Raw genomic sequence first — 259,433 nt, 5'->3', positions numbered from 1 at the left:
AAGACATGCAAAGAAGCAGGAAAGTGTGACCCAGCATAGGAAAGAAAGTAGGCAACTGAAACTGCCTGTGAGGGAGCCAGATGTCAAATGTAGCAAAGACTGTAAAGCAACTTAATTATAAATATGTCCAAAGAACTAAAGAAAATCATGGTGAAGAAAGTAAAGGAAGGTATGAGACAATGTCTCAACAGACAGAGGATATCAATAACGAGACAGAAATTATAAAAGAAGTGGAATTTTGAATTGAAAATTGCAATAACTTAAATTTTAAAAATCACTATAGGGGATCAACAGTAGATGTAAAGTAGAAGAGGAAAGAATCAGTGAACTGTAAGTAGCTTGATAGAGATTATGCAACATAGAAAACAGAGACAGAAAAAAAGAATAAACAATCTCAGAGAAATGTGGGACATCACTAAACACACAGCATAAATGTAATCAGAATACCATGGAATACAATGGCGAGAAAAGAGCAGAAACATATTTGAAGAAATAATAGCTGTAAAATTTCCAAAATTTCATGAAAAACATTAATCTATGTATCCAAAAATTTCAGTGAGCTCCAAGTAGGATAAATGCAAAGGAATCCACACTCAAATACATCATAGTAAAAATATTGAAATGCAAAGACAAAGAGGAAATCCTGCAAGCAGCATGAGAAAAATAGTTCATCCAATAAGTTGGAACTCCAAAAAGATTAACAGCTGACTTGTAATTAGAGAAAACGGAGACCAAAAGTCAGTAGGATGATATATTCAAAGTGCTAAAAGAAAAGAAAAAAACTCAGAAAACTGTTAACCCACTTGAGTTGTGTCCACCTGTTGGTTATTGTGAATACTGCTGCTACAAATGAGGGTGTGTAAATATCTCTGAGATTCTGCTTTCAATTCTTTTGGGTGTGTTCCCAGAGACAGAGTTGCTGGATTATATGGTAGCTCTATTTCTTAATATTTGTAGGAACTACCATGCTGTTTTTCATAGTGATTACACCATTTTGCATTCCTAGAAGCTGTGCCCAAGATTTTCAATATCTCCACCACTTCGTCTGTATTTGTTATCTTCTGTTATACTATTCATCCTAATATGTGTAAAATAACATCTTATTGTGATTTTGATCTTAATTTCCCTAATAATTAGTGATGCTAAGTATATTTTCATGTTCTGGTTGTTCATTTGTATATCTTCTTTGGAAAAATATGTATTCAGGTTATTTGCCAATTTTTAATTGGGCTGTTTAATTTTTTACTGTTTAATTATGGGAATTATTTATGTATTCTGTATATTAATCTTATCAAATATATGATTTGTGAATGTTTTCTCCCTAAAAAAAAGTGTCAGCCAAGAATCTTATATGAAGCAGATGGTTTATTTTTTTAAAAAATGAAGGGAAAAACAGCTATCTCCAGATTAAAAAAATACAACAAATGAGAGAATTTATTGCTAGCAGACTTTAAGAAATACTTAAGAAAGTCCTTAGATTGAAAGCAAATGACCCTAGGCGTAATTAGACACTACGTGGAAACACAAATTGCAAAAGTTCATTATGCAATTATAAAAGATGGCATAAAAGCATATTTCTTCTCCTTTCTCCTTTTAACTGCTATACAAAGTATTTGTAAATATGTCTGGTTTCCAGTCCAGTGTGAGTGAAGCTTGGAAGTCATCACTCCTATCTTTGCAACAAGGAAAAAGCTGAACAAACAGAAAGTTAACAACTCTTCTTAGATTGATCAGAAAAGTAAGATAACAGGGCAAACTCTTACTCCTAAAATTAGAGACACACAATCTGGGTAAATGCAAACAATCACAGGTTAATGGATCAGAGCCTAGGGAGCAGAAACCACCAGTACCACAGCAGGAAAATTTAAACTTTAAATTCAAAATTGAAATTTTATATTTAAGCTGTAATTGACAAATTGCTAGATGCTCAGTGTGAATAAGATTCAGAGTTTAGAAATTCTGGGGAGCCTAGTCTTAGAGGGACCCCGTATTATCATTAGTTTTTCCTCTGAGAGCCCAACCAAGTTCTCAGCATTGTATTAACCAATCCCCCAAATCATTGAGTTGATATTTAAAAAAGAAAGAAGAAAAAAAGCTTGACATTGTGTACATTTTTTTTTAATTAAAGCACACACATGGAAAAATACAAGTGAAACTGAGTAGAACATATATAACATATTGGCTTAGTATTACTAGTGGGCAGAATAACAGTGAGAAATTATCAGATTATTCCCTTTATTGGTCCTTATGCCACCCACATTTCTGAATAAAGCAATAACCCATTAATCAATCATTACTTGTGATTACAACTAAGAAGTGATATTTTCAGCATTAAAAACTGTTGAAAACCTGTTTATCCAAAAAAGTGAACTCTATACATATTAACATAAAATCTAGCTAGAATACTTCTAGGTATTAAATTATATACTAAAAATTTAAAGGAAATTTGAGATAAAAAAGTAAGGCATATTTCCCAAGTAACAATGATAATTTCTTATTTTGCAAATTTCTTATTTCAGAAATCAGGATAATTTGAGATTTAAAAATTTCTATTAGTGATCTTACATCTTCTTCCACAACATAGATACATTGTTTGACAACTAGAAGCCATAAATGTTTTTTGAATGCTTTAAGGATTTAGTTTAAACATTAATTGATGTGGTGTATTATTTTTACTAAGTAGTAACTTGGTCATCATAACTTTTATGTTTGCTTAGGATTTATTTTTTATTATATAAAAGTTGAAGGTATTTCTGTCATAACTGTAAGCAAATTTAACCTAACTGTGTGAAAAGTATTCTGAGGTAATCTGTATATTTTTAATGTCCTGAAAATCTGAAGGCTAATCTATACAGGTGTGTTTTAGGATATTCCATAGGAAAAAACATCATTACTTTTACTATCAATCTTTGCGATTTCATGAAAATTTTATTGAGGAGTAATAATACATGCTATAAGCATTGCCAAAACTCTGAAAGTTTTTTTCTATAAGATATAAAATACTCAATATCTAAATTGAGTCAGCTATAGGAGATTCAATTTAGAGTGTTTTGTGTTTTATATTCATCTAATAATGTTCAAATTGCAACTATAACATTTCAATATTTGTCAACATGCTTTTATAAAAGTAAATTCTAAGTTTCTAAGCTTCAAAAAAGTGAAGAAGTAAAAAGCAAAAATTGAGGGAGTTTTTTGCTAGTAGACATGCCTTACGAGAACTAGTAAAAGAAGTTCTTTAGAAAGAAGGAAAAATATTTAGGCCAGAAACTGAGATATACATACAGAAAGCAAGAATACCAGAGAAGAGATAAATGAAAGTAAGATAAATATTTTATTTTCTTATTCTTTTTTTTTTTTTTTGACAGAGTTTTGCTCTGTTGCCCAGGCTGGAGTGCAGTGGTGCAATCATGGCTCACTGCAGCCTCTGCCTTCCAGGTTCAAGCAATTCTTGTGCCTCAGCCCCCTGAGTAGCTGGGATTACAAGCACATGCCATCATGCTTGGCTAATTTTTGTATTTTTAGTAGAGACAGGGTTTCACCATGTTGGCCCAGCTGGTCTCGAAGTCCTGACCTCTAGTGATCTGCCCTCTTCACCCTCCCAAAGTATTTTTCTTATTCTTAATTGATTTAGCAGATAAGTTTGCTCCAAGTAAAAATAATGGCAATGTATTCAGTGATTATAGCTTATTGATAAGTGAAATGAATGATGCAATGTTACAAAGAATGCATGGAATAAATTAGAAAAATTATATTATAAGGTACTTGCACTACCCATAAAGCAGTATAGTATTATTTGAAATGATTTCAATCAGTTGAAAATGTCTAGTGCCAACTCTAAGGCAACCTTAAACAAGTTTAATAAAAGAAATACAATTGATATGCTAAGAAAGGAAAGAAAGTTGAATCATATAAAATGCTCAATTAAAATGACACAAGGCTAAAAATGAATGCAAGACAGAAAAGAAACAAAAACAAGAGCAATGAGTAGAAAACAGATAAGAATAGGGTAGATATGAACCCAATTACATCAATAATCATTTTAAGTGTCAATAATCTAAATATACCAATTAAAAGATATAGTCTATCAGAGTGGATTAAAAAATATCCCTTTCAGATTGTTTGTTGTTAGTGTATAGAAACACAGCTGATTTTTGCATGTTGATTTTGTATCCTAAAACTTTGCTGAATTTGCTTATTAGTTCTAACAGTTTTTTTGGGGGTGGTGTGTGGAATCTTTAGAGTTTTCTACATGTAAGATTATGTCATCTGTGAACAGAGATAATTTACTTCAGCATTAAAAAGAATAGACTTAACTAAGGAGACAAAAGATTTGTGCACTGAAAACTGCAAGACATTGCTAAAAGAAATTAAAACAGACACAAATAAATGGAAAGTCATCCCATGTTCATAGATTGAAAGACTTAATATTGTTAAAATGTCCATATTACCCAAATTAATTTTCAGATTTAATGTCACCCACATCAAAATCCTCTTGACTTTTCCTTTTTTGCAGAAGAAATTAAAAAATATTCTAAAATTTATATGGACCTACAAAAGACCCTGAAAAAGTGAAACAATCTTGAGAAACAAAAACAAAGCTGCAGGCATGAAACTTTCCTAATTCCAAAACATTACAAAGCTACAGTAACCAAATAAATCTGATACTGGCATAAAGACAGACCTAGAGACCAATGAAACAGAATAGACAGCCCAGAAACAAATCCATGCATATATGAGCAAATGGTCTTCAACAAGGATATCAATACTACATAATGGGGAAAGGACAGTCTCTTCAACAATGGTGTGGCAAAACTGTATAACCACATGTAAAAGAATGAAATTGAACCCTTATTATATAACATAGACAAAAATAAACTCAAAATGGATTAAAAACCTAAACATATGACGTGAAACCATAAAGCTCCTAGAAGAAAACATAGGGGAAAGACTTCATAACATGGGTCTTAGCAATGATTTGAATATAACATCAAAAGCAGAGGCAACAAAAGCAAAAATATACAAGTGAGAATATCAAACTAAAGCTTCTTCACAACAAAGGAAACAATCAATGGAGTGAAAATATTTGCAAATCATGTATCTGATAGGGGGTTGATATAAAAACATGTAAGAAATTCCTACAAATTGATAGCAAAAAATCCCCAAATAACCTGATTTTAAGTGGGCAAATGATTTGAATAGATATTTTACTAAGGAAGACATACAAGTGGGTGAACAGGTATATGAAATGATGCTCAATGTCACTAATCATCAAGGAAATGCAAATCACACTCATGATGAGGTATCACCTCATACATGTTAAGATAACTATTATCAAAATGCCAAAAGATAATATGGGTTGGCTAGGATATGGAGAAAACAGAATCCTTGTGCACTGTTGGTGGGAATGCAAACTGGTACAACCATTATGAAATATGGAGTTTCTTTTAAAAATTAAAAATAGGATTACCATATGACCCAGCAATCCCACATCTGGTTATATATCCAAAGGAAATGAAATCACTGTGTTGAAGAGATAACTGCATTGCTATATTCATTATCCCATTATTTATAACAGCCAAGATATGGAAACAACCTAAGTGCTTCCTGATAGATGAAGGGATAAAGAAAATGGGATATATATATATATAACAGAATATTATTCAGTCTTAAAAAAGGAGGACATCCTGCCATTTGCAATAACATGGACTAATGTGGAGGACATTACGCTAAATGAAATAAGCCAGCTACAGAAAGGCAAATACTGTATGATTTCAATTTTATGTGGAATCCAAAAAAGTCAAACTCATTGAAACAGAGTGAAAGGGCAGTTTACTAGGGATTGCAGGTGGGGAAAGGGGAGATGTTGGTTAAAGGGTACACACCTGCAGTTATAAGACATATAAGTTTGGAGACCTAATGTACAGAATGGTGACTATAGTTAACAGTGCATTGTATACTTGAAATTTGGTAAGAGAGTAGATCTTAAGTATTCTCACCACACACATGCACATGCATGTAACTGTATGGGGTGACGAATATGATAAGCCACTTGATATCAGTAATCACTTCATAATGTATACCTATATCAAAGCATCACATTGTTCACCTTGAATATATACAAATTTTATTTACCAATTATATTTCAATAAAGCAGAAAAACATAAAAGATCACCCAAAAGAAAAATAGTTATATATCTAGCAAAACATGTAAAAATAGATATTAAATAAACTACAAAACTCTGATGAAAGAAATCATAGGAGGTGTAAATAAGTGAAGAGATATTCCACGTACATGGGTAGAAAGACTCAATATCATCAGGATGTCAGTCTGATATCATCTTTTCAGCCTGGAAAAACTTTACTTCTTCTGTGTGATGGAGTTTTGCTCTTGTCACCCAGGCTGAAGTACAATGGCACAATCTTGGCTCACTGCAACCTCCTTCTCCCAGGTTCAAGTGATTCTCCTGCCTCAGCCTCCTGAGTAGCTGGGATTACTGGTGCCTGCCACCATGCCTGGCTAATTTTTTTGTATTTTTAGTACAAAAAAAAGTTTGGCCAGGCTTGTCTTGAACTCCTGACCTCAGGTGATCCACCTGCCTCAGCCTCCCAAAGTGCTGGATTACAGGCGTGAGCCACTGCATCCAGCCCAGAATATACTCTCTTACGCTTGAGATGTGAATATTAATCCTCCACTTACCTATGTGCTGAATGTCATAATGGGGCTTTTTACAGTAACTATTTCACTAAATTCTTAGAACAGACTTCAGATGTAGGTGCTATTGTCTTAATTTTTAAGATTAGGGAACTGAAGTTTGTGTATTTGAAATCATTTGTTCAAGTTTAAAATGCCAGTGAGTGGCAAAGCAAAAAATCAAACCCATCTGTGCTTGACAGCAGAATTTGTGTTGTTTTCCTAAACTATAAAATCAGGAGTGAATTCCTTTACCCTGCATCACACATGAACACCTCTGCTTAGTCTCCCAAAACTCCATAATCATGCCACACTTGCTCTTCAGCCTAGCCCTCTGATTGAATCATCAATTATTTTGAAACATGCACTTTAGCCCCAGTGACTCCACCCTTTCATCTGAATAAATATTTTTACCTTTAAACACATGCACCTTGGACTTCCTTGGGGTGACATCTCTAGTCCTTCTATTAATCTAAATCCTGTTCATCTTCAATTTAGGTCCTACTTCCTCCAGGACATTAGGTATTTTTGTACCTTGCTCTATGTCGATTATTTGCTTTTGTTTTTTTCCCCTGCTGTCTCTGCCTAGAATAAATATTGAAATTCTGCACAAACATCAAGGGCCAGGTCAAAGGCTCCCTGTCCCAGGACATGGGATCAGATATTCCCTGATGGAGTGATATCTGGAACCAGTTTTCAAAGGAATTGTTAACTGGCCAGTGAGGTGTCAAGCAGATTACATACTAACTTTAGGAATAAATGTTCAGTTATTATGATCACATATCATAAATATAAATTGATTTCTACTCAGAGTAACTCAGGTTACTTATTGGTTTATAAAAAGCAATGAGAGTACTGAATATTAGCTCAGGCATAGGGTAAGCTGCTGTAGCAATGATCCCAAATGCATGTGATTCAAACAGGATTAAAATTTATCTCTAACAGAACATTCCAGAGATTGGCAGCTGGTCCGGCCACCAGACAGGTGGTTCTGTTCCACGAACCCTCCAGGGTTCCAGTTTCTTTCCATCTTGTTACCTCTCCATTTCCTATGATGGAGTCTTTATCCCCAAATGCATATCTGGTTCAACAGCACAACAGCCATATTCTAGTCTATTGGAAGAAAAACGTTAAAATGGCAAGCATCTATTTTTTGAAAGCCATGATCTGAAAATTGTCTTCATCACTTACACTCATATCCCATTGTCCAGAATCTGGTAATAATGGCTATGGCTAGTTGGCAAGGGAGACTGGCAAATGTAGTTTCTAGCTAGCAGCCATGTGTCTATTAAAACCCAAGGCATTCTATTACTAAAAGAAAAGAAAAAAAGGAAAATCGATATTTAAGGGAGTAATTAGTGTTAGCCATAGGCTGTGTGCCAAGCTCATTGGGAACTAACTTAAACACAGTTAGAAATCTTCTTCTTTGGGTTAAATCTGCTTAGTGTTCTGTAATTTTCTTGTTCTATATAACCTTCTTGGATATTGATCTCTTTCTCTAGGTTTGGGGAGCTCTTTGTTATTATCCCTTTGAATAAACTTTCTACCCCTATCTCTTTCTCTATCTCATCTTTCAGGCCAATAACTCTTAGATTTGCCCTTTTGATGCTATTTTCTAGATTCTTAGGCATGCTTTATTGTGTTTTATTCTTCATTCTTTTGTTTCTTCTGATGTGTATTGTCAAATACCCCATCATTGAGGTCACTAATTCTTTCTTCTGCTTGATCAACTCTGCTATTAAAAGACTCTGAAGTATTCTTCAGTATGTCAATTACATTTTTCAGCTCCAGAATTTCTGCTTGATTCTTTTTAATTATCTCTATCTTTTTGTTACATTTATCTGATGCAATTGTGAATTCCTTCTCTGTGTTATCTTGAATTTCTTTGAGTTTCCTCAAAATAACTATTTTGAATTCTCTGTGTAAAATGTCACATATCTTCGTTTCTCTAGGATTGGTCCCTGGTGCCTATTTAGTTCATTTGGTGAAGGCATGTTTTCCTGGATTGTCTTCATATTTGTGGATGGTTATCTGTCTCTGGACATTGAATGAAGGGGGCCAGCCCCTCCACACTTGTGGGTATTTCTCGTCAGGTGGGACAAGAGACTGATAAAAGAAATAAGACAAAGAGACAAAGTATAGAGAAAGAACAGTGGGCCCAGGGGACTGGTGCTCAGCATGTGGAGGACCTGCACCAGCACTGGTCTCTGAGTTCCCTCAGTATTTAATTACTATTTTCAGTATCTCAGCAAGAGAAACGTGGTAGGAGAGCAGGGTGATAGTGGGGAGAAGGTCAGCAAGAAAACATGTGAGCAAAGGAATCTGTGTCACAAATAAGTTCAAGGGAAGGTACTATGCCTGGATGTGCACGTAGGCCAGATTTATGCTTCTCTCCACTCAAACATCTCAGTGGAGTAAAGAGTAACAAAGCAGCATTGCTGCCAACATGTCTCGCCTCCCGACATAGGGCGGTTTTTCTCCTATCTCAGAATTGAACAAATGTACAATTGGGTTTTATACCGAGACATTCTGTTCCCAGGGGCAGGCAGGAGAAAGAGGCCTTCCTCTATCTCAACTGCAGGAGGCTTTCCTCTTTTACTAATCCTCCTCAGCACAGACCCTTCATGGGTGTCAGGCTGGGGGATGGTCAGGTCTTTCTCATCCCACGAGGCCATATTTCAGACTATCACATGGGGAGAAACCTTGGACAATACCCGGCTTTCCAGGGCAGAGGTCCCTGCGGCTTTCCGCAGTGCATTGTGCCCCTGGTTTATCAAGACTAGAAAATGGCGATGACTTTTACCAAGCATACTGCTTGCACACATTTTTTTTTTAACAAAGCACATCCTGCACAGCCCTAGATCCCTTAAACATTGATTCCATACAACGCATGTGTTTGCGAGTTCAAGGTTGGGGCAAAGAGGTTGGAGCAAAGTTACAGATTGACAGCATCTCAGGGCAAAGCAATTGTTTAGGGTACAGGTCAAAATGGAATTTCTTATGTCTTCCCTTTTTACACAGATACAGTAACAGTCTGATCTCTCTTTCTTTTCCCTACAATTGAATGATTAGGTATTTATTGTAGTCTTCACAGTCTTGGCTTGTTTGTATCCGTTCTTCCTGGGAAGAATTTCCAGGTATCTGAAAAAACTTAGATGTTGTGATCTTAGCTGTATCTGCATTAGGGGGCACCCCAAGCCCAGGAACACTGTGGTTCTTGCAGGCTCATAGAGGTAATGCCTTGATGGTCTTAGACAAGATCTGGAAGAATTCTCAGGCTTACAAGTAAAAAACTCTTGTTCTCTGCTCTTAGTTTCTCTCAAACAAATAGAGTCTCTCTCTCTCTGTTCCAAGCTGCCTAGAGTTGGGGGTGAAGTGACAAAAACACCCCTGTGGCCACCACCACTAGGATTGCACTGGTTCAGACCTAATCCAGCCCAGCACTGGATCTCACCTAAGGTCTGCTATAACCACTCCCTGGCTACCACCTACGTTTACGCAAGGCTCTGGGGCTGTAGATGGCAAAGCCAGCCAGGCTTGTGTTCTTCCCTTCAGGGGTCAAGTTCCTCTAAGCCCGGGGCAGGTCCAGAGGTATTGTTCAGGAGCCAGGGACTAGAGTCAAAAGCCTTAGAAGGCTACCTGATGTTCTACTGCACTGCACCTGAGCTGGAACTAAAACCACAAGACATAGCTCTTCCCATTTTTCCCTCCTATTTTCAAAGGCAGAAGAGCCTTATCCCATGGCCACCGACACCACAGGCCCATGGAGAGTACTGCCAGGCTACCACCAATGTTTCCTTAAGGCCTGAGAGCTTTTCAGTCAGCTTGTGGTGAATGCTGCCTGGCCTGGGACTCACCTTTTAGGGCAGTGGGTTCCCTCCTGTCCCAAGGAAGGTCCAGAAGTGCCATCCAAGAGCCAAGGCCTGGAATTGCAGACTCCCAAGAGCTCACTTTGTGCTCTATCCCCTGCGGCAGAGCTGGAACTTAAGGTGCCAAAGTGCCCTTTATTTTTCCCTCACTTTTCTCAAGAAGAAGGAGTTTCTTCCCATAGCCACTACCGCTGGGAATTTGCTAAGTCTCTCCTAAAGCCAGCAAGTCTCAGAGCCTCACTCAAGGCCCACAATTTACTCCCTGTGTATTGCTGCTGGTTATAAGGGCCCAAGGACTCTTCAGCTAGCACGTGATGATTCCTGAACTGGATCTTTCCTTTCAAGGCAGCAAGTTCCCTTCTGACGCAGGGTGTGTCTAGAAATGTCATCTGGTAGCTAAGTCCTGGAAAGGTGGTCTCATGACTCTGGTGCCATGTCCTACCGTCTTGCATCTTGGATACCAGCCAAATTCTTAAGGGCCATTAAAATAATGGCCATTACTTTTAATGGCGAAAACCGCAATTACTTTTGCACCAAACTAATAGTACAACCTTTAGGGAAAACAGTATGGAGATTTCACAAAGAACTAAAAATAGAACTACCTTTCAATCCAGCAGTCCAACTACTGAGTGCATACTCACAGGGAAATAAATCATTATATCAAAAAGATACCTGCATTTGTATGTTTACCACTGCACTATTCATAATAGCAAACATATGAAATCAATATATCTATTGATCTATTAGTACAATTCGACAAGTGTCCAACAATAGATTAACAGATAAAGAAAATGTAGTACATATACACAATGGAATACTATTTGCCCATAAAAAATGAAATCATGTCATGGAACTGGAAGTTATTATATTAAGTGAAATAAGCCAGGCACAGAAAGACAAATATATTCCCACTCATATGTGGGAGCTTAAAAAGTTGAACTTATGGAAGTAGAGAGTAGAATGATAGTTACCAGAGTCTTGGAATGGTGTGTGTTTGGGTAAAAGGGATGAAGAAGAAAGAGAGGTAGCTTAATGGGTACAAACATATAGTTCAGTAGAAGGAATACGTTCTAATATTGGATAGCAGAGTAAGGTAACTATAGTTAACAACAATGTACTCTGTGACAGATTGAACTCTAACACATCCTTTCCTGATTTTTGAGCACTTCAAAGTTTGAAGACAGTGACTTCTGCTGGCCTGGCTTAGGTTATGTGCAGTCATACACTGCAAAATGATGTTTCAGTCAATGATGGCCTGCCTATATGACAGTGGTCACATACAATTATAATGGAGTTGAAAAATTCCTATCTCCTAGTGATGTTGTAGCTATTGTAATGTCAAAGTGCAACACATTACTCACGCATTTGTGATAATGCTGATGTGAACAGACCTAATGTGCTGTCATATAAAAGTATAATACAAATAATTATGTACAGTACGTAATGCTTACTAATGATAAACAACTATGTTACTGGTTTATGTACTTACTATACTTTTTAATCATCAATTTAGAGTGTACTCCTTCTACTTATTAAAAAAAAAGTTAACTGTAAAATAATCTCAGGCAGGTCTTTCAGAAGGTATTCCAGAAGAAGGCATTGTTATCATAAGAGGTGCATTGCTATTGCCCCGAAGATCTTCCAATGGGAGAAGATGTGGAGGTGGAAGACAGTGATATTGATGATTCTGACCTGTGTAGGCCTAGGCTAATGAGTGTGCTGGTGTCTTAGTTTTTAATAAAAATGTTTTAAAAGTTGAAAAAAAAATAAAAAGTTAAAAAAATAGAAAACACGTATAGAATAATGACATAAAGAAAGAAAACATTTTTGTACAGCTGCACAATGTATGTTTTAAGCTGTGCTATTGAGTGAAAAGTTAAACAAATTTAAAAGTTTATAGAGTAAAAAACTTACAGTAAGCTAAGATTAATTTATTATTGATGGAAAAAATTATAAAGCCTACAGTCAAGTATAGTAGTGTCCTAGGCCTTCACATTCACTCTCCACTCACACACTGACTCACCCAGAACAATGTTCAGTGTTGCAAGCGCCATTCGTGATAACTGCCTTATACAGGTGTACCTTTTTTTATTTTTTGTATTTTGTACCACATTTTTTGTGAAACTTATGTTCTGGCTGGAGGCAGCTGATAATAAACCAATAAACCAAAAATTAAAAATCAGATAATTCAGAGAATTATCCAGAAAAATAAAATAAAGCTATGTGAAAGAAAGTGACTGGTGTCTGCTTGAGGTTTGGTGACCTAGGAGGGTCTCATGAGCAGGAATAGCAATTTACCCGAATGCCAAGAAGGAGTCAGAAATAGAGCTAGTTATAGTTGAGGGGAGGGGGAAGCATTCCATGAAGAAGGACTAGATAGTGTAAAGATTCGCCTAAAAGATTCTTCTCCTAAAATGGGAAGAATCTTGGCATATTCCTGTGGCGGGGCAGAGTGGGTGAAGGAGAGGGAGGAGTGGGGTAATGTTTCAGGGTTGGAGGATAGACATCAGGTAGGACAAGGAATGTGTAAGCCAGGGTCAGTATGGTTTATATTTTAAGTTTGATTAGAAGCCGTTGAAGCTTTTTAATCAAGGAGTGACATGATCTGATTTTTTTTTTTTCTGCTAAATTTCCTTAAAGATTGTGGACTGTAGGTGTGAGAGCAGAAGTAGGAGAGACGGGTTAGGAGATCATTGTAGTGAATAGGTTGGTGGATGGCATTGGCTTAGATTAGCAGCAGCAGAGGGAGTGAAGAAAAGCAGATGGAATTTAAGACATATTTTTGGAAGTAGAGTTAAAACGAGCTTGTTGATGAGAAGAGAGTAATAAAAAATAATGATAATATCTTTTAAGAACCTACTATGTGCTGGGCACAGAGCAACTCACTTAACTGCATAGCCATACTCTGAAGTATGTACTCTTATGAACCCCGTTTTACAAATGAAGAAACTAAAGGTAAAGTATCTAATTTTTAACAACTAAGTAAAAAAAGTTAATGTTTCAATTTTGGGTGGTGGTGCTATTTGTTGATATGAGGAAAAAAATGAAAGGAGAACAGGTTTAAGTGGAACAATAAAGAATTCTCTTCTGGCCATGTTAAATTTGATGCATTTATTAGTTATCCAAGTGGACGTGTCAAGTAGAAAGCTGATTATTCAGGTCTGATGATTTGGGAAGAAGTATTTTTAGGTCACGGGACTAGGTGAAATCATCCAGGAAGAGTAGAGAGAGAGAATCAAGAGGTACCAAAAGAGTCTTAGAACTGCCAAAGCTTAGAAGTAGAAGAGAGGAGAAGGAGCCAGCAAGAGTCCTGAAATAAAGACCAGCCAAATGGAGAAAGAGAGAGGAAACCTTTCATAACTGCTAGCAGGAGGGAGGGCCTGGAAGTACAACTGGTCTTCACCCCTGGTGATTAACTGATGTTTTCTGGGCACATAGATTTCTTGTGAGAAAATATGGATGGAGAGAGAGGAATATGTGGTTGGGGCAATGCAGAGATTAGCACGAGTGGTCCGAATTAGACAGGCTACAGGTAAGCAAGTCCAGGAAAGTATGGTCTGTAGTTGAAGTTTAGCAATTAAACAGTCAATTTTAGCAAGTTCTGATGAGTATATGCCATGATTTTGGGTTTAGCAAGATAACTGAGTTCAAGAGCTTTCAAAAGTATTGCAGAAAATATCTGAAGCAGTTTTTTTTTTTTTTTTCCCCACAAAGGGTTGTAGGGAAAGAAGGGAAAGTCTGACATCATCACCAAGGATGTAAAAGATCTTCAAAAAGAAGGGATTGGTCAGTGTGTTGAATTTGCGGAGAAAAAATGAGATAAGAACAGAGAAGTGGTACTCGGAGTTGTCAGTGTGGAAGTCACTGGTGATCTCAGAGTATCTCAGTTGAGTGGCTAGAAAGGAAGCTTGACTGTGGTATGCTGAAGAAATGGGAGTTGAAGTGGAGATAGCAGCTAAAGGTAATTCCTTCAAAATGTAGCTTCATATATACATATATGCATTTGTATACTTAGTGGCCCCTTTAGTGTATAAATTGTTGCTTGCTTGCTAGAGATATGATCGTAAACCTTGCAATTTTAGTTTAATAAAATATCTTAGCCATTTTTTAAGTATGTATAGATTTCTAGTTTAAAAAATGACTACATATAATGTCTAATACAATGAGCACTGGTATTGTGTCTAGCTGTCTAAAGTTATAAACAGTGTTTCAGAGAAGGTGTTTGTAGTCATATTTATTTATTTATTTATTTTGAGACAGGGTCTCACTTTGTCTCCCAGGCTGCAGTACAATAGTGTGATCTTGGCTTACTGCAGCCTCAACTTCCCAGGCTCAAGAGATCCTCCCACCTCAGCTCGCCAAGTAGCTGGGACTACAGGCACGGGCCACCACGGCTGGTTCATTTTTGTATTTTTAGTAGAGCCGGGGTTTCACCATGTTGGACAGGCTGGTCTTGAACTGCTGTACTCAAGTGATCTGCCCACCTTGGCCTCCCAAATTACTGGGATTACAAGCATGAGCCACCGTGCCTGGCCTGAAAATTCTTGAGTATGTCTGTAGGACAAATTCATAAAAGGAGAACTATTGGGCAAAAGGGTATTTTCATTTAAATACCGATAAATATGACTGGATTTCCTTGCCAAGAGTCTCTATTTCCTACGTACAAGAACATCTGTTTCTTCCCTGCTTGCCAATTCAGAGCTTGTGGTTATTTGCCAGTTGGATTAGTAAAAAATGACTACATTTAGTCTCAATTTTATTATTTATTATTTTTAATTACATTATTTTAAAGCTCAAAAAACTTTACATTTCAAAAAATGCATTATTTTAATTGCATTATTTTAAATTCCACTTCAAAAAAAGCCATTTGCATTTTTTTTTTTTTTTTTCTGAAATCATGACCTTCATCCGATTTCTTCTACTGGGTAGTTGATCCTTTTCTTGTTGGCTTGTATATACCATAATACACTAAGAGAACTAGATATTTATCTATTATTTATGTTGCTAGTATTTTCTTTACATTTTCTCTGGTCTTTGACCTTGACTTTAGTACTTTTACCATGTAGAAATTTTGTTTTTAAAATGTAGCCAGAATTATCAAACTTCTTTGGGGAGTGGGGCTTCACAGCTTTGTGTCATGCTTAGAAATACCATTTTTACTGCAATAATATTATGTCGCCAAATTTTCTTTGAATTCTTTTGTGGTTTAATTTTTGCTGTAGTATTTTTGACCCATCTGACACTTATTTTGTTATGAGACGAAGACAGAGATCTAACTTCATTTTTTTTTTCTACCATGGCTATTCAATTTGCTAACTAATCTATCTTCTTCCTACTGATTTAAAATGCTATCTTAATCAGAAAGTAAAATTCTCTCTATCTCTTTCTGTCATCTATCTATCTATCTATCTATCAATCAATCATCTATCTATCTATCTACTTATCTATCCAGTTAAAACTACTTGGGGCCTCCATTGGCTCTATTGAGTTTTCTATCTACTTATATGCTAACATGAGCCTTTTTTAAATTATAGAAGCTTAATTATTATCTTCCATAAATTTCAGACTTAGTCCCCATACTTCCCAATTTCCTTTTCTTCAGAATTTCCTGGCTATTCTTTAAATTTTGATTTTCATTATAAACTTGAGAATCAGCTGCTCTAACCAATTACGAGAAAAGTCCTGTTGGCAACTTGAATAGGTTCCTATCAAACCTGCTCCTCTCTCAGTCTTCTACATCTTGGGCGAAGGACATGAACAGACACTTCTCAAAAGAAGACATTTATGCAGCCAAAAAACACATGAAAAAATGCTCACCATCACTGGCCATCAGAGAAATGCAAATCAAAACCACAATGAGATACCATCTCACACCAGTTAGAATGGCAATCATTAAAAAGTCAGGAAACAACAGGTGCTGGAGAGGATGTGGAGAAATAGGAACACTTTTACACTGTTGGTGGGACTGTAAACTAGTTCAACAATTGTGGAAGTCAGTGTGGTGATTCCTTAGGGATCTAGAACTAGAAATTCCATTTGACCCAGCCATCCCATTACTGGGTATATACCTAAAGGACTATAAATCATGCTGCTATAAAGACACATGCACACGTATGTTTATTGCGGCACTATTCACAATAGCAAAGACTTGGAACCAAGCCAAATGTCCAACAATGATAGACTGAATTAAGAAAATGTGGCACATACACACCATGGAATACTATGCAGCCATAAAAAATGATGAGTTCACGTCCTTTGTAGGGACATGGATGAAATTGGAAATCATCATTCTTAGTAAACTATCGCAAGAACAAAAAACCAAACACCGCATATTCTCACTCATAGGTGGGAATTGAACAATGAGAACACATGGACACAGGAAGGGGAACATCACACTCTGGGGACTGTTGTGGGGTGGGGGGAGGGGGGAGGGATAGCATTAGGAGATATACCTAATGCTAAATGACGAGTTAATGGGTGCAGCACACCAGCATGGCACATGTATACATATGTAACTAAGCTGCACATTGTGCACAGTACCCTAAAACTTAAAGTATAATAATCATAATAAAAAAAAGAAATGAAAACTCCATCCTTCTGGCTCCTCAGGCTAAGAATTTTGGAATCATCCTATTTTTTCTCATTCTTATACTTCAAGTGTTAATTGGCAAATCTACTTCAGTCTACCTTGTGTATCTATCCAGAAGTCTATCATTTTTCACTGCCTCCACTGCTAGCATCTTTTCACATATCATCCTTATCTCTCATCTCCATTATTGCAAAAGCTTGCTTTAACAGTCTTCCTGCTTTTATGGCTGCCCTGTGAACATTCATGCACAATCGTGCCAGAGTTTAAAAACAAAATCAGATCATGTCATTCCATTGCTAAAGTACCTGTCTAATGCCTTCCCATCTTACTCAAAGTAAAAGCCACCGTCCTCATGATGTTCTGAAAGGCTCTATATGGCCTGGCTTTTGTGATCTCTCTGACTTGATCTAGGATTCTCACCCTCTTTTAGTCTACTGCTGGCACACTGCCCTTCTTAAATGTGCCAGGTACCCTCCTGACTCAGAGCCTCTGCCCCTGTTCTTTCCTCTGCCTGCAAAGCTGTTTCCCAAGATAGCTGTATGTCCTTTTTCCTAATCTCTTTCTGGTCTTTGCTCAGAAATTATCACCTCAATAAGAATTTTTTCTGACTACTCTATGTAAAACTGCAACTCCTTTCTTTCCTACTTTATTTTTTTCTTACACCATTAATTCTCATTTAGCATATGACATGCACCGATAGTTTATTCTTCCTCTGCTCCCCACACTAGAATGTGAGCTCCATGAGGGGAAAGGTTTTTGTCTGTTTTGTTCACTGCTATGTCGCCAATGATCAGTACACAGTAAATATTCAGCAAACATTTGTTGACTGAGTCAAGAGATACAAAATGAAAGGGAAAAATTCACACTCTAAGAAGTACAGAAAATAAAGCAATCTGAAAGAGACATTAAGGAATGTCAAATGTTTTAAAAGATGATGAAGAGATTAGATTTCGTAAGGTAAAAATGGAAGAGTTTACACATAACAAAATAACTTTTATATTTACAATAGCACCAATACAATTTCTAAATATGAAAATATAATCTTTGAAATTATAATAATACCTAATGCATATAGTTCTTATTAATTCCTGGAAACTTTTGAAGCATTTTAAAAGCATTTTGTAAAAAAAAACTAATTTAATTTGAGGAAGATAAGATGGGAAAACGAAGACATAGGGGTGAAGTGAAGGATAGCCCCAAACTATTCATCCATTAAGTGATGAAGACAGGATTCAGACTCATGCAGTTTCCTGACCACTATGCTGTTCTCTCTAGCTACTTTTATTTCTCCACTGTACAATGCTCCTCCTTGAGACTTATTTTTTTTTTTGTCTACAACATAGAGGTATGAGGTTAGGCTACACGATGTGCTACATTTTGTAAAGCAAAACAGTGCATGGTCTGTCAGTGGCTGCACTGCCAATGTCATCTGTGTAGTTTGAAAACTAAAACACCAAAAGAACAGATTAGAATTTGACCTGGAGAATCCCAAAGACTATTTGGCGAAAACCCATAAAGCATCAATCATTAACTGCAGAAAAAGTGCATTCCCCTGAAGACAGGCAATATAGAACAGCACCCAAGAGTGCAGTTAATTGGAGAGCTTAGGTGAAATCTGAAGTTCTCAGCTGAGCCAGAGAGCTTCTGGGATGCGATGGGTTGAGTCCGCCCCCATGTGGTCTTAAGGTGCAACTACAGAAGTAAGCCAACTCCCAGAGTTGCTGGGAGAGTTTGGCTGTTTTCGTGTTTCTTTCCAACCACTATGTCTCCAGATCCAAGGCCATCGATGAGAGTGATCACGCCAGTAAACTTCTAGAGAATATTCACTGTCTAAACTGACTGTATGATAAGGTGTGAATTCCTGAGAAAGCACAGAATTCCTAGCCGTTCATAATCTGGGCCAGCTTAACTTCCCATCCTTGGCTCCATCTAAGGGCATCTTTATTTCCTCCATATGGGAGGCACACTCATTGCTCTGTGCTTCTGCTTGTATAATCCTGTGGGCTGGAATGCCCTATGCATCCCTTTCTACTGGAAGAAGTATCCATAATATTTGAAAACGTAGCTTAAAAATTATCTGTAACCCTTGTGTCTCTGCTACCAAGAGCCTGAGTTATTTTGGGAAGAATGCAATAGTTCTTTTGGCTTTGCATCTCCCAGACCCCTAAGATTAGGTGGATTTGCATTTGCACCAGGGGTTGCACAGGATTCTCTGTCAGGATGAAAATGGAGAATCTTCATTTTTCTAGTGAAAGTTGGTGCCCTTTGCTTTCACATAGTCTTAATTGCATTTTATTTCAAGAGGTTTAAATAATCAAAACCACCTAATCTGGCACCCTTATTTCCCACCTTGACTACTCTTAAGTGGTCTCCTTGCATTCATTCTCTTCTCCCTCAATTATTCTCTAAACAGTTATGAGAATGGTATGTCCAAAAACTCACAGTAAGAGGCCACTGTTTTATATGAAATCCCCTGATGGCTGTCCATCACTTGCCAGAGTGGCCTTCAGATGTTTTGATTATACACATCTATTAGTAAAATACTTTGCAGCATGCACCCACAACATAAACTTATTTAGGCATTTATAAATCATATAACTGTACTACTATGGTCATAAATTATTTATGTTATAAAACATACAAAAATAAAAATTAAAAATTAAGATAGAAAAATATTAACACTCATATTGTTATTAGATTGGTGCAAAAGGTTTTGCCATAATGGCAAAAACCACAATTACTTTTGCACCAACCTAATATTAACAGTATACACTACCTTATTGCACTAACAATAATATTTTTGATGACAGCAATGCAATTGGATGCATTTGACTATTTTTGAAAACCTCAGTTAAACCCTGTGTTGTTCTACTTCAGTTTATTTGGGTAGTTCATTTAAAGGACTGCTGTAGCAATATTATCAAAAATTTTTTCAGCATCCTGATGGAGAATGCAGTGCAACCCTTGGTGCAAATGCAAACCCATTTTGGAAAATACTGACTTAAAGAAGAAAATCCAAGCTGGGTGAAGTGACTCACACCTGTAGTCCCAGCTACTCAGGAGGCTGAGGCAGGAGGATGGCTTGAGCCTAGCAGTTAGAGGCTGTAGTGTGCCATGATTGTGCCTGTGAATGGTCACTGCACTGCAGCTTGGGCAACATAGTGAGACCACGTCTCTGAAAAAAAAATGAAAGAAAAAGAACAGAATTCGAACTCTCCTGATGGCATTCAGAAGTCTTTACAGGCTGGTCCAACTCCTCCTTCTACCCTGTCTCTGTTGTTGCCTATATTCCTGACATACTTGATCTCAGACCTATTGCGCAACTTATGGGTCTATAGAGCACCGCACAATTTCCTATTTCTATGTTTTTGCGTGTGCATGGAATGTCCTTGATCCTCTTTTTCTGCTATGGATTTCTAGTCATTTTTCAAAAGTATGGATATAAAAGCTATTTGTCTTTGAGTTTTTCCAAATCCCACCCCTGACTCCTAGAATCGACTGCTTCCTCATTTGGTGTTTGGATAACATTCTTATGTTCCCTTTGACTAAATATACACATTTTTTAGTGTATTGTATATTTTTGGCTTATTTGTATCAATTTACTGTTAGATTTGAGGGAAGAAACTGTATATCCTTGACAACTTTCCAAGTTCATGGAGTTCAAAAAATGTTTGTGGAGTAAATAAGTGAACGCCAATATCTTCCATAAAGTCTGCAGGCTAAGTACATCTCTCAGACAATTCCATCACGAGTAAACCCTGGTGACTCCCACTCACTAGAGGGAGCAGGTCCTAATTTATCTAGTGGGATATCTTGATCTGTGTCTGGAAGCTTTTTTTTTTTTTTTTAGAACAAGTGCAAGGTTTTATTGAGTGGAAGTGGCTCTCAGCAGATATTTATTTTTCCCTTCCTTTACAGAAGTCTTCTTGCCAGGGATTTTTTTTTTTAATGGCTCCAGTCACCTGGAGTATTCTGCTCCACCCTCTCAGTTCCACCCCAGGACTGCTGCTATTGTTTGCCTTACTACTTTCAAGGGAGAAGGAGGGGAATATTCTGTTGGCATTTTTGGATACTCAGTTCTTTTTGCTCCTGTTGTTGTTCTGTATCATCTGACCTGATAAAACTTTTGGGAATGGGGAAGAAGCTAGTCCAATTCAAAGACCTGAACAAGTCAAGACTCTCTAACAATGAATTGCACTTTGAGCTGAATGGTCCGTTGTCAACTCGGTATTATTAGCACTCCAGCTAAAGACTCTAAGAAGCCATGGACTCCATTTCCCAGAATCTCCTTCCCATACAGTTTGGGTTAGAGCTTACCAATGAGTAGCAGAAACAGGAGATTTGGTAGGTAGAAGGGAAGGAGACACTGCTCTTCTCCAGTCAGTTGAAGCCCTAAGTAGGTACAGGTACAGAATTCAGAGAGGTTCTTTTGTGAGCTGTCGAGACCATTTGCTCTGCTGCAACAGGACGGCACAATCAAGAGCTTCCCAGAGCTCTTCGTATTTCATTGACTTGATGGCAAGCTCTTTAGAGCCCATTTCAGATCCTCAGGCTGAATCTTCAGTGTTGGCCTCCCTGACATTTGCTTCCCAGCTTTCCAAGTGGATGGGTAAGTTCTTTACACCTGGAATACTTGGAGATTTTTCTGCGTTGCTAACAAAACTCTGCCATCTCTTGTGGTAATGAGGTAGTGAACAAAGGAGATAGTTGGGCTGTTACAATGAAGCGGGTAATTTAAATCACCCCCGACCATAGTGGCTTGACCAAAAGACATTTCTTTGCTCCCAATTCTATGGGCCAGGACTTTGGACAGAGCTCAGCAGGACTGTTCATCTCAGTCCTGTGTGCACTGCCTGCTGTGGCTCAACTAAGATGGGGAGGTCTAAGACGGTCTCATTTGACATCTGAGACATTGATGCTGGCTGTCTGCTGGGCACCTCATTTCTCCTCCACATGTCCCTTCTGTCCACATGGTCTCTGACTGTTCAGTGGTCTAGCTGGAATTTTTTTCCATGTTGGCTGGCTTCCAAGAGGGTGAAAGCAGAAGCTGCCAGGCTTCTTAAGGCCTGAGCCTGGACCAGCACAGCACCACTTCTGCCAGATTCTATTCCTCAAAGCAAATAACCAGCCCAAATGGAAGGGAGGGGAACTAGATTCCCCTCTTGAAGGAAAGAATGGCAACGTACCTTTGTAAGGAGCATGGGAGGAATTGTGGTCACTTTTGAAAACAATTTCCACACTAGCTAAGGAAACTGAGACATAGAAATGGTTAAGTTACTTGTCCAAGGTCACTCAGCAGCTAAGTAGCTGGGCCAAGGTTTGACCTTGATCACTTCAATACCAATGTTCATGTTCTTTATCTCTACATTCTGTTGCTTTACAACTTCCTTTTTATTTATCTCTGATCCTTCTCCTGACTATATGGTTTTATGTCCAATTCCCACATGGCTTTCAAGGCCCAGAAAAATGTCACTTTCCCTATTTTTCTAAGCTTGAAATAAATAGTCCTACAGCTTAAACTTTCACAGCATTTCTTCTAAGGTTCTTCACATTTAAAAAAAATAATAAAGCAAAAAATCAGATAACTGAAGCAGAACCTTCTTTGAGTGTTTTAATATTTTAATCAATATATGTGGTCCTTATCTTCCCCGTAAGCCTGTTAAGAACCCTGTAACTAGGCTTGGGTCTTATTTACCTCTCTATCTCTTGGATCATATAGTGTAAGACTAGTACATAGTAGTAATTAACAAATACTAAATGACTGGTCATGGAATGAGCCTGCCTTATTTCTGAAAACCCCTTCTGACCTCTCAGTGCACCAAGAAATGTATGGTGACTGAAAGTAAGCTCTGAGGGTCTTAATCCCATCCTTATTAGTCACCAAGGACCCTCCTGTCTTCTCTCCCGACCTTGCTCTTTCCACATGCCATGTCCAGCTAGCTTCTGGCCCTTGGTGTAATACCGTATCTTTGGCTCAGCTTTTAACTCTTGGTTTTGACATTATTGTTTTTGACCCTACTGCCCTCTGATCAGCGCTTTTGACCAAATCTCCTACCCCACTTCCCATCTCTGTCATCTAAACTATGGCTTTGACCACTCTACTGTCTTCTTCATAAGATCAGGGGTAGGGTCTGTTTTGTTCATTGTTGACTACCCAATACAAAGTTCACTAAATACTGTAAGGCTAGCACCAAACCTATGCACTTAACCAGGCCCACCCTGGTCCCAAATGAGACTGTTTCAGATAGAGTGAATGACAGAAGCATCTAATGAAGTGCTGGGGGCTGCCTTTGTGCTAGGGAGAAGCATGAGGGCAGGCTTCATCAGAAGGGCTTCCCAAGAGCCAGTAAGCTGAGTAATCCTGAGGGATGCATGCCTAACATAGCCACAATGAACCTTGTGTCACAGGGGTCAACCAGTTGCCAATTCCCTATGTGTATGCTCTTCTTTTTTTTTTTTTTTTCTAAACTTCCCTGGAGCATCTTTGCTTATTTAACTTTCCTTAATAACCAGCAGATGGCTTCTGTCTGGGCAATCATCAGCTGGTGCTTAGCAATGGCAGATTCAAGAGGAGGCATGGGACTTGTTAGGGGTGGGGAATCCAGATGCCAGGTGAAGTTATCAGGCATTGTCTAATTGGTGTTGGAGGCAGTGAGGGCAGCTGAAAGGGGTATTAGAAAGAACCCTTCCCAGAAGGGGGAGACTGCTGCTCAGCGAGCCAGGCAGAACCAGAGAAGACAAGGACAACTATAGAATAAAGACTAGTTATTTTCTGAGTCCTCAGTAGCTGCCACAGTATATCAGAAATACAAGTACTCAATCAATGTATAGCAAATATTAACTGGGACTCATCATTTATTCATGTGTTCATCCAACAAATATGTGTTGAGTCCTACTGTGCACCAGGATACATCCAACGCAAAGAGGCACTGGAGGTATAGCAGTCAGCAAGACGTGGTCCCTCCTGTACCTATCTTTTGTTTGCATGAAAATGATTAAGTGCATTCATGCAGTAGAATAAGCAAAATGAATGGTTTGCTTTGCTTTAGGGAAACAGGATCAGGTACACAGTAAGGCATGGAAAGGATATTCAGCAACTGGAAGAGAGTGAAATGCAAACATATGTAGTCAGAGAAATAAGTAAGACTACAGAGTTAGAGAAAACCTAGGAAGGTCAAGGAAAAGCTCTCCTCTGGCCTGCCTAGTAGCTCTTCCAAGTGTGGGGATACACATGATGCAAAAGGTCATAGGCCAGGAAGGTCAAACCAGTTATGACAATGAGTGGCTGCCCTTTGTGTCAGAGTCCAGGGAAGTTCTCTACTTAAATGCTCACTAAGCCCTCAGCACCTGTCTAAATAAGGCTTGTGATGGGGCTTAGTCTAATGATTAGTGTGGGAAGCATTTAATCATGCATTCAACAAATATTTATTGGGCACCCCTTCTGTGCTAGATACTGTTCTAGGTCCTAGGACTATGGTGATAATGTATATAAACACCATGAAAATGGCCTGCCTTTATTCTAGAGAAAAAGAGCAAATGAAAAAAGAAAAAATGAATATATGATAATATATTGGGCAGTGATAATTGGTATGAAGGAAGTTAAGTAGCATAAGTGGATAGAGACACCAGTGTGTGTGTGTGTGTGTGTGTGTGCGTGCGTGCTTATAGAGGGTGATTACACTTTTCCTACATGCTTTTAAGTTAGACATGGCCAAGAAGATGTGAGCAGTAACATATGTCATAAAGGGCCTCTGTGGGGAAGTGGCATTTGAATGGAGATCTAAATGGAGGCAGTAGGCCACGTGAGGGTCTTAGAGAAAGTGATCCAGAGAGGGGAAGCATTGCAAAGTGTTTTCGATGTGGCAAAAATTTGGTAACTCTGAAAAATAGCAAGGAGACTAGTGTGGAGTACAGTCCAAAGGGGAGAGTAGTGGAAGATGAGCCTGTGGTAGTAGTGAGAGTCATATCATGGAGAGATTTTAGGCCATAGTAAGGAGTGTGGATTTTATTTTAGGAGTGACAGAAAGACACTGGAGAACTTGGGACCAGAAATATTGCTGCAGTTGATAGCTCTGTGCACAAATGTTCTCTCTTCCTATGGTCACATGGTAGGATTACACCTTCCAGCCCACTTTTAAGTTAGACATGGCCAATAAAATGTGAGAAGTAACATATGTCATGCTTCAGTAAAATCTTTGAGTCAGTGTCTTATTTATCACTTTCTACTTCCCCCATCCTGATATTCAAGGAAGTGTGTCACATCCACTCCTCCATCAGCCTGGGTCTCTGGGTGACTGCAATTACACAGCTCATCTATGCATTATACGTAGAATGAATGAGAAAAAGGAAGACTATGTTAAGTGCTGAAATTTTGTGATTGCTTTGCTGCACAACTAAGTCTATTGTGACAAATACACATTTAACTTGTTTTACATGTTTAAAAATCACTTTGGTTCAGTTAATATTGTGAGTAATGTACCTATCTGTCTACATCTCCTCCAAGCTCCACTAATATGAGAGCAAAGATATAACATTGAACATGAGTGGAAGTGGAGAAAACAGCAGATAATAGATGACAAGACATACAAATGAATGAAGAGTAAACAAAGGAACCTATTTTATTTCAAATGAATTAAATAACCATTTTGAAGGGGAGAAATCATCTAAGGAATACAAGAACATAATACTTAATAATATATCCTCAGTCTTGGTTGGGGTGGGGGATGCAAACCAAGCCTAAACTCTTATTAGTAGTTTAATTTGTTGCAGAGATATGGGCAAAACAATTTTTGAAATATTTTAAATATATTATAGGATCAAGCCCATGAGTAAATGTGTTAATGTTTTGGGGAACCAAGATTCTCATTGTGAAGGAGGAGACAAAAAGCTATGGAATGCAGGAAGGCATGAAGAAATCAAGTGAAGCTGGGTTACATTTAGAGGTATGTTTGGCCTCATAATTTCTTATATATTTAAAATGTAGCCAGGCATGGTGGCTCATGCCTATAATTTCAGCACTTTGGGAGGATGAGGTGGGCGGATCACTTGAGTCCAGGAGTTTAATACCAGCCTAGGCAACATGGCACAACCCCTTCTCTACAAAAAAATACAAAAATTAGTTGGGTGTGGTCACACGCACCTGTAGTCCCAGCTACTTGGGAGGCTGAGATGGGAGGATTGCTTGAGCCCAGGAGGCGGATGTTGCAGTGAGCCAAGATTATGCCACTGCATTTCAGCCTGGCGATAGAGTGAGACCATCCCCAAAATTAAAATAAATAAATAATTAAAAAAATAAAAAATATGTGCATATGCATGTGTGTATGTATGCATATATATATATATATATATGGATAAGGAAGGGTTCCTGCTTACAAGAGAATGCTGAGTGCCAACTGGTAGATAGGAGGGAGGGATGGCCCTGGAAATTAATCATTTAATAATATCATCATAATGAAGACTGGTTCAGGCAAGAATCATCAACGGATGCTTAATCTAAGGGGACATTTTGATGAGGAGCAGGATATTTTCATGATCTTAAAGTTTCTGCCCACTGATTGCTTTTTACTTGCAAAGAAAAAATAGCGACCATACAGTGAAGATACTGGGCAACACTAAGACCAGATATTTAAAATAAACATCACCAATGAGGGACACATCCTATGCCTCTGATTTTGGTACCCAGACAACAATACAACATCATGTATGTAGTATTCTGGGCTAGAACACATAAACTTAATGTATGCATGAGGAAACATTAGATAAAATGAGGAAGATTCTATTTAAAAAGTGAAGAAGGAGGTTGGCTGTATTCTTCAAAAGGTCGATGCTTTGGACTTCAGCGTCTGGCTCTAATTCACAGTGCTCTTTTCTCCTCACTGTATCCAGGTTCCCTCCCAGAGAAGCCACCAGTTCTCATGGGTGGCACTCAGTCTCTCTTCTCTCCAGCTGACTAAACTTTTTTTCTGTACCAATTAATTTTTCCAACTGCTAATAGAATAAAGGCAGTTTTCTAAAAAAAAAAAAAAAAAAAAAAAAAAAAAGACATCGTGTGTGTGTGTGTGTGTTTATTTTTTCTGACCCATTTGAGGGTAAAGTTGCATGCATCATGACCTCATGCAACTTTATTCTCACTTGGCTTGTAAAGCTATTACGCATTTATATATACAGAGATGTATACATATGCATATGTTATATGCGTATGCCTACCTATGTACACACACATATGGGGAGAAAGTGAATGGGAAAGAGAAAGAGAGGAGGCACTCAAATTATAGAACAAATGGCAAATAGATCAAAATGTTAATAGTAAGTGAAAATGGGTAAAGAGTATCTGGGTGTTCAACATACTATCTTTATTCTTACAACTGTTCTACAACTTTGAAATTATTTTCAAATAAAAGGTAAAGAGAAAAAAAATTTCTGTAGAGCCATTGTGTTGGTCAGTGCTAGAGATGGTCATAAGGAAGTGTGTATTGGATGTTCCATCGGAATGTGAAATTATAGTGTGCTCCTGAGTGCAATAAACTCAGACGTGTTTTTCATCTGATGATACCTTTGAACTTATGAACATGAGTACAGTATTTTAGAAGGAGAAGAGGACTCTTCTCTTTTTTCAATGTTTCAACTTCTGGCTATGTTTTTGTCTTTCTATCCAAACTAATTTTAATAGATGAAGTAATTTGCAAGAAACAACAGGCATTTCCTTGCACTGGTGTGATACAGTGCACAGGTTTTCTAAATGCTAATTAATTCCAACTTACTTCACCTGCTGTTTCAAAGGCTGGCAACTGATATTCATGATCTAAATGGCAGCTGCTTCTAACCTCATATTCTTGAAAAGAAATAAGAAAAAAATAATTTTAAAAGGAATGCATTGGTTTAAAACATGCTGGAAATTATCTGTTTTTCATTGAGTGGTGGAATTTCTATGTCCCTCCCCTTGAATTTGCTAACTGGTGGAACAATAGGAAAGCTGAAGTAGCATTTGGTGACTTCTGATGCTGGGTCATAACACACTTGTAGCTTCTGCTTATCTTAGCCATAAGCCACCATGTAAGAGGCCCTATTACCTTCAGGCCTCTAAAGTGACCCATGTGGAAGGATCACATGGAAAAGCCCTTAGACTGCATGGAGCACGATGCTGGCCTATCCCCATCATGCCTGTTCCAGTACAGTTTGACTAAAACTGCATAACAGAGCCCCCCACTTGGGTGCTTCCAGAATTCTTGGCCCACAGAAACTGTGAGAGGAAAGAAAATAATTGTTTTTGTTTTAAACCATTAAGTTTTAGGATGGTTTGTTCAACACAATGATAGGTAACCAGCTCATAGAGGGAAAGGAGATGGAGGTATTGAAAGACAGGAGACAGCTGAATGGTAGGATCTGCAGAAGGGAAATGGCAGCAAAAACAAATTCTATTAACATAGCAGAATCTTAGAAAGATCTAGAAGTTGGAGGACCAACTACCAAGGAAGGTAGGGGTGGGGCATGAGGCTATTTCTATATTGTAAACAAGTCATCCTATTTCCTTTGAGCCAGGCAGTTACCTCTTCTTTATCCCAGCAAACAATAGGACAGATGCTCTGTGGATAAATTGAACCACAAGAGCTCTGAACTTGACAACACCAGGCATCGCAGACCCTGATGGAGAGCTCCTACACTAAAACCAGGAGGATTCAGTAAAGGCCTGTAGTGAAACCCTCAGTTCCCTTCTACCCATTCACTCATATCCTCCAATCCATTTTCAAGTGCATCCTTCTTAGCCATGATAAACAAGTAAGGAAAGTTCCATTATGAGAAGTATTCACAGACACACACCACCCCCCCCACACATGAACATTAATTTCCAGACTAAAAAGGCAAAAGGCTTACCAAGTATCAAACTCAATGAATAATAAAGACCCACACAATGACACACGGTCTTAAAATTTCAGAGCATTGGGGTAAACAGATTACTCTAAGAGACACCATAGGATGGGAATGAGATGCTACTCGAAGAATAAAATAGAATAATGGCATTAGCCTTCTGGAAGCGATACTAGGAAATTACGGAGCAATACCATGAATACTGTCTTGGCACACTCCTTAGCAGGATTTAAATTGATGGTAAGGAACACAGATCTCTGTGCTCTTGACAAGACAATATGGTCTCTGAATATTTCTCTCTTTACTGCTAAAAACTGCCTAAAATAACAGTTCTATGAAGGAAGCTAAAATTAGAACTGATTACCCAATTTCTCCTAACAGACCACATCAGGACACGTTCATTCTGCTTTACTACTCTGAACACTGTCCCCAGAAGCCCTGCATTCTTAGATCTTCCCACATTATCCAGACCTGTATCCCTATACATTCTGTACATCCAGATTTGCCAAACATTTCGCCTTACCCAATGCCCCAATCCTTCCACTGTGCCCTTTGGAATTCACAGTTTATTATCAACAAAATTTCCATATCCTTAACCTCTTGTCCAAAGGAAGCCTTCAATTTCTTGCTCTAACTGAAACTAGGTTCTCCTCTGGGAATACTGCCTCCCCCATAGTCATTTGATTACAGTTCTGTTAACTGGTTTTGTCCTCCCAGGCCCTGGTATCACTGGAACTGGAAGTGGGCAGGGATCCTTCTCATTGCCACTTGCCCTTTCCTTCCTAGAACATCCCAATTCTCTGGAAGCCCCAGTCCCCTCCACCCCAGAGTGCTGCAGTTAGTCACCATCGAGCTAGCTGTCTGCTGCTCTTGTTCATTGACTTGGCATGTAACTTACTCTCTTTTTTTCCACATGTCTTCTTTTCATCATTCTTAACCACCACATTACAGATACGATTCATTCTCCATCCAACACCCTAATCACTTAGGTCCTTAACCTCCTTACCGTCAAGAATCTGATCTTCTATTCATGTTAGCCACACTTTCCCATGCTTATACCCTAGACCATGCAATTGTCTCTATGTGAACAACCTCCAAAAATCTGTTTTTAGTATCTCATTCTCCTGTCTTTCTAGTTTCTGATATATTTTCTTCCAAACTTCACTCCTTGGTTGCCTCAACACTTTATGCTCCCGCAATTCATTCACTTACCTTATCTGCCCACTTTTTAACTAGCTTAGATTCTATGACCTGTAATTTTAATATATTTTTTGCTTTCCTCCTGTTCATCTGGCCCTGCTCCTAAAGCCATTGCTTTTAGGTATGCTCAGATCCCGCTCACCTTCTCAAAGATTTCCGTCCTGCAATTAGGCCCCTTGTCCTTTGCATGATTAATTTCTCCCTGTATGTTGGATGATTTCCTTAAGTGTACAAGCATGCCTTAATATTATGAAACATGAAAAAGAACATCTCTTAACTCCATGTCTCTAACTGCTATTTTCTTCCTATGCTCTTTGTATAGTAAAATTCTTCAAAGAAATCCGTTACGTACTACAGTCCCACTTTCTCCACTAGAATGTAAGCCCTCATTATGGAAAACAGTGTGTAGATTCCTTACATAACTAAAAGTAGATCTGCTATTTGATCCAGCAATCCCAATACTGGGTAACTACCCAGAAAAAAAGAAGTCATTATGTGAGAAAGACACTTGCACACACATGCTTATAGCAGCACAATTCACAATTGCAAAAATATGGAGCCAGCCCAAATGCCCATCAATCAATGAGTGGATAAAGAAAATGTGAGATATATATATGTATGTATGTATGTGTATATATGTGATATATATGTGTGTGATATATGTATATACATATATACACATATACATATATATGTATATGTATACACACCATGGACTACTACTCAACCATAAAAAGGAATAAAATAATGGCATTCACAGCAACCTGGATGGAGTTGGAGACCATTATGCTAAGTGAAGTAATTCAGGAATGGAAAACCAGACATTGTGTGTTCTCACAAGTGGGAGCTAAGCTATGAGGACACAAAGGCATAAGAATGACACAATGGACTTTGGGCACTCTGGGGGAAGAGTGGGAGTGGGGCGAGGGATAAAAGACTACACAGTGGGTACAGTGTACACTGCTCGGGTGATGGGTGTATCAAAATCTCAGAAATCACCACTGAAGAACTTATCCATGTAGCCAAATGCCACTTGTTCCCCCAAAACCTATTGAAATAATAATAAAAAGAATGCAAGCTCCTGGAAGTAAGGAATGCCTTAATTTGGGCTTTTCCCAAAGCAAACCCCAAGATAAGCACTTGAGTGCAGAGTTTATTTGAAAATTGTAGGGAAAAATGGCAGGAAAGTGCAAAAGTGATATAGGGAAGGGAAACAGCCAATAAGGATGCATTATTAGGTTAACTATCATAGTGAATGACTAGAGCTAATTCTCATGGAGAAATTCTGGGAAATGGAATAAAACCAATGCTATAGAATTACCCCATCTGAGTGAAGAGAGAGCTGGGGAAAGTATACAAATTAACTTTTCTCAGCCATTGGTTGGGAGATGCTTCAGGAAGATGTTAATTCCACAGCACTTTCAGATGTAGATACACAGGGGAAAGTACACTGAATGGTCCAAGGCACTGATTGTGCCTGCTGTACAGGAGGCTTATCAGTCTTTGACCACTACATACCCAGAGACTAGGGCAAGACTGGAAATTAATAGGGGCTTAATACATATTTTTGGAATGAATACTCAGCCAAACTATCAACCAAGAATAAAGGATTTAGGCTGAGGCGGGTGGATCACTTGAGGTCAGGAGTTAGAAACTAGCCTGGCCAACATGGTGAAATCCCAACTCTAGTAAAAATACAAAAATTAGCTGGGCATGGTGGTAGGGGCCTGTAATCCCAGCTACTCGGGAGGCTGAAGCAGGAGAATTACTTGAACCTGGGAAGCGGAGGTTGAAGTGAGCCGATATTGTGCCACTGCACTCCAGCCTGGGTGGAGCAAGACTCCATCATCTTAAAAAAATAAGTAAAATAAAGGATTTGACCAAAGTGCCAAGACAATTCAATGAGGGAAGAATAGGTTTTTCAACAAATGGTGGAACTGGATATCCATAAGAAAAAGGATGACTTTTGACCTCCACTTCATGCTATACACAAAAATTAAATAAGTGAATCATATCCCTAAATATAGTTGCTAAAATGATAAAACTCTTTGAAGAAAACATGGAAGTAAGTCTGCATAATTTTGGGTTAGGCAATAATTCCTTAGAGACAATATCTAAAGCTCAAGCAATAAAATAAAACATGATAAATTGGGCTTCATCCAAATTAAAAACTTTCGTTTCAGTGATACCAATAAGAAAGTGCCAAGACAACATACAGAATAAAAGAAAATATTTGCAAATCATACCTGATCAGGACTTCATATCCACAAAATCATATAACTCAATAATTAAAAGGCAAATAACACAATTAAAAATGAGGAAAGGATTTAAATAAATATTTTTCCAAAGATGTATGAGTGCCCAAGAAGCATTAAAGATGTTCAACATCGTTAGTCATTAGGAAAATGCAAATCAAAACCACAGTGAGATATTACTTCACACCCACTAGAGTGGCTATAATAAAAAAGACATATAACTAAGGTATTGGTGAGAATGTGTACAGAATGAAATCTTCATACATTGCTGGTAGGAATGAAAAATGATGAAGCCATTTTGGAAAACATTCTGGCAGTTCCTTAAAATCTTAAACATAGAGTTACCATATAACCCAGAAATTCCACAGCTATATATAATGAAAAATGAAAACACATGTCCACATAAAAATTTATACATGGATGCTCATAGAGGCATTATTCAGAGTAACCAAAGAGTAGAAACAACCCAATTATCCATCCACTAATGTGGATATTAAAAATGTGTCATATCCATACAATATTATAATTATATAATAAAAATCTGTCACATCCAAACAACAGAGTAAAAAGAAATGAAGTACTGATAAATGCTGCAAAATAAATAAACCTCAAAAATATTATGCTTACCAAAGGAAGCCAGGCACAAAAGGCCACATATAGTATGATTGCTTTTATATGGAACTTCCAGAATAGGGAAATCCGTACAGACTAGGGTGAGGTAGATAATAAGGAGTGATGCTATGATAAAGGATTTTTTTTTGCAGTGATAAAACGTTCTAAAAATAGATTATGGTGATGGATGTACAACTTTGGAAATACACCAAAAACATTTAATTGTATATTTTAAATGGGTAAATTTTATGGTATGTAGATGATATCTCAATAAAGCTGTGGTTATATAAAAAATGAAGGCAGAATGGAAACATTTTAGAAATTCATGTTTCCCAAAAATTTATCATACAAAAATTGCTGCCTAGGAAGTTACTGAAGGATATGTTGCATTGAGTCAATGGGATAAACCTAAAAGTATGTAAACCTAAAACCTAAATAACTCATAATTCTGGGTCCCTAATGTAAGACAGCAGCAAAGGGAAGCCCAGGATGGCAGCCATGTAGCCAGCCTGAGAAGAAACATTGCTAAAAAGGAACCAGAGGAGAAGAGCTCCAATAGGGGTGACTCCAGGGGGGAAAAAAATCTTTTGGTTTATATGTTTTGTCTTGGGAAAAATACCACTTAGAGTCGAATCTTGGAGAGCTAGCAAAGAATTAGAGCTGGTAAGATTGAAAATCAAACAAACAGAGAAATAGTCAATTATCAATGCAAGAAAGACAAAAAATCTGTAAAAATGGAAATGTAATCAGAGTAAACTACTAGGCTCAGCAGTGAACAACATTGACAGTCATAATGTTATAATCGAACAGGGATACAATTGGTGTTGCTGAATTGACCAGTGACAATGCAACACACCAACTAAATGGCAGAAGTGAGATTAAAATCTGGGTATCCTTGAGATTAACATCCACCAGAACAATACGCTGCCACTGTAATTCACAAGTTTAAAAGTGCATGACACTGGCTCCACTATAGAGTAAACAAACCAATTATCCCATCAATCTTTGAGAAAAGTCCATTCCAGCTTTGCAACCATCCAGTTTCTGAATGCTTTTCTGTTTTTCTCAACAAGCTGACTCCATTGAGTGAATATGGATGAGACACCATCTTTTTGAATATTTTAATGCTTATGTATTATAAAAGTATTATGTATTATAAAAATTGTTCCCATTTTCACAAGAACATTTTGTTTTTAAATAGCTCTATTGAGATATAATTCAAATACCTATGTATGTATCATCTCACATTGAGATATGTAATTCACCCAATTAAAGGGCACAGTTCTGTGGCGTTTGGAATTACATTCTTAATTTTACTTTCTTAATTTATTCTTAATATTTTACATGGGAAAATATATACATGAAAAATTTGCCATTTTAACCATTTTTAAGTGTACAATTCAGAGACATTAATTATATTCACGAGGTTGTACAACCATCAGCACTATGTAATCCCAAAACTTTTTCATCACCCCAACAGAAACTCTGTACTCATTAAGCCATAACTCCTCCGTCTCTCCTCTCGCATCTTTGGGTAACCTCTAATCAACTTTCTGTGGTTGAAAATTTGCCTATTTTAGATATTTCATAAAAGAAGAATCATACATTTGTCATTTTGTGGCTTACTACGCTTAGCATAATGTTGATGACATTCATCCATGTTACAGCTTATATCAGAACCTCATTCCTGGGCTGAATAATATTCCATTGTATGTATATACTACATTGTGTTGGTCCATTTATCTATTGATGGACATTTGAGTAGTTTTGACCCTTTGGCTATTGTAATTCATGCTTCTATGAACATAGATGTACAGGTATCTGTTCAACCCCTGTTTTCAATTGAGACACCATCTTGAAATAAAAAATACATGAAATTGGGAGTCAGGCGGCCTCAGGTGTAGCCTTGGATATGTCTATGAATAGCTATTAGGTCCTGGAAAAACAACTCTCTAAGCTGTTTTCTCATCTGCAAACAAGACAGCTTTAACATTTTTTATTAGAACACTTCTAGACACTGGGGTTTAACAAAAACAGTTCATATGAAAAATAAAATTATCTGTTATATTCTGTGAGTAAAAATATATTTTATAAATTCAAATTTATAATAGGAATTTATAAAGCAAGACAATGACCATAGTTTATCATGTTTCAATACCTAAAAAAAATGAAATCAGAGACTATTGATGACAGTCTGTGTCTATTTAGCCCATTGATGTGTCTCTTTTTGAAAACACAAGACCAGCCTCTTAATTTTTTTGACTTACTGAGAGGCTTAGTGTCTGATCAATCATGGCCAAAACTTATTTAAACTGGTTCAAGTAAAATTTATGAGAAGATATTGGGTAGGTCAAAGAACCTCCAATTTGGATAGAGAATAGGGTCAAATAAGATGCAATCACCTTTCTGGAATGTGTTTAGCTGCAATCTCACCTCTGCCTGGCACTGACAGTGTGGGAACCAAGCGTGTGAATACTACCACAGTACTGGGATGTCAGGCACTAATGTCCATAGAAGCTCACCATCACCACTTTCTGCTACTTACGTACTCCAGGAATGGATTCAGTCTTTGCCTGCTTTTTCGCATTTTATGTCGTGAATGAAAATCTCAAAAGGCTGCAACTATGGCCAGAGCACAGGTCACATGTCTATATCCTAGTTGCAAGAGAGACTGGAAAATTGAGTCCCAGCTTCTATTTTGCAGAGACGGCATGCATAAGATGAGAAGCTCCTTCAATATAGAAAATGTACTCAAAGCTCATTGTTGGCCACCAATTGGACAAATGTCCATTGCAGTCCTGAGTTTTTTCCTCCTGAAAATAAAGGTAAATTCCATATGGTAAGCTTGCATTTTAAAAGTTCACAGTCCGATTAATTTAGCAAAATTTCAGTTACAGTTTCATTACAACCTTTCAGATTATAAACTTTTTATTTTTTTTCTGAATGCCATGGGAAACCAATGGAGAGTTTTGAGCAGAGAAATAACATGATCTGGCTTAGCTTTTAAAGAATATCTCTTCACACTATGTGGAGAAATTTATATTGGGAGGAGGCAGGAGTAGTACATGGGGCCAGTTAAGAGTCTATTGTAATAATCTAGGTGAGAGATGATGGAAGCTTAGGCCAGAATGACATATGAAAGATCACAAGAATAGGTCAGATTGAGGATATATCCTGAGATGAGAGTTTATAGAATCTACTGATAACATAATTATGAGTATATGAAAAATAGAGGAGTAAAGAGTAATTATAATGTGTTAGATGAGCTGAATTGTCATTTTCTGAAAAAGGGTGAAGCAAGTTTAACAGTAGCGATGTTGGTGGAGAGTTAGAAGTTCATTTTTGGTACTGTTAGGTTTGAGATATCTCTTAGACAACCAAGTAAAGATATTAAACAGGGAGCTGGATGCCTGCAATTGACAGGAGAGGGTGAGGCTGGAAATATAAACCAGAGGACACTGACTATAGCTAGTATATAAAGCCCTGGGTTAGATGAACTCAACTAGAGAGTGAATGTAGATAAAGAACAGAGTTCAGAGGGCTGAGCCCTGGGCTACTCCAACTCCATGACACAAATACAAGACATTTGTCACATCTGGGAAAAGAAACACACAGCATAAGAGATACAGTGTGTTGTCATGTACTGTCAGAGTGGCCCAGCTTCGGCAAAGTTGACAACATGGACTTTCCTAAGTACCCCTTTTCTGTATTTGCTGTGTGGTTGTCCTGGGATGAGCGCTCAGTGGATTGACAGCCCTGACCAGTGGTGTACTTGGTGCTGTGGCATTAGTAGGGTGTACCCCTATTCTGTTTTTTTTTGTTTTTGAGACAGAGTCTCACTCTGTTGCCCAGGCTGGAGGGCAGTGGTGCGATCTTGGCTCACTGCAATCTCTACCTCCCAAGTTCAAGCTATTCTCATGTCTCAGGCTCCCGAGTAGCTGGGATTACAGGCACCCCCCACCATGACCAGCTAATTTTTGTATTTCTAGCAGAGGCAGGGTTTCGTCATGTTGGTCAGGTTGGTCTCAAACTCCTGACCTCAGGTGATCCACCTGCCTCAGCCTCCCAAAGTGCTGGGATCACAAGTGTAAGTCACCATGCCCAGCCTGAGTGTACCCAAATTCTGATGATCATGAAGCTTTGTGATTTTATGTTAGTTGAGTAAACTGTGAAACCACTGGTAAGCTCTCTTGTCCTTAGTGTGTAGCAGGGTTAATTTATTTCGGAAGGCTTGTAATGTTTAAGATCTGATGCTACCTTCACATTTATTATATATCCCACTTGTCCTGTCATTAGTTGGTCCAGGAGCAAGATGGTGGCAGAGAGAAATAATAGTGGTTAAGCTTGATTCTCAGTCTGGTGGTAACATAAGCTCAGCCCAGACTTTTCATCATGTTGATTAAACTTTTCATTAGAGCACTCCTCTCCTTCCTCAACTTTATCTCTTTCCAAAGGCCTTCCTGGCATTCTCTACTTATATCCTTTCATGGAGACATTAATGAAAGACTTGGTATGTCCTGGGTACCATAAAATATTTAAAGTTTTTTATGGAATTGTCAAGCAATCCCATGATGTAGATATTTCTTCTTCCTACCATTTCCAGTTTACAGATGAGGAAACTGAAGGTCACGTAGATTACACAGCTGATAACGGCAGAACTGAGACCCAAACACAGGTCTTTGACTCCAAAGCTGGTGTTCTTTCCACTTTATGACACTGTTTTTGCCTAATGCAATATGAAATGTGCTATGAACAAACATGAAACAAAACTGCTGGGTGGTTGTTGGTGAGGACTAAGTAGGTTTTATGAGAAAAAATACAGGTGGGGCCAATTAAAAAAACAAAAAGCAGCCGAATTTCTTTAGTAGCAACACCTTTGCCAAAAGGCAGGCGTTAGCAGAGGAAGATGAACGTTATCTGTGACTGTCTTCACACACCAGCTAGTTTGGTTGAATTCACTTTGGCCAAGCAGAAAAGGTAAGTGACATAAATTTTCATCCATATCACTAAACCGAACACATTTGACTGAATTTGTTACTTTCTGGATGGTTGTTTATTCTGAAGTCCTGGCCTTTCTAAGTATTGGTAGTGGGTGGTTGAAAGGCACAAGTTCTTTAGATTAAGGAAATCCAAGCTCTTCAGGAAAAACTACTCCTCAAACCAATCATTTTGCTTTTACAATGTATATCCAACCTTCCCTGTTTTTCTCCCCTGAAATATGACCTTGGCCTTCATCTCTGAACCAGCCAGCCTTTGAGCAGATGTAGTTTTATGGTTTAGGCTGAGAACTCCAGACACAAAAGCCTACACGAGTTTTAAGAATGAACTGAGATAACCACTAAAGAAAGCTCTTGCTCGAGGAGCCATAAAGCCAGGAACAAATCTCCAGGCTGTGTAATCACAAGGGGTTTATGCAAACCTCTTAAAAGAGGTTTACACAAATATACATCCAATTTCCTCTTTGGAAAGGCTGTTCCTTTCCAATGAGTCAGTGTTTAACAGAGCTTGGCAAAGCATGAGCCTGTCGGCTGGAAGAAGATGGGGTTTTAAAACTCGACCTATTCTTTAAAGGAGAAAATAACCCTTAAGCTGCATTAACATGGCCTACCACAAGCAGCAGGGACAGGAATTCTATTATCAAGGCGTGCTGTGGGCTGTGTTTCCTTTCCAGACTGCCGGGGTCTCTGCTTGCCTGCACCTGCCTTGTTATCTGCCTTCTGCAGACCAGACTTGCCTTTGTGTGTGCCGTGTTTCTGAGCATGTATCCGCGAGCAAGGCTGGGCTTTCTAGGCTCTAATTTTGAATGAGATGGAAAACACACTCAGCAAAGCCTCTGCCTCCTGTGTCTCAGTCATGGGAGCACAGCTCATTTCATGTCCCTGTCTCATGAGAAGAAATAGGCTGCACTGGGTGTGGACATGGGGGGATTACACTGTAACATGCTATTTGTAAGTACTGAAATACTGGCCTTTTAATTGTTTTATTTATATTTCCATAAATCTGAAATCAGAATCATTTGCATTTTAAGATCAAAAATCAAAGACTCAACTTTTTCACTGTATATAAACAGACAAATAGCTGCACGGTCTACCAACCTGGCCAGGTGTGTGCGTCTCACATTTTTCCAGTAAGTCCCCAGGTTTGCAGGTTGTGATATCACAAAGCTTTTATTGCAAGAATTCTGTTCTTCCAGACAAGAGGAAGGTAAACTGAAAGTGACGCAGGTAATTGTGCACGGGGATCTCCAGCTGTGGATGATACCATTAAAGGAAACAGAGATAAATCAGAAATGGCTTATTTGAAACCATTCTACAGCTCTCATGAAAAAGTTGGTAGTGCCTGACTCTTTCCTTTCCCAGAAAAGTTTCTTTAAAACAGATCTTCAAAGCACCCAAACAAGAGATGAGATTATTTGATTGGAGTCAGATGAAAATATTTGGACTTATTTTATAGCACTGACCTTTCCACATTATTCCCTTTTCCTCTCCCTTGTCACTCTCCTCAATCCCTTGCTTTTTCTGCCTTGCCTCCCCAACAGCCCACCTTTCCCCTCTTGGTCCCAATCTTCCCACATACATAAGTACCTGGACTGTCATGGCTGAGGCCTGCTGTCAGGATGCTTGGAGGGCCTGGAGTCCCAGGGAGAAGAGATGAGGGGGTGGGCACACAGCCTGAACAGGGCAGCTAATTGCTGGCTCACACTCCAGAGGATTTCTCCCTCCAGGGAGTTCCTTGCAGAGCATGGGGCATCCCAGTTCCATTAATCACCATTGGCTGCAAGAGCATGAGAAGTTTTTGTGACTCCATGGACAGTGACACCAGAGGATGGAGCTGTGGGAGGGGGGCCCAACCAGCACATGCAGGTCACTGAGACAGCAATTCTGTGCCAGCTTTGTGATGAGCATGTGCCTCTCCCAGCTGCTCCAACCAAGGTTGTAACTCAATGGTTCATGATGTGTCCGGAATTGGTGGGTTCTTGGTCTCACTGACTTCAAGAACGAAGCTGCGGACCCTCGCGGTGAGTGTTAACAGCTCTTAAGGTGGCGCGAGTGGAGTTTGCTCCTTCTGATGTTCGGTTATGTTCAGAGTTTCTTCCTTCTGGTGGGTTCGTGGTCTCGCTGGCTCAGGAGTGAAGCTGCAGACCTTCGTGGTGAGTGTTACAGCTCTTAAGGCAACGCGTCTGGAGTTGTTCGGTCCTCCTGGTGGGCTCGTGGTGTCGCTGGCTTCAGAAGTGAAGCTGCAGACCTTCGTGGTGAGTGTTACAGCTCATAAAAGCAGTGTGGACCCAAAGAGTGAGCAGTAGCAAGATTTATCACAAAGAGCGAAAGAACAAAGCTTCCACAGTGTGGAAAGGCACCCGAGCGGGTTGCCACTGCTGCCTTGGTGGGGGGGGGGGGGGGTCGCCTGCTTTTATTCTCTTATCTGGCCCCCACCCACATCCTGCTGATTGGTAGAGCCCAGTGGTCTGTTTTGAGAGGGTGCTGATTGGTGCGTTTACAATCCCTGAGCTAGACACAAAGGTTCTCCACGTTTCCACCAGATTAGCTAGATAGAGTGTAGACACAAAGGTTCTCCAAGGCCCCACCAGAGTAGCTAGATACAGAGTGTCCATTGGTGCATTCACAAACTCTGAGCTAGACACAGGGTGCTGATTGGTGTGTTTACAAACCTTGAGCTAGATACAGAGTGCCTATTGGTGTATTTACAATCCCTGAGCTAGACATAAAGGTTCTCCACGTCCCCACCAGACTCAGGAACTCAGCTGGTTTCACCTAGTGGATCCCTCACCGGGGCTGCAGGTGGAGCTGCTTGCCAGTCCCGCGCCGTGCGCCCGCACTTCTCAGCCCTTGGGTGGTCGATGGGACTGGGCGCCGTGGAGCAGGGGGCGGCGCTCATCAGGGAGGCTCCGGCCGCACAGGAGCCCATGGAGGGGGTGGGAGGCTCAGGTATGGCCGGCTGCAGGTCCCGACCCCTGCCCCGCGGGAAGGCAGCTAAGACCCGGTGAGAAATCGAGTGCAGCACCGGTGGGCTGGCACTGCTGGGGGACCCAGTACACCCTCCGCAGCCGCTGGCCCGGGTGCTAAGCCCTTCATTGCCCGGGGCCGGCAGGGCCGGCCGGCTGCTCCGAGTGCGGGGCCCGCCAAGCCCACGCCCACCCGGAACTCCAGCTGGCCCGCAAGCGCCGCGCGCAGCCCCGGTTCCCGCTCGCGCCTCTCCCTCCACATCTCCCTGCAAACTGAGGTAGCTGGCTCTGGCCTTGGCTAGCCCAGAAAGGGGCTCCCACAGTGCAGCGGTGGGCTGAAGGGCTCCTCAAGTGCCGCCAAAGTGGGAGCCCAGGCAGAGGAGGCGCCAAGAGCGAACGAGGGCTGTGAGGACTGCCAGCACGCTGTCACCTCTCAATGATATGCTTATGAAATTTTGAAACCATTGAAGAATTTTAATCTGGGAAAGCTGTTATTATATAACACTGCGTATGAGGGATAAGACAGTGTAATTTCTGAGTCTGATTCCTGCACGTAAACTCCTTTGATTGTAAAGATACTAAATGAAGGCAAAAAAAAAAAAAAAAAAAACCATGTTTTTGTTCATTTTTGGCTTGTTGAAGACCGCCCTGTTTCCATGAAGGAAGAAAACCATGGCGTCAATGCTACATCAGATATTTGATGATAGTTCTAGTTCTGTTTTCCTAGCACTTTGGGAGGCCGAGGCGAGTGATCACCTGAGGTCAGGAGTTCGAGACCAGCCTGGCCAACATCGCGAAACCCCGTCTCTACTAAAAAATACAAAAATTAGCTGGGCCCGGTGGCAGGCACCTGTAATCCCAGCTACTTGGGAGGCTGAGGCAGGAGAATCATTTGAACCTGGGAGGTGGAGGTTGCACTCCAGCCTGGGAGACAGAGCAAGTCTCTGTCTAAACAAACAAACAAAAAACAAAACAAAACAAAAAACAGCGCAGTAGACCTGTGGCCCAGTCTGGCAGCAGTCTGCTAGATGGCTGAAATTGATTTGGTGACCATGTGATGTTAGAGGTCATTGAATATTCACTGAATATTACAACTGAACGGAGGACCTCTGACACTACCTTGCCCAGGAAGTGAAACAACTTGCCCAATGACCCCCAGAAAGTTATCGGTAGAGAAAGAAGCCACTTATTTGCATAAGGCAGGAGGATGGGGCCAGTGGTGGGTATTTCAGTAACCCTGAGCGTCACCTCAAGTTGCTATCTGACCTCATGTTGTTCCCAATAATCCCCCACCACTGCCTCGGGTGTTCTCTTCCTGCTCGTCATACCCCTTCCTGCCATCCCCTCCAAGAGCCTATGGGGCAGCGGTGCCAAGCGGGATCACTCTACTTTTGATGCTTGGGCCCAGATATGTTCAAATATGCCTTCTCCTTGCATTCTTAGCATAGCTGAAGGAACGCTGGTGGGGAGGTGGATAATGAGGTTTAATTAAAAGCATGGGAGGTGAGGACACCCTTGCCTCTTTCCTGACTGACTTTAGAAATAGCAGTCCTCTGGGAAGTCACCCATCTCACACTAACCTGGTGAGACTGACATTCAATCCAGACACAAACAAACGGCAGCTACGGGAGTGGATTGGGTGGGCATTTCTAATAATTATGATTTTCACGCAGACAATCAGCCACTTTCTCTCTTCCTCCCTCTTCCCACGCTGATCCTGAGCTCCTTGACCGCAGATTTCCTTCGCATTCCACTAGAGGGCGCCGGAGCCCATGTTACCGCGCTCTCGGCTGGGAGGCGGCGTCCAGGGACAGGCGGAAAAACGATGGGGTGTGTGCCGGATGAAGGCACCAGCCCTGACAGCTCCAGGCCCAGGTCCTCCGTGTGCGTCCCGAAATGCAGTGACTCCTAGGGCTGGAAGGAAAGACACAAAGGCCACCTGGGCATCATCTCTGAGAGAGACACTGGCCAGCATGGAGGGTGCCCTGCGGGGAGTGGCTGTGTGAGAACCAGGCTGCATGAACCCTGCTCAGGGACTCAGGACCCTTTTCCTGGGGAAAAGAGGATTCGAGGGCTATGGGAGCCCGCCCTGCTTTTCTGAAGGGCTTTGGTTTGGAAGAGGAAACAGGCTTATTTTATTATATGCGGCTCTAGCAGCAGAACTGGACTTATATATAATATTTATCAACAGGGAGATTTCCGCTCAACACGGGAAGAACCTTGCAGATGTGGAGGAGCGCATGGTTTAAGCAGTGGGCTGTGGAGGCAGCCCCGAGTGCAGGTCTGGCCTGCCACGATGACCTCCAGGCCTTGGAAAAGTCACTTAACCTCTCTTAGCCTCAGTCCTGTAAAATGGCAATAATAATGTCTACCTTACAAAGTTTTTGTGGAGATTCAATAATTTGAATAAAGATCTCAGCATTGTGCCTAGCATTTTTTTGAGAGCTCAATTTAAAAAATATCATACTAGCTAACCTTGAACTCTGATTCTGTGAGAGGTGCTGTGCCATCTCCCATTCATTATCTCTAAGCCCCCGAACGGTCCTGAGGTAAGTGTTCCTCCCCTTATTTCACAAATGAGGCAAGTAGGGTTGAGAGAGGGTGAGAGTTTTGCCCAAGGTCTCAAGGCTGTGAAGTTGCGCAGCTGAAATCCTAAGCCAGGTCTGTCTGCCTTCAGAGCTGCACCTCTGCCAGGGCACCATGCTGCCTGCCTGTGTCAATGCGGGGTCTTCACCCAGAGGCCCCCTGGCTCTGGTGAGCTGTTGGCGGGTTTATCTATCACACACAATGACGCAGGGGCACATATGTTATTCTGGCAAAGGCACGGCACATTTTCCAATGTCGGTGGAAGCAGTGGATGAATAATACAGGGAAAGGGATCAACAGAAGGGGCAAGAGGAGGCCAGAGCCACATCAATTCCCCTGCCCCCAACAGGGGCAGCAGAAGGTGCAGCTGGCGGGGGCCCTGGAGTGGAGCTGCCAGCCCAATCATCTTGCCGCTGGATTTTGCACAGCTTTCCTTCTCCATTCTTTCTCGTTTTTGACACTTGTGATTATTACCAATCCTGGTGGCGCTGACGCACGGGAGTGCAATGGTTACCATGGCATGCTTAATAGCGAGAGCAGATGTTTGGCAGGCTAACTCCATGCATTCTAAATACACAAGGCGAAAGTCGGTGGAGGGCGTAATTGATTTGCTGACTGCAGTGGGAAGCCAGCCCATGCTTGCACTGGGCCAGGGCACCTTACCACATACTCTCTTTAACATGGCACACAGTCTCATCATGAGCTGACCCCGTGTAGGCCCCCTGGCCTCACATGTTATCAGTTCCCACCTGCTCTCTCCTTTTCCGCTGTGCTTAACACCTGCAGCCCTCACAAACAAGCGATGTATGGTCTGACTCTAGTCTGAGCCTTCCCACAGGCTGTTCCCTCTACCTAGTAACCCGCGTCCTTCATTGTGTGAACAACACCCACATGTCCCTCAGTTCTCGGCTTGGTCATCACTCTGTAACCTGCCTCTGTTAAGTCTGAGTTAGAAGGACTACTCTGTGCCTAACCTTTCATAGAACTTACTGCTGTGCTGTAATTACTTGTTTAGTTGTTTATCTTCCCAACAGAGTGCAAGTTTCTTGAGTTCAGGAACCATGATATTTACAAGAATAATCTTGACTTTAATTTACATGGAAAATTACATAAAGTCAGACTTCCATTCTTTACCCTTAGTGTCACATTTCTTGCAAAACACTTCATAGCTGGTCCTCCCTTCAAACAGGATTATTATGATCTGCATACAAAGTACACTTTTCTACCCCTGAGCCTCTGTTTGTGGCATTGCCCCATCTAGAAACCTGCTCTTCTTCTCTCGCTCAGGTCTACTTTTTCAAATCTGGTTCATCTATCAAGATACCTGTCAACTGCCAAATAATCTTATTTGGTATACCCTTCCCCAAGCATATGAGGTCACTTCTCAACCATAAACTGCCTCCTTAACACCCCCACTCCCACTGCATACTTGCCCCCACAACATGCTGTTTGCATCTCTTTCAGGACCCCTGACTTTGCAAGATGCAGCCGCTTCCTGGTTATGTATAACTTTGTCCAAGTTAAATTACCCCTCTCAGCTTCAGTTCCTCCTTTAGTGAAATGGGGATAATCACACCTCCTCCGTGGGGTGGCTATGTGGATTAACTGAGCTACTGAAGAAAAAACATGTAGCTCAGTGCATGGAACACAGTAAGAACCCATTAAATAGTTGCTATGATTAAGTCACTATTTATATATTTGCCCAGTGTTGCCCATGAGATGTCCCTCCTTGGGTTGGATGCCATAATACCTCTATATCCAGCAGCATGACCCAAGCACCTGGCTCCTATTGTATCCGACTGAGCAGGTGGAGGAAACTTACTTCACCCTGTTGTGCTCGTTTCCTTGTCTGTAAATTCGGGATACTAGATAATTGGGAGCAATAAGTATTGAAATACCTTCTAAATGATAAAGCTCCAAAACAAATCGAGCTGACTTAAAAGGACTAGTTTAAGAGGAAACACACAGAGAAGAAGTATATCCAGTTTCCACTTCACTTTAAAGATTCTGGAGCTGAGGCTAGTTGGCCATTGATTATTGCCCCAGAAACAAAAGTGAATTTGTATACACCTTACCCAAGAGTTCCAAACCAAGAAAAGAAAGCGGCAGAGAAGGGACAGAAGTGTGTGTGCATGTGTGTATGTTAGTGTATCTCTCTCTCTCTGTGTGTATGTAATTTTGGTGTGGGAAGGGATAAAAAGACATTTTGACTTTGACATTATTTTCCAAGAGTCACAACTAAGAATAAATAAACTACCAGTTTTGTCATTGTGACCAAGATATCAAGTTACTAAAGAGGAGTAAAAAAATGGACATCAAATGGTTTAATGTAAGGTATTGACAAGAGTGAACATTTGTGAAGGTCACAGAGCTGAAACCCACCTGGTTGGAGATGGTTAGATTGAGGAGTCCCTATCATTTTAGTTATACTTAAGTATTTGTAGCTTTTCCTTGTGTCTTGATGAAAATCCCAAAATTTTTGAAAACTCTGTTTAAAAAGAAATAACTATGGCTTGTATTTCTCAAATTATGAAGTGCATTTCTTTTCTTTGTTGTTTTTTGAGAGATTGGATTTCACTACGTTGCCAGGCTGCAGTGCAGTGGCTATCCACAGGCACAGTCCCACTACTGATCAGCACTGGGGTTTTGGCCTGCTTTATTTCCAAACTGCACCGGTTCACCCCGCCTTAGGCAATCTGGTAATCCCTGGTTTCTAGAAGGTCACCATATTGATGCTGAACTTAGTGGGGGCACCCTATGAGCATAGCTTACTGCAGCCTGAAACTCCTGGACTCAAGAAATCCTTCAGTCTCAGCCTCCAGAATAGCTGGTACTACAGGCATGTGCCGCCATGCCTGGCTAATTTTTTTTGTTGTTGTTTTAGAAATGGGGATCTTGCAATGTGATCCAGGCTGGTCTCCAACTCCTGGCCTTAAGTGATCCTCCCATCTCAGCCTCCTGAGTAGCTGGGACTACAGGCACGTGCCACCATATGTAAAAGTGAATTCCTTATATCATATTTTCAGCAGTTATAATTTGCACCTCTTTTGGGAATTTGCAGGGAAAAAATAACCCCTACCACCAACCTCACGCTCCCTTGATGCTCATGTCTGTGAACCTCAGATATTTTCTAGCTGGTGTGGGCTGGATCCAGCTGCTTCCCACTCCCTCCCTTCGGTTACAGCTATGTAGAGCTGTGAATGAAGCCTCTTGGCGACTGCTCCTTCATACTTAAGGACTTCCCTGCACCCGGCATGGGCAGCAGCTTCACGTGGCTCTGTGGTCTGGAGAGCTGCATTCTACATACAGATTTTTCAGTAATTTGTGACACTGGGACATCTCATCTCACTTCTGGTCCTTGGGCTTCTCATCTGAAGATTATCAGAGTTGGACTCCATTGTTTCCTGTCTATTCATGTAATTTTTCATCTTTAGTCTGCTGATATGGTGAATTACATTGATTGGCTTCAGGATGTTGAATCAGCCTTGCATTTCCAGGAGAGGCCCCACTTGGTATTATGTATCTTACGAATTGTTGGATTTGATTTGCTGGTATTGTGTGAAGGATTTGGGGTCTATATTCACGAGGGCTGTTGGTGTGTAGATTTCTTCACATTGTCTTTGGTTTTGGTATCTGGGTAAAACATGAGTTGGGCTGTGCTCCTTCTTCCTCTTCTATATTCTGGAAGGGTTCGTGTGGAATTGATGTTATTTCTTCCTTAAATATTGGTAGAATTTGCCAGTAAACTGCATCCCTTTGAAGGTTTTTCACGTTCTAGGCAGCCCTGGATGACCCAGAGTCCTTCTTGATGACTGCAGGTCTTTATTGGGGAAGGGTTGGAGGGGTGTCCCACCTCAGACCCTTTACAAGCTCCCTGTGAATAGGGGAATAGAGGATCCCTTTTTCTCTGAACCACACATGAAACACTCCTCCTCTCTGATCATTTCTAGTGTTATCTCTCCAATCTGCAGGCCACCGTTTTCCCAGTGTGACTTTGAGTCCCTAGGAGACATTGAGGTATGGTGAACTTTGGAGTCAGCAAGAGCCAAACCAAAATCCTTGGCCCTGGCATCTATCAGTTGTTTGGCTTTGGGCCACATTCTTGAACCTCTCAGAGCCTCAGTTCCTGCATTATTACTGGGCATGATGAATTTTAGCTCACAAGACCGTTGTAAGGATGAAATGAGATAATACTCATAAAATGTCTGGTGTGGTAGGTTTTGAATGAATGCTGGCCTTCTTTCTAAGGAAATAGAGACAGTCCACTTTACTCAAGCTATCGCGCTCATCTCAGTCAAAAGCCCGTTCGCCCACTTCTGAATCTGGGATAGAGTTTTCTGGAGGGAGTCACATATGCAAAGACGGAATTTATTTATTTATTTATTTTTGCCATCTGTTCAAAAAGACGAATGAGTTTACCTTGAAAACAGCCACATTACAAAGTGATTGGTGGATGGGAATAATTTGTTATAATGCTCCATTTCCGCAGCTTCTTTGCAGGTGGAGAGGACGCCTTCCTCAGTTCCCGGGGCTCCAGAGCCTTGCTTCCTATTGGGAACTGGAGAACAGGCAGCTCTTCCCATTCTAACTAGAGCCTAGAAAGATGGTTCCTTTTGATTGAAAAAAAAGTCATGAGTCAGCTGCTTAGGAAAATGCCTCGCTGATGATATTATTACATACAAGCAATTTCATCTGTCTGGGAAGCGCATTTTCAGGAGGCAAGATTGGCAGAGCAGAAAGGACAGGAGTAACGAAGCCGGCACAGGAGCTGAACGTGCTGTTTCAGTTCTGGGCAGCAGAGGGCGATGTTGCCTCCTAATACTAAAATAGGATTTGGCAGGAAGGTGAGCGTGGCAGAATTTGGGAGAAGAAACTTGCCTTTTTACTAGCCATTGTAGAGTTCCACAATTTACTTTAAAAATGCCTTTGGTTGGCTTTTTGGCTTTAGTAGGAAGAACAAGGACAAAGGATGGTTAGTTACAATAACAGCTAATACTCTGCATAAAACTTGGTAGGAGCCTGGCATTGTTCTATATGCATTTTAGGTATACTAACTCACTAAATTCTCAAAATATCAGCACGAAGCAGGTAATGATATTACTGTGCCCAGTTTGGAGATGAGGAAATAGGCACAGTGTGGTTAAGTGACTTCCCCAGGGTCACAGAGCTGGTAATTGGCAGAGCCAGGATTTGAATTCAGGCTGTGTGGTTCCAAAGTCTGTACTTTTAAGCATTAGTAAAAACTTGCATTTCACTTTTAGTCCCATTTGATCTTCCAAACAGTTCTATGAGGTAAGTACATTCATGACCCTTTTTTTTTAAAGGAGAGAGAGATACAGAGATAGAAATATATATATATATATAAAATAGATAGATAGATCAATAGATGAATAGATAGGTAGAGATAGAATGAACTTTGCTAACCTTGCACGTGAAGTGTTCTAAAGACACTTCAGTGCCAACATTCTAGGGCTCTATGCCTTATATTACTGGCCAATAACACAGAGAAAGTGTCAGAGAGAGGGTACACAGTTCCAAGCCTTCTGACATCAAGTCTAGTGCTTTTTACTACTATACTATTTTATGGACACCTCCCTCCACTGTGCCTGATTCTGTGGGGTGAGGGGTCAAGAGATGTGGAGGCTTGGTCTCTGCACTACAGTTGCCCTAGGCTATCCTACCTTCCCTCTTCTTTAGCCTCAGCCACAGGATCCAGAAACATGGGATGCAATTGTAGCTCTCTCACTTGGTAGCTGGATGGCCTTGACCTTGGGTCTCTCTAATCCATCTGGGGAAGTGTGCTTTTAGGAAGGATGATTGAAAGAAGGTAAGTTCTCATTCTTCTAAAGTTTATTTTCAGTAAAACAGATTGGGGCCATATAACATCAAAGGTCTCTTTTAGGGCTAATACTCTATGAAAGCACAAGTTTGGTATGCCTGAAAATCTGTTATTGAATCTTGATCTGATTTCCAGGGACCTCACTCAACCCAAAGGAATGACTCATATTCTCAACCTCAGCACTATTGACATTTTGGGTTGGGTAATTCCGTGTTGTGAGGGGCTGTCCTGGATATTGCAGGATGTTTTGAATCATCCCTGGCCTCTACTGACTAGGTGTCAGTGGCACAACCTCCTTGATGTTTGACAAACAGCTGGGATATACCTGAATTATGGGAATCCACAAACTGTGGTAGACCAGGAGGACAGATGCTTTGGGTGGATGATGATGGTGGGGATGATAATAATAAGTAACGTTTTCCCCCGCTGGCTATTATGTCCTAGGCCCTATTCTAAGGGTCCAAATGTATTCTTATTTCATCTTCATAACTACTCTACTAATTTGGCCTTGTTAACTGCATTCTAAAGAAGAAACTGAGATTTAGCAAGATGATCAAGGTCATACAAAGTTCGTAAGAAATGATCTGAGACTCTATTCCCAGGCATTCTGTCATCAATGCTCACACGCTGCTTTCTTCAAGGTGGTCTATACAGCAAGACTCAACATGGAGATCACAGGCTGGCATTGGTCCATGGACTATTTGCTTAGTCTGTGATGAAGTAAATCAATTACATCACTAAGTACACCATTAAGTTCAGATACTATTTTTTTGTTGCCAGACTTTCTCAATGAAGGAAGCATTGCCTAGATTTACACTCAGACACAAGCTCCTTATTTTCTTGCAGGCAGGGACAGAAATAAAAATGTTACCTAATATTTGCATGAAATGTTATCATTGACAAATTGTACTACTTTCTGTAGTCCTACATACTTCCTATAGGTGTGCCTTTCTAGGCCTTGTGAGGTACAGAAGAGGCAACATAATGTGAACTATCTCTTTCCAGTTGTGGAAACCAAAGCCCAGACAGTTAAGTGGTTTGCCCTTGCTGTTAAGACAATAAGCTGAGGATCCTAGAATATGAGTTTGAGTTTCCCAATTCATAGTCCACTGCTTTTTCTAAGATGAGACTCTATGTATATTCTGATTATCAGGAAGTGACTCTCTTCCTTTGTCTAGCTCCACATCATCATAAAGATGTGAAATAAATTGCTCTTATTTCATGGGATCATCTATTATATTACATGGTTACCAAAAAAAACATAATCACAATTCTATGGCCAATATACTTTCCATTCTTAAAGCACGAGGCTCTTTTGAATCTCTTGTGTTGTGGACTGAGCCTGGGTTTTACGATCAGCCCTAGCTCCCTTATTTGCAAATTATGAGACCTTAGGCAGATTTTTAGGCCCCTCTCATCCTTACTTCTTTCATGTGTCAGATAGACATAATCACATATACCTGTTGTGTTGTTGCAGTTATGAAATGATGTATGCATGGTGTGTATGGTGCCTAGAAGAATGTCAAGCTCATCTTGGGAGCTAAGACAACACAACTCTTCTTTCTCCTATCTGTCATGTACTTTTCGATTGTTTTCCGGATCCTTAAAACTGTCTCATAACATAGTAACTGATGACAGTGGAAACTAATCTTTATCACTAACGCGCAATCCATCTGGGAAAAAGCCATTTCTTCTTAAATCAAGACCAATCAACAGGGCCTCATGACCCAGCTCTGTCCTGCCATGAGCTTGTAGGAACAGATGGAAAATGGGCTGGGCAGATGGAAAAAGTCCATTTTCCAACAGGAATTATTTATTTGTGAAGTTGGAACCACTTGGAATGAATATTTTGAATTAGGGGGATGAAATATTGTAAGATTCACAACAGGGCCATGAAATTAACTAATGCACTGTGAATACCAGCGTCACTGTGAGGCAGGGAGTAGGAATAATAATAGGGCTTTTAAAAAATGGTCCAAACACATAAATTATTTACTGGTGTATGTTAATGACTCCCTTGAAGCTGTTCTCCTGATGGCATTATCCCACATGCCCTTCCTAAGAAAGGCCCATCTCGCTGAAAGTTCCTTTGTCTTTATGATCAGATTATTACAGAACATGAACATTATAAATTACACAGCTACCATTATGAGACCTGTTCAGTGTTAGACATTGTGTGTAAGGCTTTCTATATGTTGTATCCAACCCTTATAGTGCTCCTGCAAAAGAGCTCCTGCAAGGGCCTACTTTACAGATGAAGAGACTGAAATTCAATATGATTAAATATTTTAACCAAATTACACAAGTGGTATGTAGTAGGTTTTCCTGCTTTCACTTTTCAGTCTCTGACCTATCTCCTCAAATGGCCCTCAAGTAATCAAAACATTCATCTGACCACATCACACTCCTTTGCCCCCTGTTTTGAGTCTTAGAAGAGCATCAAGGGTCTTTAAGATCTGCTCCTATTTTCTCTGGTTTTGCCTCCTTCACTTTCACCTGGCATCTCATGTGTGTAGGTAACCATAGTTTACAACTGTCAGAACAGAGAGCAAATTCATGTCTCAGAGTCACTCTTATCTTGCTCGTTCTACCTAGAAAATTGATCCCTGCCACCCAAATACCTCACCCAATCCCCACCCTGGCCAATTGCTTTTTCTTTCCCAGGACTCTGCTTAGTCCTAAATACTCCAGGAAGCCTTCCCTGACAACAGCTGCCTTTCTCTTACTGTGCTGAGCCATGTGCCTCTCTGCTGTGGCTAAGCACTCCTAGTTTTCCTCACACACAACACTTGCACACCATCGTACTCAACAGCGTTAGTGTCTGCCTTCTCTCATAGATTGTGATGTTGCCTTACTCATCCATGTGTGCCCAGTACCCAGCACAGCACCGAGCAGAGTGACGGGTTTGTGTGTGTTGAACTGACAAGTGGATGGATGGATAAGAATGACAAATGCTTTGTTCTAAAGTGTCCATGTGGTATGTCTGCAGTATTTGTGATGGCCTCATGTCAACGAACAGCTAAGCTATCTATATAGGAATAAGTAACAATGCCTCATCAGTATCCCAGAGACAGCTGAGGGAATCCAAGGTGTTGACTGATTGGCATTCTCAGGATGAGAGAGATTGAGGCCTTAGAGAGGTAGATGAAAATGGACATGTATTTTCTGATCCCCTAAGTACTAGGGAGAAAAGCTACCAACAGACCAATTCCAGGTAAGCATCAGTATTGGAAGGAAGTCTAGTGGTGTTTGGATAGGAACATTACCAAGGAAGTCTGGACATATCTTTGGAAATCCACTCAAACTATTCACTGAGGCCTAACACATAGTAGGTGCTCAGTAAATGCTTGTTGAATAAAAAAGACAGAAATAGGCAGGGCTGAGCTCCTCTTTTCCTTCCTGAGATGGAGAGGCCCACAGTAACTAGAAGTTCCAGAAGGAAGCTACACCCAAGCCATTACATGTTGCTCCAGGTAGCCCAGGGTAGGGGTCATCACAGGCCTTGGGGCTGGGAAGATCTGTGATTAAACCATGGCTATACCACCCTTTTGCCAAGCCTCACCTCTTCATTCATAAAGTAGAAAGAATTCCCACCTCTCAGGGCTGTCACGAGTATTAGATTAGACCACAGAACCTGGCCCACAGTGTGCGTTCAATATTCAGAATTCCCTTCCCCTTGCCTTAGGTTCAGTGAACCTTGGCACAAGGCAGCAGGAAACAAATCCTAAACTGCACTGAATGGGAACAAAGTTTCTTGCACCCTCTGCCAACCTGGCTGTTGGAACAGGGCAAACCTGCTGCTGGAAGCTGGATAATAAGACAGGATGCTGTAGGACTGGCAGGTCTAGCAAATAATGGGCAACAAGAGCTGTGCAGAAGGAAGGCAGGTCTTCACTTCTGTTTCCAGTTCCTCCTGTAACTTTAGCAAAGTCACAGAACTTCTCTGAGTCTCAGCATCCTCATCTGCAGATGGTCACCATTCTTCTTTTGTTCCTCTCCACCCCTGGCTGTTCTGTGTTGTTCTGAGGATAGAGGGCATGCTTGGAAACATGCCCTAGATAACGCATAGGTCATCACAGTTGACCTGGTCAGAAATTCATCCCTCCGGGAGGGAGGAGGAATAATGAGTGGGAGTTCAAAGAGCCTGAGATCCAGCTTACACCCTGACTTTGAAGGAGCATCTAACCCAAATGCTCCTTCAAAAGTCAGAGTGTAAGTTGGATCTCAGGCTCTGGAAACTCCCACTGTGCACTGTACTTTGTTTGATGTATGGCAGATAAATAGCAGGGGTTTAGTTAGACAGGGCCCTCTGGACTGCAAATCAGCTGGAGAAGATGTTTATGTGGTTACTATTGTGATTATGGATATAAAAGAGCAGAGACCACGAATTTAGCCTAGGTGTAGTGGTACCTTCTCCCTCCCCTTCTGCCATTGGATTCATGTGGCCAAGACCTGGCAAATTCTCAGATCCTTCACAACCCAACTTGAAAGGGACCACTATTTCCCATTGTGCATAGATTTTCATCCGTCCTGAGTCCTTCTCAGGAAGCTACCAACCTTATAGAGTAGCCTACTTCATTGTTCATCAGTTCTGACTGTTAGTATGTTTTTTCAGATTAATTCAAAATCAATCTCTCTATAACTTCTTCCATTCCTACCTCCACTCCTGGCACCTAAAGAGTGGAATACCTTCCTACCTGCTTTTCTTTTCCTTTAATCTCTCTCCCACATGCTGAATTTAAGGGCATGTGGTGCCACGGCTGAGTAAGGAGTAGAAAGTGTTGTTAAGTAAGGTCAGCCCTGGTGGGAATAGATGATATGACTTAATTGGGATGGGCTGTTTTTTCAGACGTTCACACATATGAAGTTCAAAGAGGAAGGTGTAGGTCAGGGTTTGAGATATGGAAAGTTTTATACAACAGGGGACCTTTGATCTAGTTCTTGCAGAATAAAAAGGAATTTAACAGTTAAAAGTAAGAGAAAAGGTATTGCAAGAAGAGAAAATTGCATGTGCAAAGGCAAAAAGTCAGGAACATGCATAATGTCTTTAGGAAGCAAAGAGTTGTCCATGTGGCTGAAATAAAGATGAGAAAACAGTGGCAGATGAGGCAGGAGGGATGGGCAGTGGTGAGTCAAAGGATGCAATGAGCTGCTTGTATCTAGCAAGATGTTAGCCAAGCTGCAGTTGGTCTTATTTGGTGGGTGATGGCAGCCATGCAATCAGTATACAGTTTATTTAACAATATTTATTTGATATTCCATATAGGCTATGCCCTATTTGAGGCCTTGACACTTCGGGAGCACAGGGCCTGGGACATAGTGAATGCTTTAAATGTGCTGCTGAATCAGTAAGTGTGGTAGGTGACTTAAAAGACTTAAGGTGTTGAAACTTCACCTAGGAAAGCATTTTCTATAGTGTCTTGCATAGAGCACTAGTTCTGAGAACTGCCAAAATGTTATAGTTGAAAATAAAAACTACTTTGGTCAAATTAATTTGGATTAAACAAGAAGAAGATGAATTTTTTTTTGGTTTTGTTTTCATTGTGTTAGTCCTTGGGCATTGAGACTTACCAAGGAGGAAAGGATATAGGCTATCATGTTTACCAAACTTGAACATTGAACACCTGTCTGGAAAAGCATCACCTGGTTTTAATATTCCAGGGAACACACTCTGAGAGACAGCTATAGGTATCTGAAAGTAAATAAAGAAGCAGAATTGTTTTTGTCATTAAGAGCATGGTGGAAAGACAGAGAGTGGAGAAGGTCCTGCTACTTCTTAAAATATCTAGCACAGAAGGAACATGTATTACTCCAGTTCACATTCCACTGGTGAGACCTAGCCAAGAAGCCATGTCTGTTTGCAAGATGGGCTGTAAATGAAGCCCCTGCTCTACAGCTACTTTCCACCTTCAGCCACCCATTATGAAAGAAGGAGCACACATTTTGGTGGACAGCTAGCTACCTCTGCCAATTTTGCTGAAGAAATAAAGACTCCATGAATGAGTTGGAGAGGGAAAGCCAGAAGATTCCAAATGGGCATTTCAAGCTGCAGCGTTTAAAAGGCTCTTGTTGGGAATTATGTTCATTTTCCTCCTACTTGCTAGGGTGTATCAGTGAGCTTCTGCCATGGCAACAATCTCGATTCTTAGTGGCTTATTTTTTGTTTATGTTCAAAGACTTGTTTTTGTTTATGTATAGGTTCATGTTGATGTCTATGATGTTGACTTCTACTCTGCTCCATATTGTCTTTACTTTGGGTCCTAGGCTGCTATCACAGGCTTATCAGTGAAGAAAAAGAGAACATGGGAGAACCACACAATATCCTTTAAAACTACCATTAGGAATGACATGTTACTTCTACCCAACTTCACTGACAAAAGGCAGTGATCAGGCTCAACAGGGTGGAGTTAATTCTCTCACTGGGTGGCAAGTCATAAGTCATAAGTTATGGGCCAAGCCTGATTGACATCAATGAGGTTGGAAAGTATCATTCCCTAAGTGGACGAAGCAAACTTTGAACAATAGTTATTTTGCAATAGACCATACAGGGGACTCAGAATTCTTACCTTATGGGGTTAGGGCACTGAAAGATCTTATGGAAATGCCCACCAACCTCAGACAATAGTCACCCCTTCAGTTGTTGGCAGTCACTCATCATGAAATAGAAGATTTATATTTCAATCATGTGAATCTCAGAAGTCAGGTCCTACTAGCCTGGGGCTGCTCTTAGCATTTCTGCAGTCCTGTGTTCAATACTCTCTGGAGGAGTGCACCCAGGGTGAGGAAAGGATCCCAGTCCTGGCTTATCGAGGAAGGGGGGGCATAGTGTATACAACCTAGGGGGATTGTGTGTGTTGTGGGAGGGGGGGACAAGAAATCATAAAAAAGCATCAGGTGGAAAAGGGATAATATGTGGCTTGCATATGCTCTTCCCTTTCCAGGAAAGGTCATCTGCCTTCATTCACCTGGCAGAATCCAGTTCAACATTCCAGGCTGAGCACAAGCATCTTGTTCCCCAGTAAGCTCCCATTGATTCACTCAATTTGAGACATTTATTCCTTCTGTTGTGCACTCATTACTCCCAGGGTAAGTTTAAGAAAATGCTTATCACACTAGTACAGTTATTTACCTACTTGCTGTCATAGGTAAATATGCATCCCTGCATGAAAGTTCTGCTGGAGTCCTAACCTCCAGTGCCTCAGAACATGATCTTATTTGGAATAGCCTTTTCAGAGGTGATCAAGTTAAAATGAGGTCCTTCATCATTCTGGTGGGCCCTAATTCCATATGACTGGTGTCATATTGAAAAGGGGAAATCTGGACATAGAGAGAGACACATACTGAAGGAGAATGTAACGTGAAGGTGAAGGCATAGATCAAGGTCATGCCTCAACGAGTCAAGGAATACTGAAGACATTAAGCCAAGGAAGGGGCATGAAACAGATTCTCCTTTGTGGCCTTCAGAAAGAATCAACCCTACTGATACTTTGATTTTGGGCTTCTAGCCTCCAGAACTGTGAGGTAATACAGTTTTGTTGTTTAAGCTGCCCAGTTTGCAGTACTTGGTTATGGCAGCCCTAGCAAACTAATACACTTGCCTACACATCTGTTCCCCTAAATCCACCCTCACCAAATCCCTCCCAAATTAAGTCAGTTCTGGAGGATAGAAATACGGTTTTCTTTCCTTCTTTCTTTCTTTTTAATTATCCCTGATGCCTAGAAGGGCCAGGCACAGAGTTAGTTGTTGTTACAATTATCCATTACGTTTTGCATTCTCTTTGGCCACAAGGGAGAGAAAAAAGGGACTAGAAGAGGAACTTGTTTTAGAAGAACAAGTTGGAGCTGTCTGGAGAGCAAAAGATGACAAGTAGTGAGATCCATGTCCCTGAAGGTGTCCAAGAATACGCAGGCTGAAGGAAACTCTGCTTAGGGTTGGTTCTATGAGAATGTTGAGAAATAGCTTTGCTGGTTGTAATCTTCCAGAGATTGGTCTATTGATCAGTATTTTGGAATCTGGGTGAGTCAGAACCAGGCTAGGTGTCGCCCTTGTGTAGCTGTTGAAGATAGTGTGGGAGAGTGGGGTGTGTGTTTTAAGCAAGAGCTTGGTTCAAAGTGCCAATTTCTCTTCACCAGCTAAGTCTCGATCAGCCTTTGTCAGAGCTCAATCTGCCTGTGAATTTGCCTGGAATCCATTCCCAGCAGCACCATCTGTTTGCGATTGTCCTACCATCTGACCATTTACCCTTTGTCAACTTCCTTCTCCGGGTACTCCCACTGCCAGTTGGAATCCGCCCATGGATTCCACCCATTGTCCATCCTGGATAAACTGAGTCTGGAGAAAGACAGGACAGGAGAGAAGGGAAGAGGTGGGAGATGTTCCAATGTGCTAGCGTTGTTGGCCAAGAGGTGTCTGGGAAGCCCCATTAAGCCTTCACACAGAACCTGGAGAGAGAGCATGTGGCCCAGCCAGAGCCATATTGTGCCCCAGGCAGTCTGATGGCTCTACAAATAATATTGATGCCTTTTGTTTGAAAACTCTTTGTGGAGGTTTCCCATTTCCCAACAAACCACGCTTGATGCTGGGCTTCCCGCAAGCCACTTTGCCTTTTGCACAGTCCCGTGGCCAACTGTGCAGGCAGATGAGGGCCCCTGAATGTTAATGAGGGAAATGGCTGGCATTCCTAAGGCACACTCGACTCTGGGAACCCCGCCTTTGTTGCTAAGGAACATTGGAACTGTAGCTGAAAGGCTCTTAGAAGAGAGGGGAGTGAAGAGAGGGAGAGAAGAAAGGAGAGCATTTGTTTTCAGAGCTTCATAGTTCTCTGGCCAGCTCCAAAGCTGTCCAATTTCTGATCCCAATTAGAATATCAAACCCCCTGTTATTGTTTCTCTTAATGATCTTGGGAAATTCCTCAGAAGAGTCAGCAAGCACTTAGCAAACTTTTTGGACTGCGCCATCTCTACAGTTGTGCTTCTGATACTGTGAACATACCATGCCAGAGTCCTGAAAACCATCTTTGTTCCAGTTCCCAGAAGGCAGTGATGAAGCTGGAGGATGGGAAGAGGGCAAAAAGCTGTTGGGTTTTCAAAATGTACCTGTGGGGGCTCCACATAGCAGATGATTGCCAGGTGCCCACTCGGCGGTGCGTCTGAGTTCTGCGCTGGTCACAAAGACAGGAAGATCTTGTTCCTGGCTTGCAGTCACCTCCAGACTTGCTGGGAGCGACACACCACACATGCTAAAGAGAATTGTATGGGTTATTTGCTCTAACTGTGGCCAACAGCATTGAGGAACTTGGAGTTATGCAAGACTGGGTTCTAATCCTGGCTCAGTCACTCACAGCTATAAGTCCTTAGGCAGGTACATACACTACCCCGAGCCTCTGTTTCTCCCCTGTACAATGGGCATGGTAATGCCAACCTTGTGGTTTACTTTGAGGAGTAAGTACAGGACAGAGAATGAGAGACAGGAATGTGGAACACATATTCTGTGCCCTCCAGGACCACACAGTCGGTGAACCATCTGTGGGCTTGGAAAATGTCTGTACCTGGAAAAGGCATTCAACCATTTGGCCCATTGGATGGGGTAAAATGAAATCCTGTATAAGACTAAAATAAGCTAGTTTCCCTTATGGAGCATGTCTATGTGCCAGGCATAGTGCTGGGCAATTTGTATGCATTATCTTATCTCATTTAATATGAATGATGCTCTCGGGTAAGTAGTGACTTGTTCAGGGCCACACAGCTGGAAAAGAGTCTGGCCAGCTGATGAGAACCTGCCTCTGTCATTCTGTGCCCTTTCCATCCTTAAAGCCTGAGGTTTTTGGGGGAGTTGGGACATACTCAATTGACACCAAGCATCTCCAGAGCACACTGAAGGATAACCAGTCCACTGTCCACAGACATCCATTTAGGAAGGTTTTTTTTGGAGGGCACTGGTCAAGACTGACACCAGACTTTCCCAACACAGTGGTTATTAGAAGTTCACAATGACACAGCGCTGAGAAAAAAGGGAGAAAAGTAACAGACTTTCTATAAGTAAACCATGAAGTTCCAGCATAGAGATCATAATGATATTCTGAACCATAATGACTTCCTGGCACTTCTTAGTAATTTTCCATCCACCAACACCCCTCCCCAATGTTCCTTGTCTATAAATTCCCACTTTTTCTTGTTGAATTTAGAGTTGAGCCCAATATCTCTCCCCTACTGCAAAACTCCATTGCAGTGGTTCCTATAACTATTGTGATAGTTTTGAGTAAAACCTGCCTTACGATTTTAACAAGAGTCAGAATAATTTTTTCTTTAAGACAGACAGACAGACAGACAGACACACACACACAGACACACACACACACACACACACACACACACCCCTTGGGGTAAAGCAGTGGAGAATTCCAGGTAGGAGATGATGCAAAAGCAATTGATACTTGACTCTAGAAGGCAGATACATCTCAAAATTTGTTCTTGCTGTAGTAGTGGCCTGACCTCCCTATACCATTTCACATAGACCATTGTTCAAAGTTCTTTGGAAGCTTGAATGTTCAGCAGCTAAGGGAAGGGACATAAAAAGGGTATATCTTTATTACATGCGAAGAACTGTCCAAATGGCATTGCTTTCAATGTTTATAACAATCCTTCAAACAGATGTAATTGCTTCTGTTTTATAGATGAAGGAACTGAACTCCAGGGGGATTAAGTAACTTGTCAAGTCTACCACCCGCTAAGTGCAAGAGCCAGATTTTGGCTATTTTGGAAGCCTATTTATTCTTTTTCTACTCCCTGTGGAAATATGGGGGGTGGGGTAGTAGGGTGACTGTGGATCTAGATCTGGTGAAGGTTACCCTACTTATAGAAGTATTCATTCAGCCAAGACTATAGTACAGGTTATGCTTAACCTGTGGTCACACAGCTCTGGTGGCACCTTTCATGCTGCATTCTATGTAAATGCAGCCCTCTGCATTTGTGTAGCTTGGGGATGCTGAGGCTACTTATCAGAAACTATACTAGATATTGGAAATTAAGAATTGGGCAAGGTAAAAATCATTGCTCTTCAGGGCCTTATGATTTTTTCTAATAACCCCAACTTCAGGTTTAGGATCTTCTTTTACCCAAACTGCCTCTCCAACCCACTTACTCCCAGAGATGAAGGGTAAAGTGAGACCTTCTCAGTATCATTTGACCAGTCCTTCACAGGAAGCACGAACCTTCTGGCAGATATTAACTGGCACAACCGAACAGCTTTCTTGTCCTCACATCTCTGAGCCTATTTCCTCATCTGTGAAACAGAGCTGTGAAACCTATCTTATTGAATTGTCAGAGATAGACCAAACAAAATACGTCAGGTTCCTCAAACACAATAGTTGCTCAAGGCATATTAAATTTTTGACCTACTATTCTAATTGTCCTTACTTGGCATTTTGTTAGAATGAGAAAGCCGTGTCTATTTGCTTGCTCTTTTGACCTAAAAGGCAGCTAGAAAGTCCAAGGGTTCTAGAAAGGGTGGTCAGTCTGTTTCAAGAGTCATTTTTCTGGACAACTCAAGGATTATAAAAACCAAAGCAGGTCAGACTAGAAGACCCTTAGAGAGCATTTATTTTAGTGGATCCAAATAGATTTGTTCTTAAGGCCTTGTCTGTAAGAGTACATGAAGCACCTCATTTTATAAAATGGATAGAAAGGGATGCTCAGAGGCCTTTCTGTTTGATTTTCCCTTTGACCTAACTTGTTCATTTTGTCTGGCACACAGATTGGAAACTCAGTACCCTGATCACCCAGTATTAGTGATGGTGCTGGGAGCATATTATCTCTGAAGCTCCAGGCCAGTGTTTCTTCAATGAGCTCATGCTATGTGTATGGTGTAATACATGTGTAACTGTGTGCTATGTGAGTGGTGCAAAGTCAGGGGGCATGTTAAGAACAGAAGAACTATGGGAACCGATGGAAAGTTCCACCTGGTTTTCCTGTCCAGGCAGAGCAGAGGATGTTACCTATTCCCAAAACCCTTTGTCCCAAGGAGTCCTTCCTCAAAACTTCTATCTGGGACTTTTGGAAAATACCCCTGGAGACAGTGTAATGTTGTTTAGTTTTGTACTGCAGAAAATATTGGACTTGTTCAGAAAACCTCACTTGAAATGGTTCTTCTACGCTTAAGATTAAGATAGTGTATTGGTAATACTTTTATTTTTCTTATGGTGTGGAAATCCTTCCTAGAATAATGACCAGGAGAAGGGATGATTTACCTATCCAAAAACGATGTTCATAGGTCTACTAGGTTCCAGGCACTGTGGGGAAGTGGCAACATGTAATGTGTTTTTTACTATGTGGAATTGTGGGGTTTGAAACAACATAGTTTGATTAGCAATGTAGGAAAAAATCAAACATGTAATATTAATAATACGTTTTATTAAAACAGAAGGAGATTCTAAATAGCTGGGTTCTTGCCACATCAAAAGTTAAAACTAGGTTTCCTCTGATCACTTTGAGCTGCTTATGAGCAAGCATCATAGCCAGAAACTAAGTCCAAATCAAAAGCATCTACAATAGCTGCATCGGCCTCCACTCTGACAATGCCTCCGCCACGACACTCAGGCTGGGGAGAAACATGTGTCTGGGTAAAAAGGGAGATAAGGGAAACATCTGTTCTCACAATATGGGCTTGTTATCATAGCTCCTTTAAGTACCGCAGTGCTGGCTCCAAGAGCATATTTTCTCCCGAACGGAATCTGCGCAAGGCCTGGTCGATTTTCTGAGGGCTCAGGGACAGGTTGTAAATGAGATTGTAGTTGTGAATGAGGCGTCTGGCTCGTTCCTTCTCCAGAACTCCTGTGATTGGATTGGGTAGGTGGAAGGTTTTTTAAAGAGGATGGAGGGAAAACAGAGAAAACTATATATTAGCTTGAATGACTTCCAGGTAAAGACTAAATGCTAATATTTTGCAATTTTAAGCTTCTTAAAAATCAAGTGGCATCTTAAAAAATATTTATAGTCGTGGGTATGCATCACAGATATCAGGAAGAATCTGGGGGCGATTTCAGAGGAGAGAGAACAAGATGGGATCCAATAAGATCCACAGATAAATTCTAAAGCAATTTAGGCTTTTCTTTGTAACTTTAAAACTTGTAAGGCCAATTTTTGAAACACTGGGAGTGCCTAGCAAAAGTAATTTCTAATTGTCCTGAGTTCTTTTTATCTTGTTAAAGTCTCCAAACACATTCCTAAACATGCAAGGATTAAACAGCTTATTTTTAAAATGCATTTCTCTAAATGTATTTATAGATGTTCTTTGGTATCCGCAGGGATTAGGTCCATAATATACCCCTCCCCAACAGTGATACCTACACCCATGGATGCTCAAGCCCCAATATAAAATGGAGTAGTATTTGCATGTAACCTATACACATTCTCCCATGTACTTTAAACCATCTCTAGATTACTTGTAACACCTAATACAATGCAAATGCAATGCAAATAGTTGTTATACTGTGTTTTAAAATTTGTACTTTTTTTGTTGTTGTCATGTCATTATATTTTATTTCTATTTTTTAACATATTTTTGATATGCAGTTGGTTGAATCTGTAGTTGCGGAATACAAAGATGCAGAGGATTGACTGTCCCTGAGCCCTCAGAAATCACAGGTGAAGCATCTAACTTCTCATAGCTCAGAGTTTGAATCTGCGTAATAGAGGTGGTAATGTGTATGACTGCAGGATATGCTCTGGTACCCACACATTATATATGCCAATACCAATGTCAGTATGCTTTCCATGTTAAGATTGGGTAGATTTTGATGGCTGTTGGGAGGAGTCGCAGTGTAGACCACGGCATCACTGAAGATCAATAACTCACTCATAAGCCCCTAATTGCAAGTATCTATGTGTCTGATAACTGTGCTTGGGAATACAGAAGATTTAGAGAATTGTTCTGCTACCTCTGGAAGTTCTCTGTCCTGTGGGGGAGAGAAGTTATTCAGAAAATTAACTGGGATGCAACAATAATAACTATAATAACCAATATTTAAATATAAAATTTACTATGTTCCAGGAACTGCTCCAAGCATTTCACCAATGTTAACTAATTGAATCCTTACAATAACCCATTTCACAGAGGGAGAAACTAAAGCCTAGAGACTGCAAGTCTCTTGATTGCCTAAGGTTAACCACTACAGTACGTTATGGAATGAGGGGAAAGAGATTGCTTCAAGTAGGGGTCATTTTATTTATTTATTTATTTATTTATTTATTTATTTATTTATTTATTATTTTGAGACAGGGTCTTACTCTGTTGCCTAGGCTGGAGTACAGAGGCACGATCATGGCTCACTGTAGCCTCAATCTCCTGGGCTCAAGGGAGCCTCCCACCTAACACATGAGTAGCTGGGATTGCAGGTATGTGCCACCACTCTCAGCTAATATTTTTATTTTTTGTAGCAATGAAGTTTCACTATGATGCCCAGACTGGTCTGGAACTCCTGAGCTCAAGCAATCCTCCCCCTAACGCCTCTCAAAGTGCTGGGATTATAGGCATGTGCCACTGTGCCCGGCCTCTTTTACTCTCCTTCATGTGTGTGAACTGTAAGAGTGATGGTGAAATTCCTTCTTAAAGAATCCAGAGGCAGTGCCTTGTCATTTTGCGGAAAGCCACTACTAGTCCATTAGAGTTGGGCAATGGTAGATACTTATCATCTCAGTTTAAGATACCAAATATTACTCATTTTTAAATGTGCAAGTACTATTGTGCATGGTGCCACCTTCTCAACTACTCTCTAATGGCTATTCTTAACAGTAGGCCACAATAGGTGGGGTCCTAATTTATTCTGTTCTATTCCAGTGTGTTCATTTTCTATTCTGTTCTGGTTTGTTCATTGCCTATTTATTGTCTGTCTCTCTCATTAGAACAGTGGTCCTTGCATTTATGTAAACCTCATTCTTTGAGTTGGTCAATTGCATCTTCGAAGTTTTCTGGATAGGATGGCTGCTCTCAGTCCTGTCCAGGTTTGCTTCCTCTCGCCATTTCTCCACACCTTACCTCTGGAAATATAAGACATGGATTTGGAATAAGTTTATGACTGTAAGAAAAAAAAATAAGTGAGGTGTGGTGGCATGCACCAACTAAGGTGGGAGGATCCTTTGAGCCTGGGAGGTTGAGGCTGCTGTGAGTTGTGATCATGCCACTGCATTCTAGCCCAGGCAACAGAGTGAGGCCCCTGTCTCAAATAAATAAATAAATAAATAAATAAATAAATAAATAAATAAATAAATGTCAAAAGAAGAAAGAAAGAGGGAAAGAAGGAAAAGAAAATAGGGGTAATTAAATTGTGTGAAAATCAATAAAATATTAAGTTCACACAGTATCCAGTACAAGTAAGCACTCAATAATGTGAAATTTTACTATAGGATAATTATAATAATTATGTCATCAACATTATTTTAAAAATATATAGACATTATATATGTAATTGCTTATTAAAATAGATAGCATTTAGTTTATATTTTAATTAAAAATTAAAAGTTATGTCAAAAAATACATCTAGGAATCACAGTAGTATTTTCTATCTTCTAAGCTTTACCATTGACAGAAGATTCCTAGAGTCAAACAAAAAGTCCACTGAATGAAATTTGTATCTGTCTAATTTACTCTGTCATTAGGGGATGCCCAGAACAGCTGCATAAAATAGCCCTTACAATCCATCTTAGTGTTGGAAAGCCTGTCTTTTCTAACCAGAACCAAAATAAAAAAAATAATAAGAATCCTTTTTTTTTTTGGAGATGGAGTTTCTCTCTTGTTGCCCAGGCAGGAGTGCAGTGGTGTGATCCTGGCTCACTGCAACCTCCACTTCCTGGGTTCAAGCGATTTTCCTGCCTCAGCCTCCCGAGTAGCTGGGACTACAGGCACCCGCCACCACGGCCGGCTCATTTTTGTATTTTTAATAGAGATGGGGTTTCACCATGTTGGCCAGGCTGGTCTCGAACTCAGGTAATCCACCTGCCTTGGCCTCCCAAAGTGCTGGGATTACAGGCGTGAGCCACTGCACCCCACCATAAGAACCTTTTCAACATCAACTTCATTGTACAGTATATAAAGAACTTTCAATCTTTTATCTCATTTGATCCTTTCTCAAATCTGGGAAGTATGTTTTATTATTATCAGTTTTACTTTGTAGATGAGGAAACAGGTGAAAAGAACGTAAGTGACTGGCTTTTACGGATCAGCAACTGGTGGAGTCTGGATTTGAATCTAAATCTTCTGATAAAAAAAAAAGCAAAATCGTGTGCTCTTTCTAGTATGTCATGGGACTGGGTGTAGTGGGGATTCACGGAGAGCGAGGCTTGAATTATGGCTTACCATCCTACTGGCTATTATTTTATCACTTTGAGCTTGGCTTTCTTCTCTGTAAATAAGGATACTAATCCCTTCAGCATGTTGTTGATGTGAGGATTTAGTGATGTAGTATATGTAAAGTCCAGGCTCATGCAGAGGAATTTCTTTAAGGCTCTCATTGCATTCTCCCTCCTTGTACTCTAAAACATTTTCTATTTAGCTTTCACTTCACTGGGAAAATTCCAAATGCAACATTCACCCAGACATTTATCTTAACCACTGTTTTTTTTTCTTTAGAAAACATGACCAGTTATTCATAGTCATTCCTTATCCCTTCTCCTCAAGGCTATTTTGTTGACAACCCCCATTAGAGAATAAGCACAGTAGGTTCCCAGAAGCACTGATGTGATGATGGATGGCCTGTCCTCATCCTGGATGAAGAACATGCTGGCCTACATATTTCTTTGCACATAATAAAGACTAGTGATTCATCCATGGGCAAAGCGGATATCATCTGCTCAGCATCTAGAATGGGGCTATGGTGGTCTGCTAAGTACTGTGGGTTAATAAACCAACAAAGTGACCTCAGTTAATCCTCTTTCCTCATTAAAGACAGTTGTAGATTTTCCCAGATCTGGCTGACACATTCCTTGGCTGTTGAGGAACTAATGAATTTCATGGAAACAGAGAAAACAGGCATAAATAGTGAAGAGGCCATGAGAAAGGCATTTCAAATCTGTCGGAATCTGACTCCAAAGTCAACAAACTCTGTTTTTCCTCAGAACGGTTCAGAAGCATGAGAAAGCTCCCAGTCTTTGGAGAGTGTCTTAGCCACTAAGTTTATGATCCATTATCCACTATCACAAGTAAGCATTTGTTTCTTTAGAAATATCATTTTTTTAAAAAATGTTTTGTTATTGCTTATAACCTCATCACCACTCTCATAGCCCTGTTGTGAATAACCAGACTCAGGGTTATTTCAATAACCTTTTCATCTCCTTCTCTCCAGGACCTTCCCTAAATCATCCATCTCAGCTTTCATTATGCCTTCCTCTGCATGTACGTTTGGATACTGGGTAAAGAATGAAGTCTCATCCTATCCCTCAGGGTTCATAATAGGTTCTCAACTTTACTGTATGTCCAACATCCACCTCCAGTCCTGTCTTGGTACTCACTTCTCCATCATACTCATTCTCACCTTCTAACTTTTGCAGGAGATGACTTCAAACTCGGGATGACCTGTCCAACTATCCAAATTCTACCTGAAGTCTCAGCTCAAGTTCTCTCTCTCCCCTGGAGTCCTCTCTCGGTCCCAAGCCTCACATTAGATGGTGAGCCTCATTTCATACCTTCACTTTCCTTTTGACTCTTGAACTCTCATTTGTGCCTTTATTTGTCTCAAACTCTTGGGCTCAAGTGATCTTCCCATCTCAGCCTCCCAAAGTGCTGGGATTACAGGCATGAGGCACCATGCCAAGCCATGTACCTTCATTTGTAATACTTAATGCTGTGTTTTAATTTTGTTTGTTTACTGGCACCGAACTATTGCTAGTCTCTGTGTCTTACCTAAAGGTAAGCTCCTTGAGGCCAGAGACCATGTCTCATCCTTTCCAGTTTTCCTCTTGGTTCAGCCTCTAACACAGCTCTAGGCTCATAACAGATTTTTAATAAATAACTTTATAATTCAACCAGATGAATCTTTCAATTAAAAATTTCAGGTTTTTTTTCTCTTTGGTATAATTATTAAGAGTCCTTGGATTTTGTATGGCAATTATACTTCCTGTAGTCTAGAATTAAGTTGCTCTGGAAATTCAAAGCTAAACAAAAACATACAAAGAGAATGAAAAGACAGACATTGCTATTGTCATATGATTACTTCTAGATGGTACTAATGTGTATACCAACTCCTCATGAACCACAGTATGTAAGTAAATAAGACAGTTTGGGACCATGTGCTTTTCTACCTGCTCCCTCTTTTCCCAGCACTCTGGCGTGGTTTTAGACTTCATTCTCTCTCTCCTTTCCACTTTCCCTTATTTCACTTTCTCCTGAATTCTGCACGTAGTCATCAAGGATCCTTCTGAAGTATAACTTCATTACACCACTCCTCTACTTAGAAACTCTCCGTGCTCTCATTATCTTTGAATTGACTCCAAATTCCTTGGTCTGGCATTTAAAATCTTTCAATATCTGGCCCCATTCTTTATTTCCACCTTTATCATTTAATATTCTTTTTAATAGCCCCTATATTGAGCACCCTGCGCTGAGCTTCACACACAGCATTTGCACCTTTGCCAGAAAAGGCTACTTCATTCCTTTGTGACCAAACTGCATTTTAAGTTTAATGATCAATTTAACATTAACAAAGCCTTCCATGATGACCCCACCAGGAAGAAATTCACTTTTCTCTGAATGCCCACAGAGCATACTCTAACAACATTTATCGCCATCTATCTTGGATTTGGTTATTTACGCACATTGGCTCATGTATTTGTTTCCTCAAAACAAAACTGTGCAAGGTGCCAGGGATAAAAAAGGAAGATAGTCTATTGGTGAGATAGTAATAAGCCCCCCCCAAAAAATATACAATATGTTGCATATGATGATGGATGTTAAAGAATCCTAAGAAGCCATAGGAAAGTTGGCCTAGATCTGTCTGGGAGTCTCAGGGGAATCGTGTTTGAATTCAAACATAAAAGATGTTTAGGTATTGATTAGCCAGGGGACAAGATGGGGAGTTAGTGGGGGGTGGGGTAGGTAGAGAGGAAACAAAGAGCTCAGATGAAAGGCTGGGAGTTAGAAATGGCACAGGCATGTGCAAGACAAGGCCTGCTTGAGGCAAGGCAAGTTATTCATTATTACTGGGCAGGGCGTGCTGAGAGAATATCAATAGTAGGAGAAGAGATTGGCCAGGTGGATAGGGACCAGATTTTGCCTTGCTAAGGAGTTTGGAGTTCATCCTCTTATCAGTGGGGTGTCTCTGAGGTATTTTAATTAGAGGAATTATAAAATTGGATTGTGGGTTTACTTTTTGGCAGTAGGGTACAGGAAGTATTGGGAATACAAAGAAATTATAAGCAATCTGGTATGGGATTCCTGTCTGATTCGTCTTCATATTTCTGGATTGTGCTCAGCACAGTGCAGGGCGCATGATTTATATATTAATTGTATCATTTGTTCAAGAGGCAAAAGAAAATGAGGTGCCTACTTTTAGACTAGAACACAAATAGAAAGCTATGCCAGCTTTACAATTCATACTTCACCTGTGTTACTCAGATCACACAGGTAGAGGGCATTTTCCAGCTTCCTGAACCTGTCTATCCACCTCTCACATTCCTCAGCCTCGTTCTTCACAGCTGGATTCATGAAGGGCTGGGAGACTGGCCTGATCTTTAAAGGTTTCAGAGGATCTTTGCAGGCTGAAGTTTCAGCAGGAGAGCTTTCTGGCTGCAGCTCCTCTTCTGGAGTTTTCTACCAAAACAACAAAAGCATTGGCAACACATTCACCACCCAGAGCTTCTCCAATCTCTTGGCCAAAGATGAGGCCACACAACTAGCAAGATTTATAGCAAGGTTTGAGTTTGGAAAGCTAAGAGGACGAGCTTCAAATCTTCAGTGCCATAAGATCATATCTGCCAAATCTTGCTGGATACAAACATGTTAAGTGTGTGTGTCTAAAGAGAAGGGTGACATCATGATTTTTATTGTTTTAATTTTTGACTTGCATGAAGCAAAGAACTTTGTAACTGACTGAGGCTTTTCATGATGTTCTACTCTGTTTTGTACTAGTGGGGTCTGCAGGGGGTAGACTTCAGACAATGCTCATACTTCTTGAAAGAAATACCTCTGGGTCATGAGTGTGAGGTTTTTGACAAAAGATGATCGAAACAATAATGATATTATCTTAGGCTTGTGGGTCCATTTCAAAAGATGTTAAAGCACTCTTAGTCTGCCAGTCTTGTTCATTTAGCAAAGGAGGCTGGGGCCCAGTAAGTACAAGTGGTTTACTAAGATCACACACATCTTAGAGTAAACCTAAGACTAGAAGCAGGGCATAAAGGCTAGCTCATCTTAGTGTCCTAAACTCATTGCCAGTATAAAATAGAGGTGTTTCAGAATTAAATAGACACATCAGTCCCAGCAGTGCCATATAAGGCATTCTGACCTTTACTATGTGCAGCGAGTGGGCATCTATTATTTGATCTGCCCAGCCCACCTTTTGCAGAAATTGCCCTTCCTGCTGATCCACACGGCTGTAGAAAGAACTGCCATGTTCTATCTGCATAGTTTAGGACTGGGCATCTAATACAAAATGAACCAAAAACCCATTGTCCAGGAATTTTGGTACTATTTGTCAGAGAAAAATGGAGGTGATTATGTGTGAGATATTGGAACTCTAGCAGGTTTTCCATTTTGTGTACTGCAAATGAGAAAAAGCTGGTCTACTGAGAAAGAAAGAGAGAGAATATGAAGCTGACAACAGAGAGAAGAAAAAAGATATAGGAAGTCTTGATGGTGTTAGAGTCTCTGGTTTTAGTTCATTGTTGCATTTCTGTCCTTTGAGAGCATAATATGCTTCTCTATTCTTCCAATAAATTAAGCTAGTAGAGTTGGTTTTGTTCATTGAAATCTAAATATTCCTAATTAATTCACCATAAAATTATGCCTCTAATTTTTGTATACCATCTGTGTTCCCCCAACTTTCAAATGTCTGAATTTTTCCAATTTTGTACCTTTGTCTCAAACTTCTCATATATAAGCTGTGAGAATCCCAAAGCCCTAAAGAATTGTAAGTGCAATAAGAAGCCAAATTCTGAGCTGGTTAACAAACATGAATTAAGTTGCTGCTGGGGAATGTAAAGAATTCTTTTGTTTGAGATCATGGAATGCTATATGAAATTGTACCCACATGGATGACAAACAACCAGTACGTCTTAACGGATTCCTATAAAAAGAATTCTACTTTGATAAAATCAATTTTACGAAAAGCAGAAAGTTTTTACATAGTAAATTAGAATAGTGATTCTTGTACTTTGTTTAGAGCATTGGACTACTTTAGAAATCAGATGAAAGCTTTAGAAAATCTGACCAGATTAATGCACATTTGCATACATTTTGATGGATAATTTTAGAGAGATCACAGGTGCCCTTGGATCTGAGAAATTAATTTTAGTAGTTTTATATTTCTTTAGATAGTTCAACACTCTCTCTTTGACCACTGAAGACAAGGAAAAGGGGAGATTTGTAGGGACCTGAATCAGACTTAAGCAAGTAACTAACAATGTAATGAATACATCCTTCACTGTTTTGATCCCACTGTATCTGGATGAAGTTCACATTCCTTGGGTGGCACACAAAATCATTTATATTCTAGTTCTTGCTTATCTACCCAGCTAATCTTCTCTTAGTCCTATATACATATCTTCTTCTTTGGCCACAAAAACCTGAAAAATGGAAGCTGTTTTATACCTTTTTGCCTTTATAATGCTGTTACTTCTGTTCTAAAAACCCTTCTTGCCATATATGCCTTGATTGTTTGGGTTCTTACTCATTCTTCAAGACTTGGCTAATTGTTTACTTCCGGTGGGACGCCTTCCCCAACAGCCCCAGGCTGGGCAAGAGGTGATTCTTTGTAGCTCCCCATCATAGCACTCCTACTGGATGTTGTCTATGTCTGTTTCAAGTATTACCTCTACCAGAGAACCAGAGATTGGGCCTGAGAGATAGTTTTTAATGTATCCTTGAGGTCTGGCTAGTGGCTGGCACACAGTAGGTTGTCAAGACATGTTTAATGAATGAATAAGTGAATGAATGAATGCTTTTCTCAAGGACAATACGAAACTTGCTTTACCAGACCCCTGCTTCAATTTGCCTTTCTAAAAAGTGGGACAATCAATTCCGTTTGTACAGGAATGTGAGGAGAATCAATTATCGCAGAGATGCAATAAATTCTTTAAACAAGAGGCAAAATAAAAGAGCAAAGTATATTTTTTATAATCTTATTCACAACAGACTTAACACTCAAGGAGAAAAGCATTTGCTGTTGTTTCTTGCATGGCAAGAGGCTTGCCAAAATGGGTACTATTTTCTAAAATATTTCAACGTGTGAAGTGCATGAGGAGGCCTCCCATCATTTTAAGATGAATTATGTTCTAATCCGGGCATTTAAAAAACAACAACAGAAAAACTCAGGCTGTTTTTAAATTCTGTCTACAACTTCTCCTGGCTAAATGCTGGGAATATTAAAATGGGTTTTAACTGCTTGCCAGATTTTTTTCTTTCTTTCTTCTTTTTAATCAGAGAGGCTATTACATTTTAAAATGTGGTGTCTGGGGAAAAGGTCACCCTCAGTTTCTGGAAGTTGGAATTAAGATGTTAAAATAGATCTCATAACCACTCTTTATTTTGATGGCAGTTTGTGAATCGGTCACAAGCTTTGGAAGGACACCCAGATGTATGCTACAACTCCAATTTCTTGGGGCAGGTGGCAAGCCAATCACCAAGTGATGGCAATAGGTTTCTGCAAACCAGCAAGGACAGAAACTAATCCACACTTAAGTAGTTCTTTTGCCTCCTTCTTTGCCCAAGGAGAGTCGTGAAGTCAAAGACAGTCTGACATCAAGGGTTTGGGAGAAAATCAAAACCCACAGGAGAGAGCCCCATCCAGCATCAGAGAAAAGGCCAAGTATCCATGAAAACCTTCCCCCAAACTCTATATACCCCAGGTGCATACCATATGTTCAGTTTTGCTTTGAGACATCTCGGGGACTTCAGGCTCCATTGGAGGGGCAGGGGCTTTCTTTTCATTCTTTCCTGAACAGGAATAAAAAAAAACAAGGAAGGGTTTAGCTTGGTCTCTTCATTTAACACACACATATACACAAGGCAACAACAACAACAAAAAAATGGAGGCTTTGCTCTGTGGTTGGCACTGTGTTAGGTAATGGGAACACTCTGATGAGTGAGAAAAACCTGATTCCCACCCTGGTGGACCTCAGATTTGGAAGTAGATGTTAAACAATGACTCTAAATTATTATTTAGTTACAAGTTACTATAAATAAAACTAAAGAAAAATATGAGAAAATAGGAAAGTATTTAAACTTCTTTGGGGGCAGGAGTAGCAGTGGTGGGGGTTTTGGAGGAAGTGAAACAAATTCGCAACCTGAAGGATTGGTTTTAGTTGTGTTTGTAGCACTTATCACTACTGAAGAGGAGTTATCCAGGCAAAGATGATGGTGGTGATGCACACAGAGCAGAGAGTTCCAGAAAAGCAGAGACAACAACCTGTAGCAAGGCCCTAAGAAAGGCTTTTGTAACTTAGGGAGTTGAAGGGACGTCTTCCTGTGGTCCTGCCTCTTAAGAACCTCTGCCCCTCCTTTTACACACACGTGCACCCAAAGGACCAGGCACAACCTTTCTCATCTTCCTTCCTTGCTCCTTTCAATGGTCAGTGGTATTGGACGGGAAGAGGTTGAACAGTCTCATCCCTAATCCAGTGGATTCTGTTTTCCAGGTACTACTTGCTGCAGGCTGCTGCCTTCATGAATACAAGAGATTTCCACAGGATGCAGGAAAAACACAAACAAATATTAAGACCTGTGGAAATCCTCTGAGCCTTATTGTAGGTATCCTTCATTGATCACTCAGTACCTTCCATCTGACTTGGTGACTTATTTATTTTGCAAGTCTGTGTGATGACTGTACAGCACAGGTTTCTGGGAGCCTCAGCTTTATTATTAAGTGCATAATTCAGATATGCCATTAACAAATGTATATTATTTCTAAATTGAGTCTCACTATTTTTTAATAAAAATGATTTAATCAATAAATTTTAAACAAAGGAGGTAGTGTACCATAGTGGTTGAGAGTATAATCTCTGGACCTAGATGCCTTGGCATTGATTCCTGGCTTTGTTCCTTGCTAGCTGCATGACCTTGAGCAAGTTACTTGTCCTCTCTGTGCCTCAGTTTCCTCTTCTGTATAAAGGGGATAATGACACCTATAGGCTATTGTAAGGATTAAATGGACTAGAAAGTGTAAAGCAAGTACCTGAAACACAGCAAGTGTTCAGTGAATGTTAACTAATAGTGTTATCTAGGTAAGGATATTTTTACAAATAAATGCACATATCAATTTAAAAGCAATTTGTTATATGGACTGTTAGCATCACACTTAGGAATCATTGTGAAAGTTCTCCCTCAGTTTCTTGATGAAGAAGACACGTGATTTCATAACCTTCTTTGAAGCCCCAGCACCCCTCATTAGAATTAAATACTCAATGAATGCATGTTGAATAAATGATCATGTGTCCTAATACGTAGTTTGAAAAATAAAGTCACTAGACATTTAGTGCCATTTTTCCAAATTCTTTTCCAGTCCTGGGAGAGGAGTGATTTTTCTCTGTATTTCTTTATCCTGTCATATCTACCCCAGATGCTATATAGAACAAACCTTAATAGTGGCTAAATGAAGAGTGTGATGGCATCCAGTTAGGGCGGCCTTTTAAGGCAGATCTTATTTGATCTGTTGAACGTTTAAGTTGTCATGAGAACCCATCCTTAACTAGTAGCATTGGCTACTGCTTATTTCAACCAATATGTGAAAGAAAAGCTTTCTGTTTATTATAAAAGGTTCAAAATACTCTGAATCATACAGCTCTCCTGTTAAAGGGATTCTTGAAGCAGTATGTGGGGAAAGGGGAGGAGGATGAACAGACAGACCTAACATCTAACCCTGATTCTTCTCTTTACCAGCTTCAAGCTTTTGGGTCTTTATTCTTTCATTTGTGAAATTACAGAAATTTGCAATAATACTGGGGAGATTAAAGAAAAAAACCTATGTAAAATACCTAACACAGGGAAGATGCTCAATTCAAAGTATTATTATCTGTTGTTGTGTTATTATTATTATGTGCCCTTAAGCAAATCGAGCTTCCCCAGAGAAGAGAAACTAACATTAATTATGATGTGCCAGACATTTTTTGGGACACTGTTCAATGCATTATCCTTTTAAAAATAAGATCTAGAACCTAAACTTTGTCCTAGCCCCATTCCTCTCTACTGTCTGCACTTCTAAAACTTCCATTAGGAAAAAATACATACTAGTCTACTTGGTCTCTTTTAAGCTTCCCTTTCTCCTTCCTAATACCTAACAGCATATAAAAAGGTAATGGCTTGCACATGTAAAAATTGTTTGAAAAACCTGAGGCAGATCTATTTTTTTTCCTTTCTAACACAGCAAGAAGGATAAATAATAACCATCTGTCTAGTCTGCCAGTTGAAGATTTGTACCAGAGGAAATAAGCCAAGCTGGCTTCTAGAGATTTCCAGGTGTTGGAGGGCCAGGTTTTACAGGGTTTCCAGTGGATTCTGATAGTTACATAGCCAGCGCTCCTGTCTGCCCTCACTAATGACTTGAAATCAGTAGCCTTTAGCACTGGCTGCATGTTAGACCCACCTGGGCAGCTTTAAAAATTACCAGTGCTCAGGCTTCACACCAGCCCAATTAAGTCAGAATCTCAGAAGGTGAGAACCCAACTCAGTACTTTTTAAAAAATTCCCTTTCAAAAAACCAGCTCCTGGATTCATTTATTTTTTGAAGGGTTTTTTGTGTCTCTATTTCCTTCAGTTCTGCTCTGATTTTTGTTATTTCTTGCCTTCTGCTAGCTTTTGAATGTGTTTTCTCTTGCTTTTCTAGTTCTTTTAATTGTGATGTTAGGGTGTCAATTTTGGATCTTTCCTGCTTTCTCTTGTGGGCATTTAGTGCTATAAATTTCCCTCTACACACTGCTTTGAATGCATCCCAGAGATTCTGGTATGTTGTGTCTTGGTTCTCGTTGGTTTCAAAGAACATCTTTATTTCTGCCTTCATTTCGTTATGTACCCAGTAGTCATTCAGGAGCAGGTTGTTCAGTTTCCACGTAGTTGAGCGGTTTTGAGTGAGATTCTTAATCCTGAGTTCTAGCTTGATTGCACTGTGATCTGAGAGACAGTTTGTTACAATTTCTGTTCTTTTACATTTATTGAGGAGAGCTTTACTTCCGAGTATATGGTCAATTTTGGAATAGGTGTGGTGTGGTGCTGAAAAAAATGTATATTCTGTTGATTTGGGGTGGAGAGTTCTGTAGATGTCTATTAGGTCCGCTTGGTGCAGAGCTGAGTTCAATTCCTGGGTATCCTTGTTGACTTTCTGTCTCGTTGATCTGTCTAATGTTGATAGTGGGGTGTTAAAGTAGACCGCTAGCAAGATTAATAAAGAAAAAAAGAGAGAAGAATCAAATAGATGCAATAAAAAATGATAAAGGGGATATCACCACTGATCCCACAGAAATACAAACTACCATCAGAGAATATTACAAACACCTCTATGCAAATAAACTAGAAAATCTAGAAGAAATGGATAAATTCCTGAACACATACACCCTCCCAAGACTAAACCAGGAAGAAGTTGAATCTCTGAATAGACCAATAACAGGAGCTGAAATTGTGGCAATAATCAATAGCTTACCAACCAAAAAAAGTCCAGGACCAGATGGGTTCACAGCCGAATTCTACCAGAGGTACAAGGAGGAGCTGGTACCATTCCTTCTGAAACTATTCCAATCAATAGAAAAAGAGGGAATCCTCCCTAACTCATTTTATGAGGCCAGCATCATCCTGATACCAAAGCCTGGCAGAGACACAACAAAAAAAGAGAATTTTAGACCAATATCCTTGATGAACATTGAGCAAAAATCCTCAATAAAATACTGGCAAACAGAATCCAGCAGCACATCAAAAAGCTTATCCACCATGATCAAGTGGGCTTCATCCCTGGGATGCAAGGCTGGTTCAACATACGCAAATCAATAAATGTAATCCAGCATATAAACAGAACGAAGGACAAAAACCACATGATTATCTCAATAGATGCAGAAAAGGCCTTTGACAAAATTCAACAACCCTTCATGCTAAAAACTCTCAATAAATTAGGAATTGATGGGACGTATCTCAAAATAATAAGAGCTATTTATGACAAACCCACAGCCAATATCATACTGAATGGGCAAAAACTGGAAGCATTCCCTTTGAAAACTGGCACAAGACAGGGATGCCCTCTCTCACCACTTCTATTCAACATAGTGTTGGAAGTTCTGGCCAGGGCAATTAGGCAGGAGAAGGAAATCAAGGGTATTCAATTAGGAAAAGAGGAAGTCAAATTGTCCATGTTTGCAGATGACATGATAGTATATCTAGAAAACCCCATTGTCTCAGCCCAAAATCTCCTTAAGCTGATAAGCAACTTCAGCAAAGTCTCAGGATACAAAATCAATGTGCAAAAATCACAAGCATTCTTATACATCAATAACAGACAAACAGAGAGCCAAATCATGAGTGAACTCCCATTCACAATTGCTTCAAAGAGAATAAAATACCTAGGAATCCAACTTACAAGGGACGTGAAGGACCTCTTCAAGGAGAACTACAAACCACTGCTCAAGGAAATAAAAAAGGATACAAACAAATGGAAGAACATTCCATGCTCATGGGTAGGAAGAATCAATATCATGAAAATGGCCATCCTTCCCAAGGTAATTTACAGATTCAATGCCATCCCCATCAAGCTACCAATGACTTTCTTCACAGAATTGGAAAAAACTACTTTAAAGTTCATATGGAACCAAAAAACAGCCCGTATCGCCAAGTCAATCCTAAGCCAAAAGAACAAAGCTGGAGGCATCACACTACCTGACTTCAAACTATACTACAAGGCTACAGTAACCAAAACAGCATGGTACTGGTACCAAAACAGAGATATAGATCAATGGAACAGAACAGAGCCGTCAGAAATAATGCCACATATCTACAAGTATCTGATCTTTGACAAATCTGACAAAAACAAAAAATGGGGAAACGATTCCCTATTTAATAAATGGTGCTGGGAAAACTGGCTAGCCATATGTAGAAAGCTGAAACTGGATCCCTTCCTTACACCTTATACAAAAATCAATTCAAGATGGATTAAAGACTTAAATGTTAGACCTAAAACCATAAAAACCCTAGAAGAAAACCTAGGCATTACCATTCAGGACATAGGCATGGGCAAGGACTTCATGTCTAAAACACCAAAAGCAATGGCAACAAAAGCCAAAATTGACAAATGGGATCTAATTAAACTAAAGAGCTTCTGCACAGCAAAAGAAACTACCATCAGAGTGAACAGGCAACCTACAAAATGGGAGAAAATTTTTGCAACCTACTCATCTGACAAAGGGCTAATATCCAGAATCTACAATGAACTCCAGCAAATTTACAAGAAAAAAACAAACAACCCCATCAAAAAGTGGGCGAAGGACATGAACAGACACTTCTCAAAAGAAGACATTTATGCAGCCAAAAAACACATGAAAAAATGCTCACCATCACTGGCCATCAGAGAAATGCAAATCAAAACCACAATGAGATACCATCTCATACCAGTTAGAATGGCAATCATTAAAAAGTCAGGAAACAACAGGTGCTGGAGAGGATGTGGAGAAATAGGAACACTTTTACACTGTTGGTGGGACTGTAAACTAGTTCAACCCTTGTGGAAGTCAGTGTGGCGATTCCTCAGGGATCTAGAACTAGAAATTCCATTCGACCCAGCCATCCCATTACTGGGTATATACCCAAAGGACTATAAATCATGCTGCTATAGAGACACATGCACACGTATGTTTATTGCGGCATTATTCACAATAGCAAAGACTTGGAACCAACCCAAATGTCCAACAATGATAGACTGGATTAAGAAAATGTGGCACATATACACCATGGAATACTATGCAGCCATAAAAAATGATGAGTTCACGTCCTTTGTAGGGACATGGATGAAATTGGAAATCATCATTCTCAGTAAACTATCGCAAGAACAAAAAACCAAACACCGCATATTCTCACTCATAGGTGGGAATTGAACAATGAGAACACATGGACACAGGAAGGGGAACATCACACTCTGGGGACTGTGTGGGGTGGGGGGAGGGGGGAGGGATAGCACTGGGAGATATACCTAATGCTAGATGACGAGTTGGTGGGTGCAGCACACCAGCATGGCACATGTATACATATGTAACTTACCTGCACATTGCGCACATGTACCATAAAACCTAAAGTATAATAATAATAATAATAATAAAAGAAAAAAATAAAAAAATAAATAAAATAAAATAAAATAAAAAATAAAAATCCGTAACTCCGAAAAAAAAAAAAAAAAAGAAATTCATAGACATGCCTAATGAAGGAAATTAAAATCTGACTTTAATATCATTTAGTAATTAAATACCAGCCTGTTTAAACTAAAATAAACAAACTAGAGATTACGATCTATGGAATTCTTAAGTTTGTATCTCATGATTGTAATTATCAAAAATTACTCGTTTTAGGTCCAACAATTAGCGTCTACTTTCTTACCTTTTCTTGATAGTGAGTTTCTATTGCAAGTTAGCTTCTTACTCTAGGCAACACCACTGATGAAAATAAGGAACATGTCTGCTTTGTTCACGACAGAGCTTAGCGTGGTGTCTAGTACACAGTAAACATTTAATAAATACGAACTTGTTAAATGGATAAAAAATGTAATATGGTGGATATCCCAATTACCCTGAGTTGATCTTTATACATTATATAAATGAATTAAATTGTCACTTGTATCCCAGAAACATGTACATCTATTATGTATCAATTAAAAAATTTAATAAATTAAATTTAATAAATTAAAATAAATAAATAAATAAATAAAAAATTCCCTAGGTGATTCTAAAGTAAAACCAGGATAGAGAACAACTGACTTTAATAAAAGTTTCTGGCTTCAGTGGGCCTACTGAATGAAGCTTTTGTTAGAAGGAAACTCATATATGTCAAATATCTATAAATGACAGACATTTCCACATAATCTAAAGAATTAACCCTGTGAGGTAGAAATCATCTCTATTTGACAGATGAGGAAACTGAGGCAATGAACATGTTAGTTTCCTTTTCAAGACAGCAGAGGTAGGGTTACGCCTGTGGCTTGAACTAATTCATTCATGTAACAAACATTTAAGTGCTTACTATATGCTGGGCACTATAGGACAGAATCTTTCCTTCATGGAGTGTGCATTCTGATAGAGAGAACAAAGAGATGCGTCAAAGAATGTCAGGTAGTGATAAGTGCTATAAACACAGCTAAAACCAATGATTAGGGGATGGAAAGTAATGATAGTTGCCATTTTAGATAGAGAATTCATCAATGACCTCTTTCAAGAAGTGACATTTAAATAAAACCCTGAACGGAGGAGAAACAAGAGAGCAAGCTGTGAAAATATATGGGTAAAGAGCATTGGAGGAAAATGTTACAGCAAAGGCAAAGGCCATGAGGCAGGAGTGACTGGTGCATCAAGCAATAACTGAGAGCAGAGCCTGGGTGAGGCAGAATGAAAAGGGAAGAGAAATGGGTGAAGTGTTCACAGGGCTAAAAGGCCCCATGGGCCACACCATGTGACTGAAGCTGATTTGTGTGTATGCGTGTGTGTGTGCGCTTCTCAGCATTCTTTTTTTTTTCCCCCCTCTGGTGATTCTCTCCTTCATTGTCCCCTTCTGAAGATAGCAAATGTGTTTTGCTTTGTGGTGACTACACCTACCCCATCCTAGTGCACTATGGTTTGGTTGGATTGACTCCCCAGTTCCAAGTCCAAGCTTGGTCTTTGATTAGTTTAAGCCTATCATGGTATCCCAGTCACAGTCTTGGTTCAATGATGGACATAAAACTCAATCTGAGCCTCTATAAGAAAAGAAATACTTGCTACAGTTTCTTAGGTAGTAAAGTTCTGTCCTTCTTGGGAGAACACCTATCCAAAGAGCGTGCTGTGAGGATGCGATGGCCATAGCTACCATAGCTATTTTGCATTGTAGAATGTCCAAGTAGTTGAGGGACTACCATATAGAGCCTGAAGATGATGCCAACAGCAGGTAAGGCATATCAGAGATCCAGAAAGAAGACAGATCCTTGATTTTGATATTTGAATGGCTAGATCAAACCATTCCTGCAGCCTTTGCTGCTGCCAGAATTTTCAACTAAATAAACCAAAATCTCTGTATTGTCTAAACCAATTGAGTTTGCTTTTTTTCCCAAGTAGTTCTAATTAGTAACTAGTATGAGTATATTTTTTCCTTAGTAAAAGGGAGGCCAAGGCTTCACCATTTTTCTGTTTTCTTGAGTGATAGGTCTTCAAGAAATGTTTGAGGGGTGTCAATGAGCCTCTTCTGCGACTCCTTTGAATTTTCCCTTGTCAGCAGTCATACTGGAACTCTGCTCTTTGCTTTCTGCACCATCTTCTTCCTCTCTCTTGTTCACAGGCTCCACAGTGAAGAGATTCAAATTTGAGATCATACTTCATTTTTGTGAAATACTATTTCAGACTTTAGACCTTACCATGTTTAGAGGGGCCTAAGCTCTTTTTATATGTGTCTTAATGGGAGTTCATCATATTTCTTAGATCTATGGTTTAAGGTCTTTTACTACGTTTGGAAGCTTCTCAATCATAATTGCTTCAACTTCATCTTTATTCTCTTTCTCCTATTTTTCTTTGACTTCAGTTACATGTATGTTAGATGTTGTCACCATTTCCTATGTGTCTCTTGCATACTTTTTTTTTTTTTCTGACAGGGTCTCACTCTTTTGCACAAGCTGGAGTGTAGTGGCATAACCAGAGCTCACTGCAGCCTTGACCTCATGGGCACAAGTGATTTTCCCACCTCTGCCTCCCAGGTAGCTGGGACTATAGGCATGCACCTCTATGCCTGGCTAATTTCTTTATTATTTGTAGAGACAAAGTTTCACCTTGTCGCCCAGGCTGGTCTCAAACTCCAGGGCTCAAGTGATCCTCCCACTTAGGCCTCTCAAATTGTTAGGACTACGGGTGTGAGCCACAGCACCCAGACTCTTACATACTTTTAAATGTATTACATCCTAATTTTTCATCCATGCTTCAATCTGGATATTTTCTATTGAACTGTATTACAGTTCACTGGTCCTCTCATCAGCGATGTCTAATCTGTTAAACCCATCTATTGAGCTTTTAAATTTTAATTTTTATAAATTTAAGTGTAGATATTCCATTTGATTCCTTTTACAGATTCAAATTCTTTGCTGAAAATTCCCCATCTTGTCATTGATTTTCTTGAATATATTAATTACAGTTATTTTAAAATCTATGTCCTGCTTTACATCATCCATGGCAATTTTTAATTGAAGCTGGACATATTGTATGAAAAACTTAAGAGATTTTGCATGATACCTCCTTTCACAGAGAGCTTTTCTCCCCCTTCTGTCTGGTAGTTCAGTTGGAATTCCAAGTAAGAGTCTTCGAACAAATTTTCTTTTGTATTTTATCTAATCTTCTAGTTATTCTTACCAGGAAGTTTGACTTGCTGGAAAGTAGTCTCTCCTTGTCATTAGTGTAAGTCACAGATATTAAGTATTTATGTGAAAATTATATGTACATTGAAAAACAAGTTCCCAGGATTTTTATGATTCTTAATGATATAAATTTTCTAATAAAGGCAGTATATATAAAATGAGTTATTTTAATTAGGTTAGCATAGCATCTTTGAGTGCAGAGAGGTCCTAGGAAAGAGAAAATTCACAGTTCTACACACCCATAAGGAGTATCTTTCTTTAGTTTCTGTATAATGCCGCTGCTTCACTTTCATAACATTTACCCGTGGAGCTAAAGAATAGACAGGAAAAAATGGCTCACTCAGTGCTTAAGAGCATTTAGTCATCATAGATCCAGCAGTACAGAAACGAGAAGAGACCAAGACATTGACTAAGTAAATAAGCAGTGAGCTATAACAACAACAATGCAATAGCAACACTACCCCAACTCTGTAGTTCTGGAGAGTGACACGTTGCCTATAAAAATTAGTGATGTGTTGCCTATTTTGTTTGTCAGACTCACAATCACCCTATAAGATCAATAGGGCAGGTTTGCGTTTTTCTTTTATATTTTGCCCATTTTAGATATGAGAAAAATGAGTAAGAGAGAAACAAAAAAAGTGTCCCAATATAAGGTAGTTATTTAGTTGTGTGAGACTTCAATTTATCTTTTTACATATTTTTCTGCTATTCCATATGCTATGGTCTTAACTGTGTACCCCCCTGCCCCAAATTTATATGTTGAATCCCTAATCTCAAAATCTGACTGTATTTGGAGGTAGGGCCTTTAAAGAGGTGATTAAGTAAAAATGAAGCTGTTAGGGTGGGCTCTAACCCAATCTGACTGGTGTCCTTATAAGAAGAGGAAATTCAGACCTGTAGAGACACCAGGGATGCACACACACACAGGAAAGCCAAGTGAGGACACATCAAGTACCCACCTAGCATCAGAAGAGCTACTGCTATAATGTTTTTCAGCATTCTCAGCCCTAGCCACATGTGAAACCTCAGGTCAGATGAACAGCCACATGACATCACTTCAATGGTCTCCTCATTGAAAATATGATGCTTTGTAAGAGACCCAAGTGCAGCCACCTTCTTAGAGCCTTAAATTATGTCGCAGTCCAAGAATCAGCTGTATGGAATCCCCTCTGAAATCCTTCCTCCAGCTGCTTGGCATTTCCGTGGAGACCCTAGAACCATCTGTGTGGTGACACTAGCTACTAGATTCTGATAGTAATACCCCTTCCTCTATGTTCCCTCGGCCTTAAGGTGATAGCTGCTTTCTACAGTTACTAATGTCTGGATTACCTCCCTGTAGTGGACTGAATTGTGTCCTCCTCAAAAATATGTTCAAGTCCTAATCACTGGCACCTGTGAATCTGAGCGTATTTGGAAACAAGATCTTTTCAGATGTAATCAAGTTAAGATGAAGTCATTCTAGATTAGGGCAAGCCCTACTTAGAATGACTGGTGTCTTTATAAGATAAAGAAGAGGAACACTTGGATACAGAGATATATAGAAGACAGAAAGAAGAAGGCCTTGTGAAAACAAAGGCAGAGATTGGAGTTACGCAATAACAAGCCAAAGGAGGCCTGTGGCTACTAGAAGCTGACACCGGCAAGAAAGAACTCTTCTGTAGAGTGTTCAGAGAGAGTCTGGCCATGCGTACACCTTGATTTTATATTTCCAGCCTCCAGAACTGTGAGAGAATAAACTTCTATTGTTTTAAGCCACCAAGATTGTGGTATTTTGTATGGCAGCCCTGGGAAATGAATATACTCACCATATTCTTTTTTATCCTTCAGCCTTTGGATACTTACATAACCAATCCCCTGTAGTAAATTCCCTCTGCTTGAAATACCTAGTAAGGTTTCTTAGGTTTTTCCACTTGGATACAGACTGATATATTTAATCCCGGACACACACACACACACACACACACACGCACACACACACACACACACACACACGCATGCACATTCAGTACTTTATATTTTGATCCAAAGGGCAATCAGTAAATGGTTGATGGATGTAGTAAATAAAAAAACTACAACAGCAGATTAATATCAATGCATATTTTTTCACCTGTCATATTTAAAACTTGCTAATTGCTAAATATTTCCCCAATGCATCATTACAATTTTCACTTAATAATATGTCTTGGAAATCTTCCTGTAGCAACCCAGCCATGTTATTTTACAACTGCATCATTTTATCAATTGGTTATATTGTAATTTAATTAAATAGCCCACGAAGGATCTTTCTGTTATTTCTGTTTTTAAAAATGTTTACCAAAAAAACCTACACTAAACATATATATACATCTCACAGGTTTTTTTGTTGTTGTTGAGACATCAGTGGAATAAATACCTAGCTATGAGCTTCTTTGATCTAAGCGACTGTGCACCTGAAATTCTGCTAAATAATACTAACTTCTGTAAATGTACTGCATTCATCTATAAGGGCTGCCACTAGAGAATGTCTCATGATAAAATAAAACTTGGAGAATTGTGCTTTATTATCCAACTGGCCTAAAAGAATAGCCATTAAGGTGATTCTCACTCCCATTTTTCCTTCACTGGGGAGCTGTTCACATTTCTGAGAGAAATGAGATGAAACCCAATAAGCAAACCACTCAAGCTAGGCAGCATAGTCAACAATAGCTGTGAAAAATGGAAGGTCTCTCTGGAGCAAAAAAATAATGGAACTCACCTGTAGGCAAATCAGATAACAAATCAGAAGCAGCTCTGGTCAGCATCTCAACAAAATTCTGCCATCTGTGCAAGAAAAGGAAACATAAATTGGTGATCAATATGATTGCCCTGAAAGAATGTCCAGTGAAGCTCTGTTTATATTGGTAGTGATATTGAATAAGCTTTTTGATACTTCTATCATTTAAGGTCCAATGCAGTAAACAGAAACTACTTTGTATATCTTTATTAAAAAGGGCTTTGATATAGGGAATTATTGCAAAGCCATTAGAACAGAAAGTTCTAAGTTTAGGGTCAGGCCTCAGCAGATGTGGTCCAGAGATCAGGGAACAGCAAGAAAATCTGGCTGATGTCTCAGTTGCCCCTAGCTATGAAGTTGTCATCAGGCAGTACAAATTGCTTTCTGGCCACTGGAAAAAAAAAACAAAACAAAAAAAACAAACAACAACAACAAAAAAAACACTTGCCAGTTTCTGCAGTTGCTACTGCTGTTGATATAAATAAATAAATAAATAAATAAATAATATAAACTGTCTCCGTGCCACTGGCCTCTCACCACTGCTTCTGCCTTTCAAATCTCATGAAATTGCATCTCACTGACAGAACTTAAAGCAGTTCTAGAACTTTGTGTCAAGAGGGTTTCAGAAAGGTTCTTTCTAGCCTTCACAAGTATGGAAAGCATTACAACACGAAAAAAACATAGAAGGGGAAAAATATGAGTGCTGAGTGCAAGAACACAATATTCAGTGAATTCCCAAGTGGGAAATTACATTAAGTAATATGTCTGCAAGAGACAACCAGGTAATCATTTAAAGCTTAAAAAGTACTTTAGCAAAACTTTGACATTGAAAATCACTTATATTTGTTTGCCCAGCATCCACCTTCCATTTATATATAAATATGTTCTTCTCTGGGGTGACAGCTATTGGTTTCCTTTTGGATACAGTATGGATGGGTCTACGGTATGGTCAAAGTCCCATACCTTGCCCTAGCCAATGTTGTGACCCACCCCCTCTAGTTAATCTCAATCTATTTATCCCTTCCTCCCTTCTTCCCTCCTTCACTTCTCTCTCTCCCACTGTCTCTGCCTTAATGTTTGGTTCTATTCCTTCCTGAAGTTTATTTTTCTCCAATTTTGTGTTAATTCATATCCTTTGAAAATATTTCTTTTTACTTGTGTTAGCAAAAGACAGTTTCTGTTGCTAGCAACCAAACCTCAACTAAGTATCTTTATCTTTCTCCATCTTGTCCAACAGAAGAAGTCAAGTGAAAATGAAGAGCAAGTTGGGAACTATATATGCTGGGTTTTTAAAGAAAAGTTCTAATGTCATATGACTTTATTATCTTTAAATAAAATGAGTTAAATATGTAACTAGTTTATTTTGCTTATACTTCATGAAGGCTTTCCTATATATGACATAACATTTAGAGAAATTATTTGGTCAGGATAAGTATCATGATATTGGGCCTTGAACATGTGACCTCCAGAGTTTCATGCCACTTTGGGCACATGATTAGATAGATAAGTGATGGATAAGTGATGGATTAGATAGATATGTGATGGATATTAGATAAGTGATGGATATTAGATAAGTGTGGATATGCAGGACTGCCAGTCAGATAAGCTGATGACTATATCAGTGGTAGGTCTAGGCAAGTAAGAGAAAGTTGAACAAGAAGTAGCAAGCACTTTTGAGAAATCTTAATAATTATATAAAGATCTGATATTAGCACAGATCTGCAAATAAACTACAATAGAAGCATCTCCTGTCTTCTACACTTCCTGCAATTTCTTTCAAGGCTATTTTAAGAAGTCCAGGTTTATGGCTACAGCACCTTCTGACCCTTTGATGAAAAAAAAAAACACAAAACAACAACAACAACAACAACAACAAAAACCTAGATCCATTAATATTTACACATTACACAACATTTATTTTTTCAGAGATGTTAGGAATTATCAGGTAGTGTTCTCTTAGATATCAGGTATGACATGAGATAAGGCCTCTGGATAAAATGACACCAGAAAATTTTCTGCCCATTCTTGATTATATGCTGACAGCAGGGGAAGCAGATTGAGGGAAAATTTTTTTAACTATATTGCCTGATTTGAATGGTATAGGACTTACATGACCAATACAATTTTTAAGATCCTTCTAACCAAATATTTCTTTTCTCCCACGTTCTTTACATTACCCCCAAGACCTTCAAAGTACTATTCACAACTTAAATTTGGGAGTGGGTTCTAGTTGCCATAGCAGGCACTATAATTCTAATAACAAAAGTAGGTACCAAACCTCCAATGTCAAGCCAGACAGATCAGGACTGGAGGACAAGTTCTGTGAGCCTGATTCTAGATTCAGGCAGACCTTATTTCAAATCCCACTTTAACTGAGTTTTTCAAGTTAAAATGGCATGGAGTGAACATTCTGAGTACTTTTTGTGCATTATCTCATTTAATTGAGACAACCATCTTATGGGGCATGTAACTGACTTGTCCAAGGGCACATGGATCAATAGGACAGCCAGGATTTATGCCCTGACTCCAAATCTATTCGAACATAATGTAACTTGACTTCGTTTACATTTTTGTGGTCTTTGCAGTTCCATGGACACAGCTGTAGTGTTTTCTGACATTTATTTTTGCAGAAGTCTGATGTCAGTCTGATTTTTGGTCATTTGTAATTAATTTTCTCTTTATTTGCTTTGGTTTAGTTTTATTGGGTTTTTGGCCTGGATCCCTGAATAATTGCCTTTGTCTTTATAATATAAAAGTTTTGTTGGAATGATGTGAATACATTTTTTCTTAATTTAGCTTACATCACACCGAGTCCCTTCAATCTGTACAGCTGTACCAGCTCTGCAAAGTTTCTTTAGTTGGTTTTTATTTCGTTTTCCATTTTTTCTAGTTTTCTTTTTCACAATACCAAGGCCTCTTAGGTTGAACCTCTATTCTTATTCTTTTATATCTACTATCCTCATTTTCTTCTTTGTTATTTTTCTCTAGATTTTGTAAAAGCCTCTTAAGTTTGACATTACATATTGATTCCTCGTTACCTCTTAATTCTGCTATGAAAGTTGTAGTTTTCTTGAAACCATCCATATTTACCAAAATTCTTTCTAGTTTCTTCTGTTCATGTTTTGTGCTTTTTAAGTTTCATTTTTGTGTCCTTTAAATCTCATTATGTTGATTACTTTCCAATTCATTTCAGTAGAGGACATGGCTTCTTATACTCTACAAAAAAATCAATGGTTTTCTAAATTTTTCTTAGAGTAGATTAATTTAAAAGGTCTGGTGAGATTTGGAGCCTGTAGAATTTTGGCTCCCTTTCCATGTTTTGTAGTGTGTATTTGTTTTTTTTTTTAATTAGGTATTTTGCTTCAAATGAGTATCTATTCACATTCAGTACAACCCAGCAGATGAGTTGCACTGATTTCCTTTGGCCTTGCTCACTGCTCACTAGACCTGAAGTCAAGGGCAGATGACAACTTCCGTCCATTCCTGGTGCCTCTCAGGCATACACCTGGTGCACCTTGGTAGGGCAGAGATAGGATTTTCTCACCACATTTGTTGTATATCACATACCCCATATTGGTATAGTATGCCATAAGCTATATGCTCCTCATCATATACAACTGACAGTGATCTTCCTCTCTGTACTAACCTCTACAACTTTATTATCAGATATTACCTTCATCAGATGCAAGCACCATAGTCATATTTTCCCCTTCCCACCTTGCTTACTTCGACTTTCTGCCATCATTCTTGATAGTTGAGCTCTCCAAATAGGCACAGAAGAGTTGTGTGTGGTTAAGTGTGTATCCTTGGGCAGGGGAGGGAAGGAAAGGAGATGTGGGGAACCATAGTGCTCAGGCTGCACAATAAAACAACACTTGTGTAATTTTCTGGTTGGTCAAGACTTGGGTCCCCAAATCAAGGGGAAGATTGTGGTGAAGGGATAAAGTATTTTCTGTTTTCTGCACTTCTTATAGGTGGGTAGGGCACAGCTTGGGGCAAGCAACTAATTGATTTTCCCACATTACGTTTATTTATATTTAGTGAAGATTTCTTTTGTACATTCTGACACTAGAGTTAGTCAGTTTTTGCTACTCATGTGTTGTTTGTCTCTTTCCTTCTTCATAGAAATTTTAGTTGGGAGTTGGTAGGCTGATGTCATTTTATACAAAAAGCCTTAAATATTAAAAAAACAAACAAACCTAAAGCACTAAACACACAAAATGTAGGCTATTTTATTGAAACATCCTTGTAATACTGATGAAGGTAATTTCAGCTGGTATGCTCTTCTATGAGGGTTATGAAGGCTTAAGTCAAAAGGTTTGCTGGTGTTCACCTCCCAAGCCCATTACCTTTCTTTGCCTCCTGAAATGTGTGTTCCAGCCATAATGAAGTTTGTAGTTCTCCAAACTTATTTTTTCTTGGCTTTTGTCTCAGCACATACTGCTCCTTATCTCTGAAATACTCTTCCCCGTTTCTTACCTGGTTAGCTCCTACAAATCCCACCAAGCTCAGCTGAGACATAGTATAGAATATTGATAAAGAGTTAGCTCTGTTCAGACTGCCAGGATCAGAAATTAAGTCCCATGATTTGAAGAATTGCCTTCAGAATCCTGTAATCCTCTACTTCAGTCAAGGGAAACAAAATATGCCAGAAGGAGGAGCCAGACAGGAAGATTACCAAAGAGGCCTTTAGCCTTTAGGGACTATATTAGTTTGCTGGGGCTGTGTTACAGTCTAAATGTTTATATCTCCCTCACATTCATGTGCTGAAATCCTCAATTCCATGGTATTAGGAGCTATGGTCTTAAGGAAGTGATTAGGCAGTGGGGGCAGAACCTTCATGCATGGGATTAGTGTTCTTATAAAGGAGGCCTAAGAGAGACCCTTTTCTGCTTTCACCATAGGAGGTCACAGTGAAAAAAAATCTGTCTCTAAGGAAGTGGATCCTCACCAAACACTAAATCTGCTTCTGTCTTGATCTTGGACTTCCTGGCCTCCAGAAACCTGAGAAATAAATTTATGTTGTTTATAAACCACCCAGTCAATAGCATCTTGTTATAGCAGTCCAAATGATCTAAGACAGGCTGCCATAACAAAATACCGCAGATCACATGGCTTAAACAACAGAAATTTATCTTCTCACAGTTCTGGAGGCTACAAGTCCAAGATCAAGGTGTCAGTAGGTTTAGTTTCTTCTGAGGCCTATCTCCTTGGCTTGCAGATGGCCTCTTTCTTGCTGTGTTCTCTGTGCATGGTCTTTCCTCTGTGCACCTACATCCCTGGTGTCTCTTTGTGTGTCCAAATGTCCACTTCCTATAAGGACACCCTTCAGATTGGATTAGAACCCACCCTAACAGTCTCATTTTAACTCAGTTATTACTTCTTTATTTTTATTTTTTGGTGGACAGAGTCTCATTCTGTCACCCAGGCTGCAGTGCAGTGGCACGATCTCAGCTCACTACAAACTCTGCCTCCTAGGTTCAAGCGATTCTCGTGCTTCAGCCTCCAGAGTATCTGGGACTGCAGGCACGTGCCACCACACCAGCTAATTTTTGTATTTTTAGTAGAGGCAAGTTTTCCCAGGTTGGCCAGGCTGGTGTTGAACTCCTGACCTCAAGTAATCCTCCCACCTCAGCCTCCCAAAGTGTTGGGATTACAGGCAAACGCCACCATAACCAGCCTATCACTTCTTTAAAAGGCCCTCCAAATATAGTCATATTCTGAAGTACTGGAGATTAAAACATCAATATGTGAACTTTGGAGGGATACAATTCAGCCTTAACAGCCTTAACAGAAGTAAGAGTCAAAGAAGCCTAACTTTTGAGAGTAATTTATTTAATGTCTCTAAACCTTAGTTTATTCATCTGTGAAGTGGTTCTAAAAGGAAAACCAACTCATGGGGTTGCTGGGACTATGCTGTGTAGCCATGTAGAGCATCTAGCCCCATACCTGGATGTATTAGGTGCATATGCATTAATTCTTTATCCAATCAGGTCAGGGAGTTATTTTGATCATGTCATTTAACCTTGCTACTGAGACGCTCATTCACTTGCATTGTTTTTCTATGCTTTGACCTTCTTGTTCATGTACTAACTTATATTCTTTCCACCTTTCAGTTAACTGGGAGAAGTACAGCCCTTCCCTGATATAGAGGCAATAAACTCTGAAACCTAAACAAATGAATTCTTATTTTTCCCTTTTGACAGATGAGAAAATTAAGGTTAAGAGAAATTTATTACTTATCCAGGCTCCCAAAACTAGTGTATTTCAGATCCAGGTCGCCAGCTAGGACTCATGCTGGGTTTCTCCATAGATGGGGGCTGAAGAGGTGGTTGAAGGGCTGCACTGGTAAGGAAAGGTTGCTTCCAAGCTCTGGGCTTATTTGGATCATACCTGCCCCTGGAGCTTAAATGTTTCCCTCTTTGGTATTCATATCTTACATGCCTCCTGGGTCCTGGAGGAGAGGGCAAGAGATACTAAACTCAAATCCAGAACTCTGTTCAGCATCAAGCCCAAGGGTGAAGCCAGCTCTGGAACTTAGGCAGTTTGGCCAAAGCCTCTGTGCCTAGTCATTATCTTATAAACTGAGTTTCATAGGACTTGTAGGAGAATCAGTGTAGTGTAGTGACCAAGAGCCAAGACTGAAGATAGAGAACCTACGTTTGACTTAGCCTTATTGATGAATTCATTTATTAGTTGTGTATTGGTTTTAGCCTCTCTGTGCTGCTGTGCCTCAGTTTCCTCACTTGAAAAATAATATGCCTACTTCATGGGAAAGTTGCAATAATTAAAAGAGTTAATATTTATAAAGCACTTATTATTATTTTCTGGAAGAGAAAAGGCAGCAGGTCTGATTTCTAAGGCACAGCCAACGGGCAGATCTATACCATATTTCTAATAGCTTGCTACCTAACACTTTTCCTATTCTCTTTAGAAGTAATTGCTGAATCAGACACCTCATGTTTCCTTCATCTTCTAAAATCCTCTGGTTGTTCCTGGGATTAGCAAAACCAGTCTTTTTCAACTTAATTGCACTCTCAGTAATGGGCCAGATGTGTATGATAAGTCCTACTTGTGGCTGTGTCAATTGCTCCCCTCTATTCATGAAGCTTCCATAGCAGCTTTATTATTTATCCCTTCCCCCAACACAATTTGGCTTGTGTGCATGTGTTTTAAACTGGTTTGAAGCATTTAATTTTGCCAATACAATTTTAGAGTATTAGTTTGCCTCCTGTTCTCTCTCTGCCCTCCTTAATTACCATTTATTGCAAAGTCACACAGAAACATTAAATGCTAATTCTGATTTACATGTTCCTGGCCAAGAACACGGATAATAATTTCCATCCAACAAAACCTGAACTCATTTTACATAAGGGTGATTCAGAGTAGAGATTTGAAATCGTAATCAAGTCTTTCTCAAAATCGCCTTATCCTGGCAGTCATTCACTAATGTCTCTGCTAATTGGTAGGCAAATGGCAAAAAAACAAATCTCAATGTTAAAAAAACAACAACAACAACTTTGTAACAGGGTTTGTGAAATTGCTCGTCTCGTCAACTCTTACAACATGACAGTTTAAGGAGGAAACACAACTCATTTTATTTGGTTAGATGGGGCTAATCCCACATCACCATAATCCCTCCTGATGTTTTATTGATTCTAAAGGACATTTAGTCAGGAACCAGCTCAGCACTAGAATCCTGCTAATTAGCAAGCAGCCACATTCCAAATGGGTTCCCAATTGAACAGCAGATTAATAGGACAATATGTACTAAAATAATGATTCGTGCATTCAGCTTCTAAAATGTGTCTAAATTGCATCTTTAATCTCTTAAGGATATAGGTTTGCATACAAAGCCCATAACAAAATGGATTTAATTCAACAAAAGAAGCTTTAGCCAATGACTGTTTAGGGATGAAACAGGTTTTTTCTTATAAATGCAATTCTTTTTTAGTTCTTATGGTTTTGATATCCTTGAACATTAAAAGTCAAAGACAGGTGAATAAAGAAATCTGTGTGCTTCTCTGATCTGCACAAAAACAGTGAGAAATTGAGAGTGTTGATAGGATATTAAGTAGCCTAACATTATTTGCTCCCCATTTTCTCTTGGTCTCATATTCCCAATTCTCGGAATCTTGGTTCTGGATCTCAATTTTTAATCAACAAATATCTATTGAGTCTCTACTATGTATAGGTATAATGTGAGCTTTGATACTTGCTTTTTCTTTCTTCAGATTGGTGCCTTTTTGGTAGTCTTAATTTTGGCCTTTCGATTTTCTACTCAGCTCTTAGCTCAGTTTTCTGCATTTCCAGCTTAACCACACCTCTCTCCTTCATCCAACCACCCCCAAGGTTTTAAAGAAGGCAGACTCTCATGTCCAAAGCTGGCACAGTGGAAAGTCATTGACTAAGCTCAATATCATAACCTCATTATTCATATGTTCATTGATTGATGTGGCTCATAACCTTTACCCTTTATTTTTCTGTATTGCTCTTATCACCATGTGATACGCCATATATTCTAACTTATGTATTATTTATCTTTTCCATTAGAATATAAGTTTCATGAGGAAAGGGGCTTTGTTTTATTCATATCTATATTCCTAGTGTGTAAGAGTAGTGCTTGGTATGTAGTAGGTACCCAGTAAATGCTTGCTAAATAAATGAATAAGTAAATTCCTTAAACATTTACTGTGTACCTATCATGTGCCAATGATATGGTTTGGCTCTGTGTCCCCACCCAAATCTAATGTCAAATTGTATTCTCCATGTGTTGAAGGAGGGGCCTGGTGGCAGGTGATTGGATCAGGGGGGCAGATTTCCCCCATGCTGTTCTCATGATAGTTTTCATGAGATCTGATAGTTTAAAAGTGTGGCACGTCCCCCTTCACTGTCTCTCTCTCTCTCTCCTGCTTCGCCGTGGTAAGATATGCTTGCTTTCTCTTTGCCTTTTGCCATGATCGTAAGTTTCCTGTGGCCACTCAGCCATCCTTCCTGTTAAGCCTATAAATCTGTAAGTCGATGAAACCTCTTTTCTTCGTAAATTACCCAGTCTCAGGTTGTTCCTTACAGCAATGTAAAAACAGACTGATACAGAAAATTGATACCAGGAGAGTGGGGCACTGCTATGAAGATACATGAAAATGTGGAAGTGACTTTGGAACTGGGTAATGGGTAAAGGCTGAAACATTTCAGAAGGCTCAGAAGAAGACAGGAAGATGTGGGAAAAATTTTGAAACTTCCTAGAGACTTGTTGAATGGTTTTAATCAGAATGCTGACGGTGATATGGACAATGACGTCCAGGCTGAGGTAGTTTCAAATGAGAATGAGGAACTTTTTGAGAAATGGAGTAAAGGTCACTCCTTCTATGCTTCAGCAAAGAGAATGGCAGCATTTTGCCCTTGCCTTAGAGATCTGTGGAACTTTGAACTTGAGAGAGATGATTTAGGGTATCTGGCAGAAAAAATTTCTAAGTAGCAAAGCATTCAAGATGTGACCTGGCTGTTTCTAAAAGTGTGCAGTCATAAGCATTTACAAAGAGATGGACTAAAATTGCAATTTATGTTTAAAAGGGAAGCAGAGCAAAAAAGTTTGGAAAATTTGTAGCCTGACCATGAGGTAGAAAGGAAAATCACATTTTCTGGGGAGAAAGTCAAGCTGGCTGCAGAAATTTGCATAAGCGATGAGGAGCTATATATTAATAGCTAAGACAATGGGGAAAATGTCTCTAGGTCATTTCAGAGTTCCTGGCAGCTCCTCCCATCACAGGCCTGGAGGTCTAGGAGGGAGAAATAGTTTTGGGGGCTGGGCCCAGGGCCCCACTGCTCTGTGCAGCCTCAAGACGTGGTGCCCTGCATCCCAGTTGTTCCAGCTCCAGCTGTGGCAAAAACAGCTGTGGCAAAAACAGGACTCCATGCCTGTACAGAGTTCCCACTAGGGCACTGCTTAGTGGAGTTTGAGAAGAGGGCTACAGTCCTCCAGACCCCAGAGTGGTAAATACACTGACAGCTTGCAACCGTGTGCCTGGAAAAGCCACAGGCATTCAATGCAAGCCTGTGAAAGCAGCCAAAGGAGCTGTACCCTGAAGAACCACAGGGGCAGAGCTGCCCAAACCCTTAGGAGCCCACCCCTTGCATCAGTGTGCTCTGGATGTGAGACATAGAGCCAAAAGAAATTATTCTGAAGCTTTAAGATTTAATGATTGCTCTGCTGGGTTTTCGACTTGCATGGGGTCTGTAGCTACTTTTTTTTGGCCCATTTCTTCCTTTTGGAATGGGAGCATTTACCCAATGCCTGTACTCCCACTGTATCTTGGAAGTAACTGACTTGTTTTTGATTTTACAGGCTCATAGGTAAAAGGGATTTGCCTTGTCTCAGATGAGACTTTGGACTTGGACTTTTGCATTAATGCTGGAATGACTTAAGACTTTGAGGGACTGTTGGGAAGGCATGATTGGTTTAGAAATGTAAAAAGAACATGAGATTTGGGAGGACCTGGGGGCAGAATGATATTGTTTGGCTCTGTGTTCCCACCCAAATCTCATGTCAAATTGTAATCCCCATGTATTGAAGGAAGGTCCTGGTGGGAGGTGATTGGATCATGAGGGCGGATTTCCCCCAGTGCTGTTCTTGTGATGGTGAGTGAATTCTCATGAGGTTTGATGGTTTAAAACTGTGGCACTTCCCCCCTCGCTCTCTCTCTCTCTCTCCTGCCATGCCATGGTAAGACATGTTTGCTTCCCCTTTGCTTTTCACCGTGATTGTGTTTCCTGAGGCCTCCCAGCCATGCTTACTGTACAGCCTACAGAACTGTGAGTCAATTAAACTACTTTTCTTTGGAAATTACTCAGTCTCAGGTAGTTCCTGTAGTTTCTTATAGCACTGTGAGAACAGACTAATACAGCCAAGTACTAGGCTAGATGTTGGAAATATAGTGTGAGGAAAATAGTCATGCCCCTTGCTAGCATGGAGATCACTATGTAGATATTAAACTAACGAATCACACAAATACACAGATAATTACAAATACTGATAAGTGTTAGCAAATAAAATGACTGGGTGCCATGACAGAGTATAGCACAAGGAACCTGATTTTGGTGGGGTGGGTAAGGAAGGCCTTCTTCAAGTTGCTCATGAGATAGGGACTGGGAAGAATTTATGTATCTGCATCCCTGAGAATATTTTGAGGGATTACCTCTCTAATTCAGTTCAAGTCAATGTATCCCCAACCCCCAATTCAGTTCAAGTCAATAAATATTTATTGAGAACCTACTATGTGCCAGGCACTGCTCTAGACACTTTGGATACATCAATGAATAAAACAAAGACCCTGACTTCCCCATGGCACTATCATCTACTGTCTGTCAGGGAGATACAGATAATAGCTATACAGATGATAAATCAGCAAATTACCTAATTCATTAGAGGTTGATAAGTGTATAAAAGAAAACAAAAAGAGATTAGCTTAAGGGGAACAAAGGATGGGGACCACAGCTTTAAATAGGGTGGTTAGTGTAGGTCTCATTGACAAGGAGATATTTGAGCAAAAACTTGAAGAAAGTGAGGGAGTTAGCATAAGGATATCTGTGGGAAGAGCTTTCAAGGTAGAGGGAACATTCAAAAGATAGGTGCTAAGGTGAAGTCTGCATGGTGTGTTTGAGGAAGAAAAGAGGCATGATGTAACTGGAACAGATTAGGGGAAGGAAATTTTAGATATAGCCAAAGTGATGGGGGAGCAACTCGTATAGAGGACTTTGATTTTTTTTTTTTTTTTGCCTTCTACATGTAATAACATACTCTTGCAGTGTTTTGAGCAGAGTAATGATGTGAACACTTATAGGTTTTTTAATAGATAACAATAGCTGTGGGAGTGAGATAAACTAGGTATAAGAGTAGAAACAGAGTTCAGTTAGGAGGTTATTACAGAAATCCATGAGAAAGATAACGGTAGTGTGGATGAGTGTTGTTAAGTAACAATAGAGGGGGTGACAGGGAACCAGATTCTGGATATGAGTTGGTTTGCTAATTAAATAAATTAAATCAATAATTAACAATCTTTCAAAACAGAAAGTACCAGGCCCAGTTGGGTTCACTGGTGAATTCTACCAAAAATTTGAGAAAGAAATTACAGTAGTTTCCCCTTATCCACAGCGTATATATTCCAAGACCCATCGTGGATGCCTGAAACCACAGCTAGTACTGAACCCTATATATCCTATGCACAAATTTCTTTTTCTTCTTCACAATTGTACAAATAGAAGATTTGTCCTTTCTGTAGATCTTAGCAACCTCAGCATACATTTTTTTTTCCTCATTAAGTTGAGAGCCTTCATCTTTTTACATAAGAAAGTACTTTACAGTTTATCTTTGGCATATCCAAGTTGTCAGCATTACTACTTTTTTTTGCTTTGAGGCCATTAATAAGCAAATAAGCAAAATAAGAATTACTTGAACACAAGCACTGTGATACCATGACAGTCAATCTGATAACCAAGACAGCTACTAAGTGACTAACACAGGGGTAACATATACAGCACGGATATGTTGGATGAAGGGATGATTCATGTCCCAGGCAGAACCAAGCAGGACAGAATAAGATTTCTTCATACTACTCAGAACGGTGCACAACTTAAAACTTATAAATTGCTTATTTCTGGAATTTTCCATTTAATATTTTCAGATCATAGATAACTGAAGTCATAGAAAGTGAAACCACAGAAAGGGGAAGCCTACTATAATTTGTCTTTTTCTCTGTGTGCTTTTAAGGTTTTTTCTTTACCACTGGGTTAAGCAATTTGATTAAAATGAACTTTTGCATGGTTTATTTCAAATTTCTTGTGTCTGAAGTTCATTGAGCTCCTTGCGTCCATGTCTTTATAGTTTTCTCCAAATTTGAAAAAAATTGCAGCTATTATTTGTTCAACATTCTTTTCTTCCCTTCATCCCTCTCTTCCTTTTCTGAGACTCCAATTTCCCATGTATTAGGCTGCTGGTGTCATAAGGCCCAGTGATGCTCTGTCAGTTTTTCCTTAATTTTTTTCACACTGAGTTTTATTTTACATAGTGTCTATATCTATGTTGTCAAGCTCATTTATTTGTTATTGTGTTTTATCTTCTGTTGCTTCCATAACAAACATTTTTCTTTCAGGTATTATATTTTTAAAATAAACCTTATTTTTTTAAAGTAGTTTTAGATTTTACAGAAAAAAATTTAAGATAGTACAGAGAATTTTCACATACTTCATACTTGTTTTCCCTTTTTGTCAATATCTTACAATCATATGATACTGTTGCTACGATTAATGGACCAATATTGATACGTTATGATTAACTAAAGTCCATAATTTCAATATCCTTAATTTTTACCTAATATTTCTTTTCTGTTCCAGATTCCCTCCAGGCTATCCCATTACATTTAGTCTGCATGCCTTCTTACGTTCTTGTTGGCTGGGAAAGTTACTCAGATCTTCCTCATTTTTAATGGCCTTCACAATTTTGTGGAGCACTGGCTAGGCATTGTGTAGAACGTCCCTCTGTTGTGAATTGTTTAGTGTTTCTCACATTATTACACTGGGGTTACATGTTGTAGGGGAGAAGACATTGTATTTTTTATCTCTAGAAGTTCTATTTGGATCTTTTAAAATCTTCTTTATCTTTCATTATTTCATGCCTTCTTGAACAGGTGAAGTGTATTTATAAGTGCTCTTTTAATATGCTTGTTTACTAATGTATTATCTGTGTTGTTTAGGAATCTGCTTTTATTAACTGGTTTTTCTCTGAATAATAAGTCCTCCTTTTCCTGCTTCTTTTTCTGCTTAGCAATTTTTGTATACATTTTAGAAATTCTGATTTTTGCATTGTTGATTGAGATTTTCTGTTCCTTTGAAACTGGGGGACTTTTTTCTTAGATATAATTAAGTTGCTCAAAAACATTTTGATCATTTTCAAGCCTTGTTAAAGTTTTAAGATTTGTTGAGTTTGTCTGGGGTAATTTGGCACCATTATTACAATGCTGTACTTTTTTAAGGTTTCTACTCAATGCTGTATGTGTTACGAGGTCTGCCTCACTAGCTGGTGGAAACATGAAGTATTCCTAGTCCTATGTGAGATCTAATAATGTTTCTACCTCTTTCTTTTGGTGTTACTTTCCCTGGCCTTGGGTAGTTTCCTCAAATGGATATATTAGCCAGCACTCACTTGAAGATTTAAGGGTAACTCTTGGAAATCTCCAGAGAGGGCTCCCTGGGGATTCTCACTTCTCTACTCCTCTGTACTGTGCATTTTAGTCATTTTGGCGTTCTTGAACTCGAAACTCTGTCCCTTTAACTCAGGGAGAATGCTGGGCTCTGCTTGAATTCCCCATTCCTATGCGATAAGCTAGGCTCACTTGCTTTGTTTTTCTTCTCCCAGGAGTCATTGTTCTGTGCTGCTTGCCGTTGGATGTCTGAGAATCACTGCTTCATATATTTTGTCCTATTTTTAGTTGTTTCAGGTAGAATGGTAAGTCTAGTCTCTGATAGTCTGTAATGGTTGTAAGTGGAAGTTTCCTGCTTTGTTTTTCTATGGCCAAGAAGACCCTTTGGTCGCAATAAAAGCAAACATTCTTAACTCTATCAAGTGATGAAATCGATTGCTTCACACATAGAACTCCTACTCTAAAGACAGACCTATGTGATTGGTATCCTAACAGAAGACAGAGTGAATAAAAAATTCGGGCTGCAATCACAAAATGTCATCCACTAGGTAGGAGTCTAGAAAATCAAGATCAAGGTGCTGGCAGGTTAAGTTCTTGCTGAGGACCCTCTTCCTGACTTACAGATGGCTACCTTTTGTATCCTCACATGGCAGAGACAGGAAACTCTCATGTCTGTTCCTCTCATTACAACGACAATAATTTCATCATGGGGGTTTTACCTTTATGACGTCATCTAAACCTAATCACCTCCCAAAGCCAGTCTCCAAAAACCATCATATTTGAAGTTAAGGCTTCACCATATCATTTGGGGAAGGGATGGTGGATACAAACATTCAGTTCTTAGTAAAAGTTGACTTACTTTATTTCATTTTGGTAACCCAGATCTTGATGGTTAAGCAATGTTTCCAGCAGGCTCAGGGTCAGATATAATCCATGCTTCCCACATACAGCCCTGACCTACAAGTTAAAAAAAACATAAAAAAGATTTGATATTTCACTAGGATACAAAATGTTTCAATAGGATACAATTAATATTTGTTTTTTCTCATAATTAGAAGCTGCATTATTTTGACAAAGAATTAATACCCAGGAGTACATTCTACCATTGAGGTATCCTTCAGGATATCATTTAGGACAAGAATGTGCAACTGAATGCTTACCAGCAAGTTTTTATTCAGTTGACACAGAGGTATACTTCATTACTCAGAAGTCACTGGGTTTGAAATACTGATCTTACATTTTTATCAGCCATGGAATGGGTAGTCAATGCCTATGTATTATACATACTTGATTATATAGGTAAGTTGCTAAATGTTTTTGTATCATCCATTTTGATTAGCCAAACAAGCTTGTTGTATCAGCAGGGTTAATATTATTATCTACATTTTATATATGAGGAAACAAAGACTTGGAGGGATTAAGTATTTCCTTAATGTCACATAGCTAATAAGTTATGGAACTTAGTCTAGAAACCAGATGCTCAAAGAAATATTTGTTGAATGAATGAATGAGGTGTCATTGAAGTTTCCCAAGTTCATAATATGTTCTAAATCTTGTTCTGAACTAGTACAAACTAATTCAGTTCTCAGGTTGGTGGGTAAGTGACACTTAGATTCAAATATTTCAAACTTTTAGGGTGTAGTAACTTTTGTTGTATATTTAGAATAATGGCTAAAAATATAAATTATAGAACCAAACAGACCTTATTTGAGCACAGATCTACTGCCTGTGATCTCTCTGATCTTGGGAAGTTACTTAACCTTTTTTGTGTCCTACAACTTAATTTACTAAACAAGACTAGTACTTTCTACTTCCCAGGATTCTGTGAGGATTGCATGATAAAATCAGAATTTAGGATAGTGCCTGGTTCTTAGTAGGCATTTGATTTATATTTGATGAAATAAAAGACAGAGGGAGGAGAGAGGAAGCAGAGAGAGAGAGAGGAAAGAAGAGAGAAGAGGGGAGAGTACGGAAGAAGGAAAATAGAGAAATGGAAGAAGGAAGAAGAGAGGAAACGAGGGAGAGAGAGAGAGGTAGTGGGGTATCAAGGAAGGAAGGAAGGGGAGAAGGAAGGAAAAAAGAAATGTCAAGTTTAATGTGTGGACTATTTACACTAAATTAGACATTTCTAATAGTAACTACGTAAAAAAATGAATATATAAGTAAATAATAGCAGCTACTAAAAATAGCTATTTAGTCCAAACATAACTACAGTTGAGTATCCCTAATCTAAAAGTCCAAAATCTGAAACTTTTTGAGTGCTGACAGGTCACCACAAGTGCAGAATTCTACATATTTGTATTTAACATAAACCTCGTTTCATGCACAAAATTATTACAATTATTGTATAAAATTACTTCCAGGCTATGTGTATAAGTGATATAAAAACATAAATGAATTTCATGTTCAGATTTGAAGTTCTGTCCCCAAGATAGCTCATTATGTATGTGTAACTATCCAAAATCCAACAAAACATTCAAAATCCAAAACATTTCTGGTCCCAAATATTTCAGACAAGAGATATTTGACCTGTATTTTTAGTCACTGTTACTATTTTTAGAGGAAGCTCAGTCTAGTGCCTGTATTAAGCCTATCTTTTTATATTGATACTTCAGCCTTTGTAGGGCTTTGTTGACCCTGGAGAGACTGCCCTTTCTGAAGTCTGCCTTTTATCAGCGAACCAACTTCTCCAAAGCCCGTACTCCAACCATCTCTTTTATTGACGTGCTCAGAGCCACTACTTCCCTGCTCTAACCACCCTGGGGCCAAGTACAGAGCCTGCTGGTTATGCAAGCCAGCCAATCCTAAGCCTGCTTACCCTGCTCTGCCCATTCTCCACAAAAAAATCTCATGCCCATATTCTCCTCACTCTCTCTGCCTCCTGACAGAACCTAGCGCTTCCTCTGGCCCTGCGTGGTGTGGCCTGGCCCCGCATGGTGTGGCATGCCTGCTCCTCTTAGCAACCATGATAAACAAACTATCTTTTCAGTAGCAATCATCTCATCTCCTGATCTGTTGGTTTCACCATACCTGAATAATCATAAAACCAACATTTTAAAATGATAACAAAAAGCTCAACTTCGTTTGTCTTTATGAAAGGAAAGACAACCAATCTGGGTTTGAAACTTGCATGTACAGAGGAGAAATGTCAGGGAAGCTTAAAAGAGGAAAAAAAAAGATTGATTTGAAACATGAAAAAATGAATAGAGTTTGCTAGAAGAATAAGGAGTTGGGGGGCATTCCAGGCTGAGGAAAAGCATGTGTAATTATGGGTGAGAAAGAGCACGGTGCTTTTTAGAAGCAGCATACATTTTGACATTATCTGTTCTGCTATCATACCCCTTTCCAGGCTGGGCGGTAATTATCTGTTATTTGTTGAGCATTTCTACAAGGTGGTGGCTTACTCAGGGCTGGGATTGGGTATCATTCATTTTCTTATCACCATTGGCTGGCAGACTACTGAAAAATAAAGGATCAATAATTATTGAATAAATGTATATATGGGTGAAAGAGGACATGAATGCATGAGTTGAATTCACTGAAGAGTGGAATGTGCATGAGTGGAGGTTGGCAAAAAAATAAAATTCAAGAGTCAGAGATTGGTCACTCTAGGCCATTTTACTCCATAAATAAGAACTGAACTATCTTCATGATTAGAACATATTGATGTATTTTTAAATATCAATATTAAGAGATTATTCTAAAAACAGATCACTTACTTCTGGCAACACTGAGTTTTGCTTTAGGCTAAAATGAACAGCATATTAGAAATAGTACATCAGGGTTCCTAGAAGCAGACTGATTGATAGCTGCTAAGAACTGACTGCTGCCAGTTAGAGAGGCACAACAGAAACATCTACCAGAAAATCACAGCAATTCCATGTTATTCACGATTATTATTAAAATCCTTTAAAATATCAATATTCATAATGATGACCCTTGGTACGAAAATGTTTCTATGTAGTTTCTTCTGTTTAATAAGGAAATGTTTTTAAACAGAAGTAAATAAAATATCTGTTATTAAAAATAACATGTGAAATAAACATTCATTTTCCCAAAATGCTCCTTGAAAGATCAGTGCACACTGTCTCAGCTCCCTCTTTTCCCACAGATAGCTCCATTTGCATTTTACCGCTTCATTCTGCTTAAACTCTGTTTACCAAGTTACTAGGAGCCTCCATGGTTTTAAATTTAATGAATACTTTTCAATCCTATTTATAGATGATCTTGTTGCAGCATGAGACATGGCCGATCATGCCATCCTTCTCCAAACTCTGTTTTTTGCTTTTTTTTTTTTCCCACTCCCATGTCTCCTTTGATCGTTTTGAATTTCTTTTGTTGGCTTCTCTTTGTTTACTACTCCTTAACAATGAGTGCTCTCCTCAGCCTTCTTCCATTCTCACTTGCCATTACATCCTTGGGTAATCTTAACTACTATGAATTCCACTCCATATTGAAAAGTCTTAAATCACTATTCAGTTTTCACCTCTCTACCCAGATCAACATGTTCAAAACTGAACTCATCACTCCTTCCTCTACCCCTCTCAATTACTCCTTTTCTGTTTCCTATCTCAGAGAATGGCACCACTATCCATCAAGTTGCCAAAGCCAGAACCTTGGGAGTCATTCTTGATTTCTCCTAAGTCAGGGCCCATATCCAATTAGTCATCAAGATTTGCTTTTCTACCTCCTTGATGTCTCCATCCCTCCTGTTACTGCCTTGGCTTAAACCCTCATAATTTCTTGCCTGGATTATTGAAACAGCCTTCTAAAAGGCCTTTCTGCCCCTAGTTTTGCCTGCTTCTAATCAATTCTCCAAATTCGATTGGAATGCTATTTTTTCCCATTTGAATCTGATCATATCATTCACTTGTTTAATATCCTTCAATGATTCCTTTGGACCTTCAGTATAAAATTCACACTCCTTAGAAAGACCCTTCATAAACTGGCTCCTACTTTCCATTCTAAAGTTGACTTGAGCAGGACTTACAGTTTCCTGAATTAGCCATGATCTCATGTCAGTGCTTTCACATTGTGACTTTTACCGAGAACACTTTTCCCATCTCTTCCCCTGTCCCCAAGTTATTTTTATTTTTATCTTTATTTTTTTAGATGGAGTCTTGCTTTGTCACCCAGGCTGGAGTGCAGTGTCAGGATCTCTGCTCGCTGCAACCTCCGCCTCCTGGGTTCAAGTGATTCTCCTGCCTCAGCCTCCCGAGTAGCTGGGATTACAGGCGTGTGCCACCATGCCTGGCTAATTTTTTTATTTTTAGCAGAGACAGGGTTTCACCATGTTGGCCAGGATGGTCTCCATCTCTTGACTTTGTGATCTGCCCACCTCAGCCTCCCAACATGCTGGGATTACAGGCGTGAGCCACCATGCCTGGCGCCCCCGTCCCCCCATTCTTTGCCAAACTTGCCTATCCTCTAAGATTCAGTGTTTACATCATCTCCTCTGGAGAGCTTTCAGGTGAGGGCACACTGGTGTTCCTTCTCTGTGTTCAAAGTTACTGCTGTCATTGCACTGTCACGCAGAATTGTGATGATGTATTTAAAACATTGCCTTTCCCCTGAGCTCCTGGAGAACTTAGGAGCCCAAAGCATAAAAGTCTGCTGTCCTCAGTGCCTACCACAATGCCCAGAACACATTGAGTGATTATTATGTCAAATGCAAGAATGGATTAAATATGCCATATTGATCAGAAAGGTGGCTGTTGCATTGGAAGAGGAGAAAGATTCAACGTTAGTAAAAATCTTTTTTATACTTTTAAGGCAGAGCTTACAGTTATAGAAAACACTAAATATGAAAATAGAACCTGACAAACTACAGAAGGAGGTCTTAAAATCCTGGTCCACTTAAACTATGTCCTAGCTAGAGTCTTGCCACAAGAATGAACTTCACATTCACAAACCCAGGCTATCAAGGGGACTCCCTCCCGATGATGAGGAAGCTATATGTAAACGAAGCAAAGATCAATTAAAACAACCTATGTTCTAGTTAGCTCTTCCTGGGAGGCAGGTTTGGGAGCAATTTGGGAGGGGTTTGTGCTGTGAAGCAGAAAGGGGATGAGTTCAAATGTTGAAGAATATGGATTGTGTAAAAGGGTTAAACTGAGCCTGCATGCATAGAATGTCTTAGGTTCTACAACCCTATTGAATCTACACCTGACTTGGGTAATGGTCAGGGAAGTTAATAAATCAATGAATGTGTATCCACATTGCCTTGGCAATCCTGACAGAAACCATCATTGCATTGAAGGCATGCTAGAGGAACAGGATGAGTCCACAGAATGAAGATGACAGATACTTTATATGCTTCTATACTGATCTTTGTGGATGGTCAGATTCCACTGATTTTAGTGACAAGACCCATAGAATATTCTTTAAGACTGCATTTATTTGTCTTGGAAGTTACAGATGATCTGTGAACCCTCTGAAATGGTGGCTGTGTGGATGTGCTTTTAAATTTTTTTTTAAATCTTTCTGGAGAGAGAGTGCATAGCTTTCATAGTCTGTGATTCTCTCTCCTGCACCCAAAGGAAATTCAGAGCTACTGGTCAAAACAACCCCCCCAAAAAAACCCTTTTAACCCAGTCATAACCTTTCCTTGTCCACTCTGAAGTCCCGTGTTCAGGAGTAAGGGAGTTGAGGTGTGATAGTGGCTGCTTCTTGTTTCCAATGTCCCTTGGGCCTCAATTTGCCTCATGTTCTGGGGAAATAGAATTCTATTTTACATGCCTCCCAGAACTGTATTATGCTCTGAGTGAGTTCCAGATGTCTTAAGAGATGCCAGATGGCTCACAAAAGGCAGACCAGCTTCAAGGAAAATGTACCCCATTTCCTTGGATCTGAACCATAAAGTTAAGCTTTCAGGGACGGCTGTGGGGAGAAGAACATTCAAGATTCAAGGTCTGCCCTGATAACCAGACCTCAATGTGGCCATCACTTGACTGTGGGAAGATTCTCCTTTCTTAGGCTGTTTTGAAGTGAGACCCTTACCAAACACTGATCTCTTTTTTATAAGAAGGAAAGGAAGCATATTTAGTGAGGGCCTTATAAATCAGATAGTATGCTAAATGCCTTCACATATTTATTTTATTTAATCTTCACATAGACACAGGAGGTAGATATTTGGGACCCAGATTTGCAAGTGGAAAATCTGAGACTCAAAGAGGTTTAGTAAATATATTTTGATTTTCAAGTTGTTTATGTTTCATTCTATGAGTATCATCTGAGAATATTCAAGCTTCACCATTGGGTTATGTGGTTTCTAATCTAAGAAAAAATTGCTGCTAAGAATTTTTAGACTAAGAGTCTATTTCTGTAGATCTTCTCACAAACAAGTAAAGGCCACATGTGCTGTGTGGACTTTCCTGCAATGCTCTATCTCTCTTTCTCATGAAATATGCTTGCATGTATAATATTCAAACATACACACACACACATACACACACACACACACACACACACAGAGTTTTGCCTTTGCACAGTTGATTTTACATATAGAAGTTAAGAGAAAAATGCTTTTGTCCTAGAATAAGAACTCATTTTCAGCATATCATGTCCTTGCTCCTTAGTAAACATCACCGTTCTTTTAAATTCTCTGACTCCCTCAATTCTAACCTCTGTATACCTAGATGAAAGGCATTTTCCAATATTTCTAACAGGGATTTTTTGGCCTATAATTTCCAAATCTTTCTAATCTTCTGGAATTCTAACTCTTGTATATTGAACTCAATGGAATCATCCAGATATCTTCTACCTAATGAAGTGCCAATTCTGCCTCTCAGTTTCCATAACTCTTCTGGACTTTGAATCCTGGCCTTGCCACTTGTTAGCTATGACTCTTGGGTGATTCAGTTGGCCTCTTTGAGACTCAGGTTTTTTTTTGTTTTTTTTTTTTGAGACTGAGTCTCGCTCTGTCACCCAGGCTGGAGTGCAGTGGCGTGATCTTGGCTCACTGCAACCTCCACCTCCCGGGTTCAAGCAATTCTCCTGCCTCAGCCTCCCGAGTGGCTGGGATTACAGGCATGCGCCACCGTACCCGGCTAATTTTTTTTGTATTTTTAGTAGAGACGGGGTTTCACTATATTGGCCAGGCTGGTCTTGAACTCCTGACCTTGTGATCCATCTGCCTCGGCGTCCCAAAGTGCTGGGATTACAGGCGTGAGCCACCACACCTGGTGAGACTCAGTTTTAAAAATTTATTAAACGGGTATTATAAGGACTACCTAGATTTTGTAGTATTTTGTACAGAGTTAACTTTGTAAGTGTTACATGAGATAATGTAAGCAAAGCATTTAGCACAGTGCTTGGCACTTAGTAAAAGTTTAGTGATGATGAGGTGTTGCCAACAGTTATAGTAGTAGTGGTAATTATTATTTTACCTGTATCCAAAGTAGCCTTATGATGGGGTTTATTTGGCTGCAGAAGTTCCATGAATTATTATGGTTCTGGATTATCTTCCATGAAGCACATCTGCACTATTAATTAATGCTCCAAAACAGCATGGTAGCCTCTATTGGCAGTAAATTACATTGGTCCCTAAAATTTGGTTTTGCTAAGGGATGGGACACCACATGCTGTTCTCATTGGAAGTCAGGAAAGAGTGTGAGAAATAAACATTTGGCCTTGAAAAAATAGTTGTTTTCCATTATGAAATATTATTTGGGTGTTGTCATATTCTCTATTATTAACATAAAACAGCCCAATATAAGTAATTCCTGGATCAATTTCACAATTCCTGTACATTTCACAATTCCTTTTCTGCCTTGTTTTCCACTTCTCAGGCAAAGAAAACAAACAATTGTGTAATGTAATCCACAGGCAGAATACGGATCAGCCCTGTGCCTTATTACTATAGACCCAATGCCCTGAAGTGGCCTTTACAGAGGAACAAATCTGAAATTGAATTTTAGTTACCTTAGGTGGAGGGAGGCAGCCAGAGAACGAGCGATCTTCTTTTCGAAAACTCAGATTGAGATTGTCTATGTTGAGTCTGCCATTGGTTGTCCTTAGTGCCATCTTCAAAATCTCCAGCAGACTCCTGTTCACTTCTGGCTGTGAGCTGGAGTGCTGAGGTGGAGTGCTGATTGTAGGGGAAATGGGGAAGGCTATGAAAAGATTATCCACTCAAGGCAGCTGCATGCTTTCCTACTACATTTCCCAACTTTGCTACACACTGTGGAACCAGAGAGCCCATCTACGAAGGCCCTCTCAGTCTTGGGAACCTGGTCATGAGGCTGCATGCAGACATTTCATAGCTTAACTTATACCTGCTCCATCTGAGTGAACTCTACCTAATCTCTTTTCCAAGAGGCACCAACCAATCTGACTACAACAAAGGCCAAAATTCTTAATCTATCTTTGCAACTCTTTTTTTTCTAGGTTGAGACAAAAAATAAGCAATCATAGTAGTTTACTTTACCTGCTTGATTTTAGTTTTCTTCAACTCAGATAATAACTGATGACAAATGAAATTTCTAAACTGCTCACTGCCACAAGCAAAGCAAAGCAGATTCCACCAGATCCCCATACCGAGAGAGCCTAGTTCCTTGGGAGGAAATCCTGAACCAGCTGAATTTCCTGCATTAACCTTGACTCTGCTCCTTATATTTGAAAAACCCAGAAATGTTTGGGAGTAATTATTTACTTACAGTCTGGCATGCAAATGTACATAAGTATTAAGGTGGTCTGTCTAACTGACTATCGTTATTTTAAATAATAGGTGAAAAGCAACAGGGTGAGATGTTACAGTCACTGATTTTATGAAACTGGTTTGATATGTTTACTTATCTAACAGCCAAATGTATTTGTTCCTCCAGATCCAGGTGTACTATTGCTTCCTCTGTGAAGCTTTTCCTGTTTTCCATTGTCTCAAGTTAAACACCAAGTTCCCTAGAGGGACAGTCCATGACACTGCTCAACTTCTACCCATCTAAATTGGGTTTCTTTCAGTGGTATACTGGTAAATCTTTAACAATCAGCTTTGCAAGATAAAGCCCTAATTTGCTGCATTACTGATTTCCCTGGTGTAAATACTCCCACTATGGTTGATTTCAGGCTACCACTGTGACATTGCTGAATGAGGAGTTGGGAAGAGGTGTGCATCATTGGCCCTCATGTCTGGCTCCTGCACACCCCTGATTTATATACTTATTCATAGTGCTTTGTTCTTTTCCTTAATAGGTCTCCTCCAACTTGCAGTCACATCTCTATTTCCTTATTTTTTCAAGTCTGACTTCCTCCCTAGTAGTCTGCTCTAAGAGGTCAAGTCTGTTTTGTTCCTTACTGTTTCCCAGGGATCTTGTACAGTACCTGGAATTGATTCATTTCAGATGTATATAACTTTGTCCAAAAGTCATATTATTTCCTTTTTTTTGGCTCTGGGACTCTCACACAAGTTTTGGCTCCAAATTATACTATTCTAAACTACTTAATAATACATAATAGTTTCCAAAAGTTTGGTACAGAGAAGGAATAGTGGGCATGTGCATTTATTTTGGTCACCAACTTTTGCATGTGCCTTCACCTGTCCAGGGAGTTCCGCAGCTCATGAGACAGTCCACCTCTCACTGTGGCATAGGAGAATGCCAACTATTTGCTTTACCAGCCTCTCTTTGCTGCAAGGGCACATGACCCAAACACTGTCAATCGGATATCTCTGTTCCAGATCTGAATCATGAGTCTTCCTTCCTCTTTTCTTGCAAGGACAGTTTCTGGGGATAAGAATTCATGAAGCTTTGGTCCCTGGCTCTGTACACTGAGTCCTGGATGGGCAGGTGTTGTATGGAACCCATTTACTGCAGCTGGTAGGGTTTCTTAGAAGGCCTGTTGCAGAAATTTATTTCATCTGGTCCAATTTAGGAGATGAGAGCTGTTGCCACCCCTACTGCCACTGGCAATGCTGGAACCTTTTAAAATATCACAGAGCTACCCTATTAGAGGCTCTACCTGACAGAGCATGAGAAGAGGATTTTCCTGATCCATACCTTAATTAACAAATAGCCTGGCTTTATTACAGGCCATCGGTCCTGTATTTCTACAAACATACTGTCTGGTTTTTATAAAGCAGCACCTTCTCTGATGAGCTCAAAATGATTTCTTCATGTGCCTTTTCTATAGAACAGATGTTCAGGTATCCCTGAAAGTAAATTGATGTGAGCTCTTTAGAAAATTGGAGGTGCCAATTACATTCAACAAATATTATTGAGCATCTTCTGTATGCCAGGAACTAGGTTAGAACTATGCTAGACACAGAGTTGGCCAGGACAGCCACGATTCCTAACCTCAAATGTCAAATAAATAACAGAAAATGCCATAACTGCTATGAAGGGGAAGGACTATGGGACTAACAACACAGAGATCTAACCTTATCTAGGTATCAGCAAAAGCTTTCTGTCTAGGACTCATAAGACCTTATATGCCAGGGATTGGCCATGTATTCTACCGCATGGTCTATGACTTCTCAGGGCCAAAATTTTACAGTATGTATTATGTGAAGGATAGTTGCTGTTGGTTAAAAATTTCTAGGGCTTTATGGCTCTCAGTAAGACAGTTGCTCCCTGAGTGATATTTGACTGGAGTGCCTAGATGGCAGTATTGTTTCCTTTGGACCATGAGCCCTAAAGGAAGAGACTAGGCTTTGTCAGTCCTGGAATTCACTGTGCCCAGCAAAGTAAGCCTGGCAAACAGCTCACATTCAATAAGTGTTGAAGTTATCACAGTGAAACAGGGCACACTGTAGGAAGGAATCAAGTCCAACTGTTGGTCCAAGGACATTTTCAAACAAACAAACAAACAAACAAACAAAGCTACCTTCTTCCTAGAGTAAAACACTTAACTCTAATGCCATAGCTCTTAACCACCATGCCACATTATTTGCAGCTGAAAAGAGTGTCTTCTAGAAGAATAGTTAAAAATAATAAAAACACTTACATAGTACTTACTATGTACCAGGCACTGATTTTTGGAACTTTGCATTTATTAACTCAGTTACTATTACAAATCAATGAAGTGAAGTGTATTATGCCCATTTTACAGTTGGAGAATGGAACCACAGAGAAGTTAAGTGAAACGCCAAGGTCACATAGCCCCAGAGTGGCAAAGACAATAGTTGAGGCCAGGCTTTTGCAATGGAGGCTATGCTCCTAACCACTGCAATTTGTCACCTTTTTTGGCAAACATGAAAATATTATACTTTATTGCATTTCATTTCTGATTATATTCCTCATATCTTATTTTTATTTTGAGTAATTTCTTTCCCTTGAGATTATATGACGTGACTATGGATGCCTGAATCTCAAACCTTTTTTTGCTAGTGCCTGCAACCCAGGAGCTGACTGACTGAACATCTTTTTGGAATCACACTTTATAGATGAGCTCTGCACCCGTACACAATCATTTCTTATTTCATAATAAGGTTTTTCATTTTCACACAGCAACCTCTTAAAAAGACACATGCTTGATGTTAAAAAACATATGCAATTGCTGCAAATAACTTTCTATGTTGGCCTGCGCACAAAAAAGAGAAAGAGAGAAAACTCTGAGCACAAGCCAAGTGCTGGTGAAGAGCAAAGTGATTCTGTATCGGGTGAGGTGTTTGAGTGAATGCCTTCAAGATCCCTGCCAGCTCCAGGAGTCTAGTGCCATGGACTGACTGCATCCCCTCAAAGTTCCTGTGTTGAAACCCTAATGCCAATGTGATAACATCAGAAGGCTGGGCCTGTGGGATTTGGTCATGAGAGTGGAGTCCTCATGAGTGAGATTAGTGCCTGTCTTAGTCTATTTTGGGCTGCTATAACAGAATATCTGAGATTGGGTCATTTATAAAGAACAGATATTTTATTTCTTCAGTTCACAGGGGTGAGAAGTGCAAGGTCAGTGGCAGGCATCTTGAAAGGGCCTTCTTGCTGCATCATTCTGTGGTGGAAGGAAGAAGGGCAAGAGGAGGCAAGGGTGAGAGATAAACCCGCTTTTTACAACAAATCCACTCTCTTGGTAACGAACTCACTCCTGAGATGATGACATTAATGCGTTCAAGAAGGCAGAGCCCTGTGACCTAATCGCCTCTTATTTGGTCCCATCTCCCAGGACTGTTGTTGCATTAGGGATTAAGCTTCCAACACATGAACTTTGGAAAACACATTCAAACCGTAGCAATACGTTTGTAAGGAGAGGCCAGCAAGCCAGCTTACTCTCTTTCTGCCAAGTGGGGATACAGGGAGAAGTCAGCAGTGTGCATCCTGGAAGAGCCCTCCCAGAACTCAACCATGCTGGTGCCCTGATCTTAGACTTTCAGCTTTCGCTTCAGAACTGCGATTCATACATTTATATTCTTTATAAGCCACCTGGTTTATGGTACTTTTTTATAGCAGCCCACACAGACTAAGACACCTAGGAACAATACCCTCACAAAAAAGGAGAAGAGTACCTTTGGCTATGAGTGCCATGACTCTCAGTTTTTCTCAGGTCTGCAGCTGCTTTATTTTGCTGTGGATAATCTGATGCTGCACTGTTTAAAAACCAGAGTAGCTTTTCATAATTCACCTGAAGATTAAATGTAAAATAGAACATCCTCATTTAATTTATATGTAAGGAAAGAGGCCTGTTGAGATAAAATGTATTTGGCAAATTTTTACCATCAAACATTTTTAAAAAACACTTAAAAATATAGTATCATAATTATTGGTGCTTTTTAGCAAGTATTCTTATTATTTTCCCTTTTGGACAAATGGTAAAATTGTCCTTCCTGGTTGTCTTGTGGTTGGGTAAGGCCATGTGACTAGTTCTGGCCAATGAGTTATAAGCAGAACTGAGACCCTGTGAGCTAACATGAGACCCTCCAGGACTCTTTTTCCCCTTCTGCTGTCCTGTCCAAAAATATCCTAAAGTGGCTGTTTCATCATCCTGGGTCCCAGAGCTAAAATGACAACAGTGTTGAGAAGAACTATGGCTGGCTCTATGGAAATAAAAATGAAAAAAATAACCTTTTGTGGCTTTAAGCCACAAAGATTTTGGGGTTATTACTACAGTACAACCTAACCTCTAGCCTCTCTCTCTCTCCCCACCCCTGCCCCCACTCTCTCTCGTTCCTTCTCACATATCTTATACATTTATTATATATGATGTATTCAGCAGATATATTTAGATATATTGAGCAGATATATTCAGATAATCTGAAGACAAAAATTTATTAGGCTAACTGAAAAATCTGAAGACCTTTATTCTGCATAGGAAAGGACTGAAGGAATGTCATCCATTTCCACTGCTAAGCTGGATGCCATCCTAGGGACTCTGGTGGAGAGACAGCTCCAGGGTAGCAGAGGGGTGAGCAGTGGGAGAGGGAAGCTAGATAAGGTCCCTGATAGAAACTAGGTCTCAGGCCAGAAAATTTGGTTGAACTGAATATTCTTATGGGTTGCACTAATAAATCAATATTGTATTGCTAAATACTTCTCATAAATATATAACTAATTCTATTAGTTTGCATTTATCACATTACTAAATCCTGAGACTAAACTTGCAAGGTTGATTTTGGCCTGGTTTTCTGGATGAGATCATTGAGGTGTGGGAGGACTTAAGTAGAGTATGCTCCATGTCACAGAGCTAAAATGGTGGGATTAAGATTAAAGTCCAGACCTTCTTTTTTAAGGTTTGTGCTGTCTATTGCTTTGCTATTGATACATGCTCACTAATGATTTTCTTATTGCTATTATTTCTTCCTATTTCAGGGTATTTTCCTCTGGCTCCCTGAATTTAGTGACACTTGGACTACTCTTTATATTCAGACATAGGTATGAGCTTGGAAAATATAATGCCCAAAGAACTCTGGCCCTGTCATTGGGAAACTTGTGTCTTAGCATGGGGTCTGCCATTAATTCTCTGAGTCTCCTAAACAAGTTCTTGGACAACCTCTGGGCCTCAATTCCCTAATCAGTAAATTTCAAAGATGCTTCCCACTTCTAACTCTCTAGGAAGTTGTGACGACACAAAGGAGATCTTAGCTCAGTCTCAATTCTTACCTTGGGTCCTGCAGACTAAGCTAGCTCATGAATGGACTCGAGTGGGCCCATTTTCTTGAATCTGTAACTACCCTAACATTGTTAAAAGCTGACAGTGCAAGTTGGGGCAGGGAGGACCTTTAAAGAGAAATGAAACAGAGCAAAGAGACCTAACTCTATTCTCTATTTGAACTAGAAATTTCTACACATGAATATAAATAAGCTTTTTATCTCAGTAGTCAGGGATAAAAGTCATTTGCAAGAAAGTAGCTAACTTCTTAGTCTTTTACCCTGGTGGGTACAAGTTAAAGAAACAAAAGGAACCCACACTTCCAATAATACGATTGCCATACCATTTCAGGAGAACCCCTCTTAGAAAATCTCTGACAAAGGATTTTAACTGTTGGTAACTGTAGAGGGACTTCATGCTTCAAAAAGAGGCGGCTCAGCTGAGAGTGGAGAAGAAATCCTGAAGAGATTGGGTCCAGGATCTTCAGCTCTTTCTGAAGCTTTTCTAATAAGTTGAAGCTCAAAGGACATGACTTGAGTTCTCTTCTGACCAGGGCAAGAAGAAAAGCATCTTCATTTGTTGTCCCACTTGGGCTCTGGCCAATATCCTAACACAACAATGAAAAACAAAGAGCAAGACTCTTCAATCAGCCGGCTAAAGACCAAAGCAAGGAAGCAGAGGCACACTGGGGCTGGTATCTGAGCGTCCACTCGCAGTCCTGGCCTGGAGCAGGACAAGTCGGTGGCACTGAAGGTGAGCATTCAATCTGGTGTATTCATTATTTACAATGCATCGGCTCTCTTCCTTCAGGAGAAGAAAGCAAATCCTAGAGTACATGGTCTGGTAGAAGATGCTTTAACATACATCATTTGCCTTTTACAAAATAACTGCTTTGATGGTATAAGAATTTAGAATAACACATTTTGGAGACCCATTGCAGCTGGGAGTTTAGCATGGGGGATGCAAATCAAGGATGGTGTCTAGACCCTGACTGAGTTAACTGGGAGCATAATGGCCCTTCCTGAGCTCAGCAATCCTAGAAAAGGAGGAAGGTGGGAGGAACATGAGGAGTTCAGTTGAAATTTTTAAGGTTTGTCTGTGAACTCCTCAGGACACTTTCTGGAAAGCTGACTGGATAAACGAAGTCTGGTGTCCATTTGTCCATTCTCAGACTGTCTTTAATTTTTTTTTTTTTTGTAGAGGTGGGGTCTCACTATGTTGTCCAGGCTGGTCTCAAACTCCTGGCTTCAAGTGATCCTCCCAGCTTGGCTTCTCAAAGTGCTGGCATTACAGGTGTGAGCCACTATGACCAGCCCTCAGACCAACTTATCATCTGCTCCACATCAAGAAACTGAGTCAACAAATAACACTCCTTCATCTACAACAGACACAACTCACAACTCTTAGTATACACACCTCAGGTTGGTCAGAGCTGCCTCTCACCATCTGTTCCAAGGACCAGTCTCTAAGCTTTCTTCTGGGAACGCCATGCACATAGGATAGGGACTGGTCTCCGGTTGGTACAGAGCTGCAGTGGACATTTGCCTGTCTGGGAATCTTAACAGAACAAGGACAAAGGGAAGCAAGGAGCAGAAGAGGAGGTAGGGAAGAGAAAGAGGAAAGAATGAAGAAAATGAGTAAACCAACCAATTTATTTAAGCACATTCCCAGTTCTAAATGAACTTTTTAGCCCATGTATCATTGAGTCATTGGATCATTGTGAAGAAATGTTGCCTTCACACCAATTTCAGCATTATACGCTTGACACATGTTAGGCAAATATATTCACACTTAGGTATGTCTCATTTGGGCAAGAAAGTGTCTGTGACGGGCAAAAAGTAATAGGTAGAACATAGGGTGTTTATAGGCAAATGTGGGGTTCTTATTAGAGATAAGGATATCATTAGGCTGTTTTAATTAGCAGGTTCAGGAAGGGCAGCAAAGGTAATTGTTAACTTTGACAAGAGATTAAAAAGCTCAGAATATTATACTCTAGGAGTAATGTCACTAAAAGTTACAATAGCATAAATGATAGAATTAGGATCGATAATAAAACCCTGTTCTCTCTTGCCATGGAGCATGGTATATTAATTGTGTTTTAACATTATTCATATTTTATGGTGTTTTGACATCTTAAGAAGGTAGGCCTTGCTGGCTGGGGGGACTGCCCCTCCCAGGACTAGCTAATTCCTAGAGATGGTAAACAACTGGCCTGCTAATACATCTTTCATATGCAAACCAGTCCTGAGTTCAAACCCCCAGATACCTCCTTTATTTAACTCTCACACAGCAAGCCTTTTTTTCTCCTGCCTTAAATAAATCCAAGACTAGGCTCCAAACAACTAGGGATAGTCACTATGCCCCAAAGCCTGGGGGAATTATTCCAACTAGCTAGTCCTAAGCTGTTTGTTCTGCCCTGCCTTGCCTTTCCCACCTAAACCCCAGAGAAAGGCTGTGGCTTGCGCTTTTCTCTCCTTGCTCCTCCTCCTGCCTCCTTGAGGTCCTCAAGTAGCCCGATGTGGTGTGGAATCCCCGCTTCTCTTGGGAAATGAAAGCAATTAACTCTTTTTGCAAAGGCAATTGTCTCCAAGTATGGTATCTTACCATATCTGATTAAAACGAAAACTTGGTACAAATTAAGACACATGGTTATTTTATTTATTTTATTTATTTATTTATTTTTGAGACAGAGTCTTGTTTTTTCACCCGGGCTGGAGTGCAGTGGCAAGATCTCGGCTCACTGCAACCTCTGCCTCCCGGGTTCAAGTGATTCTCCTGCCTCAGCCTCTGGACACATGGTTATTTTTAATACCAGGTAATAGAAGGGCGACATGATCAGAAGGATTCTCTATAAACTACTAAATTGACAGTCATGTTGAATAACCTATCAGTATGAATAGCAACCTACAGATGTTTTATAGTCATGAACATTTTAAGGAAAAACCAAGAGGCTCTCTAGAGTGAGCAGAGTGGGCAAGAATGACAGAGAGTTCTGAATAGGCATAAAAATCACAAGAGTTATTTATTTGGCTCATACTGTGTACAAGGCACCACATGGGTGTCCTGCTCATGTCATTATTTAAATCCTTACAACAACAATACAAGGTAGGTAGTACTAGCATCCTTTTACGTTTGGAAAGCCAAGGCTTCCAGAAGTTAAATAACTTTATTCCTTCATTTAAAAAACATTTATGGTTGTCTAGTTTGGGCCAGGCACTGTCATAAGCCCTACAGTGAAAAAAACAGACTCAGCCCCTGCTCTCACAGAGTTTGCTGATGGTGGGAGGCATAGCACGTAACCATGACAATAGAAAAGGGATTCTAAGGGCCACTCTCAGAATTGTCCATGGTCCACCTGATCTGGACTTGGTGGTCCAGGTCTGAAGGGAATGGCATCTAAATCTACGCTTGCAAGATAAGTCAGATTTGTATTTGGATAGGCTAACAAGTGGAGAGGGAGGAGGAGAGGACAAGAGGATTACAGGAAGAGTGAACTGGATATAGAAAACACAAAGGTGCATGCATGCATGTAACAGACAGATGATGCTTTCAGAACATAGTTTAACTTTTGGAAAAGGCAAAAGATAAGCCTGGAGATAGAGAGGCAGGAGAAAGGCAATGAATTACCTTTAGCCTTGTTAGCATCTATGCTTTATTCTGAGGGCAATGGGAGCCATAAAAATGTTATTAGTGGAGCAATGACTAGAGCAGACTTGTCCAAAACTTACTCCCTAGTAAACTGTGCAGATATTTGAATCCTGCTTTTCACAATTACACTAGGATGAGGGAGATTCAGTGTTCAGTCCACAGAGCAATTTCACTCTTTTTTTTTTGAGACTGAGTCTCACTCTGTTGCCAGGCTGGAGTACAGTGGTGCGATCTCGGCTCACTGCAACCTCCTCCTCCCGGGTTCAAGAGATTTTCCTGCTTCTGCCTCCAGAGTAGCTGGAACTACAGGTGGATGCCACCATGCCCAGCTAATTTTTTTTTTGTATTTTTAGTAGAGATGGGATTTCACCACGTTGGCCAGGATGGTCTCGATCTCTTGACCTCGTGATCCGCCCGCCTTGGCCTCCCAAAGTGCTGGGATTATAGGCCTGGCCAATTTCACTCTTTAAAATATTTGGCTAGGTATTTCAGACATATTGTTCACAGAACAATATGTTTCTTTGCAAATTATTTGCAATATAAAATATTTCCATTTTCAGCCACATACAATTTTTTTTTTTTGCCTCTGAGAATTTATGGGTTTCTCTGATAGTGTTTAAAGAAATGTTATCAATACTTCATCATTCCATGAGTCAAGGTATCTTTCAGTTGCTTTTGTTTTCATTTAAACATGAAAATGTATTAAGTGCCTTTATCCTTGACAATACAGATACAAATGAACAAGGCAGGTGTGACTCCTGCCCTCATAGTTCTTTGGGCCTAGACATCACAGGCTGAGTCTTTTTGTTTGTTTGTTTGAGACGGAGTCTCGCTCTGTCGTCCAGGCTGGAGTGCAGTGGCGCGATCTTGGCTCACTGCAACCTCCACCTCCCAGGTTCACACCATTCTCCTGCCTCAGTCTCCCGGGTAGCTGGGACTACAGGCGCCCGCCACCATGCCGGGCTAATTTTTTTGTATTTTTAGTAGAGACGGGGTTTCACCGTGTTAGCCAGGATGGTCTCGATCTCCTGACCTCACAATCTGCCCACCTCGGCCTCCCAAAGTGCTGGGATTACAGGCGTCAGCCACCGCACCCGGCCACAGACTAAGTTTTCTGGCTTCGCCTATGGGAAGAGGAAAATATACTGTACTCCCTGGAATGCTGTGAAGAATGAGTGTTATGTATTTTAAATATTTTATACATTCTAAAACCTTATGATATATTTATTTGTTGTATTTTGTGTATCTCCCTCCAATAATATGATCTCCATGTGGGCCAGGACTCTGTCTTGTGCCTGGCTGACACTCCCCCATACCAAGAACAGCCCTGAATCTGCTGAAAAACTAGAGCAACAGCATGGGAGAATGGGGAGGAGCTCTTGGTGCCTGGGTTCAGGCCAGCTGCAGGCTGGGCTTCAGATTTCTCCCTTGCTGATTTAAGTCACCTGGGGCTGTCGTTTTTCCAAAGTGAAGAGTGTTCCTCACGTGTCAAAAAAGATAAAATGCAAAATTTTATCAAAATTCCCCAGGTTTCTGACCTTGGGATTTGTCAGAGCACCTATGAAGTCTCTAATACCATAGGTTTCTCTCATTTAGTTTACTTTGAATAACAAAATACAGCTTGGGGACCAACACCATAGCCTGAAGTGACTTTAATCAATCCTAGTTGTGTGATGTTTGCCTGAAAGAACTGGTACAAATGAAGCACAGAAATCTAACACAGATTTACTAACTCTTCTGGGGGCATTGGAACTTGCAAGAGTTGGAAATGTAAACAAGTCTTTTAAAGGTTGCTTATAAATAAAACTATTTTTGAGTGTGTGTGGAGTCATCCACACTCTCTTTCAAGACAAGTGAACGCAACAAATCATCTTAACATTATGCAATGGATAGCTGCGGTTTGGGAGAAAATTTCCAGAGATAGCATTAAATGCAGATGTGAAAAGTTCTGTTTCTTAAACAATTTAGACCAAGGTACTGGGGTGTTCTAGAAAGCTGTTAAATGGCTCAAAAATGGGCAGTAGTGATAATGAGGACAGCCATGAGAAACATTAAGTAAAAAGTTGTATACTTTTTTTTTAAGAAATGTAGACTTAGAAAAAAATGTATTTCCAAATTAATATTATATGTAATATGTGATTTTAAATGTGCTTTAAACAAATTAATACAATACATATTGATATTAATCATTTGACTATTTTACTCATATTTGTAACAATGTATACTTTGTTTACACTTTAACTTTTAATTTTGGAAACTTCAAAAACAGGCACATGTAGAGATAATAGCGTGATGAAACTCCCTGTGCTCATCACCAGGCTTCAGTGATCAACTGACAATCTTATTTTATTTATCCCCACATTACCCTCCACCAGAGATGAAGTGAGCCCAGACAGTGTGTTATTTCATCCACATTATTTCAGCATATGTCTATAAGGCAGTGGTTCTTAAAGTGCAGTCTTTGGGCCAGAAGCCTCAGCTTCCTCTGGGAGTCTGTGAGAAATGAGAATTATTGAGATCCACTGCAGACCCACTAAATAGAAATTTGTGGGATGGGGCCCAGAAATCTGTGTTTGAATAAGTCCTTCAGTAATTCTGATGCACACTGAAGTTTGAGAACCACTGCCCCAAGAATGAGGACTCTTTTTAAATACACAATAATATTATAACACTTAAAAATTCCTTATTATTAACAGTAATTCCTCAATATCTCCAAATGTCTCATCAGTGTTTAAAAATCCCCCAGTTGTCCGGTAAATCTTATTTTCATAGTTTGTACATTCAAAATATGAACCATATATTGCAATAGGTTAATATCTCTTATACCTTCTAAAATTCCTTCCTTCCTTCCTTCCTTCCTTCCTTCCTGCCTTTCTCTCTTTTTTCCTCCTTTCCTCTTTTCCTTAGATCTTTTAAAATTCCTTCCTTCCTTCTTTCCTTCCTCTCCTTCCTTCTTTCCTTCCTTCCTTCCTTCTTTCCTTCCTCCCTCCCCCTCTCTCCTTCCTTCCTTCTTTCCTTCTCCTCCTTCTCCTCCTCTTCCTCCCCCTCCCCTTCCTTCCTTCCTTCCCTTCCTTTCTTTCTTTCTCTTTCTCTCCTTCTTTCTTTCTCTCCCTCTCCCTCCCTCCCCTACCCTCCCTCCCTCGCTCCCTCCTTCCTTCCTTTCTTCCTTTCCTTTCTTTCTCTCTCTTTCTCTTTCTTTCTTTCTCTCTCTCCCTCCCTCCCTCCCCTCCATCCCTCCCTCCCCTCCATCCCTCCCTCCCCTCCATCCCTCCCTCCCCTCCATCCCTTCCTCCTTCTTTCCTTCTTTCCTTCCTTTTTTTTTTTTTTTTAATTTTTTCTGTTACCCAGGCTAGAGTGCAGTAGCACAGCCATTATTCACCGCAGCCTGGCCTGAACTCCTAGACTCAAGCAATCCCCTGTCTCAGCCTCCCAAGTAGTTAGGACTAGAGGTGCACACCACCACACCCAGCTAACTTTTTGTTTTTTGTAGAGATAGGTTCTTCCTAGGCTGCCCAGAGTGGCCTTGAACTCCTGACCTGAAGCAGTCCTCCTACCTTGAGCCCCACAAAGCGTTGGGACTATAGGCATGAGCCACTGCATCCAGGCTTACATATTTTTAAAATGTCTAGTCTTCCCACTCTGCCCCTTTCATCATTATTTTTTCTTGCAATTGTTGAAGAAGCTGTGTTGTCTGTACTGTAGAGTTTTACACAGTCTGCATTTTCTGGCATCCCTATGCTGTTTTTAAAAAGTATCATTTATTTCCTGTAAAATAGTAGTTAAATCTAAAGTCTTATTCATGTTCAAGATCAATTTTATTTGACAAGACATTTTTGTAGGTGGTATATTTTCCCATGGAAGCAAATGCTATCTAATTGTCTTTTTTCGGATCATAATTACAGGCACTCATATGCATTGCTTAATTCTTTTTGTTTTCATTAGGGCTTTGCAAAATGGTGAAATTCTTATCCCACCATTCTTCATTTATTAACAGAAATAGTTGTTTAAAGGGAAACGTCCCTTCATCAACTATTACTTCAGATATAGTTTGCATAGAAAATGGCCAAATGAATAAATGCTTGGTTCTTTTATTTACTGTTTTTTCAAATAAATAGTTTGTTCCCTAGCATTCTTCAGAGATGACCAATGAGTTTTTGTTTTTTAAAATAATCATTATGAATATATACATTTAAACATATTTAATGTGTTTCAATCTATTGCAATTATTATTTTTATTGATGCCAAAATTATGTCGCTTTCAACTGTGGGAACCTCTTTAAGTCAGATCCTGAGTCTTTTTTGACCAGTCTTAGGAAGTCTTTGGTATCTTCATTGCTTGTGGTATAAGTGGATATTCCAGGCTCAAAGGTGGAATCAGCTCTTGGAATTTTACTGAACATAATGCAGATGCAAGGCTACTCATTGCTTTGGGCCTAGTCATTGTTTCTAAATTTTTCCAATGGACAGAACTGGGAAATGCATTTTTAAAAAGAGTTCATACTGATTTTTCATTTCAAATGTAGGACTATAGGGGTTTTATGTAATTTTATTAATATTCTATCTATATTTTATTTCTTCTATACCCCAAATAGCAAGTCCAAAAAAAAAAAAAAAAAAAAAGGAAAAAACCACCAGGATAATGACTCACTTGCTTTATTACATAAAATATTTTCTTTACAGTAAATATTCCACTAGGGATATGCAATGAAGTCACTGTGTTTTAAAATCATTTACAATTGTTTCATTCTGTTTAATTTTACTGCCAATTAATATATAGTTAAGTTCATGTGGTCACTCATTTTCAAGGTGGCCCCAGTGATCCCTGCTTCCTGGTTTCATGGCCTTACATAGTCTCCTTCATCCCCTCAACATTTAATCAAGATTGGTCTATGTGACCAGTGGAATACTGTGGAAGTGATGGTACGTCACTTCTGAGATTAGGTTATAAAAGATATTGCAGCTTCCAATTTGATTGTGTACAATCAGTCTCTCTCAGATCACTCATTTTGTGGGAAGCCAGCCATGTCGTGCACACCCCTAGAGAGAAGCCCAAATGAGAAAAACTGAGACCTGTGGACACAGCCAGGAGGCCTCTGTCAATAGCCACATGAATGAGCTTGGAAGTAGATCCTTTAGTTCTGATCAAGCTTTCAGATGACTGCATCCCTGGGTGAAATTTGGGGTGAAATTTTGCAAGACTTTGAATCAAAATCTCTCATCTAAGCCACTCCTAGATTCCTTTCCCTGAGAAACAGTAGCAGGTAATACATGTTTATTGATTTGAGTGACTAAGTTTTAGGGCAATTTGTTGTATACCAAAAGATAACAAAATCAGATTTATTTTATTTTGTTTTTGATTTTTACAAATTGATTTTCTTAACATGTAATTTTACTTTATAATTCTGTAGTGTAAAACATTTATGTGGTTGCAAAGCCAAACCTACAAAACAAGACATTCAGAGAAGTATTGTTTCTATTTTTTATCCATTCATCATGTTCCATCTATCCCCAAGAGATAACCACTTTTTAATAATGTTCTTAATTAATTCCTTCATTTTAAAAAACATAAGGGATATGCACATAATAGATATCTAGAGAGATAGATACTGGTAGAATAATCTATATGTATTTTTCTACCTCACTTTTATTCAATTAATAATGTATCTTGTTATATTACGCCACATAATAATATATAATAATACTCATATATACACAAATTCTACATTTCTTTTTATAATTTCATAGTACTCCATGTATGGATGTAACTTAGTTTATTCAAACAGTCCATTGTCTATGGAAATTTAGGTTGTTTATAATTTTTTGGTGTAACAGGTAAATGTTGGAATGTATATCTTCTGCATAAATCTTTTAATATTATATTTTTCAAGTATACCTTTGGGATAGATTTCTCAAAGTGAGATTTTCTTATAAAAAATAAATGTAGATGTAGTTCTGCTAATTATTGTCAATTTTTCTTCCAAAACAGTTTTCCCATTTAAATTTTTTTCTATCATTGTAAGAGTGTATCTGTTTTCCCGTAGCCTTCCAACAAAGTGTATTATCAATATTATGGATTTTGCCAAATTATGTTATCAATTTCCTGGATTTTGCTAATGATAAATTATATCTCAGGGCAGAATTAATTTACATTCTACTTATTAAAAGCAAGTCCACATCTTTTGATATATTTAAGGAACATTTACATTTGTTTTTCTGTGAACTGCCTGTTCATGTATTTTGCCCATTTTTCTAATAGTTTACGGCCCTGTTTCTTCTCTATTTTAAGTAGAATATTCTATAGATAAGAGATATATTTGTCAATGATGCAAGCTGCAGATTTTCCTCCCACTTTGTCAGGTGTTTATGTGCTTTGCTTACAGGGGTTCTGGCCATATGATGAAAATAATCACTCCTTCAGTGAAAAGGATCATTGTTTTCCTCATTGTATCTGCATTTTGAGTCACAGTTAAGAAAGTTTCCCCTTATCCCAGATGATAGAAGAAATCACTCATGTTTACTTGTACTATTTGTATATGTTTATTTCTTTATACTTAAACCTTTGATGTATTTGGAATATATCCTAATATACATCCTATATATGTATGGTATATGAGGAATAGACCCAACTTAAAACTTCTCTATAGCTATCCAATAATGTGTCACTGATTAAAATGTCCATCTGTTTCTTATTAATTTTCAATGTCACCTTTATCATATACAAAATAACAATATGCCAGTGGGTTTATTTCTGAATTTTTCTTTTAAATTTCATTGGTCTTTCATGTATTCATGTGCCAAAACCACACTATTTTAAATATAGAGACTTTTTGTTTTAATATCTGGTAATGGTATCTTACCCATTACTCATAGTGCTGCTCTCCTTTTCAGGGTTTTATTGACTATTCATGCTTGTTTGTTATTCCAAATTAACTTTGCTAATCAATTTGGTTAGTTGTAAAACAAAACAAAATAAAAACCTAATACTATTTTTTTGTTGGAATCCCAACAAATTTATAAATTACCCTAGGGAGGATTGATGTTTTGATGATGTTAACATTTTATGTACAAGAAAACAGCATGCCTTTCCATTTGTTCAAATCTACTCTTGTGTCTTTCTGGAGTGCTTTATATTTTGTTCTCATACAGGTTTGGACATTTCTTGTTAAGTTTATATCTTGGCATTTGATTTATTTATTTAGTTAATTTACTTCTACATTTATTTGCTATTGTAAATGGTGCCTTTTCCTCCATTTTATCTTCTAACTCATTTTTGTTGACATATATGAAGGCCATTGATTTGTGTTATTGATTTTATAACTTTCTAGTTTGCCAAATTCTCTTGATTGCTGGTAGTTTTTTCATTAACTGTCTTGAGATTTTAGATGTACAATCTTATACTCTGAAAATAGTTTTACCTCTTCCTTTCTAAGTAATATGCCTATACTTTCTTTCTCTTATGTAATTGCATTGGCAAATACCTCCAGGATAATATTAAAAGCAGTGGAGACAGTGGGCACTCTTAACTTCTTCCAAACTGAAATGAGAAAGTCTCTAGTGTTTTCCCATTAAATTAGATGTTGGCTTCGAGCCAATATACAGAGAAAGACATTTGGAAATGAAAATGAACAAGCAACAATTCTTACTCTCAGTGGTCTTATAGACTTGTGGAAGGAGACAGATAAGGAAACAGTTTATTTTAATAGCATGGCAACATCTACTGTAGAAGTATGCACAGATTCACTTGGAAATACATTAGGAAAGGCATTTACCTCAGTCTTGGAAGTCAGACGATAATGCTTCTTGATAGAGCTGCTATCTAAGTTGGGACACTTACACGATTAGAAGTTAATCAAATAAAGATGGAGGGAAGAGAATTTTACCCATAAAGAATAGCACGGGCAAAGGATTTGAGGTGAAAGGGAAAAGAACTCTATTTATGGAATAGAATTTCAGTTTAGTGAGATGTGGGGATGAAAGTGAAACAGAGAATAGACAGAGTTGAGCTAGAATGCTAAGTCAAGGAGTTTAAATTTTATACCAGGGCAATTGGGATTTAACAAGGGAATTTAAGTGTTTTAAGCAGAGGCTGTGTCTGATCAAGTGGTTCCTCCTAAAAGAGATAGCATATATATCCCTGCCCCATTCATGTTGTGCTTGGCCATGTGATTTGCTTTGGCTAATGGGATGCTTTGGCTAATGGGATGTTAGTGGATACGACACAAGCAAAAAACAAAGACTTAAAATGTACTTGTGTAATTGAGTTTGTTCTCTTAAAATGTTTCCATCACTCTGAGAAGGACATGCCTTGAAGAGCTCGCTGGATTTAGAACAAGAGAACACAGAGCAGACCTGAATCAAATCCGGTTTAGAGCCAAGCCCAGCCCAACCCAACTGAGATAAATAAAAGCTGCCTAAGCTCATATCTGTAGATGTGAGCGTAAATGATTATTGTTATAAACCACTGAGTTGTGGGGTGATTTGTTATGCAGCAGTATTTATCACAATAGCTGACCAATACAGAGACAGAGCTTTAAAGTCAGAAAAGTCAGTTTGAAGATAATTAAAATCTCCCTGGTGAGACAAAATGGTGGTCTGATTATGGTGATGACAAGGAAAATAAAAGAAAGAGAAGGTTTTGAGAGACACGAAGGAAGTAGAATTTAAAGGAATCTGTGATTGGTTGGATGTCAGGGTTAGGGAGAGAGAGGAGGAAAGTATGTTCAGGTTTCTTGCTGGTGCAATTGAGAGAGGGGTGAGACCATTCTGTGAGACCCAGACCACCAGAAGTACAAGATCAAAGGCTCTGCTTTGAACTTGCTGAATCTGAGTTGCAAATGCACAGCCAAGTAGAAATGTCCTTGACATCTGTCTATTCATCTATAAAATAAAGATAACATCATGTGCCTTTACCTACCTTGCAGGGCTATTGTCGAGAATGAACAAGGAAAAACACACAAAAGGGCTTTGAAAAGAAACCTTCCCAGTAAACTGATAATTATTAAAATTAAAGCACTAACATTTTCATTTTCATGCTGCCAGATGCAAAAAGCACACTACAATTTTATTTTTGAAACTGTGCTTCTGAGTTTGTTGCTAGTCACACATTCTTTTTTATTCTTCTGAGAGAAGGCAGAGCTGATAATTCTGAGAAATGATATAAACAATATGTATTTTTTTAAAAACATACCCATATAAAGCAGAATTTGGAGGCAAAAAGATCCTAGGACTAGGAATCAGAAGAGCCAAGCTCTTTTCCTGTGAGACCTTGGAGCATTTAAGCTCTCTGGTCCTCTCATTCTTCCTTTGTGAAAGAAAGGTTTGTACTTGTTTATTTGTAAGATATCTCACTGTTCTTATATACACAAAACGAGGGATTCTCTTAACATCTTCAGTTTTACTTACTTCCTACCAATGAGACTCTTCGAACTTACTCTGTGATTTGGAAAAGAGTTTCACACTTGCTCGTCCTCACGCATGTTAGCTCAGTCTTTATCAGCAACTTCTCTTTTGGAGCAAATTCAGCTGGTCCAGATTGCCTGTTACGTCCCAGGCAGGAAAGCTTATTTTCATCTATGTGTGAGTGATAAGGATCTAGAAAGAGTTCTGATTGGTGTGCTTTTGTAACTGCGGCAGGATTCCATTTACCACTTAGTCAAGCTGGTAATGAGGGTCTCTGTACCAGGCAACTGTGGCTGCCATCTGGCAGGCCAGCACCACACGCCCGCCCGGCAGACAGAACCAATTAGTCGGTCCCCACACCTCCCACAAGGCCTTCCTTGTTTGGTGGCAGGGTGTTAGCCCCCGCTGAGCCTCCCACTAGAAACCCTGTTGAGTTCTGGGAGGGGAGGGGCAAATTTTCTCCTTGTACTGCAGAGCTAGCAAATAATCCAGATCATAGAGGTCAAGAACAGCCTACCTAATGAACATGCTACCTATGGTAATGGCGAATGCAGAGTCCATGACAGGAATGAGCAGCTTGATGTATTAGGAGGAGTGTCAAGAAACAGATGTCTATATGTAAGAGAAAAACTAGAAATGGCTTAAGTGCCCATAAGGCGTTTGTTAAGTGAACTGTGTTATATCTCTATAAAGGAATGTATACAGTTTGGTGACTAAGGACCTAGAACCTGGGCTTGAATTGTGGGTCTGCCACTTCTCAGCTCTATGACTTTAGTAAGGCACTTGACCTCTCTGTTTCTCAGCTCCCTTAACAATGAACCAAAGATAATAAGAGTTCCTACCTCGCCGGGTGCTTGGGAATAGTAAATTAGTTAATATCTGTAAAGAGCTCAGAATACTGCCTGGCACATAGTAAATGCTATCCATCTAAGTGTTAGTTCTGAGTACAACTCTCACAGAACCATTAAAGATGATGCGTAGGATTATTTTTTTCATGCCAAGGGGAGAATTTTTGATATGATATGAAGTGAATCAAGCAGGACAATAAAGAGTATATATAATGATTCTCATTCTATATCTATGCATGAAGCAAAAAAGAGGAAGAAAGGAAAAGAAAACCACTAGTTTTCTTTAGTTGATATTTTTCTTCTTATTTATATTCTCCTGTTTTTCAAAAATTGCTACATCATTATGCTATGTTTTATAATTAGAAAGATCAATAAAAATTTAAGTAAAGAAAAAAAAGAAAACCGAGACAAACATCTTATCTACACACTTATGAGTCACTTTATCCTTTCTGAATGTTAGTTTTATCATCTATGCCATGGTGGCAGAAATAACAATGGCATCTACCTCACAGGGTTAATTTCAAAGAGTAAATAATTTACCTCGAAGCAATCAGTCAATAATAAAGTCTTTATAACCATAATATTATTACCAAGGCCATTCTTTGGGAGCAAAAACAACAAATATATTAATGCCAGAATCTAAGTTAGGTTAAAACATTCAGAGAAAAATTCAGATTTGATCATTCAAATGGATTATATCACCTCTGCAGATTCACTATCTTTTGCTGTAACCAAGGCCTAAATTCAAGGACTCAGCCAAACTGGAGACTAAGAGGCTTGAGTGACAGCTCAGTCTGTGTCACTCATGTTTTGGGAAAGTCACTTTCATTTCTGGTCTTCAGTGTTCAACTAGACCTTGCAGAGTATAGCCTGAGGTCCATAGATAGGCTGTTAACCACTCCAAAATTTGATCCTTTGCATGGTTCTTATGAGCAGAAGATCACAAATCCATAGGCATTCATTTTCTCATATGACTAAAGACTAGTTAGTAGCTCAGTGATTTAGAAAGGGCTATTCAAATTACAAACTAAAAATAGTTATGTTAGAGTGTACTGCAGACTCTAATTCAGTATTTTACTAAAATATCTGGCTGTCACTTAATGCTTGGCAGCACTGCAAAACTCCTACTCTATGTATCTGTTTAATTGCAATTTCAGCAATTTTGGAAATGGTACTTTGTTATCAGTGAATCATTAGTTTTGTCTTGATTTAGATCCAGTTTTCAATTGCTGCTTTACTTGCTTTTTAATTACAAATTACTAATCATATAGATTCATCATCATCAAGTTAGTTTGTTATGAATTGTTTGGTTGATTGTTAACAGAGTGCAGTGATATATATTTCTATCAACAGAGTTTGGGGCCTATAATTTTTTTTTGTAATTAGACATGGTTGCATTGGATTCATTGGATTTTTAAAATAAATTATTTCTTTTTGTGATGTAAAAGCAGACAGACTCTTACCCTCCAACACGCCCCAACTTTGTATGTATAGTAACAACACTGAGTATCACTGAGCTAACCACAGGCAGAATAGGTTGACCAACTCCATTGGTTGTCATGACCAACTTCATTGGTGATCATGACCAACTCCGTTGGTGGTCAGCAAAGATACAATATACAAAATGACCCTGAAATTCATTTTCACATTGAATAATATTGATTCTTACTTCTATCTCGTGCAAAATATATTAATGAACATTTGTACAGTGTGTTTTTATGTGAACCTATGTTTTTATCTATATTTTCCTAATAAATTATCAAGATAAACTTGGGTATTTTTTGTCACTCACTTTGCCATCCAGGAATCTGCTACTGTTTGCTCCTGTTAGTAGTTGCTGGTTGTTTTCTGATTTCTGGTTGTTCTCTGGGTGCTTGTTCTCTTTCACATAATCTGGATTGTCATTGGTTTGCTGATCAGTGAAGTTAATGGGAACTGGGGTGTCTCTGCTCATCTGCCTTGCATTATTGGTCATTGGTTTCTGGTGCATTGTTTGGGTTTCTGTTTTTAAGTTCTCATTCTCCTTGCTGTGAAGAAAGAATTTTATACTTTGTTACTTACAGGCAGACTCCTCATATACTAGGCTGGCATAAGAACAGAAGGTGTGTTTGGTGTTGTGAAGAGTGGTAACTCAGCACAGTGGGAATGTGGAAGCATAAACATTGGTTATTTGTCTATGCATCATTGACCATAGAGAGAACATGTTATTAATATTATCTTTGCCGGTTTTATCTTTTTCCTTACCCTCTTCCTCATACTCATAATCTGTCCATCTGCTCCCAAACCCTTACTGAAAGCAATGGCCAGTATCAAAAATGAACCCTAAAGGTTATCACATTTCTTACTTGTAAATGTAACAGGTATTTTTCAGCCTTAGAAAAGAAAGTCAAAACAGTTTGTCAGCTCCAGTTCTGCTCTATGCCTCTCCCCTTGAGACTTCCTTTTCTCCTGGGAGCCTTTCATTTAAGTTTAATATTAGAGAAAAAAAAACTGTAGGATGGTTCAAGGAAATTCAAATAACAAACAAAATTAAAGGTTCAACTTTGTTTAATAATTAAAAGTCCTCACACCTGTAATCTCAGCACTTTGGGAGGCTGAGGCGAGTGGATCATGAGGTCAGGAGTTTGAGACCAACCTGGTCAATATGGTGAAACTCCATATTTTAGTCTCTACTAAAAATACAAAAATCAGCCAGGTGTGGTGGCGCACACCTGTAGTCCCAGCTACTTGGGAGGCTGAGGCAGAAGAATCGCTTGAACCCAAGAGGCAGAGGTTGCAGTGAGCCGAGATCGCACCACTGGACTCCAGCCTGGGTGACACGTCTCTAAAAAAAATAAAAAATAAAAAAATAACGGAAAGTCTTACAAATCAAAACAGTAACAAGGTACCATTTTAAATATAGAAGACAGATATAATTCTTACAGTGGGTGACCTGACAAAACATTAGGAGTCAAGAAGCTGAAACTCTGACATTGTAGAACAATGTTAAAGCATGTGTATTAAGGGGAAAAATGCAAAAAAAAGAAAACTCTAAATATTTAGTAATAGGTGGATGCATTGACTATTTCATTCTTTGCTCATGATAAAGTGTATGAAGTCATTAAATAGTTATGAATAATTTAATGATACAAGTAAATGTCCACTTATAAAAGTAAGTGAACATATGATTGTCTTAACTGTGTAAAATTTACATATATAATGTGTGTGCCTATTCCATCTAGCAAACAATGTGCCAGAAGTTAACAGTATCTCTGGACGGTAGAACTCAGCATATTACATTACACTCTATTACACTATATCATGTCATATTATACTTTATAGTATTATTGTTCTAAATTTTCTACATAAGAAAATACTATTCTATAATCAGAAAAAATAAGTTTCAAAGTAACTATGCCTTGTACCTACATGGCATTCTATAAATTCTAGCTGTTATTTATAGATACAGTGGAAAAGATCCATTTACAAGCATATCACGTTATCTAAATATAACATTCATTGATTTAAATAATACTTGTTGAACTCCAATACTTGCTGATTTGAATAGACCAAACCATGGGCAATAATTTGAATATATGTATATTTTTATAGTCATCCTCTTGGTGGTGGTAGCACAAGAAGAAAAGAAGGCCTAGGAAAGAACTCTGATGGATACTACAATTAAAGAGGAAAGATGAGCCTTAAAAAGAGCTTTAAAAAAATTCCCGGTAAAGTAGAAGGGAAATCAGGAGACTAGAAGGAAGACTTGGTAGAAAAGCAAGAGGATGTCTCCAGAGAGAGGACAACAGTATTAAATGCTGCTGAGAAACGAAATTTCTGAAAAGGGTCCATTGGGTTAGCTATAAGGATGTAGTCAGGAATCTTGGTATGAGGAGTTTCAATGAGGTAATGTAGGTGGATGCTAGACTGAAGTGGATTGAAGAAAGAGGGGGGACAAGCAATGTAAACAGGAAGTATAAAGACCTCTCTGAAGAAGTCTGCCTGCAAGAAGGGAGAAAGATGGGGTGATGATTGATGTGGAATATAGGGTTTCAGATAAGACTTTGTTATCATGTTCAAAGATGTTAGGGAGTCTAGCCTGTTGAAATGTGAATGGTGAATAGCCAGTTGAACTGCAGAAAAGGAGAGGATATCATTGATGGTATAAGATGAACCTTGACAAAGGGAAATGGAAATCATTGAGAGGACAGACACAGAAGGGAAACCTCAGGGTTAAGGCTGTAGAAAAATAGGTAAGGATGTAGGCAAATTAGTACATTTGATGACAAGATGTTGATCAAATTGCTGACAGCTTGAATTTTCTCTGATAACAAGGTATGGTTACCTTGGGTCTCATTGGGGAAATGATGGGGTAGAAAGTCTGAATTAAGGGCAGATGGTTTGGGACAGCTGCTATGAAGAGTGGAAGAGGGATGATCAGAAAAATAAGACAGGTTGGCTGGGCCAACTGAGTGGCCAGTTAAGGTTAAAGACCATTGATTTTTGTGAAATCAATTTGAGAGGGAGAATGGCACTTCACCCAGTAGTCCTCGCGGACATGCAGAGAAGGCAGACTGTGAGGCTCACACAGAACTAGGGCTTTGCCAGACAAACACACTCGAATGATAATAGTGCAAGACGAGAGTATGAGAAAGAGAGCGTATATTTGACAAATGGTTTTTTGCAATGAGAGAAGACATATATGTTCCCTGCCTTCAAGAAATTTAAATTTCATTTGGTTGTCCAAAAATAATGCAAACAGTAAAGCTAACAACTGGTAAAACTATATTGTAGAAATCAGGGTAGGGATTATCTTTTACGGGAGACGCATAGCCCAGAAGAAAGCATAACGGGGTTTCTGGGATGCTGGTACTATTTTGTTTCTTGATCTGGGTGTTTGTTGCATGAGTATATCACATTTGTGAGAATTCAGTGAGTGGTAGACTTATGACGTATACTTTTATGTAAATATAGGTATGTTGTATTTCTATAAAGTATTAAATTGGTATAAAATTTACATAAGTAATATGAAACATACTCAGTTAGCATATAAATAAGTGCCAAATGAACATTACAAAGATTCAGTACTATTTGAAGTTCATAAGAAACAGAAATAACTATGGTTTGCAATGGTTACAAAAATAATATTATTGGTGAACATTTAACATGACAGCCATGCTATACTTATTTATATACACTAGATTATATATTTCTTAAATCAACCATATAGTCAGGTGTTCCTATGATTATTATTTTAGAATGAAGAAATTAAGGCCAAGAAAGTGGATGTGATTGGCCTAATTCTATTTACACGGCTTTTCAGTAGAGGAGCCAGGATTTAAACCTGTCTACTTCATTGCACAGACTCAGGTCCTATTGGCAGCAGAGTCAGAGGAAGGTCCATGGAAGTTTGGGATTATGTGAGGAGCTGAAAGTACAGGAGCAGGTAACCAAAGTAGGAAATGCAGGATTTGAAGGCAAAAATGGTCATTTGGCAGGGAGTTAACTCTTTCGGATAAAGGCAGGGACAATGGATTATCTTTGCTTTAATCACCTTCGAAATCCTTTTGTGGGCAGTGTCAGGACAGAATTGCTTGAGAAATGTAAAATGTGTCTGCTTGTCTTTTAAAACAGTCCCTGTAGATGTAAAACCAAAAATAACCTGTTAAGTCTGTTTCAAGTAAAAGCTGTATTTAAAAAAAAATACATAGCACTTTGAAAATTATCAAGAAAATGACTCTCTAGCTGAGAAACGGCATGTGTCTGTGGTTAGCACAATTTGCCAACATGCAATGGTTGTTATGTTGTTCACAAACTCACAGTTCTTTCTCCTAGGCCTGTGTACCATCTACCTACATTACTGAAAATAGACATTTGCCATTTCAAAAGAAGGGGGGAAAAAACGCCATCAATACTATCTTGGAAGCAAGACACAGCTAGCTTCCGCATATATACTTCTGACCTCAGCTGCTGCTCTGGGGGTGCCGTGAAGAGTTTAGTGTCATCCAGGAATGAGAGCAATTAGAGAGGATTACTGTGTTGCTGGATGATAAATAAATGAGGAGAAAACTGTCCAATCATTCCCTCTCTCACCGGGCTCTTTCTGCAAACCAGCCCATTAGAGTCGCCCTCCATTAGAGCACAGAGTCTCAGGGTTAGAAAGAAACATTGCAAAGGCGTCTAGTAGCATCCTCTGCCCAAAGCAAGGTAGGGATCCCCCACTGGCCCCACCTCCCATGTAACTCCAGCTCACCAGATCTCACATTTGATTTGGATTACACCCCTGCCGAGAACATAAAATCTCAAATGAAGGACCCAGGGGGCTCAGCAAAAGGTCACCAGATGCCATCTTAAAGGTCTGCCAGCCTTGGCAGCGACTCAATGCCACCAATTTCCAACTGTGCACCATCTAACAGGCCCTAAACCCTCTGGAGAAGACAGCCTAGAGTGTGCCAACACAGTGAATGGGGATCTAATTTCAGTAAATGAAAGCATGTTCTTATTTGTAAGTAATAAGAGATAATCAAGACAACCAGACTTTTCTCTTTTTAAAAAGACAATAAAAAATAAAATCGGAAATGGGAGGGGAGTACAGCTGAAAAAGCTCACCAAACTCCACAGGGAAGCTGAAATGTGAAGCCTGTGCTAATGTAGCTAATGTTACTGTGTCGAAGTATGAAGGTTTTTTGTTTCTTTTTCTTTTTTTTTAATGTCATGGAGCCATACCATGTACTATAATCATAGAAATTTAGTCTTTGAAAAGATCATAAAAATACGTTCATTCAACTCCTGAACGTATACTTGAATAATTTCTTTATCAATGCAATTATTTTAGCTAATATGTTCTATCTAAATGCTTATGTGTGTCAGCCACCACACATAAATTCTTTCATGTTGTGTGACTTTGGGAATATCTGATTTTCAGGTTCTCAGCTATGATATGAGAAAAAATAATCCTTATCAAGATAAAATGTATGAAATATTGAGCACCAAGCCTGGTGTTCCTCCACCAGCCCTCGACAAATAGTAATTTTATGTTAGTCATAACTTAAAGTGCTAGCTCCTTTATACACACTCCTCATCACTCAGATACAAAGGGATGCTTCTTTCTCTGGAATCCCAAAACTTCCTTTATTGACAGACAAAACTAAAGTTCAAAAAGTAAAGGTTTTGTAGTAGATAGGAACTCAAGAAAATCTATTTAAATAGATAAAAAGAGAGATAATTAATGCAATCTATCTGGCCACCTTGTTATTTACCAATCACAGTAAATACAAACTTTAGAAATCACCCCCCCTTTAAAAAACAAAGATTAGTTAGTATTAAAAATCTGTTCTGATAAAGCAATCACATCCCTTAATTGTGATTAAAAAAAAAACAACCCAAACAATTGTTGCATCACGATGTCCTCAGGTGGATTACACCCAAAAGCTTTACAGACAGTGCAGCTTTGCCAGTCTGGAGCCAATGTTTATCGGCTAAAATGTAAATCTGGGAACCAATCTTTAATGGCTTGGAATGTAATGTCTTTTGCACTTGCATTCTCTCCTGTTTCGCTTTTGCAAGTCTAAGCAAAATGACTGTGCAACTGCCTGGCCTCTTCACCAATGATCTCTGTGCTGTAGGGCACAGTTTCTGAGCCAGGTCTTCTATCCATACTCTGAGAGGATGCAGCATAAACAGTTCTCTCTCTGCATCACGTCTGGATGCATCCACATGGTCTATGGGAATGAGGAGTAATCATTATTGCTATGTTATTTTGTTTAATCAGGTTGAACTAAATCAGGAACATATAAAAAGATGATGATTTAAAAAATACTCTATCAATATAAATTTGTTATCTCAAAATCTTAGCTGGCAAAACTAAAGGTGGCCAAATATCATTTTATCTCTTTATACAAAGCTTCCATATACACACACAAGAAGTTTTATTTTGTTTTTAAAACAAAGATTGATTGTAATCAACCTTTCTAATCTCTTAAAAAATTTCCAGTTGACAAAATAACACAGATACCTTTACAGGCCAATACTTCTATCTCTACACCAACATTTTAAATGTCTAATGGTATTTCATTATATAGATATAAAATAGCTTATTTAATTTGTCCTATATTGTTGAACATTAATTTGGTTTCAAAATTTTTGTTAATTTCAATGTTGCTGCTCTGCTGGAGATGTTTCTTTTGCACCTATATCCTCATCATCCTTCTCAACCCCAGAAAATTGACCTCTGTGGAGTTACTCTATCAATGGTGCCCATGAGGCCAGGCATAGTGGCTCACACTTACAGTCTCATACTTTGGGAGGCCTAGGTAAGAAGATCACTTGAAGCCAGGAGCTCCAGACCAGCCTGGACAACATGGCCAGACCCCATCTCTACCAAAAAAAAAAAAAAAAAAAAAAAAAAAAAATTAGCTGGGCGTTGTGGTGCACACCTGTAGTTCCAGCTACTTGGGAAGCTGAGGCAGGAGTATTGCTTGAGCCCAGGAGTTCCAGGCTGCAATGAGCTACGATCCCTCCATTGTATTCCAGCCTGGGTGATGGACACAGATCCTGTCTCTAAGAAAAGCCGTGCCTATGTCTTATGATTCTAGGTGGTTTGGGCCAATGGGTAGCCCTGGCAGGAGGAGGCTCCCTCCCTGCAAGGTTGACTCAGGCTACCTGTGTCTCTTGACCAAAGGTCACTACTTTTCTCAAGATGGCCCGAGCTGCAGAATGCTTCCTTTATTTAGTTTCGGTAATATTCCCCTCCTCTCCTCTCTTCAGACCTAGTGCTCCTACCAACCTTGCAGCTGCTAGCCCATGATTCCTGCACCATACCTTGCAGTTCTCTTAATCTCAGCATACATCTTTGTAATTAGTCCTTTTTAACTAAAGCCATCCTGGTTTGAGTGTATAATCTGTTTCCTATTGGGACCCAGACACAACGCACATTTTTGTGTAAATCTTCGAAACCAAATCATTATACCCATCCATAATCATTTCCACAGAACTGATTCATAGATACAGCTCTTATGCCAAAGTATATATACTTTTAAGGTTTTCAATAAGTATACTTTAAAAAACACAGTATCATATAAGTATTTTCTCTAAACACCTGCCAGCACTGGGTATCTCCATTATAAAACATTCCTAATTTGATTTGTAAAAAATAATGTCTCATTACTGTTTACATTTCTTTTATTATCCTGCAGGTTGAATATACCCCCACATATGTGTTGTTCCTTTTTATTTCTTCTATTTCCTGTCTAGGTCTATTGCCAGTTATTGAAATGAGGCTGTTCATCTTTTTCCCATTGATTTGGAAAAGCTCTTTTTGTGTTTAGGAGTTAATTATTTTTCTGTCACTTATGTTGTAAACAGTATTTTGTTTTTGACTTTGGCTTTGTATTATATTTTTTAAACTATATAGAATTCAAATGGCAAAGATAACTGTTACCTCATAGTCTCAATATTTGGGATCAATGGACACTTATAAGTTTTCTAAAACATCTATTTAACATTTGCTCTCATAATGCCCTGTATTCTTATTTACAGACTTATGACCAGAACAACAGTATATTATGCTTCTTTATACTTCTCACAGTGCCTAAAACAAACAGAGAAACAAACAAAAACAAACAAAAATTATTCCAGGATATTAATACAGAAGCAGTTTAATGCAGTGGAAAGGGCTTAATAGAAGTATGATTTTAGCATACTACTTTATTATTTTGAACTTGTAAAAATGAAGATAAGTATCTTCTGTGATATTATTGTTCAGTTTTAATGAGAGATTGAGTTCATAGATATTCAGCTATTGTGTAGATTGTATAGTGAGAAAAGTAATAAACAAAGATAAGGCTTATTGATCAGTTGTTTCTAAAAAATAATAAATGGGATACTTGAATTTTTCAGTCACAAAATTTATCCATACTTTATGTATGGACTATAATTGTTCAGTGCTTCCATCTCCTGCCTGGATTATCATAATAACTCTCTAAATGTTTTCTCTCTTTTTATTTGTGTCACTCCCAAGTTACTCACCACTTAACAGACAGAAGCAGCCTTTAGAAAACATAAATACAATGTGAGCAGCATTGCTCTCAATTTTCCAATGGTTTCCCATTCTACATGGAACAAAATCCAAAGTTCCTACTATGGCCCTACTGGCTTCTCTGACCTTATTTCCTGCTCCTCTCCCCATTCCCCACCATGCTCCACAAAAAATGGCTTTCCTGCTCTTTCTTAAACATACCAAGAGGCTTTGTTCTGACTATTCTGTCTCCTTAGAATGCTCTTTCATCAGATATTTACATGATTTACTTTCTCTGTAGGTCTGTGGAGTCACTAGGATGGAGGCGAGTACCTGTGGTATCACTTGGTGCAACCTGGACCTCAGCGGCAGAAAAGCAGCAGGTATATGGGTTCCCTGATCCTGAGCACTGTGCTCCTGGTGAGGGATGGTGTTCTAGTTTTTATGAGTGTGATGGCCAGTACTGAGTGTCAACTCGATAGGATTGAAGGATGCAAATTGTTGATCCTGGGTGTGTCTGTGAGGGTATTGCCAAGGGAGATTAACATTTGAGTCAGTGGGCTGGGAAAGGCAGACCCACCCTCAATCTGGGTGGGCACCATCTAATCAGCTGCCAGCGCAGCTAGAATATGAAGCAGGCAGAGAAACGTGAAAGGGCTAGACTGGCCTAGCCTCCCAGCCTACATCTTTCTCCTGTGCTGGATGCTTCCTGACCTCCAACATTGAACTCCAAGTTGTTCAGTTTTGGGACTCAGACTGACTCTCCTTGCTCTTCAGCTTGTGATGGCCTATTATGGGACTTTGTGATTGTGTGAGTTAATACTTAATAAACTCCCCTTTATATATAATATATATAATATATATATTATATATGTATATATATGTATATATGTATATGTATATTATATATACATATATAATGTGTATATAATATATAATAATATGTATATTATAATGTATAATATATATTTATATATAATATATGTAATATATATATACACACACACAATATCACAATAAAGTGATTCACATACATTTTTTTGTTTCATGGTGCACATAAAAGTTATGTTTACACTATACTGTAGTCTATTACGTGTGCAATAGCATTGTCTAAAAAACAATGCACATACCTTAATTAAAAATACTTTGTTGTTAAAATATGCTAATAATCATCTGTGAGCCTTTAGCAAGTCCTCATCTTTTTGCTAGTAGAGGGGCTTGCCTCGATGATACCTGCTGACTAATGAGGATGGTAGTTGCTGTAGGTTGCAGTGGTTGTGCAATTTCTTAAGACAACAATAAAGTTTGCTGCATCCATTGACTCATCATTCTACAAAAGATTTCTCTGTAATATATGATGCTGTTTGATAGCATTTTACCCACAGGGAAACTTCTTTCACAATTGGAATCAATCCTCTCAATTACTGCCACTGCTTTATCAACTAAGTTTATATAATATTCTAAATCCTTTGTTGTCAATTCAACAATGTTCACAGCATCTTCACCAGGAGAATTGATTCTATCTCAAAAAACCACTTTCTTTGCTCATCTATAAGAAGCAACTCCTCATCTATTCAAGTTTTATCATGAGATTGCAGAAATTCAGTCACATCTTCAGGCTTCACTTCTTTTTTTTTTTTTTTTTTTTAGGGATCTGTAAGAATTTATTTTGTGACTGGATAATGAATGACTCTAATAAGTAATTCATATACATTAGTCTCAACCCACATTCTAATACAACTGTATGTGTGTTCTATACCTGGACATTTTACACTGAAAAGTAGTGGCAAAAGCTGCTTACTTGTTCTTGTGGCCTAAAGCTTAACCTGCACGTGTAGACTCTACACATACCACCTGTGTGCACAAAAGCTGGGTGCCCCAAGTAAAATAAGGGCAAAGGAAAGTCAGTGTTACAAAATGTGGTCCTGCAACTGTTGCTGAATGCCAGGGGTTCTGCCTAGGTCTGGTGGCTTGCCACACAGAAAGCCAATCTAATTCTAGTTATCTTATCATTTTCACCACACCTGCGGTGATTCCTCCACTGAAGTCTTGGAACCCTCAAAGTCGTCCATGAGGGTTGGAATCAACTTATTCCAAACTCTTGTTAATGTTGCTATTTTGACATCCTCCCATGAATCACAAATGTTCTTTTTTTTTAAATTTAAGTTCTGGGATACATGTGCAGAATGTGCAGGTTTGTTATATAGGTATACACGTGCCATGGTGGTTTGCTGCACCCATCAACCTGTCACCTACATTAGGTATTTCTCCTAATGCTAACCCTCCTCTTCCCCCAAGCCCCCACTGACAAGCCCCGGTGTGTGATGTTCCCCTCCCTGTGTCCATGTGTTTTCACTGTTCACCTCCCACTTATGAGTGAGAACATGTGGTGTTTGGTTTTCTGTTCCTGTGTTAGTTTGCTGAGAATGATGGTTTCCAGCTTCATCCACATCCCTGCAAAGGACATGAACTCATCCCTTTTAATGGCTGCATAATATTTCATGGTGTATATGTGCCACATGTTCTTTATCCAGTCTACTATTGATTGGCATTTGAGTTGGTTCCAAGTCTTTGCTATTGTGAACAGTGCTGCAATAAACATACGTGTGCATGTGCCTTTATAGTAGAATGATTTATAATCCTTTGGGTATATACCCAGGAATGGGATTGCTGGGTCAAATGGTATTTCTGGTTCTAAATCCTTGAGGAATCACCACACTGTCTTCCACAATGGTTGAACTAATTTACACTCCCACCAACAGTGTAAAAGCGTTCCTATTTCTCCACATCTTCACCAGCATCTGTTGTTTCCTGACATTTCAATGATTGCCATTCTAACTGGTGTGATATAGTATCTCATTGCAGTTTTGATTTGCATTCCTCTAATGACCGGAGATGGTGAGTTTTTTTTCACATGTTTGTTGGCCACATAAGTGTTCTCTTTTGAGAAGTGTCTGTTCATATCCTTTGACCACTTTTTGATGGGGTTATTTTTTTTTTTTGGTAAATTTATTTAAGTCCCTTGTAGATTCTGGACATTAGCCCTCTGTCAGATGGATAGATTGCAAAAATTTTCTCCCTTTCTGTAGGTTGCCTGTTCACTCTGATGGTAGTTTCTTTTGCTGTGCAGAAGTTCTTTAATTTAATTATATCCCATTTGTCAATTTTGGCTTTTGTTGTAATTGCTTTTGGTGGTTTAGTCATGAAGTCTTTGCCTATGCCTATGTTCTGAAGGGTATTGCCTAGGTTTTCTTCCAGGGTTTTTTTGGTTTTATGTTTTACATTTAAGTCTTTAATCCACCTTGAGTTAATTTTTGTATAAGGTATAAGGAAGGGGCCCAGTTTCTGTTTTCAGCACATGGCTAGCCAGTTTTCCCAGAACCATCTATTAAATAGGAAATCTTTTCCTCATTGCTTGTTTTTGTCAGGTTTGTTGAAGATTGGATGGTTGTAGATGTGTGGTGTTATTTCTGAGGCCTCTGTTCTGGTCAATGGATATTTCATAATGCCCTCTACTGCCCCCACCTTTAGCATGCCAGGGCCCGTCCTAAAATGTGGCATCCAGAATGAAGTGTGCAGTACTCCACTGAGTTCTGTGTGGAGTGTATCACCTATCTCAATACTATCCAGTCTAGAGTTCTCTGCCTTGTTTCATGTGTTTGTGAAAAAGTTGTGCCCAATGACTCACCAAAATCAACACATACTGTCTTTATCATTCTCTTCATTTGGGCTGCAGTAATCTTGTCAATGATGAGAATGGAACAGTTTGGCATAATCTGTTTTTAGTCAATGCATACTTACTCTTGGTGATCATCACTTTCATGTTTTATTTTCACAACTAATATATTTAATTCTTTGGCCTACAGTTTTGGCAGAGATTGTCCACAAGCCTCTGACTCGGTGATATTATTACTAGCTCCTATCTCCTTTTTGAAAATGAGAATATTTGTCTCCTGTCACATGGCATGTTACTCATCAGGGTTGCATAGTAACATCTGGATGTTATTTTAACAGCATGGGCCTTTAGATTTGGATTTATTTAAAGCAACTAAGTATTATCTTTCTAGATTTTTATTTTTCTTGGCAGCCATGTTACTCTAATTTATTTAATAGGCTTTTACCATGTACAATATTTTATCCTCTGTGCTGGGGATATAGTTGTGCATATATAATTTACAGTAAATTGGGGAGACAGAAATGCATAGGAAGTTGTAAGCATTCCTTATGGGTGTTACAGGAGCCCCCAGGTGGGGCAGGCAAATGTGGGTCTGGTGGTGGCAGCACATCATTAGATTTTTATTTTAGAAGGATCACGCTCGCCATACTGGAGAATGGGGCTTCTCAAACTGGAATGTGTGGAGGAGTCACCTGAAAATTCAGGTTTAAAGTAAGATTCTGACTCAATATATCAGGAAGGGAGCTGAGGTTCTGTTTCTAACAAGTTCCCAGCTAAGACTGATACTGGAGATCTATGTACTACACATTCAGGAGCAAAACTGCAGAGAGTCAAGTAGAGTGTGTGAAGATTAGAGACAGGGAACTATGTTGGAAGGCGGTTATAGTGACCTAGGAGGAAGATGATGATGGCACAAATAAGGGGAAACCTGCTTCACTCCTTGAAGCCTACACATTAATCTCTTTTGCTCTTTTGTGAAATATATGTATACTAAATATAAGTATTTTTCTTTGATCTGTGAGCAATTATACAGGTTAACTTAAGGAAACAGGGAAGGAGAGCTCCATTCCAGTCTTAGTTCTTAATAACCAACCTGGAACTTCAGTGGTTTGCTTTAAGACCACTGAGGCCTTAGTTATCTCACCTCATCTGTAAAACGGGAGGCTGGTTGTTATGGGTTGAACTGTGGCCCTGCCAAGATTCCTGTGTTGATATTCTAACCCCCATACCTCAGTATATGACCTTATTTGGAAATAGGGTTATTACAGTTGTAATGAGCTGAGATTAGGTCATACTGGATTAGGGTGGGCCCCTAATGTAATTGACTGATGTCTTTATAAAAAGGGGCAATTTGGACACAGACGCAGATGCAGGGAGAAAGCCATGTAAAGCTTGGAGATATGCTGCCACAAGCCAAGGAACTGCGAGAAGCAAGGGGAGGCCCAGAACACATAGGTCCTTCCCTGGCACCTTTGTAGGGATCACAGCTCTATGGACACTTTGACTTCAGACCTCTGGCCTCCAGACCTTGAGACCATGAACTTCTGTTGTTCTAAGCCACCCAGTTTGTGGTACACTATTACAGCAGCCCTAGCAAGCTAATATAGTGGGCTTCATCTAAAAGGCCACCTTCAAGTCTGTCATACTATCCCATCATCAACACATGTCTTGCAGGAAATCTGAGCTAAATGTGGTTATACAGAAGATTTCTGTTTTTTCTATCCATTGTTGATCCATGATTTTCTTTTAATTCAAATTTTCATTTTGGAGAAGCCTTTATTTTTTGATGTTTACTTATGCTTCTTAAGTGGATTTTTATTAATGGATTCAACTTATTCAACCCAAAGAAAACACCCTTTTGAGGCCCTGGTTTATGAGTATAAACACTTTTGGGAAGACAGATTCTGCGGCATGAATGACATGATAGTGGCGGCACTTTCCTTACCTGAGCAACAAGAAGTCTTTAAGAATTATTTATTTTTAAACATACAAGAATATTTTAGCAATGCACATTAATTATCCTATGTCATGCCAGCAAGAGTAACTTGAAGTCTATAGGAAACACAACAAACAAACAAAATACCCATCTTACTACCTAAAAAAATACCAATTGTTACAATAGGAGAGATAGAACTGCATATTTTATTTTACAATTAATTTAGCTGACTTAATGTACTTTTTCATTTCTTGGTTCCTGAAGTTTAGAAAACAAAATGGGGAAAGGCACCTTCCTATAAGATAAAGCTAACTTTTCACTATTTTAAAAATTAAATATTACTCCTTGCTTTCTGTTTAAAAACATATTAAGCTCCATACCCTTGGAAAAAGCAAGGGGTTTGGGAGAGAATAAGGCTAAACAAATAACCTAAAGAAGGAATGGAATTAGCAATAATATAGTCTTCCAGGTAGGAGATCTGAGCCAGGTGTCCAAACTAATTCTATTTACTTTTCTTGACAGTGACAGGGATTTGACATATCTCAAAATAATCACTTACCATATCACAGTGTCTTAGTTTCCTCATCTACAAAACAGACATAAACTGTGTCCTAGGCATAGAATATAAAAGGGACATCAAGCATTTCACAGAAAGAGGTTTGATTTTTTGTTACATGTTTTATATCTATAGAAAGACTTCTATAATAATAGCAGAATTATTTACTAAGCATGCTATTTATAATAGACACTGGAAAGGTGCTTTGCATACTTTTTCTCATTTAATCCTCACAATAACCCTATTACTAGATAGGTGTTATTTTATCCCCACTTCATATATGTAGAATCTAAGGCCAAAGATGTAATTCATTTTCCCAATGTCAAAAGGCAAGAAAGAATCAGACCTAAGATTCAATTTCACACCTCTCAGCTCTGTAGGGATCCTAAATGTATGAATCACGTGTTGGAAACCTCAGTTCCTGTGCAGTGGCAGACATTACTAACTGATTATAGCAGTCACTTTGGAATCCCTCTAGACCTTACAATACTGATAGTGGGGAGGTAGAACTAATGTGCCTTTCTAAAGCCTTACTCAACCCTGTACTTCATAACAGTAGTCTTGGTGACCTACATTCAGGGATTTTGATTCAGCAGACCTTGAGCTGGTTCCTGAATCTTTATTTTTGAGGTCTCTCCCGGTGATTCTGATGATAGCCTGGTTTAGTAAAAATTTCTTCTTGCACCTATGTTCAATGATACCATATCTTTGTATATTTGTTCAGTCTATGAGTTTCTGAAATAGAAGACAGGGCTAAGGAAATAATCTTAGGTAGGAAAAGTAATTTTTGACTAGCTATTACTTATGGAATGTCTACTATATGAAAGACAGATCTAGTACCTTCCCTTCTTTTCTGAGCCACTGAAACTCTGTAAGAAAGAGCTAGTCATACTCTTCTGTGCTGAAACATCTAGTGAATATTAGAAATATATGACTGTCATCTCTTAAATGTGACTGTGATGGGTTTGGAAGAGAAGAAAGACTTCTTAGCCGTGATCTGAGAAGCTCAAGCTTAGAGAAGTATCAAATACAAACAGGAATAAGTGAAAACCTTACAATTTATGATTCTGTATTAATCCTACTCCTTTAATTCACAACAAATTGACTAATAAACCTCCCCCACTCTCCCCAAAATTACTACATGTGGTAGATTACAAGCCCGATGAGAAAAGGCAGCAATGCTCCATTAATATTCATAAATGTCTCAATGCTCATATTTCCCATCTATTTGGAAAATCAGCCCAAGTAATTAAGGAGTATGGGGAATTATAAAGATGAAAAATATCAGGAAAACAGTGCACATGGAAGTTATCAACACGATTTTACCTCTACTGTTGCATCTTAATGACTTCGTTTTCCATGGATGGCATTTTTTAAGTTTAAATTTCTGGGTGAAAACAAAACAATAAAACTTTGTTATCATCCAAGCAACATAGATATTTTTCAAATATGGACTTACATCTTTGGCTTCTCCACGAGGTATTGAAAGTGTTTACTTCCAATGATTTTCACCATGATCTCAGGCATTGCATCTGATCCACGGGGAGTCTTCCAGGCTGAAGACATGATTCCTTTCAAAATCCCTTCAGATCCCTAGGGGTGAAAATAAGTAAATTGTTCCTCTTGATTTTCCATTAGGGAACTGCATCATCCTTGTCAATAACAACAAGCAATAATAATAGCAGGACAAAGTGTTTCACCAATATTACCTCACTTAACACTCCTAACAAAGGCATGAGAAAGATATTTTTAATTACTATTATCATTTTTGTTTTACTGTTGAGGAAACAAGCAAAATGTAGCTATATGACTTACTCACATCACATCACATCACCAGTAATTAGCCGACTTGGGAATCTCACCTAAGAGGTCTGCACAGCAGATCTACTGAGTCATTAGGTGACTCTACCTTCCTGTACTACAAGACATAGGATGGAATTCCAGTGAGGGCAGAGCGGAAACAAGGGCATTAGTGGGACATATGAAGAATTCATATTCAGTTCTGATGTTTAGTTTCCCCATTTATGAGATCAGGGTAATTCCGGGTCTGTTCTCAGGGACTTGAGGGTGAATCCAAGGAGATAATGCATCTGAAGGGAGACTGTACACAAGAGAGACAGACTTTTGTTGTGATCACTGATCTCTTTCTACAACAATACAATGAATCTGAAATTGAACTCCTGCACAAGGTGTTTAAACAGTGATGCCAAGGGCAAATCAGAAGTTCAGTAAATCTGGCCACAGCTGAACACGCCCTTTTAGAACCACCCAGAGACTGAAAGGCCTTTAGAAATCATTCTACTCCAAAGGCTCCTTCACAGATTGGAAAACTAAGGCCCAGAGAGGGTGTGTTATTTGACAAGGGTCACAGAGGAATGAAGGACGGGACTGTTTCCAGTACTTGGGTCTGATGTCTAGGCCAGGGTTCTTCCCAAAAGTCCAATACTAAAGACCTTCAGTGCTAGGGCAGCCCCTCATCCCGGGGACCTGCAACCTCTTTGCATCTGTCTGGAATCTTCCGGATCAGGAATTCGTGATCCTCAAATCCCCTCCCTGCCCAGCAGCTGCGTGTCGGCCCTGATTCCCCGGAGAGAACAGAGCCGGGGGGCTTACCGCTAGGGCAGCGTCCCCACCCTGGCAGCTCAGAGGTACGCGGTCCGTGCTTCTCCCCAGGAAGCTGACACTCTCAGACCCGGGGACTGGACGGGGCCTGGGGCCCGAGCCCAGGAATCCGGCCAATCACAGGGCCCGCGTTGCGGGCGGTGCCTGTTCCGCCCTGGTCGCTAAGGACGCTGAAGGCTGTTTCTGGGCGGGGACCAGGTTTTTCTCCACTGCCTAGGCAATGGACCCAGGCTCTGGCTGCCGACGGGTGAAGAGCCTAGGTGTTTTTGATCTGTGCCTTCTCTGTTCCTCAGAGATATGCGGGCGTCCTTCTAGAAGCCCATTTCTCTCACCTGTGTGGTCACCCTTGTCCCGCCCTTCCTCCGAAGGCTTCATTTCCCTTTGTGAGTTTGCACATAGTTGAGATTCCAACACAGTAGGTTCAAATCCAGACGTCTCCACTGTATGGCTTGAGTAAATCCATTCTTTTCCCTGAGATTGTTTCCGCCTCTGTAAAACGGGGCAAAATAATAACACTGTCCTAACTGGGATTTGGTGACTAAATTAAATAAGAATATCTGCCGGGCTCAGTGGTTCACGCCTGTAATCCCAGCACTTTGTTAGGCCAAGGTGGGCAGATCACGAGGTCAGGAGATCGAGACCATCCTGGCTAACATGATGAAACCCCGTCTCTACTAAAAATACAAAAAATTAGCCAGGTGTGGTGGTGGCGCGCCTGTAATCCCAGCTACTCTGGAGGCTGAGGCAGGAGAATTGCTTGAACTTGGGAGGTGGACCTTGCAGTGAGCCAAGATCGTACTACTGCACTCCAGCCTGGGCAACAGAGAGAGACTCCGTATCAAACAAACAAAAAAACCAAAAAAACCCAGAATATCATAGATTGATAATAATAACGTTGAGTACTATCTCTATGCCAGATCCCTTATGTGACAAGCTGGATAACTCTCACTTCCCAAGTTAATAGTTATAAATAAAATAGTTTTACTTTATTTTAAAGAGAAAAGAAATAAGTTGGGGTATTGATAAACTACTCCAAATCCTGCAAAAGCAAGTACAGAGCTAAGATTAGAATATAGATCTGCATATCCTACATTTCCAGACAGTTGTTATTATGCTAAAAGAAACTTCAGCTGATGTAGGCAAAGACACTTTAGATTGATTCCCAAACGGTATTGTTATTTGCGTCAACATAGGCAGCAGCAGCTCCAGCATCCGTACCCCTGCCTCCTAACCACTAGCTGTACTGTGCTTTGCAGGTAAATGTATCACCCACTGGCACATGCAGCCAGAGGTGGACAGCACACTCAGCTCACCTCCAGGGATTCACTCTCTAGTGGGTGAGACACACAGCCACATTCTATGATATAGAAAGTGCTAAGGGAGCAAAGAAGCGGTGACAGCTCCCTTCTCACTCCTCCCTCCTAGCCTTCACGTTGCTTCCAGATCAGTCTTCCCAAGGCCCAACTCTGACAAGCCCCCTCCTCTACTCAAATGTCTGAAAGATCTCATCAGCCACAGCAGGTGTTTGTGGTTTCAAGACCTTCCACTATCTGACTTCAAGCTAGATCTCTAGCTTGATCTCCCACTACTTCTCCCAGTCTACTCACTGGCCTGAATCTCCCTTTCATATCTCTGCCTCGGTGCCTTTGTTCACTTTGTTTCCTCTGCCTATAATGCCCTTCCATTTCTCATTGTGTCAGCCTGCCTATCCATTCTTTAAGTTGGATCTCAAATGATACCTGAACTTGGGAATCAGACACCTTGAGTTCAAATCCTTGCCCTGCTAGTTCAATGTAATCTTGGGCAAATCACTTAACATCTTTGTGCTTTAGTTTCCTCTTCTATACAATGAGGATGACTTTTTGTGGAGTTTAAGCGAGTTATATAAGAAAGGAACTTAGAACAATGCCTGACACATAACGAACAATATAAATGTTTGCTCTTATTTTGGAAGAAGCCAAACTGGATTCCAGAGCTGAAAGTGGCTTCTTCATCTTATATATAACTTGTGGTTTCTCTCTTAGGAAATATGTCTGTCTTTGTCTGAGAGTGTGGTATTTATTTGCTTTGGTTGTCCGGGCTTCTCGTGCTATGCTGTAGAGGGCTGAATAATGCCCCTCCCTCAAGATGTCCACCTTTTAATCCCCAGAACATGTGAATATTACCTTCCATGGCAAAAAGAACTTTACAGATGTGATTAGGTGAAGGAACTTGAGAGGGGAAGATTATCTAAATTTTTCAGATGAGCCCTAAATGTAATCACAAGTGTCTTTATAGGAGGGAGGTGAGAGAGATTTGATTACAGAAGAGGAAGTAAATGTGACAATGGAGGCAAGAGGGTACAGGGATTTGGGGAAGGGATCATGAGCCAATGAATGCAGATGGCCTCTGGAAGCTAGAAAAGGCAAGGAAACTCATTCTACTCAAGACCCCCAGAAGGAATCTATTCTGCTGACCCCTTGACGTTAGCCCAGTGAGACTGATTTTGGATTTCAAACCTTCAAAAATGTAAGACAATCCATTTGTGTGTGGTAATTTATTATATTATCCATGGGAAAATTTAATGTCATGCTATTGAAGGACTCTTCTTTTCTTTTTCTTCTCTGTGTTTGTTAAATATCCAGAACAGTGTCTAGATTATAGTATGCTCTACAAAATTTTTTGACTGAATGAATGAAGGAGAATAGAACCAAAATTAAATATTAAAATTTCTCTCTAAAAAATACTCTAATGAAAATGGTACAGGTGGGAGTTTTGTCTACCTAAAACGCTTGCCTATTCTTTCTTTCTGTGAAATGAATGCTTTCTTTGGGAATCTCTTTTCCTATTTCAAGGAGTCCTTGTGGGTATTTTCAATCAAAGTGCTGCTTGATTATACTCTATGGCTTAAGAAGGCCAGAGTTCTTATCAATGACCAATGCAGCTGACCCTTGAACAACACAGAGGTTAGGGGTGATGACTCCTCATGCAGTTGAAAATTTGCATGTAACTTTAGACTCTCCCAAAACTTAACTGCTTATAGTCTGCTGTTGACTGGAATCCTTACTGATAACATTATAAATTAACACATATTTTGTATGTTATATGTAATATATAATGTATTCTTATAATAAAGTAAGCTAGAGAAAAGAAAATCTTATTAAGAAAATCATAAGGAAGAGAAAATGTATTTACTAAGTGAAAGTTATCATCATAAAGGTCTTTATCCTCAACATCTTCACATGGAGTACGCTGAAGAGGAGGAGGAAGAGGAGGTATTGATCTTGCTGTCTTGGAGGTAGTAGAGCTGGAAGAAAATCTGCCTATAAGTGCACCTGCACAGTTCAAACCTGTGTTGTTCAAGGATCATTTGTATACACATACAGGGGGAAAAAAGTTTATGTCTGTTAAGATTACTAGACTGTGAGGATAAGGTGTTGATATCTGTATCAACACATACTGCAATTTTTCAGAGAGGAGGAAGAAGTCAGCCAACAGAGAAAAACAGAGCTGAAAATGGAGCCAGCGTGGGGAAGGAGAGGAAAGCAAAGAGCCTGGATCCAGCTATGCCTGAAATTAGAGATTCCAAAACTCTCAAACACGCGAGTAATAAACGTCGCTTTTGTTTATAGTATTTTGAGATGACTGTCATTGATCTTTACCCAAAGAGACCTAACATAGAGACTCTTAAACTTCAGGTTATTAAATTTTATCTATAGGATACAGTTAATTGATTGGATGGCATTTTGAGTTTTCCTATAAATTCTGTGATAAAGCTTGAAGGAGCAAATTGGTTTCAACCAAATTAGTTACTCTACTAAAGACTATCCTTTGACCTTATCTTGACTCTGTAGGTTTTACAAATGCCAACTTGAAACATAGTGGCATTGGTGAGAGGTTTTCTGTTGGGCAGCTCTTCTACCAGTTTGATGGTATTCAGGTGAAATCTGATCTATTTTTCAGGCCCGAGGGAACCTCTGCTGAGTGACCTTGAACAAGTAACTTAACTGTTTTATCTGTAAGGTGGAGAAAATAATAATTACCCTCTAAGGTTGTTATCAGGATTAGAGATAATGTACCTGGAGGTCCCTGACATGCAACAGGCTTATAATAAATTATATTATTGTTTATAACAATAGCAGCTAATATTTAGTGAATATTTAGTATGGCCAGACACTGAGTTAAGAGCTTTTCATTCAACATTCCATTTCATCTTCATAACAACCTTATGAAAAAAGACTATTAATATTCTCATATCAGAGATTAGGAACCTGAGGCTTAGAGAAGATAAAAAACTTGCTGAAGGGAATGTAGCTAGGAAAAGTCTGAAGCACAATAAAATATCCAGGTGTGCCTGACTCAGGAAGTAGCCTCTATAGCCCCTGCAGCCCCTCCTCCTTACTTCCTCTGTGGATGTTAGCCATTGTTACTATAAATATGTATTAATGATAATATTTTTATTGCTGCTGTTTTAAGGCTTTTCATTCCTTACAGAATGCAGATTCTGTGACAGAATTCCTAAGGAGTGGTCTTTTCTTATCTGCTATTTTCTACTTTACACTCTGCTTTATGAAATGACACAACCACGAAACATCTCTCCAGTGGTTTATATTAAACAAGGCAAAACAAAAAGCTGTGCAATTAATGTCTCCATAAGATTAAATACTGTGGTTAAAACTACCTTCCTTGAGTTCAACAGCTTTAGATTACGAGTCACCAGGGAAAGATTCCACAGAAACATCTCCATCCGAGTCAGCACTCTCTCCTTTCTTCCCAAAGAAAGACGAATAGCTGTAATAAGGGGACCAAAGAATGCCCCCTCCTAAAACTTCAGGATTTTACATTTACCATCAAACAGAGTAAGGAAGAGGAAAAAAAATGGTCTCCAATGTTTTGTTCTTGCCCTTGTAAGTCAAAGTAGAATGAGTTTATAAACAGGAAGCAATAAAGAACTGCTCTTTTGAACAGTCTAATCACAGATCTATAAAAATGAGGCATTTTGTAGTGAAGTCTCTTGTCCAAATAGAGGAGAGGCAAATACTGATGTTAAACTGAGATGTATTACAAAGATATGGAGGTGTTACATTTGTTTTTTCTCCAAGAGACATGCAGGACCCAAGCTACTAATCTTTATGACTAATGGGGGACTTCAGGTAAAAAGACAAGCAAAGGCAGGCCGACTTTAAATTGAATGCAAATATGGTCAAGTTTCTTTTCTCCTTAAAATGCTCTCTTGGCTCTGGAAAAACAAGACTGTGTAGCATACTGATTAGATGGGCCAACTTTGGGCCCTGTGGTAGTTTTCTAGGGCTGCTATAACGAAGTACCACAAAGTGAGATTGAAGAGCAGAAATGCATTGTCTCACAGTTATTGGAGGCTAGAAGTCTGAGGTCAAGGTATTGGCAGGGTTGGTTCTTTCAGATGATGGTGAAGGAGGATCTGTTCCATGCCTCTCTCCTAGTTTCTGGGGGTTTGCAGGAAGTCTGTGATGTTGCTTGGCTTGTAGATCTCCGTCTTTATGTTCACATGGTGTTCTCCCTGTGTGTGTGTCTGTGTCCAAATTTCCCCTTGTGTATAAGGACACAAGTGATATTGGGCTAATTACCTCTGCAACCACCCTACATATATATAAGGTCACACTGTGAGATCTGATGGTCAGAGCTAGGACTCCAACAAATAAATTGGGAGGCAGGGACACCATTCAACCCTTAACAGGGTTCAATACCTGGTTTCCATTTAATATGATGTTATTTCAGGCAACTACTTTGCCTTTCTGTGACTTTATTTCTTCATGAATAATACCAATATGTACCATAATGTGAAGATAAAATGAGTTTACATGTTTAGAATAGTGTTTGGTACTGCAAGAGTTTACTGCTATTAGTGTTCTTTCCTTATACATATTTTATGGGGTAAAAGTAATATTTCAATACTTGTGTACAAGAAAACATCCCAAAACTTCTCTTCTAGCTGTTTTAAAATACATATCAATTATTATTAACCTTAGTCACCTTACAGTGCTGAAGAACGCTAGAGTTCACGTTCTTCATTATGGCCTCTTTGGTTTGGCTTTGCTCACCTCCCCAAACTCATGTCCCACGTTCTCTCCCAACCCAATGAACTTCAGCTGCAGTTAACTGGTGTTCTGCAACCTTCCCTGGAGTTTTATCCCCACGTGCCTCTGCTGAGTGTTTTTGTCATTGTTCTGCCTGAAAGGTCTTTTTTGTGACTTGGTTTCTGACTTTTAAGATCATGTCCGTGTTACTGACCCTGCAAAGGCATTTATCCTCAACGCCCCCTGTCAGATGGTTCACTCTTTTCAGTAAACCAGCAGTTTTATTGAATCTACTATTTCAATAGTAATTATGGCTTTAGAATCTTTCTCACCTGCTCAATTGTTGATGATGAACAAATACTATGTCTTACTCCGCACATAGCCCATTCTGAGCACAGTGATAGTACATAGTATGTGACCACAAGTGTATATTACATACACAAGAGAAAATAAACATGATAGATGTCTTTTAATAGTATAATGTGATTTTGATAAGCATATTATCATAGCAGCTACTATTTAAGGTTTACTATGTGCTAGTCATTGGATGAGGCACTTTATATGTGGCACTTCATTTAATTTCAGTAATGATCCTATAAGGGATGCAGGGTATTATTTTCTCCGTTCTACTGATGAGGAATCTGATCTCAGAGTGTTGGATTGTCCAGGACCTTGGTTGTACATAGCTGAAACTCCACTAGAGCCGACTGTAGCAAAAAAGGAATTTCTCATGAAACTAAGTACAGAAATGAACCCAGGCCTCTGGAACAGTCAGGGACTATGGCAGGGAATTTTTTTAGGACTCTTTTCTCTGCTACTGTATGTATCAGCTTCATTTATTCTTCTCTGAAGCACACATTAGCGTTTTCTCATCCCCCAGGCCACATGCTGGGGGATAAAACATGCTAATAAATAATCACCAGAAAGAAAGTCACTAATCATAATTCACAAGTTTCATTTCATTGAAATGAAACTTCATTCAAGTGTTTTCCATTTGCTACAGGAGAAATTATGGTCAGCCCAGCTTGGTCAGGAAATATCTGAACCAATGAATTGTATTGGGGGATGGAGCTGGTGGGTGGTAGAATCATGTACAAAATTGTTAGTAGGAGCTATTGGAAGAGGTAGTACCCAGGCAGTTATAAGGTACAGGAACCCAACAGAGGTTAACCTGATAGGAGGTTGAATAACTTGCCCAAGATCTTACCACAAATAAATGGGAGTGCAATGATTCAAATTCACATTCGCCTGACTCTAAAGCATCTCCTTGGAGCATTATGTTTTAAAATTCTATAGTATAATAATAGTGGCCTGGAAAATGTGGTTGTAATAAAGTTCAAGAGAATGACCACAGAGCAGAAGTTCTAAACCACATAAAGACCATCTGGCCACCTCTGCCATTAGCTTACCCTGCTCTAGATTATTAAGAACTTTACCTGCCTTTAAGTTTTAACATCTGTGAATAGAACTACAGTGCTATATACTGAATGTGTTTCCCCAAATTTATGTGTTGAAATCCTAACCCCCAAGGTGATGGTATTAGGAGATGGGACCTTTGGGAGGAGATTAGTTCATGAGGGCAGAGCCCTCATGAATGGGTTTAGAGTCCTTATAGAAGACACTTCAGAGTGTTCTCTTGCCTGTTCCACCATGGGAAAATACAGCAAGAAGAAGACTGTCTATGAACCAGGAAACAGGCCTTCTTCAGACACTGAATCTGCTGCACTTTGATCTTGCACTTCCCAGTCTCCAGAACCATAAGAAATAAATTTCCGTTGTTTATAACCCACCCAGTATATGGTATATTTATTATAGTAGTCTGAGCAGATTAAGACAGAGAATCTCAAGGTTGAAATACACCTCACAAGTTATCGGGTCTGGCCATTCTTCCACCCAGCCAGGTGGAGCATTAATATTCCTTGTAACATTCTATCCCAGTGATACCGAAGGCCTGTGGCTGTATGGTAGAAGAATTAAGAATGCTGATTCTGAGGCTAGAAGGTTTGGATTCAAATCTTGGCTCTGCTAATTATTACCTTAATGTCCTTGGGCAATGAGCTTAGCATTTATGCTTTAGTACCTTAATCTATAAAGCGAGTATAATAGCAATATCATTCTTTTTTAAAGCAATATTTATTGTGCACTTATCATGTACAGGCCTTCTTCTAAGTGTTTTTTATTTATCAACACATTTATTATCATAATAGGTAGGGAGTATTATTTTCAATTAAGGAAACTGAGTCAGAAACAAGTCAAGTGCCTTGTCCAAGATTTCAGGTAGTGATGGGGCTGGAATTAAAACATATGAAGTCTGGCTACAGAGCTTATGCATTATCCACCACGTGATACCATCTCCCTGCTGCTCTTGGAAATAGCAAGTGATATAATATAAATAAAGCAGTTAGCACAGTTCCTGGTACACTCTACATTCCCAATAACTGTTAGTGCTGCTGATACTCTTCTTTCAGTTCCAGTTTTCTTACCACCAGCCCCTAAGCCCAAGGGCCATAAAATCCCCATTTCCTAAATGCTTGAGGGAAAAGAAGAAAGCCTGCTCTATTTCCTGATACTGCTTCATGGCCTAGAAGACGGGCCTTGTGTATATGCAGGACTTTTCAATGCCTAATATCCCCACCCACTAATAAACATGGCCTGGTTAGGATAATGCTCTCCCTTTTTTAAAAGGGGAAGAAAAAATGATTGAGTAAAGGAATGCTTCTTGACTCCTTTAGACACTCCCAAGTGGCCCAAATTGATTTTATGATAAAACTTACTAAATTCATAATACTGGTACCTCTACATCTATCAAATATTTATTGAATGTAATTTTAAGGCACCATGGTGAGTTGTTGAGGATACAATGATGAATCAGATTCAAATGCCCCTCTAAAGATTACCGGCAGGAGGGATAAAACATGCTCATAAATAATCATTAGATACGATATAAAGTAAGGAAGAGTAACAAAAAATAAATGTGAAAATCCAAAGGAAAGATAAATTACTTCATAATTGTAGGATTAGGAAAGACTTCTTTGAAGAGTTAACAGATGAGTTGAATCTTTAAAAGACAGGTAGTAATTGACATATGAGAAGGGAAGATAATACACTAATCAGAGGAATAACATAAGTGGAGACACAGAAAAGCAAGAAATGGGATTTGGCCAAGGAATCACATCTAGGTTCATTTGGAGAATTCAGAAGACAAAATTGCTAAAGTAGGTTTGGGCCAGATTGTAGAGTTTGAGTATCAGATGACAATGCATATGTTACTTTTGACTACAACAGAGAGATGTATGTGTTAACTTACAATATGAATGAAATAACTTCACCCATAGTGTTAATCAGGAGAGGCCAAGTTACACTGTGTTAACAGACAACACCTACAGCTCCGTGGCTTAAGAAATCAAAAATGTAATTTTCATTCACACAAATTCTGCTGTGGATTTGGGCAATTCTCCAGGATGATTATCCTCCATGTGTTGGCTCAACAATCTGGTCTCTGTGGACCCTACAGCACCTCCCTCTCAACACATGCTATCATGATGCCTGTGGCAAGACAAGAAAGTGCTGGAAGGTTACCCACCTGGAATGAAATGCTTTGCCTTAGGAGAGACACACACATTGTTGCTGCATGCAGTCCATTGGCCTGAATCAATGACAGCCTTATACCTTAAAAAGAGCACAGTCTCCCTGTGCCTGAAAAGAGAGAAGTGGATAATAATGAGCCCTAGTAATGTTAACCACACCCACACTTGCAGAAAATTCACTATGATTCAGAACAAGTTTATATTTACAAACAAAATATAGATATGCGTGATTGCTGATATGTTATTAACAGAAATTTTCCCATCTGTTGCATTTACCACTTTCAAATAAAGAAAATGTTGTTTACAGTTGATCCACCCACAATACATGTGGAAGAAAGATACCTATTTATTTCCATAATCTGCCTGTTATTATCTCTAGAATAGCATAAATTGGTGTATGTCAAGTGTGACGTAGGCTTTGTTGACATGCAGCTGACATGACATTTGGCTTCAGCTGCACACTGCAGTCCAACAATGACAGTTTACCCTCCTTGTCAGAATGTGATGAGAGAGGAACCCATGCTTACAGAATGAAGCACAAATACATAATGGGTATACATACAGTCTTCCATATATGATACATTGTTCCATGGTCTCAAAATAGCTGAGTTTTGGGATGTAGAGCTCGTAGAATTTAATCAAAAGTGCCTGAACTTTGGAGTCAGCAATGAGTTAGACTCCTAAAGCTACAGACTAATTGCCTGTGACATTGAGCCTCAGTTTCTGCATTTTTAAAATGACATTGATAGCAGAGTTGTTGCAACATGTATTAATGATAATAGCTAAAGTTAATTGGGAGTCTGGTGTCTGCCAAGCACCCATCCACTTTCTTTCCTCCCTCCCTCCCTGCCTGCCTGCCTGCCTGCCTTCCTTCCTTCCTTCCTTCCTTCCTTCCTTCCTTCCTTCCTTCCTTCCTTCCTTCCTTCCTCCCTCTCTCTGTCAGTGGATCTGTCCTCTATTTATCTAATCTATGTAAATCATCAACAGGTATAAGAAAGTGTAGTTAATTAAATTCATATGTAGTAGGAGGGGGCATTCCAGTTTGATCCTAAACTAGGATTTACATGTATCTGATAAATTGAACTGGTAAGTAAAGCCTTAGGGAGCGGATTTATATGAGGGATTTTTTTTTTCCAGGGGTGGAAAAGGGATGTTGAAGGAGAAAAATAATGTGGTTTTATGTGGTATCTGGGACAGAGTCTGAAAAAAGTTGGACATTAGAGTGTTTATCTGAAATTTAGGTATCCTGCTCATATACCCCAGTCTATTCTATACACAGCTAGAAGTGGATGATAAAGGAGTGATGTGGGGAGACTCTGAGACACAAGAACACAAGCAGCACTTGTTTGGTGAACAGGTGACAGAATTACATAAAAGGGAAAAGCAAAGGTGTCTCCCATTCTTTGGCATAAAGCCCAGTGTGGCCTCAACACTGTGAGAATCATAAGGAGTGCAGTTCTGTTGTAGTCTCTTGAGGGTTTGATGGTTTGAACACTTTGGACCATAGCATCCTTGGCAGGTAATTATAATAACATCCTACTGGAGAACACCCTCAAAGTGCTATTCTCAAGTGGCTTCCATGATATTCCCAAGGGAGAAAAAAAATTCAACCAAAGTACAGTGTTGGTGTGTTGGTGAGAATGCATGGAATATCCACTGGTATGCTTTGAAATTTATGGGTGACTATGTTGTTAATATCAGATCCATCGATTTTCACTCAGGGCCTGTTATGAAGGAGCTCAGAAAATGTTATATTAAAGAACGAAATAGAATGAATAATTGCCCCAATCCTCAAGTTACAGTGGTGCTTCTTGGTGGAGGTAGTACTGGCATTCTAGGTGGGACATGCTTCATTTTGCAGGACTGTCAAGAACATTGCAGGACATTTGGCAACCCCAGCCCTTGAAAATGAATGCCAAGAGTGCACTCCATTCATTCATTGTGGCTATCAAAACACATCTCCTTATTTCAAATACTCCTTGTCAGGATGCTACTCTGTTGAGATGAAAAATTATTAATCTGATGGGACTAAACATTTCTGTGCTGCCTTGGAACCAGTATTTCTATAGGAAACCGTAAAGCCTCCATAGAATGGGATCTTTCTCCCACTTTATATGCTGAGCACAATGCGGCTGTGGTTTTCTCTTTTTGCCTTTGCTTACTGCTCTTAAAATCTCATAAAAAGAAGTTCCATTTCCTAAATGCCCATCAACCAATGAGTGGATAAATAAATTGTGATATATATATATATATATCTCTACCAGATATATATATACCTGGATGGAGTTGAAGACCAGTATTCTAGGTGAAGTAACTCAGGAATGGAAAAACCTTACATCGTATGTTCTCACTTGCAAGTGGGAGCTAAGCTATGAGGACTCAAAGGCATAAGAATGATATAATAAACTTGGGGACTTGGGGGGAAGGGTGGGAGGGGGTGAGGGATGAAAGATTACACATTGGGTACAGTGTACACTGCTCAGATGATGGATGCACCAAAATCCCAGAAATCACCACTAAAGAACTCATCTGTGTGACCAAAAACTACCTGTTCCCCAAAAACTATTGAATTAAAAAATAAATAAATAATGAAAATTTAAAAAATAATAATAAAAATAAGTTCCACTGGATATCCCAGTGTGCTGGTCCAGGGCAATGATTCTCTGCCAAGATCAATTCAGTGTTTTCCTGAGGAACCCATATTTACTCCTTGACACCACTGATTTCTTGGTACCTGTTTTCAGAAGACCAGAAGCTTCATTCCACTGGATTCCAACTAGTAGAGACTTTGAAACACGGAGTCAAACTGGAGCCAAATTGTCATCTTTATTTATAGCCCAGTAGATATTAAAGATCAGGGCCCTTTGACAAAAATAGATTTGGGATCTTTTCTCCTTCCTCCAAGTTAAGATTAGGTCCTGCCTGTGGGTCTAGCTGATTCTGCAGAGCAGATGCTGGGTACGTGTACTTAGCCGGGGGCTTGTTGGGTTACAGGCTAAGTCATCAGCAGAAAATAATGGGGAAAGAGAGGCTGTTTCCCTTTAATGTTGGGCCATTCTCCTTGTGAAAACAGGTCCAAATCTACATCAGTTTTCAGGGTTAGCATTAACTGCACCTCCCCCTGGGGAGACCTGAGTAAGGGGTGGAAAGAAGTGGAAATTATTTTCTTCATGATCTGAGGTGTGATGGTTAATATTGAGTGTCAACTCAATTGGATTGAGGATGCAAAGTATTGATCCCCGGTGTGTCTATGAGGGTGTTGCCAAAAGAGATTAACATTTGAGTCAATGGACTGGGAGAGCCAGACCCACTCTCAATCTGGGTGGGCACCATTTAATTAGCTGCCAGTGCAGCTAGAATAAAAGCAGGCAGAAGAATATAGAAAGACTAGACTGGCTGAGGCTTCCGGCCTTCATCTTTCTTCCATGCTGAATGCTTCCTGCCCTCGAACATCAGACTCCAAGTTCTTCAGCTTTTGGACCCTTGGACTTACAGCAGTGGTTTGCCAGGGGCTCTCAGGCCTTTGGCCACAGGCTGAAGGCTGCACTGTTGGCTTCCCTGAGGTGTTGGGACTCGCACTGGCTTCCTTGCACCTCAGCTTGCAGATGGCCTATTGTGGGACTTCACCTTGTGGTTATGTGAGTCAATACTCCTTAATAAACTCCCTTTCATATATACATCTATCCTATTAGTCCTGTCCCTATAGAGAACACTGACTAATAAATACATGAGGTATAAGTATGGATTATGAAGAAGAAAGATTACTCCCTTTAATACATATGTATTACCATTACACTTTGTTATTTTCCAATTTTGTCATATAAAACAAAGTCATAAATCTTAGAGAAGTATTTTGCCTAGGCCACCCAGCTAATAAGTGACAGAGCCTGGATTTGAACCTAAGTTTGTCTCACTCTCAAAGCTGTGTGTGTGTATATATAGCATATATGCATGTGTATGTACATATATACTTACATATATAAATATATATCCATATATGTAAATATACATATTTACATATATAAATATACATGTCTATGTAGGTATATATAGTTACACAGATGGAGCTTTTAGTTTTCAATCATCCTGAGACCTCTTAGGATTGGAGATTCAGACAATTTCATGCCACAGACTCTTTAACAAGACACCAGTTGCTTGCTTCAAAGTCTATACATTATGTATTATTTGGTATCTTTGCTTCAGATGGCATATTAGTTTGCTAGGGCTGCCATAATGATGTACCACAGACTGGGTGGCTTAAACAACAGACATTTATTTTCTCACAGTTCTGGAGGCCAGAGCCCAAGATCAAGGTGTTGGCAGGTTTGGTTTCTTCTGAGGCCTCTCTCCTTGGCTTGCAGATGGCTGCCTTCTTGCTGTATCCTCATATAGTCTTTCTTCTGTGTGCCTGCATCTCTGTAATCTATGTGTACAAATTTCCTCTTTTTATAAGGACACCAGTCAGATTGGATTACAGCCCATTCTAACGGCTTCATGTTAACTTAATTACCTCTCTTAAGACCGTATCTCCAAATATAGTCAAATTTTGAGGTACTTGGAGATTAGGGCTTCAACATACAAATTTTTGGAGGTCATAATCCATCTTATAGCAAATGGGATAAAACATCAGAAATACCACCTAGGGATTGGATGGGGAAGAAGAGCTGAAAAAAAAAAAAAAACCTTATAGTGTTTCACCAAATCTCTGTTGTAGAAAAGAAAAGTAGAATGGATTATTCAAGATCACACAGGTAGAATAGCCCATTGATACTATAGGCCATCATCCATACCAGGGTCTTCTAGATTTTGGCTGGAATAATGTGTGTGGGATGTGTGTGTGTACTGGGGGAGGTATTTAGATGATTTAGATAGAGAAAATAGAATGGGGTGTGTATGTGTGTGTGTGCGCATGTGGGTGTGTGTATACTAGGGGAGATATTTCGATGATTTAGATGGAGAAAATAGAATGAATCAGGCAGGAGAGAAAGATGCCTTTCTGGATCATTTATTTGTATCTTATACTTAAAAATAAAAATACTCTTCTTTCTTTTGCTTCTTGAAACTCCGAGCAACAAAACTGCCAATTTTAATCTAGACCACTTGGTGGCAGTAAAACAGAAATGTCTGCAAAGAAAGCAGAAATCCCTTCAGAATTATAATAAGTTTTATAGACCAAGACAACTGCAGTTGTAAAACATGGTGTATCAATTGGCATATTTGCTGATCAAATCTTTACAAGGTTCGAATAGGCTCACAAATACTGGGTTCTCTAGTTTGGCCTACTCTTGCTTCATGCTTCTGTTTAGCATGAATTGGATGCTGGATATCTTGGAGGGATGGAAATCCAGCAAATGGTTGAAATATCAAAGCAATATGCCACTGCCAATTTGTTTTCCTGTGATTGAGGGAAAATATACGTACATGCTTCGATTAGAAGTACTACCCAAACAAGCAGAATCTGCTGCATTCAAAGCTGAGCTCATTTCCCATGCACAGCATAGCCCAGGCTGGAGTTAACCAACAGCTAAATCATTTTGCTACTTGATTTTTATAAGTGAGTTCCAACTCCCTTACTATTCCCACAAGAGTCTTATTATGCAGGGATATTTTCATTTTTTATAAGTGGTTATTGGCTGCTGATAAAATCAGGCTTCATGATAAATATGTAAAATTGTAGGGCAGGAGGTGACATCCAAACACACCTTTCATCAAAATGTTGGTCTCATGTGGTTGGTTGAAAAGAAGGCTGAAATGGGTTATGACTGTCAACATTGAACAATGGGGAAACTGAGGTCTAGGTCTTCAGTGACTTGCCCAAGGACATCTGACTAGTAAGTGGCCTAGCTGGACTGTGAAACCCCGTTGTCCACAAGGTGTTGGATGGACTATGGAAGTGGTTACCTTTAGAGACTCATGAGAATGTTTGGCTATCAAAGCATGTTTAGCAGCTAAGCTCCTCTCTGCTTTGTTTTTGTAGATGGGCACACTGATTGTTTTGGAAACAAGGATGGAAGTCCTTGGAAAGATCGGCATTCATCATGTGGTAGCTGCTTATATTATTAGACAAGGATCTTATCTCTTGTCAGTTAAGAGATTCATTCGTGCTTTTCCCCCTAAGATTTCTATAGACTCTTTCTTTCTTAGCAAATGTCTTTCATCTTCTTCCTCAAAGCTGGTTCACTGATGCTCTTTGCTCAACCTAGAATTCTCTACCTTTTTGTTTTCACCTAGCTAAATTCTGTTGAGACTGAGTTTGACAGCACTTTTATATATTCCTCAAACACTCTTTCTAAGTACTTTCCCCAGGGAAGAACAGTCCTTTATTATTATTGGTTGAATGTCCTTTCTATACAAGGAAGACACCGTATGATTTGTTAGTAGCGTGTGCATGAAAGTGCTTGGCACATAGGAGATCCTTAGATAATTACTGTATGAAAGAAGAGAGTGATCCTACCCTTTGCTTTTATACAATATTACTTTGTTTTTTGAAGAGCAATTATTTATTCAGGAATTCTAAATAATATAAAACATTTTATGTATACTATGCATGATGTATCATATTCCTTTATTAATCATTTAAAATGACTGATTTTATTTTTAAGAAATACCTCTGTAATTATAAATGTATATGTCATCTGTATATCTTTCAATAAAGTTATGTAAACTTTATTGCTTATTTTGTTCTACTAATAACTCTTAATCCTCTGCTATATGCCCAACACTATATGAGGTGTTTTTACAGATTGGTGTTAATCTTCAAATCTAAGCAATTCAAATGTAACTAGAGCTCAGAAAATTAAATAACTTGTCATGCAGTCAAAATGTAGAAAATCTAGATTCACACCCAGACCTTCTTCCTCAGAAGTTCATGTATTTCCACTCTCTAGAAGTGAATGAGACTCAGAGAGTGGCTTTGACTTGCCTAAAGTAAGGCCATGGCAGAGCTGAGTGGTAGAATCTGGGATTTCTGGCTTTTACCTAGATGAGAATTCTCTTTTCTTCATCATACCTTCTTCTCTGTATGATGAGAAAAGAAGATAAGAACTCATTTTCATGCAGCTGGAATAATTTGGCAGATTTCAAGATTTCGTGAGGCCCAGACTTTCCACTGGTTCTGTTTACGTTGAGAGATGCATTCGTTTGGCAACTGCCTGGGATCCACGTGAACAGCTGCTAACTTGTGGTGTCATATCAGCTCATAGATCTCTTGGTCCTCCTGACTTGAGATGCTGCAGAAATTCAAGAATGGGAATTACAGATTTTGTAATCCATTTTTTTTTTGTACATAAAAATGCATTTTCCTGCTCTTCCATCCCTTAGTGATTCTCTTCCTAAGCCATTTTGCTGTGCATTTGTCAAGGAAATTTGCCGTGTTTCAATTTGAAGACAACTTGAGTAAGACAAAGCTAAACCACAGAATGTATTGAAAAAATATACTAGAAACAGTTTAAAAATGGGAATGGCTGTATTTGCTCTGTAACAAGCAGAGCATTTTAAAAATCGATAATAAGAACAACAACTAATGGCAATAATGTCTTTCCTGACTCATAGGGATATTTAAGAGTAAAATGATGTAATTGATGGCAAACACTTTGTGAAATAAAAGCACCATGCAGCACAAGATATTATGATTATTATACGATTATCCTTAAGCACAGCTAACTGTGAGCCTCTGTCTCCCTCAGGACCAAACGTCACCATTGATCAGTCATTTGTACAATTCCCAGAGTGTAAAGGATGTGTGCAGGGCTCCAGGCTCTTCCACGTGTTCTGATCTCTCCATCGGGGTGTTCAGTGGATGTGGCCAAGAGTAAGTCACAACCTCTTTGGGCTTTTGTTCCTATGCCTTTGAGATGAAAATTAGTATTATTAATAATGGCTACTCACAGAGCAGTTCTATGTCCAAGGCACAAAGCATCCTTGGTTTATTATTTCATTTAATGTTTACAATGGCTCTGCAAAGTGAGTTATTTTATAGATGAGGAAAATGAAGCCCAGAGCAGTGAAATATCTAGGCCAAATCACACAGCTATAATTTAATGAGGTGTCTGTAGAAATCCACAATTCTTAACTTTAGGCACACTCAGTGTAGTGGATTGTGTAGTCATAGATTTGACTCTCCAGTATGATTGTTTCTGTCCTGTCTTCTTTGGAGAATTGCTCCTCCCCTGGAACACATACCACAGTATTCTGATAGGGATGCCAATTTCATGTACGGTACATGTGACCACATGGGAGAAATGTGACCAGGCTTAGTCAGTTACACTAATTCTCTTATTCTAGTTCTATTAATTGACTTGAAGGTTATTGATAGGATGAAAGTCTGGCCAATGAGAATCTGTGGGATTTATGGATGCAGAAGTGGAGACAAAGACTTGCTGTCTCCTATAGGGTTGCTAGCTAGGATTAGGTAAACCTCAAGGAGACTGTTTACAAAAGAAAGGATAAAGCCAAACGCAAGAGATGGAGCGCACTCAGATTGCATCCTTTAAGCCCTAGCAACTTGTGAGGAGAGATCTGCTCCATCCTTCCTAGTTACTGGAGTCAGTAAATACTGTTTTTGAAGCTAATTTGAGTTAAGTTTTTGGCATTTGCAACCAAAAAGCGTCTGATTAATAAAATATATAACAAAGTACATTTATCTATGTTATCTTCCTCGGTTCTCACAACAATCTTATGCCCAATATTCTTGTGAATAGCTCTTTCTAATAGAAATAAAATAAACAACTAGCCAGTCTTGGGACACATTTGATATTCATACTCAGCGCCTGTGCCTCCAGAGATCTTGCATTTTACACAATACCTTGCTAGATATGGAAATACAGCCAGACCTAAAAGCTCATGTGGATGAGCTTTGATCTTACTGCCAAACAGAGGCAGATAATCACTTGGAATAATTTCTTATTTATTTTGTATCATCCAAAAAAGTATATTCTTGCTATATAGTTTTCTGATTATTAAGGCACATACATGTAAAAGTTCCAAACTTATTTTAATATTATCTTGATTTAAATCTAAAATATATTTTCCACTTTCATGCCTTCTTGACAACATAACTCTAATCATGATTGTACTTTTATTTTGATGACCCAGCTCATAATTTCCTGTTATAACAGATAACACATTTACTGTGTTGCTAATTTAATTGGTTATCTTTCCATTAGATTATAAAGTACATGAAAGTAGGCAGCATGCTGTCATCATCGTTGTAATAATAACAATAATAATAACATTAATAATAGTCCCTTTTGAATTCCTAGTTCTTAGACCAGTATGTGGTAACTGATAGATATTAACTAAAGGTCTGATTAATAAATGCATGTATAAGTGGACCTGAGTAATTATAAAACAAACTTCAATAATTATAATGTAATTCAATTACTAAGGTTTTAGAGGCTATGGAATTATGAAAGATTGGCCATTTAGCCTCAGGGTGCTAAGCTTTTTGTGTTTTAGTCTGCTTTTTAGAGTTGCTCATATTCCTCTCTCTTTTTTCAGATTCCAGATGTTCATACCAGTTTGCAATATGCAATGTGGGCATGATTTACGCAGTGTGTGGAAAGGGAAGACAGGTCTCAGTATCCAACAGATTCTGGCTCTGCCCCTTAATATCTGTATGACCTTGAACACACCCCTTAACATCTCTCTACATCACTGTCCTCCTCTGAAACATGAGAACCAATAAGCTACCCCATAGACATGTGATGAGGATTCGTTGAGATAGGCCATAAAAATCACCCAGTACGTGAGCAACAAACATGTTTTTAATAAGAATTTTCAGAAGGGCAGGAAACTGAACACCTGAAAAGAGGTACGTGAAATCTTGAATACTGGCTTCATGAAAGATGTGCATGGGGGGATAAAGATGTCACACAGAAGGGTCTTCAGTGTGATCTTGGATACTACAGGTGTCAGAATAGGGAGATCTTTCTCAATGGTGGAAAGAAACTTTTAAGGTTTGCTTTGAAAGCAAAGGGACATTTTTCTTTAGTTACTAGCACTCAGCACACAGACAAACATGATTTTAGAGCCCCATTGTCTTCACCTGCAAGTTCAAACCCTGAAAACATTTCTCCTAGTGACCCATTTCCAGACTGCTGTGTAGGAAACCACGTTGTTGTGTTATGTTTTACTGCTTTTCCTTTATCAAGTGACAACTTCACTGTTCATCAGAGATAAAGGAAGATAAATAGTAAGAAACAAATCTGAGAAGTGGAAGAGCCTTAGGTCTTGTTATTTATTTAGCCTTGCATATGTCTACGTAGATAACAACTGACAATTGTGTTAGCAGTAGAGGATGGAAGTTAAAAATATGGTCTGGAAGTCTAACTGAAGAAAAACCCAGAGCCTGATACTTACGAGTTATTGGACTGCTGAAATTGTATATTTTGTGTGCAAGTACAGGTTATGTCAGTGAATCTGATAGCTAGCATAGCAGAGACTGCTCAAGGTGTATACATCCTTGGCTGTATTGGCAGTTTCTGTTTCTATTTCCCTCTCTTCTTTCCTTTCGACCTGTCTTTCAGTCCTCCTTGTATATTTCTTTTTCTCTTTCCTTCTTTACCAAACATATTTTGAGAATCAATCACGTCCCTACACTTGAGCAATCAAAACTTGTTTACAAAGTACTGTCACATACATTCATTTTGTTTCTACACAGTTTTCATTTTACCAAACATATTAATATACACTTATTTTGTTTTATTTTAAGACATGGCATTACATATAATACATACAGAGAAACATGCACACATCACAAGTGAAGAATAATTTTTAAAATGTACAATGCGCCTGTGTAACGAGCAGCAGGACCAAGAACGAGGAGCATTTCCTGTATACTCCTTGTGCTGCATCCTAGTCAAAGGTCACTGCTCTTCTGAGTTCCAACAGTTTGAATTGGTTTTGCCTGTTTTTGAACTTGAATAAGTGGAATTGCCTATTGTATACTTTTAGGTAAGGTTTATTTTACTCAGTTATGTTTGTAAGATTACTTGGGTTGTTGCGTGTGGTATGGTTTGTTCTTTATTGTTGCTGTATTGAATTTTTTATCCATTCTCCTATTAAAAAGCATTTGGGTTATTTCCGGTTTTTTTGGGATCTATAAATTATTGTGTTTGTTTTTTGATATACAGATAAAACAGAAACACATTTCTGTTGGCTGTATACTTAGGAGCTGAATTGCTGTGTCATAGAGTACCTATTTTGTTGGCTTTGTTAGATACTGCCTATGGGTTTTTCAGAGTAGTTCAAATAATTTACTCTCTCCCAAGCAGGTAGAAGGTAGCTCCACATACTCAACAAAGTTTGGTGAGGTCAGAAATTTTATACCTAGTCTATTGGATGTGTAATGTACTGTTTTTGTTATTTTAATTTGCATTTTTTTAATGTTTAATGAAGTTGAGTACCTTTTCATATGCTTATTGACCATTTGGACATCTTCTTTTGTGAAATGCCTATTTTGGTTGTGCCTCTTTCTTCTTGATTTGTAGTTTATTATTATTATTTTTTAATCTGGATATGGATTCTTTGCTATATGTATGTCAAATATATTCTCCTACTCTGTAACTTGACTTTTTCTTTTTTAAATTAATTATTTATTTTATTTTTTCCTTTCCCACAGCCCCCTGATTTGACTTTCCACTCTTGAAATACTCTTTTGGTATATAAGAGTTATTAATTTTTATATAATTTATAATTTCTAATGTTATTGATTTTTTGTTCTGTTTAATAAATCTGTGTTTCTTACCCTAAGATCATAAACATATATTCTTTTGTTTTCTTCTAGAAGCTTTAATGTTCTACATTTTCATATTTAGATCTGTATTTCACTGATAATTAGTTTTTGTTGCTTCTTGTTGGGAAACAATTGAGATTTACATTTTTCAATAATAATTTCCAATTGAGCCAGTAGCGTTTATTGCAAAGATCATTATTTTTAAACTACACTTCAGAGAAATAACTGTCAAAATCAATTGACCATATATTATATCTTTGAACTCTCTCTTCTGTTCTAATTATGTATCTATCAACACACCAATACTTAAATGTCTTAATTAATGTAGACATAAACGAGTTTTGAAAACTCATGGGTAAATCTCCCAGTATTGTACTTTTTCACAATTGTCTTTGCTATTCTTAACCTTTTGCATTTCACGACAAATTTTAGAATCAGATGGTCTTTTTTTCACAAAACAAATTAATAATTTTGCTGGGGATGTTGAGTGAGATAGTATGAAATCAATAGATCAATTTTGAGGGAAATTAACATTTTTATAGTACGAGTTGTTAAATCCATGAACATGGTATATCCCTCCATTTATTTTGATTTTCTTTAATTTCTCTCAGTAACATTTCATAGTTGTGACTGTGAAAGTCTTTCCTCTTTCATTAATTTTTTTCCTAAGTATTTTGTGTCTTTGATGTTATTGTAAATGATAGTATTTTCTAAAATTTTACTTTCCATTTACTACTGTTACATGAAAACTATTATAATTAATTAATATCAATCTCACTTGTTTCACTTGCTAGTTCTATTTGTATATTGTTTTAGATTGCCTATTGCATACAATCATGTTATATGTAAGGGCATTTTAATTTCCTCTATAGCAATTCTTACTTCTAATTTTTTTTTTGCATTATTATACCAGCCAAGTCAACAAGTACAATGTTAAATACAAATGGTAATATCAGGTATCCTTGTTTCATTCACAATTTTAGGGAGAAAGTTTTCAGTATTTCACTCTTAAGTATGATATTTGATATAAGTATTTAAAAAATATTATTTGTCCAATTAAGAAAGTGCACCCTATTCCAAGTTTGCTAGGAGTTTTTAGAATAAAGTGTTGAATTTTATCAAATGCTTTCCTCTGTTGAGATTACCATATGATTTTATTTTTTATTTCATTAATGTGCTGACTTAAATTGATTGAACTAAAAAAACCCTACTTGGCTTTGATGTATTATCATTTTTGCATAACATTGGATTGGGCTTGTTAATATTTTATTTATGATTTTTATATGGTCTTCAGAGAGATTACTCTGACAGTGATACCTTTGCCAAGTTGTTGGATCAGGGTTATTCTGGCCTTATAAAGTTAACTCACCTTTTCTGTGTCTGGAAAAATTTGTGGAAGATTGATAATATTTAATTCTTAAATATGTGGAAGAACTAACCAGTGAAGCTATCTGAGCCCAGAGATTAATGGAATGTTTTAAATTAGAGATTTAACCTTTTAAAATAAATATAGATTATTTTCTACTTATTCTTTTGTCAAAAGAGTGTAGGAGTTTTTAGAAAATAATTTTGGCAATTTCATTTAAACTTTAACATTTATTGCCATAAAACTATTCATAATATCCTCTCATTATCTATCTTTTCAAAAAGTATGCTTTTTAAAAAAGGGTAAAAAATGTATGTTGTAATATACTCTTTTTTATACCAGTGATCCTCTTTCTCTCTCTCTTTGATCAGTCTTGCTAGATGTTTATTCATTTTTAATCTAATCATTTTTGCTTTATTTTTCTCTATTGTATTTTTTCGCTTCATTATTTTCTGCTCTTTTTTTTATCTCCTTCCTTTTACTTCTTGAATTAATTACTTAGATCACTGAGTTTGGGCCTTTTAAAATTTCTTTTCTAATATGTGCATTTAACCCATTTTCCATTTGCCCCAAGAATACTCACTAGTGGCACTTGCGGCTGCAGCATTTACCCCCTGAGATAAAATAGTGTGACAAGAAGGAGGTGACAATGTTGTCATCATTCCACAATAATACTGTGATTGAAGTAGACAACAGAAATGGAAAGAAAACTAAGAAGCCATGTGTCATTGTGGATTATAATGAGAATATGGGAGCAGTGGACTTGGCTGATCAGATGCTCACTTCTTATCCAATGGAGCACAAAAGGCACAAGGTTTGATATAAGAAATTCTTTCGCCACCTTCTAAACATTGCAGTGCTGAACTCCTACATCAGGAAGGACAATCCTGAACACACGATGAGCCATGCAAACTTCAGAATGACCTTGATGGAAAGAATGCTGGAAAAGCATCACAAGCCAAGGCAACAACATCTCTGAGGTCCTCCGTGTTCTGCTGGTGTCACATCTCTTCGCCTGTCTGGAAGACATTTCCCCAACAGCATGCCACCAACATCAGAGAAACCGAATTCAGCTGGTGGCTGCAAAGTTTGCTGCTGGCACAATGACGAGAATGCCAGATCACCTTTTGTGCAGAATGTGATGTTCTGATTTGTGGTGTTATGTGCTTTGAAATTTACCAAGTAGTGATCATCATATACATTTCTGTTACATGAGGATTAGTGACCAGTTCTGTTTAGAAATAATTCTAAGAACAGTTTTTATATTTTATTTTCACATTGAAAATCAGTCAGACTTCCTTCCCTCGAAGGGCATATTTACGTAAAATGAAATGAGCACTGGCAGCAAGCTGCCCTTTTTTTTTTTTTTTTTTTTTTCTGAATGGGAAGGATACACATTTTCATCTAAGCCTAATTTAGCAGCATCCTGCAAATTTTGTATATTATGTTTTATTGTAATTCAATACAAAATATTTTATAATTTCATTTGTGACTTATTCTTTGACACAATGGCCATTTAGAAATATTTTGCATCATTTCTAGTTTTAGGGGTTTTCTATTTAGTCTTTTTGTTATTGATTTCTAGGTATAAACAGTGACATCAGAGGAGATATTCTGTACTACTCTAATTGCTTGGAAGTTGTTGAGATGTGTTTATGGTCTAACATATTGCCAAGTTTGATAAATGTTCTATGTACACTTAAAAAGAAGGTGTATTCTGTCATTGCTTTCACTTGCAGTGAACTAATTTGTCAATTAGTTCCAATGTGTTATTTGTGTTATTCAAATCTTCTCTTTTCTTACTGATATTTTTGTCAGGCAATATGTCAATTATTAGGAGAGTTCTGTTAATATTTCTATGATTGTAGATTTATTTCTCCTTTTACTTGTGTCAATTTATATTTTGTACATTGTGAAGCTATACAGTTGAGTTCATTTTAGTAAGCGCAAATTATTTCCTTATTTCATGAAATAGACTTTTTAAATTTTTATCAATGTGTTTGCCTTAAAGCCTACATTGTCTGATTTTGGCATGACTACATAAATTTTTTTTTAATGTTTGCATCATATATTTTTAAAAATTGTGGCAGTAGCTACTTAGCACTTACTCTTCTAGAGTGCCAAAGCAATCTACTGAGTGCTTATGAAGGCACCTTCTATAGTTTTCTTTTAATTGATTTGTGGAGCAGGCAGGAAGTGTGGGGAAGTTAGTAGTTCTCCAGGTGCAGTCTTCCACCACTGAGGTATGGGAGTTTCGAGATAAATAACCCAGCTTCCTAATGTCTCAGTTGAGATAACTGTGTTATACATTTTATATCACCTCTCAGTCGTCTATAGCAGAATTCAGTTACAGTAGCCTGAAGAATTGAACTGTTCATTAGTGCATCCTGTATTCCTTCCTTTCTCTGTCTGATTTTTCCACTCCCCTGCATATGATCCTGGCATAACCTAATACTTAACTATAATATTTGCACTCAAATTCTTGTGTCAGAGTCTGCATCTCTGGAATTCCAGCATAAGAAGCCATCCTTTTACTCATCATCTGTCTATGTCTTTACATTTAAAGAGTGTTTCTTACAAGGAGCGCATTGTTACATTTTGTTTCATCCAATTTAACAATCTTTGTTTTTAATTGAAATGTTTAGTCCAATTATATTTAATGCATTTACTAGTATATTTGTTTGTTCCACTTTCTCTATCACGTTTATTATTTTACTATTTTGACTCAATTAACTGATTAGTTATTCATTATTTTATCAGGCTTTTAGTGGATATCCTAGAAATTACAACAAAAATTCTTAACTAATTATAGTCTAACATAAATTAGTCTTTTACTAGTTTCTGGACATTGCTAACATTTAGAACATTTGTATCATGTTTGCTGTCTTTCTGATGTTTTTGGTGTGAAGCAATATAACATATACATTTTAGATTTCACATAACATTATTACTGTTTTGTAAAGATAATATTTATTTAGGTTTATCTACTTATATAACGTTTTTCATCACCCTTCTTTCCTACATTTTCATTTCATTGTTCAAGATGATTTTCCTGCTGTCTGAAGAACTATTTTTAGCATTTTTTATAGGGGTTCTGCTGACAGCAAATTTTCTGAAGGTTTGTTTCTTTGCTTGTATTTTTGCTTTGCTTTTTTCTTATGTAAGTAATATTGAGGATTAACTTACATTCAAGAGCACAAATTTTAAGTGTTCAACTTGAATTTTTACATGTGTGTTACTGAAGACAAGGTTTCAAACATACATAGCACTCCAGTAAGCCCCCTCATACTTCCCACAGAAGTAGCTACTATTCTGTATTCTCCTACCATGAGTTAGTTTTGTCTATTCTTGAACTTCTTATAAGTGGAGTCATGTAATACGTACTTTTGTTTCTGGCTAGGACTGTGATATCCATCTATATTTTATAAATAGTAGTAGTTTATTTTTCTTTATTGCAGTAGGTATCTTACCATATAAATATAAAACAATTTACTTATTCATTCTATTATTGATAGATGCTGGTTGTTTTTTAATTTTGGCTCTTCAAAAGAAACTTGTGATAGCCATTCTTGTACATATTTTTTGGTAGGAAATAAATAGTTATTTCTGTGGGTGCCAAGGATAGCTTTCATCTTAAGTGGATATTTTTACTGATTTTACATTTGGGGATTGATAGCTATTTCCCTTCAGTACCTTAACAATAACATCTCTATAGTCCTAAAACTTCTACAGTTTCTGAAAAACCAGCCATCAGACTTACTGATCCTTGGAAAGTAAACGTGTTTTTTCTTCTTGCTGATTTCAAAATGTTTTTGGTTTTAGATTTTAGTAGTTTTACTATGATATGCCTAGGTGTGGTTTTCTTTGTATAAATACTGGTTTAATCTGAGGCTTAATGTCTTTTGTAAATTTTTGGGAATTTTCAGCTGTAACTTTCAAATATTGCCTTTGACTCTTTCTCTGCTCCCTTTATATAACTCTAATTATATATACATATATAGAGAGAACTATATATAATTTATATTACAATATGAATTAGACCTTTTAATTATCTCTCATATATCTCTCATATTTTCTGAATTTTCCAGCTACTTTGCTCTTCTGTCTTTGGCTTGAATTAGTTTCTGTTGACCTAATTCCTGGTTAACTGTCGAGTCCATATTGAATTCTTAATTTATATTATTATATTTCTTAGCCATAGAATTTAATTTTATTTTTATAGGTTCCTGTTCTCTGATTGCATTCTCTATCTTGTCATCTATTTGTCTGAAACATATTACTCACAGTTATTTTCAAGTTTATGTCTTACAAATCCTCAAACTAGGTTATCTCTGGTTCTTTTCTATTATTTTTATTTTTCTCTGAGTCTTGCCTGTTGATTTGTCTGGCATGTTTAATTGAATGCCAGACACTGTGTATGGGAATTTATAGAATCTCTGAGTGATGTCATTTTCCTCCAGAGTGAGTTCCCCATATCCCCTAGACTGTAAATAGAGGACAGATCACTTTAATACAGTCTAGGACTGGGGGATGACTAGAAGCTAGGTCGTGACTTCGGAAAGCTACCATTTGCCTCTGGTTCATCCCATATGTAGAGTGTAACCTCCCAGGACATCATTTATTTGATTTTTACATTAGAGGACCGATCACTTTAATACAGTCTAGGACTGGGATGACTAGAAGCTAGGTTGCGACTTTGGAAAGCTACCTTTTGCCTCTGATTCATCCCATATCTAGAGCGTAGCCTCCCAGGACATTATTTATTTGATTTTTACATTATATCAGATAGGATTTCTTTGTTGCAAGTAAAAAAAAAAAAGTAGCTTAAACACAGTAAGTTTATCGTAGAGAGATAGGGTGGTTCTTGAGCTATTAACTCATAGACTCATCCTGTCATTGAGCAACTGATCTACCCTGACTTCTCTGAAATTATCTTGGCTTTATTTTCATGACTCTTACTTGGCTGCTGTAGTTTCAGGTGTCCCATGTGGCTGACTATATCCCGAGGAAGGAAAGGGAAGTTTATCTTCAGGGGGCTCTATGTGAGAGTGAATAATCCATTTGTTAGATACTTCCTTCCCCCAAAGCCTTGCTTTATGCCTCTTTGTCCAGAAGTTTGTCACATACCAATGCCTAGACCAGATTCTATCAGAGGAAGTGGAATGACCATGTTTGGCTTAGACCGATCATGATTTTCCACTTAGGCTTGGGGAGGATACATTTCTCTGAACACATAGCTAGGGCACATATGAATACCTAGGCAAAATTGGGGCTTGATGAACTAAGAAAGAGAGAATAATAGGTATCTGTCACAAAGTGAAATAGCTGTTTGTCACATACAGCCGTCCTATGTAAGACATATTGCCATCTATCTAGTTTTAATTAGGAGGATTCTATGAGTAAGAGGGTTTAAAAACCCATCACAAGGTTAAGTATATAGTGGCAAAATCTGTATTCAAACAAATTTTTTTTTTTTTTTTTACTTGTTGCAATACTTTTATTATTACTTCATTCCTGTATATTATTTAGTAGTAAATCTCAATTCCCTAACTCAATGTAAACTCCTTTATGTCAGAGACTTAATGGAATAATATATATATATTTTTTCTTTATTATTATTATCATTATTATTATTATTATTATTATTATACTTTAGGCTCTATGGTACATGTGCGCAACGTGCAGGTAAGTTACATATGTACACATGTACCATGCTGGTGTGCTGCACCCACCAACTCGTCATCTAGCATTAGGTATATCTCCCAGTGCTATCCCTCCCTCCTCCCCCCACCCCACAACAGTCCCCGAAGTGTGATGTTCCCCTTCCTGTGTCCATGTGTTCTCATTGTTCAATTCCCACCTATGAGTGAGAATATGCGGTGCCAAACAAATATTTTCTAATTCCAAATTTGGGGCTCTTAATTATGCCCTACAGTCTTCTGACTGGGATGTATGTTTCATTTTTTATAACTATTCCTACAAGATGTTCACATATACAAATTGAAGTAGACAACACAGTTTTTTTTCTGGCTTTGCGAGACCTCAACAAATGCATTACAAATAGTCAATCAGGGTGAGAATGTTGTGTGGAGAATGTTACTTACCTATAGATTTAGGATTGCCTAAGACCTTAATTTATATGTATGCATGGCCATTCCTCAATAAGTAATGGACATAAGCCACCTAAGGCCTAGGCATTATAAGGTGTTGCTATGAAGCTGAAACCACAAGGGACCTATTAGATTTTTCACTTCCATTAGCAAATATGATTTGTGTCCACTCCCCATTGCCATTCATAATTCTGAGTTCCACTCTACTTAAAATTTTTACTCTCAGCTTCAGCTGAATGGTTTTAGCAAGAATCTGTTTCTTTGAGGAGTACCCTTAGAGTGATGGATTAGCAGCCCCGACAGCATTTACTAAGTTGGGAGCACATTAGCCATTTCCATTTCTCTCCTCCAGAATGGAGGTGGAGAGCTCTGCCGTTAGAATTGGAGAGCAGGCAGCTCTATGACAAAGCAGCTGCAACCACCACAAGTGCCGCCCTTGAGAGCAGCTCATGCCATGAGGTCAGAGGAACAGCATTTTATGTTCCTTTGTAGAATAAACAGAATATTTTTATGAGAAACAAATCTTCCATCTATGATCCGGTTCCCATTAGTGGGTCAAGGCAAGAGCAAACCAGAGAGACTTAATTTACTTAGGAGACATTCAGTATAAATACTATATTCCCTTGTGTGGTGTTCTTGTTCTGTTAGCCTTAATACATGCAAACAAAGATGACTTACTCAAAGTTTTGATATGCCTAAAGACCATTCTTCTTATAACATGGTGTTCCTTTTAGGCTGGGTGTCAAGAAGATCCAGAAAGTCTGCATCAACACAGCATGTATTTTCACTCCATTAAACTACTATACAATCTGTAATTGCTAACCCCACAAGTTTTAAAGTTTACCTTAACATTTGTAGGAAGCAGATGGTTTCCATACACTGCCAACCTGTTGTTACCAAAGCATTTTCCAAGAATTGTTTTCCAACCACAGTCACTAGCATAATTAACCTTTCTATGGATTGAATAAACAAGAAAATGGTCACGAATCTGTAAGAAAGACAAATGTACCATTCAAGACTTAGCCTCAGAACAAGCTCCAGGACACATATGAAAAACCACACACGGTGTGATGCATGATCTACTTCTGGTATTTTTTTTTCCAGTGACCTCTATTCTTTCCCTGTTTCTTCCCCCATTTCATAGCATACCCTCCCTTTCTAGCCATGTGGTCACATTTACCTATTTTATCTGCAGCCATGGATTTGGCTAGGTCCTAAGTTTTTTTTTTTTTTTTTTTTCTGTCTGTGGATTTCCTCTTCCTTCACTACAATGTTCCTGGCCTTTCAACTCTCTTCTTTGCCTTGTTTTCTGATATTAATGTCTTACTAATTTATCTTTCTCATTTACATTCCATTGTTTCTTCTGACTTTTCTTTTTAAACTTTTGTTGTTGTTGTTGGAAACAATTACAGATTCATAGGAAGTCACACACACACAAAAATACAGAGAGGACTCATGCTTGCCTTTCATCTAGTTTATTTCCCAATGGTTACGTCTTGCATAAGTATACTACTGCTATATAGAAACCAGGAAGTTGGCATTGGTACAATCCACAAAACTTTTCAGGTTTTATCAGTTTACTGTACTCATTTGTGGGGGGTGTGTGTGTGTGTGTGTGTGTATTCTCCTGAGTTTCAAAGGGGCAAAATTTGTAGTCTTCTGCTTGACTTTAGAATGGCTCAGAGTCAGATTCAATAAACATTCATTAAGAGTATGTATGAGACAGTCTCATACAATTAACATGAGCTTGTTGAGTGGATCTGAATATTAACCCTTTCAAGAGGAGATTATATTATTCATAATACCTGTGATGAATTAAACAAGCTTCAGAGAAGTGATATTCCCAAGGTCATCTAAATAATGGCCAGAATTTAAGTCTAGGGCCCACCATGCTGCTCACCTATTCCTGCAGCCTCTGTACAGATCGTAACTTCTGTTTTCATGTGCTTTATTGCTACACTTTGAATGTTTGTCCTCTCCAAAACTCATGTTGAAATTTAATTGCCATTGTAACAGTATTAAGAGGTGGGACCTTTAAGAGGTGATTAGGTCATAAGTGCTCCTTTCTCATAGGTGGTGTTGATAACATTATAAAAGGGCAAATTTGGTGTCATCTTACCCTGTCTTTGCTCTTCTGCCGTCTATTATGTGATGCCACAGCAAGAAGACCCTCCCCTTATGCTGCTGTCTTAATCTTGGACTTCCCAGCCTCTGGAACTGTGAGCCGATAAATGTCTGCTAATGATAAATTACCCAGTCTCAGGTATTCTGCTAGAGCAGCACAAAATGGACTAACACATCCATTCACAGCCTGAAGTAGACTGTGCTCTTGTAGGGGCCCCCTACCTTTTAGCCTCCCTGATTGCTGATTCATAGCTTAGACTCGTCTCTGACCAGTGTGCTCTTTGCTTCTCTGATGCTGATATCCAATGAAGGTCAAGATGTCTAATGGCCCATGGTGGTATTTTAAGTGTGGCTTAAATATTGGGAGCAACTTAGGAGGCTCTTCCACACAGGTAGTTTGTTGATCCCCCAGCATCTAGAGGTAGGTAGCGTTGATATTACCATACCAATTCTATAGATGATGTAATTGAGACTGAACTGATAAAAATCAGAATGTTATCCAGAAATGGAGCCTAGAATAAAACTCAGGTCTTTTGATTTCTGGTCAACGTTCTTCATAGTGTTTCATATTATAGTGTGGTAGGATAGTTTTCTCTCCATAATCATAAGTACGATTTACTGAACATCTTCTGCGTATCATGATCTATACTAGGCTTTTTACATGCATTGCCTCAGTTTATTCTCATGGCAGTTCTATAGGGTTATTATTATTATTATCCCTATTTTACATACGAGGATGCATGCTCAGAGAGCATAAGTGACTTAGTGTAAGGCTCAGAGTTAGCAATTAACAAAACCAGAATTAGAATCTGAGGCTGTCTGACTCCCCATCTGACCTTGTATTATTTTCTATTTTTTGAGACAGAATCTGGATCTGTCAACCAGGCTGGAGTGTGGTGGTGCGATCTTGGCTCATGACAGCCTCCACTACCAGGCTCAAGGAATCCTCCCACCTCAGCCTCCCAAGTAGCTTGGACTACAGGCAAGTGACACCACACCCAGCTAATTTGTTTTTAATTTTTTGTAGAGATAGGGTTTCACTATGTTGGCCAGGCTGGTCTCGTACTCCTGGACTCAAGCAATCCATCCACCTCAGTCTCCCAAAGAGCTGAGATTACAGGCATGAGCCACCATGCCCGGCCACTTCTTGCTTTAAAGGAAACAACTAATTGTGTAATTTTCCTCTTGACAAAAAACAAAACAGAAAAGCTCAAATTGTGTGATATAGGGGAAAGATTTCAAACTGTGCATTAAAATTTGCATTATTTATCAATATTTAAAAATTGGGGGATTTCATATAAAAATCTGGATTTTTATCTTTTTATGATAAGTCAACACAACTGGCCACAGAGTCTTGGTCTGCCCTTGAGTCTATGCTTCCTGGTTTGCCAGAGTTCCCTGCCAGCCTCTTCCCTCATGTCTCTACATCCTACAGGCATGTGGGTTATTGGTGACTCTTCATATAGTGGATCAAAGGAATGGAATTTGGAGTCAAAGTCCTGGATTTAAATCACAGTTCCAGCATTTCCTGTGAGCCTATGATTCTTAAAACATAATCACAGTTTCCTTAACATTTCTTCCCATCTAATGATAGACAAATTTTTTTCTCCCAACAATATAAAATCAAGAAAAATGTAATAGAGTTTTTGCTTTCTCTCCTTGAATTTGTGTGAGATTTTGACTTCTCTGATTAATAGAATATGAGAGAATTATTATATGACTCTCAAGGTTAGATCACAAATGCCATGCTGTAGTACTATCTTTGGGAACTAAGCAGAATACTACCCAGTTCATTGGAACACTGTCTTCTGGAACTAACTTGGAACCACTGTTCTTAAGAGGCCATGTGGTGATACTCTGGTCTAAAGTTCCAGCTGAGTCTAGCCTTCCAGACGTCCTAGCCAAGGCACTAGACATATGAGTGAGGCCATCCTTGGTCCTCTAAACCAGACCATCTGCCAGGTGAATACCACTGAGAGATCACAATGCTACTTGGAGAAAAGTCACACAGCTGAACCCTGCTCAAATACTTAACTTCAAAATCATGAGATATAATAAGATAGTTTTTGTTTGAAGCTACTAAGTTTTGAGATAGTTTTTTTTTCAGCAATAAATTAGACAAAATCCTTAAAACTCTGTGCACCAGTATGAGAATGTATAAAATAGAATGAAGAATAGTAGCTGTCTTGCCCCCTTCATACAGTTAAAAGTAGGAGGAGTAAATAAAAGAATGAATTTAACAACATATTGTATACTACCAAGTGCTATCTAGGTAATGTTATTATGGTAATTGTAAAAGCCCCATAACTTCGTGACAATCTTTAAGACTTCTTTCAAAGGGGATACAAAACTATTACTCAAAAGGGAAGAGTGAACAGGTTATAGATTTGAATTAGTCACGTGTCTTAGTGATACACTCCTGTAGCAGCAGGGCCTCATGATCTTCTATCACCATGACCTTTTCAGTATGCGGTGTCCCCACCAAATGGCCCTTTTGTGTCGGCAGAAATGGAGGACGTACAGACAGGACTCAAATGAAACTTTGCGACTTCCAGCTATGTTGGAACATTAAAATAACCAGAATGAGGGTTGGATGGAAAATCAGCCAACCTGTTGATTTTACTGATCAGTGAGTTAGTGTTGGGAAGAGAAATCAGGTCACTCTGTAGGACTAAGTGTAGGGAAAATTGGGCAGAGAGCTTTTAACCAATTGGCTGATTAAAAGTCCAGAGATGGCTGAGCATGGTGGCTCACGCTTGTAATCCCAGCACTTTGGGAGGCCAAGGTGGGTGGATTACTTGAGGTTAGGAGTTCAAGACCAGCCTGGCCAACATGGTGAAATCCTGTCTCTGCTAAAAATACAAAAATTAGCTGGGCATTGTGGTGGGTGCCTGTAATCCCAGCTACTCAGGAGGCTGAGGCAGGAGAATTTCTTGAGCACAGGAGGCAGAGGTTGCAGTGAGCCGAGGTCACGCCACTGCACTCCAGCCTGGGAGAGACAGCGAGACCCCATCTCAAAAAGAAAAAAAAAAAGTCCAGAGACAATTTTATTTTATTTTTATTCAGCAATTTTTCTTTTTCTTGAGACAGAGTCTTGCTTGTTGTCCAAGCTGGAGTGCAGTGGTAGAATCATAGCTCACTGCAGCCTTGACCTCCCAGGCTTAAGCAATCCTCCTGCCTTAGCCTCCCAAGTAGCTGGGACTATAGCCATGTGCCACCACACCCAGCTAATTTTTTAAATTTTTTGTAGAAACAGGGTCTTTCCATGTTTCCCAGGCTGGTCTGGAACTCCTGGGCTCAAGCCATCCTCCTGCCCCAGCCTCCCAAAGTTCTGGGGTTACAGACGTGAGCCACCATGCTGGACCCAGCAAATTTCCTTAGAGCACTTTTGGTTGTGACAGGTGGCTGTAGATGGTGGTAAGTTTTGGCTCAGGCCTTCCTCTGCTTCTTTCTACCTCTGGTGGCTGTTGCACATAAGCTGTTATTTTGTCTGGGGTGCTCCCTTAATTCAGTTACTGAGTTATCTCCTACTCCTTCTAATTTCTGCTCACACATCACCTCCACACCATTACCTGAGCCCACAAATTAGTTGAAGTTTCTCTGTCATAGCTTGTGTGGGTCCCTGTGTATTTACGTAACTATATTTATCATAGTGCCGTTCATATTTAGTAAGGAGGTGTATCCTCACACTACATTCAGATATACAAGAAAATGTAGTCACTACATTTTCAGTAATGAATCTGATCCTTCCACGGAGTGGCCACTTCGCTGGCTTAGCAGGGAAACTCCACTTTAATCTGTCTCATCACAGTAAGTCAGTAGCTGCCAGTGTGGAGTCTCCTGCATTACACAGCCACTACTGGTTTAAAGGCCCAATCATTCCAAATGTCTCCTTCACTTCACACTCACATCAGTGTCCAGGTAGTTTCAGGGGCAGGGTTGAGTGACTTTATGACTTTGGAGGGAAAGTGATCTCTGCCTGGGGGCTCATTCTTGGCTGTGGGCCAGTTTCTGTATACTGTGTAGTGCACATTGCATACTCTGAAATATACTGTATAAACAATGTAGTGTTTTTTTTTTTTTTTTTTTTCAAATAGAAGAGTGGTTAAGAGCATTTGCTTTGGAGTCAAGATGATTTAAATTCCAATCTGTACTCTGCTCCTTATTAATAGTATTCTTTAACTAAACGTTTCACTACCCTAAGCTTCAGTTTGTTTATCTTTATTTTATTTTATTTTATTTTTTTGAGAAGGAGTCACACTCTGTCTCCCAAGCTGGAGTGCAGTGGCGCGATCTTGGCTCACTGCAAGTTCTGCCTCCCGGGTTCATGCCATTCTCCTGCCTCAGCCTCCTAAGTAGCTGGGACTACAGGCACCCGCCACCATGCCTGGCTAATTTTTTTGTATTTTTAGTAGAGACAGGGTTTCACCGTGTTAGCCAGGATGGTCTCGATCTCCTGACCTTGTGATCTGCCCGCCTCAGCCTCCAAAAGTGCTGGGATTACAGGCATGAGCCACCACGCCCAGCCTGTTTATCTTTATAATGGATATATTAATAGCTATCACTGGATTTAATTAAATAATTAGCACAGTACCAAACACATAATTAGTTCTCTTTCCTTTGCTTCTTTTTAGCTCTTTGTAATTGTTAGGTTTCTTTTTTGTAGAAAGTTTCTTCATTGCATATCCTGGAGCCATGTACCTAATCTCCAATCTCTTTCCTTTTCCCAGCAAAATTTAGCAGTCCTGGGTTCCATATACTCAGGGTTCCCTGATAAAATGTATGGTGGGGACTGGGGAGAAGGGCATGCTCATTCTCTCAGAAGCAGCATGTTGCAGTGGAATGAGCACAAGTTTCCAAATGAAGAATCTGGTACTTGTAGGATTTCAGGGATGTATCTCGTGTCCAGGCAACTTCAAATCAAACCACCATATTACAATAGTCTTCAAGAATGGAGATGCATGAGGTGGCAATGGAGATGAAGCAGTTTGTTATTTATGGCTCCAAATCACATTAACTTGTCTAGCTCAGGAGGATACTCTCTTGATCTATTCAATATATACCTTCTGATATGTATTCAAAAAATTTCTAGTTCCAGATGTTTCTGATTTTCTGGTTGGGGTGTGATTACGTGATACCTTTGTCTAAGGTGCTCAGCAATCTCCCTGGAGGAAGATAATTTGTTTCATTCACTCTGAAGATTGTTCAGGAAAAATAACATTCAGACTTCCATCCATATCTGACAGGCCCGAGGGGCCTGCAACTTCTTTAATGATGCCTTTAAATGATTTTAATGTTGTGATAAACACAAACTCAGTACGGAACTTGTCCTTCCATGGGATAACCTTTCTTTAGTCTTAGATTGTTGAGCATCTGAGCCTCTTCTGAGAGCCCAGGCAAGATCAAGGAGGTTAAAATCATATAGAATGATCAGGCCTCTCTAAATGGACCAGGGAGTTTTGGGGCAGATTGCTAAGCTCAGGGAGGCCCTGAAGTTGTTTTCAGTGCATGTGGATTCAGAATTATATCATGAAGTATGAGCTACAAAAAGCACTTTGTTAGTAATAGTTATGAATGCAATGTACAGCTTTTGTTTTTTTCAGTTTGGAATCCACAATTAAATCCACATAAATGTGGTTAACTCTCACGCATCTTTCAAGACCTGCTTTTTGCTCCTTCTCTAAAAAGCCTTGCCTGAGACAGCTAAGCAAAACTAGTCGCTCTACCTGTGTGGTTCTACTCTTTCTAGCACTGCCTTTGACTGTAGAATGGCGATATAGCATTTGTTTATATATTTTTTTCCTTACCAGACCGTGAGCTCCTCCTAGGTAAAAGCCATGCCTGATTCTTCCGTGATATCCACTGCCTGGCACTGGAGTTGATAGAAAGAACATACTTAATAAGTAGTTGGATAAATAACTATTTATAAGGCTTTTAAGAGACAGAAAAGCAGAAAAGACTTGGGTCAAAGAAAGGGGAATTTATTCAGTATTTATTGAATGCCTCATATATATATAAGGCATGTAACATAGAATAATTTATTTGTTATTCACAGCACCCTTTAGAAAAAAAAAAGTATTTTTGTTGTCATTTCACAGAGCAGGAAGTGAAGCTCAGAAAGTATAATAGAAACAAGAATTGGTGCATTTATAATTTGATTTCAAATCTGTCTTCGTCTTTTTTTGCTTTAGTAATATACTTTCCTACTTATCAGTGAGATTGGATCCTATAGTTTTTCTCTGCTCCCAGTGAACAGACTTTCTGGAAGTCTGATTTGTTCTGTTCTATTTGTCAGGAGTGAATATTTAGCTATATCTCAATTACCAGGTCTACCTCTACCCAGTGACTTCCTGGCTACTTCCAATAAAAATAGACAGACTATGAAGACTCTAAGAGCTTGATTAGCACCGATCACGAAGGAAATGCAAATCAAAACCACAATGAGATACCATCTCACACCAGTCAGAATGGCAATTATTAAAAAGTCAAATAATAACAGATACTAGTGAGGTTGCGGAGAAAAGAGAACACTTATACACTGTTGGTTGGGAGTGTAAATTAATTCAACCATTGTGGAAAGCCGTATGGCAATTTCTCTAGGAGCTAAAAAGCAGAACTACCATTCAACCCAGCAATGGTAGTTCTAGTTCTACCACCAATCTCTGGTATATACCCAGAGAAATATAAATATTCTATCAGACAGACGCATGCATGTGAATGTTCATTGCATCACTATTCTCAATAGCAAAGACATGCAATCAAATTAAATGCCCATCAATGACGGATTGTATAAAGAAAATGTGGTACATATATACCATGGAATACTATGCAGGCATGAAAAAGAATGAGATCATGTCTTTTGTGGGGACATGGATGGATCTAGAGGGAATGATCCTTAGCAAACTGATGCAGGAACAGAAAACCAAATACCACACATTCTCACTTATAAGTGAGAGCTAAATGATAAGAACTTATGAATGTGAAGAAGGAAACAATAGACACTAGGGCCTACTTGAGCAGGCAGGATGGGAGGAGGGAGAGGAGCAGAAAATGTAACTATTGGGAACTGAGCTTAGTACCTGGGTGATGAAATAACCTGTACAACAAACCCCCATGACACCTGTTTACCTATGTAACAAACCTTCACATGTACCCCTGAACCTAAAATAAAAGTTAAAAAAAAAAGAACTTGATTAGGCTTTGCTTACTATCAGGTGGAGGGACTGCACTTAAATGGCATTTTTAAAAAAGCTTTATTAATGTATAACTGGCATAAAATAAACTACACACATTGAAGGCTATGACCTGATAAGTTTTGATGTGTATATACATTCATGAAAAAAATCATTACAATCAAGATAATGAACTATCTGTCACTCCCCAAAATTTCCTGTGTCCCTGGCTAGAAGCAGAAAGTTGAATAGAAGTGGGGAGAACAGACATTGTCATCTTGTTCCTCATTTTAAAGGAAAGCATTCAATTTATAACCATTATGTATAATGCTAGCTTTAGGTTTTATGTAGATACCTGTCATCAGGTTAAGGGTATGCCCTTTTATACCTAGTTTTTTTTTTTTTTTTTTTTTTTTTTCTAAAATCAGAGTTGAATGTCAGATAGTTAATTTTCCTAATCTATTGAGTTGATTATATGGTTTTCCTTTTTAATCTGTTAATATGATAAATTACTCTCAAGAACCCTTTTAATTATTTGATTCTGTGATTATATGTTACTTAAATAGTTGAATCTACCTTAGCAAAATTCTAGTATTGCCTTTGACATTGTAATCCAAAGGCTAATAACTAAAGATGGTGTAAATACATGGTATCTTAAGTAGTGTGGCAAATCCATAATTATTAGATACCTAGCCAAAGTTCTTCCCATTTTATACCATACAAAAAATCACATGGCCTTTAACATTTTTTATTATTTTACATAGAATAAAATTTATTCCTGGTTGTATACAATTCAGTGTTTTTAAATTAAAAACATGGGTCCATACAAACACTCCTAAAATGGTTATACCTAATGACGAGCCCTCCCCCACCAAAAGTTTCTCACTCTGTTTCTTTCTGTGCAAGCCTGTTCTTCCTCCTCCAACCCTGGCAGCCATTGATTTGTTCTCCACTCTTCAGTTTTGCCTTTTCCTAAATATTCTATATATGAATTCACACAGTATACCATCTTTTGAGACTGGCTTTTTTGATCTAGTAAATGCATTTGCAATATGTTGATGTATTATCAGAAGCTTGGGAGCACATTTTCCTACCAATTATCTGAAAGGAAAAGTAAATTATCTATTAAGAAGGTGGTATATTTAATAAAAGAAAATACAAGCAGATATTTAATTTGCTGTGGTACAAAAACCACATTTTTCCATCAATATGTAAGAAACGAAACAAATATAAACTGAACTCTTTGGTCCAAAAGGTGAAAACATCTTTCAATTACACAGTCAGGTGTGACCTAGAAACAGATCTAAGTCTTTACCACTGTTTTTATCTACATTATATCTTGACTTTCTGTGTGTTTTGCATACCCAGTAACAATACATTAAATTTTTGCTTCGTGAAATAGGCGGGATTAGATAGCATTGTTGTATGTGTAACCTATATGGTAATGACAGTGAAATAGATAAACAGAGATGGAGTAGGTGGGGTCAGATTTCATGAATGGATTTTCACTTCTCTCCATAGTGAGAGATAATTTTCAGCTCAGGCCTCCATTGGTGGATACTTTGAGAGAACATGCAGTGTTGGGCAAGAGCAGCAGGGGGCCTGGAGGAAGATAGGAGCTTGGACCAAAAAAGGGATGAGGATAGATAGAATCGATCTCATTCACTTACCCATTTCACACTCAAGGTTTTCGCTAACCCTTTGGAGAAGTTAACTAGGGCATAAACATCAGGTTCCTACTGTATTGTACATATAATTGATATATATGTTATGTTTCTGTGAACCATATCACAAACTGTATATTCTCAGTCCGTGAAGCAGGTTCAACTCTCAACTTAAGTTTTGCTGTCTCTATGAGGTCCTGAATAAATAAAAAGCTATTTGGATCTTTTTGAAGACTGACAAGTGCATCTCAGGAGAAGCGCTCACAATCACAGCACAAGTCATATCTGACCCATAGCCAGGAAACCCCCAGAATAGTATTAGGTGTGGAAGGTGAGCCCTGGGATGGGTTGAGAGACTGACATTCACAGCGTAAGGTGCCTTGGAGAGTAAAGTTCCCTCCTTCTAGACAACAAGGAACACATTACTAAGCAAAAGCATCCCAAACTTACAACAAAAGCTGCCAGGCACTCATTCACAGCAAATGTCAGACTCCAGACATCAACTGCTAATGTGTTATAAAATGCTGATTAGGGATTACTGAAGCTGCCTACCAACTTTCTATTACCATTATTTAAGAAAGTCAGAAATAAGTTGATTCTAATTCCAACAGCATTTTATGTTTTTCTTACAAATTTCACGTCTGTGAAAGTCAGCATTTATAAAATTTAGTTGAGAGATATATTTAAAATGAATGCACTTAGGAAGAAGGAATCAGGTATTTAATAGATAAAAGCATCAACTTTAGATCATATATACTGCATTAATTCTGGAATTGATTTGTATAAAGTACATAAAAATTATACCTCCAAACTGGGTATGTTCTATAAGGATAGAATTTTATTCCTGTTTGGTTTAATTGATTTATACCAAGCCTCCAGAACAGTCTATGCACAAAATAAGATCTCAATAAATATTGGTTGCATTAAATTAGACCAGAAAATAAAGTAAAAATATAAACCATGCGAATCAGGAGGTTTATATAGTTGCTATGGTTGGACGAGAAATTTGACTCTGAATTTCCTAGAAGCTAAAGTGAAAATGAAGTTACACTCAATTATATAGCTTACATTGTCAAGTAAGAGAAAGGATACCAATTTATTATGGGAAATTAAGCTTTCCTAGGGCTAAACTCTACAAGAAATTCCTAGTGTGGGAATTGATAAGAAGCAATAGTGAGTTTTTAGAGTAATTTTTAATAGTATTTGTGAAAGTTGACAGCATAACTTTAACATATCAGAGATAATCATGGAATGGATTCAGATAATATTCTTTTTGTTATAAGATGGGAGAAGCGACCAGCAGGGAGCAATACATGGAATTATACAGGTAGGGAAAACTCTACTGTGGCTGAAAAAGTTGGGCTTCTCAGGAATAAAAATTGTTTCCTTTTTTTTAAAAAAAATCACTTCCTGATTGTTCTCGTCTTAATCATTTACTCATTCAGAATCATTTATCAATGTCTTTTTTTGTGCTTCAGTTACTGTGATAGATGCTGAAGATACAAGTTAAATTAAACATATCCCTGTCCTTAGGGAGCTCTGAATTTGGTAAAGAAGCAAAACAAGTCAATCAGCCATCACGAAGTGCTGCTGTCAGCAAGGTCTCCATGGCATGCGGGAGGACACAAAGGAGAGGCAACTAAATTAAGCTGGAGTCAAGGTAGGCTTCCCAGAAAAGGACACCGTGGAGCTGACTTTTAAATTTACATTTGAGTTAACTGAATGAATGAAGGGAGACAGTTTTCTAGGAAGGGGAGTGGCATGTGTACTGGAAAATTGCAATTACTGGCTTGGGTAGGGGGCAGTGCTGCGGAGACACACTCCTGTGGATTAAGGAAAAAGGAAGGCAGAGGAGAGGAAGAAAGTAAGGAATGAAGGGCCTTACCGGTTAAAGTAAGAAGTCTGAGCTTTATCCTGAAAGCTATGGGCAGCCATGGTCATTGGAAAATTTGGATCTTCCTGGGTGCAAGGTACTTTTCACTTAATGATTAGTGATTTTGATCTTTGTTAAAGAGTAATTTGAATACTTTTCTTTAGTTCTGACAATTCTTTTAGTAACAATTAGTTATGATTAGTAACAATTCTTTTCATGCCAGATTGGCAGGGAGCTCTTCCTCTTTGGTGCGTCATGGACAAGAGCAGTCCTCAGCTCCATCCTCATCATTTTATAGAAAAGTCTCAGAGACAGTAGGTGACTTCACCAAAGCCACACAGCTACTGAGTAGCAGATCCAGGATTTTAATCTTATTTGGGAAACACTATAATACGGTAAAAAGAACAGAAACCTGTATCGGCTGATATAAATTCAAATTTCAACTCTGAAACACTTTTGTGGCCTTAAGAAAGTCACGCAACCTTTCTAAGATTCACTCTCTTCATTATAAAATAGTCACACTAATGATGGTCTTAATATACCGATTTGGTTTTGAAATAATGTGAAACACCTCCAGACTACAGTGGGTACTCAGTCAGTACTTGCTTCTGATACTCAAGCACACTGATTTCTAGATTGAGGTTGTTTTCCAAAAACCTTTTTGGAAGGATGGTGTCCCGATGATAGTCCTCTCTTTGTCTTCTTTTGGCTCACAGTATTTCTGTGCCTTCTGAACTGACGCTCCAGTGGTATCCAAAGGGATACTTTGAGCTGGAGGTCATTTATGTCTGTATAGGGTCCGTAAGACGTGTCAGTGTAGCAGACCCTGGGAGAGACTGCAGTGGCAGAAACATGTATTTCTCATTGAAATCTCTGGGTAAGAACATTTTAAAGCTTCATGCAACCAGGATCTGTCAGTGTGCCCACAGATTGAGGCCTGAAATCATCTGGAACCCGAACACTACTCATTAATGATGAAAGTGCTATGGGAAAGTGCTATGGGGGTGGAGGGAGAGAAGTTGTAACTTAAATATGGACATACGTGGAGGCAAAGGCATATTTTCAAAATCATTTTTTTCTTAAGATCAACCCATCCAAGAGAAGTCATTATAAAGCTAACCAAGGATAACAGCTCTATCAATCAAATCTTTTGCCTTCACAGTTGAGTGATATCTTTTTCTTCCCTTCATAACCAAAACCGAGAGGCCAGTTTAATTTCCCAGTTGGAGGCAAAAGAGTCTTTTCTTGACCCTGGCTCTTCATCTCCACTGAATAGCTCACCCTGCTTTAATGTTATGCTTTCTTATTCATATTATTAGTATTGAAAATTATTCCCAGGGGGAGAAGAATATAATGATAAGGTATCAGGCTCTTTATTCAAAGAACTAATCAGATTTCAGAAAGACACAACAATGCACTGTAGGGTTTCTGGACAGGCTATAATGACCTGTTCCCCACAATGGTTAAGGAAGTATATGTTTAGCAGAGAATGAGTTTTCTGGGTTTTTGAGGGAGGGCTCAGAGAAGGAGGTGGGAAACCCCATTGTGCAGCAGCAGGAGAGATACCAGGCCTATAGTAAGAATATTCTCTTTCGAAAAATTGAACGATAATCCTAATAGTTGCAATGTATTAATTCTTCAGTCTCATTCTAGGAAAAAAAAAATGAAGTTATTGTGAAAGAGATCTGCCTCAGAGAGGCTACCTTGCAAGACAGGTTGATTATGGCTAATGAATTACACATGGTTTATTGCATTTCACAAAGACCAAACCACATAATAATATTCTCATGAGACCACGTCAGAATCAGCCGCATCCTGGGCTCCTGCCTATTGCGGTTAGAAAACCCGATAGGGACATGCAGGTTTTCCTATCTAATATTACTCTTAGTATTTAAGGAGTGCTAAAATGTAGGTGAATTGAGCTTCCTGAAGAAAAACCGTATCCTCAGGGCTTGAGGGGGTCTAAGGAAGTATTTAATCTAGGGCCTTAATGTTATAGCTGAAGAATAAGAGGCTGATGATGGCATGTGGCTTGCTGAAAATCACGAAGGTGGTTAGGGCTAGTGACAAACTGAGAGACCAGGTCTTCCAAACTGCAGTACCAGCCTCTTTCTTGCATTACATTTTTGAAAATTTCTCAAGTATTCTAGCTTTTTTGACAAGAGCATGATTTTGAGGTGTGGAGATAGAGAAGAAATTTAATACTTGTTGAACAGTTCATAAATACTTAGAGTGGTGCTGGGGGTCTCTTATATTTATTATCTCATTTAATCTACAATAATCCTGTAAAGTCAGTATTATGTTCCCTCTACAGATGCAGAAACTGAAGCTAACGTGGTAAAGGTACCAAATCTGGTACAGTGGAACTGGATTCAGCTCCAAGGTCAATTAGGTACCCAAACTGCTACAAACCACTACTTAGCAGGCAGTAAGAATTTATGAATTTATTCTCAAAGTTGAAATTAAAATGAAAGGTAACCAACTCCAACCTTTGATTTGACACGGGAAGTTTCTTTATAGAATTCCTGACAGATGTTCACCAGTTTCTACTTTAGTACCTTCAGTCATAAAGAACTCACTGCCTCACAAATATTTAACCCTTGTAGTTACATGGTGTAAAACATTTCCTGTATTTGATTTCTTATTTTATCTTAAACCCATATCCTCCAGATCATTCTCTGATGTTACATTTTGCATGCTGTACTCAATCATTCATTTATTATTTCAGCAATATTTATTGTCTCTTACATGTCAGGTACAACAATGCTCTATTCTGAGAGCACAATGATGAATAAGGCAAATATTCCTATCTTCATGAAGTTTGCATTGTTTAAGCAAGGATTTGGGTGTAATTCATATTTGAGTAACTGGAAGAGGAAACATTAATAACAGCACATAGAATTTTAAAAAAATCCAGGATCTAAAATATGGCTTACTCAACTCTATAATAAAATGTTTATGTAGAACGCCACTGGCATGTCTTTGAGGATCACTTAGAAAATGAAATATGGGGAGACTTTTTCCTCTGAGAAAGCAATCAAAAAATTTGCTTGAGGCATCTGAATGGTGCCTCAGAGATTGGGCTGAGTTATGGCTGATGACATAAAGGAATCCCGGGCAAACAGGGCTGGGTGTTTGGCAGCAGGCAAACTGCTAAATGCTGGACTTTCCATTGTGCAAATACTGGCTCCAGGACTTGATGTGAACAGGGCCCTGGCCTCATCCTAAAGTAGCAGCTTCTTAGGCTGGTTTTTAGAGGACTCACCAGGGAAATCATAGGAAGCAGGCCTGGGGAAGTCTGGAAGGGAGGCTTCTTGCCTTCACCATGGTAAGATTGAACAATCTCAAGCACCTATTAAAGACTGGACCCTTTCTATAATTACCTCAAGTAATCCTCACAGCAGTGCCCTGAGGGAAGACTTTTTATTCCTGTATTATAGAGGAAGTAGACCAAGGCTCTTGAAGGTTAAGTTCCCTATCCAAGTTCATGGCTAATAAGTAAAGGAGTATAATTCCCACCTGTGTGTATCTGACTTCCAATCCTATGCTTTTTGGATTATAATTCTGTGAAGGCAACTGAGAGAGTCCTTGCAACTTTGAGTGAAGATTTCAAAAAGGAGTTTGAAGACAGAGAATTGTAGTTTTAGGACACTTTATTTGCATGGGACCCATTTTAGGTCTAGGGAGGAGCCTTAGAAATAAGGCCATATATTTTTAAGCATTGCAACAGTAAGATATTTGTATATTCCTTTTTTAAAAGAAAACCTAAAATTTTGAAAGCCTTTGGATCCATAAAACCTGTGCTAAACCATATTTAGAAAACAGTTGTTGTTCACTCAATAATTATTATTTTTTTTTGGATACAAAGTCTTGCCCTGTTGCCCAGGCTGCACTGGAGGGAGACTGTCATGGCTTACTGCAGCCTCAGCCTCCTGGGTTCAAGAGATTTTCCTTTCTTAGCCTCCTGAGTAGCTAGAACTATAGCCATGTGCCAACAAATCCAGCCAATTTTTTATTTTTTGGGAGGTGAGTTGCTATGTTGCCCAAGATAGTCTTGTACTCCTGAACTCAAGTGATCCTCCTGTCTTGGCCTCTCAAAGCATTGGGATTACAGGTGTAAGCCACCACACCTGGCCTCAACAAATATTTCTTAAATGCCTAATATATGCCAGGCCTTGTCTTAGGTGCTGAGGATTCAGCAACAAAGAACACAGAACAGAGAGTACTGTTCTTATGGAGTTAATAGTCTAGAGACAACGTGTGTTGGCAGAGTCCTGGCATGAAATGCATGCCACACTAAAACTGGAGACAGGGATAGTTGTGTAAGATAACTACCTGATGGAGGATGAGACCTTTGGTTGATAGCAACTAACCAACCCTCAATCCTACCAGTAGACAGAAGAGCAATAAACACTCAGCCTCACCTTGCTATTGCTCTCTAACTTCCTGCTGGTGGTCCTTTTTGGCCAAATTGAATTGGAAGTTAGAGGCAGGCTAGCCCACCAACAGTTTGTGCAGGTCAGGCTTCTCGACTACATAGTGCAAAAGGGTGAAGAGTGACTATGGAGGAGAAACAAATGGCATCCAACACATATGTGTGAAGTTCAACCTTCAGAACTCAGTAAGAATGTGGTCTGGGGAAAACAGTTGCATAAAGCAGAATGCCAATTCTGGCATTGATATTTCTCCTGAAAATAATAATAATAACAGCAAGAGAAAACATTCATTGAAAACATACTCTGTTGTTGACATGAGCTGAGAGTCTGTAGCATATGATATCACATAAGCTCTCTCCTTCAAGCATTATTCTAAAGGGCTCTAGAAGTTGGCCATTTGCCAAATTTGAAACATTTTTAAACCAATATATGAAGAGTTAAACTGCCTGAGGGACCCTTTCATATCTTTCTATGTTTTATATATTAGAGTCTGTGAACAAAAAGAAGAAGAAAAGCCACTGGGTAACTATACATGAAACATTCACATTCAACCAGCCATAGTGAGCACAATAAAAGATTGAGAAGCACTAATTACTAAATCAAAATGTATTCTTGTTGGCAAAATGCCTGAGTAACTCCCTGATTTTCTCTCAGATTGGGCACTTGCTAAAGGTCCATTGGACCTGGGAGGCAGAGGGTGAAAGACACAGGGCATTGAATAGCTCCCATTTCCTTCTTAAAATATTCTTAAGTAGAAAGGCTATTCCCAAAGAGGTGCCACAGGGGCTAACCCATTTATGAGAATGAAGTGATTTGTCCACCTGAGAGATATGTTTCCAGTCACTCAGGCCAATATCAGATTGGATATGCAAATGAGTTCTTTCAGCGTTTCTCAAACGTACCCAGATTCAATTTGGAAGAGTTCACAAATTTCAACAGTTAACAATTTTTTCCCACCCATGGCTTTACCTATACTTAATAACCAGAAAGTCTAATTTTTGTTGAAGTAAATGAAGTACCTGAAAGTACCAGGGAAATCTAGACCCCAAATTACTCTTGTATTAAAGGACCTTTAAACTGTAAGTTGAGCTTACAAATTCTTCATTAAACCTCTTCCTTTGACAAATTAGAAAACTGTGACCTACAAAAAGAAAGTGGTTGGTTCAAGGTCACACCATGAGCTATTGGCAGAGCTGAGATTAGTACTCTTTTGTCCTTGTCTCCTGCCCTGTGGTCCTTGTAGTTACATCATACTAGCTCTCAGAGACATAGACTAAGAGACCAGCAGCCTGAGGGCCCCTGAAAGCTACTCATTCCATGGGAGAAAGAATATTGATCACTTCTGTAATAATAGGGAAAAATCCAGTGTTAAATAATTCAATTGGAGGAAACATGTGGGAGAAAGGAATGCTACTAAAATATTCCTGTCTGCCGACACTAAAAACAAAAGTTTAGCCTGGGCAATCCTCTTTGATATCCCCAGGTCCTTACCTTCATGGAATGTGGGAAGGAGCAGTATTTGCTTCTGAGACTGGCTATCATAGGGCAAATGCTCTTACTTTACAGCTGTGTTAAGAAGTTTAGTCAGGAGATCATACTTTACAACTCTAGATTAAATGAGAAATATATGAATGTAATTTGGGCTCTGATAATTGCTGGACAACTTCAATCATTAAGAGCTAGTCAACTAATTCAAACAATTGATGCTTTAGTCCTTTTCCTGAGCAGGCATGGAAGACTCAAGGGACATCTGGGTTCAGATTCCCAGCTTTCCCAAGACTTCACTGCGTGCATTTAGCTTTGGGTAATGCAACAAGAAAATTCACCTGTGTCCCATTTTAACTACCATCTTCCCACTTAACCAGGCCTGGTTCCACTGAGATTACCCAAGCTGTGATCCTGTCATACCTTGCTTACCAAGAAGCCATCAACCCCACTAGCTGTTATCTGCTTAGCATTACTTCCCACCTGAGGCACAAATATTATGGGCTTCTTGTCTGATATCACCAAGGATGAAAACACTTAATTTCTTTTGTTGATGGCTAATATGTTGTTTCTCTTTACATCTTTATTGTTTTTATTGGCCAGAGAGACATTTTCATTCCCATGGAGTTCTCTAAGGACTTCCCTGACACTCATTCTTCCAGCAATCAACTCTAAAAATCTACTCATTTGGTTGGTGTAGCAAAGTCGACTTATATTGAACATGTTGAATCTGGATAAAGAATTCTTAGTATGCTTTCATTATTTTGAGCCCATGCCAGTTATCTGTTCATTTTCAATTCTGTCCCATGATGTACAGAATCATTCCGATTTATGCTCTGGACTGAGAGCCTTGATGGCTTTCAAAGCGCAGGTTTACTTTTCTATGGCTATTAACCATGAACTAAAACATATTATATAGGATGGTGGCAAGAAAAAAATGCTGTTTATAGGGAAATTTGGCCCATGCTAGGTAGAATATGAATCCAGTGTGATTGATTTGTTAAATAAGCCAAAAAAAAAAAGCAATCTGGTATTTGTCCCTTTACTTATAAAGAAAACAAATCTCCCTTGGAAATCTACGAACAGTGACATGATACAATATTACAGACCCTTCAAAGACACTCTGAATACAATTCAGCTATGCCCAACCCATGTCTTAAACTCATAACATTTAGAAGTCTCATTCTTTAGCCATGGATGTATACAATTTTCAATGTTTATATTTATTACAGTGAAGAAGAGCTATGAGAAAGATTGGGAAGGCCTATTAAAACATCATTTAATAAATAAACATAATTTGTACTGGATGTACAATTAAGACTTCAAGAGGGGTGAACCAAGAAAAATTAGATTTTCCTAATTCCTAAGATATGGAAAAATGTCTCAGGGTTTTTTGAATTGATCAATTGACTAATTGTGTCATTTAATAAATAGCAATTGAAAGCTTACCAAGTTTGATATAGTATATCCATTGATGACTAAAACACACAGTTCATGCTGTTACAGAATATACTACGCATTGGCTTTTGTATAATATTGTAGTAATAGCATAGATGTACATATCCACGATAGAACTATATGAGTTTTTGGCCATGTTTTAGGTAAAAATATAACAATCTTCTTATGGGCCCAAAGGCCACTCAAGATTGGGTAGCCCCCACGTTGTCCTTTTGTCTCAGCCTTATATCAAGTGCCTGCTTTGCTTTAAAAGAATAAACAAAATTTAAAAACTGTTTAAGTAAATGATATTTTAAAATTTTTGTAAATTGAGTTTCATGCCATTGCCACTCATTTGTTTTTACAATTCTGTAAAATATGCTATGATTTTTCTTTCTTTTTTATTTTTTGAGATGGAGTCTTGCTCTGTCACCCAGGCTGGAGTGCAGTGGCACGATCTCGCCTCACTGCAAGCTCTGCCTCCTGGGTTCACGCCATTCTCCCGCCTCAGCCTCCCGAGTAGCTGGGACTACAGGAGCCCGCCACCACGCCCGGCTAATTTTTTGTATTTTTAGTAGAGACAGGGTTTCACCGTGTTAGCCAGGATGGTCTTGATCTCCTGACCTCGTGATCCGCCTGCCTCAGCCTCCCAAAGTGCTGGGATTACAGGCGTGAGCCACTGTGCCTGGCCTATGATTTTTCTTTTTTGATTTTAAAAATAATCATGGATAGCTAAACATATTTTCGTGATAATCAAATGAAAACTCCCAAGAGTTCTCTATGAATTTCTGGTGACATTGTTTCTTTCTTCCCCAGTCTTTTCCCTAGATTATAAATCATCTACAATACTTCAGGTAAAAGTTAGTTGCTATATCTGTCTATTTTATATTATGCTTTCTTATTGATGTATATGACTTCTCAACATTTGGTCACTTTCCAGGTTAGATACATTTACAAAGAGGATGCTGTAGTTGTATTGATTATAGGAGTTCATCTAGTGCAATAGGGCAAACCAAGAGCAATGACAAATGAAAGATAAAAGGGAGCTAGTCAGCTTTCTTCTCGTTTTTTTTTTGTGGATTTCTCTGAGGTGAAGATTTTCTTTATTAATCTTTGAAAGAAGTCCCAAAGGCCAAGGAAACTCATCTGACTATAAGCTACTGTGTGTTTGCCTACCACGTTGAGAAAGGGTGGCTGGTTGATCTAATGCATTACATTGCTTCAGCATATTTTTTTAATTTATTTGATCCTTTCTTTCTCATCATCATATCTGTAGGCTTGCTTTTTAAAAATAAAGTATCATCTCTTCAAATAAAAAAGAAAAATGCTTGAGGCATCACATTACCTGACTTCAAATTTTACTACAAGGCTATAGTAACCAAAACACCATGGTCCTGCTATAAAAATTGTCACATATATAAATGGAACAGAATAGAGAACCCAGAAATAAGGGGACATACCAATAATCAATTTTTGACAAAATCAACAAAAATATACATTGGGAAAAGGACACCCAATTCAATAAGTGGTGATGGAAAAATTGAACTACCTCATGCAGAAGAATAAAACTGGATCCATACCCGTTACCATATACAAAAACTAACCAAGATAGATTAAAGACCTAAATGTAAGACCTGGAAGCTACAAAAATCCTACAAGAAAATCTAGGGAAAACTCTTCTGGACATTGGCCTAGGGAAGGTATTTATGACCAAGTCCTCCAAAGCAAACCCAGTGAAACCAAAAGTAGACAAATGGGACTTCATTAAATGAAAGCTTCTGCACAGCAAAAAAAATCATCAACTGAGTAAATTGACAACCTACAGAATGGGGAAAAGTATTCGCAAATCATATACATGACAAAGGGCTAATATCCAGAATGTACAAAAAACTCAAACAACTCAACAACAACAACAACAACAAAATAACCTCATTAAAAAGTAGGCAAAGAACATGACAGACATTTTTCAAAAGAAGACATACAAGCAACCAACAAATATACGAAAAATGCTCAACATCACTAATCATTAGAGAAATGCAAATTAAAAACACAATGAGATACCCTCCTATATCAGTCAAAATGGCTATTATTAAAAAGTAAAAAAAAAAAAAAACCACACAAAAAACAGATGTTGATGAGATTAGGGAGAAAAGGAAACCCTTATACACTGTTGGTGGGACTGTAAATTACTACAACCTCTATGGAAAATGGTATGGAGATCTCTCAAATAATGAAAAATAGAACTACTATTTATCCAGCAATCCGACTACTTAGTATGTACTCAAAGGGAAATAAATCATTATATCAAAAGGATATCGGTGCTCATGTTTATCAAAGCACCTATAAACAATAGCAAATATATGAACTCAATCTGTGTCCATTAGTGGGGGACTGGATAAAGAAAAGGTTTTATATATATATGTAGTGGAGAATTGGATAAAGAAAAGGTTTTATATATATATATATATGCATATACATATGTATATTATATATATGTATATACATGTGTGCATATATGTCTGTATATATACATACCATGGCCTACTATGTAGCCATAAAAAATAATGAAATCATGTATTTTGCAGTGACGTGGATGGAAATGAAAGTCATTATCTTAAGTGAAATAACTCAGAGACAGAAAGTGAAATACCACATGTTCTCATTTATGAGTAGGAGCTAAACAATAGGTACACATGGTCATGCAGAGTGGAATAATAGACTTTGGAGAGTGTGAAGGTGGGAAGGTGGTTGAGGGTGAAAGTTGAAAAATTATCTATTGGATACAATGTTCCCCATTTTGGTAATGGATACACCAATAGCCCAGACTTTACCACTATGCAATATGTGCATTAAGAAATCTGCACTTATAACCAATAAATATATAAAAATAAAAAGTAAATACATTTGATTGAGTATAAACCATAAAAATTAAATAAAATAAAGTATTATCACTTGTCTCAGCCTCTGTTTTATAGAGATTTAGCTAAATCTAGAAATTAGTCTAGAAAACAATATTTTAAAACTATATTGCCTTCTTGTCTAAAAGCAGTAAGAACCCATTGCTGATAGTAAGATATTGTGCCTTGAAATTATTCAAGTTTTTACTTGTAGAAAATTGGGGTAGTACAGTTTAAGAGTAAGACATTGGAAGACAAAGAAGTTGTAGTCCTTATTTGGTATGAGAACAAAATTTTTTATAAAGGTTGTACACTGGTGTGACTGCTTTTCATAGCACCAGAGACCTACTTTAAAAAAATTAAAGACACAGGAGAGTTCATTTAAACTCAAGGAATAATCTGAAAACTAGAATGATTCTGTGATGACTTTAAAAAAGCAGTCATAGGGCACAACTGTGATGAAAATCAGGCACAGGAACTGATTTTAAAAGCGACTGAGCTACAAAGCAGATACCTCCATGATCTCAGGAGGTTTCCAACGCCAAAGTCAGGGTATCTTCTAAAAAGTAGCACCATGAGACCTGAGATTGTAAGAGTTGAATCGGCAAATGTGAGAATTTTGAGTCCCCAAATTCTCTTGACACTTCTGGCCAGTAAAATCAGCACCTTCATTTTCTCCAGAAGAGAGCAGCCTCCGTTTCCCTAGAGACGATGTAATAATTTCACCTGAAGCATGTGCTTCATCAGATCATCCTTTTTTTAATTTTTTTTGAGATGGAGTCTCGCTCTTTCACTCTGCCTCCTGGGTTTACTTATGCCATTCTCCTGCCTCAGCCTCCTGAGTAGCTGGGACTACAGGCACCCGCCACCATGCCCGGCTACTTTTTGGATTTTTAGTAGAGATGGGGTTTCACCATGTTAGCCAGGATGGTCTCGATCTCCTGACCTCGTGATCCCCTCATCTTTGGCCTCTCAAAGTGCTGGATTACAGGCGTGAGCCACTGCATCCGGGCCCTCCTTTTTTTTTCTTTTCATTTCAAGACTCAGCCTTACTACCTCTCATTATCTCTTGGTTGATAGAGTCAGGTGTCAGTCGATGCTGAAAGAAAAGCACAAGTCTAGATCTGAAAAAAAATCCTTAAACCAAAGAAATTTTATGATTTGTCTAATGTGTATCATTAAGAAGAGGATGGTAGTATAATTGTCAGAATGTACAAAACTCTATGTCTCACATTTAATGCCACCAGAGAATATCCAATGCAAGGGGACAGTATTATCTGTGCTGAGGATGTCAATCATATTCTTTTCTTGGCACCGGTATTTGTGCAATAGAGTGGCCATGGTGGCAGGTACATAGATTATATATGGACTTAACAACATAAGCTCTCCCTCACCGAGACTGTTTTAGTCATTGTCACTGCTAAATGCAAATCCAGTAGCAGCAAATACCAGGGCACAATCACTTAGGAAGACCAGGCAGCTATCTGGTGGCAGATCACAACATGGAGATACTTTTTACTTTGAAATAGGAAGTCATTCAAGCCATGTATCTTTCCTGGAATTGACACATACTCCAGATATAGGTTTGACTGCTTTCTTATGAAGTCTTTTCCATCACTACCATCTGAAAGGTCACAGAAAGTCTTATCCATTCATGTGGGTCTCACACAAAATTGCCTCTGATCGAGAGGCCCACTTTAAAGCAAAGGAGGCCCAACAATGGGCTCATGATTATGCGTTTAGTGTTCTTACTCCCTATCACCTAGAAATAGTCAGCCTCATAGAAGGGTGGGATGGCCTTTGAGGGATCTGTTTAGATACAGGCTGTGGGACAATGCTTATGGGGTGGAATGCTGCCCTTCAGGATAAGGCATATATTTGAAACTGATAGTTCTTTGTCTTGTTTAGTTAGAATCCATGGCTCTGGGAAACAAGGGATGAAATTGAGAGTTACCGCTTGGATTTATGCTCAGAGACCTAGTTGTGGAATCTGTGTTTTCATTTCCTTCATCTTCGGTTCTGCTAGGATTCAGATCCTAGTTCTGTGATGAGGGCAAACTCATTTCCAGGAATACAGTAAGTTCTACTAAACTGGGTGCTGTGACTACCATCTAATCACTTTTAGCTTGTTGTGTATTGGTAGAGCAATAGGCCAGGGAGAGCATTACTATAGTGGCTGTGGTAACTTACTCTGTCACTATGAGGAGAAAAGGTGACCACCATACTATGCAGGCCAATCTGGAATCCGTGGAAATCATTGGGGTGTCTCTTCATACTTGCATGTCTGGTAATGACTATCTATGAGCAACTTCAGCAAACATACTTGAAAAAGAGTATAGCAACTAAGCACTCAGGCCTTTGGGATTAAGGTCGAGGTCACCTCACCAGGCAAGCAGCTCAGACCAGTTAACATGCTAGACAAGGATGAGGGGAAACTAGAATGGATAGCGGAGATAGCAGTGGAGAAATATCAGCTGTGCCCTCTAGACAAACTATACTGTAGTGTGGTATTGTAGCTTGTTCTACAAACTCCCTTGCTTTAGTCTTCCAGGAGATCACAACTGGCCACCACATTGAGTGTGCATTATTGGACTTCCACCTCTCCTCCAAGAGAAAGAGTGAGAACGCCTTTATTTTAAAATATGGAATTATTATGTATACATGGAGCTTCATATTAATAAGAAGGACAAATAGATCTGAGTAGTGCAAGAGGTTGGTGGTACCCATACTGAACCCTTCTTTGGAGCTCATTATTTCTCCGGATTTATCAGTCTCTGTTTGAACTTTGTCAATTCATCCCTGTGATTTTGTTTCTTTCACTAGATCTTTGTGAATCCATCTCAGGTGCACTTCACAAGGTCACACTGTGGCTGCAAGGAGAGACAGAAGCTAAATCTCTGGTTAGTGCACCCTAATAATCAGTACCTAAATATAACCCATTAACTCATAACTATGTAACCTTGGTATTTTTCTCTTGGTTATAAAACAAATCTTTTTTTTTCTTTATCAATTTTTATTTTAAGTTCATGGGTATGTGTGCAGGTTTGTAACCTGGGTATATTGTGTGATGCTGAGGTTTGAGATATGTATGATCCCATCACCCGGATACTGGACATAGAACCCAACAGTTAGTTTTTCAACCCTTGTACCCCTCCCTCCCTTCCCTCTCTAGTAGTCCTTAATGCCTATTGTTGCCATCTTTATGTCCATGAGTACCAGATGTTTAGCTCCCACTGATAAATAAGAATGCGTGGTATTTGGTTTTCTGTTCCTGCGTTAATTCGCTTAGGAGTTACTTTGGTCTTAAAGGATATTTAGAAATAAAACAGCACAACAGGAAAAATGACACAGAACACACTGATTTGACTAGTGGTGGGTTACTAAATATTTTGTTAATCTATTATTATCTACCAGGCATTGAGTTATATAAAAATATACAATTAGGCACAGTTTCCACACCCAGGAAGGTAACAATAGATTTGCAGAGGTGATAAGAAAAATGATGGCAATACAGGATAAGCTGAAAAGATTCACAGTCTCTTAAACAGTTGAGAACAAGATACTTTGGAAGTTTTCAGGGTCTCAGAAAAGGATACAGAGGAGAGCTATTTAGAAAACTAGCAGCTGTAAATTTCCATTTAATTGTTGGATATTTGACAGATGACAAGAAATCCTGAGGTAGACAGAAAGTTCCTACTGGCTAAAGTATTCCACCAGGATGTGCCCTTCCACTTTGGAGTGTTATGGAATCCTTCTGTTCTTTCAAGTTAGAATGCCCACTTTCTGTGTGCTCCTGCAGGGACGCTTATTAAAATCTGAGGCCGATGTGTCGCCTCAAGTTGTGTGCAGTGGTGGGCAGGGGACAGCAGAGGCCAGCAGCTCTGTAGATAGCAGTGCCCTTTGTTTCAGTTGAAGAGACCTCTTTATCCTTAGTTTTGAATCACAATTAGCACCAGTTGTTGGTAGCCATTTCATTTTAAGTTTCATTTTGTGGGCACCAATGTGGAGCTTTCATTCTGGCAGTCTGAAGTTTACATGACACTCAACAAGTCTACAAAAATTATAGGAGGAAGTGTGGTAAGGAATGTATCTTTTAACTTTTATTTCTCTTCCACCACTTTCTCATCATCATATGTATTAGATAATATTTGTTACTGGCATCATGCCCTGTCTAGCCCAGCCAACTCGTGGAGAGAATGAACGCACCTCATGAAACTGGAAAAGATAGAAACAATAAAAGATAGAAATCTACTCTTGGCTGTTTTAGGAACCTTGTGGATTGTAGGAAAGCTACTAGGATATTGATGCCTGCTTTGAGGCCATGTGGCTGCCAGTGAAATACCAGGCTTCAGTTTCAGGTTTAGAACATCTGTGAAAGGCACAATTCTAAGAATGATTTCCAATGAGCTGCATCCTGATCTACCCTTCCCACTGAGTGTTGATGGAACCTGTGGATATGATGAGATATCACTCCTGTAATTATGATGTATTATATGACAAAAGGGAGATTACGTGGGTGGCTCCAATGTAATCACATGAACCCTTTAAAAGCAAATAATTTTTTTTCTGGCTTCTATTAGAAGGAGAAGTTAGAAGATTAGAAAAGTATGAAAAAGATTCGATGCATTGTTACCAGCTTAAAGCTAGAGGGGGCCATGTGGCAAAGAATGTGAATAATTTCTAGAAGCTGAGCAACCCCAGCTGACAGCCAGCAAGGAAACAGGACTCAGTCCTACAAACATGAGGAACTGACTTCTGCTAATAATGGGAATTAGTTTGGAAGAAGTCCCTGAGCCCTAGGTGAGAACACAGGCAGCTGACACCTTAATTTCAGCCTAAGCAGGGAACCCTCAGTACCAGACTTCAGCCCTACAAAGTTGAGAGATTAAAAAATGGGTACTGTATTAAGCTGCTAAGTTTGAGGTTTGTTTGTTTGTTTTCAGCAATAGAAAATGAATGAAATATCCAAGGGCGGAAATGGTTTTAACTGCACATTTACAGTCCAACATGGGTTCATTCTGAACATCATTTCTTACTTGCTAGGTGACTTTGGGATTAACTTCTCTGAATATTTATTTCATCATCTATAAAAGGGATAAAATAATACCTACCTGACTCCTAAGATTGTTGCCACAGTTAAGTGATATACAGCTTATATGACACCTGACATAAAATAGATGTTATTTCCTATTCTCTAATAAGACTGAGCATGGCAAGTCACTCAGAAAAGATAGAAATAGTCCATAATAGATACTATGACTTGCAGGAATTAGAACCATAGACGTCTTTGGAAGGGGAGCAGGATGGAGCTCGGGGGAGAAGCATCTGGGTACAAGTTAAGGAAGTACACCATGCTTCTGATGGTTTGGAACCAGAATAGATCCCAAGAGGTCCAGGATCACTGGTAAGACTTAGTGGCGAAAGCCATGAGTCATAGAGTCCCACACATTCTGCTCTAGATGTAATTGACAAATCTACAGACTGGCAGGGGTGCCAACCTGCCTTTAGTGTTGATTAAAGGCTGAGAGACTTTGCCTACTATGCTTTCCAAAGTGGAGTTTTGGTAGGCTTGATTCCAAAGGCATGATGGGGATGCTTAGTGAATGAGAGATAATTCACATTTTCTTATAGAACAGAGACAATTGAGACTAATACCTATAATAACATTTCTCATGTATTTTGTTTCCTCTAACAGTTTGTTGGAGGAGGAATTGCAGTATACTTAAAAGAGAAAGGATTTTTACATTAGAAAAATCTGGCATTAACTATATCTTTGTAATTGGTTAACTGACCTTCAGTAAGCCCTTAGCTTCCTGTTGAACAAGAGTGTCTATTTCTCAATGGGTAATAGGATGAAATGAGATAAACATAGGTAAGATGTCTAGAATCATGGTTTAGAATTGTTGAGTCCCAAGGCTACCATCCAATTCATATGTGCTTCAGTTTCCTTAGCTATAAAATGGACATAATAATAGTTCCTAGATCATTCTCTTTTTGTGAGAATAAAGTATGTGAAGTACTTTGCATAGATCCTGGCCTGTTGTAACCAAGAATTAGAAGGGAACTATTATTTGTGGTAGTATGTGTGCCTAGCTTGCAGTACCTTTTAAATTGATAGCTATTTTTCATTTGTTAAACTCTGTCTGGATTTCTGTATTTACTCAAGTGAATCCTTAAAAAATAAGCTCAAAAGATGTTTGTATATTTCCTTTATGGACAGTTGGATGGGAAAAAAAAACATTTGGTTCTAGTGCACACCTACACTGTAGGAAAACAAGTTAGTGGGAGAGGGCAGTGGTCTGAAATTTGGAATTACAAAATTCTTATAATCGTCAGAGATAAAACATGGCAGATCTGATTACTCCTCTGCAAAAAAAAAAAAAAAAGCAACAACAAAAAAACTTTCAAAGATTCACATTTCTCCATTGCCCCTAAGAAAAAAGTCTTTTCAGTCATTTATTTATTCATTCATCTACGAAGTATTAATTGAACCCTTGGTATGCACAGTAATTGTTCAAGGTACTGAATTACAACAGTGAACAAAGAAGATACAAAATTTCTGCCCTCTTAGACTACATTTTAGTAAGGAGAGGCAGGAAATAGACAAGATAGTCAGATCGTGATAAGTGCAAAAAAGAAAAACAAGTTAAAAAGAAGGGCAAGAAATTTAAAGAAAGAGAATCATCTCCCATTTTAAATAGGATTGTTAATGCATGTCTCGTAAAGGAAGGGCCATGGAAGCAAAGACTGGAAGGAGAAGAGGCAGTGAGCCAGATGAATACCTGGGGAAAGGACCTTCTATGAACAGGGGATCTGGCTTAAAAGGCTCTGTGTGCTCTGGCTCTGGCTACACCAATCAGAACCATGCTCATTACAATACCAGGGACAGCCTTTAGCAATCTACTGAAGTCAGTATTTAAGCTACACCATATTTAATTCTCCAAGTTTAAATAGATCCCAGCAAGAAATCTGGTCTGATAACATCTCAAAAGCCCATTTTGTTCAATATTACAATTAGTAGGTATTTATTAAATAGTTACTATTTGACAGGCAGTGTCATTAGTGCTGAGAACAACTCAGTGAATTAAATAGGTGAGGTCTTCTGTTCATAAAGAGCTGACATTCCAGTAGTAGGGACATATATTTAAACAAAATTATGAAAACTAGTTATGTTATGTATATTTTATCACAATACAAATATATTAAATACCTGACCTCAAAGGCAGACCTGTCTCTAACAACTTGAATTCTTCTGTTTACCTGAATACTTTTTCCTTCTTCTCCTTCTCCTTCTTCTTCTTTTTCTTCTTTTTCTCTTCTTTATCTTCTTCTTTTTTTTTCTTTTTTTGATACAGTGTCTCACTCTGTCTCCCAAGCTGGAGTGAAGTGGCGTGATCATAGTGAGCTCACTGCAGCCTCAAACTCCTTGGTGCAATTGACCCTCCCGCCTCAGGTAATTTTTTGAAAAATTTTTTGGTAGAGACAGGATCTCTCTATGTTATCCAGGCTGGTCTTGAACTCCTGGCCGCAAGTGACCCTCCTGCCTCGGCTTCCCAATGTGTTGGGATTATAGGCCTGGTGTCTTAAATGTCGCGTCACACACTGAGGAGGCAGCAACAGTAGACTGCCCACTTTTTCTGCCCCTCCTGAAACCACTTCCTATTTCTCATGCCTTTGAAACTACAAAAATGGCATGGTTTCCTCCCTTCTCTCATTAAAAACATGTGTGCAGGACAAAACTGTACCACCCTGGCGCTGCACCATAAATAGTGAAAGCCAGAGGAACTATATCATTTAGTGGCTGCTTATGCTTCACGTCTCCTGTGGGCGCCCAGAAGCCTCTCCCCAGCCTCGCTGGTTTTGTTCTTATTGAACTGATTTCTTTTACGGAATGTGTGCTTCTAATTCTTAATTTTAAGGTCAACATCTTTCTTGACTGGCACTGTAAATGTTTAACAAGTATGACTGAACCATTCCTGGTTTCCTACTTTTATTTTCCAGCATGTGTCAGAAAAGCAGGCCAGTAGATCAAACGCCCAGGTCGAATGCTTTGAAGTTAATGTCATGATAGATGTTATAGCACAAAGATCCAACACCTTCTTCCAAGAAGCTGGAACAGGAGCAGGCAAGAATATTAACTATTTAGAGACTGGACAGCAATGCCTCATTGATTCACATGTTCTAGAGCACCAGCTCCACCTGTTTATGCACCAGAACGGGGATGGTAAGAAACGCAGGCTTTGGATGTTTGCAAATCCCAGTTTATCCACTCTTCTAATTGTTGGACAATGAGCAAAAAACTACATTTCACTGAACTACAATTTTCTGATCGTGAATATGGGGAGGGTTATTAAAAGAAGTAAAAAGTGTATATAAAAATCAACTAGCATAGCATAATAGCTCAATGAAATAATAAGCATGATAGCACAAAAAAGTTCAAGAAAAGAAAATTAATATAAGCTACAACAATAATCAGAAACTGCTCTTCAGAAAAGAAGGTGAAGCAGATGGCTGAGGTGGTGATTCAGCAATGTAGATCAGGCAAGGGATAGTGCTGGCCAAACACTTTAGAGCCTGCATCTTCCTTCTGTTGGCCACAGGGCTTGTTGCCAAAGTACTTAGAGAAAGTGGCCTCCCAAGTCAGGCTCCTTCTGGACTTATTTTCTGGTAAAGTTCTAGCTTTGGGATTTCATGTCACCTTTCTGCTAGCTGCCAATGGACTTCTCAGACTCAAGTAGGTGAACTCCCAAGGGCAGAAAATATTACGGACAAACACTGGTTGCTTACTAGTATCCTAGAATTTTTAAATCTGGGAAATATTATGCAATCTTTTTGTTCGATTCTCTGATTTATAGTTTAGAGTGGAAAGAACTCCTTTTATTCCTGTGATAAAAATGCTGCATGTTTAGTCATAAAAAATCTAACAAGAAAAAGCAGCATGATGAAGAAAATAAAAATCACTAAGAATTACATGAGAAAATAAGTGTTAATATTTTTGTAAAGATTATTTGAAATATTTAATGTCTATAACTATCACCCTTTTTTTTGGAAAAGGGAGTTATTGAATGGAATCAGAGAGCATCTTTATTTTTTAAAACTTTATTCACTGAGGGATATTCTTCTGTTCTCAAGAAACTTTAGATGAACCGTGACCCTTCCGATCAAAAGCACTGCAGATTTAAGATGAAAGTTAAGTCTCCCTCCTTGTCCCAGATTTGAGTATGTCTACTTGCAGTGGGAAAACCATGGGTTATGCTGAGAGTCCCTGTTCCCCTGTTGCTAGGGATTTCTTGATCAGGCCTCAGTCCCTAGGAATCAGGGTGTCTATTGTGGCTTCTGAGTGGTGCAGACCTTTGCTTCTCTGTGCAATAGGAAGTCCTATTATACAGAACCTAACACTATCTGTCCATGGACTTTCTCTCACATTCCATGGGAAATATTTTCATATTTTTTGCCTGAACAATTCTGGGAATGCAGGCCAATCCTGATGCAGCAGCAATGGTACATTCTCTAGATTTTTGAGAAAGAGCCAGACATATGTCTACTAAGTATTCCTAATTTTCAGAGACATATTCCAAGTTCTAGGAGCATATACATTAAAGGAAAACCCTTTCTTTTTACCAGAAGTGAGGGGACAATACCCCACTTCCTCCTTGGGGGTAAATGGGGTAGAGAGATACTCATTGCACTGCTTGTTCATTTATTTAACACTGCATACCAAAGCAGCACAAAACCCAGAGGTTTGAGATCACAATTAATGATCTCATATGGCTCTGGAGCATTGATTGGGTTCAGGTGGTCATTTCTTATTTGAGGTGTCTTATGGGATCTTAGTCAAATAGTCATTAAAACTAGAGTCACCTGAAGCCTTCTTCAACCACGTAAAGAATTTGGAGTTGGGGGAGGATGGGCATTTTTCTCTCTCCACGTTGCCTTTCCAACTGGCTAGCTTAGCCTTCTGCATTACCTAATGGTCTCAGGGTAGTTGGACTTTCTTACATGGCAGCTGGCTTCCCCCAGAGGGAGTGTTTCAAGATACTCAGGTATGTGTTTTGTTAAAACAGGTGTTTTTTTTGTTGTTGTTGTCTTGTTTTGTTTTGTTTTTGTTTTTCTTATGGCTCAGTACCAGCCTATGGTCAATTAAAAAAAATTCCAGTTGCACTAGAGAAGATTGTATCATCTGCAGTTGTTGGCTGTTAATATGGTTTGGCTGTGTCCCCACCCAAATCTCATGTCAAATTGTGATTCCCAATGTTGGGGGAGGGACCTGGTGGGAGGTGATTGGATCATGAGGGTGGATTTCCTCCATGCTGTTCTCATGATAGTGAGTGAGTTCTCATGAAATCTGGTTGTTTAAAAGCCTGTAACACTTCCCCCTTCACTCTCTGTCTCCTGCTCCGCCATTGTAAGACGTGCTTGCTTCCCTTTCACCTTCCACTATGAGTGTAACTTTCCTGAGGCCTCCCAGCCATGCTTCCTTTACAGCATGCAGAACTGTGAGTCAATTCAACATCTTTTCTTCAAAAATTACTCTCAGGTAGTTCTTTATAGCAGTGTGAAAACAGACTAAAACAGATATAGTATACTATAATTACTTTAATTGTGTTATTTATATTTTCTATAGCCTTACTGATTTTTTTGTATCTTTGTTCTATACTTACTGACAGATATGTTAAACTCTTCAACTACAATTGAGGATTTGTCTTTTTCTGTGTTCCATTTTGTCATATTTTGCTTTATATAGTTTGAATCTATATTATTACATATTTACAAATTCAAGATGGTTATATCTTTCTGTGTACTGACCCCTTTATCATTATAAAAATCTTTTTAGCTCTAGAAATCATTATCGTCTGATAGGTTGCTTTCTCTGACATAAGTATACCAGTTTCTTGTCTGTTATTGTTTATATATGTTTTTCCATTCTTTCAGTTTCCTTTTTTTTATATTTTATTTGAACAGTGTCTTTTGGAGACAGAATATATTTGGGCAATTTTTTTTAGTTCAATCTGACAATATCTGCATTCTAACTGGAATGTTTTGTCCATTTACATTTAAAATAATGTTAATGTAATTGGATTTGACTTTACTAGCTTGCTATTTGTTTTCATTTTGGACCATCTGTTCCATGTTACTTTATTTTTCCTTCTTTTTTTGGAACACTCACTTTTGAATTATTCAATATTTCCTCTTGTACTCATTTTTATTTAAGTATATTTATTTTTTAGGTGGTTACCCTAGAGACTACAGCATTAATTCTTAAGTTATTACAATAATCTTAAATAAGAACTTTTACCACTCTAAAGACAATACACAGATCTTAAAACAGTGTAACCTCATTTACCTCCTTCCCACCCATTTTACTATTATTCTCATGTAATTTACTTCTATGTATGTCATAAATTTCTAAAGATATTATCGTTTCAATGAGCCCATATGCTTTATTTTTAACTACATGCTTACCCTTTCTAGTTCTTCATTTTTCTCTTACAGTTTTGTTCTTCCATATGGGTTCATTTTCTTTCAGACAGAATTTTCTTTAAGGTTTCTTTAATTTTCGGTCTGTTGCTGATTAATACCTCTGGCATTTTTTTGGTCTAAATGATCGCTATATGGGCTTCCTTTTTGGAAAATATGTTTGCTAGGTACAAATTAAAGGTTGACCAATCTTTCTTTCAGCACTTTAAAAGCATCACCCATTTTCTTCTGGCTTCCATAGGTTCTATTAAAGAAGCTACTGTCAGTTTTATTGTTATTCCTTGCTAGGCAATGTGTCTTTTTTTTCTGGCTCCTTTTAGCATTCTCTTTGTCTCTCTACCTCTTCTTATACACACACACGTATGTATATGTGTGCATGTGTGTGTGTAAATATATTTTTATATACATACATATATACTCTATGTCTATATCTATATTTATCTATATATAGCTATATATCATGTCTTTGGTTTTCAGAAATTCGATTAGATAAGTTTTTAACCTGCTTGGAGTTTATGGAGATTCTTGAATTGGTTGCGGGGTTTTCTGTGATGCATTTTGAAAACTCTCTTCTAGTAGATCTTCGAATATTTCATTTGTGTCTTTTGCTCTCTGCTCCTCTTTTGGTACTCTAAAGACACAAATAAGACGTGTTTATATTTCCTATCTTGATGTATCCCATGTGTCCTTTATGCTTTGTGTATTTTTTCCTTTCTTTTTCTTCTGTCTATGCTTCAGTTTTCTAAGTAGGATAATGGCTAATCTCCTTAATCTAAACATGCATTGAACTGGATTCAGGCTGTTACAGCTTAGTGAAATGACCTTCATTTATTTCATTTCCTCAGGTGCTGCCCTCCTGGATTTTGACTGAGCAGTCAATGGCTATCTGTCTGCTCATTCTTGAAAGATTTCTGGAGATTTAGCTCTGCTCTTTGGAGGTTTTAATTTTCAATTTTTAGCCTTCCACCCTTGAAACCTCCAAATCTGGCAATTATCTTGAGGGAAGCCCAGCTGTGGATTTTATGCATGCCTTTGTCTTTTAGTAAGATTTTGTCTCCAAAGACGGAAAGGTATGGGAGAATTTACTCTACCCTTGGAGTTTATCAACCCCAGCCTCCCATGTGCAACAAATATGTTGTGGGCAAAAAAATGTAGAATATTATGTCTCTTCATATTTCAATCTGCCATGCCTTCCATGTGTTACTACCAAAAACCTCACTTTTGGTGAGAAACCTTTGCATGAGCCACACCCCAAGGAGAGAAAATGTCAGTGACATCACCTCATTTTATAAAGGTTCTTGTGTCCCTGGAATTCCAATTTCTTTAGTCTTTGTTGCTTCCAAAGCATTTATATAGTCTTTAGCAATATAATTTTATAAATATTTATGGCTATTTTTGGTTGTTGCAGTGGGAGTTTTGGTTTGCTATGATCTCATAATTTTTTCTTCACATATTTATTTCTGTATATATTTACTAATATATACAGCGATACAATGATTTGGAGATCTCAGCTCTTTTTGGGGTCTCTATTTATACTTCTCAAATTGCACTGGCCTAACCTCACACTGGGCAGATTGTAGGTTATAATAAATATTTGTGTCTGTAATTATACATAGGGCATCTGCCTTTTTTAGTGTTTGCTTACCTGTCCAAATTTAGGCCTATGCTTTTTATCTCTTTATTAAAGATTTTAATTACAGTCTTGTAAGCTCAGTTCTGCTTTCATGTATACCCTTTTCTTATTTTATTTATTGTTTCTAAATGTTTTACAGTGAGAGGATTCACAGGATTTCTAGTATACCATATTCACAGAACAAAATCACAAATTTTGTTTCTTGAATCTACTTTTAAATCCATATGTTTTCCTAGATAATAATCAATTTTATTCAGAATTTCAAAAATTATTACAATAGAGTTTTACAAATATTATTTGAAATAACTTCCCCTGTAGGTCTGGTATATTTTTCTTTATTTAATTCTCGATTTCATGGTTTATTTTTGTTAGGCAAACTAATGGCTGATTTGTTTTATTTATTTTTTCAAGGGAACTCTTGTTGGCTTTGTTTAGCAATTATGCCATCTGACTTATTTTATCTTACTTAAGTACATAATTAATATATTTTAATTTACTAAAATTCAGTGACTTTTCTTCTTGGTACATCTTGGCAAAGTTAAGTAGATTTCCACAATAGTATTTCATTTTGTAGTTTTTCAGATATGTCTATATATTTTCTAGATATTCTCTTCTATGGCATATAAATTAAGACCGTGTCTGTATTTCTGATTCAATATTTTTAAATTTGCTTTGTTATTAGTTTTTACCATTATTGCATTTTTGTGTGAAAATGTAGTATGTAATAGTTTCATTTCCCAAGTTTCATAGAGGTTTAAAAAATTTTAATACATGTTCATTAATAAACATATCCTATAAGCCCTTAAAAAGATGTATATTTTATATTTACAGATGGTAAGGTTTGATTTAGCTCTATTTTTATTTAGATATCTATGTATTTCTCTAGCTTTACTTCCATTATGTCAAATGACTTATTGTATTGGTTAAGGTCTCTGTTCCTACAATTTTTAAACTACCTAACCTGCATTTTTCAATGAGTTTTGCTTCATACATTTTGATGCTATTTATTTCAATGTTTAAAAAGTTATTAAGAGTTACAGTCTATTATATACTGTATTTTCAGTAATTCTCCTTGTTTAGGGTATTTAATTCATTTTACTTTAATTTCATGTTTGTTTGGTAATAATAATAATAATGTATTCTGTGTTTTTTTATTAGTCTGGTTTTCCCCCATCCTTCCTTTATATCAATGTTTTCTGAAATGTTTTTAGGCATATCAGTTTTTATTTTGATTTAGTATAAGCATTTAAAATGGTATTTAATCATTTATCCTATTTTAATTATTAATTATTATTTTCACAAAATGACTGCGGTCTTACATCTGTTTTTTTTTTGTTTTCTGTTTTTTAAAAAAATTTGTCCTTGCTTTCATCTTCCCTTTAAAACAATTTAGCTATACCATGAGATTTTGTCTTTGATCTTCTCACCTAGTAATCTGAAAGGTGTATACTTTGGTTTTAGCTCAATTCATAGTTATATTTATAATTGTAAGTAATGTTCCCACATTTACATTTCATAGGATAGCATCTTCAGCAACAGAATGCTATCTACTAGGTCTCTTCTGTGACAAAGTAGGGCAATCATGTAATTTCATTTTCATCCATTTTTACTCTTTTACTCTATTTTTTTGTTTGCTTATGTAACCTGGAAAGTTTGTACCTATTTATTATAGTTAATTTATTGTTATTTTCACATTATTTATGTTAATTTTTTTCAAGAGACTGTTTTGTAACAGTCTCACTTTGTAACTATCATTATTGAGCCTAATTCCTAAGTTGCATAGATTAGTATTCATTGCCATCCTTCTTCATATCAAATTTTCCTGTTTTTGATCATTGAATTTTGCTGTCTCTCTATTTTGGATTAAGTATATCTTCAGGTAGGTTTTTAAGGAAATGTTATATGAGTAATATAGCTCCAGAGACTTTATTAATATGTTAAATTTCAGCTGACTGTGATAAACAACAACAAAACCCTACAAAATACCAGTAATTTAAATAAGACTGAAAGTTAAAAAAATTTTCTGTAAATCATAACAGGCATATGATAGAGCATAAGATGAACTAAAATATTTTAAGAATTTCCTGCAGCCATGCTTGTCACATATAATCTCATTTAATCTTCACAAATGTCCCTGATATGGGGATTAATGTTCTGTATTCTAGAGACAGGAAACTGCAGCTCAAAGGGCAAAAGTACCTAGTCCAAAGTGACAGATGCGAGTTGAAGCCAGTGTTATCTATCTCCCATGTTATCTTCACTGCAGTTGTACTGCCCCTGAAGATATAAGGGGCAAATAGAAGTAAGGATAAAGTATTCCAGGGACAGAGCTGAGCCATTGATGAATTCCTTCTGGGATTAAAGGGTGGAAACTCCGAGAAGCATCAGAGAGCAGGTAATGTTTGAGAGAAATCTTAAATGATTAATTGAAGTTTTCCAGGTGAGCAAGGAAGGAGAACGCATTCCAGGCTAAGAAGACAACATGAGCAATAAGCTTTTGTTCCTTAAAGGGATTAATCAAAACTTTCTATTATTTCATTTCTAGGCACAAAACCGGTGCTTAATAGAGGCTTTATTGGTTTAATTTATTTAGTCATTCTCTTTGTTCCATGTAGCAGATATGCCATTTGCCACTCTAATATTGTCCTACCCTTTCTCCTAGTAAGAAAACTCTAATTTACTGGAGGCAGCAATGGGCCCAGCTAAAAAGATGATGTTTCCTAGCCTCCCCTGCAGCTTGAAGATGTAGACAGAAATTGTTGGGAAGTCTTCTAGGAAAGCCCATAAGAGAAGGACAGACAGCTGATCTATCCCTTTTTGCCCTTCACCCTCATGTTCTGATTCCTGCTTAGAATCACTTGTGTCTTAGACTGTGGGCCATCCGTGAGAATGGAAACCACATGATAGTGACAGTAAAATGGAAAGGCAGAAGGAAGCTGGGTCCATGATGACAATGTGAGGTCACATACGAATCCTGAATGCCTATTTAAAGATTTTTTTAATGTGAAAAATAAATTTCTGTCTTCTTTAGGCCACTGCTATTTCTGTGCTCTGCTACTAGCCGCAGAATGCAATTCCTAACTGATATACACCACATTTACCCTATGCTCCAGAAATCTACATGCAGATGACTGGGGGCAACTACAAATACTTATGGCTAGAAATTACTATTTGGAAAATGCATAGAAATAACTGAGAGAATTTTCCCGCATGGACCTCATTTCCAAGGTGCATCTCAAAGACAGTCTTATACCAGCCATGCAGCATGGAGGAATTCCAGAAGCCTTTCAGGAAGAAAGAGTGGCTGCTATTGCTGCTGACACTGCTGCAGTTTAGTGGAAACTAAAAGGCTGGAATGATGACCTTTCAAGAAGAACAAATATTATTAAATAATGGATTTTTGTCCCACCTCCTGCAACAGTCAAGAGCAAAAGGATGAAAAGGGAATCCTATTCTTCTATTAATAACTCCTCAGTCAGTCTCATGCTGACAAAGCAGAAAGCAGCTGTAAAATTAGCAATTTTGCCTGAAAATTAGCCCCTTGCAAAGCCATAAAAAGAGAAAAGGAATTAAGAAGAATTCTTTTAATGCAGTCAAGGATGGAAAAACCAAGAGTGATAGAGCATAAATGCCCAGAAAACTGATACTTATTTTAAGGACGATATTACCCAGGTTTTAAAGAGCTGCTTATAGCTGTGTATGAGGAAAGTGTTAATTTATAGCCCTTGGACCAGTGGCTTTTCTTAATGGCTCCTTGGAGCGAATCTATCAGATAACTTGGAAGAGCACAAGGTTTAGGTTGATGTTTATAAATATTACTCCATTCACCCCTATCTGAGAAATTCCTATTCCATTTCAGAAAGGCAATGCAGTAAATGAAAAGAGATTAAACTTTAGAGGCAAACAGACAGGTTTGAACCCTGGCTCCGCTCCTTCACTAGCCCTGGGAAAGTCTGGGCACCACTCTGGGCCTCTATTTTGTCTTCTATCAAAACAGAGGGTAATTATGCTTCAGTGTGTTAGTATCATTAAATTTAGTAACATGCATAGAACTTGGTCCCTAGTAGGTTCTTAGTGAATGTTAGTCCTTTTCTACTCTCCCTTCCTCATCTGATAGCCAGGAACACTAAACTTTCTTGCAAACCTATGCAAAGCAATTATATTTAGCTCTGTGAAATTCTTCCCATAAGAAGATGAATCCCTACAGAGAAAATGAGCGCATTTCCATAATTTACAAATGGTCTCAGGTATTAGGCTCCCATTTACAGTTTTGTATAAATGATAAGTCAATATTCAATAGTGGAAATAATCCAAAAAAATAAACTGATACTCCCTTAACAATAAAAAGAAAGAGCTCTCTATTTCCAGCAAGGAACATACACAAGAGCAGGAATTTTAAATTTATACAGTTTGCTTCATTTGCAGCTTTGGTGGTTTCCACATTCATAGTCATTTAATACTCCTTACGTTCCAAGAGGAAGTGAGGAACTTGGGGCTCTGTTGAAGGCTTGGCAAGTCTCAATCATTCCTTTCTTAGTTCAAGAGGGTATTTTATACCTGAAACACACATTTTCCTTTCCAGGTCTAAAAAATTGCAAGATATAGACAAAGCAGTTAAAGCCATAATGCACATGGAGTACAAACACTGTTTGAAGATGAATAAATCAGTTAGAAATACCTGAACAGCATTAAAAAAAAACTTTTTCTTATTGATGGCTGTAGATCACAAGATTGGATACATTTATAGAAATCTAACTGTGCTAGAAACACTAGGCAGAGTTACCTCTCCAAATGTAGTAATATAGCCCCAGAATAATTCTCCTTCAAGTTTTCAGATCTCAAGTTCATAGGATCTGGTTTAGGTGGGTCCTTAGAAATGATTCAAATCCCCTAATAACATAACCATATAATAGTCTTGCCACTTGTGCTTGCACATCTCCAGCAACAGAGAAGAGCATTCTTCCCAGGGCAGTTGAGTTGAAATTAAGTCAATACATATGCATTGAGCTCCTCTAATATGATAGTCAATTGTTTGTACAGAGGTATGTATTAGCTTCCTGTGGCTGCCATAACAGAGTACCACAAATCAGGTGGCTTAAAACAACAGAAATTTATTGTCTCACTGTTCTAGAGGCTAGAAATGTGAAATAATGGTGTCTGTAGGGCTATGATCCCTCTGAAACCTATAGGGGAGAACCCTGCCTTACATCTTCCAGCTTGTGTTGTTTGCTGACCATCCTTGGCATTCCTTGGCTTGTAGATACATTACTCCAATCTCTGCCTCCTTCATCACATGGTCATCTTCTTCCTGCGTGTCTCTCTTTTTCTCTTAAGGACACCAGTCATAGTGGATTATCTCATCTTAACTATTAGATCTGCAATGATCCTATTTACAAATAAGGCCCCATTCTGAGGTACTAGGGGTCAGGACTTCATTATATATTTTGGGGGTATGTAATTTAACTGATAACAGGAATTAAAGATGGTTAAGAATTGGTCTCTGCTTTGGATAGTTCCTAGTCCCATGACTTCCCATAGCAGGCATAGAAAGTAGACAAACTTGGTTTTCTAGCCCAGCTAAACCTCCTAGTGGCCAAATGACCTTAGTTAAGTTAATTAAGCTGTGGTTTCATCTTCTGAAAATGGAATAAAAATTGAGAAAATTGAATAGATCAGTGACTGGAGAGTGTATATCAAGATGATTAGCACAGGATAAGCACTGAATAAATGTTATCTTTCCCTTTCCCAATACCAGGACTTTATTGTATGATCAAATTATTCATTCATATAATCATATATTCAATTATTTCTGCAAAGATTTCTCAAGCATCTAATACACGGCAAGCACCAAGGTAATATATTAGAGAAAAAGACAAGACATGATCCCTTCCCTCATGGAGGCTATTATCCTGCTCTGTGCTGGATTTTAATTAAAGAGTTTATTTAGCAAAATGCCAAAAGGCCTTCAAAATAAGAGGAATGCTCAGTAGTGCACAGTCTGACTATTGAAGAGTGATAAAGGGAAAAACATCTAACATTTATTGAGTGCTTAGCATATAACAGATACTGTGCTAGATAAGTTATCTATCATCTCACTGAATCTTGAAACAACCTGAGGAAGTAGTTGTTTAATTTAATAGGCTAGAGTTCAGAGAAGTGATGAAACCTACCCAAGAACACTCAGCTGGTAATTTCTAGAACCTCTTTCTCCTCTGCCACAGTTAGGAGTCTATTTACTATTGGTCAAGAATTTGGTCATCAGATTGAAGATACATGAGGTGGAGATGAATGAGAAAGGACAGTGGCCCAGTCTTCTTTTGACAAAACACTTTATCCCTTATGTGGAACGGCAGTTTATGTCAAGGTAAGCCTCCAGGCCAATTTCTACCCAGTTCTATTTTTTGTATCCACATGACAGCAGTTCACACAAAGCTTACTTGTGCCAAATCCTGCTTACTTTATGCTGAATGGGTTTAGGGAGACTCACTAGCACCCTTCTTTCATGATCCATTGAAATCAGAAGGGCAAGAGATGCAGTCAGTAGCCACATACGAGGACCCATTATAAGATTTTGATTCTCTTGATTCTGTGTTCTAAGAAGCCAGACCCTGTGCATGAGCTGAAGGCGATTCCTCCAGCTTTACAGTCTTCCCTACTGATTGCCAGAGTCTTCCCAAGGCCTCACATCACTACCCAAGGAATCATAAACACTCTTGCAAGGTAGATGAGCTCTCCATATGGTTTGTCGTTTGAGAGAAATCCTAGGAGATCAGCAGCTTGGAAGACCATAACAGCCATGGATTTGATGTCTGTTTCCATGTTCTTTTCCTTCCTTTTATTGTCTGCATGGATCATATATTCTCTTGGACACCAGCTTGAATCCTAAAAGCCTTCCAGAATAATGTATTTCCTCTTGTTCTTTAGGGAAGCTTAGCTTCAAGGCTTTTATAGTTATTTTATCCTGAATTTGCTGAGGTTTCACAGGTAAGTTACACTTTCTTCACTTGTCTACATATGGTTGTGAAACAAAATCTATTCAATAGAGAAAAGGATGACTTCTTAATGGCATTGCTGTCAATGAGGGTCATCGTCACAGCTTTCAAAATCTATGCAGCAGGGATCCCCTAGAGCAGTGTCTCTCAATGGGGAGAAAATTGGCTATCCCTTGGGGGTGTCTGGCAATATCTGTGAATAGTTTTTGTTGTCATAACTGGTGTGTATGTGGGATGCTATTGGCAAAGGATGCTGCTAAACATCTTACAAACACAAGGCCCTCTCCCACAAGAAAGAATTATCTAGCCCAAATATCAACAGTACTAAGACTGAAAAACCCTGACCTAGAGGGTAGTCTTTAGACATCACCCTGAAAACTGAATGCTCTGCATTCCAGGCTTGGATCAACTCCTAATTGATTATTTTAACATGGTCAAACAACTTAATGCCTTTGAACACCAGCTTGCGTGTATATAAAATGCAGGAAATGGCTGTCGGGAAAGAAAATTGAGCCACTAATTGTGTTTTAAGGCCAAAGGAAAGAGGAAAATAATGTGTAATATTCAAAGATGTTCATTTGAGTTATTTATGAGTGAATATCACAAAACAGCTGAAAGTTTTGTTTAAATAAAGAATAGTTTGACAGAACAGTATGAGGATCTTACAAAACAGTTCTCATTAAATGGAAAATGACTTTGTTATAATATTTTTTAAAAGGATAATAGGATTTAAATTAGTATGTACAGTAGACCAGAGAGGAATTTCTTACTGTGTTTCCTGAGCTGTCTCTATCAGTATTTCCTGTTGCACTCATCAGTGTCTAAGACTCAATTGTTTAAGTGTGTGTCTTTATGACCAGATCATGTGCATGATGGTAGGCCATAATTATCTCTGTATCTTCAATGTCTTGCACGTGGAATGTAATCAACAAATGTTAGTTGAGTTTGTTGATTTATGTATGAGAATAAAAAAATAACTGCAAGAAGCCTAACTATGTAAAAGATCAGACAAATGCAGCCAAATGTTAACAATGGTAATACTGTTTTTGAAGTTCAATTTCTCTGCATTTTCTATTCTACTATTTCTATATAAAGAGTAGGTTTTAATTTTACCACAGGCATAAAAAAATAACTGGAGAGATTTTTGAACAAAGACTCTCATGTAAGTATGTGGAAACCAGAAGTGTTTCCCTCCTGTTTTTTTTTTTTTTTTTTTTTTCTCACTCCAGCCCGACCTCTTACCCAGGGAGAATTAGGTACTATTTTTTGCTGCTGTCAACATTAGGTACTGACCTCTGTAAAAGCATTGATAATGTCACATTGAATTTTACATTTTCACCTGCCACACTACTGTGAGCAAATTTGATACAAGGCCAGTTTTTACTTATTTATCTCTGTATTCCTGCCACCTACCTCAGTGCCTTTTATACCAGTGGTGATCAGTATATGCCAAATAACAAAACTCCTCTATGTAGTATTTACTATATCATGCTGTGATTCACTGTAAGGAGGCAGGGACTGCAAATCACATATTAACATGTAGTAGATGCTCAGTAAATAGAGTTTGTTGAACAAATGGATGACAATAAAGCCTGTACTTTCTGCACTAAACCAATTAAAGCAACTTGCCTCCAACAGCACCTGCTTGACTATGGATACATTAGCATAGCAGAGTTGAACAAAATCGAAATCCTTCACTTCCAGTTTGGAGATAAGAGCAGGCTTGGATCCTGGCTTATTTTGCTTAAGGCTTAATCATTTGGCTCCCAGGTAAATTCAAATTCTTTAGAAATGAGTGAAAAATGCTCTTTTCAAATTTAGCATCTCTAGTCCAAGGTTGTAATTCCTTGATATTCCTCTAATGGTGTGAAACGTTGGACATTTTCTTTCAAATGTATGACTTTGTAAAATTCTTTTATTCTCTCGGTGACTTTAAAATAACAAGGATGGTTATGTCTTAGGTATTGATAGGAAAGTGCTCTACTGTTTTGGAGGGAGGTTGAGTAGCAAAAATACTGAATAGTTTGGGGTAATGGTTAAAACACAAGTGGGTTTAAATCTTATCAGCTCTGCCACCCATTGACTCACTGTACAACCTCTTGTAAGATAAGTCAGTGTTCCATGCCTTTGTTTCCTTGTTGAAAAATGCAGACAACATTGTACATATCTCACTGAGTTTTGAGAGTGATAAATAAGAAAATGATTGTAAAAATCACAGCACACTACATCTGGTACATTATAACCATTTGGTAAAATCAGATATCATTATGCCAGTAACAAGATGTGTAACCTGTGGAAAGTAAATTCAGGGCTTTGTTTTCATCTCCTGTTTTTCGTTCTGTAACTAAAGATTTGTACTAGGCTATCTGAATTCTCCTTGCCAGATTGTAGATTTTTATACCCATTGATGGTAACGATTAAAGGCTTTAGGAGCCTTGTTGGATGTCTAATTCCTGTGCAGATTCTGTTGAACTAAAAATGGGTCCACTGACTGTGATCTAATGAGGCTTGGAGGCTGGGGGAAACCATCAGGAGAAAGAGTAGCAGTGAGCAGGCAAAGAACAATGAAGTATGGGAGAAAGAGCACTGGGTCAGGTGTCAGAGAATTATAATCTAACTCAGGTATGGAATGGCTGTACATATCATTTCTCCTTGGCAGTGCTCAACTTTCTCACCAATAATATTAGAATTAATTCACTAGTGAATTCAAAGCCTCTTCCAGTTCTACCTGATATGATTTTGGTCTATTTACTGGGCATACTATCCTGAATTTATTCTCTTCAGTGTTTGTTCCCCAGCTTGCCACAAGGCCGCTCTCCTCCTTCAATCTTTCTGACTTCTTTCTGTGAGTTCTGAACTTCACTTCCCATTTAGATGCTAGCTTATTAACCACTCTTATACACTGCCTAGAAATCCCAGAATAATACAAGATATTTGTCTGAAGGTCTTAGGGGTTCTTTCTGCATCTACTGCTTTCAGAATGACCATAATGAGGCTCCTGGGACCAACCATAGGTTAAAGAAAAACCATCTGGTGCTGAGAATCCAAAGGCAGTGGGAAAATCCTCAACAGGAACTGGAGAGGTTGGAGATATAATAGAGCAGAAGCCACCTGGAAGCAGGTGAATAACACTGAATAAATGATTACATCTTAGACTAATCCAGTCTTGCTCTAGAAAGAATAACAGATAAATGAAGGCAAATTTAGACTCAGTATTAGAATCAACTGTATAAAAAATGAAGTTTGCCAAATAGTGACACTAAAATGGCTTCAAGGTAGAGAGCTGGAGAGTAAAAAATTTTAAGCTGAAGAATGGAGAAAATTCTTGCTTCTGATAGGAGAAAGGATTTAATAATCTCCAAATTCTTCTGAATTTGAGCTCTGAAACTGATTCTGTCCATAAATGTAGCAATGCTCAGAAAGGATGAATATCCGTAGAGCAACTTTCATATGCAGGAGCCAGGCACTATACTAGAATCCTTTTACATTCTCTCAATAATCCCAAAAAGAGGATCATAACACCTCCATTTTGCAGAAAGAAAAATTGTGACTCAGGCAAGGAAACTAAATGACTTCTCCAAGCTTGTATTGGAGTATTGTATTGTATTGTATTGTATTGTATTGTATTGTATTGTATTGTATTGTATTGTATTGTATTGTATTGTATTGCTTGTATACTCCAAGCAATAGTATTTTATTTTAGAGCTGGTGAAGAATTCTTAGGAAGCCAGAAATCAGCTGGTTCTTGCTGTTTTGACTGCACGGATTTGAGCTCCTGAATTTCTCCACAGGGGCCCAAACGACAGGGCAGGTTGTTAGCTGCATTGCACATAGAAGGGTAGAAGAGGAAGAATGATTTTACTTCTTGACAAAGAAGAAGAAGGAAAGACGTCTGCAGGGTAAGCATGTCTGAGAGTCCCTGCCACCTGCTGCCATTCATTTAATCATCCCTGGGAGCTGGACTGCAGGCCCTGTGCCAGGCTGTCAGCAGCAAAAACTGGCAAGGAGAGAGCTCACTCAGCAGCTGTTAGATACCAGGGCCTGCCCACAAGTTACAGTGTGAACTGGGGACTGGAGGAACAGGAAGCAATGGCTGATCTCAGCAGTCAGCAGGAGGAAAAGTAAGGGAGAACTGAAATGTATGATATGTTTACTTTGTTATCAGCACTGTGTCATGCTAAGTACCTTTGAAATGTCTCTTCTTCTCATTCGTCGAAATAGTCCTACTAAGTAGGTATTACTTTCTTCATTATTGCCAAAGTAGAAACTAAGACCAAAACAGTTTAAGTAAATTGTTCAGTAGACCTCGGACATTAAACCAATTTTGTCTGACTCAAAATTCCACATTAACAAACTATGATTTTCCAGACTCAATTCACTGGTGTTCCCTTTCATATTTCACCATGTCTGCACAGCACTTCTTTTATTTAACCATTTTTCTACAAGTCAACACCCCCCCTTCTTAAATTTTACTTTTGTAAATGCATTTTAAAAGGAAGATGTATAATGCTACCATAAATGGAAAAGCAATTTCACTTGCCATAAGTAGATGGTAATAACAAAAATAAATAAATGAAAACAAAATAGTGTGATTAAATTCTTGCTATAGAGTCTAGTGCCTGGAAGGCTTTGTGCCTGAGGTATACTTTCTTTTTTAAAACTGAAGATTAGGAAGTGTTATAGAGGTGCTAAAGATATAGAGGACCAAAATGATTTTTTTCTCTCTAGAAGAAAACAAATCAAAAGAATTGAAGGATAATTGGAATTCATATTATGTGTTTCAAAACTGTTTCATGCCCTTTCTCCATCCTCCCCCAAACCATCTCCAGGAGATCCAGTCTCCATGCCCACACGTGGAGGGCTCTTTTCATGATAGTAGTGAAAATGGGAACTTCTGTTCTGACATCAAGCAAGTACTCACTTTGCATGCCATCTCTCCTCAAGTAAGACAACACAGTTCACTAGGTAGAAAGTGAAGGGAAAATAAATGGGTCTGGACTGTTACGGTAACCTCCTAAATGGCCTTTCTGCCACAAGTTTTCATCCAATATATCATCATTTAAAGTCATGATAATTTTCTGCTAAGACATATGAAGTGGTTTCTTTTTTTTTGTTTGTTTGTTTGTTTGAGACGGAGTCTCACCCTGTCGCCCAGGCTCGAGTGCTCAGTGCTCACTGCAAGCTCCACCTCCCGGGTTCACGCCATTCTCCTGCCCCAGCCTCCCGAGTAACTGGGACTACAGGCACCTGCTACCACGCCCTCCTAATTATTTGTATTTTTAGTAGAGATGGGATTTCACTGTGTTAGCCAGGATGGGCTCGATCTCCTGACTTCGTGATCTGCCCGCTTCGGCCTCACAAAGTGCTGGGGATTACAGGCGTGAGCCACTACACCCGGCCTGAAGTGGTTTCTTTTTATAGATATGATTAATTCTCAATACTTTAGCCTAGAATTTAAGCCCTTGCAAAATTTTATTATGCCCCACCACCAACATTATACTTAAGCCAAAGTGAACCAAAATGAACCATTCGCCATTTCTATTAAATATTCTCAAAATGTCCTGCCTGTATGCTAATGATAATCTGTTCTCTCTGTTTGGATAATCTCTCTCTATCCCTCCAGCATATTTAAATGTGTAATGAAGGTGAGCAGAAAGATACAAGCCTGTGAAGATGAGGATAAGGGAAGTACAATATGCAAAGGTCTAGAAGATATCTACTAGACTTGGCATAGAAAAGGTCTGAGTGACCTTTGCCAGGACTGTTTCAGTCAAGTGTTGGGAATGTTGGTGGATTGAGGAGTAAATGGGAGTTGAGTAACTGGAGGCAACAGAAACACATCATTGATCAGGATAGAACATGAAAAATGAAGTGGAAGATAGAGGGAAACAGGAGAGCTCGGAGCATGATTTTAGGTAACGGGGCAAAAAAAATAGACAGGAAGAAATTTAAGATCTAAACTTAGAGAACATGGGAAATAACATAATCAAGAAGAAATGTGAAGAAGTTGGCCTTGTACACGAGGAAGGACACTTAGAGAAGCCTGCGGTAAAGTGATGACTTTCTAAAAATGGAATGGAATTAGCAGAATGAATTTGTAGCACACATTTACCACTAAGTAGCTGGAGAGTCAGGATGTCCCTGGATTTTTGCCATCCAATATATAATATTAGGACAGTCAGACCTCTAATACTTACGAGGAGTCACACAATATTTCAGGTTGAAGAAAATCCCATCTTCTACCTTATGCTTGCATCCATGTCACAGAAAAGATGTTTACTCTCTTAACTTTAGTGATTGGGGATTAATTTCTACATGAAACAGAAAATTCAATTTTCAGAAAGCCTTAAGTATCAGAAACTTCTCTTCTAAATAGAAGTGTCTACCTCCCTGCCATATGGTGCCTGTTTTGCCCTTAAAAGTTCCTTAAGACTTGAATTCGTCTTCAAATATGTCTATAGTGATGGGTTTTTTTCTTAAACCAAATTATTCCGTCATTTCACCATTTTTATCATATGACATAATTTCCAAACATTTCATTTTCTCAGAGATTACCTTTTGGATGTACCAACATCTGTTTAAATTGTGATATCCAAGAATAAAAATATTATTCCAGATATGATTTGAGCAGGGAAAAGTAGTGAAGAGTTCATTCTAGGCACTTGGTTTTATTAAGTACAGCCAAGATACTGACTAAAATTTATTGAGTACTTATTATATGCAGGCAATTTCTTAAGAGCTTTAAATGCATCATTTTATTTAATCTTTATAGTAGCCCTATAAAGTAGGAACTATTCTTATTACATTTCACTGACTGACAATTGGAAGCCAAGATGGGTTAAATAATTTTCACAAGGTCACTGAGCTAGTAAGTGGCAGAGCTGGAATTTGACCTAAGGTTTGCTTGACTTCAGAATTCAAGCTTTGAAGGGATACGTGATAACTTCATGTGTCTTGATATGTGTCACTCATTTCCCTTCCATCCTATAGGTTTCTAGAACCAAGTGCTGAGCACGGAGTACAGCACGCAGAGGCTCTCATGGGATGGGGGTTGAATCCCTATGGTGTAGATATTACTAGCTCCCACTTTGCAGCTGAGAAAACCGAGGCTCAGTTTAACAACAAATATTTACTAAGAGCCCTACTAAGTCCCAGGCATAGCACTGTTGCCAACAGTGAAACAATTGTAAGCACAGAGTTTTATGAAAATAGAGAGTCCTATCTCTGGACTCATAGGTCAATGCTATTTCACAACATTACAGCTTTTCATCCAACAAAATTACTCAGAATCAATGTGGAAGAATGAAATTTGCCATCTCTAGCAATTAAAAAAAAAAACTGTTCAGGCAAATGAAGATGTCCCCTTTCGATAGTTTCTGGAGAGAAAGATGTGGTTCTGATGAGGAAAACATAATAATTTTCAGTCAAGGAGTAGAAAGAGGCTTTCTTTAACCTCTCTCCACAAATCTAAAGTTTTTTTAAATGCCCGTTCCCCCCACCTGACAGATGTAGCATTCTTTTAAATATGTACTAAAAGTGTAAATCAGAACAAAGACCATATTTCACGCCAAGAGGCTTGTATATCCATCAGGTATTTATGGTGCTGCTGTGAGCCAACTCTTCCATCTGGAATGTCTTTAGTCATCTTTCATCTGGTACACCTACTAGAGGAATGCCAGAGCCATCCATAACAAAGGGGCTCATCTTTTAGAACCCCTTTGGCAGGAGGGAGAAATCCAAAGGTTTCCCATAAAGCCTGTGTTTCACATTGCGTTTAATGCAGTTGTTTGATATGATAATGTCTTTGGGGGAAACTTGGCCCTGCCCCTCAAGGATAATAGAGGACAATTATTTTATTCTGTTGTGCTGTCTAATGAGGAACCATCTATTAAAAGCACAAGGGTTTGTATAATCTAGACTATAGAGGGAAGAGATTGTAGATCCTTTTCCTCCCTCCACCAAAACTAAAAGACTTGGCCAAAAAAAGAGACCTTATTATTCTTTCTAAATTGGGTAGTGAGTACCTGTTATCATCTAAAACCAGTTAAAAAACAAAAACAAATCAGGAAAAGTTTAATGGACTGTCCCATTAAATATAATCGAATATTCTTGAAACAAAGTTGTTTCACAGATATTTTCCAGTTTGTTCAAGTAAAGGTAAAATCTAAAATCTAAACATGAACTTTTAAAAATTATCATTTCTGAAGGATGAATACATCGCTGGGAAAAAAACAACAGCTTTAACTGTCACTTTGAACACTGCAATTCTATTTCATTAATTCCTCAGCAGAATGTCTCATTATGAAAATAATATATGTGGAGTTCTTAGTTCAAGAAAGCCAGGAGACAAATTCATTGCTAAAATGTTCCAGAATGTCTCAGAAGGAAATAAAACTACCAGAACTTTCATCCTATTCCAACCATAGACACAATGTCCATGAGGAACTGTCATTCTTTTTGACATGACTGCTCAGTATAGGGTTGGGAAATGCCTCCAAGCAGAGGAACCCATTCTGGAAGCCACTCTAACTGCTCTCATCCTCAGCATAGATGTAGAAACACAGGGCTGCAAGTGTCTCCTATCAATTAGACATTCAGAACGGAGAAGGGCTGTCTAAATGCATGGGGGTGAGGAAGCTGCAAGGCTTTATGCCTTATTAATTGGACATCGCTATTTAAATTCTTGAAGACTCCAAATGGTTCTGGCATGTGGTCAGAACCATAAAATAAATAGACTCAATAAGTGAAAAGGAATACTCTGAGCTAGGCCATTTCCTGTTCCTCCCTAGAATCCTAAACTGTGTCTGGTACCAGAATTTCAAGCTCAAATCTCAGCTGAATACTCAGCAAGCCATTAAGTGCTGCTGCAACTGTAATTGAGACTTTTCTTCTTTTCCTTTTAGTTCTGGCCTCTTCAAGAGGTGATGGCGTGAATAAATAACCACCTTTATTTTAAATTGGCCAATGAGTCTACTTCCGTCAAAAGAAGTTGCCCAGCAAAATAAAGCCTCACTTGATTTGTACGTGTGTGGGTGGTGGGGGTTGGTGGAGGGAGTATTTCATTAAGTCATAGTGCCTCTTCTTCCATTTGAATGAGTTCTTCCATGCAAATCATCCTGAAAAGAAGTCTACTTCTGGCACTAAGCATGGAAGAGGGTCTATTTCCAGAAAAGAAGGTGGCAGGACAGACCAGAGTAGGTTCCCATCTGTCTTTGCTTCTTTAAGAATCAAGACGGTCTTCTGAAAACAGACTGCTTTATCCCATGAAAATGAGCAGAGAGTCTGGTGATAAAGCAGACACCCTGTCATCAGCATCATCTTGATGAACACTGCATTGCTATTTCATTAATCCCTCACTTCCATGCTTGTCTACCTGTTTTCAGGGCTGTTCATGCCTCCTCACGGTGTGTCAACACAGTGAAAGGAAAGAGTGTTGGAGCCATCAACACTCTCACTTTCCCTTCTTATCCTTGTCTAGCAGATTATGCTTTTGTAACTGGTCACAGGTAGCAGGCCAAGGGAGACCTTCTTGAGGGACTGCTGTTTAGAGTGTTAAGAGATAAGCCAACTCGGTCTATTGGGAAAAGCTGGGGATAGGAGCACTCCGCTACCAAGTCCAGTACAGGAGTTCCTTCAAAGAGGCTCTTCCAAGGGAGCGTAAAAGAGGGGAGAAAGGAGCCATCCTTTTTGGCCACGGACTCTGTACAAGATGTTCCCTTTTAAGAGCTTCACATACATTATCACGCTTAAACCTCACAGCAGCACTTTGAGGGAGATGTGACTGCTCCCATTTTATACATAAGGACACTGAGGCTTAGAATCTTAAATGATGTGCTTAAGGTACATGCTATGGACTCGAAAGTTGAAAACTATGCCTGTATATGCCCAAAGTCCTTGGCAGTTTCTGCCAAAGGCTCTTTGTGCCACTTCACGTGAATAATAAAACACTCTGACACACCCCTGTACCCCCACCCCATGCCTCCTATCTGCCTTGGTGTTTATGCCCATCAGCTCTCATCTCAGCATTTTGCACCGGGTGCTGCTTGGTGTCTCAGTTCTTACCCTGCAACTCTACTCATTGCCTTGGCTTTGGTAACCAATATTCATTTTCTTCCAAGTAAAACCTAATCTTGGCTCCAAAACTCTATTTCCTTACACTGTTGGCACACTTTGAGGAGGCATGAGCAGCCCTGAAAACAGGTAGGGAAGCATGCTGCAGAATTTCAAGCCTCTCTCTCTATTATTTTATTAATTTAAGATATAATTCAGTGTTAAGAGCATGGGCTTTCAGTTCACTCAGAAGTGGGTTCCAAGCCAGACATTTTCATTAGATGGGTCACTTTGAACAAGTTACTCATGCACATCAGCCTCAGTATTCTCTTCTACAAAATGGGGATAGAGATGTGCTCCAACCAGATTTACTGTTAGGGTTATGTGACAATAATGTATGAAAGCACTAAGCATAGAATAGTGCTTAGTGAGAACTTAATAAATGGAAGCTATTATTTACGGTAAATGTTTGAAATTAAATGGTCACCATATTTATTGTAGAGTTGATAAATGAAGCTCATATCCCAGGGAAGAAATGAAACAGTATTATCATAGCATACTTACTCACCTTCCCCCAGAATGCTGAGGTCCTTTCCTACCTCTTCGTGGAAATATTCCTTGCTGTGCAATTTTTCATGTCTTGCAAGCTTCAATCAATACAATTGATTTAATGATTAATTTATTGTGTTTCTCAGTAAAAGCCCAGCATCGACTTCTTAAAATGGAATCTTATTGCATTTTAGACAAACAAAACAAATTGGCAGCAATCATTTAAAGGGGAAGCACAAAACATTCTATACACACACACAAAATCAAAACAAATAATGAGAAAAAAAGCTTGTATTATTTTAAGAGTGCAAAAGTAGAGGATGAGTTGAAGTGTTCAGGCTTTCTGATTTGCTGAGCTCAAAAGATCATTTGGGCCAGTTATGCTTATCTGTGAGCTGACGTTGTTCATGACCTTTACATCCTGCCCTCTCTAAAACGACTTCAGGACTTTTTTTCTGCTAGTAGTATGAGGAACAGTTGTGTTCTTCATTGCCTCATGGTTTGTTTTTATCTCAGACTAACCATGAGGCCTCCATCCTTTCCACTGGCATATAGAAGAGGTAGAGACAATCCTTGTATTGCATTTCTAGTTATGCAAGTTTTAGATTGTTTCATTTCAAATGTGTGGGGTTTTTTTTATTTCTACCATTTTGTTTCTCCTTGCTTCATCTTGCCAACCAAATTATAAAATAGATTACCTAGTGGAATTTCAATGCATCTTTTCAGTTGCCTGTGTATATTTGGAACAAGGTAAGGGATAAATAAATACAGAAATTAGAAAAAAAAAAAGTCTAGTTTCTTGTTCTCCTGTGCCACAGCCTAGTTTTGTAGTTGGCTACTTGCAGTAGTATTTGCCTTCTGTAGAGAGCTAATAGACTCTACCAGCAGCTCCCCACCCTGGTGGTTGGTTCTTTCTTTGCTGTTCTATCCTCTCAGGTGCCTTCCTTAGAAAGTCTGAGAAGGCTGGTGAGCCTCCAATCTGTGGGAGGTGGTTCAGGGAGGACCTCGGGAGGCTGACTTGGCCACATGGTGTCAGTCTTGCAGCACTGATGTGAGAATTCTGGGACTTGTCTTTGGCAGCAAGAAATGTTCCACGCTTCCCCCATACAACTCTCAGGTGAACCAGGATGAAATAGCATTTGTTAGAGGTTTTGTCTGCTCCAGGGAGAAGGGATAGGAGCTCTCTTTGATATAGAGATATATGCTTTCCTAGCTGAGCTGTGTGTATGGTAAGTTTTACACAATGGAAGGAACAGTGATTTTCAAAAATAATTTTCTTCACCAGGAGCCCTCTTGGCAAGATTGTCCACCCAGCACCACGCTGAGTGAGCCTGCTGAGGCAGCCAAGTGTCCTGGTGAAATCCTGGGCTTTGGAGCCTGATAGACCTGTGTTTGCATTCTCATTCTCCTAGCCCTGCACCCTGGCTAGCTGTGTGACCTCAAGCAATTTTGAAACTTTCTGTGCCTCAGTTTCTTCGTCTCCAAAATACCATTTATAATACCCATTTCAGAGGAATGCCATGAGAATTAGTTTGGGTTGGCTTATAGAGCACAAGCTTACCATAGGTGCTCAATAAATGAGAGTTATCAATAAAATGTGAGCTGCTCTCTATTTTAAGTTTAAAATATATCTTGTACATTTTTTCCACAGAAACCAGTCAGAGAGGGAGAGAGAGAAAGAAAGCACTACAGTGGGGAGTGTGTGTGTATGTGTTTGTGTGTGTGTTGCTCAAGTGATGTGTACAGGAAGTAAAATCCTCCTAATATATTACATGTGACAGCTGCTGAACCTGTATCCTAACATCTCTTTCCCTGCCCAATAGTTCTATGACCCTTTCCTAGTGACAATGAACACTTCTACAATTCTTAGTCATGACAGACAGCACAACACAGAGCATGAAACAGCCTCTCCCCAGGAACAGAGCTCAGCAACCCTGTGCTCTAGCATCATCTCCACCAATTCTTCGATGTTCTCAGGGCTGTAGACAGCCTAGTCAAAGGAATTCAGGGTTTGGAGTCAAGGAGTCAAGTGTAGGTAGGAATTTCAGCTCCCAGACTTAACTAGCTGTGTAAACTTGAGTAACCATTTACTCCATCAAAGTTTCACTTTTATAATTTGTAAAAATAAGAATAATGACACCTAATTATTAATGTTTTTTTTTATTAGCAGTTAAATAAGACAGCACAAGTGAAAAAGCCCTGAAGACGAAGGAAATGCCAAGTCCCTGGTAAATATTTCCTGTTCACTTTTAGATGAAGGCTACCAGGACTGCCCAATCTGATGGAAGAAATTGCCTTCCTAGACTGCCAGCATCTCTGGGAACTGTCTTGAACTCCATATCAGAGATATGTAGAGGAGGAAACACACAAGTTCTCTTTTAAACACATTAAGTTGGAGGTGTTTGTTGAATCGGTAGGTGGAGATGTCTTCTGGGTTGGATATACAGGTCTATAGCTTTGGAAGAACTCTGGGTGGAGATTAGGAAGTCACCTGAATTGAATGAATTTCACTCAAGCAAATAACTTTCTTCCAGGTATTCCCAGTTCCACTTCCCTTCATCAACTCAATTTAACACATGCCGACTGTTAGGCCCTATTTTCTTTCAGAGAATCTTAGGCTAGCTGGAAATACTGTTCTTCTACTTGGCTCATCCACTCTTGCTTGGACTCCTTCCATTCCTGCCCAGGTATTACAGAATATAGAATCCACGTGGAACTATGAAATTCTGTTTTCTAAGCCATGGCTTCCTACCTTATTAAATTCAGTGTTTCAGATTGATAGTCTCTAGGTTAACCTATGATATGACACTGTTGTAGAATCCTAGAGGGGTGCTGATTACCAATAACAAACATCCTCTTTTAAGTTTTGGAAACTGAGGCCCAGAAGAGCATCTAAGTGATTTTCTCCATCACTGTGAAATTCAGAGCCATCACATCGGTCTGCCTCCTTACTTATAAGGTGGTAGGTTATGATCTAGGTGGTAGTTCAATTACTTAAGAGGTCAAGGATTAAAGTGTAGCCCTTCTCATGAAACAGCTGTTTAAAGGATTGAAAGGGAACTCTCCAATGACCTCAACACATAGAACCCTTCATTAATATGAATTATTGTTGACATAGACTTAGACTTGTCATGGGATAGAAAAAACTCTGGCCATCAAATAAAATGATGAACTGATATGAACCGATAAAATAGTATTCCTCTAAAGGTAAGAGTCAGATGGACCGAAGCTATGAAAGGCATCCTATATGCTGGTCCAGTCTTGGCCAATATTTCCCAGTGTGATTATGGAACATGAGTCCCTTGGGGTGCTCAGTTAGAGAAAAAAAAAAAAAAAGCTTTGGAAGAGCTAAATATTCTCTCTCATGTCCTTAAAGGTTCACGGTGAAACAGTATATTAAAAGCTTTAGTTCTAAAGAAATCTGCTCAGAGTTTGTACTCAGTTCAACTCCATTCTCCCAAATCATAACTAACCATAGAACCTAAAATAAAGCATACATTAGCATCCCGTAGAGCAAGTGTTTTTGTGAAATATCTTACCCACTTTGAAATTTCTGATATAAGCACAATTTTGGGTACTTGTTTGGCTTTTAATCTTTCATTTTTGCAAAAATCCAATGACACGGACATTGTTTATAATGTTAAATGTTACATTGTTTAAAATGTTAAATGTTATAATCATTTTGTGATGAGGAAATGGGGCTCAAAAAGGTGTGGGAACTTTGTGAGGCTCACATCATCAATATGCCCTGCTTTTCATTTTATGTTGTTTATAATTTTTCATACATCTATGATGTATCCTTCTTCTGTGTCTTTTTTCGTAATAATCTTTATGCCTGGAATTTGAGACTCACCATTCCTGGCTGATCTGTCTTCCTTACCTTTTAAGATGTAGGTCAGCAACCATCTCGGCTGCGTTAAGTGTTCCTTCTCCATGACCCCAGAGAAAGCTCTTTATCACTATGTTAATATTGCTCAGTTTATTTTGAAAGTGTCCATTTATGTCCCATCTTTTCCCAATAACTTATAGGGTCCTTAAGAGCAGATACTGTGTCTTCATTCTTCTTTGTGTACCTTCTCACATGCACAGTACTTATCTTGTAATAAATACATGTATATTAAAATTCCTGTAGTAGTGGCTCAGAGTCTCTCTTTTATACTGAATTGAACTGAACTGAACCGCAGCCAGTTCTCCATAACTTCAAAACCCCAAACACTTATCATTATACCACACTGCATCCCATTCCAGCCATAAAAGTTCTATTACATTTTGGCCCAAATAACCAATGGACCTATTTTTGGTCTCATGGTAGTTGGAAATTCTGTGGAGAATTGTAGCAAACAAATTTGGGAGGAGAATGGGCACCTAAACTCAAATTTATATTACAGCAAAGATGGCATCAGCAATCTATACATAAATCCCTTAGCACAGGGCGAGGAACAAAGGAAGCTCTCAGTAAATATTAGCTATTATACAAGCTGTTAGAATTTCAGAGAATGAGTTCACTCATTGTCAGCAATACTTTTGTTTTCATAATGTCTTGAGTTAAAGATGAGATTCCAGCATTTTTGTAATTGAGTACTTTTGCTGGGTAGATCCAACCTGAAAGTTAAGATTCTGGTATAGAGCAGGTGTAGGTAAGTCAGAAGCCACTGGCAAGGCATTCTGGCAGAACAGGTTTATTTCTCTCAGAGTGAGCTATCTATCCACAATGAACACTATTATCTACAATGGGGGTGTCGCCAGGACTCAGACAGAAGAGTTCTGCCTGGAAGTCAAGTTAAATCTTCCTCCCTTGGCCAGGTGCGATGGCTTACACTTGTAATTCCAGCTCTTTGGGAGGCCGAGGCTGGCAGATCATGAGGTCAGGAGATCGAGACCATCCTGGTTAACATGATGAAACCCTGTCTCTACTAAAAATACAAAAAATTTGCCGGGTGTGGTGGCATGCACCTGTAGTCCCACCTACTCGGGAGGCTGAGGCAGGAGAATCTCTTGAACCCAGGAGGTGGAGGTTGTAGTGAGCCGAGACTGCACCACTGCACTCCAGCCTCGGTAACCGACTGAGACTCTGTCTCAAAAAAAAAAAAGAAAAAAAAAATTTTCCTTCCTTCCCCACTGCCACCCACATTTAGCACCACCTACTCATTGAACAGGGCTCCGAAGCTTAAGTGTGCCTGTATTTTTTGAAATTTTGTCATTTTAATTCTTTAAGAATAGATTTGTAGGGTTTTACTGTTTGTTTTACTATGTGTTACTTTCTCTTTCTCTCCTATTGAAGTTTTCGAGGCATCTCTTCTTTCCCCGTCTCCTCTCTCCCCATATCTGACACTAAACCCTGAAGGTTATTATTTATAAATAGCCCCCATGTTCAGTCTCTGGCCTATTCACAACCTCATATGCTCTGAAACATTTGAATAGGCTCTTGACTTGTCTTCCTATCCCTGGTCTCTATCGGAGAACCTGCCCACGATAGTCACGTAGGTTCTTTTCTATTTTCCCTAAGCATCGGCTGGGTTGAGAAATAAAGGGACAAAGTACAAAAGAGAGAAATTTTAAAGCTGGGTGTCCGGGGGAGACATCACATGTCGGTAGGTTCCGTGATGCCCCCTGAGCCGTAAAACCAGCAAGTTTTTATTAGTGATTTCGAAAGGGGAGGGAGTGTACAAAAAGGGTGTGGGTCACAGAGATCATGTACTTCACAAGGTAATAGAATATCACAAGGCAAATGGAGGCAGGGCGAGATCACAAGACCACAGGACCGGGGCAAATTAAAATTGCTAATGAAGTTTCGGGCACCATTGTCATTGATAACATCTTAACAGGAGACAGGGTTTGAGAGCAATCAGTCTCACCAACATTTATTAGGCAGGAATTTCCTCGTCCTAAGAAGCCTGGGTGTGCTATGGGAGACTGGGGCTTATTTCATCCCTACAGTCTCGACCATAGAATATGGCCACACCCAAGGGGGCCATTTTAGAGGCCTACTCTCAGGGGCGCATTCTCTTTCTCAGGGATGTTCCTTGCTGAGAAAAAGAATTCAGCAATATTTCTCCCATTTGCTTTTGAAAGAAGAGAAATATGGCTCTGTTCTGCCTGGCTCACCAGCAGTCAGAGTTTAAGGTTATCTTTCTTGTTCCCTGAGCATTGCTGTTATCCTGTTCTTTTTTCAAGGTGCCCAGATTTCATATTGTTCAAACACACATGCTCTACAATTTGTGCAGTTAACACAATCATCACAGGGTCCTGAGGCGACATACGTCCTCCTCGGTTTACGAGATGACAGGATTAAGAGATTAAAGTAAAGACAGGCATAGGAAATCACAAGGGTATTGACTGGGGAAGTGATAAGTGTCCATGAAATCTTCACAATTTATGTTTAGAGATTGCAGTAAAGACAGGCATAAGAAATTATAAAAGTATTAATTTGGGGAACGAATAAAAGTCCATGAAATCTTCACAATCCACATTCTTCTGCCATAGCTTCAGCCAATCCTTCCGTTCGGGGTCCCTGACTTCCCGCAAGAGGTCTCATTAAAATAAATTGTGCCAGTTCCATGTCTCAAGATCTCCCATAAATCCCAGGAAAAATTAGAACTACTCAATCGACAAGGAAAATTCTTTATAATCTATTTCAGTCACTTCTATGGCCATATCTCATCATTTGCCTCTCCCTGTCCAGGTACACAGGTGCACACTGAACCTTTTACCATTCTCCATTCTGTGTCTCTGTATATTCTCACTGTCAGTAATTCTCTACTTTCCCATGTGTTTGGCAATTCCTATTCATCCTTCAAAACTTGACTCAGACATTTCCTGCTCTGGAGGCTGCTCTTTCTCCTGAAAAGCCATGCATGTAGCTATGCCTCTGGGCTTCCACTGCACTTTTCCAGGCTTGTGTTGTGTTGGTGCACATCGTTGCTCTTCTTTCTTTAACTAGAAGGAGAGCTGTGGCAATGTCTGAGGATCTTTTATGAAAGGAATGAAAAGGTCATAATGCTATTGCCATGGGGCACTCTATCCTTCCCTGTGGCTAGTGTATAAATTTTAGCCTAGGTATACCTTTTGCTAGGTAATCATCAAGACTGAGACGGCCACATTGGACCAGATGGGTAGGATGAGAGAATGAATTAGGGGTTACTAGTTACTTGTGACTAATTTCAAGCTCAATATTACCATTCTCCTCTGTTTCCTTTTTTTTTTGAGACAGAATCTTGCTCTGTGGCCCAGGCTAGAGTGCAGTGGCACGATCTTGGCTCACTGCAAGCTCCGCCTCCTGGGTTCACACCATTCTCCTGCCTCAGCCTCCCGAGTAGCTGGGACTACAGGCACCCGCCACCATGCCTGGCTATTTCTTTTTTGTATTTTTAGTAGAGATGGGGTTTCACCATGCTAGCCAGGATGTTCTCAGTCTCCTGGCTCAGCCTCCCAAAGTGCTGGGATTACAGGCGTGAGCCACCGAGCCTGGCCTTCTTTTTCTTTTTTTAATTTAATTAATTAATTTTTTTTTTTTTTTTTTGAGACAGGATCTTGCTCTGTCACCCAGGTTGGAGTGCAGTGGTGAGGTCTCGGCTCACTACAACCTCCACTTCCCAGGCTCAAGCAATCCTCATGCCTCAGTCTCCCAAGTAGCTGCAATTACAGGTGTGTGCCACCACACCCAGCTAATTTGTGTATTTTTAGTAGAGATGGGGTTTTGCCATGTTGGCCAGGCTGGTCATGAACTCCTGGTCTCAAGTAATCCACCCACCTTGGCCTCCCAAAGTGCTGGGATTATAGGTGCGAACCCCTGCGCCCAGCCTGAAGTACACTTCTGATTCACTTATTTCACATGGGGTTTATTCCAGCTCCCCAGAGTAGGCAGGGATCAGACAAAAACCCTGGCAAGGAATAACCAGGGCACATGTGGTTGGTGCCTTTTATATTTTCTCAGGGACCTTCAGTAACTAGCAGGGATTTGTGGGATGCTGGCTCTATCACAACCACACATTATAACACCCAGCATACTGAATGGTATTTGTTTCTGTGTCTTTCTTTTCCTGTTAGACTGTGAGCTCTTGTTCTAGTCCTGTGCCGAGCCTTGTAGCAAAACAGAGCAGAGTGAACTTGGCGGCTAACTGTGTGGACTTTGGAGAGAGTCAGCTTAGATTCAAATCTCATTTGTGCCACGCAAGAAGGTATGACCTCAGGCAAGTTATATTAGATTTCTGTGCCTTGGTTCTTCATGTATACATACAGTGAGAACGACAATAGCACCTTTCCTACATTGTCGTTAAGATGATCCAATGAGTATAGGAAATTTGTACTTGTTACATAGCAAACATTGAGTAAATTCTACTTTTAACCATTTTTATTCATCCAGGGCTTAATATTTTATCATGATACAGTAGGCACTTAATAAGTATAAACAAATAATTCAGCATTAGATGGCAAGTTTTTCATGGCACTGTGTAAATTAGCTTGAGGCAGAGTGGTGTTGTATAAAGAGCATGGGTTGAGAGTCTGAATGATGAGTTTGAATTATAGCTCTGCCACCTCCTACTAACATTAACATGGACAAGTCATTTAATCTGTCTCAGCCTCAATAATATGGTATTTCATCCTGGAAGTAGGTGTTAATATTATCATCTATTTTCAGGTATTTTGGGTGCCATTTAGCCAAATCTGTTAATTGCAATATATTTTGAAAAATGCCCAACTGATCTAGTTAATAATCTGAATTTTGAGACTTAAAACAGGCAGTTATTTTAATTTAAACCATATCTAGAAATGTTAACAATCCCAAGTAGAGGTTATTCCAGGATCTGTTTTGGTGAGAGGGTGAAACAATTAAGGCTAATTGGATCTGAGGATGGGAGCAAGCAGTGGTTAGGTAAGATTCATTAAGCATTAATTTTATGCCAAGGTTTTTCCTTAGCTATCATCCTAAGAACCACACTGTTAGCCACAGTTAAGTCCATTTATAGATTAGGAAACTTGCAAAAAATCACAGACCTGAAGAGTAGCAATTCCAGATTTCAAAACCAGATTTGTACTCTTACTGGTATACTACACTGCTTTATGAAGCAGCAGCAGTGATTCCACATAGGGTCCGACACATAGTTGGGACTCAATGAATATTTGTGATGTGATGGATGGATGGACGGATAGATGGATAGATGGGTGGATGGATGGATACTACCAAAATTCTCAGCAAGGTTAAATGTTTTAAAAAGTCACAAGAAGTCCAAAGAGCTCTAAGGAGCTTAGGGAGACAGAAAGTGTTTCATCCTCCATGTCAAGTACTCAGTGACTGAAAGGAGAATGATACCAAGTTCAACAAGTGCTGACTGAACCCACAGACATCTGTGAGAAAAGGAACACACGTTTCAGACGCCTCCCCTCCAGCTCTGTTTGCCGAGTTGACAAGTTAATTACTCAGCTATCAGGAGATAACTTGGTAGTAGTAACACGTGTAACTGTGTAATTATCAGGGGTTCCAGTAGTCGCTGTGTAATTATCAAGTAGTTTTCATGAAACAACATGTGTTTGCTTGTAAATATACAATTAAGCGGTGTCGCCACCATTAACTATGAAACAAAACCAGCATCTGGCACTTAAGGTACCAGCTGTGGGTCCCTGCAATTAAACTTTTCTTCAAATAGGACTAACTTTCCAAAAGGCACAAAGTCACAAAAACCTACAGAAACACATGTGATACCATTGATAACTCTATTCTTTTGCCTAAAATAACACTTTCTATTTTTCCTATCATACTTTAAAAATTTTGTCTATTCTTTAAGGTCAAGCTCATATGCCAGGCTTTTCCTTGTATTTTGTAGATTCCTTTAAACAAGATGTAAATTCTGGATCCCTAAACTCCCCAAATCTCTTTGCAACTCTTATGACTTTGAACACATTCTACCTTGCTGGGAATCTGGGGCATATCTACCCATCAGTCATGCCACAAATATATATCGAGCCCCTATTATATGTCAGGTCCTGTGCTAGGCAATGGGAACACAGTCAGCAACAGAATAGTTAATGGTCTTTGCAACCACAAACTTTACAATACAGGAGTAAAAATATGTATATACAAATAATTACAGATGTGATAGACCTTTTAAAAGAAGAAGCAAAAGTCTAGCATTATGAGTGTTAATTCTCTTATTAAAGTTACTGAAGGTAATAGCTCCAAGTCTTATTTCTTTATTCACCCAGTAATTATTTATTTCACACAAACTTTGTGATATTGCTGTGTTTTGTGCTAAGGATTTCACAATAAACAAGATAGACATCATCCCTGTTTGCAGAAATCCTCAAGGTGTCTACTTCAGAGCCTGGCACTCACCAAGTACTCATGCCTATTTGTTCTTGCCAGTGACATCAGTTAACACCCTGATATAAATTTATCGATATATTTGTCTTTATGTTGTCCAGGAGATTCTAGTGATGTATATTACCACAATCCCTTTGATGTTCATTCCAACAGTATTTAGAATGCAGAAGAATGGGAAACAAATTTGGTCCCCCACCACAGACTAGAATCTTGATAATTTCATTCCATTAAAACTTCCCTGAGATATGTTTGATTTATAGTTGAATCACACACATGAATATTAATTATATTGTCTCTCAAATTGTTCTATAATCCCTGCATCTATACCAGGTCTGTCTTCCCAGTCAGTCCCATCTCATCCATATGATGGTACCTCCCTGGAGCAAGTTGACCACTTAATACCTGTCTAGATCTGCCAAACCTCCATTTGGAAATTGACCTGTGGCTGCTGGTTCCTCTTATTGCTACTGAAATATTATCCAGGTGGCAGATAATCTCTTGTCAGAATTAAAGTAGACAGTCTTTGGGTGTTGGGCCTCCACCTAAGCATGAATATGTGAATCTTTCTTATCTCTAAGCCCTGAGGATCTAGAATTCCAATGTTCCTAATTTTGCATGGATGAAACCACCATCCATCTAGTCAGACAAGCCAGAAATCTTGATACCTCTGCACACCCCTCCCCCAGCTAATCCATCAACAATTCTCAGTGATATTATCTCCTAAAATTTATCCATTCTGTCTAATTCTCTTTACCACTACCTGACTCTGCTCTATCACTGTTTCATTTCTAGATTACTTTTTAAGTGGGTTAGTCTACCTCTATCAAAGCATCTGTTTGTTCTGTATACTGTGTCTGGAAAAAGCTTTAAAATGCAAATCCAAGTGTGTTGATCCCTTGCTCAGAACTGTTCAGTGGCCCCCCCATTGCTTTGGATAAAAGTCATGGTCTTAACGTGCGACCTGTCTTCAACTCCTTCTCCAGCCCACCCCATACCAATCTACCTTGTAGACTTGGTTGGCTCTAACAATTCTACATTTCTTTCAGCACCCCCTATTGGCAAGGCTCTGGTCAGCTATAGGAGTTTTGCATTTATTGAACACTTACACCAATCTACTCTAAAGCACAATGCTACGGCTCTCCTTGATAACCTGGGAAGCTTTTCATCAACTCTTTGCAGTTTCTTCTTCTGTGGGCTTTCACTACACCCACCACTGTCAGCTCCTTTGTGGAGGCCTGTCTTCTGGTTACTGCAGGGACTTTGCTGACAGGAGGTATCTAAGATTTTTAAGGCAGCCTCCCATGGAGGCCTCTAACCAAAGACTCTAAGTCAAAGAATTTGAAAGACCAGCAACCTTGCGGCAAGTCAGGACAGCTCTGAGCAAGGCATACGATCCAGAATTTCCCTGAAGGATCTGGCTGAAGATACTCTCTGCACCACTTTGCCTGAGATCACACTGTTGTTTGCTTCCTTTCCTTCTCTGTTCTCCTCTAGCCCTTACCCATCCCTCCATCATAAATCGCTAGCGCAGGAATTGGTGTTTCAGGGCCCCCCTTTAGGAAACCCTATCTTAGATACCTACATAGGTTGTCATAATTGTTTAGATCTCAGGTTAAAAATCACTTCTTAGGAATTCCTGACTAGTTAAAATTTTTTCTCTGCCCCAAATCATGAGAATTTCTCCTTTGTAGCACATTTCAATAAAAATTGTACATGTGTTGGTAAGAACCTTTGACCATAAGCCACGTAAGGCAAAGGCCATGTATTTTTTTACTTATCATTGTGCTGCCAGTGCTTTGCATAATAGCACGAGAACCATCGATAAAGATTTATTAAATGAATGAACAAAAGTTAATATACTGTAAGTATGATAAACCTGAGTAGGAAGTCAGATGAAAAATTGCATTATTCAAGCCATTTTTACGGAGTGTCTTGTACACAGCAGACACTGAAGTGGTAAATGTAAATAAGTTTTCATATTGTCTTACACATAGTAGGCATTCTATAAATGTTTGTGGAATAAATGAATACATGATGTATGAATTCTTTGTAAAGTGGAAAGTTACAATCTAGTTGGAGGAAATTAAAACACAGTTTTGGGAAAATTAAAAAAGCAACAACAACAACTCAAGATTTGTGGACTTATACCTCAGAGGTTGTCTAATTGATCTCAAAGTTACCTCAACAAAGATAAGAGTTTATTCCTTTTGAACTTCAAACAGCTGGACCAGTGTTATTTGAATATATTTAGCTAAAACTAAGGTAGCTGTAAGAAGCTAAGGTTCATTACAACCTGTTTTCTTTGCCTTCACCATTACTTCTGAGATTTTCCTTGGCACAATCACCTTTTACAACTGCTTAGAACGAAAACAGTGGAGTTGCATAATTTTGCAGTCAGTTTATTTTTAAACGAGATAGGGAGGTCCTCAGTTTGACAAACCTTAGGTTGTGAGATCACATACCCACGTTTTAGGATATTCTGATTGCTGAGACTTCATAAACTACAATCAGCATCTTAAGCTAGAAGGTGAAGTTGTTTTCAAGTACAGCCTACTTTTGAATTTAAAGGTCGTTACTCCAAACCCTGCCCCTTCCCCCAGAGTTTCAAGAATCAGCTCTTGCCCTGTATCAATAACAATATTAAAGAGTGAATTCCCCTCTTAAAGGTTCCATTTCCAAGGAATGTTGGTTGGTTTTTAGATGAAAGGATTAACCCCTTTACTGTACTGATATCAAACCAGACTTAACTGAAGATGTTGAGGATAAATTTGAATTCAACTCTTGTTAAAACTCTTATTTTGGAATATCGTATATTATGCTAAGAAAACAGACCATTTTTCCAGCTGAATAATTAGTAATTGCTTTGATTTATGCTTAATTTTGAATTTATTGATATGACATATTAGGTTTGACATTGTATTCTTCATTCATAATATCAACAAAAAATTATTGAGCATGTACCAAGTGCAGTGCATCATTGTGTTATCTTAGACATAAAAACAGAAAAACCTCAAACAATTTCATAAACCACATACGTGGATCATTTCCGCTATGCTTTAGTTTTTAGCCACCTCGTCACTGACTCAGCTGGCCCCAACCAAAAGAAGCATGGCAGCATTTTTTATTTCCTTGGGAGTTGTGTACAGATTTCTGTGAAGTACCATAACATAATGACTGAGAGAATAAACTCTGGAGTCAGAATACCTGGGTTCAAATCACCTCTCCACTATTCATTGCCTGAGTTCCAAGGCAAATTGCTTAACCTCCATTAATTTGTGTGTCCTTGGGAAAGTCATACCTTTGTCCTTCTTCTGAAAGCTGATGATAATAACAGTAACCACCTCAAAGTCTTTTTTGTAAGGATTAAGTTAACATATGTAAAATACTTAACTATGTAAAAATATCATTAAGTTTAAAGATTTTTTTTTTTTTTTTTGAGACGGAGTTTTGCTCTTGTTACCCAGGCTGGAGTACAATGCTGCGATCTGGGCTCACTGAAACCTCCTCCTCCCAGGTTCAAACGATTCTCCTGCCTCAGCCTCCCTCGTAGCTGGGATTACAGGCATGCACCACTATGTCTGGCTAATTTTGTATTTTTTTTAGTAGAGACGTGGTTTCTCCATGTTGGTCAGGCTGGTCTTGAACTTCCGACCTCAGGTGATCCACCTGTCTCAGCCTCCCAAAGTGCTGGGATTACAGGCATGAGCCACCACGCCCAGCCTAGTTTAAAGATATTTTATTAGCTCACATTTTCATTGACATTTGTGTGACTGTGGAGAAATTTTTTAATGTCTTTGAGTTTTACTTTCCTTATATGGAAAATGGGCAATTGCAAAGTCTCCCCACAGTGTTTTATGAAGACTGAATAAGATAATCTCAGAGAAAATTGCCTTGCTAACCACAAAGCACATGATTTTGCACATATTAAAAATTAAAAATATGTATTATATGAATGATTAAAGTAGTTGAGTGAAATAACAATTAATTTATGTGCCACCTCCATGTCATATTCACTGATTAATTCCACAAAAGTTATCTGCTAGGTGCTGGGTACTACATTTAATCCTAGGGGATGCTGGGATGAACAAAATAGTCTCTCATTGAGATTTGCAACCTAATGTAAAAGACAGACATTAGTCAAATAAGCAGTCAATCTATTATAATTGTGACTTGTGCTGCAAACCCTATAAAAGCAAGAAGTGTCATTATCAGATTCATTAGGTACATTTCTCTTACTTTACTGATAAAGAAAGATAGGGCCAGAGAGTTGGAACTGGGCCAAAGACAAAGCATTAAGTTTTTACATTGACCTCCATGTTGGATGAAATTGACTGAAGACAACTCATTGTCTCCTACAGGATAGAGTTAAATTCCCTTTTTCAGGTTAAATGTAGAGTTTAGTAATAAATAAAAGGATGGGAAAAAATAGCCTCAAGTAGAAATAACCATGGTTCTCAATTGCTGATCACCTTCCACATACCAAGCACTTTATTTTCATCATTTTATTCATTCCTCAAAACAATCTATAAATGTTATTGCAAACTGAAGCTCTAGAGGGAATTTGAGGTACTTGCTTTGAGATCACATTGCCGGAAAGTAAAGCAAGTGCTGTCTGCTTGATAATAAAATTCGTACTTTTTCTAACACAACAAGATATTCCTAATCGGGCACAATTTGAGTTCAAATCTTAGCCTTAGAACATTCAATCTTGTACATCTTTAGGTTTCAGGATCAGCTTCTGAATTTCTGGCTGATGACCATGTATATTTAAATATATATCTGATTGCTTTCTCCCCTTGCACATTACTTACTTTCATTCCCTCATGTGAAACACATGCTTGACATTGTGGAATAAAGGGAAAAGGAAAAAAATAGAAGGCGAAGAAAGATTAGGATACCAGAGTGCATCCCAGAGAATTGGTATGTGAATTCAAGAACTTTTCGTGTTCTAAAGTCCCTTCATTTTTCCAGCCAGCTCCAAATTAGTAGGCAATGGGGGCTATATTTGAAGGAAATTCCCAGTACAGTGATTGTTATATAAAAATATCCTCTTGGGGAGGCCATTCTCTTTTAATTTTCAGAGTCTCTATTTCCAGAGGGGTACCCAGTAATATGAGAGAATATGTTCAGGGAGAAGATTGTGATGGTCACACACCCTTAGAATTCTCTAAAGAAGAGCATAAGATAATCTTTATTCTGAAGAGAACCACGGTTCAATCATGTAAAAAGGGGAGAGACAGAAAAAATATATAGTACTGAATCATGGGTCAAGCACTATACTAAGATTTTTACATGCGTATTCATTCACCTTATTTTCTCAATAACCTATTTTTCCCCATTTTACAAAAGAAGAAACTGAAGCACAGAGAAAGTAAATGAATATCCAGACAAGCTGACATTTGGATCATAAGAGGTAGAGCTGGGAATCATACCTAGGTCTGAGTGACACCAAATTCAGCCTCTTTCCAATGGACTACATTCCATAAATACTTGGTTAATTCGGAGGGCAGGAAGGAGAAGAACCACATTTGACTCACTGTCAAGTTGTATTTATTTGTCCTTAGGTCTGTGGTTTTCATTTTGCCCTACATTTCATATTAATCAGCTGTTCCACTAACAAACACAGATTTAAAATGCTCCTGGAATGTTTGACTTATTCAGTGACTTCATCATTAAAAGGACGCTGGGGAGGGAGGCAAGAAAGGAGTTTTCCAATATCCATTACCATGTGCACACTGCTCTCTCCCACATCCCTTTTGACATATCACTCTCCATTCAGTTTTATGCTATCACAGTAGCAATAACACAGCTTTCTGCAAGATACATGAAAAATCCATCACTCTTTACCATGGTAGAGGACTTTAAAGTACAAGGCTGAAATGAAGAGACATCACTGTTGTAACTTTAAGCTCAGAGAAAAAATACATATGTGGTGATAATACTTACACACATTTTCTTTTCTTTTTTTTATTTATTATACTTTAAGTTCTAGGGTACATGTGCACAACGTGCAGGTTTGTTACATGTGTATACATGTGCCATGTTGGTGTGCTGCACCCATTAACTTGTCATTTACATTAGGTGCACTTACACACATTTTCACACATGAACATTTAAAGTGACCATGCCAGCTCTTAGATAGGAGAATATAGTAGAATTTAGTGTCTCTATTAACTGGACTAGTTTGAGAATAGAACAGAGAGCGAGAGAGAAAACAAAGCTAGAAGCAATGCTCACTGTAACTGAAATAATGAAAGACATTCAGATTCTGAGGAGACTATACATAAATGAGAAAGAAATAAGGTTGAAATGAAATAATTAAAAGCTTTTATAATCCTGTGTGTGATTATAATTGTGTGTTATAATAATGAGGCATACATTATAAGTCATTTGCAATAAGAAAATAATTACTATCATTTGTATTTGCCAATTCCAGCATTCCTGGAGTCGGCTGGGGAAAGAAACAGTCCTAAGGAGAGGGGCCAAGGCAAGGGAGGGGAGGAAGTGGTTTCTCTCTTCTTGTTGCTTTTCTTGCTAGCAGGTGGTGTCGAAGTTAAATTTGGCCTGAGGCTGCATCCACACCTTGATTCCCTACATAGTGATCTGCAGTATTAGTACTAACTAAAACCTAATTTAGGAGTATTAAAAAAAGCCCAGTTTCAGCCAATTGCAAGCAGCTGGGTAAGCAATCACAAGCAGCTGGGTAAGCAATCACAGGCAGCCAGATCATTGTGCCATGCCAAAACAATGCAGATGCCTACCTGCTGCAAATCTGTTGATTTATCTACTTTGCTTTTGTATATGGCCTATAAACACTTGCTATTCATGCTGCTGGTCAGAGCTTTCTGAACCTCCATTAGTTCAGAGTGCTGCCCAATTCATGATTCACTATTTAATTCATTTCTATTTAATTAAATAAATTCTATTTAATTCATTTAAGCTTTTCCTTTTAACATTGACATCAATCCCTTTTCCACTGAACCTGTTTCCTAACAGGTCTTATCTGCTCTACCTGAAGCTGAATCTAGGGCCTCAATGCATGCCCTGTCTAATTGCTTAGGAAATATCACACAGAGTCTCCATATGACACTGAGACTAAAAATCTCTTCAGTGCCATGGAGAAGGAGATTGTTGTTTCAGTGAGTGGATGGTATAAGGTAGACTGGTGGTTCTTAAAAGTTAACATGCATCAGAATCGTGTTGAGGGTTTGTTAAAACACAGACTGATGTCCAAACCCCAGAATTTCTGATTCAGCAAGTGTGGCATGGGGTTCAAGATTTTATGTTCCTAATAATTTTTCACATGTTACTGATACTGGTGACCCTGGGCGGGGGTGGGGAGGTGGGGGGAGGGTGGTCCCACTTTGAAAACAGCTGTCAAAACTTAGACAGATTGGGTTCCTATCCAAGTTCTTTCACTTGAATGACTACAGGAAAATTACTTTACTCCTCTAAACATCAGTCTCCTGTGCTATAAAATGGGCCCAATTCACAGCATTATTGCATGGATTCAATAAAACAATGCACACAAATTTCTCATCCCTACTGTTGGTGTTTGGTAAGCATTTTGTAAAACTTAATTTTTAACAGTATTTTGTTACTTTCTATGGCAAGGTAATGCATATAAACTATGTTGAGCAGCTAGCAGCTGGGGAGGAAGGACAAAGAGTAGGAAGCACCAGTTTTCAGAAACAGATACCAATTTATATTTTGGTCACAGTAAGTAATCAGATTTCCTTGTACTTTGGTGCTGTGCTGGCTGTATAAAAATTATCTGAGAGACATGCAAAAATATATTCTATGTGCTACACTCAGAAATTTGGATTTATTAGGTCTGAGACATGCTCTGGTATTGGTGTTTCTAAAAAAGCTCCCAAGACTATTCTGTTGTACTTTTATGTGTGAAAACCACTGGCATTAGCCATCAGATTGCTTTCCTGACATCAACTTCTAAGGCAGTGTTCTCAATTTGAGTTGAACATTAGAATCATCTGGGAGCTTTCAAAAATCCCAATGGCTACACCCAGACGAATTACATCAGAAGCTCTGTGGGTTGAATCCTGGCATTGGGTTTGTTTTGTTTTTTGAAAGATCCCCAGTTAGTTACTATATGTAGCCAAATTTGAGAACCATTGTTCTAAGAGAAGGAGAGTTTTACTGGTTGAAGATGAATTGTCAAGAAGTAATTTTGAAATACAGTATTGTATTAGGTAAATATTATCTTGGTGATAAAGAAGGATTGATCATCAGAGAGAATTATAAGGACACTAACAGTTTTTATAAGTGCATTAGTCATTAGAAGGTGGGAGAAGGACATAGTAGTCCCTAAATTATGTCTGTCTCTTTGAATTCTTTTGGGGGCAGCATTTACCTCCTCTATATCTCAATGAGATGCTGTTTTATATTTGTTAATTACATTTCTCTCATTACAAAATGTGAGCAAACTTTCTGTTCTTGTTGTTTTGCCTGAGGTGGGCTAAGTACTGTGCTAAGTGTAATCCAATTAGAACCTTAGATTATCCGTGTGAAATAAATATTATCTTCCCCACTTACAAATGAAACATGAGCTCTGACAAGATGATAGCTTGCCTATAGTTACAGATGTAGTAAGTTGCATCATTATAAACAGGCCCCACAGGCTTAACTCAGCAGTAACAACTTCTTTAGCACATCCTCAGTTTTTGTTCCCGAAATTTCTCTTAAATATTTGTAAAATGTTTTCCAGTGGGATGGGATTAAAACTGAATGTTCATAGAATAGATAAAAGGACTTATTATTGACCATAGACAGGAGATTGAGTCTCTTCTCTTTTCCCAGGAAAAGATTAAGAAGCATCAGCATAAATGCCCTTTGGTGGCTCTGCTCACTGTGTGTCTGAGATATAGTTCTGAAAAGAATATAGCTTTTATTAAATTGATTTGCTTACTTCCTTAGATATTTGATTGCCCTCAAAGTTTTCCATCATCTCCTCACCATTTACAATATTGAACATAAAAGTAAAAAATTTTATTGAACAATAAAAACGCTCTAATAAAATAAAGGTGGTAAATCTTTCCAAGTGGCAGCACAGAAGGTATTCTATGCAAGCCAAGAGAATGGGCCTGAGTCGGGAAATACATAGGATAATATTGAATCTTATTTGTAACACATGCAGCAAATAGAAACCCCTTGAATATTTAGACCTACAGAAGAGACAGAAAATGCTGTCTGTGAGAGACAAATCAAGGCCCCGGCATGTACAAAACAAGCCCCAACATTTCCACTTATGTGTGTTCTGCATTGACACTGGACAGTCAAAGCTATCCCAAGCCACTTTGGTGGAAGGATTTATGATGTATTGTTTGGCAAGCTGATTTAAACGAGCCTCTGCAAATACACTTAGTGTAAACTTACCCATCATGGACAATGGAACTGTTTTAAGATGGTTTTCAGATTTATCACAGCCTCTATGGTATTTTCCTTTAATAATGCATCTTGAAAAATAAGATGTTTAGCTAAGGCTGCTAATTCTTTGAAACTCTAATAATTTAAGGTGTCTAGCCTTGTTCAGGGTAATTATTTCTATCCATTATCCATCATGCTAAGAAATGACAGCTCAGGGACAAGGAGACTTTTCAAGCAAATGCTTTAAGACAGTGTTTTAGTTTGCCAGCACTAGCCAATGTTAATTAAATTATATAAACAATGACTCATGGTATAAATACAGAAGCTTGAAAGAAAAAGAAGACAGTTCAATCAGTTCAATAACTTTAAAACTATATGTTGTCTCTAAAATAAAATAAAAGTGGAATTTTATTATTTTGACTTCATATTTATCTTTCTTTAAAATTCAGTTGTTAAAATACATTGTCTCTGAAAGTCTTATATCTAAGATTAGCAGGAGATGAGAACATGCATTCCTTTATTTTGGATTGAAGACACATTTTTTAAAAATATAAGCTCCTTTAGGAGTCACAGGATCATGAGTCTAGCTGCTAGCCATTCCCAAAGTGGGAAACCAATGTCAGTGGATGGAATTTACACTAATATTAGTGTAACTGCCAATATTTCTCTAACACACAGTGTTGAGTGTAACCACTAATATTTCTCTAACACATACCACTCTCTTATAATAAGTGTCTGAAAAGCTTTAGAAGGTTACTAGTTTTGAAATTTTTATTCTCTAAGATGGATAACATCTCAGAACCAATGGCAAATATAAAAATGTGTAACCATCATCCTCTACCCATTGCTCACCTACTCTGCACTGAGAAAAAAAAATCCGATAGGGTGCCCATGTTCTTTAATTTATAACAAAATCAACAGAGTAGCCTCCTAGAAATTCAGAATTTTGAAGTGCTGAATTAACACATAAAAAGGAAAGAAACCCTGGATCACCCTTGCTTTCTAGTGATTTCCACATTTTTTTTTTTTACCATGCACAGTAGAGTCATAGGAAGAATTAATGCTCCACAAACAAATCAGTGGCCTTCATAATATGAACATATCCTGATAATTTAGGGGACTTAGGTAAAGTAATCTGCAAGCTCCTTAATGTCAGAGGTTATGCGTTATTCACCTTTGTGTGGCTCACACAGCCGGAAAGGATGCTTCACAGGTCCTCAATGGGAGTAATATGTGTAATGGCTATTGCAGCCTGAGCCTAAGCAGATCACCATAGGATTCAAGCATGTCTAGATGTGATGAGGAAATGTCCACAGAATAGATCATTTAAGGACATGATAGACGTGATAAATTTGTTATTTGGTAAGAACACATTATAAAAGAAGATAAAATGGCATTGAATAATGTGATTATGGAAATCGAGAAGTCCTACAACCTGCCATCTGCAAACTAGAGACCCAGGAAAGATGGTGAAGAAGAAGCCAGGGCATGGGAAGATTAATGTCTCAGCTCTATTAGCCAGGCAGAGAGCAAATTTGAACTTTCTTTGCCTTTTTGTGTTATTCAGACCCTCAATGGACTGGATGATGCCCACCCACAGTGGGGAGGGTCATCTGCTTTACTCAGTCCACCAATTCAAATGCTCATCTCTTCTGGAAACACCACAGACACATTCCAAAGTAATGTTTAATCAGGTATCTGGGCATCTCATGACCCAGTTAAATTGACACATAAAATCAACCGTTACAAGCCCACTCCTTGTCAACTTGGCACCCATAGATATCTCCTTAAGTGATACTTATTCTCCAAATAAACACAATAACAAGGCCCATAATCCTGCCTAACATGACACTACTATCCTGTATATAACCAAAAGTACACTAAACTCTTCTTCAGAAGAGGAGGTAAAGTCCTTGAATGATGTTTACTCTTCTCCTTGATATCCCATAACTTAACTACTATAGTGTAAAATTAATACTTAAACACTATGAAATAAAGTCAATAGTCAATATATGTATATACATATACACATTATATATACACATTATATACATTATATATATACATATTATATATAAATTTTATAAATATTACATGTTATGTACTATAAATAAATTACATAAATATATAATATGATATATATAAATTATATAAATATATAACATAATATAATATATTATATATAAATATAATATTGTATATACTCTGTGGCCTAGTCAAGTTGATATATTGTATTTATATATATATATATATGTATATGGAGACAGAGATGTATTTTAAGGCATTGGTGTACGTGATAAGGGAATAAGAGAAGAAAGAAAACAAACACATTTGAAACATACACAGGCGTATCCATAACAAACTAAGGAGAAAATGCTTGAGGGTGATTACAGTCCTTGTAGCTATATATATAACTACCCTCTTCCCCTGCCTTGTCTTTTTTGCCTTCAGCAAGCACCTCAGTTAATCATCATTCTTTATCAGGTTGGGTGACCTAAACTTTCATTCCTGAAGGGTATGGGCCATCAGTAGTCCCACCTAGATTAGGGTATTGTAGTTTTCCATAGAACTTAATCACAGGACATAGTACTACTCAGAGACAACCTAAGGGATCTCTTGTATCCCAGACATACTTTTTCTTTGTTCGATTGTGGAATAGTACTCCAATTTCCCCCTGTTATTCAGGATCAATCACCCTCGCCAGCACAGTAACTCCCTTATTTACCTGTTGATTCAGAGGCACGAGGAGCCCAAAGTGGCTGAGTGACAGTCTTTTTTTTCTTTTTTCAATAGTCAAAAAAACCTTTACTAAGCAGCCATTGTGTGCCAGGAATAGAAGAAGAAATAAAATTTTCTAAAGTTACTAGTACTTTAAAGTACTCCAAATTTACAAGTACTTCACACATGTTATATAAAACAAATTAATTCTTTATTGGTGTGTATTTCAGTTGATGATTCTTTTGGGTGGCAGTCTTAACTACCAGTTCAATCAGATAATTGTGTGGGTGGAAGCCTCTCTCCCTCTGGATCCAAGAGCTCTAGGCCAGAATAGCATAAGGTCAGGAGAACAGGAAGCAAAAATTTTGCTCATGGGTCACTAGGAGTAATAGTGGTGCCATTCTCATTTCCACCCTTGATTCCTGAAACCTGGAATCCTGGCTTGTAGTTTACAGGCCTGAGAGTTGGGGTATAATCCAGTCTGAGTCTAAAGGCTTGAGAACCAGAAATGCCAAGAACAGGAAAAGATCGAAGTCTCGGCCAGGCGCGGTGGCTCACGCCTGTAATCCCAGCACTTCGGGAGGCTGAGGCGGGTGGATCCTGAGGTCAGGAGATTGAGATCATCCTGGCTAACACGGTGAAAACCCGTCTCTACCAAAAATGCAAAAAATTAGCCAGGCATGGTGGCATGCGCCTGTAGTCCCAGCTAATCGGCTGAGGCAGGACAATTGCTTGAACCCAGGAGGTGGAGGTTGCAGTGGGCCAAGATTGCACCACTGCACTCCAGCCTGGGTGACAGAGGGAGACTGTGTCTTAAAAAAATAAACAAATAAATAAAATCAAAGTCCCAGCTCGCATAGGCAGGCAGAGGGAAAACTCAATTTTCCTCTGTCTTTTTGTGCTATTCAGACCCTCAATGGATTGGATGATGCCTATCTACATTGGGAAGGGCCATCTGCCTTCCTCAGTCCACCAACTTAATGCTAATTTCTTCTGGAAATACCCACACAGGCAACCCAGAAATGTTTAACCTGATATCTGGGCATCCTGTGGTGTGTATTTCAGTTGATGATTCTTTTGGGTGGCAGTCTTAACTACCAGTTCAGTCGGATAATTGTGTGAGTGGAAGCCTCTCTCCCTCTGGATCCAAGAGCTCTAGGCCAGAATAGCATAAGGTCAGGAGAACAGGAAGCAAAAATTTTGCTTCCTGTAAAATTAACCATCAGACCTCAAATTGGGTTCAAACTTGGTGCTGAAGTAGAGGAATGATTAAGTATAATTTCACATCTCTCATTTAGATTTTCCATTGGCCCAATCCTTATTAAGTCATGATTGAATCTTGCCTTTCTAGAGGTCCTATGAAACAATGAGTGATAAATAAGTAAACAAAACAAACAAACAAATAGCTGTAGGATACAGTGTAAGCAGTAACTCCTGCTGTGAAAGATCATAAGAGTGCCTACAACAATTATAGAGGGCAGAAACTTCAATGCAAAATTCAGCACCCTCAGTAGTCAGTATCCTTGTCACAGAGAAGAGTGGGAAGAGGCAGAAGTGGAGGCACTTCTTTAGACAGTAGCAGAATGCATGCTTGTGTGATCATCAAACACCCAATTTGAGAAATGTTCTTGATTAAACACAGTGTGGGGTCAGCTCACCAAGGACATGACATACTGAAACCATCACCTTTCTATCTCCATCAGCCCCTCCCTTGACCTAAGGAGAACAGTATCTGAAAGGACAGCCATACCATTTTTTCTACTAGTGGTAGCATTATTAAATGAGAGAAATGCCATAGACTGGTATATCAGGATTTTGGCTAGGAATTGGTTGACTATCAAGATTATCTCTGTACAACATGGGGGAAATATACCTTTGTGATTTTAAAGTGTTTGAACTATTTACTTAATATTAAAGGCCTCTAGTGTCGTAACTATTCCCCCAGTGGACTGAGGAGGCTCATGGGAAAGAGCCTACCCCAAGGGAAGAGGGTCAGGTTGTACAAATCTGTTTTAATGACAGGAGAGCAGAATCAAAGTATGCATGATTTCTAAAAGATGTTTTTCAAATGAGAAGGTGGCCCAGAGTAGAAAATAATAGACAATTTGATAGTCAAATTAGATATAAAAAGTTCCCATAGGCTAGAACATTGGGATGAACCTAACTAACATGATGAATGAGGTGGGAAGAAAAGAGTGCTTTTTAAAAAATGTACAGGATGAGATAGTAAGATTTATATGATTTATTTAAAATACAGTGAGCTGCACAAACATTTTTGTTAATATTCTTAACATTAAATTGAACTCATTTCTCAAATAAAATCATATCCAGCTGCCTTTTGAATTCTTGGGAAACTAGTATTTACTGGTACAATAATGGGGGTGGATACAGTTTTTGAGTTCTCTACACATAGAAATCAGTTGTTTTATGATAAGTAACAGTGAAGAGGAGATATAGTACTAGTTGGGAATTATTAGGCTATTAAATGTGAAATTACCTTAACTATCTCTGACATCTTAGGCTTATTTCACAGACATTCACCTTAGCAAATTTTCAAATGTTTAGGGATTTTTCAGATAATGTTCTGATGTTGGTTTCTAATTTAATTATGTTGTGAGCAGAGAAGACATTCTGAGTGATTTCAGTGTGTTTAAATGTATTGGGACTTGCTTTATGGCCAAGCATATTGTCTGTTATGATGAACGCTTCATGTGCACTTGAAAACTATGTGTATTCTGCATTATTGGGTATAATGTTCCACAAATGACAATTAGGTCAAGTTGGTTGATAGTGTTGTTCAAGACCTCTATATCCTTATTGATTTTCTGTCTACTTGTTTTATCAATTATTTAGAGAAAAGGTCATGAAATTTCCAGCTATAATTGTGGATATGTTTATTTATCTCTTTAGATGTCAGTATTTGCTGCATGTATTTTAAAGCCCTGTTATTAGGTACATATGCATTAAGACTATTACATCATATTAATGAGTTGGTGGACCATTTATAACTATGAAATGCCATTTATTTCTGGTCATATTCTTATCTTAAAGTCTACTCTTTTTGATAATAATATAGCTATTCCAGCTTCTTTACTTTTACTCTATTTTGATAATACAGCTACTCCTGTTTGCTTACAATTACTCTAAGTCTGTGTCTTTGTACTTATATGAGTTTCTTGTAGACAATATCGTGTCTTGCTTTATTATCCAGTCTGACTTTCTCTGCCTTTCAATTGGAGTTTTTAGATCATTTTCATTTTATATAAGTATTGGCATGATTTGATTTAAGTCTACCATCTTGCTATTTATTTTCCATTTGTCTAATTTGTTCTGTATTCCTTTTACCTCTATTTTGAAGAAAAGTTACAAAATGTTCTTTATTTGTTTTTATGTAAGTGATGTGTCTTCCCCCACCCCCATTCCCAGCTGCTTTTAAGGTTATTTTCAATTACTGATTTTTAGTAGTTTGATTATGATGTGCCTCAGTGTGATTTTTTTGTTTGTTTGGGGTTTTTTTTAATCTTGCTTTTTTTTTAGCTTCAAAAAAGGATATGGGATTTTATGAAATTGATTTAAAAATGTAACCATTATTTTTCAAATGAATTTTCTGACCATCCCCTTTCTTTTTCTGGGACTTCAGTTAAATGTACATTAGCATACTTAATATTGTCTCATGTTACTGTGATTTTGATTATTTTTTCATCCTTTTTTCTTTGTGCTTCAGTTTGGATGAGTTCCATTACTATGTCTCCAAGTTCACTGTTCATTGTTATGTCTTCAAGTTCTTTTGCAGTGTCTACTCTGCTATTAATACCATCCATTGATTAAAAAAAATTTTAGATATTGCATTTTTAAATTTTAGTTTTTAAATGTTTCATTTTTCTGTATATTTTGTTCATGATTTATTTTGAAACCTTGGTCGTATTTCTAATAGCTGTCTTAAGGTCCTTATCAGTCAACTTTATCAGTTTTTACACTTCTGTGTCTGTTTCTGTTGACTGTTTTTTCCCTCTATGGGTCAACTTTTTATGCTTCTTCATATATATTATAATTTTTCATTAGATGCTGAATCTGTGGACATAACATTGTTTTGTTGTCATGTTTTTTCTTTTTTTTTTTTTTTGAGATGGAGTCTTGCTCTGTCACCCAGACTGGAGTGTAGTGACGCGATCTCAGCTGACTGCAAACTCTGCCTCCTGGGTTCACACCATTCTCCTGCCTCAGACTCCTGAGTAGCTGGGACTACAGGCGCCCGCACCATGCCTGGCTAATTTTTTGTATTATATAGTAGAGATGAGGTTTCACCATGTTAACCAGGATGGTCTCGATCTCCTGACCTCATGATCCACCCACCTCAGCCTCCCAAAGTGCTGGGATTACAGGCATGAGCCACTATGCCCAGCTGTCATCTTTTAAAGATTGTTGAACTTGGTTTAGGCAGGTTATAAAGTTTCTTGTAGATTAGTTTGATTATGTTGAGGTTTAATTTTAAGGATTTTAAAAGGCAACCTAAATTAACCTTTATTCTAGGCCTAGTTTATGTTTAGTACAGAGGTATCATGCTTCTGGGGTTCTTACTGAATTCCCCAGGTATTAAACAAGATTTCTTTACTCTGGCTATTTAGAAAAACTCACAGCCCTGTGTGAGCTCTGGGAATTGTTCACCTTACAGCTTTATGGTAATCGTTCTTTCTATGACAGTTATTCTCTGGCCTCATTCTATTACTTTACTTTGAAAATTACATGTGCTTCAGTCTCCCAAAGCCCGATTTCTGTCGACTTGTTTCAGAGTCTGGTGTTTTGTTTGGGCTCCCCATCTTCCTCCATAATGATCCAGAAAATTCCTGCAGGCAGAAAGTTGGGACAGTTGTAGGACCTATTTTGCTTGTTCTCTTATAGCAAGGATCACACTTCTGGCCTGCCTCCTGTTCAATGTGAGAAAAGAGTTGTTTACATAGATTGTGCAGTTTTCTAGTTATATGCCAGAGGAAAACAAGTCTCGTGCTATAGTACTATACACTCCATTATGGGTGTAAGCAAAGTTTATAGTGGAAGTTTTAATCTCTTACCTTGAAGCAAATTTTTAAATTTTTACATTTCTCCAAAATATTTTATATTTCATAAAATAATACATGGAACTTTTGGTTTTCAGTCCAGCATATAGCAGCTGGAAGTTGCCACTCTGTCCTAACAAATAAAAAGCTGAACAAACTGAAGGGTCAACAATTATTCTTAGACACATCAGTGGGTTGTGGTCACAGGGCAAACCACTGCTCCTAAATTGGAGAGCCCAACATTGAAATTCAGAGAATTGTGGCTTGCTGGAACAGAAACCCATAAGCACAAACTTCCACTGAAATCAGTGCCAAGGTGGAGAAACCTGAACTATAAGTGATAAATTGCTGGAGGCTTAGCATGGACAAGTCTGACAGATAAAAAATTCCAGGGGTACCCAGGCATCAGAGTCTCCTCACACTTTCATAAGTTTTACCTCCAGGAGCTCAATCAGTGTATTAGTCCATTTTCACACTGCTGATAAAGACATACCTGAGACTGGGCAGTTTACAAAAGAAAGAGTTTTACTGGACTCACAGTTCCACGTGGCTGGGGAGGCCTCACAATCATGGCAGAAGGTGAAGGTCACATCTCACATGGCAGCAGACAAGAGAAGAGAGCTTGTGCATGGAAACTCTCCTTTTTAAAACCAACAGATTTCATGAGACTTATTCAGTATCATGAGATAGTGAATGGGAAAGGCCTTCAGTATGGGAAAGGCCTGCCCCCGTGATTCAATCACCTGCCACCAGGTCCCTCCCACAAAACGTGGGAATTATGGGAGCTACAATTCAAGATGATATTTGGGTGAGGACACAGCCAAACCATATCATTCTACTCCTGGCCCCTCCCAAATCTCATGTCCTCACATTTAAAAACCAATCATGCCTTCCCAACCATCCCTCAAAGTCTTAATTCATTTCAGCATTAACTCAAAAGCCCACAGTCCAAAGTCTCATCTGAGACAAGGCAAGTCTTTCCTGCCTATGAGCCTGTAAAATCAAAACCAAGTTAGTTACGTCTTAGATACAATGAGGGTACAGGCATAGAGTAAATACAGCCATTACAAATGGGAGAAATTAGCAAAAACAAAGGGGCTATGTCCCCATGCAAGTCTAAAATCCAGCAGGGCAGTCAAATCTTAAAGCTCCAAAATGATATTAACTCTGTGTCTCCCATCCAGGTCACATTGATGCAAGAGGTGGGTTCCTATGGTCTTGTGCAGCTCCGCCCCTGTGGTTTTTCAGGATGTAGCGTCCTTCCCAGCTGCTTTCATGGGCTAGCATTGAGTGTCTGCAGCTTTTCTAGGTGCACGGTGTAAGCTGTTGGTGGATCTACCAACCTGGGGCCTGGAGGATGGTGGCCCTCTTCTCACACCTCCACTAGGTAGTGTTCCAGTAGGGACTCTGTGTGGGAGCACCTACCCCAAATTTCCCTTCCGCACTGCCTTAGCAGAGGTTATTCATGAGGGCCCTGCCCCAGCAGCAAACTTCTTCCTGGACATCCAGGAATTTCCATACATCCTCTGAAATCTAGGCAGAGCTTCCCAAACCCCAATTCTTGACTCTGTGCACTCACAGGCTCAACATCACATGGAAGCTTCCAAGGCTTGGGGCTTATACCCTCTGAAGCCATGGCCTGAGCTCTATGTTGGCCCCTTTTAGCCATGGCTGGAGAAAGCTGAGATGCAGGGCATCAAGTCCCTAGGCTGCAAACAGCATGGAGACCCTGGGCCCAGCACACGAAACCATTTTTTCCTTCTAGGCCTCCAGGCCTGTGATGAGAGGGGCACCATGAAGACCTCTGACATGCCCTGGAGACATTTTCCCCATTGTCTTGGGGATTAGCATTCAGCTTCTCATTACTTATGCAAATTTCTTCAGTTGGCTTGAATTTCTCCTTGGAAAATTGAATTTTCTTTTCTATCTCATTGTCAGGCTGCAAATTTTCCAAACTTATATGCTCTGTTTCCATTTTAAAACTGAATGCCTTTAACAGCACCCAAGTCACCCCTAGAATGCTTTGCTGCTTAGAAATGTCTTCCACCAGATACCCTAAATCATCTCTCTCAAGTTCAAAGTTTCACAAATCTCTAGGGCAGGGGCAAAATACTGCCAGTCTCTTTGCTAAAACATAACAAGAGTCACCTTTGCTCCAGTTCCCAATAAGTTCCTCATTTCCATCTGAGACCACCTCAGCCTGGACCTTATTGTCCATATTGCTATTAGCATTTTTGTCAAAGCCATTCAACAAGCCTCTAGAAAGTTCCAAACTTTCCCACATTTTCCTGTCTTCTTTTGAGCCCTCCAAACTCTTCCAACCTCTGTCTGTTACCCAGTTCCAAAGTTGCTTCCACATTTTTGTGTGTCTTCATCAGTGCCACGATCTCAGTAACAATTTACTATATTTGTCCATTTTCACACAGCTGATAAAGACATACTTGAAACTGGGCAATTTACAAAAGAAATAAGTTTATTGGACTCAC

General features: G+C 38.7%; 1 protein-coding gene and 1 long non-coding RNA gene across 11 annotated transcripts; one reads left to right on the top strand and one right to left on the bottom strand.

Annotated features, from left to right (window-relative positions):
- Positions 1-61,857: 61,857 nt before the first annotated feature.
- Positions 61,858-206,360, bottom strand: C1H1orf87 (chromosome 1 C1orf87 homolog). 2 transcript variants are annotated; one of them, XM_054438574.1, is made up of 12 exons: positions 146,843-146,923; positions 145,689-145,822; positions 129,860-130,094; positions 115,589-115,729; positions 114,516-114,779; positions 112,593-112,708; positions 108,083-108,248; positions 100,020-100,117; positions 84,948-85,012; positions 72,527-72,606; positions 69,057-69,264; positions 61,858-62,297 (listed from the first exon to the last, which is right to left on the bottom strand). In XM_054438574.1, the coding sequence occupies exons 2-12, from the start codon at positions 145,793-145,795 to the stop codon at positions 62,137-62,139; spliced, it is 1,641 nt and encodes a 546-aa protein (XP_054294549.1). In that variant the 5' UTR covers positions 145,796-145,822; positions 146,843-146,923; the 3' UTR covers positions 61,858-62,136. The 2 variants fall into 2 exon arrangements, 1 of the variants encoding a protein (XP_054294549.1); XR_010124422.1 differs by lacking the exons at positions 61,858-62,297; positions 69,057-69,264; positions 72,527-72,606; ... (7 more) ...; positions 145,689-145,822; positions 146,843-146,923 and adding exons at positions 163,004-163,702; positions 176,528-176,671; positions 206,032-206,360.
- Positions 206,361-208,361: 2,001 nt separating this feature from the next.
- Positions 208,362-233,413, top strand: LOC134738582 (uncharacterized). Of its 9 annotated transcripts, XR_010124412.1 has the most exons (7): positions 209,028-209,267; positions 211,095-211,319; positions 214,149-218,246; positions 218,807-218,866; positions 220,513-220,644; positions 222,666-222,773; positions 231,641-233,413. It is a non-coding gene; the product is annotated as an uncharacterized LOC134738582 (long non-coding RNA). The 9 variants fall into 9 exon arrangements; XR_010124410.1 differs by lacking the exons at positions 209,028-209,267; positions 211,095-211,319 and adding an exon at positions 208,362-208,814 and having other exon boundaries at positions 218,104-218,246; XR_010124415.1 differs by lacking the exon at positions 211,095-211,319 and having other exon boundaries at positions 218,104-218,246.
- Positions 233,414-259,433: the final 26,020 nt, after the last annotated feature.

This window comes from Pongo pygmaeus, chromosome 1 (assembly GCF_028885625.2).
Source record: "Pongo pygmaeus isolate AG05252 chromosome 1, NHGRI_mPonPyg2-v2.0_pri, whole genome shotgun sequence".
Lineage (NCBI taxonomy): Eukaryota > Metazoa > Chordata > Mammalia > Primates > Hominidae > Pongo > Pongo pygmaeus.
The sequence above is the reverse complement of the archived record's forward strand: the minus strand, read 5'-3'. Positions and strand labels throughout refer to the sequence as shown.

Excerpts from the sequence above, each read along its gene's own strand:
- C1H1orf87 (XM_054438574.1), bottom strand. The coding sequence starts at position 145,795 with ATGTCTTCAGCCTGGAAGACTCCCCGTGGATCAGATGCAATGCCTGAG. Across the intron at positions 108,249-112,592 it reads CATGGCACTCATAGCCAAAG|CACTCCACCTCAGCACTCCA; the intron begins GTACTCTTCTCC and ends CCCTACAATCAG. Across the intron at positions 69,265-72,526 it reads AAAGCAAAACTGAACATATG|AAAACTCCAGAAGAGGAGCT; the intron begins GTATGCACCTGG and ends TTGTTTTGGTAG.